The 288,087-nt window shown below is 45.4% G+C and overlaps 2 protein-coding genes and 1 pseudogene across 2 annotated transcripts; 2 read left to right on the forward strand and 1 right to left on the reverse strand.

Moving 5' to 3' along the window:
* The first annotated feature begins 88,760 nt into the window (after window positions 1-88,760).
* LOC114689781 lies at window positions 88,761-199,383 on the forward strand (annotated as a pseudogene).
* LOC114689783 (gasdermin-E-like) lies at window positions 195,510-243,545 on the forward strand. Its single transcript, XM_028864213.2, is given in 10 exon segments — window positions 195,510-195,807; window positions 206,305-206,533; window positions 210,952-211,144; window positions 231,926-232,097; window positions 234,225-234,345; window positions 239,755-239,825; window positions 239,827-239,920; window positions 241,435-241,498; window positions 241,559-241,682; window positions 243,384-243,545. Coding segments are annotated over 9 exon segments (1,014 nt in total). The 5' UTR covers window positions 195,510-195,807; window positions 206,305-206,520.
* A 21,228-nt stretch (window positions 243,546-264,773) lies between these two features.
* Window positions 264,774-280,401, reverse strand: LOC114689784 (MAGUK p55 subfamily member 6-like). Its single transcript, XM_037201772.1, is given in 10 exon segments — window positions 264,774-264,994; window positions 266,096-266,224; window positions 266,603-266,622; window positions 266,625-266,802; window positions 269,336-269,387; window positions 274,801-274,999; window positions 276,270-276,338; window positions 276,646-276,745; window positions 278,590-278,721; window positions 280,372-280,401. Coding segments are annotated over 10 exon segments (1,086 nt in total). The 3' UTR covers window positions 264,774-264,817.
* Between the last annotated feature and the right edge of the window lie 7,686 nt (window positions 280,402-288,087).

Consider the following 288,087-nt stretch of genomic DNA (forward strand, 5'->3'; position numbering starts at 1 on the left):
TCTCCTTTCCACCAAAGAGGGTGAATTGGAGAGAGAAGTGAATGCAGGCAGTGAATACACCCCTTTGACTTCATCCAGCCAACTTCCGGTAGCCACCAACGCTGAACTGAGCAGGTAGACTTTCAGTGTCCCCAAACCTGGAGCAACTTGGTAATAGGATCAGCCATAAATATTCACTCATACCAAGGACATTTTCCTTTTTAAAGATTTAAATTAGATCTTATTTGTATGTGTGTTTTGCCTGAAAGTATGTCTGTGCACCACTTAAGTGCCTGGCAGAGCCCAGGAGAGGAGTCAGTCCCCTAGAACTGGAGTTACACACAGTTGTGAGCTGCCATGGGGTTCTGGGAATTGAACCTAGGTCTTCTGGGAGAGCTCTTAACCACTGAGCCATCTTTCCAGCCCCTGACGTTTTTCTTTTTGAGTGAGAAATAAGATCGGCACCGAAAGTTCCTTAGATTCAGAGGCTAACACAAGGCAAGCTTATTTGATATTGATTTTTCAGAGTGTTCCATTTCAGAAGACTTCTATTTTATTTTTATTATTTATGTTTATAATCAAGGGTGGACTATCTGGATGAAGAATTGATCCTTTAAAAGTTTTGAAAGGAATGAGGAAGCAATAATGTTTGAGGCCATTTGTTTGTAAATGAAAGACAACCATTTAGTATCAGAACAATAAAAAAAAGCTTTCACAGCAGTAGGGATCAGCTTCAGGTAGAGAAGGTTCTGGGTGCCCCAGCTCTGCTGCCCGGCTTACTGCCACAGTCTGTCTGTTTCATCTGGGTTTGTTCTCAGACAGGCTTTCTCCGGAGGAGTGCCTCTTAGCAGTCCTGCACAGGAAGCAGCGTTGGATCCATACTTGTTTGAGGGCTCTTGATTGTTGCCTGGGTCATGGGCCTCATCCAGATCAGGATTATCAGGGAAGTCACTGGCCAGGCAAGGGTCAGACGTGTGCTATGGAATTATGGAAAGATTGAAGCGCTAGTATCAAAAGGAGGAGTTGGCAGGTCATTTCTGATTCTGACCACCTTTAGGACAGATCCTTTGCTACTGGGCAAATGGATGTAACTTTGGCTCCTCCCCTTTTCTTACATAGCATGCTTAGCATAGATCATTAGATTAAAAATTTGCACAAATCAAGAACTAATAAATCTTTCAGGATTTGAAAATATTGTAAAGTTTGAATGAATGCTTTGCTTTTCCTCATTGTTACTCGCCTTCTGCAAATGTCACTGTCTCTTAGTGACAGACATCTAGGGATGTGACTAAAACCGTGGCTGCGTCTTCTCTCCTCCCCCTGGAGCAACACCTACCTACTTGAGGATGCATCCATGTAAAACGAGTTTGGTCCATTGACTGATGGGAGCTGAAAGGAATCCTGTGTGGATTCCAGTTAGTCTTAGGCTTGGTACCTCCTGGTGCAGCAGGAAGTGGAGGGTCACCTCCTCCTGGCGGCTGCCTGGGTGCACAAGCTTGTTCCTTTTCCTTCCTCCTGAGTCCTGTGGGAATCAAATTCAAAATGAATTAACACCCAATTCAGAACAGAAGCCTTTGGGTCTGGTCATGGCCTCAGAGCGCCTGTTATTTTTATATTTCTTAGCTAAATATGGACAATATTTTTTTTTAAGTCTGTCCTCACTGTCCCTGCATATTGATTTTGTTTTATCCAATTTCTCTGCTTATTTTAAGCCCCGCTGGCCTGGTTCATAACATCATGTCTTTTTGTTTGCTTTCTTTTTTTTTTCCTTTTTCTTTTTGAGTCTTCAAAATAATTGCGTCTGGGCTGTGGTCAAGATTCACAAAAACCCCTTTGATTACATCTCTCATTCATTTATTCAGCACCCATGCCTTTGTATTTTGAGAATATTTTTAGAAACCTAATGAGGCGGAAGGATTTGTGTTTCATTTCCCTTAGCTTCCCTCTGTTCAGACACCTGCGCTTGCCAATAATTACCACTCCCGTGGTTCAAATTCTTGCTTTCTCTGTCTGTTGGGCAGTGTTTTAAAACAATATTGGGGGAAAGCTGGGTGCGGAGGCATATATCTACACCAGAAAAAGTAGTTTTGCTTTTTTTCCCTGGTAGTTCAAGAAAAGATGCCTCTAAGGAGTAAAAGCTGTTTAAGTACCATTTTTCAGGGTAGTATAGCATTGTCTTTTCATCTTTTTCTATCACCCTTACCTCTATAGCCCACCTTCTTTCTTCATCTTGTTTCTTAATTTAAAAAAAATGCTATTTGTGACTCCTACTTTTTTTCAGAAGTAGAAAATTGCTTTGTGTGACATCTCTTGACAGTGGGCTCCTGGTCAAACCAGTGTGAGCCAATTGGGTTTTGCAGGTGGGTGACAGTCACCACAGCTTTTAAAAAGCATTTATTTATTCATGAAAGCCATTTCCAAGAGAACGTTCTCTTTTCTAGAGGGTTAGCCCATTTCCCTTTATTTTAGGTAAAGTTTTCATTGAACTGTAACAGCCATGCAGAAAAGCACGAAGAACTTAACAGATAGCCTAAAGAACTTTCAGGAACTGGCTGCATCTCTGTGACCAGTCTCTAGAGTGCGAAACCAAGTATCATGCTTCAGAAGCCCCACTCCCTGTCCCACAGAGCTGTAGTGCCCTCGGATCAGCTCTGCTTGGCCGGGCAGTAGGGATGTAAATTGGATCTGCTGTCGGCTATTCTGGTCTGGAAGATTCACTCTGTCTCGGTGTGCCATCGTTGTTTGTTCATTCTTGATGCTGTTAGAATTCTGTTGTCTGATTATGTGAAAATGTATCCATTCTACCTCTGATGTATGTATGGTTTTCCCCGCGCGGGGCAGGGTGAGGCGGGGGTGGGGGGCGCTGGCCCGTGTTGCTGTGAGTGCTCCTGTCCATGGCTTTGGTCACCACACAAGCACACACCTCGAAGTAGAGTTGTTAGCCACAGGTTCATATATGTTCCTCTGAACGGGGTTCACAGGTGGTTGTGCTGGCGGACATTTCCTCTAGGAGCACGTGAGTGTTCCCGTGGCCCGGCATCCGTGGCTGTTGCTGTCATTTCTTTTAGGTCAATCTAGTCACTGTTTAGCAATAGCTTGTTATTTTTAAATTGCCCGACCTTGCTTTAGTAAAGACGTTCGTGATCTTTTTGAAGAATTGCTGGCCTGAGCTCAGTGGATTAAAAAAATATTTTAATCTCAGCTGTGCCCCTTAGTCATTTGAGTCACCGCCAATGGAAGATTTATCGGTGTTTATGGAGTTGTGGTGTGTACTTCCAGGGTCACGAGTTTCTAGATCTTGATCTTAGTTTTCTCAGCACTGGATTTGTGATGTTGTTTGGGACATTTAAGAACACATATCCAAGAGGGATGGAGAGGGGCTTAAGATCATTACTGTTCTTCCAGAGGACCTGAGATCCAGTCTCAGCACCCATGTCAGGAGGATCCCAGATGCCTGCTAGCTCCACCTCCAGGAATTTGACATCCTCTGTTGGCTTCCTCATGTACCCCACACATGTGGCAAACAAAAATAAAAACAAATCTCTAAAAAAAAGAACATATATACCATATACATTCATTCTTCAAATCTTCCGCCCACACCGGAGTGAGAATGATGGACATGGTGGAGGATGCAGAGGTGAAGGAAACAGTCTCCATCCCAGGAGGCCCAGAGGAGCATGTGATGATGCTGGAGCAAGGCTCAGGAAATGCGCCCTGGGCATCTGAGGAAGGCGAGGATACAGGGGCCTCTCCTGAGCACTGGCATGCCTTTGCATCTGATTGTCACACAGTTTTGTAAGTGGAAGGAAGGAGTTTCTCTGAAGTGCATCCGTCCATGTTGTGCTCCCCCTGCCCTCTCTTAGGAGGTAACAACTGCAGCGTGGCTGCTGTGCAGGGGGATCTAGAGAAGAAAGTGAGTTTTCTTTAAAAGATGTATCTTTATTTGCTATTAGTGTGTGTGTGTGTGTGTGTGTGTGTGTGTGTGTGTGTAGGTGTATGGAGGTCAGAGAACTTGGTGGAGTCTGTTCTTTCCTCCGCCTTTGTTTGGGTGTCTGGGATGAGTTCATACCCATAGGTAGGCTCATGTGGCAAGTGCTTACCTTGCTGGGTCATCTCACCAGACTCAGTCTTAGTAATGTTTAAAGAGAAGCTAATTATTTTGCTTGTATACATATGTGTGTGTATTTGTGAGTGTGTGTGTGTGTGTGTCTGTGAGTGTGTGTATGTTTGTGAGTGTGTGTATTAGTGTGTGTGTTTGTGTGTGTGTGTATGTGTTTGAGTGTATGTATGTTTGTGAGTTTGTGTGTATATGTGTTTGTGAGTGTGTGTATGATGTGTATTTGTGTGTGGATTGTTTGTTTGTTTGTTTGTTTTTTGTGTGTGTGTGTGTGTGTAGAGCAGAGATCGATGTGGGATCTTCCTCCATCATTTCCACCTTCTATATTGAGGCAGGGTCCCTTGTATCCGAGCTCACTGACTTGTCTAGTCTAAGTACCCAGTGTGCCGTGTGGATCTCCTGTCTTTACCTCTGGTGTTGCAAGCAGGCCACCATGCTTGTGTGGCGTTTGTGTGGGTGCTGAGGATCTGACCCCAGGTCTCCACACTTGTGTGGCAGCCCTTCACTCACTGAGCCAGCTCGGTAACCCTGAGAAGCTAATTTTTAAATTTCTTTTAATTTTTGAGATTATCATGTAATCACACCTTTGCTCCCCTCCTCCTCCTCCCTCCAAACCGGTTCTCCAGTATACTCCTTCTTACTTCTCAAATCTGTGGTCCCTTTCTCCATTAGTCGTTGTTATATACATAAATACAACCTGCTCAGTCTATGTAATTAAAAAAATAGAATTCAAGGTATCATTAGGAGAAGCAATCGAGATACACAAATACAGCTTCTCACTCTCCCGTTGACTGAGAGTTGGCCTCCATTTTGAAGGGACTGTGGGTAAGTGTGTGGACAGCCTGCTCTGGGCTGGCGGTGGGTCACGTGCTTCAGGCCTCTCTGGAGGGTCATCTGGAAATCTTCTTCCAGGTTGCAGATGCGCATCCTTCTGACTCAGCCGTTCAGAGTGTGCGTTGTGCCTTACCCTGTGCTCAGCATGAGGACGGCTGACAGTAGAGACTGTAAGTAAGGAAGTCCGTTCCTTCAATGGCTTCCTGTAGCGCTCGTAATTGCTTGAGACAGTTTCCTGTCTCAGGCATCTCTTTATGGTTCAAGCCTATGAATGTGTGGAACAGTGCATTGTGTGGTGGCATTTATTTAGAAGTTAGGAGAAGTGTAATTTTTTATTGGAAAGAAAACAGAGACGGCGTTGGTTAGAGGAGAGAAGTGGGGGGCAGGAGTTGGGTTGGGTGTGTCCCTCTGTCTTTGTACAGTTGTGGAGTTTTGAACCACGTGAGTGAGATCCTGCCCCTCCCCACACGGAAGGGAGGAGATTGCCGCGGACTTTGAATGGTAGTCCAACCACTGATCTGTTAGCGTTCACAACATCCCCTAGAGCACGGTCTGTCTCTCGATCTCACCGCAATAACTGGACGAAGCAACAGTTTCTGCTGCTTTTCAGAGAAGCTATCTCAGACCCAGTTTTTAAAACAATCTGCATGAAGTCGTTCAGTGGCCGATATTATAACTGAGAAGATTAAGTGGACTGTTCAGGAGGTGACTTCATTTACCGTGGACGTATTAAGGGATAAAAGGCAAAATTCTCAAGCACTTTTTAGGTCAAATGAACTCATGCCAACTGATAGGAACGGTCGGAGGCTTATCAACGATTTCTCTGGATCGATGTCTGCTCACCTTATACCGCCACGACCCACTCTCAGCTCTTCAGCCTACATTAGGGCTTGGCTTCCCCCTTATTATCACCAAGCAGCAGATTTGGAATTCATTAAGAAGTGGTTGAAGGCATGATGGTTTTTTGCCTACTGCAGTGTGTGGATGGGGACGGGGTCTCCTTAGAACTCTAATCTTTGTTGATGGGAAAGGGGACAACTGGGTTTCTTCCCAAACGCTAGAGTGGTGACAGTTTGTTTTTCCTTTTCAGGTCTGCTCTGTCTCAACGAAGACCAAGAGATTAATGCAACATTGACACCCCCCCCCCTTTCAGAAGCACCGAGCTTATTCAGGTATGGTCACTGGAACTTTCTAGAATGTTTTAATGGCAGGTCTACTGACTTTGGTATTTGACCTTAACAGCACTGGGCAAAGCGGATAGAATGTAATTAATTTCAGTTATACTAATGAGCAACCAGAATTGTGGGAGGTGCTCAGCAGCTTACCACTTTCACTGGTGAAACAGATCATGAACCTGGGACTGGACATGCATAGAACAAAGGGAACCTCTTTTAAAGGGATTTCAGCCAACCGGAGGACCACCAGGAGAGAAAAGTGATGCTTGGAGGCTGGAAGAACTAAGAGGAGAAAATCAAAGTTTTTCCCTCTAAAGAAACAAAATAGTGTATCTGTAGGAAGAACGCATTTTCATTCTTGTGAGGAAGCTCTGTAAGTAGTTTAAAGACAGATGCTAAGGTCACAAAGTGCAAGGAAAGTGAAGATTTCAGGGACGGGCAGAGTGTCTGAAAGTCTCCGTGAGCCTTGCCTTCAGTGGGAGCTTATCATGTATTGGTGACTGTGTGGGATTGCGATTGTGAAATGGTGAGCAGGCAGGTGCTATGGTTTTATCCTTTAGTTTTTATAACTACATCTGATGAGCAGGTGGGGATAAAGCCAGGGTGGAGAAAAATGATGAAGGATTATATTTTAAAACTTAGCTGTAGTCTAGTCTGATTGGCTGGATAAATAATTCTATATGCTATATGTGCCCAGACGTGGCTGCGTCTGGAAAGAATGGAAAAGGATTGGTGTTTTGGGGTGTGGCCGGGCCAGTGATCAGCCTGGACAGGCTTGACCCTCCTTCCCTTCCAGGGAGGTTTTACTGAAGCCTTGAGATCCAGTGTGTGACACTGGATCAAGTAGGTTCCTGGGTGACGATGAGAGTCACCCCCAGCTTCATGTCCGGATGTTGACTGTGGTTCACTCTTATCCCGGAAGATCAGAAAGTGTTTATCATGGAGGCTGCTCCTGGTCTTGGTAGAAGTGGACACTTTAGTGATGTAGAATGTGAAGTGGGAATTACACTCTGGTATTTGCCGATGGGGAAGCCAGTGGGTAAGTTGGAGGCAGTTGGGAAACTGCCTGATGTCATAGCTACAAGTGCAGGATTTTCTCAGTAGGGTTAGGAGTTAGTTTGAGTGAAACTGCCCAGCAGTGGACATGCTAAATGATGTTGTGGTTGCATGTTTAAAGAACATCCATTCTGTAGATATTTATCGTATGTCTGTGAATTCTGTGCCCTGTCCCTTGTAGGTCCTAGGAATTTAACAGGGTGTGTGACCTTCACATTATAAATGAATAGGTGTGTGTGTGTCAGGTCTAATAAATGCTATGAAGGACACTAGAGAAAAGGGGGCCAAGCGTTGACATTCAGCTTTAATCAGGATGGTCAAAGGTCTCTCTACTAAGGGGCCATTTAAGCAGAGATCTGAAGAGATCAATCACATGTCTCAGAAATGTCTGATTATTTGGTAGAGGAAATAAAAATGCAAGCCCCAAGGCCACTCCAAAGCCTGTGCTCCATCCCAGAGCCAGGGACACTGACTAGAACATAATGTTTATAAGGAAAGAAACTACATCTGTCTTGTTGATGAACATTATGTCCCTAACATGACATCCCAAGACTTACTATATTTTGTTGATGAAGTTCATGAATACCAAAATGGCACAGGAATATGAGTACACATTCTCATCATGGGAAAATTCTAGTTTTTTACCTTATTGGTAGTAATCATCAGCTGGGAAATTTGCAACTGGCTTTAAGAAGAATTATGAATAAGAGTTAAGAATTATGAATAAGAGTTACAACAATACTTTAATTAAAAATAACTTGTTAGAAGCATCCTCTGTGTCTGGTATTGTTAAATGCTGGCAGTGTATATGAGTCCACAACACTCCTGTTCCACAAGGCTTTCTGTGTGTAAGACACATTGCAGAACTTTAGGTCACGTTTCCTTACCTGCTGTGTGGCCATACCCTCCTCTCTCTCCTCAGATCCATCCTTTAGCACCTTAGCAGGGACTTGTGTGATGCTTCTTATGGTCTTGCCAAAGACCCTTCAAAGTGTCTTTTACTCTTATAAGTCTTATTTTTAAAATTAATTTATTAATTTAGAGATAGTGTCTCACTGTGCAGCCGCACAAGCTTAGAACTCTCTATGTAGGTGAGGCTGGTCTTGAACTCACAGAGACCACCCACCTTCCTCAGCCTCCCAAGTGCTGGAATCAAATGTTGGCCGACCATGCCTGACTCTACCTTTATAGTTTTTAGAAACATAATTCGGTTATTATATTCCTGCTAAACTTTTCCAGTTTTGAGACACAGAATGACTTTTATTTTTCTAATATGCATGGGTGTTTTGCTTACATGTATGTCTGTACACCATATGTGTGCCTGATGTCTGCAAACCCAGAAGAAGTGTCAGATCTTTGGCAATGGAGTTACAGGTGGTTGTGAGCTGCTATGTGGGTTCTGGGAATCAAATCCAGGTCCCCTACATCTCTTCCAGGATCTTCTTGCTGTATCATAACATTGCAGAGAGTTTCACATAGCAGGTCCGGACAAGTATAGTAGGGCTGTTCTCTCTTCTTATGTGGTCATTAGTAACTCTTACTACCTCCTCAAACCCCAGTTACCTTTCTGTAGTCTGCCTTCAAAGAACAGTAACATGAATTTCTAGATTGTTCCAGAATATTCAAACTCAACCTTTGCTTCTTTATACTGTACTGTAAGATAGACTTTAAGGTATTATTATTCTTTTTATTTATTTTGGTAGGAGGTAGGACAAGGAGGTGTGTAGAATGGCTAGCCCTATATCTGTTCCTGTATCAGTTACTTTTTGGCTGCTGTAATAAAACACCGTGACCGAGGAAGCTGGGCTCATGGTTCTGTACAAGTGGGTGTCCATTATGGCCAGGAAGCATGGCAGCAGGTACAAGTGGGTGTCCATCATGACATGGAGCAGGTACCAGTGAGTGTCCATCATGACATGGAGCAGGTACCAGTGGGTGTCCATCATGGCCAGGAGGCATGGCAGCAGGTGGCGGTATGGGGCGGGAGCAGGGAGCTATGAGCTTTTACTGAAAACACGAGGCAGAGGGCACCCTAGATGTGGGGCAAGGCTCTGAACTCTCCAAAGAGCTCCTCCCATGGCATGCTGTGCACCTCCTGAACTCCAGATAGTGCCACCTGCTGGAGACCAAGGGTCCGAATACCTGGAGCCTTGGGACCCCCAGACCCCCACAGTTCTTTCTGTTGCTGTGATGAAGGACATGGCAGAGCAGCTCATGGGAGGAAGGGGTTCATTTTGGCTTTAGAGGGAATTCGCCCTGGAGAAGAAAGAAGGCGTGGTGGCGTGGTGGTGAGAGTATGCCAGGCGGCTTTCTCACGTTTCTCACATTCCGTCTAACCAGGAACCAGAGAGCTCTAGCCTGGAATCAGGCCGACATATCCTTCAAAATCTTCTTCCCCAACCCCAACCCTTAGGGGCCTACAGTACCACACCCCAGAGGGTCTGACTTCCTAAAATAGTGTCACCAAGCTGGAGACAACTGCTCAAACTCTGACCCAGTGAGGCCACGTTTCACTTTTTTTTTTTTTTTTTTCCAGAGACAGGGTTTCTCTGTGTAGTTTTGTGCCTGTCTTGGATCTTGCTCTGTAGACCAGGCTGGCCTCGAACTCACAGAGATCGCCTGGCTCTGCCTCCTGAGTGCTGGGATTAAAGGCGTGCGCCACCACTGCCCGGCCACATTTCATATCAAACCATAACACATCCTCTAATTTTGTTTGCTGAATTGCTGAGCTATGTGAGGGACTGTCTAGAAGTACTGAGTTCATGGAGTGGGGGTGGAGAGTACTTACCTGTCTAAATAATTCTTTGCAGCTGATATGCCCAGGCTAAGTGTGTCTCTAGTGACTGTTTATGTGCATCCAAGGCATGTAAATAGTTCTTGGCAGATGAATAGCTCTAAAGCCTCCATCATTACACAGACGTTTTAGAGCTATTTTGATGACTTACCTTGGGACATGATATCCTTATGGAGAAAGGATTAAAAGGTAACTGTCTTTTGATGAAGAGAATAATAACTTCGTGTCTAGAGATACTTGAATTTGAGTAATAATAATAATAATGACAAACCCGACTGTCTGTATACACAGATCGTTAAGCAGTATATGGACTCCTGGGCTCGGGAATGTGCTTCACCTGAGTCACTGTGTGTTTGAGCGTTGTTGTTCATTTGTTTCCCATGAAACCTGTGGTTTTTGGATGAAGCAGAGTGGAAGAAATGCTGTGAAAGTGGAAGAACGGTGTTTGGGAGGGAAACTTCATGCATCTGTGTGAGCCTTCCTGTCCCCACTCCCCTTCCCTGAGTGTGGTCAGCATCTGAGGAAGCGCCGGGACGGTTTTTCTTTCTCGGCTCTTACACTGATGTGAAGATCATTTTCTTCATGGCTTTTGTCTCCAGCCTGGATCCATGCTGGGCCCTACCTAGGTCAGGTCATGGAACGTTTAAAGGGGTGTCCGGTAGCACTGGCCGTTTTTTAAAATGAAGCCTCATTGCCTTGGTCTAAAGTGACTTGGAGTTTTCCTTCCTTCATCCATCCCATCCATCTTTGTGTTGTTTTTAGCATTTATTGAGTATTTGTACTGTGGCGGGGCCTGCAATAGGCAGTGGGGTTAGTCCCTAGCACCCTCCCTTCCACCAAATACATTCTTGGCTCTGAACCACTTAGTCAGGATGCAAGCTGGCTGTTTCCTAATGTGCTTAATTCTTTTTTTTTTATTTTCTTCTGAGAATCTATTTTGTTTTCATACTGAGAGGCATAGCAAGCACTTGCTTAGTAAATGTCTATTTAAGGGGAATATTAAGAGTTTGGCTGTCATTCAGCAGACACTCAGTGCCTTAATGGGAGACCTTTAAACTCAACTTCTGAGCAGCCTTTCCTGCAGAGATGGAAATAAGGACCTGCTGGCATCGTTTTCCTGTACAGAAGCATGGGGGAAGAGTCATTTGGTTTGGAAGGCTAGGTGCTACCTCCCCAGCAGAGCTGACAGTGGCTGCATCTCAGGAATGTGTTGTCACAGATGGTTGCCTAAGTAATTGAAATGTTGAAGGGAAAGTACTCCAGGGGTATGATGTCTAGAAAGGCCAGAGGTCAGGGAAGGGGGTCAGGGGTCGGTGTGTTTAGGGTTTCATCTAATGACTGTGTGTTGTCAGGGCCAGGGAACCCTGGTGTGAGCTAGCATTAGTCTCCATTTTGTAGATGCAATGCCCAGACTGGAGAACGTTGTAGGATTGCTCCATGAATTGCATTGAACTGGGGGAATAATTTGAGCACTTAATGTTCTGAGGTGGCTTATGGAAGAACACAATTCATCCAATTTCAGATTATTCTTCAAAGATACTAACAATAATTAGTTTGGACATGAAAACTTAGGCTATACTATCTGATGTTGCCAGTGTCTTAGACCGAATATCCCAACACTTGATAACAGCTATTGTGATAGTGGTTACGGACACTGGCTAAATCTTGCACCTCATGAACTTCCACTTCCCCATCCTTAAAGCCAAAGGTTGGACCCCTTAGGTTTTGCTAAACTTCTTAGCTCATCCCTTACTAGCTTTGCTGAATAGAACCGTGAGTATCAGTCTAGTGTCTGAGTGGTTCAGGTGTCTCTCCAATACATCAGTCCTTTCGAAGTTCCTTGTTCAGAGTTTGAACAAGTAGCCCAGAGAAGGACCCCCCACACACACACACACATTCTCTCCTGTCCTTCCTTTTCATTGTTTTGTGATACAGAACACTTAATCGCATTCTGAAGAAGCGTGGCCATCAATGGTCCCAAAGCTCCTCCATCCTTACGTGTGTCAGAATGAAGTGAAAACATTTGAGATCTCTGGCGGGTTCATTCACTGCAGCTGAATGTGCTGTGGGTGTTCGACCTGGTTCTGGAGATCCATAGCAGGCCTGTGTCTAAAGTGTATGGTCCTGCTTCCTTTTGTTTGTTTAGACCAAAATTAGTAGGAAGATTCTCTTGCGAACCATGAGGGTTATTCACCCAGGCATCCTCCTGTGGTGCTTTTTTTAAAATCAGTTTTTACCTGGAAGAAAAGTAAAGAACATTTCCTCTCTGAGCTCAACTGTTTCTGGGGAATAAGAAAAAGGAGTATCCATGTGTAGTCTCCATAATAAGTGCTCATGTTGGCCTTTGTAGGGCAAATTTCTTTCCCAGCTTTCATGATGTTTTTGAATTTTATATTGCACACTCCTAGTAACGGGCTCCCATGCATGTATTTGACGTTAGTGTGACTTGGTTCGCCTCTACTGTCCACGCCCACTAGTTAACCATAAGGGATACATAAGGTTCAATGTAAGTTCTTTATTCATTACTAAAATATGTATTTTTGCTTTTTACTTGAATGAGTAGTTGCCTTTTGTTTGTTAGAAACCAGAGAAGGAAACAGCCTGAGGGTGAATTTACAGTCAGACATCAGAAAGGATGTCCACGTGAGATTTTGACTTCTTCCCAGTTACAGGTGACTTCATCTCTATCTTCCCCACGTTCTACCTCCGGAACCACAAGTCCTGGGAATAAATAATAAAATCTTTAAATTGGGGTTTCATATAGAGAAGTTATTGACTTGAATATTAAATGAGCAGCTGGTAATTATGGGGCCATGTACATACAACTTCACTAATGAAGTCCTAAGAGGGCTGGGACTGCAGCCCAGGTTCAGACCCCCCAAAAATAGAAATTTAAGGCTTAGCTTTGTCTAATGGGAGGTTCAGAAGTGCTCCTGTGATTGTGTGACTTGACTTTTAGCTTTCACGTTGACTTTAAGTTGTGCTTTGTGATGACCAGATTTCATGACTTTGCAAAACCCAGCAGAGTAGACCTGCTCTACATTGCCGCTCTCTTTCCTGGTGTCCTTATCATTGTCAGCCAAGGAATTGAATGTGTTTTCTTGCTGAACTCACTGTTTCTGCTTTTCCCTTTTTGGGAGCTTTGGTGAGTTTAATTTTTTTTTTTTGTTTGTTTTGTTTTGTTTTTCGAGACAGGTTTCTCTGTGTAGCTTTGTGCCTTTCCTGGAACTCACTTGGTAGCCCAGGCTGGCCTCGAACTCACAGAGATCCACCTGGCTCTGCCTCCCGAGTGCTGGGATTAAAGGCGTGCGCCACCACCGCCCGGCTGAGTTTAATTTTTTTTTGTCTGCCTTGGATTTCATTTGTTATGACTTAAATGACTACCCCCCCCCCCCGTGTGTGTGTTGTGTGTGTGTGTGTGTGTGTGTGTGTGTGTGTGTGTGTGTTTTTATGTTTTAAAGTGTTTGCTTTTTTCCTGGTAAAGAAATAAGATGTGACAAAGTTGTTTTCCATCTCCTTAGGAACTTTGTGCTGGCTCTCTGTACTGTTACAGAGTAAATGATTTTTTTTGGCCTGGCATAGGAAGCTAATAATTGACAATGGAATTCCTGTGGAAAATAGATCTCACACTCCAGGCCGTTGACTTGCAAGCATACCTTTGACTCATAAGGCATTGCTTGTTAAATGGTCTTGACGGAGGCTGGGGCTTTGTGTTTGTGGGTGAGAGGGCGGGGACAGAGAGCTGTTGACAGCAGAGTGTGCTGCGGTTCTGCCCCTGGTTCCTCTCTGCTTGGTGGGAGCTGGAGCATTTCCAGCCACACCGGAGCCCTCAGTCGGGCTGTGCTCTTGACCACTGCGTTCCCACACTTCTGGGCTGGGCTTGCTTCTAGCTAGGTTGGCACCTCTGTCCCAGAGAAGAAAAAAAGAGAGCCGTGCTGCCTGTAGGGAGAGCTTTCGGCCGAGGCCGTCCTACTTGGATCCCCTCACTATGGCTGTGGTGGAAATCAGCCTGGCTGATGGGATAAGAGCCACCCTGAGTATCTGCTCTCACTAACCCCATCAGGGCGAGTGTGTGCAGTGCGGCCAACCATTTCACGGAGCCCAAACTGTCTTTATGAGAAGACCACCACTTACGTACCACTCAGAAAGGAAATACACAACCTCAGATGAGAGAAATGCTGATTAGTAAGCCACGGTAGCCATTGATGGTGTGACACACCCCATATCAAATATTAGAATGTGGAAAAAGCAGATTGGAGAACAGATGAAACATGCCGTGGGGTAGGTGATAGGACACTGTGCTTGCGTGCCTGCCTGTCCTGTCGTGAAAGATATTGGAAATGAATGAAGTGTTTTATCATAGTGTGTAAAGCACGATTGCTCTCATGTGAAGTAACATTGGTAAGTTGTAGGTGGATTCACAACCATATTGCAGACGTGAATTCTCCCCTGCATGGTGGATTTGCTAACAGTGTTCACGGGTGACAGTGTACATGGTACCGTGAAGCTGAGAAAGAAGTAGAGGTTGGGAGAAATCACAGTTTATCAAGCCTTTAGTGAACCATTGACAACGTATGTGGGTCAGGTGTAAACCTGGTGGCTGCCGTTCCGAGCCTGTGTTTCTGTGGACCCCAGCAGAACACAGGTCATTAGAACAGCCGGCTTTCTTCAGTGAGTCACACACAGCCATACACTCAGTATACACAGATAATACTTTTCCTGGGACTGTTCCTCATCCGTCCTCTCAGTTACAATGCTTCTAGCGTCTTCCTGCATCCTTGATGACTGAGGAGGTAGTCCTGAGTGGGACCATCTTCAACATTAGAGCAGGTAGACATGCACTCAGTACAGATAGAGAATCAAGATCCTGGGAATTCGTACAAAACGAAGACGTCCCATCCCATGGAATGGATAGTAAATAGTCAACCCCTCGGGTTGGAAGAGAGGATCATCAGGATCATCGAGTGCCCCAGGCCACAACTTCGATGGCAGACATCATTTCTTCAGTGACTCAGCTGTGGTCTTTTTATTAGTGATAAAGTAAGTCTGGGGCTTTCATGGCTACCCGTCAGCCTTAGCCCTGCTGTCTGAAGTAGTATAAGTCAGATGTCTTCTCTGTAGGTGGATCGGCAGTCAGTTCCTCTGAAGCAGGCGAGGTCAGTGTCTTCTGTTCAGCAACACTTCAAATAATTGAAAAGCAACTTTGTCTTCTTTCTCTTCTCCTGCTCCGGTCCACAGAAAACAGGATCTGAACGGCAGCCTCTCTCTCTTGCGGGTGGGGGGAGTTTTTCAAGACCACACCTCACTATATAGCCCCAGGCTGTCCTGGAACTCACTCTGTAGGCCAGGCTGGCCTTGAACTCACAGAGACCTACTGCCTCTGCCTCCCGAGTGCTGGGATTAAAGGCGTGCACTACTATACTTGGCAAGACTTTTTTTTTTTATGTCAATATTCCATCCAGGAAGCCAAGAGAAAGTGATGTGTGTGTGTGTGTGTGTGTGTGTGTGTGTGTGTGTGTGTGTGTGTGTACGTGTACATGTACATGTCTGCCCATAGCACTCGGGGAAGCTGTGACCTTAACCCATCCTGCTGCTGTCTATCTCGGCTCAGGTTTCTCTTAGGGTCTGTGACTTTGCTGGGTGCTATTTGGAGTTTGTTTTTATTTATAGTAAAATATTTAGAACTGAGCATTGGATTTTAAAAGACAGTTATTCCTAGTGTTTAATGTCTGATATAACCTCCTACATCTTGAAACACTTGATGGATGGAAGGTATACCTGCTGTGAATCATCAGTACCCATTCCAGAATCTGGCCCAAGAGAAACAGGAAGTGAATCTGTATACATACATGTTCATACACACACACACACACACACACACACACACACACACACACATAAACATACATATAAACACATATACACACATAGATATATACTCATACACATTACACACACATATATACATATACATGTGCTCACCTACATTTATATATACATATATATGCGTACACACACACACACACATATATATACATACATTTATATTCACATACATAGACACCTATGTATTACTTCTGTTTAGGTGATTGTAATTTGCCATGTGGGTGCTGTGAACTGAACTTGGGTCCCCATCCAAGAGCAGCAGGTGCTCTTAACCTCTGAGGCATCTCTCTAGCCCCCATATAACTTACTTTTAATGTTCAACTTTTAGGAAGCGTTCTGCTCTTTACTTAGAAATAGTGATTCCTCGATACTTTTGATAACATTTGCCCTCTCCTCCCATGGATAGGTAGGGAAGTTATGTGGTTGTTTACTGCTCTCGTTGATGGTGTGAACCTGGGAGAGCAGGGTCTAAAAATGAAGGAGACTAAAGTCTCATGCAATAACCAGCTTTACTCAGATCATCAGACTCGCATGGGTTAAGATGGGTTAATACTCGGATGGGTTAAGAAGAGTCACCTGAGTAAGGTGTTGGTCACAAGGACGAGCCACACATGGCCAAAACATGTTTTCCCATAGAGGCATTTTGAATAACAGCGGCTGAATAAACTCACGCCTATCCACTACACCTGGGAAGAGCATAGAAGCACATTCCAAGAACAAGTCTATGGTTTTGAAAAACTGAGGTCATAAGACTCTTGTCTTGTTTTCTTGGAGTTTTCTCGCAGGCACTCAGAATTCTCATACAACTCTATTCTTGGACGGTGTTCCGACAGTTAGAGATAAAACAGTATGTTCAAGTATGACTCTGGGAGTCATTCAACGTGAGTCACTGTGGAAGGTACTCCTGTGAAGAGAGAGGAGGTGACCTTCCAGGGGACTGTCCTAGAAGTTTGGGGGGATTGGCGAGGGTGCCAGTTGGGAAGGTACCCAAGGTCTGTGAGCTTCAGTGGAGTACAGCTCCACAGATCTGGGACCTGAATCTTCTGTGGACCTTGGATTTACCCTGGAATTTACCATTCAGAATTCCATAGTGGTCTTTTTTTTTTTTTTTTTTTTTTTCTGTTTTAGTTTACTTTTGGAAGGAGGGTAATGAATAGTAACATCCCACATGCTTCAGTTTTGCTTTTATTTTCTAAATTCTTTTTCATAGAATTACAGACACTTATTAAGGGAGCCTGGGTGCGGTCTCTCCTCCAAGAGCTTGACCATCACAGGGTTGGCCATCTCCATGTGTAGAACAAACACTTAGAACAAACCAAAGAGCCCATTTTGGAGGATGGTTGCTTGATGTTATGGAAAAGAGAAATAAGGAAGACATTTTGGATCTTCATAAAGCTGAATATAGAGATGGAATCCATTCCTTTCTCTCTTGTCTTTCACACCTTCCCACTTCCTGCCAACCCTTCAACCCACAGCAGATGTGAGCATCCAGGTGCTGAGCAGAAGAGAGGCCCTGTGTACCCTAAAAGCTCCTAGAACAGGCAACCTGCAGGGTTGGTTTTGGTCTTTTGTTGCTTACAAGTCCAAAGTCCAACTGTTCTCTGATTCTTTTGTTAAAAAAAATCAATTAGTTAAGCTTAGCTTATTTAATTTGCACAGAACAAGAATAGCCTATTTCCCTCCTAAGGACTCATAGCTACAATACAGTTTTTACCCAACCGCATACTTATATTAAAACTAATAGATACTTACTGCTTCACATACTCAGTTGGCATTTTATATTTTTTTTTTTTTTTTTTTTTTTTTTTGGTTTTTCGAGACAGGGTTTCTCTGTGTAGCTTTGCGCCTTTCCTGGAGCTCACTTGGTAGCCCAGGCTGGCCTCGAACTCACAGAGATCCGCCTGGCTCTGCCTCCCAAGTGCTGGGATTAAAGGCGTGCGCCACCAACGCCCGGCGGCATTTTATATTTTTTTTTTTAAATAGCCATGGTAGGGATGCGGGCCAGTAGAAAAACATTTGGTAAACATGTTTAAGCTCTAGGTTTAATCCCCAGCTCCAGAAACCAAACCAAACCAAACAAAAACATAAGCCCCGAAGTCCCCTCCCAGGATTGGGCGGAGGCTGCGTACACTCCAGTTGCCTCAGAGTTGGCGCAGAGAGCCTGGCAGGAGGGGCTGTATGTGACTCTGAGTTGTAAAAGGTTCTCTGAATTCTGCTGACTGCTCTGGGGACACTAGCTCTGGGGACGCTAACTGCCATACAGGACTGCAACTTCCCAGAGATTCCCATGTAGGAGAAGCCACATGAAGACACTTTAGCCCCTAGCCAGGCTGAGGTCCCAGTTCACATCATCAAGCAGCAGGTCGAGCGGAGCCGTCTCAGTCACCCACCCACTTGAGCCTGTGGAAGACTCCAACCATATCTGGAGAAGGATTGTAGTCACCCAGGAAACCCTGACCCAGCACTGCCAGCCCAGTTATTTCTGAATCCTTGACCTTCGAGTTAGGAGCCAAGTAAAATGGTTGTTTCAAGCTACTATGTTTTAAGGTACGTTGCTACTTAGTAACTGGAAGACATATTATGCTAAGAAATAAAAATGTTTAAAATAGGGGGCTGGAGAGGTGGCTCAGAGGTTAAGAGCACCGACTGTTCTTCCAGAGGTCCTGAGTTCAATTCCCAGCACCCACATGGTGGCTCACAACCATCTGTAATGAGATCTGGCACCCGCTTCTGTATACATAATAAATAAATAAATAAATAAATTTAAAAAACAAAAGAAATATGATTTTAAAAAATGTTTAAAATAAATGGTGTATGTACATCTCTCTAAGACATATTCTGTGCCCCCTACCCTTTTCTGAACAGTCTAGACATTACTTGAACCTTTTATTAATGAACATTTTCCCCCCCTTTTCCTGGGGAATCCAGGTCTCTTGGGCACTAGACAGGTGCTTGTTACAGGCCTGCATCTTTAGCCAAATACCAAGCATTCTACCATGTTGTTAACAGAATTATGCTTTCAAAGGATGAGGTGACCTGCAGAGATTCTGGATGCTCTGTGGATCCTCCCTGCACTTTGGATTTGTTCTTTCCCCTAGACGCCAAGAATCATTTCACTGTATCCGAATGTGCTGCTTCTACACGTTACACCACATCTGGAACACCGTTTTCATGTTCAGGATCCCCAGCTCATACAGAACACCTCAGCGAGTGTCTGGTGATGCAGATGTTGTGTCTGACATTGCTCAAGGTGCTAGGTGAGACGGAGCTTCAAGAAAGCAGTGGTTTTTGTCACCTGTTGTGTCCCCAATTCTGAGAATAATAGTTCGTGTTTGCTCAGTCTCTGCTGAATGAAGAAATGTAAAGATACTGTGGGAGGTGGCCGGAGCAAAACTCAGCATAGATTCTGTCCTTAAAAGACTGACTGGGGTAGAGAAAGACCTAGAAACTATTAGCCGGGAAAATGGTAAAATGACATGGAGATGCCTTTGTTCTTACTTTATTTTTTAAATTAACTTGAGACAGGCTCTAACACTGTAGATAGCTCAGGCTTTATTCACTACTGTAGCTCACAGCCATCCTCCTGTCTCAGCCTCCCAAGTTGCTGGATTATAGTGTGAAGTACACTCCCAGTTTAGACAGTGGTGTTTATTCCTCCTAGGGGAAGAAGGGTTTCTAGTGAAGGATTACCATGGGAAACAGGGTTGATACTTGAAATAGTGTGTTTTCCTCTTCATTTGTTCTTTGAAATAGAATAACCAAGTCTCAGCATGGTTTTGGACTTACTCAGATACAAGTTAAAAAACTTCACCTTGGAATTTGTCAGGAAAAATAAATCAGATGTTGACCCCTTTAGGCTGGAATTATTGCTGCTTGTTTTGTGTTTTTTTTTTTTTTTCTTGTGGTTTTTATTTTATTTTTTAGACTTTTGCAGAGTGTAGGTTATTAATTCATTTAAGACGTCACTGCTCCCCTTCCTGGAAGTGGCCTGAGGAGAAGAAAAGCAGTACTCTCCTAACCAGAAAACCTCACAAGGCATGCAAGTCAGGAGGTCTGAGCCTCGCTGGTAAGGAGATGAGTATCTGAAAAGCCACCGTGTATCTGACAGGTGTCGCTTCAAAGAACTAACATTTGGCAATGTCATGCTGGAGTTGGCGGTGTGGCCAGGCCAAAGCGGCCTAAAAGTGGTGTTGAAGTTTTCTGCCCATGCATCAAAGTGCAGAACCTGCTGCTGAACTCAGGGTGCAGATGTGGGTTCCTGGTCATAGAAGACGCAGGTTGACCAAGGGCCCAGTTAGACTAGTGCAGAGGTGAATTCCCTGGCCACGCTGGATGATCCTTAGAAAAGGAGCAAATCATTCTAAGTTAGAGGGGCGGGCTGCACAGAAAAGATGCCTCTGAAGAAAGAAAAGTTATGGACTGGAATAAATTCAACACAAACTAAGTGCAAAGACGATTGGAAATGAGTGAATGAGTTTCCATGCAGCAGTCAAGAGAAAAGGGGGCACTTCATGGCATACCTCTAAGCCTTGCCAAATAAAAGCTGTCTTGTGGTACAAACCTCTGGCTAAAACAGTACAGGGAGAAGCTGCATTCCTCCTTTTAGAAGAGGGAGAGAGTCAGGTTATGGAGCGGTTTGGTCTTTCTGTGTTGTTATGGTGGTTTTGTTCTGGGGTGACTTTTTCTTCACATCCTCAGTAACTGAAGCTGCATTTGATGCAATGAGAGACTAGATGCTCTGGCTGGTGAGATTTTTAGTTTTTAGGACCACTTTTTTAAGCAGAGTGCTACGCCTCATTGCCGGTACAAGGACCCCAACCATCATCAAGTTGGGATTACGTTTTATATCTTTGGCTTCTCTTGGGTGAATTATCCTTGTCTTTATACTTGGAAGTTTTAAATTTCTTTCTTGATTTTCTTTATCATTAAAAGAATATTTTGAGCACTTACAGTTTCCTCTTATACAAGGATTGATGATTAACAGATTGTTAGTTCAATTATTGCTATTATTATTCTGTTATCATTGTATTCTGTTGTGTTTACTCTGAAACTCCAGGTAGACTTCACACTGGGGTGGGTGGAGTGTGGTGATAAAAAGATGCAGGATGGACATGAGTGAGCCCCCAAATACATTTGATTACAATGTTTATTTGGGACTCTGACATCACCATCAGTCCACCCCAACTTACTGTGTCCTAGTGAAGATATAATTGGCACAGGAAACACGAACGCTTTCCTAGAGCTGTGTTTCCAGCTTATTAAATTTGACTTGTGTGATTTGTTTCATAATTGAATCTGTGTCCTAGCATGACGCTAATATTTGATAGGTTTCCTCGGAGACATCTATAGAGCCAGTTTTAGTCAGAATGTTAACTCTGGTTCAAGTAGTTAAGGGAAACCCTTAGAAAGGTGGGTTTCTTCTTAAGTTATTAAGGAACCCCACAGAACAAACAAAGCCACGATGCAGGTGGGGTGTGCAATGCATCTCAGCCTGGGGGTGCTGCTTTATTATGGACTGACTTCGAAGTTGTGGGGGGCGGGCGACAGAGGAAATGGTGGCATGTCCAAGAGTCATTTCGGGTGTGTTTTTCAAAGGAGACTGGACCATTGTACCTGGGAAGATTCCGATCCTATGCCAGTAATTTCAGGAGCGTATACCACTGTTGAAGAGAGCAGGCACAGGCTGACATTTCCAGTGTATTACTTAGGGAGAAACGTCTCTGCATTCTCAGTTGTAAAACTCTGAAGACCCGAGGGAAGTCGAGACAGAGCCTTGTTCACAAAGGTGTCTGTAGATGAACCATCTTTTCTTTAACGACCGATCTGTTTTCCCTCCGAAGCACACCCAGGGCCTCCGAAGCACACCCAGGGCGGGTGTGCAGTCGGCTGCAGAGGCCTCATCTCTGGAACACACACTGACAGTTATCTATAGGAAGGGTGGGCAGATCTCACAGGAACACTGGATAACTGCTTTTGTAGTCTTCAGGCTGCCGGAGTCAGGCATTGCAACAAATGTGGATTCAGCCTGCTTTATTTCACATCTGTGGGGAGGCATATGCCCCATTTTCTTCCAGTTTATTTTTGTCTGGCTCCTTTTGGTTTTCAAATTTTATGGCCACGAACCTGCTAGTTACTGACACCCAGTGCAGCCTTCCAGAGGCCCAGGGACCTGAGAGCTGAACATCAGGAATGGTCATCTTCTCTGGCTTTAGGTTCTTTGGAAGGGGGCTTGGCCCCAAAGCTGGAAACTGCTGTGTTTTCTGTTTTGGAATGAAATGACTGAATGAGCAGACTGAAAGGTTTTTGTTTTTGTTTTCTGTCCTTTCTCGAAACCTCTGAGATAAAAGCAGCTGTGCAGACTGCCTCTGTAGCTTGGGTGCTCTCGTTTCTTCCACAGGCTCCCTGTGGTCTGACACAGAGTACTGGGGACAGAAAGGTTCTCAGCTTGAACACAGCCAGTGAGCCCTGGGTGTGGTGCTTCACTGGAGAAGCCGTGCAGGGTGTAAGCTGTTGAATCCTAGGTCCCTGGACTGCCACAGCCTTGGGGACTGTAAGGAATTAGTGACATAGCATGAGTTAATAGGGGAAGCTTTCTGAAAGCCACACGTTATCTGGAAGTTTCTTCTAGCTCCAGGTTGACGTTTTCTTTGGAGCCACACAGCCTTCCAAACAGGCAATTGTCATAGCTGAGTCCAGGAAGAGCAATGGTACCGCCCAGCTCCGTAAGCTCCAGCATGCACAGCTAACTTGCAGGACAATTGTGAACCATAATAGTGAATAGAGTTAGCTTGTCGTTGTGACTTATCTAAGCTCCTTTAATGGCAACATCTTTATCCCACTTAATCAGGATGCTCATATGTGGAGGGCTATTAGCCTGCACAGCCGTGAGCTGCTGCTCCAGGCCCCGAGACAGCGTTCTAAAGCATATGGTGCATGCCGAGTCATCCCTTTAAAGTTTAAGAGCACAATGCTAGCTCTTTGGCTTCTAAGTTTCAGAAAAGCATCTGAAACCTTGCACCAAACAGGAAGGAAAATGTTTGCACCACCGAGGCCCAGAAACTCTGTGCTTTCTGTCAAACACACAAACAAACAGGCCCTCACACCTCTGGGGGCTACTGTGGAGGAAAGGCTGTTTGGGTCTCTGGACCTGATGTACATGGTTTTGCTGCTCACAGTAAGTAGGTAGAGCCGATCATGGCAAGCTCCTGGAATGAAGCCTTTTTCTTCTGGTGCATTGCGTGCTCTGAGAAAACCGAACGGGTCACAGCCCTCTGCCTCCCGGAAATGACAGGGCAGGTCCTGACTGTGGAGCTGACACTGAATTTCCAAGTCGAGGAAAAATGGAGGAAGGAAAAGTTGCCATAATTTTGGAGGTCTTTGAGTGTTGTCATTTACATTTATTTCAATTAAAATTTTGGAAAATTGGTAGGGTGCTAGAAATCAAGCCGGGGCCGTGGGTATGCTAAGCATCCATTCTGCCACTAGCAATATTCCATTTTATACATCATTTACCGGTGAGTTTTACACGAAGAATCCCATGCTGTAGTGCGTTACATGCCAAATATATGAACGCATTATTCTAGGCTGTACTAGCTATCTTGCGCTACAATAGAAGTAGGGCCGAAAGCTGAGAAACTTCCAAGGAGAGAAAATGAAGTGGAGGAGAAGCACGTGTGGCATTTGAGGATCGTTTGCCACTAAGTGTTCAGGGGTGGAACGCTGTGGCCAATCGGGCTGAGGGGTTGAGAGGGCTGGGTGTGGATCACTGCAGACGGGCATGATTCGAGTGGGTCAAGGCTCTGGGAGGGCGTTTGGTAATGTGTGAGGTGCTTTGAGTGGGCAAGCCAGGCTGGAGCTGTTGCAGGTAACCTGTCACCCGCTCTGTGCCTCACCCTGAACCAGACACTGAGCCAGGACGGGAACAAAGCAGATGCCGGTGGCGGACATGAGAGGCATCTTAGATGCCGTGAATTCCTTCCTGTGTGTCTTCGTTCCTTTCTCGTGGCACTGCTTAGCTAGGAAGGAGGAGGACCGGGTGAGGAGGTGTTGCCTAGAAATAGAGGCTGGGTTTTCTAGGGTTTACAATATGCTGTCTGCCTATTGCTGGACTCTGTGCTATTCCATTATTAGTCTCCCTAAAGAAGTGTTAAGATTGGTGTGGGAAGTGTTCAAGTTCCCAGCCAGCCCTGATTACTTCACCTCTTGGTGGCTGTTCTGCTGTGACCTTGCTGGGGACTTGAGTTGCTCATTTACCATTCCCCATCTGCTTGGTTTAGTGACCCCCCCCCCCATCTTAGCAGCCCGCTCAGTGGCTACAGCTTAGCACTCAGTTCTGTGATGGTGACCTCTGAAATACCCCTCTCTACTGTAGCCTCAGGATTCCCTATCTGCCTATCTGCTTTCTCTCCTCGAACCCTTCTTCAGACTGTGATTGAGTCCTTGATACACACTTATCTTCTCTCCTGTGGTAAGATTGTACAGCCGGCCATTCTGATGACCTATCATGGGGTACCAATAATGTCTCCCGCTTTGAATTTCTCTCTCATATCTCCAGTTCAAAGGCAGCCCAGCTGTTTACTTCTGTCCCCGAATTCATTCTTGAACTGATAATTGGGTCCTTTATCAAAAGTTGTTTTTAACAGAACTCTTGACAGTATTTGAAAAATCTTTGTTCAGATCCTACGCTCCCACCCACTCACTGCTATATACCACACCTGCTTATTATCTCCAAGAGTAGAGACTTCTTTCCGATCGCTTCAGCCTTGGCATTTGTCTTCATTTCTCTCTGGACCTGAGGTTACTAGGAGAAACCATCCAAGCCTTGCTTGTGTAGTCCCAGCCTCAGAGCCGCTGTCACCTTTCAGACTGTCAACGACTGGACTGGTTCACTACACCCCAAATCCCCCGTCCCCCAAGGCCTCCTGTCTGGTGATTTTGGATGAAAGTAGCAGAAAAAACAAAAGGAAAGTGGCTACATGATGAACTCTGGAAGCTGGGGAGTTCCTTGGTGGCTCCATTCATTGTCTTGAGGGGTCACATTTATTCAGTCTTTAGTCCCTGCCACCGTCATCCCTCCAGACTTTGCCTGTGGAGACTCATTAGCCAGGGGTTATCTTCTGACTTGCCCGAGCTCATCTAGGGCAAGAGGCATAGGCTGACCTCAAAGGTTTAGAATCATCCAGATTTACAGCCTGAGGCTGAGAGTGAAGAGAGTGAACTTGGGATCCCCACAAGCATGCATGTGGTTATTCCCAGTAACTGTGCGTGCATTGGGACCGACGGCACCCATGAGAGCGGCTGCTGGGCTGTTGCGGTGCCTTGCACAGCTCGGCCCCCCTTGAAGCTGTTGCTCTCCATCACTTGCTGCAGTCATTTTCCTCTCACGTCTTGCCTTCCCTGCTGGGTTGACCTCACAGGCTCTGGTTCTGTAGTGACTTTGAGTCATCCTGGTGATTACTATGATTTCATCTGATAGCCCTCTGCTCAGGATTCTTAAATCTTCATTTCTTATCGACTTCTGACTCTGGCATCCTGGCCTTTTGTTGTTGTTTTTTCTACCTTATTTGTTCTTGTTTTTGGCATGTTGCTTAATCAGTTCATTTATAATGACAAACAATTTTGCTCAAGTTATGTGCTTTCCCTTAAGTATGGGACTTTATTTTTTTTCTCTCTCATTCCTGGACACATAATCTCAAAAATAAATATCACAGTAAAAACAGCTTCTAATATTTCTCTTGCATATAGGTACTGTTATATGACTAAAAGCTGGCACACGTATATGCCTCTGTGTGTGTGTGTGTGTGTACATGTACACGTGTACCATGTGCATGGTTATGTATGCATGCAAGAGAGAGAGAGAGTCAGAGACAGAGAAGGAGAGCAGACAGAAACAAACTGACGTAAGAACCTTCCAGAAGAAAGCTGTTCAGCCGAGAGCTTAGCTTTGCTGGTTTCTTTTCCTTCATCTGTCCTTAAAATTGAAAATGACAGCCGGGCGGTGGTGGCGCATGCCTTTAATCCCAGCACTCGGAGGCAGAGCCAGGCGGATCTCTGTGAGTTCGAGGCCCTGGACTACAAGGTGAGTTCCAGGAAAAGGCGCAAAGCTACACAGAGAAACCCTGTCTCGAAAAACAAAAAAACAAACAAAAAAAAATTGAAAATGACAGAGTTTGAGAATCTATCTCGGACCCTGTGGAGGTCTTAGAAGGAAGCTAGGCACTTTAAGCCCACGGACCTGACCAGTCAATTTTGGAAAGTCTATCTTTCCACAAAAAAAGCATGTGGCTTTTTATATGACAAGTGATTTAATTCAGGATGCTATAGCACATTATCCCAAACTGGGCAATTTATAAACATGAGAAGTTTCTTACTCCTGATTTCGGAGGCTGGACAGCCCCCCATCAAGGTGTTTTAGGTTTGGTGGAGCTTCACAGATGGTGCTCTCTGTTTTTACATAGGATGGCAGGGCAGGACTGGATACTGGGGGCCTTTTAAAATCTGACTAATCCTGCTCAGGAACTAATTACCGTTGAGAGGTCTCATGTAATCCATCACGTTGGTGATTAGGTGTCATCCCCTGAACTTGGAAGTGAGCACGGGGACACAGGCCCTTAGACCACGGCAGGAGTTAAGCTCTGGTTTACTTAGCCCTCCATTCGTAGGTGGGTATCTCTGTTAATTTCAGCCAAATAACGTCCTCACAGATGCTTCGCCCTGTTAACCCAAGCAGAGCATGGCACTGCCACAGCCTATTTCACGGGCTAGATATACTTTGGAAATATCTTTTGATCTAGAAAGGTAAAAAAACGACAAATGTACTGTTGTATAGCCCCAGATGTGTTCACGGTGAATAGTGTGGCTGTTGGAAGCCCGGGCAGCACGTGAAGTGGAAGCTCGTGCTGTCTGGTGGAAATATCGTTGACACCAGCTAGTTTAGAGAGCCACGTGCAGTAATAGCTGTGTGGGATGCTTCACAGTCTGTAGCTCTGTAACCCAGCAGTCTGCTTCCAGATGCAGGAAGTGACCACAGGCGTGTGAATGTATCGGCATGTGTGTCTTGTTCCTGCTGCTTGTTGAGCCGGCACTGGAGCAACCTAAATGTCTAGGAACAAGGTGGGCAATAGCCGTGGTATTTCACCAATAAATTCTGTAGGGTAGCTAACAGGAAACAACCAGAATTACAGGTGTCATAATGGACAAAGTGAAGATGAGGTACAAAAGAAGTTGTCAGTTGTGTATAGTATGAAGTCATGAGTTAAAATGAAGGTTATTCACAGGTGTCTTACAGTGCTGGTCCCGCCCCACCGAAGGCTCTTTAGCTCTCACTGGTGTGCTGTTAGGAGTCAATAATTTATGCTTGTTCTGTCTTTCCAACTCACTTTTCACTTTAGTACCAGTCTGTTTCCTGCTCCATGTGGGTCAATGCAGGCTGATTCAATGGGTGCAAATGTTTTCCAGATCATTTCCCTTCATGTCTTCGGAGCCTGTACCCACCCATTTTCCAGCTGTCCTCCAGAGTCCTCTGCCTGAAGGCACATCAGGGCTGGAGCGATTGTTCTTACTGTGCTTTTCTTTTTCATCTTGCAGAAACCTACATAGAAATCTTCAAAGCCAGAGCCAGGCTTCCCTTTTCTAGAACTTTCACTGTCCTTTTGGGTCAGAATTGGTTGTTTACTTTCCCACAGAATCTGCAGAACTTTATTCTCACCGGAGGTATAAGAACTTGGCTCATGGTGTTGCAGTTTGGCCTTGTTAAAGGGCAGTGTTGTCAAGGCATTTTGAGGCCCGAGGCTCTTTGCCAGATTATTGCACATTAAAGGTTGCATTGCAAAATTGCATGCATTTCTTACAAATTGTGAGAGAATAATTGTCCTAAATGAATAGTTTTCTTTCCTCTCTGGCTCAGTGTGAAAATTTCTTACAGACACTGAGCCTCATGAGAGACTTTTCAAGTTCATCTTTGAGGAAACAACAAGCTAGGGCCCTTCATCACAGAGTTGGCAGAGGTTGGTTGTGTGTTAGGGAAACAGTGAAAATAATCATGCTGGAGCTTTTTCTTAGATCCCTCCTCAGCCAGCCGGAATCTAAGTAAATTAAGTAAAAGCAAAGGATTGCTTCTATGAGACTATCCTCACCCCACTGTGGATTGAACCCAGTACAGGCAGGTACTCACGATTGAGTTGTTGCTTCGTCTCTCCTTTCCAGTTATAACTTTGAGAGAGGTCTTCCTAAGAACCAGGCCTTCACTCCCTCTGTAGCCCAACAGCTTGAACTGGATCTTCGGCTGAAGCTTCCCAGTAGCAGGGTTATAGGCCTGGCTACCACACCTTATCTTTCTTACCTTCTCTTTTTCTTTCTTCCCCCCTCTGCTTTACTAATGCATTTTTTCATTGCAAGATAAATACCAGAAATCATGAAATAAAATTTACTGAAGAAAATTAAGTGTCATTTTTTTTCGGGGGGGGGGGAAGGAGGGTGTCCAAACACAGCGATTCCTTGCATGAAAACGTGTCATTTTTAAATGCTCCAACAAAACAGAACCTATGTATTGTGTCAGTCGTAGTTGTCTTTTTTTAAGTTCAGGCAGAATGGTGACTTAACTGTCTAACATGTAGGTAGACAGCCTAGCGACCTCCAGATCAGGAGACACATTGTTTTTTAGCAGCGCAAAAGGTTTGTGTGGTTTCTTCATGGGGGTGAAAGAGTGCTTGCTGCATCGGAAGTCACCCAGTCTGCCTGTTATTATACAATGTCCTGAAATGTGCGAGCACACTCACACTAGACAGATGTCAGCAATGTAGGACCCGATGGGTCCTGAGGCTCAGAAGCACACAGTGAACAGCTTGTGAACACTGCACAGTTAGCTGTGCTGTACCGGTGTTAATCTCCATCTAGAGCTACAGTTCCAGATAAGATGCTGCCATTGGTATGTGTTGGTTAAAAGGGACACTGGTCTGCTCTGTACTGTTTTCAAAACTTCTTGTGAAAATGCAGTTTTTTTTTTTTTTTTTTTTTTTAAAAAAAAACCAACAACTCTTTCATGGTGCTTTATTATTTTAATGGATATGTACAGGCTATGGTGTAAATATACCATCAGCCATTGAGCCACTTTTCTATAGATTTTTTTAGGTGTTTTTATCCCTCCCCCCCACACACAAGCACTGGCTGTAATTTTCAGATATCTTAAAAGGGAAAAGACTGCTGGGCAGTGATGGTGCACAACTTTAATCCAGCACTTGGGAGGCAGAGGCAGGTGGATCTTTGTGAGTTCCAGGCCAGCTGGACTGAGTTCAGGAAAGGTGCAAAGCTACACAGAGAAACGTGTCTCAAACAAAAACAAACACAAACAAAACAAAACAAAAAAAGGAAAAGACCACTGTAAGGTCTTGTGACTGTCCTCCAATGCTTGATACAGTTTGAAGATAATTCATTGCATGAAATAAATGAACTGGACAACAGGGATAGAGTCAGAAAAGTTATCTTTGATGGATTTCCACCTGCTTGTTTGGAAAAGTCTAAGTGGCAAATGATGGACAAGGAGTAGATGACAGACAGAGTTGACTTAATTCAACTCATACCGTATACCATTATATTGCTTCAAGGGCGACAGACACCTAGGAACCATCCATTTGGGTGGCTGTCAGGAAAACTCGGGTGTACAGTCTCTATGTAGAGAGAAGGCTTTTGGACAGTTAGCCAAGTCTTCCTGGTATTGATCTCATGATTTCAACTTAATTTTGAGACCAGTCTGGACACACTAACACTGTAGTGAATTGTGTGCCCCACCCCACCCCCCCCCGGTGTTGGGCAAAAGATAGGGCTGTTTTTGGTAATGTGTGTGTTATAATAAGAGCTGTTTTCTGTCTGGCAAGCAGGAAGCTTCTTCTCCAGCAGGTGATGAAGGGTTTTGCTTTATTGACGAGTACTTTTATTTCACTTCTGTCTTTTACAGAAAATTCTGTCTTTGATTGTTTGTTATTAACGCTTAGACTCAGACACACAAGCGATGATAATGAAAAGATATTGCTTCCCGACACCCAGCAAAGGAGACTTAAATTGGCCGTAAGATAGTGGTGAGCATGCTGTGCTTATCTATGTGATTTTCAAAATAAAAATCTACTAAGATATCGCTACAGGTGCCTTTCAAATGAGGTCTGGCAGAAGTGTGGATTTGACTTTCATATAAAAACAACACTCCCAGATGACCTGTTTTCCATAATTTTGATCCCAAGTTCGGTTCCAGCTGAGAAAATTACTTCTCACAGATTTCCACTTTAAAACGATTGCACATCAGGTCAGCTGTGTGTGTGCACCCTGTAAAACTTGTCACATTCTGTCCTTTTCTTTTTCTAAACTTGCCTTCCTCATCTTATCCATGGGCTATTTATAGAACAAGCTGTCTCATGCCAACAATTCTACTACTTATTGTTTTAGGCTTCTATTTATTCCATACGTAATACTCATGAAGATCTTTTTTTTTTTTTTTGGTTTTCGAGACAGGTTTCTCTGTGTAGCTTTGCGCTTTCCTGGAGCTCACTTGGTAGCCAGGCTGGCTCGAACTCACAGAGATCCTTTGCCTGGCTCTGCCTCCGAGTGCTGGGATTAAAGCGTGCGCCACAACGCCCGGCCGTTCATGAAGATCTTATGTAGACATATTGTTTGTGTGCAGGTCAGAGGAAACTTGTGGACTCAGTTTTCTCTTCTGCCATGTGTGGTTTGGGGATCGAACTCAGGTTCATGGCTCGGTAGCAAGCACTTTACTGATGAGCCATCTCACTGGCCCATAATTTTTTTTCTCTAAAAGCTCACAGTGTTATGCAGTGACTCGTTTTCTCTGAAATGGAACAGAATGGAACTATGATCAGTGGTCCAAGATTCACACTGTGGTGAATCTGCTCTGGAATTAGACTACCCTGTGCCCATCACAGTCCTTGTTGATGTCTGGGAGTTTTTTGTCTTATCTTCTCATCATTATTCATACACTAAGAAAATGCTATACCACATACAATTATGGAATAAATCTGCAGACCAAATCAGAGTCCCCGGGGAAGGAAAACATTCTTCAGAAGGCTTGTGTAGTTACTTTTGACCTTCACGGGTCTATTCTTTTTGACATCAAGATGGTGTTAATAAATTAAGAAGCTGAAATGCCTGTTGGACTCTGTCAGAGGGCTTTGGTAGTCCTCCTGGTCTGTAACTGAATGCTCCTGCCCTCTTGAGTCTCCATTTTAACCTTGTGCCACGAGCCTCCCTCTCAGCCAGTCTGCACTTCGCAGGCCTCTGTTGGCTCGGCCTGCTGTCATTCTGTGAATCATTGCTGGCCTTATTAAACTATTTTGGGCAGCAGCTTGTCCATTCTCCTCCCGTGACCCGTGAAGCCTAGAATTGCTGCAGCATCGTCGGTCCCGTGTGGAATTTGAACGTGCAGGGAAGGCATCTCACCTTAGAACAGTGGGCTGCCTGCCTGCAGGGCCACTTTGTGTTGAATTTTTCTGTTGTTGTGAACAGCGATGTCAGAAATGCCATTCTTGCCGTGCGTGTGGCATCTCAAATGCTGGCTGTACAGGCAGCTTGTCAGTTGACCATTAAGACAAAATACCACAGACTGCAGAGCTTAAAATGAACGCAAATTTACTTCTCATTGTTCAAAGACTGGAAGCCTCAGATCCAAGTGCCAGCCGATTGCATCTCTGAGAGAGTGTTTCTTGATTCATAGGTGGCATCTTCTTGAAGTGTCTTGTGGGTGGAAGGGCAGTGACACTCTGGAGCCCCCTTTTGGGGTTATTGAGTCATTCTTTTTCTTTTTTTCCTGAACGGGTTTCTTAGTGTAGTTTTAGTGTCTGTCCTGGATCTCGCTCTGTAGACCAGGCTGCCTTGAACTCACAGAGATCTGCCTGGCTCTGTCTCCAAGTGCTGGGATTAAAGGCGTGCGCCACTGTCGCCCAGCCAATCTCATTCTTAAGAGCTTTGCTTCCTAACTGAATTTATTCTTTACCTACCTCCCATTGCCATCAGATTGTATAAGATTTTACCTATGAAGTTAGGGGAACATAGCATCGAGACCCCGGCACCCCTTTCTCCTTTCGTTTCCTTTGCCTACTCATGGTCCTCATATGTGTTGGTGTTGTCCACTCACTCATGCATGCAAGCCTACCTCAGGCCAGCGTGGCCTTGACAGGAAAGCAGCACAGTATCAGTGATGAGAAGATGACCTGCCTTCAAGTCCCATCGTAGAGGCAATGACAGAATCCTATTAAGCTTGGTGGCCAGAGCATTAAATTGTGGACAACTGTGCCCAGTCTTACACTGTATGCATTAAGACCTGAGAGGAGACATTGGTCAATGAGGACACCACAAACACAGCTTGACTTAAACTGCAGAGGAGACTGCCCGCATCGTTCAGAGCATTTTGGTTCATTTGCACTAAATGTTTGTTTGACTGATTATTCACTGAGACCAACAGTCATGTTTACCTGGTAACACTCACTTTATATGAAGGAACGAGGACCAAATCTAGGCTTTCCAGTTCCCAGAGTATCATCTTAAGGCCTGTAGCTCTCGAGTGCTGCTGGCTCAGACTCATAGTTGGGTTACTGTAGGCCCACTGATGGAAACAATTTTCTTTTAAGACAAGTTTTACTGCGTGGCCAGCTGCCTTTGCCAGTTACCTGCCTCATCATCCGAGCGTTGGGATTACAGGATGCCCTCCGCCTGCTGATGGAGGATTTGCTCTTTAGCGAAGTTACTTTCTCTATGTTGTTTCCCACTTTTTTTCACTTACCATCCTTGAAACTCGATGTAGGCAATGTATACATTTCCTACTGGTGCCCTGACGGGTCAACCCCACAGACTGTTCTTCTATAGCGCTGGAATCAAGCTCGGGCAAGATGATGTCTTCCAAGGTAGGTTCTGGTGGGGGCCACGCCTCCTCTTCTCTCCGTCTTGGGGCAGCTGCTGCTGTTCTTGACTGATGCCTCGTCTCACTCCAGCGTTTGTTCCTCTGCTTCCGTCACTGCGTTGTCTAATGCTCATCCTGTTTCCCCATTAAGGACTCTTTTCCCTACGTCAGGCCCAACTGGCTAGTCTGGGAGATCTTCATACCCCAGGCTTTAGCCATGCCTCAAGTCCTGTGTGCCATGTGAGGTTAAGTCTGTGAGTCAAGTGATGGAGACCCAGACATATTTGAGGCTATTAGTCTGTTAGAGCATAATTAGACACCCGCCTCAAACCCAGATTCTCATTTCTCCTTTCCCCTTCCATTCTGAGCTTTTTTCAATTCAGTCACACTGTACTTGTACATGCTTCTGGGCAGACATTTCCTCCTGTGGTGTCCCATAGTGAATGCCCCTTTCAGAACAGGTCTATTCTAGAAATGGAGACTCTGATCGCACGTACCAGTGACTCCAGATGAGCCAGCTCACCCAGACGTGAAGGGGCGATGGTGGGATAGACATCTGGGGGCAGTCTGACTTCCACAGCTCCTTTTCTGTCTCTGAACATGTACTTCCTGAGAGAATGAATGTTAGTCCGTTTTGGAATTAAAAAAAAAAAGCATCTCCATATCTTGAATTGCATTTGGACTGAGGGAAGTTTCTTTTGTTTGCAGATATTGTTATGTTTGAAATATTGTCAGTGAAATCTCAAAGGCGAATTCAGTTAACCTTAACCAAGGGGTCCTTCATTTAAACCTAGGTCCAAGACTGGCAAAGAGGCATAAGCCTGTAGTCCATCCTAGCTACAGGAGACTGAAGCAGGGGATTGTGCATTTGAGGACAGCCTGGCAGCAGAGAGAGATGGCATTTCAGAGTTAATATATACATCCAGGTCTTTAAACCCTAGAGACATTACCAGACCTTCAGGGACCTGACCTAATAATCACTTTTCTGAAACAGTGGGCCCTGACTTTCATTGGATCTTTGAGAAGTCAGTGATCTAAGGAAGGTTAAAGGTTTGCCTGGGTTAAAGGTAGATTATTTTCCAGTTTTCCTTGTGTAAAGACCCTGAAGTGTATGCATATTTCTTTTTAATACATACTCTTTTTAGCAGCCAGTGAGTGTCCCCATTCATGGGAAGTTGCCCTCCCTGTGAAGCCCATGTCTTTTTGCTGTCAGTGATAAAAGGCTTATTCAGCTTCCGCTGGCATATTGTGAGCTATCTTTAGAATGAGATATGGGAACCTTTGTTAAGTGAAATCTGAATCTTGGATAGGCAATATATAATTTGTTTGTTTAGACAGGAATTGAAGATAAAGAATGTCAAGGTTTCTTCTCCACTATCCCCAAACACCAGATGTTTTAGTTATATATATATATTTTCCTTAGTATGTACTTCTTTGGAACTAAAAAAAACAAAAAACCAAAAACCTCATCTCCTTTGGTGTTGTGCCACACACCTGCTCCCACTTCTGGCCACCACTTATCCTGTCCCTTTGTAAAGAATGCATGGCTCCTGACCTTCTCCTCAACGATGCCTGCTCCTTCACCCTCACCTCTCCGAATGGAACTGAGCGGTGAGGGTAGCAGCTGCGTTTGCTCGGTTCTTACACTGCATGTTGAGGGTTACCCCATCTACAGAGACACACAGCAGAGAAGAAGGCTGGTGCCGCCTCCTTCTGAGTGGTCAGGGCTCCGGAAGGACAGTGTCAAGGGCTGAAGGTGCTCTCTGATGCTTTTTCACTCTGAATGGGTTTTAGAAGCAGGTGTCATTTGAAATTAAGTTCAGATGTCCACAGGAGAGGACATTAACGTTCCGGGATCAGCAATGCAGCTCTGAAGCCCCAGGCAGAGGGGAGTCGACATGGAGGAAGCTTCTTTTCTGGATAAATTCTTAGTCCGTGCGCATGGATAGTGGAGTTAGCCCTCCTCATGGACTACGGTGTGTGCGAACTGTCTTTGAAAACCATGGGGAGCTGTGCAGAATAATGCTGAACTGTGACCGGACTGTGGTGCTTTCAGCTGAACTGATTTGTGACCAGAACTTCAGCATCGTGTGGCCCATCTTACTTATCTTACATTTGTTTATTGATGGGGGTGTGCTTGTGCCAGGATATGCATGTGGAGGTCAGGGGCAACTGGAGGCTCGCTTTCCTTCTTTAACCACGTGGGCTTTGAAGAATCTAATTCAGGCCATCAGGCTTCGTACCAGGCACTTCCCTCCACTAAGCCACCTAGCTGGCTCCCTGGTTAATTATTTTATTAATAGGAACAAGAAATGAGATGATGTTTGTTTTTCTGACATCTGGAAGAACTATGTATTGACAAAGTTGCTGATGGCATCCAAGCCCCTAGTCCTGACCCATGTTCTTCATTAGACCTAAGTTCCCCAAGTTCCCCAGGAATGAAGCTTTCTTCATGAGGGTGAACAAAACAGATTTCATACTTGAAACATTCAAATTTCACAGATTAAACTCAGGGAAGTTAACTTACATATCCACCCACGTGACTAAATTGAAGCCTGTCACCCCAAGTTTTGGCCTCGGCAATGGGAGCATGAAAAGGTGCAGCCATTTTGGAAAGCAGGCTGACGTTTGTAAAGTTAAGCATACCCAGTGGCCTAGATTCCGCGCCTACACATTTATTCTCGAGAAGGACCTTTATGCACATGTTCGTAGCAGGTTAATGTTGCTAATTAAACCTGGGAACACTTCCTGTGTTCATCAGCTGGATCTGATAGATTGTGCTGTGATACTACTGAGCGATGAAAAGTAAGGAACCACTAATACAAGGAATTTGTTGTTTACATAAACACTGAGAGAAAGAAGCTGGACCCCAGCTTGGCGTATCGAGTCATCTCCGGGAGATGGAGTCTGAGAACAAGTCACGTAAGAGCAGTAACCGAAATCAGACGCCCGAGGTTGGAACTGCCAGCACACCACAGAGTGTGACGGAGTCTTTGAATGAGACATTTCCCTATTTGACTGAAGCCGTGTTACGTAGCGGGTATCTTTGTTCCAAACTCATCAAACGGACACTTAGAAGGAACGTATTTTATTGTATATAAGTTATACCTTAATACAGGTTATTTTTAAAAAGAACAGAGAGCAGCTAAGTCACTGGAGAGCAAAGCTTTGTTGGTCCGAAGCATATATAAAATACTCTTGCGATCTCATGGACTCCTCTCTGCCTCCCTTTTCTGTCTCAAACTGTGGTCCTTCTGTTGCTGCCTCCTTGCCGCTTGTCTGAGCAGACAGACAGAACCAGGAGCCAGCACACTGAGGAAACTGAGCAGTCCACCCATGCACACAAGTTATTTCTGTGCCCGCTGGCCATTTTGCCAACTTAAGCAGCAATTGTGGGAATCACTTTCAGGTCCAGTCATTAATTCTTCAGTTACCACAAATTTTACCGTATACCTGTATATGCAAATAAAATAACACCCAGAAAATGCCAAGTGCTTTTTTGGTTCTCTGGAGAAGTAAGAGGGTTTGTAGAAAGAGTAGGTAGAATTTATTGTCATATTCTCTGCTAAAAAAAAGTCTAAAAATAAGAACGTTGGCAATCACAGTTAGTATTCTGAGTCATAAAATGTAAATCCTGTAAGCCTGGAGCTTAGGAAAATGCTATTCAGAAAACTTTAAACTGCAGATAAAATATATATATCTGCCTTCTGTCAAGTCTCCTTCCAGATCCTAGCTTCAGGCTTTCTCGGGGACGTCTAGGACTCCGGCTGAAGGCATGTGAGTCCCCAAACATAGAGAGAACAGGGCGATCGTTCCCCTCAAGAGCGGTTCCCCTCAAGAGCACCCCCCCATCCTGTGCTTGAGGAGGCTGAGAGACCCTCTTAGAACCTGAACCTCACCGTGGAAAAGCTAATTGGACAACCATCAGTGCCATAGCTGCTCAGACCTTTTTAGTCTTAACTAAGAGAAAACAATGGCCACGCCCTGTTTCCATAGGAAACAAATCAGAAGTGTCCTGAGGACTTCTCAATCTGCCTCAGGCATCTGGCCAGGCCGAAGGGTGTAGAGGTGAAAACCAGCGGGTCTGTCCTCTAAGACCTGGAAGGTATGTCTTATTGTAGCAAGAGTATGCACTCTGAATGGGGCCCCTGTTCTGTGCCCACCTGGTGGGTAGAGTTGATGCTTCAAAGGCTCTGAAACCGGGCTGGGCACTGTGGGTGGCTCAGATCAGTGTTGCAGGAAGGTGAAGTTTGAGCTGTGTAGTTAATGGAACAGAGACGTGTCTGAGGGTTCCGGCACCCTCTTCTAAGCTGCTGCCTCAAGTGCTGTGCGTGCTCTTCATTGCTAAGACATCCTTATGAGAAAGTTCATCTGAGATCCTTGGACTGTTGAACTGGATCTCCGAAGAGGACTAGAGCAGGATTTTTCTCTTGAAAATGCCATACATGTTTCTTACACGCAGCCAGCTCACCTGCTGCTCGGGTATAATGAGTGTCCAGCAAAGGAGTTTGAGCATAGCCTGCCAGACCTGGCATGCTCAAACTGAAGCTGGGAGAGCTCTGCATGAATGCATCTACCTTATCGACACTGCCCTGTGGGTGCAAAGAGCTCACTGTAGGCTGCCTCGTTTCAGAAGTACCAAGTAGGCAATTGTTAAAGGCCTGGGAGATGGCTCGGTCTAGGAGCACTTGGTGTACAAGCATGAAAGCCTGAGTTTGAATCCCCAGCATCCACATAAATGCCAGGCATGGTCCTACACGAGCCTGTAAGCCTAGTATTGAGGTGGAACCAGGTAGAATCAAGGAGCTCACAGCTAGCCTAACCAAAACAGAACAAAACAAAATAACAAAACAAAACAAAACAAAACTGGTTTCACCCAATTACAAGGGAATAGAGATCAGTAGAGGTAGGCTCCTGGTGTCCTCTTCTGGCTTCCGCATGTATGACACATGTGTGACACATACCTGTGCATACAAATACACACACACACACACACACACACACACACACACACACACACACACACTTATTGGTCCCAGTTACTGCACCATAGCCCGTTTTCAGAGCCCACTCTGCTGGCGGGTTGTGCCTGCGCCTTCATCACACCTTGACAGAAGCTGGCAAGGCTTCCCTCTAGTTTTTCCAGGACCATCTGAAGAAGCAATAATCTATGTCTTTTTAGTCTCAGATAAGTCATCTTGCCTCAGAAGTAAGCTGTGAAAACCAGAGTCTCAGTTTAAGTCATCCCTTCCCATGCTCAAAAATGGGTGAAACCATGGCCATGGAAATGTAGCTGTGAAGCCAGCCCCTCTCTTAACTAACTCTACCAACATTAAAACGCGAAGAAGAAAGCCTGCAAAAATGTAAAGCGGTAGCCAAGAAGTGTAGCTGTGAAGCTGTCCCTCTCCTAACTCTACCAACATTAAAACACGAAGAAGAAAGCCTGCTCAGTCACAGTTAGGAAGACCCGTCTCACTTCCGCTTTCATCTCTAATACAGACCCATGACTCTGTTTGCTGTCGCTAAAGACAGAGGCTGGCATTGAAATGTGCCAGCCAGAATAGGAAATGCCAGACACATTTTAAGCCCCAGGAGCTGAGACTGTTGCTGAAGGATTTTTCTCCTTGATTTAACTTGAAGGAAAGCTATTCTTGTTGCTCTCCCTATCCGGCCTGCCCACTGGCCGTGGAGAAGAAGGTGAATTTTACCATTAAATGAGAGGCCAGCAAGGGCCTGGGATACTTCTTCTAATCTTTGGGTGTTTAGGCTGGAATGGGGTATTTCTTCTGTTTTAGAAAAGGCACCAGCCTGCATTGCAACAGGTAGACATGATCCTCAGTGCTCCAAGGATTGGACAATAAATAACCAAGTCAGGTATGCACATCCATGTTGGCTCAGAGCTTCATGGCCTGCACTGTACAGGGCTCCTGGGATTTGTGTTGAAGGGCCCACAGAGAGCATCTCATAGTGGCCAGGGCTCAGTGAAGACCACCCAGAAGGATTTCTGTCTCTGTTGCGGTTCCTTTCACTCTAACACTGTGTGCATGCAGAGGGATTTAAAAATAAAAATTCACCCCCACTCTGTGTGCGTGTGTGTCCATGTGCCACAGCACACACACAGGACACCTCTGAGTAGTGTCAGTCCTTGCCCTTTCATCTCCTTTGGCACACGGCCTCTTGTTCACGGCTGTGCAGGCAGGCTAGCTGCCACATGAGCTCCCGGTGATTCCCCTGCCTCTGCCTCCCATTATGTCTTAGAGCACTGGAATTACAGATGTGTGCTACTGAGTCCTGCTGGTTCTGCAGATCTGAGTGAACTCAGGTACTCAACGCTTGCATGTCAAGTGCCTTTGCACACTGAGCCATTCCCATCCCACCCCACCCCAGTCCTAGTGTGGTATTTACAACGCCTAATGCCGTGGCACGCCCTTAGTAAGCCTCACTTACTTCTTTAATGTCAGATATATGTATAGTTGCATTGTTCCTCATATTATAAAGGTAGAACCCTTGCCGGCCGTGGTGGCGCACGCCTTTAATCCCAGCACTCGGAGGCAGAGTCAGCGGATCTCTGTGAGTTCGAGGCCAGCCTGGACTACCAAGTGAGTCCCAGGAAAGGCGCAAAGCTACACAGAGAAACCCTGTCTCGAAAAACCAAAAAAAAAAAAAGGGGAAAAACCCTGGGCCTGCTCCTCTGCGCTCACACATGGAAACAGAAGGGGTGCTCATAGCAGGAGGAGAACAAGTGAGCAGGACACACTTATTCCAGGACAGCAGTGTGAGCAGCTCCACGCCTCCAGAGCTCAGAGGATAGGAGCCTGTGGTATCTCGGCCTCCTGGCCATGGTCAGGTTGGCCAGCGGCTCATCTGGGCCTCAGGAGAGCTGATTAGGCTGGAGATAACTGACTTCAACAAAACATTTAAAAATGGAATTAGCTCCCCAAAAAGTGAAATGTTACCCAGCAGAGAGTAAACTCAGCCCTATACACAGTGGGCAGCATGGAAGAAATGTTTACTAAATAATGTCACCATGGCAACGGCGAGGAAAGAATTTCCACTGAGTGATTGCTGTCTCCAGAGTCAGTAATTCTGTGTAGAAACCCATCCTGGTCCCCAACTTCCCAACTTCATAAAAGCAAATACAAATGTGTATGGGAATCAAGGGTAGAGGTCCATGCTTGTCATCCCAGCCCTTGGAGGTAGAGACAAAGAGAACCACAGTTCAAGGTCATCCTCCGCTACACTGCAAGCTCAATGCCTCCTAGGCTACATGAGACCCAAACATCAGTCAGTGTAGATTGTGTGCTTGGCATGCCTGAGGCCTTGGATTAAATCTTTAGCACCCCTACCCCTGCCCCCAAAAATGAACATTGCAGGGATACATTTTCACAGTTTTTCCCCTTCATTTATTTTTACCTGTCTGGGCATAAAGTCTTGAATCAGCTGTTATATAAACCTTGAAAATGCAGGCAGTAAGCAAGGGAGAAATGGTGTAGCCTCCTTTCATGTCTTTGGATGTTTCTTGCGTCCTTTATTTTTGGTGTGCGTGGTTGCTTTCTGCTGCTGTGATAAAACACCATCATCACATGCAATGTGTGGCTATTCAGCCTACACTTCCAGACCACAGTCCATCATCCAGGGAAGCAAAGGCACTGGGCACGGGCTTGCTCCCCGCGGCTTGCACACCGTGCTTGTTTCTACACCCCAGATCACTTGCCCTGATGTGGCTGCCTACAGTGGCCTGGGCCCTCCACGCCCATCATTAATTTAAAGCATGCTCCATTCTGCCTACAGGCCATTCTGATGGGGCATTTTCTCAGTTGGAGTTCCCTCTTCCCAGAATACCCGACACTAATAAGCACGTGTGTTTTTCATAGTTCCGTGCAATCTAGGTGCTCTGAAAGAGAAATGGGGAAAAAAAAAACAAAACAGGGCAGGAGACATTTTATATTTTAATGCCCTGTTCTTAGCCATGAGCATTTATTCTGGAGGCTGCACTATTTGCTGTATGAGTTGATGCCGTCTGGTCTTCATTTAACTCGCCTTCTGCCTCTGCTCATTGAGTTTGTGTATACTCTTTTCTTCCTTTGCAAAGACTGAGTCAAAGGTAAGGCTGTTTTCATAAACTCTTGATATTGATGGCTGAGCAGGCTGCCAGATATCTTGCTCCCCACCAGACCACTCACCCACCCTTGGGTGGCCCAGTTTGCCTTTCGGCCTTTGCTGCTTTGTCTGTCTCTGTCTTTCTCATTGTTTCTTCATGCAGGCATGCACACATGTGAGTACACACACACACACACACACACACACACACACACACACACACGCACGCACGTACGCACGCACGCACGCACACGTGCACACACGTGCACGAGCCAGCGTGTCAGTCTGTCTGTCTGACTGTGGTTATTTGAGCCTCTCATCTGTCTTCTTTCTGTCTGTCCCTCTCCGTGTCCCTCCCTCTTCTGCCACTGCTCGTCCCTCCTTTCTCCACACTTGGGTTGTAATGGCGACCCCTCAGTTCCACCTGTCACTAAGCTCAGCAATCATCAGGGCCTGCTAGGGGAGAGCTAGGGAGAAGACTGTCCCAGACACCATGGGCTGGGCCACCCTTGCCTCCTGTCGGCCGGGAGAGCTCAGGGAAGACCTGGGCCACCTGTCACCTTCTCCACGAGAAGTGGAGTGAGGAAGGTTAGTCCTCCCCATCTCCCATGCCCCTCGAGAGGTGGGGTTCCACTTCATGTCTTCAGCTTTTGTTTCTTCCTCCACTGCTTCCCTGTTTTTCCCCTTCAGCCTTGGCCTAGGCTCATTGCTGATTTTGGAGTCCGCACGAGCCCTGTGATTCTCCCCGAGGAGGTGAGCTGTTATCCTTTCACTCCAACGGTGGGATGGAGGCAAGGGTGGCAGAAAATCCTGACCTGGAAACCGAAGCCAGGCTGGGAATCTGGAACAAATATTAGGGTTGGCAGCAAGGCTGTGAGTCAGAAGCAGGTGTCAGGCTGAGGTGACGTCAGCCTGGGGATGGGGCAGAGCTGGTGTGCAGTGGGAGAGGGAAACCGGAGATGGGAGAGGGCCTTGGAGAGGCTGGCCATGCTGCTATCGCTCCAGCGTGCGCCTGAGTTAGTTCATACATGTTTATGAAACAAACTCCAAAAGTCCAAGTGTCCCCTGGAAAGGTAAGTTCCCACCCACCCTGGTTATTACTAAGTCGGGTGATCTCTGTTGAGAAAATCAGGGCCCCAGGAGGCAGGTCTGCTCAAGTCACATTGCTGGCCAGGCAAGCCTGACTCTGGAACATCAAAGTTTGAGCTCTCCGCCATCCAGCCTACCGTGAACTGTCCTAACGCAGGGGGACTTTATTGTGTGACACTGTGAACTTCTCATAACTTATTGTAGAGTATTTGTACGGGTTTTGAGAAATCTAGCAGTTTGCCCTGCTGTATGAATGTTGTAGTTTAAAGTCCCGTTTAGTTAAGTCTTGTCTCTTTTCATTTCCAAATAGGCTGAAATTAGAACTTATGGTGTTGTACAAAGCCATGAGCCTTTGAAAGTGAAGATCCTTTGTGGAGTTTTCTAGTTGAACCAGGAGTTGGGGGGCTTCCAGCAAGGCCGTGCCTCACTTCCCTTCAGCCTAGAGTTCTTGGACCAGACAGGGTGTGTGTTCTTTCTGTCTCCTGAAGCTGTGGCCAGAATCCCACTTCTGAGCAGTGTGAAGTTGAACTTGAAGTGTTTTTTCCCCTAAAAGAGGTATCACCATCTTCTCTTCAAGTACACTTAGCAGCTGCTCAGGTTGCCTTGGCCTGGACACATGACCGCAAGCAGTGGACTTTGTGAAAAAACTGTGCTATAAGTAGTTTCAAACAGTTGATTCTCAAAAGTTGGAATTATGTGTGCTTGCTCTATTTATCTTGGGCTTTTGACTGGAGATGATAGAATTCAGAGTTCATTAAATTGTACCATGAATCTGACTAGTGAAGGTTGGCCTGTGTGAATCTCTGTGTGCATCTGTGTATCTATTTTAATCTACTTGGTGGATTTCTGAGAATTTGAGTGGTAACTTTTCCCCTTTAAAATGCTGACTAACATTGCTGCTGAACAAAGCAAGTGTACAGATCAGAGGTCCGCCGATGGTTTGCAGGCGGCAAAGATCCATTTAACATCCCTTCCAAATTTGGCTTTTAGTCATCCTGTAAGGGTTTTGATTGGGCCCCTGATGCATGCGACTAGACCTGCAGAGATCTAAGCACTCGTCCCTCTCAAGACAGAAGCAAGCCTTGACATCATGGAAACCCCAAGTTTCTCTGTGTGACTGTTGAGCGCTTCTCAAGAGGAGATGAGTTGCAGAGTCCCAGGATGACTGTGTGGCCTGGTCATTTGTGTGGGCCTGCTCGTGTATTGAAGCTGATTTGACCTCTGACGCTGACATTTCACCCTCATTTCCACAGACTCCCAGATGCAGAGATGCCGAGCTTTGTACGGACTGACCAGAAGTCATAGGCTTCTGTGTTGATTTGAAGTTCATCCTTTTCTAAGTTAAGCATGTTCTTTCAAAGTGATGTTGGTGGGATTTTTCAAAGCTTTATTGAAACTCTCAAGGGATTTTAAGAACATCTAATCTCTACGTTGGGGGTATTGTGAATTATGTTGCTGTGAATGTTCTTGTATGAGATTTTGGGTGGATATGTTTGCATGTGATTGAGGATGTGTCTAGGAGCTGAATTGCAGGGTCATGCGTAACTCCGTTTTCAGTGTTTTGATGGACTACAAAGCTATAGTCCCACTCAGAAGTCAGGAGCCTCTCCTGACTATCCTCCATTACACATGTTTGTCTGTTAAATGCGAAAAATTTAAATTATAGCCAGTTTAGAGACACTATATCTTTGTGGTTTGGAGTTATATTCCTTATGGCTGTTAATGGCCGAACATTTATTTATGTGTCTATACAATTTGTATCTTCTTTAGGGAAAACGTCTACTGTAGTTATTCCAAAGTTTTCAAAGTTGCACTTACACTGCTGAGTTGTCAACACGGCTTATCTTAGTACATTCTGGATCCCCGAACTTCATCAACACATGAGCTACAACCTCCTCATTCTTGGGTTAGACTCCGCTTCTTGATGTCACCCTTTGGAAGACTGGGGTCTTTAATTTAGACTCCGCTTCTTGATGTCACCCTTTGGAAGACTGGGGTTTTTAATTTAGACTCCGCTTCTTGATGTCACCCTTTGGAAGTCTGGGGTCTTTAATTTAACGGACTCTAATTCATACCCCCCACTTGTTGCTTGTGCTTAGGTGTCCCAGTGAAGAAAGCCTCCCCTCATTTGTGGTGGTTTGAATGGGGATGGCCCCTAGAGGCTCATATATGTGAATGCTCCGTCCCCAGGGAGTGGCACTATTTGAAAAGATGAAAAGGATCAGGAGGTGTGGCCTCGGGGAGGAAGTGTGTCACTGGGGGGTGGCTTTGAGGTTTTAAAAGCCTGTGCCAAGCTTAGGATCTCTCTACTGTGGATCAGGATGTAGCTCTCAGCTACTCCTCCAGCACCTGCCTGCACACCTCCATGCTCTCTGCCGTGATGGTAATGGAGTAACCCTCTGAAACTGCAGGCCAGACCCCATTCAATGCTTTCTTTCCTAAGAGTTGCCTTGGCAATGGTGTCTCTTCACAGCCGTAGAGCGGTGACTAAGGCGTCATCCAAAGTCAGGAAGCGTCTTACAGGTTCGGCTCTTAGTTGTAAGTCTTTCATCCATTTTGAGTTAATTTTTTATATGCTATTATGTAATATTTTAACTCCATTTGACCTCACCCTCTGTCTGTAGATTTCACAATGTCCAGCAGTTCTACAGTGTCCAGCTGTCATTTGTTGAATTTGTCTTGGTATTTTGACAACATTTAATTGGCCCTAGACATGCCTAAGTACTCTCTCATCTCTTGCCCTGTGTTCCTCTAGGCCATCAAAAGTCACCACCAGAGGTGGGCCTCTGCCTGGTACTTCTGCAGCAGGCATCATAACAAAACCTCTTTTCTTCATAATAAAAGACTAGCTGGCCAGGTAGTGTTGGCACCCGCCTTTAATCCCACACTCCAGAGGCAGGCAGGTCTCTGTGAGTTTGAGGCCAACCTGGTCTACAGAGTGAGTTCCAGGATAGCCAGGACCCTTACACAGAGAAACCCTGTCTTAAAAACAGCAGCAGCAGCAGCAGCAGCAACAACAACAAAAGAATAGCTGGACCATAAATATGATGGTTTGTCAGTCTTATTGATCTATATTTACCACCTTACATCAACACACGGTTCTGGTTCCTGCAGCTCTGTAGTAACTTCAAAATCAGAACTGTGAGCCCTTTTGGTTTGGGAAGGGCTACGTTTTGATGTGATATTGATGTCCACTCTTCAACCCCCACGTGTTTGAGGCTTTTTTCTTTTTCTGTCTCTGTGAGTCATAGTAGAAATGGTACTTTGAAGTGATCATAAATTCACTTTCAGGTCTGACCTCATTATTCTATAAATGGTGTGGATTTGGATGGAGTTGGATGTATTCTAAAGGTTTGACCATTTGGATCCTTAAGCTTAAGACAAAGCGTAAGCACAGGCCAAAGGATAACGCTGGCACCTGAACGTCACACAAAGCATCTACCATGGTGCCCAGACCCGCTAGGCACGAAACATGTGCCTGCTGCCTCTTCCATCCCCTTCTCAAAGATAAACTTTCCTTGTACCTTGTTATACGGTTCTGAATGCTTGGCACAACGCCAGCCTTTTTCCACAGAGAAGCTGATTTCTCCAAGGTATGGCTAAGTCTTAAGGGATCCTTACCTCTCCTGGGGTGGTGGTAGTTGGTCAGCGGTGCCTGCAACTGAGTGGACTAGTTAACTTGTCTCATTCCTGTGACGAAGTATCTGGCAGAAGACACTTGAAGGTGTGTTTGTTTTGGCCCACGGTTTGAGGGCACAGTCCATCACGGCAGAGAAGGCGTGGTGGCAGGGACACGAGGCAGCTGACCACATCACATCTGCACTCAGGAAACAGAGAGAGACACATGCTGGTGCTGCGTTTATGTTCCCCTTTTATTCAGTCTGGGATGAAGAATGGCACTACCCACTATGGTAGGTCTTCCCACCTCAGGTACATCTCCCTGGGAACACCCAGGTTGGCACATCCAGAGCCTGTCTCCTGGGGTGACTCCAAAGCCTACTAAGCTGACAATCAGGATTGGTTAACCATCGTACCTTGCTTGACCTTTATTGCTCAGTGAACTTTTGTTAAGTGAATGCCAGATGTTGACCCTATTTTCTTACTTGCTTGATGAAATATAATGCTGATTGCTTGTACATATTCTAAGTAAGCCCACTAACATTTGTATGAATGTTTAAGTACGAGGGTATTTTTCACAAGATTTGGTGGGATAATTTTCCATCTGACTTACATTTTTAGCTTCCTTGAGTGGCACAACTGTCCCCAAATGGTGTTGCATTTATGACATCCGATATGTCCTTTTAAGGCAATTTGGGACAACTAGAAAGGATTGGTTCTTAGTAATAAACTTTAAAATACATGGGGAAATGGGAAGTAGGGAAGTTGGATAGGGACAAAGATGTGAGAGAGGGATGCTCAGGGAGGCGTGGTCACAGCGAAGCATGCCCCATCTCCAAACACCGCTGATGGACTTCATGCAATAGTCACGGTTTTCCTTGATTCTCCATTCAAGTCTAGACAGGAAACTCGGGACAAAGATTACCCAGAGTTATACTGGCGGGGTGAGCCTGACTCATGGCCGAGCAATGGTGCCTCTGCTTGTTAAGCCATTATAGTCGTCACAGGCAAACCACCTACCTTTACAGGGACCGAGTTGTCCTTGGACTCAGGATAATTGCATTTGAAAGCAAGGCAGAAACTGTCGGGCTGAAGGCACGTTGAGAAGTGGGTGCTACCTGAAAGAGCGGATTGTATTATCGAATAGTTTAGAATGAGCTCATCCAAACTAGCCGTTTGGGTTTTGTGGTTATCGTTGCTGTTTTTCCTGTAGGTTTCTGAGAGCCTGTAGTGTGTCAAGATGGGATACACGGTATCTTCAAGAGGGTGGGTAGGAGCAGCAGCCCCCAAAGGTACCACCGAGGTCTTGTTTACCCTCTCAACCCAAAGCCCGTCACTACTGGTAGTTAGCAGGGCACCCCACTCACCCAAAGCCCTCCAGGACTGGCAGTTAGCAGGGCACATTTTAAATCATCACCATGCAGGGTAAGACCTCTGCTTTTGAGTATGGAGTCTGGTTTCTTGGTCTTTTGGGGGTTGTTTTTTTAGACTGGGTCATTTGTGATAGTACATTTTATTGAAGCTGACTGTGTCTAGGTCTCACTAAGAACTTAAATTAAGAGTTGCACCCAATGGGGCTGGAGAGATGGCTCAGTGGTTAAGAGCACTGACTGTTCTTCCAGAGGACCTGTTCAATTCCCAGTGCCCACATGGCAGCTCACAACTGTCTGTCATTCCAGTTCCAGGGGATCTGACACCCTCACACCAATGCACATCATATAAAGTTAAATAAAGTATTAAAAAAAAAAAGAGTTGGGACCAAAACTGATCTAACTCTGGTATGTGCACATAACACTTGTAAAATAATTTCTAGGCTATAAATACTTGGTTTTGTTTTTGTTTTTGAGACACGGTGTCACTCTGTAGCCCAGGTTGTCTGGTATTCCCTATATCACCTAGAATGGTCTTGCACTCATGGCAATCCTCCTGCTTCCTCCTCTTGGGTGCTGAGATTATGGGCATGCACCGTGACACCTAGCCTTACCGTTGGTTTTGACCTGCTGCTTGGGAAGCCTGTTCTGTTTGGTCTCCGACAGTTGCCAGTGTAATGCATTGAAAGATCCTACAGCATTTGACCTGTTACTCCTGAAGAGTTCAGGGGAGAGGGCAGCCACGGGTGGAGCCGGACCCATGAAAAGCGAACTGATGACTTCTGCCGTGGAACCGTATTATAACACAGGCAACCAACGATGGTGCGGGGGACCGATAAGCGTGCTATGACTGGAATGCCTCCTGGAGTTCTACCACAGAGGAAGCCGTGTCCAGTTCAAGAGTAGGGACAGACAGACTCCTCTGAGTTCTTGATAACTCCTCCCCTTCTCTCCATTTACCCACACCCATCCTCTTCTAATAGGAGTTATTTATTTAAAAAAAAAAAAAAGTTACAAAGGGGAAGGAGTGGGGAGGGCAGAGGGAGAGGAGGAAATGGAAATGACAGCAACAAGATGTCTTAGTGGTCTGGCTGCCTCACTTCCCGTAAATCTACTAGCCTGTGGTTGTGTGTGTGTGTGTGTGTGTGTGTGTGTGACACCATTGTGATGTGATAGCAGTGTGGTTGGGATTCCCGGGGGAGGCAGTTTGCATTCATACTTTCAGTCAGAAGAGTCAACTCCCACTGTGTTTCTTATCAACACTCACCTGCATCACTGCATTGGACGGCTTAGCCACAGAAGTGCTGCTGGGTGGCCTTTCACACTTCGTCATTGGCCTGTCACATTTCTCTGACAACTGAGACGCAGTCATCAGAACAGAGAGCAGAGCCAGTGAGGAGACTGGTGAGGCGGCTGAGTGAGGGCCCGAGGCTGGTAAGTGATGTGGGGGAAACAAGGCGGGGGCATCAGAGAAACATTTCAGGAGAAGCCTCACAGCTCTGAAAGGTGACATCCCTTTTGTTCTCACTTCAGTGGTCTGCCCTTACTTTTGAAAGATCAATAGGAAGCAAAGGTTTCAAGGAAAATGTCAAATATCACCCCAAATCTCAGCCAGAAAATCACCACAGTGAATATTTATCTGAGGCACACCTCTCTATAGAGAGATGAATGGAGAAATAACGGTGTAAGGTTGGCTCTAGACAAAGTCTGTGATCCAAAGTGAAACTTCTGGTGGTGAGTGTGTGTGTGTGTGTGTGTGGTGTGTGTGTGTGTCTGTTTTACTTGACTTTAACAAAAGAGAAAGAATGCCTGATGTTCTGTGAAGTAGTTCTTTATTATAAGACTGCATTCTCTTGGGTTCAGAAGGGATGGAAACTGCCTAGCCAGTGGGGGGCAGGATGGCCTGAGACCACGGATGTCATGATAAACAGTCTGGTGCCCTCGTGTCCATCCCCTCCTGTTTTCTTCTGTTTGCTACTTGTTGGTTTTAGTGCTGTTAGGATGTCATGTCTTGCTGATGTCGGTGGCTCTAATTACCCCTAGCTACCTCCTACTTCTTATTCCCAATCAATGCACTGTTAACCACTGGCCTTTCTACCATGGCTTATTAGTTTACTAATTTGATGTTTGGATTTCATTTTTTAAAAGAATTTTTGACTGTGTTATTCCCTGAGTTTGTGAATTCTTCATTTTTGAGGATAGTCACTCATATTTGTTTAGTGTAGAGGGTGGAACCCAGGGGCCACAGGCATGCTGGTCAAGTACTCTACCACTGAACTACACATCCCCATCCTTTATTGACCATATTTGGAAAGATTGTCTTCTAAAGACAATTTATACTCTTTTATAGGGTGCCCGTTTTGAATGAGATTTTTTTTTAATTTTTATTTTATTTTATTTTATTTTTTTTTAGACAGAGTCTCATGTATTCCAAGCTGGTCTTGAACTGTCTATGTAGCTGAGGGTGACTTTGAACCTCTGATCCTCCTGTCTCCACTTCCAGCAGAGTGTTAGGATTGCAGACATGTACCACCATGCCTGGTATAGCCTGGAATATATGTGTATGTGGGTAGACAAAACCCAGGGCCTTGTGCACGAAAGGTAAGTTCCCTGCCAATCGAGCCATATCCTTAGTCCATTGATGGGGAAACATCTAAGAGTCAGTAGTGGAATATAGATTGAGCAGTGGCTAAAAGAAAATTGGGTTGGAAATTGGGCACCAGATTATGGAAAAATTTGGATGTTGGGAAACGGGCTGTTTTCTTGGTGAATTTGTGTCTGCCACATCCAATGATGCCTGTTGGGCAGCTTTCTGAGTGTCCAGGACTATGTAAAGTGCCTAGGGATCCTTGTCGGGCACCTTGCCCTTCTCCCTGCTGTAAAGACTCTTGGCTGGCCAGGGCAGGTTTTTGTTGCCATCTGAAGATAATGGAAAAGGGTAAATATTTTCATCCACCCCCACGTTGGCAGCTGGTAATTATGGTTTCAACTGACAATTTTTGTTGTTGTCTTTGTTCTGGAACACAGTCTTGCACCTTGGATTGCAAGCTGTTGTCTTAATTATGCACGCTCTTTAGAGAACATTCTGAAATGGCCCGTGAATGCCATGCTTTTTTTTTTTTTTTTTTTTAATATTTCTAAATAGCTTTTGTTATCTCCGTGTTGACAGAGCTAGAAGTACCTGTGAGTGTTTGGGGGACTTATTAGTAAAAATCTCTGGCTGCCACAAGGAAAACAAGTATCATGTTTTACCCTTTATTTCATCTGAACTCTCCAGTAAAGTAAATGGGAAAGAAAATTGCCTGGGTGTGAATTAACACTTGAAGATTGAGCCATTATAGTTGGCCATGACTCAGCAGTGCTCAGCCATTGGCTGTGTCAGAGGGAGAGAGGTAGAAGCTTGCAGGGGTGTCCCTGTGTTCTCATTTATGCAAACAACAACACAATAACAACACAACAACAACAAGCAACCCAAAAGGAGAGGCGGCAATTGACTTAGAGCGCTGTTTTAAAACTGTCTGCCCAGAATTTAAATGATTTTAAATTGTACTAAACATAAATGTAGTGTGTCGTCACATAGGCCCCATATCCAGAGCTCAGTGGATGGCCAGGGTGCCTCTGGGCTCCAGTGTCCGCATCACTGGGGTCCTGCTGGGTAGCCCTGGCCCACACATAGGGCTTTCGCTTCCTAGACTGTGTGGTGTTCGCTCTGTTCTGACGAATGGCTCTCCATCAATTCCCTTCTTCCCTTGGCTTCATCTGTTCCACCCAGGGTGACACCACGAAGCTCTGCTTTCCCTGTGGCCCTGTTGGCATCCTCTGAATTCAGGGCACATACAGCCTTCAGGGTATCCTGGCAGGGGGTGGGACTAGATCACTGCAGTACAGGATTTACTAGGTAACCCTCAGCCAAGGCCTGCATGTTCTTCCCAGAGGGTGGAATGGGGATTTTGACTGGAGTTCACAATAGAATTGTTCTTTACAGTGACTTAAATGCAGTCCTCACTTAGAACTTCTGCTTCTGCTCCGTATTTCCCTGTGACTTTAGTCCTTACTGGGAAGGACAGAACTGGGTTCTCTTCTTTGTTGTCCCCTTACTGACCAACCCTGATGTCTTAAGACATTTTTTCGAAGGCTCAGTTGCTAGTTGGGACATAAACTGTTGTGGAGGTATCTCTACGTAGCACTTGAGAGACGTGGGATCTAGTCTAAAGATAGCTCTAAGGGACCTGCTCTCCACGTCATCGTTGTGCCCAGTCTTGAATTTCAGTTTAATTTGTGGTCTGTCAGTCACTATCAGAAGATGCTCACTTTGATCTTCCAATAGGTCCATGTACCGAAACGTGTTTGCTTCTTCACCTAAGGGACTTATATTGGACTAAAGTGGGGCCTGTGGTCGATGGCCAAGGAGCTCTCTTCAGAGTTTGACCCAGAAGGCAGGAGTAGGCTGCTCCTGGTGGAAGAAGCCTGATGGTCTGTGGTGAAGAGAGTGGGTGTAGCTGCCCACTTACATATAATCTGTATGGTTCCAGATTCTCGTGATCTCCACTTGCCCAGCCTAGAGGTCCGCCAGGGATGCTGACCTGATACTAGATAGTGCTGTGTAACAAACATCCCAGAACTTTGGCAAAGCTACATAGAGATGAATCTCCAAGCAAACTGTTTTATTTTGGAGTAAATAGGACTTAGAATTGCAGTCATCAACACATGGGGAGGTCAGAGTGGCCTCTGGCATGTCTAGAGAACAAAGGCAAGATGGCAGGATGATTCAATTTGATTATGAAATGTCCCTCATGGGCTCATGTATCACAGTTGGTCCCTAGCCAATGCTGCCACTTTGGAAAGTTGTGGAACCTTTAGGAGGTGGGGCCTCGCTGGAAGAAGTAGATTGCTTGGGCATTGAGATCTTGAGGGTTGTAGCCGATTGTGACTTCCAGCCTGCCTCTCTGCTGCTCCCTGAGCTGAGTCTCTGAGATGTGAACAGGCAAGCAGCCTCAGGCTCCCACCGCCATGGACCCAGCCACTTTAGCTGCCGTGCCTTCTCCACCTTGATGGACTGTACTGTCAAACTGTAAGTCAGAACAAGCCCTTCTTCCTGTAAGTTGCTTCTCGTCAGGTGTTTAGTTCAGCAATAGGAAAAGTAACTATTCTAGAAGTTTGATTAGGACAGAGAAATCTAAGTACATTAGTTTGAAAGGAAGTTTATATGTATTTCCAGTGCCGGAGGAGCTGATAAGCACTGCCAGGCAGGTAGTAATGGTCAGAATATAAAGCTTGTTTTAAGGTCGGAATTGACAGTTCCATTACCAGCTGCTAAGGAAACAAGAGTCTTTTTTTGAAGACAGATTTCACTATGTAGCTCAGGCTGGTCTCAGCCTCCTGAATGCTGCTGGGATTATAAGTATGCACCAACACAATGAGTAAAAAGTTAGTCTTCAGATAAAGCTGAGTGTGGTGGCACATTCCTGTAACCTTGAGTGTGGGAGGCAGAAGGGTTCTTGGTTCAAGGCCAGCCTGGGTTACATAATGAGACTCTATCTCAAACAAACCAAACTCCCAGTTTGCTGTGGTGGAGTGTGGTAGCAGGGCAGTTCCTGGAACAATTGGCGGGAACTCATTTTATCCGTGGCCTCTTGGTGCCGTTTTAGATGGGTATGGCGGGATGAATATTCTCCTTTCTGTGGTCGCTTCCTACAGGTTGGTAAGCTACGTGAGTGATGACATCTCCTTCACCCCCAGATCTACAGTTTGGGCAGGACTCAGAAGGGCTGTGTTCTGTACCATTCAGGGTCAGCTGGGACTCTGGGTCGGCTAGGGACTGTGTCATCGAACAACTCGCTCATTCACACATGTTCACATGTGTGTGGGGTTAATGCTGGCATGAGCTGGGGCTGTCTCCGTTCGTTTCCAGATGGGCCGTCCCTGTGTTGCCTTTATACTGGGTACCCGTACACGGTGGCTGGAATCAGAAGTGTCCGCCGGGGTTTCATGCGTGGTCCCTGGTTTGTGGTGTTATTAGGAAGGGTGAAGTCCCTTTAGCAGGGCTGGTGGGAGTAGGTAGGATTTGGAAGGTGGGCCTCTGAACGGGTCAGCCATCACTTCCTCTCCTTTCTGTGCCGTGTGGACGGTAGCTTCTGCTACTCTTCCTTTCCCACTGGATGGACTGACATCCGTCAGAAATCATGGGCCAAAGTAAACTTCACACCGGTTAGTCCTCTGGCCCTGCCCATCAGGTATTTGCTGACAAGGGAGTGAGTGAAACTAACCCAGCAACCAAGTTGAAGGGCAAAGCATCTTGGTCTAAGATGGCAACTGTGTTGCCATTCCGAACATGGTCTTGGAGGTCACAGGGTATCATCACTCCTGCTTTTCTAGCAACACCTGGATCAAGGGGACATCATATGAGTGAGGTGGCATATATCCCTGTCACCAGCATGTGGGAGGCAGAAAGACTGCAGGTTCAAGGCCAGCCTGGGTTACATAATGAGGCCATCTCAAACCAAACCAAACCGCAGTGTGTTTTGGTTGCTATACAAACAACCCGCTGGCTACCAAGCCTGTGCTGTGGCATCGAAACCCAAGACGAAATGAAAAGGGAGCGAGAGCACCTGCACCATGCACTTCACACACTCCACTGCAGAGAGGAGAGCGTCACCAGCTGCACTCTCGGCGCTAACGGAAGGTGCTTCTAGAGTCTTCTTAACTTTTTGGCTCTTAGCTGCCAAAATCCACCCCAGGTTTTTCTTTGCTTTGTTCCGCCTTTTCCTTCTATTTCTACTTCCTTCCATTTTCTTCCACCCCAGTTTGAGCACTTAAAAAGCATCTCCTGTTCATCGCTTCTCAGCCGTCCTTCTGCTGAGTGTAAAACTTGCTCTGTGGCTCTTCTCACCACCTACATTCAACACAGTTGTGTTGCCTTCACAAGGTATGGCTTATTATGGCCCTGGCAATATCGGAGCAATACCTCCACCGTACAGCTCAGGAGCTTCGATTCCCAGAGTTTGCTTCGAGCTTAGAGTCTCAGGTGGGCGGAGAACAAACGTGAAGTGTGTATACCTGATCCGTGACCCACTGGGGTATCTAGTTTCCCGTTTGAGCACTTGTAATAGAGGATACTCATTGAGGTTTTTACGTCTCCACAAAGATGATAAGGACGTTTTCATAGGTGATGGAGACGTTTTTCAAAAGTGTATGTATGTTCCTTCTTTGTAGTGACTCCGTTGGTACTCTTGTAAGTTAACTAATAAAAGGCAGCTTGCAGTTGCCGATTGTTAAACTCTGTCCTGCTTCCCCTGAGCACGCACCAGTAAAGGGAGGGCAGAGCCACCCACTGATACAGTTCAAACCAGATACTATTTTGGGGTCCTTGGGTGGTGCTCTCTTCTTACCCTTTAAACTGCTAAGTCACATCCTGCTTTGCATTTCAATTTGCTATAAATTAGATGCCGCAGGCATAGGTCTGGCATTAGACACGCAAGTGAAATTAAGCACCCGGGAAGAGAAGGCAGCTCAGTGAGTAAGTCTATCCCTCTATGTGGGAGACCACGTGAGCCTGCAGCCCAGCCCTCTGGGAACCTGAGACACAGCCAGGGGAGCTTGCCAAGCTCATCTTGCTCTCGATCCCATCCCCAGGGGATCTGGAGGAATCAGTATAAAGTGTGGCCAGACTTGAGGGGTCTTGTAGCTTACCATGATGACCCTGTCCTGAAGCCAGGATTGAGAAATGTCACAGGAAGTGGCCTAGCTCCCGGCTTTGCCCTGCACATTCTTTTCCATTTAGCTAGGTCCCACCCCGTCTTCCAGACTTCCACCTAGAACACCTGCCAGCAGCCGGCATGCTCTGCTTTCTTTCACTCATGCGCAGCTTCTTTCCTTCATCAGAGTGGTCTCACCCTGGAATTGCGCTTGTATTAACTACTTTCCTTTCCCGAGGGCTGAGTACGACCCTGTGCCCCAGCAGGTGTTTGCTCCATGCACCCTGGGTGGACGTTTTCCCAGCGTGGTTGCTCTCTTCCGCCTTCCTGTCTTTTACCGTGACATCCTTATTATTCAATGGTGCCCCATACATATTCTTGTTTTATTTCTTTGTATGTGTGTTGTGTGTTTGTTGTGTGTGCAGGTATGTGTGCATGTGCATGTAAAGCCCAGAGGTCAGTGCTGAGTGTCTTCTTCAAGCACTCCATACCTTACTGGTTTTTTGTTTTGTTTGTTTTTGTTTTTGTTTTTGTTTTTTCGAGACAGGGTTTCTTTGTGTAGCTTTGCGCCTTTCCTAGAACTCACTTTGTAGCCCAGGCTGGCCTCGAACTCACAGAGATCGGCCTGGCTCTGCCTCCAAGTGCTGGGATTAAAGGCGTGCGCCACCACCACCCGGCAGCCATACCTTATTGCACCGAACTTGGAGCTCACAAGACCCAGGGTCCTTCTCTGTCTGTCCCCAGTGCGAGGCTTACAGGGGTGTGATGTTGTGATTCTTAATGTAGACACTGGGGGCTGAGCTAAGGCTTATTCCACGTTACTCATTGCAGTATCTTCACAGATCCTGTTTTGTTTGTTTGTTTTTTGTTTTGTTTTGAAGACAGTCTCATTGTGAAGCCCAGCATGGCTTCAAACGAGCAATCCTCCTGGTATACCAGACGGCTGGGCCTATAGGCTGGGCCATCCCACCCAGCTTCACAAATGTTTCCTTTGAGATATGGAAAAACAAGGGATAATAACCAAAATTATCAGGAGGAGGAGGAGAATGGTCCAGTCTTGACTCTTCCCTTCAGGTGTTAGAGTCACCGCATTCAGCCTGGGACTCCTCTGCTCCAATCAGAATGTTTAATCATCCTCATCTGTTCTGGCTCCTGGGACCACGTGGGTGATCCATGCAGCAGGAAGGATGCTGATCTACTGAGGAACACATCTGATTGGAGGGATGGATCTTCACTGTTGACTGAGGAGTGGATCTCCACTGTCAGCCCTATTCAGAAAATGTGGGATTATTTCAGGCAAGCATGATATACACCTAGAACTTGAAAATTTTTCTTATTCAAACAATCTCATCCCCAGGGTATCTATTTATGGCCTAGAAGCCAATTAGGGAGAAAGTGGCTGGTACTTCCAACTGAGGGCCACAGAGGTAACTCGAGTCCCAATTTTAAGGGATGCCTTACCTTCATAGGGCTGACTTCATTTGTGCTAAATCTGTGAGACTCAAAACTTAAGTGGCTTTAATAGGATTGAATTCTGTTTCTCTCTCATTGACTGTCCAGATGCAGTTACTTCTGTGCTGGGATGGTGACCAGAGGCAGTGGTTTTCATTTCTAGACCTAGCCCTGTGTCCTGGTAGGAAATGGATGGACCAGAGGCACCGAGTGGTTTCTACCACAGTAGACTGTGGACCGGAAGTTGCTCTGAAGGGTGTGCAGGAAACTGTAGTCTGTAGCATCTGACAGGCCATGAGCATCAAAGGGCAAGTGTGCTCGCCAGGAGGTTTGCTGACCTGATCAGCTGAGTGGGAAATTGGTAAGAAGGAGGAAGGACATTCAAACGTGATTGAGTGGAGAATAATGCGTATGAGGAAGGAGAGGACTGCAGATGTCCTGGGAGCTGTGCATCCCTAGGCAGGATGTAGATGGTACTGTTTTAGAGACGGCAGATCTCAAATGAATGTCAGATGGGTTGTGAGAAGGAGGGTCAATTGCTAATTTCCCACTGTAGGTTTCATTCTGCCAATTCCTGAGAAGCTCCTAGCTTTTTTTTTTTTTTTTCTGGTTTGTGTCTTTAGAAGACTGAGAAAATAACATAGGGGCTATGTCTTTGCATTTCAGCCCCACAGAGAAGCATTGACCAGAGATGTAAAGTGGCGGGAGAGATGATGAGCTCAGTAAAGAAAGATGCTTTAGACATGGCTGAGTACTCTACATTTCAGAGAGGTCACAGAAAAAGAAAAGGGGGCATGAAAAGGAAGACATATCCACGAGACTCTCTAATCCCCAGTCTAACCTGGAAGGATTCCAGTGGACAGGAAGTGGGGCATACGCCTGTGGGAATACATGTGCCTGCATGGAGGACATGTGTTCCCCGCTCAGTGAGTCTTGATACCCATCTTTGTAAGTAACTTTTCTACAGAGTGTAAAGACAAATAAAATGCAGTCTCTAAGTGGGATGTACACCAGCATCTTGCAGTCAGGATGTAAAGTGTGACTCAAAGTACAGGAAACATGACTAATACTTTCATAGACCAAAAGTAAATCTGGAGTCCAAAAGGGAAACAAAGCCATTTGGGGATAGGGAGCGGTGGATGGAAGGTTTTGTGGAGAAGGTGCTGGCTCACATGGTCCGAGGAGGAGGATATTTCTGCAGATGGGAGAGATCAAGTGGGTGAGGAGGAGTTCCATGAAGATAGATGAGTGAGGATAAAGGACACAATGGTGGGAGGATTGTATGCCATGAGCTTTTATGAGTGTGAGCTTCTGGAGATGGAGTCTTGGTAAGAGCAGCTAAGATATAGTGGATTCGAATCTGCCAAGGACCAGGCTTGGTATTTCAGTTATCCTAGAACCTTGTGATGCTTTCCTGTGGTCAATACCTGTTTCCAGGTGAAAAGAAAGAAAAAAAAAAAAAAAACCCACACGTTTAGTAGTGTCCATTCAGTGTCAAGGACCGAGAGTCCAAAGCCCTCAATAAAGCTGTGTTGTGACAAGTTTCACATGGTAGCCTTGCAACTTCTACTCACCCTCTGTGCATTGGAGCAGGAGAGAAAGCCTGGAAGGTGAATAGGACACCAGACTATAAGATGCAGTAATGAGAGGAAAAGTTGAGTCAATCGCAAAGCCTCATGGGGGTCAAAAATGGATTGGTAGTTTTGAGAATAAAAGAGTATGAAGCCAGTTGGAGGTGGTAAGTGTCAGGGAGAGCCGTACTCTATGGTATTGGGGGGTCTGGGAGAGGGAGTTTGTTGGGGTGAGGAGGGGTGGTTGTTTGGGAAGTCAGGAGGTTTGATGGAGGAATCAATGCATGGTCACTCAGCAGACAGTGTTCTGGATGGAAGGGAAAGGGCTGGGTGAAAGCTGCCTCTCAGAAACTCTGGGCGTAAGTAAGATTGCCAAGAGTGGAATCTTATAGAAAGAATTCATTAGGACAAAACTTTAGTAAATGCCCACGTGATTCGATAAGAAAAAAAAAAAAAGGAACCACAGGAAGAACTGCTTGGCTCTAAGAGGATAGTCACTTCTACTTCCCAGCAGCATTGCACACAATAGCAAAGGTGTAGAAGCTACCTAAGACCCAGAGGCAGGTGAATGCATCAGGAACACAGTGCTGGTGTGTGGCCTATCATAGGAACAGAACAGTCTTACAGTAGGCAAAAATGTGTCGTGTGTTATGTGAAATTGGCCCGTTACCGAAAGAGGAATACTGGGCAACTCCATTTATGTAAGATGTGTGCAATAATTGCACTCATAGAAGTGATGGTTTCCAGGGCCGAGAGGCGTAAAAAAATTAACTGGGAAAGTTACTGGTGGCTACAGAATTGTGATTTTGCAAGGTAAGTTCTGGAGATCTGGTGTGCAACCTTGTACCTATAGTTAATAAGCCTGTGTGGTACACCTCAGGCCTCCTAATTTCACATCAAGTATTCTGACCACAATAAAACTAAATACACAAAACATATTAGGTATTACACATACATACAAATATGTGTTTAAGAGGAACTGGAAAACCCCTTGTCCAACACAATCTGGGAAAATCCCGGGATTGTTGCACAAGCATGCTAGAATCATATCTGTGGAGCTAATGTTTGCAGTGAGCTGGGCCCACAAGAGAAGAGAAGTCTGAATGCAGTTCTACAAGCCTGCAGCCCAGACCCAGGCCACAAACAAAAGCTTCCGGGCTGGGTTCCTTTTCTTCACAAAACAGTGAATCGGGTTTTTCCAACTTTTTGTCTAAGGAGAGCTAACTGGAAAGCACAGGCTGAACATGAGGAATGTCACTGTGAACCCACCATGTTGGGGCAGCAGGAGGCAGGTGCCCAGCGGAGTCGAGGGATCCAGGGTTAGTTTGGCCCCAACACACAGCAGAGGACAGGATTCCCTGATCTTCTTGGGAGCTGGATGGAGAACCACTGGATAACGGTGATTGAAATTGGTCCCAGGTGCCCTGATGTGGATGGCTGCAGGGAGGATTATTAGAGAAAGGGACTTTCTGAAAACCCAGACTAATTATTCTCAACCCTGGCTGGACATTGGGATCCTCAGAGATTTTACAAGAAGACATTTCTACCTCAGTTTCACCTTGGAGGAGTGGCTTGTGTGGCTAGAGCTTCCAAGGACACTGGCCAGCATCCAAAGGTGAATCCAAACTGCATAGTTTGGTCCATCCATTTCAAAGAATGTACTCTAATTCAGCAGGCCAACTGCTCACACTTAGGACAGGGATCAGTTTGGGGTATTGCTTAAGATGTGCACAGTCAACCTAGTTTCGTTATCTGGTTATGTTATTAAGTCATCAAAATGCCACAGATACAGGACTCTTATTTCTTCAAGCTTAAACCTGAGGGTTGGAGAAGGAGACCTGTTTCCCTGGCCAGGAGGGAAAGATTTCTCAGTGCCATAGAGGTGATTGGGTACTGTGGAATTTGAGTAAGAATGGTTCCTATATATGAGACTTCCATAGCCTTATATATGTGAGTGGTTAGTCATCAAGAATGGCACTATTTGAGAAGGATTAGAAGTGTGGCTTTGTTGGAGGAAGTGTGTCACTTAGGGGGGAGGAGGATTTAAGGTAGTAGCCTTGGCCATCTCAGAATTCTGTGTTTTGGTTTTCTGGGGAAGGCTTGCCTCATGATTTAGCGAACAGGGGTTGGAAGCATACAGAACTGATTTTCTACCCATGGCTTAGAGCAGTAGTTCTCAACATGTGGGTAGTGACCCCTTTGGGAATTGCATATCAGATATCCTGAATATCAGATATTTGCATTACAATTTATAACATTATCAAAATTATAGTTATGAAGTAGCCATGAAATGATTTTATGGTTGGAGGTCACCAACATGAGGAACTATATGAAAAGGTTGCAGGGTTAGGAAGGTTGAGAACCACTGGCTTAGAGAGTGGATAAACAGGCAGCCAGAATGATGTGCCTTGGAATGGTGTCCAGGGTCTCCTCCCGCCTCCTGAGAAATAAATAGCAGATACTTAGGAGTTTATGCTGAAGAGGTAATGTCAGTCTGTGCAAGTGATGTTTGATTGTGCATCTATAGATGTAACCAACCGTCTTATTAAATAAGAAACACAGAAACAATGTAAAAGAGAAAGCCGAGAGGTCAGAGCTCAGAGCTAAAATCTCACCCTTCCTCCTGCTGTCCCAGCTTCGCGAAAAAGAGACCTACTTCCTGTCGGTTCGTTTTTTTATAGTATGTCGTTCTGCCTTCTCATTGGTTGTAAACCCAAACACATGACTGCTCGTCACTGTCTGAATGTACAGCCCCCTAGGTCTTAAAGCATATGTCTCCAATGCTGACTGTATCCCTGAACACACAGAGATCTTATGGGATTAAAGGCGTGTGCCACCACCACCACACTCTTGCTATGGCTCTAATAGCTCTGACCCCGGACAACTTTATTTATTAACATACAATCAAATAATATTTCAGTACAATTAGATTACACCACATGCATCGAAACCAGCTGGAGGACCGGGTGGACCAGGCCCTTGGGTTCTACCCTTGTTTGATTCTGTAGGCTGTGGGGGGTCTGGACTGTACATTTCAAGTAAACTCCAGAGCGAGGCTGATGGTGCTGGTCCCGGGACCGACCTTTGAAAAGCACATGTCTGGTAGAACACAGGAACACCTGCCATCTCACAGCCGTGAAAGGAAAGTCTCGGTCCAGAGTAAGAGAAGAAGGCTTGAGAATTCCAGCCACGTGTCTTAAAGAGTGCACACATAAATCTCCCTGGGAATGTGTTAAACAATGACCATGACTCTCAGAACTCTCCAGAAACGGGTCAACATTAGCACAGTGGAATTTAATAATGACAGTGGCATGAGAAGATGGTGAACTCTTAGATGTTGGTTAAAGGAAATAAAGAGTCTTGTTCAGGAGAAGCAAGCCCAGCTTCTCAGTATTTCTCCATGGGTTGCCAGTCCTAGTGAACTGTAAGGACATTGGTGCCAGAGACAGAGATGTGAGAGTCTCTAGAGTCAGGGCCCAGTAGCTAAGAATATGTGCACATGCTAGAATCCTGCACTCAAGGTGGCAGAGTCAGGAGTTTCAGGACAGCCTGGGCTATGTAGATTGACCCTGTCTTAAGAACTAAACAAGATGCAGACTATGAACAACAGTGACAGTTTCAGTGTGTTCAAGGCAAGGGCGTGACTGTAGCTTTATATCCTGTCTGGAACACTGAATCTTGTCCGTTAGTAAGGGAAGCAGGAAGGCAGATGATGAGAGTTTCACATCTGTGTTACTAAGGCTTGGAGAAGACACGTGGAAAATGACCAATAAGATGTGGCTGCCTAGGGTCTGGAGATAGCGCTCAGTGGTTAAGAGCACTTGCTGCTCTTTCAGAGGACCAGAGTCCAGTTCCCAGCACCTGCTTAGGGCATTTCACAACTACTTGTAACTCCAGTTCCAGGGTTCTGACGCCCTCTTCTGGCCTCCCTGGGCACCTGCATGCCTATGGGCCACATACATACGTTCAGGCACACACATACACACGAAGTAAATAAACCATATTTAAAAAGATGCGGCTGTTGGTTTGCAGGGTGGAGGTGAAAGCGGCGGGTGGGAGGTGAAAGTGGTGGTCTGTCTGATGTAGATTATGGAGGAAGCTGGCTAAACCTTTTCTTTCTAGTTACAGAGAAGAAATGAGCAGCAGTGTGTGACATGACAGTGTGAGATAAATTTCACTTCTAAACCGTGGAAAAGTGTAGTTTAGCAAATAAGTCAGAATGTTGTTCCTATCGTGGGAGGAGCAGCGGAGGTTATGGGAGCGGTTGTAGAAAGAATGCTTGCTTTGGGTGAGAATTCACCCGGGTTCCACAGTTCTGTGAGCGACTGGTGGTGGTGGTGGGTTTGTACCTTTTGTTCAGGCAATAGCGGCAAATGAGTGGTTCGGGCACCGACTTGGGCACCACGGCCAAGCATTGGGCCCTGTTTCACAGCTTCGCACATGGGCCTTGCTGAAGTGGCCTCGGAAGGACCAGGAAGAGCAGGTGCAGAAAGGGCATTCTGTTTGGATATGCCATGTGGAACAGGCATTTGGCTCAGTAGACTCACGACCCTGTTTTCCCCGGAGGGAGAGGCTTACAGTGAACCATGTTCTGCCAGGAGCTGCCCTTTGGGTGCCAGAGTGAAGACTTTGACTCCAAGCTTCAGTGTTCGTTCCCGGGGACAGTCAGATACTGTTGTTCCTGCCAGACAGTTCGGAAAGATCAGCAAGCACTTCACACAGGTTCAGGGCCACTTATCAGTGTTCTAGGTTACCGAACGTCAACCAGCTTCCAGAAACTTCGGATCCCGAATTTCTGTTCTGAGGCATTTTAAGTCACATCACCAAATCTGTCCTTCTGATCACGTGATGTGTCCGAAGTGGAGGTGTTGTGAGGTATTCTCTGAAAAGGCCCACGCCTGTGTCAGAATAGTTTCTTTTACCATAGCATAGAAATGGGTACCCCGTTATGGTTTCTGGTGCCAGTTCAGGGCATAATTTATCTGCTTTACTGAGATACTGCAAATTAACTAGCACTGTATGCCTTCTGGTCTTTTTGAGTGCTATTTCCAGCTATGCAAGGAAAACCTGTTTTTTAAGCCAAACCTGGCCAAGTGTCTTGAGTGCAGACCCCAGCCCTGATAGCTGAACAAGTAGCAGAGTTATATGCCATGCTTTCCCATCTCTCATTAACCTGGTGTGTATGTGTGTGCATGTGTGTGCGTGTGCATGTGTACATGTAGAGGCCGGAGGTTGAGGTCAGGTGCCTTCCCAGTCACTCCTCATCTTATTTGTTGAAACAAGACCTCTCATCGAATCTGTAGCTAGCCAGTTCAGCTAGATTGGCTGCCTAACAAGCCCTAGGGACCCGCCTGTCTCCATCTCCCCAGTGCTGGGATTGCAGGCCTGCACCACCTCTCCCAGCCTCTGTGTGAGTGCTGGGGATCTGAACTCAGGTCCTCCTTCTAACATAGCAAGTCCATTGTAGACTGAGCCATCTGCCCCACCTCATCCTGCTTTAGGGGACAGCCCGTGGTGATGAAATGTGCGACTTGCCCCTTCTCTGTGTATCTTCTTCCAGAGGAAGCACGCTGCTTTAATGGTTTACAGACAGTACGTCCTCAATTGTGTGTGGTTTGTTGAAATGATGACGTTGAATTTTTTTACAATCCTTACTGCTTTGGGTTGAACGAGGCATAGAGGTCTTGGGCTGCAGAAGCCAAGGGGAGGAAGGGATGGGACTCAGCTCTGTCTGTTCTGTCCAAACCAGATGCCTTAGCCTCGTTTCCTCATTTCCTTCTTATGGCCTCCCGAGAGGTGGATAGTGCTGTTTCCTGTTTTGCATGGGAAAAACCCTCCACCAGAAACCAAGAAGTCCTTTCAGGGGTACATTTCTGGAGTAGGAGAGCGCCAGTTCAAACGAGGTTGGCTCCTTCCGAGGTCTGTTGTGGTCTGCATGCCTCCCTCCATTCTTCCCGAACAGTATCTCCTTTTTCATGGGGAGTTTTAAAAGATGTTTCTCGGGATCATTTTGTAAATGCACTGGGCTTTATTCTTACCCATTGAAAACTATTTTTCAGAAGACTTAAGTTATTTTATGTGTATGAGCATTTTGCCTAAATGTATGGCTGTGTATCACGTGCCTGTCTAGTGCCCCTATATTGAAGTCAGAAGAGGTGTGTGAGCCTCTGGAACTGGAGTTACCGTGGTTATGAGACACCCTATGGGAATCAAACCCAGGACCCCTGCAACAGCAATGCATGCTCTGAACTGATGAGCATCTCTCCAGGCCTCTTCCCCATTTTTTTGATTGGACTCTATCCTCCTTTCCCTAGTACAAGCTCCCAAATGGCGTATGTTTGCATAAATATGCCCTGACTTGTAGCTACAGCTCTTTTTCATCAGGTTGACCTGACACCTTTTTAAGAAGCTGAACAGTAGTGGGAAAGGCCCAGCTCAGAGACCTGGTAGAGTTCTTGTGTTGGCTGGGTGCATCTGGCTTTCACTCTGAATATGGAGACTCCATATGGGTGAGGTGTGAGCACCTGAAGGTCTTTTGTGGGTCTGTCCTCCTCTCGGCATCCTAGAGATCTCTGAGACATCAACTCAGGCTCCTGCCCCACGTGCCTCCTGGGAATTTATCATCACGGCATTCCCAGGTCAATATAGTCAAGACAACAGCTTGACGTAGAGATGTCCTCAGTTGAGCCAACCCTTTCCTACAGTGGGCCCATCCCAGCCCTGCGGAATTCCTGGGAGTAGGTGCAGGAATCCTCCTCTCCGACAGTCCTTGCTTAGCCTTGCAGAGTCCCTGAGAGTGGATGTGCTGCTTGTCCCTGTAGATTGACCGCCGCCAGGGCTGCCTGGGATCTAGACTTGGGGCGCTGCTCCTTTGTTCTTTTCTCTGAGAGTTAAACCCCTCCTCTTCCTACAATGAGCTTCATTTGTCTTTTAGAGGGCAGCAAGATCCTGGGGAACAGAATGGTGTTTTCCTGCCTCGTCCTCTCAGGCTGCTTTAGTAATGGGAGGAAACAGGGCAAGAGAGAGGACTGTGGTGCTGGCAGAGGCCTTCACCCTAAGTGCCACCCCAGTGAGTATCGGTTTTAGCCACTAAGAGCCTTGGCCTACTTAATATTCCCTCCAAAGTGAGATTGCCAAAGTCGGGAGATAAAGGTGAGCCTTTCATCAGTTGCCCGAGTCGGGGTATGGACTTCTCATTTGGAAAGGTTTCATGATTCCCATGACTCATTTTATTGCCCAGGGCATTCTCCTCTTCATACTTCGCACATACCTCTCCTCCCATATTCTCCTTTATCAGAACCTTAGGCTTAGGAAAACAAAACCTGGCACACACAGACAGAAATCCTTTGTTCGTATCCTAGTCCACTGTGGACATGTTGCCATGGTGATGACTGTACACACACACACACACACACACACACACACACACACACGCTCAGTTACCGAACATACCATTGGGTTCTTTTTTCCCCTTTCTTAGACAACAGGCAACACTGTTAACTAAATAAACTATTAGGATGTCTTTATGGCTTCTCTTGGCACTTTTTAGCCACTTTAATTTGCTCCTAACCCAGCTGTCCTTAGTCATGCCCTGTAAGTAGAGCTGACTTTATGAAGAGCCAGTGTTCACTTTCAGGCTTATTCACTGGTGGAACCACTTGTAATGCTGTCAGAGATGGAGAGCAATCGAGCGTAACATGGGGCGCTAGTCCCTTTCCCATGGCCGTGACTAAACATAAAATGACAGAGGCAACTTAGAGATGGAGAGCTTTGGGGCTTATGGTTCCAGAGGGATGAGTCCGTGGTGCTGGAGTGGGTGTGGCCAAAGGGACAGGAAGCTAAGGGCTGGAATCTTGACCCCCAAGCACAAAGCAGAGAGTGAACAGCAAGGAGGAGAGGCCTTAAGCTCTCAAAGCCTACCCCAGTGACATACTCCCTCAATCCGGCCACACTTCCTAAAACCTCCAAAACCAGTGCCACCAACCAGAGACCAAGTGTTCAAATACATGAACCTGGGTGTGACGTGGGGTGTCTCATTCAAACCACCACACATGGGACCCGACTTCTATGGCTCTAAGTCCCTTAATTTATTTTCCAAGATTTAGATATCTCACTATGTGGTTTTGATTTTAGCTTATGGCTTTAATGTAATCGTGTTTAGAGAACAAAGTGCCAGAAAGACAATACAAGGTTTGAGTATTTAATAATCAATCCCATTTGATATCCTGACTAGTTGGTTCCTGGACAGTAATACAGTAGCCTTTTTTAAAAAATTGGACTATGTGAACACTCCAACTGGATGGATTGAATAAAATATATTCACTGTCAACATGTGTGGGGAAGTTGTAGACTTTAGTTGAACTCAGTGTTTTTAGAAAGGTCTTGGCCTTCTGCAGCCCAAACCAAGCACATCCATTGCCCTTAACCCAAGGCTTGGCTTGAAGATGATGCTTCCTGGAACTTCTCTATGAAGTCTGAGGGGGTTCTCCTCACTGTAAGACTCCCTATAGCTGCCTGTAACTGGTGGCAGCTGGCAGCCTCAATAGCTACTTGGAAGTGGGGGTGCCCGTCTAGGCCATGGTCAGTATTTTCCCTGACCCTCGGTACTTTGCCATGCATGAGTCCAATGCATCAGAGATAGTGTAATAGCTCGTATGGCTGCACCTGGCCACTAGGGCACACCTATTTCCGGCTCCATGTTTAAAGGCTATCTGTGGGATATGGCTAGTGACTTAACTTACCAGAGACTCTGTGGTCTTCTCTGTAAAATAGAGATAATACCCTTCTGTCAGACTGTTCAAGACTGAGACGGTACTTGCGGGAATCCTTGTTATAGCATTTGGCAGTGAGTAGCATGTACCCTACCCATTCACTGTTTTAATTACTAGTATGCTCCTAGATGTGGGAAATTCTGTAGTCTCTCTCCCCTCCAGTTTTTGTTACATTGCATTACAGATGTCTTTAGAAGAATTTTAAAAACATCCTTTGGACTAGCCTAGTCTACAAGTGAAAATTCCAGGGCAGTCAGGGCTACACAGAAAACCCTGTCTCTAAAAAACCCAAATAGATAAATAAGAAACAAAGAAACATGTATTTAAACTGGGCCATGGTGGCGCACGCCTTTAATCCCAGCACTCAGGAAGAGAGCAGGTGGATCTCTGAGTGTGAGGCCAGCCTGGTCCACAGAGTTATAGGACAGCCAAGGCTACATGGAGAAACTGTATCTCAAAAAAACCTAAATAAATAAGTGAAATCCTTTGGGATAAGAAACCCACTGCCTTTTTCCAAAAACAAAAAACAAAAACAACAACAGCAACAAAAACCGAAACAAAAGAATATCATTCACATTACATTGACCTCATCTTTTCAACAGTTTCAAATGTCCATTTCAGTGACATTTGTAAGTTTCACAGTGTCATACAACCGTTGCTATTGTCTAATTCCAGAACATTTTCATCACCCCCAAAGGGACCCATAACCATTAAACAGTCACATCCATTCCCTCCCTGACCCCAGCCCCTGGCAGCCAGGAGTGGCCTGTTTGTCATATTCACAGACTATCATAACAGTGGTTTTCTGTTCAGCTTCTTTCACTTAGCATGGTGACTGCAAGGTTCCTCCGTGTTATGTAAATCCTTTGTTCTGTTCCATGTCTGGATGATAATCTCTTACTGGTTTTCTTACATTTAGTCTATACATTCATCAGTTTAGGAAGTTTCAAAGCTTCCACCTTTGGCTGTTATTAATACTGCTGATATGCGCAATAGTTTGTAACTTTTCCTTTGAATACCGGTTTTCAATTCTTTTAGAAGTAAAATTGTATATTGTGTGATATTTTGTGCTTACATTTTTTGAGAAACTGCCGAACTCCTCTGCCACGCTGTACATTTTATGTTCACTTCAACAACGGATTCTAATTTCTCCACATCTTTCCAATGCTGTATACTTATTATTATTGTTGTTGTTATAGTTGTCATAGTGATGTGAAATAGCGCTCACCGTGGTTTGAGAATGCTTTGTAGTGTACTGGTTTTGTATGTATCTGCATTCATATTACCATATTAATGTTCTTAAACCTGTCACATTTCAAAGCCATATGAAAACCATACATACAACCCCATGGGTGGAGGTGCATAGGGTCTTTTGACCACTGGAGTCTGTAATGTGTGCTGTGGCTTTGCCACTGTGTAGCTGAGCAGAGGTGATCTCTAACCTGTGTAATTCTCCAGCCTCTCTAAGTACTTTCCTCTTGGTTTTAGGGATTTCCCCAGAGACATCCAGGATGGTTTCTAGACACTGGATAAGAGCTGACACCTGCCTGTGTGGACCCCACCCTCTCAGCTCCACCATCTTCTCATGGCATTTTGACTACACTGAGCCCAAGTGACCAGCTCTTCATAATGAGTGATGAGAAGAACCTGGGCGTGTCCCAAAAATTGGTTTCACCTTCAAGAAGCACAAGCAGCTGTTCCTCCAAGCAAGGGAGCCGGCAGGTAACCCTTGACCTCCTGTCATTCTTAAAATGCAAATCGAATCACAAGGATTTGCAGATAAAGACGTGTGCTCACTTGGGAGACTCCAGCTCCCAGTTTAAGAGCAAGCACTTGTTTTCATACCTGGTTACCTGAAGAGAATCGATTCCTGTCCCTCGGGTGCTGAGAACTGCATTTGGCTCTTTGTATTGTTTTAGTTAGCCTTCGTAACTGACCACTAACATAGGCTCTAACAGTCCATTTTCCCTCCCTGGAAGCGGAATCATACAGACCAGGTTACCTGCCCCAGAGAGGACCAGATGCCACACTAAAGCTCCACCTCTTTTGCTCCAGGGCCTGCCTTTTTTTTTTAGAGATTTATTTATTTTTACTTTATGTGGATAGGTGGTTTGCATGCACGTATGTCTGTGCACCACATGTGTGTAGTGTACTCAGAGGCTGGAAGATGGCATCTGTTCCCCTGGAACTGGAGTTGTTATAGCTGCTTGTCAGTGGCCATTGTGGGTGCAGGAACTTAACCAGGTCCTCAGCGTGAAAGTGATCTTAATTGCTAAGCCATCTCTCCAGCCCCTCCCACCTTTCCTTATACCCTATTAACCAAAATAAGCAGCAATTACGTATTCAGTAATTAAATATCCACCCCCACTTCCTTCTTGTCGCCAAACTTTTGAGGAAAGCTTGTACCTCCAGATTGCCTGTGAGGAGCTAAGGCCTCTCCTGCTTTCCTTTTCTGATGGGATGAGGGAAGCTGGTAAATGGGAAATAGTGACGGAAGAAAACAGTAACATGGCAGAATTAACTCCTAAGTAACTGGCTGTGGTCACTCGCCAGTGTGTGGGGCTGGCATGTTTGTGTTTATGAGTATGACTTCTTGGTTTCCTTGCCAAGGAAAGGAAGACACGGCTTTGTTGGCAGAACTGCTGGTGTCCAATCATGGTAATCAGGGCATATTAATCACTGCAGTCCATCCTGCTTCACCATATCGGGAGGGGGGGTGGGTAGGGGGTATATGCAAGAAAGCTAGATTTTTCAACCAGGAGGACTTTGAGCCGTTCAGTATTTACTGGCTCTGTGGCATCGCCTTTGCTCTGTGGGAAGCTCTGGCCTAAGAATTTGCTTTTGTCCGATTTGGAAGCAGCAGTTAAGCAGTGGCCCACCCTGGGAACACTGTACAATGGTGACTCAACTAAGTGTCCCTTAGCTTGAACATTGGTCTCAGTCAGGGAGCTTGCCACCCACAAGTCCATGATGCTCAGCAAATTAAAGTTTGCCGTGAGCTTGACGTGTAGGAAGTCCTTTAAGATCTCTTGAGAGTTAAGAAACTGTGTTTTTTGTTTTGTGTTTTAAGTATTTATCTCTGGCGCATGCCTGCGTGTGTGCGTGTGCGCATGCGTGCGTGGGTGCATGGGCTCTCGCGTTTGTGTCTGTGAGTATGGCTGCACCTGTGCCGTGATGTCCACCTGGAGGTTGGAGGACAATCTCAGGTGTAGATTCTCACCTTCTGCCTTGTTTGAGATGGTCTCTTCATTGTTCTTCCTATGCTTACACCAGGCCAGTGGCCCATAAACCTCCAGGGACTTTCCCTGCTTCTCGTCTTGTAAGAATGCTGACATTTCAGACGCTTGTGCTATGATGCGTCTGTAGTGAAGAACTCAGGTCCTCGTGTGGGGTGTGGTGTGTTGTGGTGTGTTGTGTGGTATGTTGTGTTGGCTAGGTGTCTTTTTGTTTTTGTTTCTGCCAACCTGACACAAGCTCAGGTCATCTGAGAAGTGGAACCTCCACTGAGAAAGATGCTCCATAGATTGACCTGTAGGCAAGTCTGTGGGGCATTTTCCTGATTAATGATTGTTGTATGTACTGCCCACTGTGGGAACCCAGGCAGTTACCCCTCGGCTGTTTAAGGAAACAAACCCAAGCCACAGGGAGCAAGCCAGTAAGCAGCACTCCTTCATAGTTTCTGCTTCAGTTCCCGCCTCCAGGCTCTGCCAGGCTTGAGTTCCTGCCTTGGTTTCCCCCAGTGTAATCAGGTGGTGTATGCCAAATAAAGCCTTTTCTCCACAAGTTGCTTTTGGTTGTGGTTTTTTTTTTTTTTAATCACAATAAAGAAAGTAAACTAAAACACGTGACAGGCACTTTTACCCACTGACCTAACTCCCCTGCCTCTGGATTTTTTTGTTTTTTAAGATTAAATTTGTTGCTGGCTGATGCTAATGCACCATGGGTCCCTGGAGATCTGCTCTCCTGGCAGTGACCGTGCCTGCCCACTTGGCCGGCTTCAGCCAGCACTCAGGACTGGAGAAGAGTCTGGTTTGTCCTCCCACCCTGGCAGCTTACTCCATGTCTTATTCTGTCGTCCTTTGCGCCACAGGGAGGGTGGGTCCAGTGAAGTAGCAAGCGTGACAGAGAGGAGCTGTGGCATTTCCGTCCTCGCTACAGGATCTCTTTCGAGCGTGTTCATTGACATTGATTGGTTTGGTTTTCACAATGCTCTTTTTCCTTCCGTTTCCATAAAACAGCAAGAGATTACCCCTGCTTCAGCCTTCCTTGACCATTCAGCACACGGCCGTCCTTTATATTTAAGACCTTCCACTTTGTTGTCCACACACAGTTGCCGTATGTGCTGGTCAGGTTTTTGTCAACTTGACACAGACCAGAGTCACCTGGGAGGAGGGACCCTCCACTGCAGAGTTGCCTCTGTCAGAGGACCTGTAGGTAGGTCTGTGGGGCATGGACTTGTTGCCGGTTGATGTAGGAGGGACCAGCCCACGGTGGGCGGTGCCACCCCTGCACGGGTGCTCCTGGATGGGATAAGAAAAAGCAAGCTGATCAAGCCATGGGGAGCGGGCTGTGAACAGCGTTCCTCTGGGAGCCTCCCTGGATTCCCGCCCTGACTTCCTTCCAGAATGGACTGATCAGGACACGTAAGTCCAATAATCCTTTGCCTTCCCAAGCTCCTGTTGGTGTTGATCACAGCAAAGAAAGCAAACCAGAACACCTTATTGGCTTAAACGTTTGTATTTCCTCTATGACAGAGAATGTAGAGAAATTAATGTATTTATTTTACATCTCTTCTGAATTTAGTTATAAAACCTGTTTAATTTGCGGGACCACCGTGTATTGCGTCTCCCACTGTCCACTTTCAGACAGAGGAAAGTTCTGACCAGGATGGCATGGCTTTCCCACCCATGATGGCTTTGTCATCCATCCTCATCTGTCTCACACACTGGCCAGGGCACTGCTTGGGTCTCAGGAGCCTTGGACGCTCGCTCTCCCTTGCCGGCCCTTTGGGGACTCAGCTGTTCCCATTGCATCTGTCAGTTGCTAAATAAAGCACACAGTGCATTTCTAGCCTCATCACAGGAAGTACAAGTTAGATGCTTAAAATGGCAAGATTTCCACAGTCACAGGCTGGACTGGAGGAATGTTAAAATGCTAACCGGTGAAGACGTGAATGGTTACCTCCTTGCATTGAAGGTGCCACTTTGAATCCCCTTTCAGGTTGCGCTGTGCTTTCCTCTTATCCGGAGTGGGCTCATCCCCTGTTGACGTCACTGGACATTATCTGTGGTGCTAGTTTTCCTTGTGTGCTCTGGACTGTGGATAGAGCCTCATCTTGCATGTCTCCTGTGAGATCTATGTCACCTGCCTTGGTGTGGGATGTGCTGTTGCTTACTTCCGCTCCTGGGGACTCTGGTCCAGGGCAAGTGTCACGTTGCATTGGACTCCTTTTCCATGGTGAGAATGGAATGTCCCAGATCCCCATAAGGCCAGCAGGTAACCTGGCCCAGGTTCAGCTGCCTCCTTCCAACTCCCTGCATGAGCAGATAGCAAACCTCCCTTTGCTGGAGGACTTCCCTCTGAGTCATCTTGAGCCTGCCTCAGGTGGGGAAGGAAGGTTCAGCTCCCTTAGGTCACAGAAGTAAGCCAACAAACACCTTAGCACACAGTAGGTTTTACATTTTTACTTTGTTTTCCCATCCATGGAGATTTTCAAACCTTTAAAAACATAATCTCCCCCATCCCTGTAGCTTTATTGAGATGTAACTAACAACTGAAAATTATATATATTTATAGTTTATACTGTGCTGTGTTTGATATTTGCATGTGGCATGAATTGATACACACAGGCCAGATAACAAATGTACAATCATCCTACTTGGTTATGTGTGGAGTGTGGATAACAAGAGCATTTAGGGTCTGTTCTCCTGGCCTGGGGAGATGCTCAGTGTACAGTGTTCAAGCACGTGGGTTTAATTCCAGAATCCACGTAAAGTTGGGTGTGGAGACAGACACTTATGAAACCAGCTCTGGGAAGTAGAGACAGACAGGTCTCTGGGGTTCCCTGGCCAGCCTCTACTAGTGAGTGAGCTCCAAGCTCATGAGAGACCCTGTCTCAAAATAAGGTGTTCAACTCCTGAAGTGCAACATTGTCCTTTGGCCTCACCTCACACCTGTGAACATGCACACATATAGAGACCTACTTTCCTGACAGATGTCACATATAGTTTCCCCATGGTATTCACAAAGTATCAGTTCCAGGAGCCCCACTGATAACAGAATTTAAGAATGCACAAGCCCTTTGTGTGAAATGCGATAGCTTTCATCTATCAACTAGGCCACCCTCTTCTGTTCTTCAAGTGGTCTAGATTCCTCATAGAAACACTGTGTTAGCTGCACTCTCTTCAGGGAATGATGACAGGAGGGGAGTCTACATGTTTGGGCACAATCTCTCTTTGAATATTTTCAGTCTGCAGTTGGCAGACTCCATGGAGGGCAGGACCCAGGGGTGGACGGTGTGCTTTTCTCACCTCTTCTTCCCATGTTGCTCCTTAGGTCTTCAGGTTTTCTTTCCCCTGCATAACTGGAGCTTTGAACCTACAACCCCGTGTTCTCTAATGTACTAGTGTGTTGCACCGTAATCCTACCTTCTGCTTGGAGAGTACAAGTTCTAGATGACACATTAGGCAAGAAGACGGCCAGTGCCCGGTGTAGTGTCCCCCAGCTTCTTCCATGTTGTCACAGATGAAGAATTCATCCCTTTTAAAGACAGAATAATACTTCTTTCCAAAAAAAAATTACATTGTTATGTCTTTATGAAAAATGTGTCACATGTATGCACATGCATGTGTATGTGTACTAAATGGACTAAATGTGTATACATGCTACGTTTTCTTTGGACTTCCTTTTACTACATGAATATAAGACAGCCTAGATGTTTTACTTTACACATTACTACTCTGCTTAGAGTCTGGGTGGCAGAAGGAAGAGGACACTAAGAGCTTGAATTCAAACTCCAGCTTGCACAGATGCATATGCACACACATTACACATGCATACCACACATTTCGCACACTTCACGCACACTACACATCACATACATACCTACCACACTCACATACGTCATACACACAAGTTTTTAAAGTAGAAAATAAAATGTGCTCTTGTTCATGAGCCTTAGCCTGTCTGAATCCTTTTAAGTTTTCATCAACACAGCCAACTGGCGCTCAGAGTCTCTGGACTTGCTTTCTGTTCCTTCAGCTGAATTTGCCTGTCTTTGATTCTTGAATTGACTTGAACTTGTTCTTTCTATAACAGACCCGAATGTGTAAAATGTCAGCGAGCCATGGACTTCTGTGTAGATCTCCATCCATGTATCTCACTTCCATGTAGATTCCCATCCATGTATCTCACTTCCATATAGATTGCCCATCCATGTGTCTCTCATTTTGTATAGGTACTCCCCTGTTCATGTATCAGTGTTAAATGTACCTGCTTTCTTGAAGGAAATAGTACATGGAAGCGCCTGGGCTGGCTCACGAGGGACATTCAGTGCATGTGTATTAAGTTAATGAATGAATAAGCATGCAGTTGCTGGGTGGAAAGATTCCTGTGCAGACTGCTCTGTGGATTCATGAAGTAGGCGAAGGGATATGTAAGTAGGAGAGAGAATTGCCTATTTTTAAATTTATAAAATATGAGCAATTCCAATTTCCCTTTGTCTTTTTCCCTCTGCCCCCTTCCATTCCTGCCTAGGAATTTCAAAATACTGCATTTTAGAAGCCAGGCAGGGCTAGACAAAATGAATGGGTGTGGCTTGTCTTTATTAGAAGAGCAGCCCTATAGCCAAGTTTTGCTTTGCTTCAACCACTTCTATTGAGAAGCTGCTACTGGATGTGCTTGAGCTGGAGATGTGAAGCTATGGAGGAAGGACATTGGAGCCAAACAAGCATTACAGATAAGAAACCAGCGGATGCAAAGCCCTTGGTGGAAAGAGGGCACAGCCCATTCTTTAATGAGTTGTTAGCGTTTGGCATGAAAATCAGAAATGAGAAAGTAAGTTCTGCTGAAACAGTTCACAGGCACTGCACCCGCCTCAGCCTGGGACTTGAAAGAGAGATCTATTTCTGGATGAGTCGCCCCACGGTGACTCGGCTTGCTCTAGTCACCCTGTTATCCCTGGGCTAATCTTTGATGGCATTTGAGCTCCCGAGGTCACCTGATGAGAGTTAATCTCGAATATTATTAATGACCAGCCTTAGTAATATTCTTCCCAGGGGCCCAGAAGAGAGGCTACCAATGGCAGGGAAATGAGTCTAGATACACCGAGCTCTTCGTCCGTTTTTTTATTCCTCAACATCAAAATTCTATCTGTACAGCTTCAGCTCTGTCCTCACACTCAGCTCCTCTCTCTGTGCCTGTTTTTCCTGTCCTCATAGTTTTAGGAAGCTCCTATGCTTTTGACCTCATCTCTGTCCTCTGTCCTTTGTCCTCCATCTCTCCTTCCTAGCTCATTACTCCTGGCTCTCAGAAAACTCTACAAGAGATCTGCCTTACCCTCTACAGAATCTCTGTCTTCCTCTCTTCTCTCTGGCCATGTGGTTCCATCTCTCAGGACTCCTGTTCCACCTTTCACTCCACCTGGATATGCAAAAACCTCCTTTGTTCTCGGTCAATTGCTCTGGCATGCTACTAGGCCTGAAGGCAAGGATGTCTCAGCAATTCTGTACCCTGTAGTCCTTCAGTGCTTTGTTTGGGGCTGGCCCTAGCTAAAGGGAAATTTTCAAAAGACAATACCCAATTCAAATGCTAAAAGGGAGCTGGAGCTCAGAGGTTGAAGGCCCTGCCTATGTGACCTTGTCCAAGTATTGGCTCCAGCAGAATGCTCGCACATACATGTTCTATGGAAATTATGAGCACAAGCAATTCATAACGAGGAGCATCTGAATATTAAAAGTTGAATAACACCAAATAGTCTGTGATAAATGGCTTCCCACTTGAAGGACCCTTGGTCGGTCAAGGTATAGCATATATATCATATAGCATATATGTATCATATTCTTGTGACTCACCACAAGTTAATTTATGCAGGCTATTAGATTCTGCTACACTTCAGAAATCACAACCAACCTGGGCTCAGTGCCAGAATCTATAGGATAGGTAGGTGGCTGGGGAGAATTTGCCAAGTTTTGCACGGTGAATTCAAGTACAATGTTCAGGTGTTGATATTTTCAGTTGAGTTTCCAACTTCCTGTGATTCAAGCCAGGTGTGGTGGTGCATACCTATAATCAGCACTTGGGAGACTGATGCAGGAGGATTGCAAGTTTGGTGCCAGGCTGGGCAGAGCCCTATACTCTGTCAAGGAGGATGAAGAGAAAAGAGAGGAGGAAGAGGGAAAGTTTGCTCAGTTCATTGATTTTATTTCTTTAGAGGCACTGAATTCAATCAGGTTCCTTTTAAAAGTGTGGACTACATCAGCACTCTAAGACATTGAGAGTGTGACCGTGGGACCCTCCTGTCACGTCACATTGTCTGTCTTTCTGGTGGCGTCTTGATTCCTTTCCTATTGTTATAACGGGATATCTCAGACTGATGTTTCTAAAGAATAAAAAATAGTTTATTTTCGCTCTGGAGTCGGGAAGTCCAAAGGCGAGCAGGAATGCTGATGTAGTGTATCCCGATGATATTGTGCTGATTGAATTTCATGGCAGAGAGTGTGAGACCAAAGCGAGGGGCAGGGTGGGGGGGCAGCCTCTAAACAGCCTTTTAACAGCATGCTTTGGTGACTCATCAAGAAGTCACTCCAGAAAAGAAAGGCAGCTGTCCCTTCTTCAATGGCTTCCTGCAGATCTTGAGAGCAATGGGACCTTCTGGGTCCTGATGTGTGTGACTCAAGGCCTTAGGTGCTGGGCAATCATGGCCACCGTGGGTCAGTTTGAGACAGTAGCTCCAAGCTCAGTATTTCATGGCTGATGTGAAGGTTAAGACAAGGTAACCCTGAGGCTGTGAGCAAAGAAAGCAAGCTTCATTAAAGAAAAGTGAGAAAAACAATAGAGACTCCCGAGAGTGGAGGGGTCCCAGCAGAAACAAACCAGACACACACTGAGCTAGCCTAGGGCTTTTTGTAAGATTTAAGCAGAAAACTGAGTCATTTCTATTGGGATTGTGATCCTCTGAGCCGTTCATGGCAAACTATGGGGCCCCACAACACTCTGAGTATATTCCTCTGGTGTAACCAGGGAGACGACCGTGCACTGCTCACATGCTGCTCGCCGGTTATGGTGGTGGTCTCACGTTAAAGCCCCCACCTGTCTGCCTTTGACTTCTTCTTGTTAGCTGCTGACTTGGCTCATCTATTGGCCACAAGCCCTGGCCAGCATGGTTAGTCACCAGCTTTCAGATGTTGCTCATCTCTGACCTTCGCTGGCTGATAACTGAAATATTCTTCCTTTGTTCTCACATTTTATGTGTCCAGCTTGTTGTTTTCCCGGAGCCTTTTCCACTTACTGCCTAGGGAGAGCTAACTCCTGCCTCAGCTTCACCACTTCTTAAAGGCCATACCTCCTCATACCCCACAGTGAAAAATTCAACATGAGTTTTCAGGGGATCAAACTATATATTAATAGCAAATAGTCATAGACTATCAAGGGCAGCAGGAATTAGCTCTGGAGCCAGAGGGCCGAGCTTAGATCTAGGACAATTTATAACACTTCTGCCTAAGACAGGTCATACCCGCTCTGTGCCTTAAGTTCCTTATTGAGTCGTGAAAATTGCCTGATTACCAGGACCTTGTGTGGGAGTTCCTGGCCACTCTTTCTACAAGCATGGAAGTCCCTGGGACCCTCAAGGTGCCCCACAGGTGACTGCTTCTCTGCCTCGTCCTTTGAGCTGTGGGGTAGTGGCCGTGTAGAGGCTTAGCATTATATCTAGACCACAGTGAGAGGAGGAGTCAGCAAGGATGCTGCAGGTTAGGACCACCCAGCAGCATCTCTACATCTTCTGGTATCTTTTCACACCGTCCTCTGAAATCCCAGAACAACTCCTGAGGTCTAAACTGTTTGTCTTTGCTGTGGAAAGGAAATACGGCTCAGACATGTTAACGCTCCAGTCCAGATCAGGTAACCAAGGGCCATCTATTTGGAAAGCACTGTCTTTAGATGCTAGAGGCGCCTTTAGAAGTCAATTCAAGTCCACATGTCCTGTATAAAGGATTGTTTAAAAAAGGCCTCTTGAGCCAGCACCTCTGTGAGTGAGGGGCAGGACAGGATGCTGAGTGAAGTAGCATGTGGACCAGCAGAGAAAAGAGACCCAGCTGTCTACTTCTATCTTTATTTTCCAGGCTTATTTTCTGGGCCCCTTTCCTACCAGCTTTTTAGCCACAACTACGTTGTAATGTTATTTTCTGGATGTAGGAAAGGTGAGGAATAAGACTTAATTCACAAGAAATGTTCACACTGAGTCTTGCAGAGAAGCAAACATTTGTACAGGAAGAGGTTAAAGCATCAGCTAAAGTGACCGTTGTCGGGGCTCTTGCTCCTCTCCGTGTCTACAGAGGACAGGCTGTTGCTCCACACCTAATCAAAAGAGCAGGAGAAACCGAACCCTAAACCCTTCCGAAGTTCCCGACCTGTCTGTCCCAATCTACAGCTCTGGAATAAAAGGCAACAAGTAGGGCCCGAAGAGACAGCTCCGTGGTTAAGAGCGCGGCGGGCGCTCGTGCAGAGGATCTGGATTTAGTTCCCCGCACTCACATGGACAGCTCACAACCAACAGTAACGCCAGGGCCAGCAGGGCCAGCACCCTCCTCTGTTTCTCAAGCACACGTGATGCAGAGCAAACATACATACAAGGCCAACACCCATACATGAAGTTAAACATGAAATAAACCACAGCAGAGATAGCTTTCTGTGTTTACATACATACAAGCCAACACCCATACATGAAGTTAAACATGAAATAAACAGCAGAGAATAGCTTTCTGTGTTTTAGAGTCACTGCCTTGATAAAAGCTTCTTGAGGTGCCTTAAGAAAATGAATATATCTCCCTCTGATTGGCAGTCGCCGTAGTGAGGGTCACAGGCAGGACGGACCGGACCCAGGTGTTCCAGCATGTCTTCCCAGCTGTGTAGCACCTGGATCACTCTTGAGAAGTTTTGAGATACAACCTTGAGCTGAGCTGCCCAGTCGTTCTTATCTCGGGGAAGGGAAAATCTACTTCAGTAATTTGGTGGTGCCAAAATGCTGATGGCCGGGCAAGGTGGCTTGGTGGCTAGAAGCATTTGCCACACAAGGCTGATGACCTGAGCTGAATCCTGGGAACCAGGAAAAAGAGCCGGATGTGGACTTCAGCATCTGTAATCCCTGCTGTCCTACCAGGAAGTGGAGGCAGAGACGGAGAATCATCCAGAAGTTGGAAAGGGCAACTAGCCTAGTGTATTCAGGCATTAGACGTGAGATTGACCTTGCTTCAACAAGGTGGAGGAAATTTACTCCTGAGAGCTGTCCTCTGACTTCTACGTGCACACTGTGACACATGACGCACACACACACACACAAATGCACTCACATAAATAATAAATAATAAATAAAGATTCTAATGGCCAGAAGTGACAGTGCAGGAAGTAAGACTGGGTCAAACAGAAGACACCGAGACAGTGGTGGAGTAGTGAGCATTCCCTGCCTTCCAGAGGCACAGAAAAAGCGGTATGCCTGTGGGCACTGGCCCTGGCACCGAGTCCAGCACTGTCTGCCCCCCCACCTGCCCCCTCACCCCCTATACCATTCACAGGCTGGCTGAGTCAAAGGTCCTGGCATATTTCTAGCTTACTGTCTCATTTACCTTGTGTGGTGGGCTGGATGCTGGCCCCCTAAAAGACAGATCCACATCTTCACCTCAGAACCTGCAAATGGTGACACTGTTTGGGAAGGGGCCTTAGTGGATGTGGTTCATGTAAGGACTTGAGAAGGCAGGACACTCTGAGTTGTCCCGATGGGCCCTGAGTTAATCAGCAAGACATCCACATGGGAGAAACATGGGAGAGAACACGATGTGAAGATGGAGGCAGATGTGGTCTGTAGCAACAAGCCACGGGGCAGCAGAGAAGCTGCAGCCTCCAGAGACCAGGACAGCCCAGCCTCCAGAGACCAGGACAGCCCCAGCCTCCAGAGACCAGACAGCCCCAAACAGATTCTTCCCTGGAGCCTCAGAGGGAGCCTGGCTCTGCTTACACTGGGCTTGGGATTTTTAAACTTCTGAGTGGGGTTGGTGGGAGAGCCCACTTCTATAACCTTAGCACACAGGAGGCTGAGAGGGCGGAATGTAAGTTCAAGGGCAGCCTGGGCTCATATGGCGAGGTCTCATCTCAAAATCAAAAATGGAGAGAGATTTATTGGTTGTCATTTTAAGCCACCAAGTTTGTGGCCATTTGCCAGGATAGCCTGAGAAAATTAATTTCTCTCAGCCAGAGTCCCAGGGAAGCCTTTAGTCCAAGGGAGCCACACCTTGGAGACGGTGCTGTCTGAGCTCACCTGCTGTGGCACACGAGGTCCTCATTTGGATCTATAGATTCTCAAGCTGCGATCGATGCCTTTTCATTTTTCATGTGTACTAACTCCCCAAGTCTCACTGCCTGGTGGTGTCTTGGCATTTCTAGTGTGGGTGCTAAATATGAGACCGCTGTATTCGGAAGGTTTGTCGTGTTGCATGTCTACAACTGATGCCTGTGATTCCACGTCACACATGCAACATTTCCAGAGTGCCTCTGTTTTGATTACATACTTCCGTTAGCTCTTTGAGCACACTGAGATGGAGAGTAGACATCAGCCCGGTATCTAGCGTGGACATGGGTTTTCTTGAGAGATAGCAAGCATTGACGTTGAATATTATATTTTATCTGAGTACATTGAGTATTGACGGTGTTTTAGCTGAGTACAGAGTTTGCATTTTTTTTTTTCCTCGGTGCTCAGACACACAAAAGATGTTTTTAAAACAAAGTAACAAAGATAAAATACAAAAGGATGCTAATAGGCGGATCTCTGTGGGTTGGAGGCCAGCCTGGTCTACAGAGCAAAGTTCCAGAATAGGCTCCGAAGCTACATAGAGAAACCCTGTCTCGAAAACCAAAAAAAAAAAAAAGAAAGAAAGAAGAAGATAGAAAGAAAGAAAGAAGGAAAGAAAGAAAGAAAGAAAAAACAAAGGATGCTTTCTGCATTGCAACATAGAGGGAACCAAATGTCTACGCTTTTACCGCGGGCCGGGCCGTTCCCATGGGCTCTGGAGGAGAGTTCCATCCCACATGAAGGTGGTGAGTTAGCCAGACTCCCTGTGGCAGGTGGCTGCTGCTTAAGAAATAAGTCATTCGGGAGACAGGAGCTGGAGAAAGGATGCAAAAGGTTTGTGTCCTGGTCCCAGAAGCTTCTCAATTTTGTGATCCTCAAGTAATTAATTTTCACTCAGATTCCTCATATCTTAGGCAAAAAGAACTCAGAAGTGATTGTCACATTCTCTTTCAAACTCTGGATTTCAAAACAGCTATTCTGTGCTTGGGGGAAAGCCATTGGTTACAATTTCCCTGGAAGTGAGAGAAAGAAGACAAAATACAAATAAAGAAGGTTAGAATAGGCTGGAGCTCTTGCTGGGTGTTGGTGGGTTGGGTGGGGGGGGGGGGAGGGTGACCCTGAAGGTCTGCTGCGCTTGTGGATGCCTTGTCCAGAGTTGATGGTCTGCTGCAAGGTTCTGTGTGTGAGCTGCAGGTAGAGCCCACAAATTGTGTCCTGCTGCTTCTCAGCAGTTAATGGTCTTGGGCAATTCACCTTGGAGCTTCAGTGTTTGTCTCTGTATGATGAGAGTGATGATAGTGTCTCCATGCCAGAACTACCTACCACAGGACACATCACCCCCTTTATTACTGTCAGCACCCCATCCTCAGAGTGTGGACCCCCACACGCCTGGTGGGCTGCCTTTGGGCAGAATGGTTCAGGGTGTCTCATCATTCACCGTAGCCACACTCTTACAGAGCAAACACTGTGGGGAAAGAGGAAATCCATAGGGGATGTTTTCATAGCTGTAGGCTTTGATACTATGAGCGAGAATATTTAGCAGTATCAATAACTTCCAATATATCTGAGGAGCTAAAAGTGCTGAAGTAATTGCAGCCATAATTATGCTAAGTGAGTCACCCGCAGGCTAGAAAACAGTCATTGCCTGTGTGCCAAAGCTTTTTTAAACGGTATTTTATTATAAAACCATCTGTGGTCAATGCAGTCGCAGTAAGCATTTCGTGTCCCTTATTTAGAAACCCACGTGGTCTCAGGTGGAACAGTTGAACGGCTCACAGCTTCCCTGGTGTCTCCCCCACTGTGGTCGCAGCATCGTCTCCGTGATTTTGAAGGGACTGGGTGGGTAGCATTCTTCCAGGAAGTACTTCAGGTGTTTGTGTCCTCTAGCTGGTCCCGTGATAAGCCTGGGAGCATTGGGGTGCCTGGAGCCTCTGGGTGTTTACTCTTCCAGCTCTCCACATCTCTCTGCTAAGAGAGAAAGCCCAGTGCTGCTGGCGTGTGGTAACTGACGGTCCCAAACAGCCTCCGGAATCGAAGCGGGCTCACCCAGTGCTCATCTCCTTTTTGAATCTTCAACCCTAAAGTGTGGTTTTTACCTGAGGTGACGTCACTAAAGCTGCGCCTCACACACAGGGCGTGAGTTTCTGACAAGATTTAGACAAGATCTTAGAGTGCATTTATTCTGACCTCCCTCTCAGACCTAGCATCACTTCTGTCCTCCTTGGCCTGGTGCATTAGCTCTGATGGAGCGCTCCCAGGTCTGAGGAGAGCGCTTTTCCAGAGTAGCTGTGCCGCTTTTGACTTTTTATCAGATGGTCTTCCTGCAGAGCTGGACTCTGGGGTCTTGTGACTCCTACTCATTAGTCCTGGTTTTTCTCCTGGAGTCTATGCCCTTGGAGCTCTTCAAGACAGCGTAGTCTTCTGGAAGGATCCAGCAGTAGTGACTAAAGCCCAGCCCCTCCCCCACCTGTGAACTGAGATGTGCATCTACAGGATTCTCCGAATGATTTTCACTTTATTTGACCTCACACACCAATCTGCCTCTGACTATTTCTTTTTTCTTTAAAAAAAAATTTTTTTTTTTTATTGCTCTCTTGCCTGTTGGTGCTCATAAAACCTTAGCTGAGAGAAAGGCATTTAAGGGAAGGTAAATCGGGCTCTTGGTGATGACTGTCTACGCACAGGGTTGGTCTGACATCAAAGTGGTTGTTCTATTAATTGGCAATCTGCTGACAAGTATTTCCATGTGTCCATGGAAAAATCATGAAAGGTGATGTTGGCGATCTTTAGCCCTTCTTGATAGGCTTTACAAGATCACAAATGCCTTTAAACTTGTTAATGATGGGCGTAATTAGCTGCGCATGATTTAATGCCGGACATTGCCCTCTGATTTTTAAAAACCTGGTGAACGCGATAAGCGAACTAATTAGAACAACCTGCTCTCCGTCCTAGCAGCTCCCTCCCACACTTCTCGCTGCAGGAGAATGGAAGTGTCAGTCATTTCTATTTCTGACATCACAGCTCGGGTGGCTGAGAACTGGGCATGTGCGCCATGCCTGAGAGCTGTGCAGTGTGCACACAGCTGTGCTGGAAGGAAGCGCTTGCCTTTGGTGCACTCAGCACTATGGAAATGAACTTGCCCACTCACGAGCATGAATAAACGCCTAGCCGCCTTACTAATCACAAAGCAGTTTTCTATCTTTGGCACTTAGATATTCGTAGAATAGACCGAATTCAGCGCCGGATGACTGCCAGCCTGGCTTCGTTTGAGCTTTGCAGAAGTCTTGAGAAGCCCCAGCTCTATTTCACTCTCCATCTCATACTCAAGATGCCTTTCAGTCTGATCCATGCAGGATGGGACATTAACCCAGGCGTGTTTGGGCTCAGTCGGCAGAGGTAGCCATGGCAGGACCTTGATGTCTGTGGTGGCCCAAATCTGCCTGCAGTGTCTCAGGTATTCATTCCATTCAAGGTATGTGCCCTACCTTCAAATCAGCATGGTATGTGGAGGCATCTGTGCCGCTCCCACAGTCCTTTTAGCCTGGAACACTGGCATCTCAAGATTATTTTTATTACGTTGGTGTGTATGTATGTGTGTTTATATACGTGTGTGTTCATGCATGTACACGTACACACACACATTGCCTTGGCACATGAGGGGAGATTAAAGGACAACTTCCACCATGTGAGTTTCCAGGCTCGAACTCATGTTTTCAGGCTTGCTAGTAACTGCCTTCATCCATGGAACCATCTCCCCAGCCACATCTGATTTTTTTTTTTTTTCCTGCTCTGGAAAGCAGTTCACACACCTTGTGGGCACTAGGGCCTTTCTATACACTCCTCTTCTCAGACTTGTTCAGCTGATATTTACAGAGGACTCAGATGGTCTTGAACAAGTTACAGTAAGACAAGGAACCGTCTTGGAGCTGGACAAGCAGGCAGTATAAATTGGGTTTTATTATTAGTGCCTATCTTCAGAGGAGAGGGGACTTTCTTCAGGGAGGTAGAGGTTTGAGGAGAAATAAAAAAGTCACCAGAGAAGGAGATTAGGCAGGAGTGCCAGGCATGAGGGACAAAGGATCAGCAGCATTAAATGCATGGGCTGATTTCTTACACACTTGATCACCTTGGAAGATCAGAGACCTAGGAGCTCTGAGCAGGCTCGGTGCTTCTTAACTCCTTCTCAAGAGGTGGGCCATTTCCAGGATTTTCCTACCACCATCCCTGTCCCCTTGCCCTTAAGATTTATTCCTTGTTCATCATTGGAATTTACACATCTAAAGTATAGAAAATTTTTTTTTAAATGATAGCAGAATAATAAAAAAAATACACTGTGCCATGGGGTACCATTTGACATCTTTACTACATCAGAGAATTTATTCAATTCTCTTATTTTTACATTCAAAAAATAACATAATAAAAAAGATCTTGAAATAGTATAAGCATGATAATCTAAGTGTGCGTCAACTCACTGTATATAGACTATGATATTAACCACTTCAAACAGTTTCTCTGACTCTCGTCGCCTTTATTAATATCTACTATGGACAAAAGGCTAATGACTGTGCTCTCCAGTCCTTTTGTGGTGATGTTCTATCATTACTTATGTATTATTTCAAATGCCCCTACTGTTTAGTATTTCTGTGATTTCAGGTGGCAATGTTTTGAACTGTGTGTAAGAATGATAAGTGGTGCTGGTTACCGCACAGAAAGGACGTGCCACGACAAAACCTAGTATCAGTGTCAGAGCTTTATTAGGAGAAGAAGGGCGGTGGGGAAAGAGAATCAGGCCTGGGGAAGGAGCACGTGCTGAGAGAGAGAAAGATGGTGGGGGGGACGAGAGAACAGAACACAGAGAGGGTTGGGTCTGAGTCACAGCTCTTTAAGGCGCAGGTGGGCATAGATCGTGTGACCAAGGCGTATGTAATCATCAGCACACACTGATGACATAAGAGCAAGACCCCTTGTCTAGCTCCTGAACTGCGCATGTGCCGTCATGCAGCTGCAGGCGGCAGCATCCCAACACTATGGCTACAGTTAACCCCTTCTTGTAAGCCAACTACCTAGTGTCATTTAGTTCATGATAGTTTAATCTATGTTCTTGACGGAGCCTGCAACAGATAACAAGGGGAGAATTCTCTAGTTGCTCCCACGATGTACTGCTCTGCTGGAGTTGTATGTGAGTTGAAGAAGATGGTCTCTGTGGTAGTTGGGAAGAAAACACCAAGGCACTGAGCCAAATGAAAAAGCAGCAACAACTTACGAGTTAATTGAATGGTAAGTTGTCTGGTGATGCACAGTGAATAGGCTACCATTGAATTGACTACCTACTACTGAGATGACTCTCTGGCTGAGCTGAGCTATATACCCCAGCCCTTTCTGGTCAAGTGACACTAAGCAGGTCCTTACAATCTTGTCCTTGTGCAAGGCTGAGGATTCAGGAAATTTCTCCTTGTTACCTGAGGCCAAGCTGCTGGAGACTTCTTCCCAACACTGTTAACCACCACCAAGTGCCCAGGCTTCCAGCCTCCGAGGGAGCAGCCTCAGGCCACTGAGAGCCTTAGAGCTAGAGGTTGATTCTTAGGTGTCCCCTGATGGCTCACTGGTGACTTGGAAGAAGCAAGCATTTGAGTGAATACGGAGCCCAGGGAAGGCTTCTGTGCCTTCCCCCTGAGCCACGGGGAGCCGGCCCTTTCTTCATGGTGCAAGTTTGCCTTTTCCAGCCTGCTAATACTTTCAGATCTAGGAGGAAGATGAAATGAGGAAAGCAGATGTCATTAATCAGGGGGGAAAACCCAGCAAACCCTTCCTGGCTCATTGGCGTGAAGGACAAGGGAGCCTACTCTAGGCTCCTGGCCTCTGTGCTGGCTGGTTGGGAGAAATAAGCCATAGCTCTAGATTTATGGAGCATTTCAAGTTCTAACCCAAGTTAGTAAAGCCACTTTTGAAATCCAGTTCTTACCCATTCAGCAGCAGGTAAGACCCTGTCTACTTCCCCACCTCCACCCAAGTTTTGGCAAGTATGCAGTAATGGCTAATCCCTCTTGGGTTTGCACTGAGCACAGTGAAGGGACAAAGCAATGTCCAGTTCCTTTGCATTAGTGCTCTATAGGAAGCCTTCTGCTTGGGAGTCTGAAGACAAACAATTCCAAAAGACTGATCCACTGGAGCGCTTTCCAGAGGATTGGGCCCGTAGATTTTCATGTAATGATACCACACATGCCCATCATTCACAAATATGGATCTTTTGGATCTAATTTGAAAACAGTCATTTGGCCAGGACACTGGCACATTTTAATTGGTTCCACATTAGAGTCTTCCAGGAACATGAGTCCATAGACTTGTTCCAAGATTGAAGTTATTTGTCAGGTGCCTGCTGTTGACAAGACAGAGGAAGTGTGAAGTAGACGAGACCCTTTGTGTTCTCAAGGAACTCCTGCCCTCGAGGAATAATGAAGCTTGTACATGTTACCATGAGTAAAGGGGAGCCATTGGCAAGAATGGCAGAAGCCTGCATGATGGAGTTGTGGGATGAAGGCTTACTTTCCTCTGGAGGAGGGTCATTACTGCAGGACCTTAGAGACTCACATTGCAACTGAAAGGTGGCTTCCCACGCCAAAGCAAAGGAGAGCAGGATCATTTGGTGTTTACATAAAAGGCTATGTGCTGCTCATCCCTCAATAGACATTCTCCAGATATTGCCCGGTGTGACTGACTGACTGGACAGCTGATGATGGTTATAATGAAATCTCGTTCAATGCCAAAACTTTCTGGAAATTAAACACTACATATCCCCACCCTCCTTTTTATTCCATGGAAGAAACCCCTTTTACAACTCCAGATTCTGAGATACCTACAGTGGTTATTTAAAAAATCTGGAATGTATCTTCATCTTCCTTCACAGTGAAAAGGACTCAGATAAAAGACAGATTACCAAGGAGTTCAATTTCCGGTTGCTAGAGATGACGTGCTGAGCTCTGGGAAACATAGAAAAGAACGCTGTGGGACCTCTACCTGCCCTGCTCCCTGGGGCTGGCCAGACTTGCTTTCTAACTCCTCGTGTTTATTGACCTCTGCCTTGTACCATCAGTCCAGGGATTGGAACTTTGTCTCAAAACAGACAAAGTGTCTACATGAAGTCTTAGTAAGAATCCTATGTGTGCTATCTTACCCAATGTGGGAAATTTTTTATATGTAATATTTAGTGTGTGTATTTAGACTCTTCAAGTTGTATTCAATCTGTGTGTATTCTGTGCATTATTATGACCTAATTAATAACCACATCATTGTCTATCCTATTTACAAGGATAGTACCAGTATGGGGTTGTCTTGTGCAGATTTAGCAATGATTTAAGTATTTTAAAAGAAATTTTCAGAACGTTTGTGTTTTTCTCTTTATATTTTTTGAATTTTGTTTTCCATCCATAACCACAATAGCTAATGATGGAGGATCAATTCAAGCAGCCATTTGTGCCTCATTAAAACTAAAAGAACTCGGGCCAAAACCACAAGGATTTTACTGCTGTTCCTGTTATTTGTTTTTATGTCTTGCTGTATGACGCAGGCCGCCCCGGCTTCTCAAGTTCTGGGATTGTAGCATGTCTTAAATAGAAATCTTTGGATAAGAAGGGAAGGTGGATAAAAATTTTGGGGGAAAGGTGAAAATACTTGTGGCCAACTATCTTTCCGATGTTTCTGCATTTCTGCTGTTAAACCCTAGAATTTGAAGGCAATTATCTTGAACCAGTATTTCCAGTCAGCCTGTAAGATTTACGAGCTTGCATCCAATTCCATTTTTTACAGACTTTTCCTTTAAAGATTTATTTTTATTTACATTTTCGAGTCACATGTGAGTGTGTGTCACATGTAGTGCCTTGAGGCCAGAAGAAAGGTCACGTCCCCAGGAGCTAGAGTTGCAGGCAGTTTGTGAGCTGCCTGTGTGGGTGCTGGGAACTGAACTCGGTCCTCTGGCAGAGCAGCGAGTGCTCCTGACTGCTGAGCTGTCTCTCCAGCCCCCACTTTCCACCATTCCTTAGGCACCCCCTAACATATGCACAGGTGCACAGACAGGCACACTTCCATCCTGACAGCCGTGGCTCTCGATTAACATTCAGTTCTGATGTCTGCTGACTGAACTGTCATTTGCGTGATGACATCAAGGTGAGCAAAAATAGATCTTTCTAGTAAGATCTTCCCCTCCAGCTGTGCTGTCAAGGTTCAAAGACTGAAAAAAGAGAAACGGTCCTTCAAAAAAAAAAAAAAAAAAAAAAAGATGCCACTAAACTACAGCATTGAATCCATAAAGTCCAAGGAAGGTATGTGGATTCCATTTAATTCCTTCCTGTCAAACCTAGCCAGGCTCCCCGTCTTGGATGGTTTTCCAGGAGCTTGCTGTTTTCATGTCACTGTCTCTTAAAGGAGTGACATTTTGCCTGTATTCTTTCCTTGGAACAGGACAGCTGGGAGGTGGGTGGAGGGCCTGAGGGCGACGGATGACGTACACCAGGAGCCACCCGTGCAGAAAGGATTTTTGCTGAAAAAGAGGAAGTGGCCGTTAAAAGGCTGGCACAAAGGTAAGACATCAGTGTTGGCTGCTCCTTTGTGAGCACACACTCTAGCCACTCAGTACCAAGTTCTGTGCTCTATGCTCTATTTGAAGTTGGAGACAAGGAGGGATGTTTTGTGTGTACATCTTTGCTAAATTCTGTGTGCTTCCCCACAGAGATTCTTCTACCTGGACAAAGGAATCTTGAAATATGCCAAGAGCCAAACTGAATGTAAGTCTTCTTCTTGGCCGGCATGCTGTTGCAGAAGTGTGCAGGGGGCTTGAGGTCAGCCCAGAGCTGCAGTGCTCTGTGGGTAAATAGTTTTTCCAGGTTGCACAAAGCCCCCTCTCCACTGTACTGTCTTAGCTCTGGATCTAGGTGGCTCCGTTCACCACCAGGGAGAAGAGGCAGGTTACCATAGTTGGTATCACAGGCCTGCTCTGGTTTTAGCTAATTACAGGAACAGTGCATGTGGACAAGTGTCCTTCCCACTGTTATGGTGACTGAGGGGCTTCATGGAGAATGCCATGGTTAAGGTGGACTTCTTCTTGGAGTTAACCCTAAGAGTTTGTCCTGGAGAGTCCGAGTGACCAGCAGCCCTGCCTCATAGGATGCTTATCTCCTCCTTCCCAGTCCTTCTGGTCCTCCTTGGTTTCTTGTCTGCACTCTTCCTTTTGAGTCACTTATGAATGAACTTAGACAACAGACACTAATTCAGGGGAATGGCTCTTGGATTGCCTTGGAGACAGCTCGGGGTTTTCTCTTCACTTCCGGGCATCCCGATGATGAAAACTCATTATTTAGCCTTCTGTCCTTCCAGCCCCTCTTCGGTGAAGTAAGGCCAGTGCTTCTCCCTCCCAGAGAGAATACCGCACCCGTGCAGGTCTTAACTGGGTCCTGCCTGCATGGAGGGCTCTGTCAGTCACGGGTGTCCGGGTTTACCATTGGTGGATGTACAAGATGAGGTGGGAGGGGACCAGGAGGCTGTGACAACCACCTCGACCACTGTGACTCTCACATTAGCCCTCTCCCTGCTCCTGCAGATTGAGAGAGAGAAGCTGCATGGCTGCATTGATGTGGGGCTTTCTGTGATGTCTGTGAAGAAGTCGTCCAAGTGTATCGACCTCGACACCGAGGAGCACATCTACCACCTGAAGGTGAGGCCTCGGCCAGGGTCGGCTCCTACCGTGCCGCCGGGGTCCTACCATGGCGCTGCCGCCAGGGCTTGTGTTGGTTGTGGACTTGTCTGAGGCAGAGTCTTGCTATCTTGCCCACTCTGGCTTCAAATTCTCGGGCTCCAGTAGTCTCCAGCTTCAGCTTCCTGGGTAGCCGAGGCTAGGCACCGCTCTCCAGCTTGGCTGTGTAGAGGGCTTTCTGTGGCCATGGGATTGCCCACTACCACACTGCTGGTGATGACTTTGGGACATCTCTTCACCATGTGGGCAGTCTTGGTCACTAAAGTGTCCCTAAGGGGTACTATTGATGTTAGGATCGGCCAGCTTTTCCCTTCTTTGTGCAGGGCTGTCTCCCCCATTGCTTGAAGAGTTAATGTCCTTATCACCATTCCCCAAGTGCCCCACTACCCCTCCTCAGCAACAGCAATCAATAGCAAAAGCACCTTCATGTGCCCTTTCCCCAGGCTGTGTGTCTTTAGTATATATAGAACATCTACCCTAAAGTATGGTCCCTGAAGTATAGCATTTACTGTGTGCAGACCTGACTTACAGCGTTAGCCAGTTTTATAAAGACTTTGTTAAAATCCTCATATTGTAGTGAAATGTCAATTTTCCCCCTAAGATAGGAGTTTGCAAATCTTACATTCTCAAAGCTTCTTACCCACTTGTCTTTCTCCTGAAGGTGGGTGACGTCATAAAAGCATGGCGCTTGAGGCCAGGGCAACATCAGTTCTTTTGTGATCGCTTACTAGCTGTTCAACTTTGACCAGTCATCTGAAAAATCTTAGGGTCTTGATTTTGTTTTATTTTGTTTTGTTAGCTTACCAAAAGAAAGAAAAACAATTAAAAAAAAAAAAGAAGAGTGATTCCAATGCTCATTTGCAGGGCTATATGTGCAAGATTTATAAGATTTGCCATAATTCCTTGGGGGTGGTGTGGGGTCAGTAAGTTTAGTGAGCTTTAATTACTGTTTGTAATTATCAGGCAGTGCCTGGATGTTGGAGATAAATTGAGAATTGCTTAGTCAGGTGGCTTGATGTTTGGTGAATGGAGCTGAGGGTTGGGAAAACAGAGGTTCTCACCTGTCCCTGTCCCTTTCTGGAGTGTAGGTCCCTGTCTGTCCCCTAACCTAACCCTCCACTCTGGGTTAGTTGGGTGTATAAAGCCATCCCGCTGACTCTATGGGCTGATGATCCTTTGCTGTGAGACTCTCCCAGGTGTTATGGTTAAGCCTTTACCACTGGACATCAGTGACGTCTCTTCTCTAGTGGTAACAACCCACACTGTCTCCAAGTATTTCCCACTGTCTCCTGAAAGAGAAAAGTCTCCCTCGTGTAATAACCATGGCAAAGTAAAAGAGGGGAAACTCTTAATTATGTAAGAAAATTATTTAAAAATATTTAAGAGAATATACTGCTCCCCTCCCAGCTGTCAGTGGTTAACTAACCTCTCTGGAAGAGCTGACGCTGTTTTCCTGTATTGGTCCTGTGATTCTTTATTCTGTGTTTTCACAATCCTTGCTTATCTTCAGTTCTAGTTAGCAGAATGAAGTGATCACTCATGTCTACTTTTTAAAGACCTAGAATGAGATGCATTGGACTTGATAGCATGAGACAGAGTGATTCTCTGTAAGTTTTGCTTGGTTTCTTGCTCATCCTTAGTATCAGCTCTGACTTGTAGTGTGGGCCTGTTGTTAGCTATGGTTTCCCCACCCCTTCTTTATCCCTGATCTCTACCCCCATCATCTGTGCCCCCCCCCAAAGTCTCAATGTATAGCCCAGGCTGGCCTTGAACTCACAAACCTCTTGCGTGCTGAGATTGAAGGCATGCACCACCACACCTGGCTTGATTCTCTTATCTTATACCTGAGAAGTCTGGACAGGACAGCAGTTAAGAAACCACCCAGCCACAGTCCTGGAATGACTTCAGGGCCTGGGATAGACCCGTGGTTAGTTATTTAATAAAGTGCCTTGTTCCTCTCCTTGTTTAACCAATAAAAGATGAGTCAAGATGAACGCTTTGGGCACTGGCTTTTCGGGGCTTTGGGAAGTAGATCAGTGCAAGGATGACACAGATTCTTATGAAATTCCTCTTAATGACATCTGGGGAATGAAATCCGTTCAGGGCTCACTGTGCAGAGGAGACAAATAGATGTGTGTCTGTCTGTGCTGTGGCTTCCTGCAGACACGTGCTAAGGGGAGCCTCCATCTTCAGGTACCTCTAATTGTCAGAGTCAGATTCAGCGTGTCTCTGCTGCCACCGCTGTCCATCTGCACAACTTCCTTCCCAGCCACAGCCTGAGTCAACCACAGCGCTAGCCTGGCAGGCCATTGACCTCTCGGACATCTTTTTGAGTTATTTTACATTATGGCTTTATGAGTCTATATCCTGTGGGACGTTTACCCACCACCCCCATAGTTCCCCAGAGTTTTCTTGAGTGCGAGCAGCAGGAAATATTAGATAGAAGGATTTATAGCGGAGAATCTTGTGGAGATAAACAGATAGAAAATAAAGGATACCCTCGAGAGGGCCTGGAACCTATTCCAACGGGCCCCGACTGTCTCTGGTCCAGGGTTTTTATAGAGACGCCAAGGGGTGGAGCAAAAGACCTCCTCCCCCAGCACAGCCAAGTACAGACCATCTCAGACACCTGCACTCAGGCCCGTGGTCCTGATCATCCTCTATTCGGACCTGCTGGGTAAAGCCACGAGGAACCCAAGAATGGGCTCCCACAATATCCTAACATCTAAGTATCACTTTTGAAAACATGAATATCTCTCATGTACACAAAATATATTGACTTAAGAAATGTCTGTAGTATAAAAGTGGTTGCACACCAGGTGGTGGTGGCGGCGGCGGCGGCGGCGGCGGCGGCGGCGCACACCTTTAATCCCAGCACTCGGGAGGCAGAGGCAGGTGGATCTGTGTGAGTTTGAGGCCAACCTGGGCTACAGAGTGAGTTCCAGGACAGGCTCCAAAGCTACACAGAGAAACCCTGTCTCGAAAAACCAAAACAAACAAACAAAACAAACAAACAAATAAATAAAGTGGTTGCTATAGTCCTATTAACACTTTTATGAGCATTTGAACTGTTTCTTAATAAAAATTATTATAGCAGACATGGTGTTATGTCTGTAATCCTAGCATTCAGGTAGTTAATACAGAAGTATTTTTCCTAAGTTCAAGTCCAGCCTGGGCTATGTATTAAGTCTGAGGCCAGCCTTGGCTACATAGTGAGTTTGAAGCCAATCTGGGCTATATAGCAATACATTGTCTCAAAACTCTTTCTTAAATAAAAATTACTAATTATAAACATTTTTCCTGGAAAGTAGAAATTCACAATTCCTCATTTATGGAGAGAATTGATAAACTTGCGTATAATAACATCACAGCAATGCAATGCTTTGACGGATATTTTTCTTTTTGCTGCAAGAGGCAAAAATGCTCTTTTGGTTAACGCTCACATATGTTAACAGCTACTGCCAGCCATGCATCTTCTGTCAGGGTAAGATGAACACAGACCAGTGCTTCAGGCTACTGCATTCCAGTTCAGACCGATTGCACGTCTGAGTTACAAGCGTTTAAATGAAGAACAGAATTGATACGGACATGGGCCAGGCTCAGGCTTGAGAACTTGGAATTGTCTTAAGAGACAAATGTGAGTTTAAGTTTATTTGTTGTTTAATAAAACTGGCCTCCTTTGCATTCTTAAAAGTTGCGTGGCAGTTAGGATGTCTCAAAGGAAACACGAATATGTATTCTGTGAAGACAACGCTTCCTCGGGTATTCTCTGAAACCACATAAATGTAAACCAAGGCAGTAAATGCGATTTTTTCTTTTTCATGTGTGTGAGCTCAAAAGGAGCAGGCCAGGAGTGGCCTCATGTTGATGAATAATCGATCCTTTTAGCAAGTGGCTCTCTTTGACGGCTCTCGATTTAACACCCTGCAGGTGAAGTCAGACGACGTCTTCGATGAGTGGGTATCCAAGCTCCGGCACCACAGAATGTACCGGCAGAATGAGATCGCCATGTTTCCTCGGGAAGTCAGTCACTTTTTCCCAGGGCCCACTGTCACAGACTCCGCCCCAGGAGTGTTCGAGGCCATTTCCAGTAGGAAGGTAATGATTATGAGTCTGGGAACAGAGAGGCCCATTCTGGGAGTGAGTCTGTGGGTGGAGCAGGGTAATTGGGGGTGGTATTTAATTAGTCTCTTGACCAGTGAGTCTGACCCAGGATGTAACTAGCATGGAGTAAGGTAGGGAGCGTAGGCAGGGAGATTTCCTGGAGCCTTGGGCTCCCTCTCAGCCACACTGATGCTGGTTTCCCTACCTGGCTGTTGGATGCAGCTCATTAGGCATGTTTACAGCAGCACAGGATTGCCAACCCTTCCCCAACACATCTTTACTGTGGTATCACCATGTCATAGACGAAAATAAGGACCGTCACCCAAGGCCATGGAGCACGGTGTGGCTTAGCCGGGGTGATAGAGTCTCTTCTAGGGGAGTTTGCTAGAATCGTCTTCCCAAATCAGCCCACTTTCCCTTTCCTTCTGCTTAGAAGCTGTCCCGCCACTGTCTGTTTTGATTTCTAACCTGCTCTTGTCACCCCTGAGCAGCGCAGCAGTCTGTCAAAGCAGAATTCATTTCAAACGGGAAGCAACCTGTCATTTTCTTGTTGGTGGTGACACACGAGTCCCATTCTGGCTGCAGTCTTCAGAGGACATGGAAAAATGCTCAAAAAGGTAGAGCGTTTTGACTCCTGTGTTTCTGCTTTCCGTCGTGGCTCCGAGGTGATGCATGCTTGGTATTGCCTTCACGTGCATTTGTGGCCCATCTGTATTCCATCCCTTACTTTGCTAATGAAGGTCTCCTCATCATTAGCCCACCTGCTCTCCCCACAGAGCTTAGTGTCTTCACCTGGGTGCAGACAAACTTCCTAGTCTAGTCCTGGATGGATGCATGAATTTCTCCAAGGGCCATAAATCATATCTCCATGCGTGGGGACTGTCAGCTCACTTCACAGTCTTTTAAGTGCCAAAAATGACTCTGCTGCCCACCCAAGATGAGGAGTCAGTGTCCACCGATTAAGTGTAAGTGGCCAGCTGGAAAGCCCTCTTAAGCATCCTCCACCTTGGCTGTACACTAGAATGATGGAGAGAGCTTTGAAAGATTTGATTTTGTTTTTAATTATGTATATTTGTGTTGAGGGGAGGGGTATGTGTATGTGAGTGCAGGTACCCACAGAGGCCAGAAGAGGGCATCGGGTCCCCTGGAGCTGGAGTTACCAGTGTTTGTGAGATGCTCAGTGTGGGTGAAGTTCGTTCCCTTAGAAGAGCAGTCTACACTCTTAACCTAACTGCTGAGCCATCTGGACCCTTTAAAGCATGGGGGTGCCCATGCCTATGCCTCTGTCCCAAACTAGCTGTTTAAATTAGTCTGGGGTATGGCCGTAATGACCCTGATCCCAATATTCCTTGAAGGACTCTGACAAGGAAACAGGATTGGTCACTCCTACATAAAGCAACTCATTGGGTTTTTTTTGTTTTGTTTTGTTTTGTATGTTTTATTTATTTTTTCCCCTCCAAGACTTATTTTTAAGTGCATTGGTGTTTTGCCTACATGTATGTCTGTGTGAGGAGTCCATATCCCCTGAACTGGAGTTACAGACAGTTGTGAGCTGCCGTGGGGGTGCTGGGGATTAAACCACGGTCCTCTAGAAGAGTAGCCAGTGCTCTTAACCGCCCAGCCATCTCCCTGCCCCAGTATTCTCAACCTTAATCAGCTAAAACTCATCTAGGGAACCAGTCTGAGATTTCTAATGGGATAGAGAGTTCAGAATTAATTGTCTAAAGTGAGGCCTGGAGCAAGTGGAATTTAAAATTTTCTAATTAAAAATTAAGTTGGGAACTCAGTCATAAGTATTTGCTATGCAAGCATGAGAATCTGGGTTTGATACCCAGAACCCACAAAGTCAGACGTGGTAGTGTGCACTTGTAATCCCAGGCCTGGGGGGCTGGAGATACATGGATCCCTGGGCCCAGGCAAGCTTGGACTACTTGTGAAGATTCTGGCCAGTGAGAGACCTTTTCTTGAAAAACAAAGTTGCCATAGCTCCTGATGAAGACCAAAGGTTGCCCTTTGGTCCACACACACGCACACGCACACGCGCACGCGCACACGCACACGCACACACACGCACACGCACACACACACACACGCACACACACACACACGCACACGCACACGCGCACACACACAGTTTTTGAAGTGTGTCTTTGTCCCTGATTTTGAGGCACGAGTAGAGAAAGTGCTCAGTGGCAGCCTTTTCCCTGTGTCACACGAGGTGCGGTCCCCACTGAGCATGCCGTCTGCCCCTTCCCTGTGTCACACGAGGTGCGGTCCCCACTGAGCATGCCGTCTGCCCCTTCCCTGTGTCACACGAGGTGCGGTCCCCACTGAGCATGCCGTCTGCCCCTTCCCTGTGTCACACGAGGTGCGGTCCCCACTGAGCATGCCCTCTGCCCCTTCCCTGTGTCACACGAGGTGCGGTCCCCACTGAGCATGCCCTCTGCCCTTCCCTGTGTCACACGAGGTGCGGTCCCCACTGAGCATGCCCTCTGCCCCTTCCCTGTGTCACACGAGGTGCGGTCCCCACTGAGCATGCCCTCTGCCCCTCCCTGTGTCACACGAGGTGCGGTCCCCACTGAGCATGCCCTCTGCCCCTCCCGTAACTGACTAGCTCCACTGACTAGCTCTGGCAAAATGGTCCCCAGAGTATGGTTCCTGGGCCGGCATCAGCAGGCTGGCCTGGGCGTATTAAACATGCCAGTTCCCAGGCCCAGACAACTTGTGTGAATCATAAACCAGGGACAGAGCCTACCATCTGTGAGCTTAACAAGCATGGCAGGGCACTCTGCACTGGAGGGCTGAGAGCTACGATGTTGAATCATGCGGGTCTGCATGGCCAGCGGAAACACCATCCGCATCCAGTGCACGCCGGCAGCCAGCGGTAGAGCGGGCTGTTTCTTGAGTTAGTGACTGGGGCCTACTCTAACCGTGCTCTTCTGTCATCTGAGGACCCTCTGCAGAGGCTCTCTATTGTCCTGAGGCAGGGCCCCAGATACTAGTACAGATACTAAGAGCCTCTTGCTGCTGGATTAGGGGTGCTGCTGCTGGGGTGTGGGGGTGGCTGCTGTTTTCAGTTGCTGCCATAGGCCACTGCTGAGCACTCTGCATACGTCAAAATCATTTAACTCTCAGCGCTATGGCTACAAGTGTAATTATCCCCGTCTCCCCTATGAGAAAACTGAGGTACCGTTCACCAAGTGGATTTAAATCAAGGTGGCCTGGATCCATAATCCTAAACCACGATCATCTATGGCCTTTCCTGTGTGGGGAAAATGGAAAGGGGGAAATCAAACATGGAAATACAGAGCCTGGCACTACTCCCTGGTGCTAGTGGACAGTTGTGAACATCTGCCCTCCCTCCCACAGACCTGGCACACTGCCACGCCTATCTGCTGGAAATGAGCCAGCTCTTACAAAGCATGGACGTCCTGCATCGGACATACTCGGCACCAGCCATCAACGCCATCCAGGTTGGCCTGCCTGCCCTTCTGTTCACCTCCTGCCTTCCCGGTCCTCTCTGGGGCCCTGCATTGGACTAACAGTGGGATGCTGTCCATCCGGTTGCTTTAGCCAAACTCAGGGGATGGCTTTCGTGACTTCCCTGCGCGTTTGTCCGGGGGTTTGGGGGGACCTTACTGTCTGTACTCTCTTTCCTGTTTTGAAATGAAGGGTGGAGCTTTTGAAAGTCCCAAAAAGGAAAAGCGCTCGCACAGGAGGTGGAGGTCCAGAGCTATTGGCAAAGACGCCAAAGGAACGCTGCAGGTAACCTTCGCTTGGCCGCCCGGCCTGCTTTCCTCATGGCGCCACGCTGCACACCATAGTGTGCGGGGCCCCTGACTCAAATGGGACAGGAAAGTGAAGGTTCCCGAGTTGGTCTCTTTACCCTGAGGAGCAATGACTCCTATTACGGAGACCCTCTGGTTACAGGGATAAGGCCGTGAGGATACTAGGGCAGGGGAAATTTTCCTGAGGGAAAATGGCCCGCCGCTGTTGTGAAGATTTGGGATCTTTCCTTCCTTAACATCCAGCTTGTCTGTGATACTCCCTGCTCTTGTGTGTGCCTGGCCTGGCGGCTGCTGCCTTTCTTGCTCTCATCCCTTGGAGTGGGCCTATCTTCTCCTAGAGTCCACAGGCCTGGGCCTCTGCTCTCCAGGCCCTTTGTCTTCAAACTCCCCGCGCCCCGTCCAGGGCTGAACTTGGATGCTTTCAGAGTAAAGAACATTGCGCGTGCACATGTGAGCCGAGGGTTTGTTTTCCAGAGGCTCCAGGTGCGAGTAAAGACAAGTCATCTGGGAACTGATTTGCTCTGACAGCCTAGTTATGTGGTGACATTCATTGTCACTTCAGCCCATGACTCTAAAGCTGTCATCATGTCTGAGGCTGCATGGGATTTCCTGCCCATTTGAAGTTCATTCGATGCAAGTGGCCATGGGAGCATCATCCTGGGTTTTTTTTTTTTTCCATTTTTCTTCAAAGTTATCCCCTAGGTGGGAAGATGCACCTCTAAGATGCCTCCTTAGTCAGTTCCAGTCATGAAGGCTCGAGTCTGAATAGAAACCCTCCCTTTTCTGTCACTTTAGGTCCCTAAACCTTTTTCTGGCCCAGTGAGACTACACTCTTCCAATCCTAATTTGTCGACACTGGACCTGGGTGAGGAGAAGTGTTACTCCGACGGTTCTGAAGCCTCATCCGAGTTCTCCAAGATGCAGGAGGACTTGTGCCATGTTGCCCATAAAGGTAAATGAGGTTTCCTTCCTCCCAACATATTGGATGGAAATGTCTGTCAACACACAACTACAGTTATCATCTTCAAGGGGATAATAGATAGTTTATTCCGGAACCAATTTTGAGTGACCGTGGCCCAGGAACACAGACCTAGGTTACCCCAATTTCCCGGTTCCAAAGTAGAAGCAATTTAATGAAGTCTTATAGTTTTACAGAACAAGAAAGTCATAAATCAAGGCATGTTTAAAATAAAATACATTGGAGGATACCCCAGAGAGGTGGTAACAGAGATGGGGGAAACTTTTCCATCTGCCCAAGATGTTCTCTGATGACATTCTTAGCTTGTGGGTTGGTGAAAACCTGTGATCTTTTAAGTTAGTAGATTCTAAAAGGTTTTTTTTTTTTGTTTGTTGTTTTTTAATCTGTTGGTAACAAGATGTTAGTTTTGACACAGAGATTGGCAGGAAATGTTCGAGAGCGCTAGAGTCATCCGAAGATAGGGCACTTTGCCTGTGGATCGGTAGCATTCCAGGCTCTCCACAACTCTGCATTTCTAAGCAGTCAGTCCATCTCTGCAGACACAGCTTCCTCTCTGGAGTTCTCGCTCACATGTCCAGTGCATGACGGAATCTGGCGAGTCCTTACAGAAGCTGTCTCAGCTGGTTCATTTCCTGCTCCAATAAGGCTTTCATAAGCCTCACTTTTATTTATTTCTTTGGTAGTGTAAATGTTGTTGCAAAGATTTTCTTTTGACCTCTTGGAAGAGACAGGGAGGGTTTGGGATCTAGCTGACACAACCCAACGATTCAGCCAACTGAAGGCTGAAAATGGTTTTCAAGGTTGCATCTGTTTTGAGCACAGGCTTTTGTCATTGTCCTTAGCCCCTAAACAACACAGGAGAGCAACTGTTCACCGGTTCTTACATGTACAGGCACTTACGCATCGAAAGATGATTTGGCACATATTAGAGAATAGACACGGCAGGCCCACCATACTTTACAATCGGGGCGTTCTTATGCTGGTGATGGGATATAAATTGGTACTTCGGGGATGAATATTGCATTTATTCCACCTATTTTTATTTTTATTTTTATTTATTTTTTTGGTTTTTCGAGACAGGGTTTCTCTGTGTAGCTTTGCGCCTTTCCTGGGACTCACTTGGTAGCCCAGGCTGGCCTCGAACTCACAGAGATCCACCTGGCTCTGCCTCCCGAGTGCTGGGATTAAAGGCGTGCGCCACCACCGCCCGGCTATTCCACCTATTTTCAACCCCTACTGAACAGTTCCTCTTTGAAGAATCCATTTGTAGGAATTAACTAAAATGTATCCATGTAAAGATACCCACTCTAGCATTATCCCTCATATCAAAACTCAGAAATACGTGTGTGACGTTGTTAGCCATCACAGAAATACAAGTGGTACTGCATGGAGGCCTCACTGCGCACTGTCTGAAGGGAAGTCTCTTAATGGAGTCATGACCCTCCGGAACCGGATCTCTCATCTGTGACTGGTGACCGTGGAAGATAGATTCTGGAGAGTGGCCTGCAGTGTTGTATAAAACTAAACGTGTACCTTCCATAAAACCCAAAGCCAGTGCTCCTGAGCGTTTAACCCAGAGAATTGAAAACAGTTATGGGGACAACTAGTTACAGATGTTTAGGGCAGGGCTGGGTTGTGGCTCAGTGGTAGAGCCTCCATGTTAAGCATCACAAAACCATAATATTAGGAACAGATTTATTTGTATTGGCCAAACACTAGAAACATTTCAATGTCCTTCTACAGATGAACAGTTCAATAAACAGTGGTATCCATGCAGTGGAATACTACTCAGAAATAAATTGGACATGGATAGTTACAGCTACTGAGATAGATTCAAGGGCATTAGCGGAATGAAAACAGCTGATTTATAAAGTCTACAGCCTCTGTGGTTTCACTTTGTAAATGGTCTAGAATGAAAGAAGAAATTAGTAGGTGTAGAGTTGAGGGACGGGTGGGGCAGTGAGGAGTATGGATGTAATTTTAAAGGGACCTTTGTGGTGATAGGCAGTTCTGCATTTGATTGAGGCAGTGGTTTTAGGAATTTGCCAATGTGATAAGGTCACATTGACCCATAGCCATACACATATGTACAGCTGAGTGCATGCAGTAAGTCTGAAGAAATCTGAGCACACTCCATTACCCTAACATCCCCGTCCTGGGGTTATGTTGTACTGTGGTTAACTAGGAAAATGTTACCATGGGGAAGAACTGGGGGCAGGACACAGGGCACTTCCGTACTGCTTGCCAATTCCTTCGAGTCCATAACAGTTTCAAAGTAAAAATTATAAGTAACCATGACCGGGGCTGTGTATGGCTGGGTGAGTAGAGTGCCTGGCTGGAAACAGTCTAGGTGTCCGACGATGAGAGGGGACTGGGCTTTTTAATGTAACACAACCATCGCACCTCGCACCTCGCACGGAGCCCTGGCTGTGCTGACCGGTGTTGGCTGAGTGCCTTAGACACCCCATTTCATTTCGTTCCAGCAGAAACGTGGGTGGGGAACGAAGTCTTCACTGCCTGCAGGGAAACTGAGGGTAGCAAAACTATCCAAGGGTCACATGACAGCGAGCCTGAGGCTGAATTCCAGCCTGGTCCAGGCCAGGGTGCACTCTTTGTCCTTACAGGTGGGAGGCCAAATGTTATAGAAAAAAAAAAAAGAAAGGAAGGAAGGAAGAAAGAAAGTCTCCAATATCTAGTTACAAAGTTATTAAAGTTACAAAACAGTATGTACAGAAAAGTATGAAGTCATTTTTTAGAAATAACAAATATTTCTGGCATGTGTAAGTATACTTAAATATCTGGGATGTGCAGAGCATTATTTTATTTGCAGAAACTGCAGCTCCGAGGGCCGGCCAGCTCCCTCTGCTAATGTTTCTCTTCAGCCTCCGTATATTGACTGTTACCGTTCCAGTGACGTGGACTAAGATATTTCAAGTGGCATTCCCACCAGTGCTGTCTTCCTCTTCTAGCTGCAGGCTTTTTCTTTCGCTTCATATTATTGATTCCCGCAGAAAATACTCCCCGTGTGTGTGTGTGTGTGTGTGTGTGTGTGTGTAGAGAAATATATAATTTTTCTTTCTCTCACCTGACACATCTCAAATCCATTTGGTTGTGAGATTGGTTATCCTGCTTGGGACAGAGTCCTCCCTCAGCCTCCTCTCGTGCTTGGGACAGAGTCCTCCCTCAGCCTCCTCTGCTGGCCACCCTGTCACCTCTCAGTGACCAGCAGGACTGCTGTCCCATGTCTGTGAGAGCTGAGGTGTTACCTGGCCCTTCCTTCCCGGCTCTTCAAGTGCCTCATGGACATCCTTTAGAAGGTCCTTGCCATGAGGACGTTCTGGGATTTGTGGGAGTAGGCCTCTATAAAACACTGTTACCTTTTAATAACATCAACTGCCAATTGAAGGCTGAGGAGACGGGCTCTTCTCCCACAGGGAGACGTCTGGGTTTTACCTACACTGTTGAAACAGCTTGTCAGCAGGGTAGAGGTTGCCATCCATCCTGAGTGTAGGCATCGATCCTGGCTCCCTGCCGTGGTCTCCCCCTCCTTGCAAGTCTGTAATCCCCACTCCCCCGACCCCCCCCTACACACTCCAGCTGTGCTGTTGGGTCTTTGTGAACCCAGAAGGCTGTAGGTTTATATCATTTATGTCACTGAGGTCCAGGTTTGTGCTCCAGGAAGAGGCCAGGTACACGGTTCAGCCACAGCCAGTCCCTTAGGTTTACAGGAGCCTAGCCAGCTCTTCTCCCTTGCTGTGGCATTCATTTCTACTTGCATCTGTTCAAGCTCCCTCTCGCCTCTTCGGCACCACTAGAGGGGCCTCGTGGAACAAAGACCGTGCACAGATTTGCCCTGAGCCCTAGAACCCTGTGTCCTTTCACACATCTGTGTATTCAGACTCAGCCATGCCTTTCTCCCTGCGAGGGTCTTGTTTTGTTACAGACCTTGCCTGTTGTCCTGTGGCTGTAGCAGGACTCTCCTGACTGTTGTTTTGATGCAGCTGGATTAAAGTTGAGAATTCATGTCATATAACCTGTGGACCATTGAACGTGGCACAAAACATCTGAATTATGCTTTTGTAGATCGTAGGAGAGGCAGCAGAGACCCAGCCCAGCTGTAAGAGTTCCTCTGTACATTCATTTTTAGACATGCATTGAACTCCCCATGGTTCATATTTCTGGCTTTGTGTATGTCAACACACATATAGGCAAGTGGGATGGAATACACTGACTCTTAAAGTCACAATTTTTGTTGCATACATTAGCTTTTACGTTTCCCAAAATGTATTTTATGGGATTCTTAATTCACAGGATGGGTAAAAATCAAAACAAATTTTGTGATTAAAAACACCTGGAAAATGCTGCTGACTGGCTGGTTTGGGTTTTACACGTGGAACTGTAGGTAGGGACATCTCCAAAAAAGACCTGCAGCGAGGAAACCTGTGAGTTTTGTTAAGCGTTGATTGTCAGTGTTATTTGTGAAATTCCCCAATGACCCATGGCCATCTGGGGGGGAGCATGTCAGCAGACAGGCAGGCATGGCACTGGAGCAGTAGCTGAGAGCTTAACATCTTTTCCACTATCCCCCAGCAGAGAGCAGTACTTGGCCACCCCCAGGGACAGGCCACACCCCCTCCAACAAGGCCACACCTCCTAATCTTTCCTAACAGTCCACCAATGGGGACCAGACTTTCAGCTATATGAGCCATTCGAACCACCACAGAAGGAGACATCTACTTTCTGGCATGGAAGAGAAACAGACGTCCTGACGTCCTATTGATGAAATCCTCAGTTAGAGATGTGAAAACTCAGATGAGAACAAAGTCCACCTCTGTATTCCTTTGTGCCTGGAGTGTTTTCTAGAGTTCAATTGGAATTGAAGGGTCACTTTCTGAACTGTTTTGAGCTGCGGAAACCTTGAAGGAAAAGCCGCATCTGTAGCAGCGATACCAGAGATTTTCATAGCCTGAGGGAAGGGCGGTCCATGCATTGTTCACAACTAGAGTTCACTGTATGTGTGTTGAGCAGTTGGGTTCATGTACATGCTCAGCAAAGAGTAGGGTCATTTAGCACAATTCACCAGTGTATCTAAATCAGTTCAGATGGAATACCAGTTAGAACATATTTTACAGCTATGGGCACCATGGAAGAGTTGAAACCTAAAAGAGACAGATTAAAGATCACCAAATCATCCCAGATCACCTAACATCCAGATAGGAATGTTAGTCTTCTGAAGGTTAATTCACGTGGCTTCCATTCAAAAGAAAGAAGGGCTGGAGAGATGGCCCAGTGATGAAGAGAGATGATGGCCCAGTGATGAAGAGAGATGGCCCAGTGATGAAGAGAGATGATGGCCCAGTGATGAAGAGAGATGGCCCAGTGATGAAGAGCACTGGCTGCAGAGCGCAAGGACCACGTTCAGATCCCAGCACCATACAAACCCTGGGTGTGGTCTCAAGTAACCCCAGCACAGACGCAGGCAGAGACAGGAGGCTCTCTGGACCCGCCAGCTTCCAACCTAGTGGGAAAGTCCCCAGCGGACAAAACAAAACCTTAGACTCCAGGTCCATTGAGAGATGCTGCCCTTGCACCCCCCCCCCAAAAAAAAAAAGTCCAAGGCATAAAAGGATGCTTCCTTGAGCATGCATGTACTCTCTGACTGTCTGTCTCTCTCACGACACACACACACACACACACACACACACACACACACACACACACGCAAAAGTGAAGGGAAGGAAGGAGAAATGGAATCCTACTGTATTGGGTCTTGTGTTCTCATGTGCTTTCTCACTGTTTCCTTAAAGCCCGGTGAGATGCCAGCATTTCCCACATATTCAGTCCATTTCGGTTTGGAAACTGATTCCTGCAAAGCCTAAACCATAGCTGAGCACCGGGGACTGAATTTCCCTTACGACACCCTTTCTTCCCTCTGTACCACACAGTTGCTGGTGCTGTTGATAACTGTGGCCTCTCCTGAAGTTAAGAAACTGCTAAGGAGGGAGTACGGGCAGAAGGAGAGCTCCAGCTCAGGATCCATGCATGGCTTCCCAGTCTCAGAGGTTCTCCAACCGGATGCAGTCATGGGAGCCTGAAGCAAGGGGCGAGGGAGGGCCAAGAGTCAACTGGGTAAAACCTACAGTGTCCATTCTGCAGCTGCAGCTGAAGGCTGCTGACAGCCAAAAGCTTCCGGGGGCCAGGTATGGATGGCAGTGCTTACCTGTAAGCCCAGGGCTTGGGAGGAGAAGGCAGGAAGACTTTTGGCGTGAGACCAACCAGGCAAGATCCTGAATCTCTCTCTCCCCAAGAGAGCCCAACCCGTGTCCCACTGTCCCCGTCCAGCGAGGCCGAGGGCAGGACAGTGAGATTTCAAAGCAGGTTCTGAGACTGCCTTCTGATGGTTGGCTTCCCCGAGGAGACCAGCAGCCGTGGGGACAGTGTGAGGAGACCCAGGCCAGCTCGCATAGCTGTAGCAGGTCGCCGAGCACTGTGACTGCCGCAGGAGGCAGGTGGGGCTGGAGCAGCAGGGGTTAAAGATCATCTGGCAAGGGGGTGCTGCCTGGAGAGGGTGGGCCATCCTCTGGGGTGGGTGCCTTGGATGACTTTTGAGGTTCTCTGTAGCTCTGTGCATCTCAGACTTCTTTGTTTTATGATAACATATCTGAAGGTACAATACACTTATTTATTTTTTTTAAAGGTTTTTAGTCTCCAATAAAAATTTTGGATGACATTAGAAATAAGTAAGAAGACACTCCTGACACAGGAAATGCCTCTAACCTTTGTGAGCCAATGTCACTGTCTTAGTTATGGCTTCTATTGCTGCAATAAAACACCATGACCAAAAAGGGAGTTGAGGGGGAAAGGATGTCTTTGGCTTACACTTCCACAGTCCACAGCACTGTCCATCACTGAAGGAAGGCAGGACAGGAACTCATGCAGGGCAGGAACCAGGAGGCAGGAGCTAATTCAGAGACCATGTAGGAGTGCTGCTTACTGACTTGCTCCACATGACTTACTCAGCCTGCTTTCTTATAGAACCCAGGACCACCAGCCCAGGGGTGGCCCTACCCACAATGGGCTGGGCCCTCTCCCCTCAATCACTAATTAAGAAAATGCCCTATAGCCAGATCTTACGGAGGCATTTCCTCTGTTGAGGTTTCCTCCTTTCAAATAGCTCTGGCTCATGTCAAGTTGACTGGCAGCGCAGTCTGTAACAATGTAATTGCCGTCTCCTGGGAGCAGCATCTAGTCACTGCTGGGAGTGAGGAATCCTGAGTTGGCCAAGAGTGACCACTTCAATATCCTCTGGGTGGGTCTAAGGCCATTTGAGAAATTCAATCAAGTGTGGTAGAACACTCTGGTAATCCTAACATTTGGGAGCCTGAGGCAGGAGGAACACACACTTGAGGTCACCTTGGGTGACATAGTGAGACCCAGTTTCAACACACACACACACACACACACACACACACACACACACACACACACACACACACACACTTAGTTATCATATATGAATTTAGGGGACCTGGTTTTCTCATCCTCTTTTCAGGTGATTGAGGAAGAGTTTTCATATCTGACAGTGAAATATGACTGTATGGGCTTCTCTTTGTTCATGCCCGCTGTGGTCTTAGGTAGACATTCCTTCTCCTGAAGATAAGGGAGCTGGCAACTGCAGAGCCCTTGGCTCTTGCTGGCCGAGCACTCTGTTAGTGAGCTCTGTGGTTGGCCTCCCCAGCTGTGCGCTCTGAAACAGATAGTGCCCCTTCTGTCCTTTAAAAAGCATAACCAGGAATCGTCTAGTCTGGTGGAGAGTCTCTCCTGGCTGCAGGGCATCTGAAAGGCAGAGCCAGCCAGGTGCGTGCTCGTGGTATTTGGAGGAATAAATTGTGTCCATGGGAAGGAAGAACCCCCAGGGACCCACTGGGACAGCTGTGGGTATCCTGGGGAGCGGAGGGGAGATGTCTAACCGGGCATAAAATGCAGTGAGGTCCCTGTGCGGCCTGTTGCCCTCCACCCAAGGCTGCCGCTCTTGGGCTCAGCGAGCTCTGGCCAGTCCTCATTCATATACTCTCTCCCGTATGTGCATTTATTTATAGTCATCCTCCTGATGAGAGCTAAGTATTGCGCACTCCTACTGCGCAGATGTCAAGAGAATGCAGGCATCACTTTCCCCCTCACGCATCTCTTTCGTCATGGTGACTGTCATCCTTTCGGTAACATCCATTATGTAGCGCATTTGTGCATTAGGTTAAGGACTTAGCCTGCATTGTCTTACTTAATCCTTATTACAGCCTATAAAGTATCTCCATTAGGGTTCAGGCACATCAGATACTTTCCCAAGGTCATAGAATGATAATGGGTCCCTCCCTTCTGGCCATAGAAGCATCACCATAGCTTGTAAGTTCCTGTGTGTGTGTGTGTGTGTGTGTGTGTGAGAGAGAGAGAGAGAGAGAGAGAGAGAGAGAGAGAGAGAGAGAGAGAGAGAGAGAAAGAGAGAGAGAGAGAGAGAACAAATTGCTTGTTTGCATTAGGATGTTATGAGGATTCTTGGATCTATCTATCACTAAGTGCCCTGGATGGCCAGCAACAGCATATAGAGACAATGGACAGGCTGGACAATCTTCCTTCTTGCTGATAAATGAGGGAAGCAAGTCAGCAGTGAGTATTTGGTTTCTGTTATTGAATAGGCCATTCTTGGATAACAATACCTCTGGAAATGCAAGCCTGTGAAATTTAATAAAATACCAGGTCACTGGAGAAGCCTGCCTCAGTCCCTTCCTTCTTGCCCTCCTGTGACAAACTGTAATGGAAGAAAATGGAAAGATAATATCTAGTGTGGTCTTGGTGATCAGTTCTTTAGGTCACCATTCCCTTATCCTTAGGAAGTTACTTAGAGCCTGTGTGATCAGAGCCTAAAAGATATTTTGTCAAAGCTGTTCCTGTCTCTGTCTCTGTCTCTGTCTCTGTCTCTCTCTCTCTCTCTCTCTCTGTCTCTGTCTCTCTGTCTGTCTGTCTGTCTCTCTCTCTCTCTCTGTGTGTGTGTGTGTGTGTGTGTGTGTGTGTGTGTGTGTGTGTGTACCCCTGGTGTCAGTCCTCACTTCTGCTGTTGGAGAGCGGGTCTCCTTGCTGCCCCCTGCTGGGCATGCCCCTGCAGCTGAGCTTTGGGGACACTCCTGTTCCCACCCCACCTCACTGCTGCAGCGCTGGGATTGCAGAGCCCAGTGCTGTGCCCGGCTCTCCGTGAGTCCTGGGGACTCGAACTCAGACCCTTGTGCCTGCACAGAGAGCACTTTACCCACGGAGGCATCCCCACAGCTCCCAGCTTTTTGAAAGCGCCAGTTTGGGAATTGAAGCGATGACTGGTTCTAGGTTCCCACTGAACCCCAAAGCTCCCCAAAGTGAGCAGAGAGGCCGAACGCCAAAATCAGAGGTGGGGGGACTCTAGTGCAGTCAGAAGAAACTCGGAACAAATGGGGCGGCGCCTCATTTTGAATCATTTTGACCTTAACAGAAAAGCTGCAAGTGTAGAACAAAGGACTCCTGTGGTGGTATTGTGTTCCCCAAAATATTGTGCACCCTAATAAACTTATCTGGGGTCAGAGAACAGAACAGCCACTAGATACAGAGGCTAGAAAATGGTGGCACTCACACCTTTAATCCTGGCATTCCAGAGGCAGAAATCCCTCTGGATCTCTGTGAGTTCAAGGCCACATTGGAAATGGCCAAGCATGGTGACACGCCTTTAATCCCAGAAAGCCAACCTTTAATCCCAGGGAGTGGTGGTAGAAAGCAGAAAGGTATATAAGGCGTGAGGACCAGAAACTAGAAGCATTTGGCTGGTTAAGCCTTTAGGTTTTGAGCAGCATAGTTCAGCTGAGAGCCATTGGGATGAGGACACAGAAGCTTCCAGTCTGAGGAAAACAGGATCAGCTGAGAAGTTGGCCAAGTGAGGTTAGCTATGGCTTGTTCTATCTCTCTGATCTTCCAGTGTTCACCCCAAAACTGGCCTCAGGTTTGATTTTATTAATAAGAACTTTGAAGTTTCATGCTACAGACTCCCATAAACCCTCTGCCCAGACTGTCCTTTTTTCTTTTTTTTTAGTTTCTACAGTTATTTCCCCCCAGCTCTCTCTGCACACACACTTTTATTTCACTGAAATTTTGGAGAAAAGGATTCCTGTGTCATTATGCCGTTCTTTGAGGCTTTATTCTTTATATCCTGGGCACAGTGTAGTTTTCTAACACAGGTCCTGTCCCTGGGAAATGACACTTTGGTCTCCCATTCATGATGTCAGCTTCTAACAAAATGCCTTTCAATGTTGTTCTCCCATTGGGTACAGGATCTGGCCCTGAGCTTACGTCATGTTTCATGGTCTTGTTTCTTCAGCACGGTTTAGTTGGGGGCAATTTTTTATAGAGCTGACACCTTACTGTCTTTGAAGAGTTCGGGCCAGCTTTTATTTATTTATTTATTTATTTATTTATTTATTTATTTATTTATTTATTTATTTATTTATTTATTTTGGTTTTTCAAGACAGGGTTTCTCTGTGTAGCTTTGCGCCTTTTCCTGGAACTCACTTGGTTGTCCAGGCTGGCCTTGAACTCACAGAAATCCGCCTGGCTCTGCCTCCCGAGTGCAGGGATTAAATCCAAGATTGCCTATCCCTGACTGGCCTTCCAGCATAGTGTGACTTTTCCAAGGCACTGTAGACAGAGGTACCAGCGTTTGCCCGACTCTCACTGGTGGTGGATTTTGACCACCTGGTTGAGTTATGGTCTCATTTTTTCTGATGTAGTGATAGCATCTTTCCCTTATAGCCAGCAAGCCTTGTTCTTAACCATTTCTAGCCTTTAAGGACATAAATACTGGTGGTCTTAAACCTCTAAGTCATAAAATCATGGAGTGCCTTAGCGGGCACAGGCCTTAGGATTGCCAAGTGTATGTCAATGTTAATAGATTATATTTTTCCAAGTAGTTTTAAGTCCACAGCAAAATTGAGCCCCACAGTCTCCCCGTGTGTCCCTTGCTACCTACAGAGGCCTTTCCCGCTCTCAGCATCCTACACAGGATTAGGAAGGTTAAACTGAAGAACCTATGTTGCTACATGTTGTCACTGGACCCTGCAGTTTCTGTTAGGGTTTGCTCCCACACATTCAATGTGCTTTTAAAAATCGATGTAGAATGTATATTTACTGAACTCAGAATACCTCGCTAAAGTCTTGTGTAAGAAATACAGTTTTCTGCATTTCGTTTTTAATTATGCCTCTTCCTTGTTCCTTCTTGTAATGATTCTATCTTTATAGTTTACTTCGCTTTAAGGTCGGCTTTTAATAGCATATCAACGGAGAGAAACAAGCTGAAGCAGTTGATGGAGCTGGATGCCTCCTCCCCGCCTTCTGCTCAGGTCGTCGGGCTGAAGCACGCTCTGTCATCTGTAAGTGATGTGTGTGTCTTTGCTCCATCAATGTCTGCAAATGCGGCTGGGCTTGTGAACTACTAATACTTTCCATTTCCAATGGCTGCATTGAAAATGGATGACTTTCATGGTTGAGTTGAATCTTGGGGAGAAAAACCAAACAAATTATCCAAATGATATTCAAGCCTTTCTTCAGAAAGATTCTTTTGCATTCAAAAGAATCCCAAACCATAGTAGCCAGGATTTCCTTGAATGTTCAGTTCTCTGAGTTTGATTTCTTCCAGTTTCTCTGAATTTTTCTGTTTCTATCAAGCTTTTACTGTATGTTTGTCTGGGAGTCTTGCAGACATTTGTTGGTTATGATTACAAAGTCTGACATTTGGGAGATTTTGTGGCTCTGAAGCATCATAAGTTTAGATCATCTTAACAAATAACACACGGCAGCAAGAAATTTCCAACTTACACGTTTTCTGTCTCCACTGCAAAGTGCTGATCCTACTTAATGCTCTTCTAAATATGTGAGTGATATTTTATTTGAATAAATAGTACAAAAACCTTCAGCTTTTCCTCTCATGGACACAGAGATGAGTCATGAAGGGATTGTCAGGCAGACCACTGCCATGGCCTCAGGTGAGTCCCAGCTGGCCATTGTCACTCATGATTATTTTCTCAGCTTCCGTTTGTTGCTCGGAATGGCTGGGCTCTGTTGATATGCTGTGTCCTGATGTTACCTGAGCAGCTGAAGGTGTCTAACACTTTAACCTTGACCTCTGTCAAGAAGCCAGAGGACCGTTGAAACAGCAAACGAATTTGCTCTTTGCTCCTTGCTTGTGCTTTGGAATTCCTGCTTTAAGAAGAGAAAGAATGCATGCACATGTAGCATTACTGTATGAAGCACCACTGACTTGTATTTTGGGTCAGGTGGGAATGACTATTAGGATCATGTGACCAGAAACCAACATAAGTACGGAGGGGGGAAAAAAACCCATTCATGGTTTCAATTTGTCATGCTACTGAGAAAAACAATGCTACCAATGTACTGTTAACTAATGATTGTTACAGCGCAATGTTAATGATGGACAGTACTTGCTGGCTTGCTGGAGATATTTCGGATGCTTTCATTCAGTGGCAATTCCAACTGTGCTATCTTTTGTTTGTTTTGTTTTGTTTTTTTTAGGACAGGATATCAGCCCAGTAGGCCTCATGGAATCATGTGGTCCTGCCTCCACCTCCCACGTGTTTAAATTGTAGTCATGTGCCCAATTATGCTATTTTTGAAAGAAAAATTTTATAAATAATATTGGCTCACTTTATATGTAGAGTCTCCATCTTTAAATTTTATTTATTTGTTTCTTTATTTTGGTTTTTTTTTTTTTCAAGACAGGGTTTCTCTGTGTAACAGCCCTGGCTATCATGGAACTCGCTCTGTAGTTCAGGCTAGCCTTGAACTCATAGAGATCCACCTGCCTCTGCCATCCGAGTGCTGGGATTAAAGGCGTGCACCACCATGCCTGGCTTTCCGAATCCCTTTCTTAAGGTTGGAGAGAAAGAGACATCTTTTGGAACTTGGTGAACAGCTGGCACAGCTGTTCTTCCACTTTTTCTTTGAGGTTTATTTCTTGCTGGTACACACTCTCATTGTTCCTGTCTGTGTGGCTCTTAATGCTTTTAGAAGGTCCCTCTGATGTTGGGGTCCCTGAAGTTCCTTCCCATGGACCTCCTCTCCCTTCCCCTTCTCACAGAGGTCCAGTCTTCTTGCTAATCTACTTGGCTACACTTAACTGGACTACAGTTTCCAGACCAGATTTGCATCACCTTTTCTAAGGCATGCACTCGCACATCACATTAACAGTTTAGAAAGAAGTAAAATAAAACACAGGATACTTTCTTTCCCTTTTGGCTTAGATTTCTGATTTAGCCCAAGACTTATTTCTTCAAAACTATTTCTTCTTAGAATAATCACAGAACTATTACAATGGGTATATGAATATACAGGTACTTGAATTTGATATATATATATATATATTATAAATATAATAGATATTACCACAACTTCTAGGCTTTGCTAAGATTCTAGCCACTATAACAGTGATGTGTTGCCCCAAAGGGGTTGTTATATGTGGTTACATGACCCTAGTTCTTGTTCAGAGTTTTCTCAAATGATTCAAGGGTTCTTAGAATCACCTCTGTCCTCTGTGGCCACTGAAAAGTAAAACTAGAGCCAGGCCCTGGTGTCCTTGTAATCCCAGCTCCTGGGAGGAGAGGCCAGCCTGGGCTACAGAGGGAGGACCATGTTTTCATACATTCAACAGTGATGATAAGAAAGGAAATAAAGGAAGTCCTTGTGGAGATGCAGGCAGTAGACAAGGCAGTGACGAGAGTCTGCCCCTCCTAAAGATAGATCTATAGTCCTGATGCACAGGGGTGCCAAGGGAAGGAAGTACACGGCTTCCTGTTCCCGTGAGCCGGGTCCTGGCAGGGACGTTGAGATAGGAGGTGGGGCCAGTCCCAGGAGGAACTAGAGTCTTGGGTTAATTTGTTTTATGTTCGTGGCTCACACCCAGCACCATGGTCTGTAAGCATTTAAGATGTGTAAGTAAGGTTGCTTGTTTATTGTTTGAAAAGTATACCATTTTATTCCCCCAAATGAGTAAGTCACCAGCATTCGCCTTTGGTCCAGTGCAGCAGCGTGATAATGAACTCACACTGGGTCCATGTCCGCTGGCATCTTGCCAAGGACAGGAGGGCTAGGAATCACTAGGTTTGGTGGGATTGGGGGGTCCGCTCCACAGATCAGCATGGCAGGAAGAAAAGATCCTGTGAATCACCAGTTTTAAACTTGATGTTGTCTATGGCTTCCTTCTGCAGCCTTATTAACCCTCTTCCCACCTGGGAGACAAGATTAACAAGGAGGATCTCGGACCCATTTGTTACTCCCAGCTCCTGCTGGAGAGCAATGGGGAAAGCCGGATGGACACACCCTAGGGGGTCCTGCCCAGGGGGATCTTCGCTTCTAGACTTGCTTGTGCCCAGCGCGCTGCTGCGTTTTCCTGAACTGTCCATTTACTAATAAAGCCCTGCTATTTTTAACATATTCCAGGCCCTAGCACAAAACACAGATCTTAAAAGAACGCTTACGCAGAATCCATGCGGAAACTCTGCTCCTCGACTCTCCGCGCTGTTTCCAAGTCGGGGGACAACCTGGCAGAGGTGGGTAGGTCTCCTCTGATGACTGTTCTCTGCGACTGCCACCCAGTCCCCAGAGCCCTCTGTCCAGTGGCATCGCGCTCTGCTCCACCCCCTTGAGTGGCGGCCATGCTCCTGGCCTCCCCTGGCGATGCCACAGTCCAGCTCTGGCTGAGCACGTGGGATTCGAAGCTGGGCCGGCAGAATGCTGCTCCACACACTGGTCGGCTCTCTCTTCAGCGAGTCCTTCCGTGTCTCTATATCTCGGTCCCGCTAAGTGTGATTCCTTTCACTGTGTGTTACCTGAGTGGGGGCCAGAGAAAGACAGGGGCTTTTCCTTGTCGTTTCTGAAGAAACCTCCATGTCTGTGACCCAGAGTGTCCAGGTCCTTGCAGGCTTCTTGTGTTCTGCAAAAGCCATGCTCCGTCTTTACCATCACTGTGCCTTTCCCTTCTTCCTGTTTTGTTTTTTCCTCTTTCATAACACAGCTCTGTACTCCTAGGGGCAGAAGTACTGTGCTACCATCAGAATCTATTGTCAGTAAACACATTTTCGGAAGGCCTTTTAACTGAGACGCAATAGAGTGTCATTTGCCTCTTGGGCCCTAGTTCAAACCCACAGACCACCGACACACACACCGAGACACACACAGACAGACAGACACACACACACATGCACACACACACAAAATGAGGTCTTTTCTCAAGGCTTGGGATTTTTGCCCCAAATGGTCCTTTGAATGTGTTTAAAATGAGCAATTTCAGAAAAATACGTTGTGAGCCTTGGAAAACAAGAATGGGTAGGAAAGGTGGAAGGTGTTTAATAAGTGTCTCTGGTATTCCGATGTCTCTACCTCAGATGTGCAAAATTTTCCATTAACAAACTGGTTAGATTTAAAATGAAGATAGGGAAGCAGGCTGGGGAGGTAATGCAGTCAATAAAATGCCAAGGACCCCCCAAAAACCCACATAAAAAATACAGGTGTGGTGGCGCATTCTTGGGATCCTAGGATGGGGAGGTAGAGACAGTTGGGTGACAGGCTCTCCAGCCAGCCTGGCCTACATGGTGAGTTTCAGGCCAGCAAAACGCTGTCACCTCTCTCCAGCAAAGGTGGGCACAGGGTGAACGTGGCTTCCGGTGGGCAGAGACTCTCTCCTCAAATCCCAGACACCTGAGTTGGATCCCTGGGCCCCAGAGGGAGAGAACTAGTTCCTCAAAGTGGTCCTCTGACCTCCTCATATGGTTTACAAAAGAAAGAAAGAAAAAAGGTGGGCAGAGCCTGAGGAACGACACCCACAGGTGTCTTCTCCCCCACACGTCTCTCACACACTGTGCACCCCCACACTCACACACATAGGGAAGGTCACAAAGGGCTCGCGTATACATTTGTAAAAGACCCACACCGTCCCGACTCTGTGTGTGAGCTGAGGATGAAGGAAATGGAGGCCAAGACACTGGACCACCTGTCCTAGATGCAACACACACATGCTGACAGGCCGGATGATGCTCCAGGCCAGAGCTACACCCTCATGGCGGTAGCTGAGGATGGAACTCCTCTGCAGGAGACCTCCAAGAGACCAGCCCTGCACCCTCCAGCCTGAGGGCCTGGCACTTCAGGCCCTTTCAGGTGTGCACATGAGCTGACATGGGCCCAGACTTTCCCGGGTCTGGCCGTCACTGAGCATCGTTTGCTGCAGGCACTGTGGCATCTCCAATCGCACACTGATTTCCAGGCACTTCTTACCATTCATAATACAGATTATCATCATGTAAATCACACTTACATGTTTTATGATTAAATAGATAACCTTCACCTAGCATTTGTGAGCCCGTGTCCAGTGTCCAGGGTGCATCACTCAAGCTGTTTGTGTTTTGAGATAAAACCCAAAGCCCAGGTCTACAAAAATGCTCATTTTGGGACCAGTCTCAAAAAGGGATAACCAGTAGAGCGGTGGTGGCGCATGCCTTTAATCCCAGCACTCTGGAGGCAGAGGCAGGCGGATCTCTGTGAGTTCAAGGCCAGCCTGATCTACAAAGCAAGTTCCAGGAAAGGCACAAAGCTACACAGAGAAACCCTGTCTCAAAAAACAAAAAAGAAAAAAAAAAAGGAATAACCAGAGAGCTGAAACACGCTGAACTGTTCAGGAGGGTGCTACACAGCCTTGAACTTGTCCTTCCACAGCATTCTTGGGTTGGTTATGTGCTTGTCTCATTTATTTCCTCTTTCAGACAGCTTCTGTTTCCCATGGTTAGACTTTTTTTTCCCCACTGAGTGACTCAAGGCTAACTTTCCCAGCAAAGAAAAGCCATTGTTGCCTTCAGGAAATAAGAGCAGAAATAAATAAGAATGACCACATAGACTGGAAAAAAAAAAAAAAACAACAACAACAAAAAAAGCAGCCCCTAAACTGTTTGTGTGTGTGTGTATATACTTAAAAATATTAAAAACATTTATTTAGTGTGTATATGTGTGTGCACGTGCACACACATACATGCACCACAGGACATGTGCGGGTCATAGAGCAACTTGCAGGAGTTTGTTCTCTCCTTCTACCATGTGGGGTCTAGGGGTTGAATCTAGGTCAACAGTGGCAGGTGCCTTTATAGACTGAGCTACCTCACGCCCCCTGACTCCCAGGAGCCTCAGACACCTTACAGCAGAAGGACGGTCCCCAACGATAGGTTCAGTCCACGGGCTTCTGCCTGTCTGGCCTCCCGCTGTTTATCTCCTTCCTGTTGCCACTTTTGGCTGTACAAAGGAGCTGCTGCTGGTGTTGGGCCAGATACTGAACCCCAAGATCCCTTCTTCTTAGAAATGACCCCTCAACTTACTCAAGACACCCCTACTATGGATTCCTAAATGTGGCATTTTAATATCACCAGGACAATATTGAAGATTGTATTATTATTATTATTATTATTATTATTATTATTGATTATCTTATATATTTTAGATTAGAAATCAAAGGTCAAGTGAGATCTGTGGGAGTAATGTCTAATATCTAAGTGGCATTTAAGGATGAGCATGATGGGGACAAGTGTAATCACAGCACTCAGAAGACCCAGACAAAAGGACAGCTTGAAGCCAGCCCAAGGTTAGATAGTGAGTTCCAGGCCCTGTCTAGATAATAGTGAGATCCGGTCCAAACAAATTAATAAATCCCGTTTAAATCACCTTTAAAACATCTATAATTTAAAAATAAAAAAACTTAAGATACTTAATCCCTTTATTTTATGTATATGTTTCCTCAGTTTGTTTTTTTACATTGGGATCAAACAAAACACTGGACATTATTGTACAAATTCTTCCTTCACCTTGACTCTGCAGAGGAGGGGATGGTAGCTTCAGTTTAGAAACAGGAGAAGTAAAGCCCAGAGTGGTTTAATAACTTCCACCAGAAACACAGCTTATAAAATCAAATCAGGATTTAAATTCACAACTCATGAGGCCAGAATGTGTGTTCTCACCTCAGTTTCCCACCTCTGTGTCAAGAAGAAAACGGGCTGATCCTGAAGACAGAGTGCTCCTGGAGGGTCCTCCTCCTCCTTGAGTGGGTGGTGGTGTGGTGGGGATGACTGTCTGGGGCGTGGGCGTGGCTTTTCTGTTTCTCCTTCTAAAAGAAGGAGATACGTGGATAGAAAGGCCTCTAAATCCAGTGGGAAAAAGGCAGATCATTCAATAAATTAGGTCCGTACAGTCAAAGCAATTTGAAAAGAAGCTCAGGTTTTCTTCCATTGTGTGCTAAGATCAAGTTAAATATAAAGTTGAGACAAAAGTCAATTTGAATATTTATCAAACTGCTAGAATAAGGATCTCCTAAACTGGAGAGTAATAAAAATTTTCAAAAGAAATGTTAACTAAACTTGACTTTTTTTAAATAGAGAAAATGTTTCAAAAATAAGAAGGCACATTAAGTAAAAACAAAGAAAAATATCTTCAGTGAAATGACAGCCTTATATAATGCTGAATCAATGACAATATTTTTAACCTGTGGACAAGGGTCAAATAATACTGAGTAACTTAAGAAATCAAGAAACAGTAGATATAGATAATTCACACTGACCAAGCATCGCATACATATTTCTGGGGTTTGTTTTTCTGAGGGATTTAAAAAAAAAAAAAACACCTTTCATTTTCCAAGTCTGTCTTGAGGGGTTTAACTACTTAGATATATTCAGGAATATCATCAGGTTATCTTACTGGTGAGTGAGTATTGTAGAGCGTGTGGACACAGCCTAGATGGTAGAGCTGGCTAGACACCAAGTCTCTATGCTAGAAGCCACTATAAAAATGCTCACAGCATTGCATTTTCTTGCTATAAACCAACAGAGAACACGAGTGTCATCTTTGTCTGCTTTTTGTCCACTTCAGTGCTTCTGAGCAATGGAGTCTCCTCTCTCGTGATTGGAGTGTGTTCCCCTGGACACCTCCTGGAGGACTGCCTGTGGCTGGCTCGCTGTTGACCAGTTTTCCTTCTGTGAGTAGAGTGCAGTCTAAAATACTGGCTAGAAAGCGTAACAATGACACAGCCCAGTAGTTGTGTATTATTACGGTCAGCACTGTGCACTGGGCATCACCCCATCTCCTGCGCTGTTAAACAGCGAGCCTCGGCAGGCTCATCCACTCCAGCGTCTCCACAGAGAGAGTCACATCACCCTTTGCTGTGGTGACATCACCAGGGGACAGGAATTTTCTAGCTCTATATGATCTTTTGTGACACTTGGTTAGAAATATCATTGGCACGTGGCTGAACTATTACGGTACAGGCAAACAGGTGTTCAGAAGGAAGCCCCTGCACCACGTTTCCTGGCCTGTCCCACAGCAACATTCTACTGCTCTCTTTTTTATAAAAGAAGTCTAAGGAAAATGAAATCAGATCAGCACAACATTTTCTTAAGTTGTGGTGGTAGAGAAAAGGTTTTCTTAAATGTCGAAGTAACTAGTAATCCCATGTTATAGTTTAAACAGTTTTGGTAATTCTACTTCTGGGAAATGGTCTGAAAATGATTTGTGTAAAGGCATGCAATGATGCTCTCTTTTGGATTGCAGTTCTGCAGCTACCTTTTCCTTCCAGTACAGAACTGAACTGCCCTCTATAACACACTAGTGGAATAAAACACTGTTGGTTGGAGTTCATTTCTCAGACACTTCTTCCCGCCTGGGAACTATTCACAAGGTCAAGTAATTGTATTCACAAGGTCAAGTAATGTAATGGACAAGGTACACACATGGACAGTTCGATTCCTGCTTAAAACAAAAAAACACAACTTTTTAGACATGTGTGTGTGTGTGTTTGTTTGTTTTAAACAGGGTTTTACTATGTATCTCTGGTTGCCTGAAATGTACTATGTAAACCAGACATCTGAAACTCAAGGCAGTCTTCCTGACTCTGCCTTCTGAGTTCTGTGGTTACGATAATGAGCACCCATGCCAGGTACACCAGTATTTTAATATATATATATATTCTCGATATGAGTGATGGATCTTTTTGAGGGGTACCTACTCTATTTGCATTTTTGTGTATTTTATTATTCAACACACATACTGCTTTTATCCTAAGAACACATTACTGTTAGGAATTTTTTTAATGCATTTTGGCTGAGAATTTTTTTAATTATGTTTGTAAATTGTATGAATTATAGTTATTACAAAAAAAGTATGTGAATATATAAGATTGGCGAGAAAATGTCCAAGGCTTTGTAGCAATTGCTGCAGTGTGATGGGATTTGGGGTGTTATCCACCCCTCCTTTTTTTATGTTTAGTTCGTTGTAATATGCACAACAGGTAGATAGCCTCCTGAGCTTCAGTGAGGGAAGTGACTGCTGAACTGTGTTCCTATTTTAAATAAGACCTGTGATCCTTGAAAAGCTGTGCTGGAGGGCAGGTGTCCTGGTGTTTTCAGTATGAGATCATAAGCTGTTGCTGAAGTTATGGGGCACCAAGAACAGGTAGGGGCTGGGATCCCAAATCTGAAATGTTTCAAAGCCCAAACGTTTTGAAACAACATATTACCACACATGGAAAATTTCCATACCTGACCTTATGTGACAGTGTCCATCTAAAATCAGTTCCTAAAAATACCCTACCTTACCCTCAGACTTCATGCCTAAGTACATAGGAAATGTAAGGAACTTGATGGTGACACTTTGGCCCACTCCTGAGATACCTCATTATATTTTTAGAAATCCCTTTTAAAAGTGAATCCAAAACACAGCTGCACTAACCATTTTAGCTAATGATTTTTCAACATGTCTTGCTTTCAGTGTTGATAAGTCAGGAAATCCTTTTGACCTGTCAGTCTGGGAGGAGGAATCTAGAGCAGGTAGGTGTGGTGATGAATTAATGAGAAGCACAAGTGAATAAATCATGAGCCTCTCCGAACATCGGCCCACAGGAGACGCGGGAAGATTCTGTTGCCTGCTGGGCACTGCGGTACCTTCAGCTCCGTAGCCTTGTGCCTGGGTCTTCGGAGGAGAGAGGCATTTATTTCCTTTAAGAAAGCAACCGCCTGCTACTAATGGGTGAAGGCTCACCGACATGGCTGCCTACATAAGACCAAACAAATAGGACACCTAAAGATGTGATAACATGGCAGAGGGAATCTCATGGGGGCCTCAACCCTAGACAAAGAACTTAGGCTACTAAGAGGTGCTGAGAGCAGAAGTCTTTCCCAGGAAAGATTCCCCCCCCTCCCCCCCCCGTTGGTTATCCAACATCACATGGTCGGCCCTGGAAATGTCCATATAAGTAACTTTATGAAGTACTTCTATACGTAGAAGTAAGTGTGTGTGTGTGTGTGTGTGTGTGTGTGTGTGTGTTAAAGAAAAAGAAGCCATGAATTTGAAAGAGCAGGGGAAATACATGGAAGGGTTAGAGGGAGAAATGGTGTAATTATATGTTAAATTTCAAAAAGTCAAGAAAAATTATTTTAGAAAGAAAGCAGCTGCCGTACATGGAGATCTTTGTAGGGATAGAGAAAGCTGGCCTTTAGAGGCTGTATAAAGTATTTAAACCCGTACCTTGGGCTGATGTAGAAAGACTCCAAGAGGAGAGATGTAGAATTCCCTCTGTTCCTAACGTTCAAAGGACTCATTGCTGTGTGTTAATTAGGAAACTGCTGAGGCCTCCTGTCCCAGTGGACCTCCTTGGGCACAGTATCTGTTGATGAGAAGAGCAGGGACATCCCGAACTCAGGAGACCTTTGGGCGTGGCAGCATCTGTCTGAACTCCTTTCCATCTGGTTCTGTGGCTCACTTATCAGATGCATGACAATTCTGAAGCCACCCCAGCAGGCCAGTGAAGTGCCTGAGCTGACCAGGGACTCAGGAGTCCAAGGAATTATCGTGTCCTAAATCTGTTCTAATCAGGCTCTGGGTTGCAAGAGTCAGTGTTAAGGTCAACTTTGTCTCCCACTTCCTGTGGCCCAGGGTCTGTTGGTGGTTCTGGTCTAATGTGTACATGCCACAGGTCAGAAGCCTTGTATAGGTCCATGTTCATCTATGATTGGATGAGGACAATATGCAAATATTTGCTTGATTCATTGAGTGGGGTTGAAATTTTACTTGCAGATAGACTAGAAAGCACATCCCCTGAGTATCTGGGACCCTTCTCAATGAATCTGGACTCAGTGGAGTGGAGAATGGAGGAACACGAGGAAAAAAGCAGTGTTACTCTGCTAAGTTGTGGCATCATCCTTGGGGGCTAAAGTTTCCTTCCCCTTAAGAGTCATGTGGGTGAAGAGAGACAAGGAAATTAATCCCACTCACCCATGAATAAGGAATGATCTACCATCATGGGTACCTCTGGACCAAAACACAGAGTTTATTTGTTAAGGGAGTCCTTGGAAGCAGGATATTGGCCTCTGAATACACACTGGGACACCCTGCTTGGAATCAGCCATGCATTGAAGGGAGTTTAGACTAGAAAGAAGCATCCTGAGTGGTAGAGAGTAAGAGGATGTAACTCAGTGTTGGAACCTTCCTACTCCTCAAGGGAACAAAATTGGCTTGTGCTTGAGATCTGTGGCACGCACGTGTCTGAACAATGTTCATGCCTGTAAGTGAAGCATCCTTTTGGGAGGGAACTTCATTTCTCGTTTTGTTTCTTGTGAGGCTCACTTTTCCTTTGAAGCTGACCTCTGCTCTGTGTTGCCTGTTTGCATGGGCCTGTGACCCAGTGTTTGTGCGAGTCAACCATCTGTGGATTGTGTTTCTCTTGAGGCTGTTCTAAATATATGCAATCTTCTTTCTGCTCTTCTCCAGGAAAACTCAGGGGACGAAAGCCGAGCCCTGGTGCACCAGCTCTCCAACGAGAGCAGGCTGTCCATCACCGACTCCCTTTCTGAGTTTTTGATGCCGGAAGTTCTGCTATCTCCCCAGCTCGTCAGAAAACGAGGTTTGACTACTGTTTTCAGTCAGCTGCCCCCAAATCTCCTTTGTGACTTTGTTCACCAAACTGTTCAGTAAGATCTGTCAACAAAAATCTTCGACTCCATGGCTCCTCCACACCATTACATTCTGAGGGCCTGCTTGTAACACACCACACCCACAACACAAGATGATTCTATCTGTTAAGAAAATGTGAAATTCAGGGTGTTGGACTCCCGCGTGTTTCTGTTACTTAGACTTCTCATTGCTAGTTGTGAATTCTTCCTGTTCATATGCCTGCTTTATAGCCTGTGTGTTTTTCAATCATGTTAATTTGTTAGACATTTTATATCATTACTGTCTGATATGTTTATTGTATTAATTTAAATTTATAAACATTGCTTTAAATTGATGCATAAAAAATATACTTTCTGGAATAGGCAAGCCCCACAGTTAGCATTACTATGTGTGATTTTAATCCATTAAATATAGAGAAATATAATAAAAAATATTATCTAGTATATAAAATAATTTTATGTACTAACTCCCATGCAAGAATCATTTTTCACAAAGAGTTCAAAAATAAGTTGCTAACTCCTTTACTGAAGTATTAGCATGATCTGGAAATACTGCAAAATAAGAATTTTTATTATGACAGCAGTGACACTGGAGATTTTTTTGTTTTTGTTTATTTTTCTTTGAGAACCAAGAATATCTAAGAATGTTCTCTCTCCCTCCTTCTGTCCCTCCCTCCTTCTGTCCCTTTCTTCCTTTGGTGGGGCCCAAAATTGGGTCCCTCTCACCCTAGGCAAGCAGTCCACCTGCACCCCCAGCCCTAACAGTTTGTTGCTGTGAGCATCACCTAGGTAGATTAGGGGGTGTTCTATGAAATAAGTACCCCAAATGATTTCTGTGGATTTGTAGTGTGAGACGTGGCATGCTTGGTCATTTGGAGTAGGGTTTTCTGAAAGGCTGGTGCTCTCTTCTCTCTCTTCTCTCTCTCTCTCTCTCTCTCTCTCTCTCTCTCATGTGTATTATCTCTTCTTTCCCACAGATTTCTGATGACGACTCATATGTCAGTGACATAAGTGACAATCTGTCCTTAGACAACCTCAGTAATGACTTAGACAATGAAAGACAGACCTTAGGTAAGTGTTTACATTACAGACCTTAGGTAAGTGTTACATTACAGGATCTCTGGAAGCCTGCAGCTGAGTGTGCGTGCGTGCGTGCGTGCGTGCGTGCGTGCGTGCGTAGGTCAGAGGTCAACCTTGGGTGTCAGTCTTCTGGTGTAATCCGTCATATTTTTTGACACAGGGTCTCTAACTGTCACTCGAGGCTCCCAATCAGGCTGGGCTTGCTGCCTGAGAGTCAGGGATCCTCCTGTCTCTGCCTTCCAAATGCTGAGACTACAAATGTGCACCACCAGGCCTGACTTTTTTTTTTAAACAAGGGTGTCCCTTATGAGTCATGCATTTTCTCTGCAAGTGCAATATAGGATATGGTATTCTGTATTCAGATACTGAAATGTTGTTATAATTTAAGAATTTGATAGGGCATATATAACTAAAAGGTCCAAGTGATAGTCAGCTTCAGATTATTCAAGAGATATACTCTTACCTCCTCTCAGGGTCTCCTAAGCTGCCCCTTTATTACTGCTTAATCCTAAGAAGGGAAATGATGACCAAGAAAGATATTTCTGGGACTGGCAAGATGGTTCAGTGGGTAAAGGTACTTTCTACCAAACTGAACAATCTGAATTTTATTCCTTGGAACCCACAAAATAAGAGAGGACTGATACCCACAAGTTGTCCTCTGGCCATACACACACACACACACACACACACACACACACACACACACACACACCTCACACTGTGGCACATGAATGCCAAATATAAATAGATAAATGCAGTTTTTGAAGAAAGGTATTTTGTTATGTGAGTCTGAGCTGTGGGGTCCCTGGAGTGTCTGACTAATCCCAAGCAGCTTGTGACTTCAGGAAGCAGAACAGTCAAGTTAGGAAGATGCCCATAGAGTTCCCAGTCCACGGTCCTCTGCACAGGGCCCTGAACATCAGTCAGTCACTCCCCATCTTGGCATCTGGTTTGCCCCCATTGAATACTCAAAGCATCATCTGCCACCATTATCATATCCACACAGAGGACGGGAACGGTGCCAGACCCCTTTATTTCAGTGTCTCAGCTTAGCGAATGTTTGTGAACTATACGAATGGATTGTCCAAACACTCCAGAGCCGCTGCTTTGAGGACTCCAGGGGCAGGCGGGTAACTTCCCACCATCCACAAAGCCCCCTTTCAGCATCGCCTGCTGGAAGGAAGGTAGTTTGCTCTGTAGAGAGTCATCTCTTGATAGAAAAACCTAAAACCCGGTGAGTTAGAAGCAGAAGGTCACAGACAAGAATGCAGATTGTTTTCTGTGAAAACAAAGAACGAACAGGTTCACGAAGAAACATCACTTGCTCCCTCAGTGTGCAGTGAGTGGTATGAGCACCAAAATGGTGCTCCAGCCACAGAGCTGGAAGATGATAAAGCTGAGGCCCCTCCCCCATTTCCCAGAGGCCTGAGGGAGGGTCAGGAGAGCATGGAGTAAACAGGATGCTGAAGTAAGGAAGAAAGGATTGGTCCAGGACACCCGTCAACGGCCATGCTGCATTAACAGCAGCTGAGATGAGCATGGAGGTGGTCAGGCTGCTTCTCTTGCTTAGTCCGTGGCTATTCAGCTCAAACTCAGCACATACCTGCTGGACCTTCCTTCATCTAAGCTTGAATACCATAATGGGATGTCCCCAGTTCTCTGTAGACTTTCTCAGATGGTGACAGGGTTTTCTAGACATCTTGAAAAGATGCCTTCAGAGATAACCTTCATGTTCTACAACCCAGTTTGCCTACTGAGAAAAGAAGAATTAAACCCACTCTGTGGGTGTAGCTCAGTTGGAAGAGTGTTTACTTAGCATGCGTGAAGTCCTGGATTCTATATACCCAGTGCCACATAAAATGAGACATGGTGGTGTTCACCTGTAATCCAGGGTTAGGGAGGTAGAGGCAGAAGGATCAGAAATTCAAGGGCATCCTTGGCTACATCGAGAGTTCGAGTCCAGCCTGTTGGATATATGAGACTCTGTGTCAGGAAAGAAAATGTAAATGAAAACAGCTAAAGCAGAGCTCTCCGGCTATTAAACTAGGATTCCCAGAGTATGCAGCAGACACTTAGTGTTTTGGGTACTTCCTATCAGTTTCTCGCCCAGAAGAAATCAGGTCACATGGCAGGACCTGTTGCCGTGCTGAATGCTGCAGAAGTTAAGTAGCTGAGAATATGGACTGAAGGGAATCCGTGAGCACCAGCTCCAACTCTATTCCTTGTTGGTTATGTGTGCTGGACCCTCCTCTCTGCCTCACTTTGTTCATCTATAAAACGGAGATAATAGTACTGTTTACTTCAAGAAGTACCCTAAAGAGGAAGAAGGAGAATACACGTCAGAGGCTGAGGCGACCAGCACCACAGAGTGAAAAGAGGGCGTGTGTGGCGTCAGTAGCATGGCTGTGGTGGTAGAGTGGCAGTCTTTGAAATGTTAGACTTAGTGGACCAAAGGAAACATGCCACTGCCCGCAGAGCTGTTGCCAAAGATGCCCCCATTTACACCTGTGCGCCTGTGTCAGATTTTGCCCATATAACCAATGAAAGTAAATTTGGAACTGAACTGGATGCTTAAGTTAGCCTGCAACTGCACAGCATGACCCCAATTTCAGACGTTTCTGTTCATCAAAGCTGCCTCTTTATTCAGAGCTATTGGTTATGTAATGAGTGAATGCTACGTGTCTATGTTTAATAAACACACAGAAAGTGGTGTGTTTACCTGTTCATCCGTACAGTGAAAAGATGCCATTTGAAAAGAGACACAGAGCAGGAGAGAGACATCAGAGCCTGAGACAGAAGTGGTGGGCAGTTTTATGTATGTGACTGTAAATGTTTCATTCATCAAATCCTCCGTGGGCCAAGCTTAAACGTAAATGCCAACTTGGGATAAAATTGTAAAAACATGTGAAATTGTAAAATAGACAGAAAACGAAAGGAAGGGAGTCGATGTGTATAGGATGAAGAAGAAATGATCACAAAAGCATTCCAGAACATACTAGAAAGTTCTTCAGTGTCTTCTGCTCACCTCATGGCAGCCTGGAAGCAGAGGCGGGAGAAAGGAGCAGCCCTGAGGGACCACTCTCTCTCCAACCCCCTCCTGTCCTGTAGTCCACTCACTGTAAGGCAAAAGTCAGTGACCAGCCCATTGGTCGGGCCAGAGAGCTCCTGATCCAGCCAGGTCTCAGGAATTGGATCTGTCAGCTGGGGAATCTGCTCTTCAATACATGGGCTTTGTGTGTGGTGGGTGTGGGGCATCCCACATCTACTCACTTGTGCTTTTTAATAACATTCGGATCATATGAACCAAAAGCACTAACAGCCTTTCATGACAGTCCTCAACCATATGTGCTGATAAAATGATCAGAGACCAAGCAAGTATCCTGATGTGTAGATAGTCCATATTGTTGGTTGCTGTTGGGTTTTCTTTGCATTTTTTGAATTGTAGCTGAACATCTAGAAACACTTAATGGCCCAACAGTAATGAGCGAGCCAATACATTATGATGTGTCTATACCATGGAGTATTTTTACAGTCACTAAAAATGTTATTATTGGAGAATTTAAATAACAGAACTATGCTTTAGACAGCTGAATAAGCAGAACATAAAAATGCCCCTACAGTATGAATAATGTAGGTAGAGAATACACTAATTTACAGATAGTCCCAAATGTAAAGGGCCACTGTCTGAGTTGGTAGAATAATTGATGGAAACTATTTCTTTTCTTTTTCTAGAATAAATACAATTTAGCCAGTAGGTAGTGCACAGCTAACATCCCAGTACTGGAGATGTGAAGGCAGATGATTGTGCGTTTGAGGCTAGCCTGGGCTATAGAATAAGACCACATCTCAAACAGCGCAGAGTTGATTTTCAGAATTTGATGTGGTTAAGCTTTCAAATTTATACCAGTCTAACCTGTTATTGGCATGGAAACCCGATTTCCGTTCTTATTCTGAGTCTGAAGCTGTGAGGAGCTAGCTTTTGAGCGAGCGGGAACTTCCTAAATCTCCCCAGGAATGAAGTGCATGGCTATTAGTGTATACAGTTTGGGGCATTTCTTTATTCAGCAGTGCCAGGACTGGTGCATAAGCACGTGCTCCCCTACTGAGCTGTACCCTAGTTTTGGTATTTAATTGCTCAGCATTCTGTTGCTAGTTTCTAGCTTTCCATCCTACACTGCATAACTGGGTTTGACAGTGAGTACTTGCTAGGGTTATTTTCGTGGACTAGCTTCCTGGAGTCGACCAGAATTCTTTCCTTGCAGGGCCTGTTCTCGAAAGTGGTGGGGAAGCCAGGTCCAAAAGGCGGACCTGCTTGCCAGCACAGGGCCCCAACACCAGTAGTGTCAGCTTATGGAGCATCCTGCGCAACAACATCGGAAGGACCTGTCCAAGGTGGCCATGCCGGTGGAGCTGAATGAGCCGCTGAACACCCTGCAGCGGCTCTGTGAGGAGCTGGAATACAGCGAGCTTCTGGACAAGGCTGCGCGCATGCCCAGTGCCCTGGAGAGGATGGTGAGGCCCCCACTCCCTGAACTGTTCTTCTGAGCCATTCGGAGCCCAGAGGCTTAAAGCCCAGTCCCCATTCCGATTGCTCCTTAGAGACAGTCATTTCTCGGAAGAGTCTCAGTCCCCCGCTTCCTGGCTATGTGCAGTGACCTCATCAGAATCTGCAGTGGGAAAGGAAGGCCTTCTGCAGCTGGTGCCTACCTGGGGGCGGGTGGTTCTGCTGGTTTTGGGCTTGCTCTTTCTCTGGAAGCTTCCATTGGATGGTTCTCATAGACTCGGCTGGAAAACATGCTCTAGGCTGGCTGCCTGTGTTTATTTTTACTACCCTGGGGGACAGAATTTAATTTCTTGAGCAGTTTCTCTCCTCCAGAGTAAATTTCCCTTGAGAATGTTTTTGTTTATTTCTGGAATTGTCCCATTCATTCCTACGCTTTTGGAAAGTATCATTCACAGAGGGTGTTTTATATCATGACACAGTAAACAACCCCCCACCATCACCACCTTTTTCCTCTCTCTTATAGAGCTATTTAAATAAGCAATTTTGTTTGCAAAAACTCTTGACTGAGAAGATTTGTTGTGGAAACTGTTCTCCTGGCTTCCTCGTTTGGGAGCTGGTGATCAGTCGCCCCCTTGCCTGGGTGGGGGCTGGGACTTGAGTGCAGAGCTCTCTTTCATTTGCTGCCTGGCTGGGTTGGAGAGGAGTGCACTCTTGGGCTTCACAGAACTAGCTGCACCCCTCCCCAGCCCCCACCCCCGTGGCAGGAGGCAGACCCCTTCAACTCCACACAGCCTGCAGTTCTCAGGCTCAAGGAAGCTCCTTGGCTGCCTTGATTTGGAAACGGATGAGAACCTCAGCTCCTGGCTGAAGAGACATCCCATTGCCATTTCTGCCTGATCTCTGGGACCGTCTTATCAGAGAGATTTTCTCTCTTGATGTTAATGATCATAAATGCCAAAAAACACAAGTTGTGATTTTGCCTTTTTTGTTGAATTTCCCTAGACAGTATCTGCTGGAGATAGGTAGGCAGGAAGCTTTAAATCTAGTGGTAAAAGTCGGCATTTATGGTGCCTTGCCTCAAAGAAAGCCATTCACTTCGAACATGAAACATTTATTTATTTTTATTTATTTATTTATTTATTTATTTACTTATTTATGGTTTTTCGAGACAGAGTTTCTCTGTGTAGCTTTGGAGCCTGTCCTGGAACTCGCTCTGTAGACCAGGCTGGCCTTGAACTCATAGAGATCCACCTGCCTCTACCTCCTAAGTGCCGGGATTAAAGGCGTGTGACGGCGGCCGCCACCGCCACCGCGCCGCCACCCACCACCACCACCACCAGGCAGATTCCCAACATCCATATGACTTGCAGTCATCCCTAACTCCAATTACAAGGGATCCACCATCATTTTCTTGCTGGGCTCCCAGGCACTGAATGCATATGGTGCACAGCCATACATGCACACAAAAACACACACACATAAAATAATAAAATGTAAAACAGAAAGGGAGAAAATATTCTAAAGTGTGTTTAACTCCTGTGGCAATTCAGAACCCTTAAGATCCTCAGCACTTGGTCCCAATAAAAGGGAAAGCGCAGTGGCGCACAGCTGTAGTCCCAACACGGAGGAAGCTGAGGCAGGAGGATTAGTGCACATCTGGGACCAAGTGGTCCCTAGTCTTGACCTTGGACAAGAGGTGAAGCTGAGCATAGTGGTACACCCTGTAATCCCAACACGGGGTGAGCTGAGGCAGAGGATTGACTTGGAGGCCAGCCTGACCTACAACATGAGATCTTGTCTCCGAAACAAAAGGAGAATAAGAAAGTTTTAGGGAAGCCCCAGTGACCCCAGCACTACCCCAGAGCCACAGCTGCAGCCTGAGGGTGACTGTTCCTGCTCTGCAGTCACCACATTCTCCTTTGTAGGTTCTTGGTGTTGCCAAAGGGGAGATTTTGTTCTTACTGCCCAGCGTCATGGATAGCACTGGGTTCTTCAGTCTGCTGTATTTTGAGGTTTTGGTTTTCTCCCAAAAGATTTATTAATGTATTTGTAGCAGTGTGTGCTTGAGTGAGTTTCTATGCACCACGTGTGTGTAAGAGCCCTCAAAGGCCAAGAGAGGATGTCAGGTCCCCTGGCTCTGGAATTTAGGCAGTTGTGAACCACCATGTGCCTGCTGGAACCAAGCTCTGGTTCTCTCCCGAGCAGTAAGTGCTCTGAAAGGTGAGCCACCTTTTTAAAGGAGACTCAAGGTGTTTGGCTTTCCACAGAGACAGTGTGAGCTTCCTGTTTGGTGTGTCAGAAACGGGGGAGGCAGAGAGAGAAGCATGTATCTGAGTTTCAGGAATGCAGCATGGACTGGGGATGGCTTAGTCAGTAACATGTTTGCTGTGCAAGGACAAGGACCCGAGTTCGATCCCAGCACCCCATGTCAAAGCTGACAGAATAGAAAACCCTTAGCAGTGGAGGGTGGCAGGACAGGTGGATCCGGAGCTTGCCAGCCAGATGGTATTGCCCAATTAGTGAGCTCCATGTTCGGTGAGAGACCCTGCCTCCAAAAGAATATGGTGGGGAGCACTGAGGAAGATATCTGACATTGACCTCTCACTTCCACATGCATGCTTACACACACATACATGACACAAGTGCAATCACACACACACACACACACACACACACACACACACACAGAGAGAGAGATAGATGACACTGAGTTTAGTGTAGCAAACCTCGTAAGATGTTCAGAGAAGACCGATGAGACAGTTTCTATTTGGTATCAAAAAGAAATCTCCGGGTCGTTACTTTCATCTAACTTTGAGGGGGAAAGCAAAATACAGACGAGAGAATCTGTTTCCCTCGATGCTCTGAAAGAGGTGCTGAAGAACAGGCTGGAATCCACATGGTGACGTTCAGAAAAGGATTTTGCTAATCCCGTGTAGACATGTAGTTTATTCTCCCCTCCTCCTCCCTCCTCCCTCCTCCCTCCTCCTCCCCATCCTCCTCTTCCTCTTTCCTCCCTTCTCCCTCCTCCTCTTCCCCCTCCTCCCTTGTCCTCTCACACCCTCCTCCTCTCCCCCACCCCCTACCTCTCAGCTTTCCTCCCAGAAAGGCAGAACTTCAAGGGCCTCTGGCCTGTTGCCTCTCAGAGTGCAGCAGTGACTCGCACACTTCCGTTGGTCAATGTGAGTTTAAGTTTGCAGGTTTCTACGATACCAGTCGGTGACTAGTTGAACGTATTGTGCGTGTTTCTGAACTGGGGTTGGGGGGGGACGGACCGTGTTACTTCTCTGTACTCTTTCACCGTCTGCCCCGAGGCCCCGATGTTGGGATTGCCGGCCCTGGCTGGCTGCAGGTAGAGGATTCAGCATCGGCATGCTGTTTGGATGAATTTACCACCTCGATCAAATCACCCCTTCCAGATTTCTGACACCAAAAATAAGCGGGCAGTTTCAACAGGTTGATTTGCTGTCTTCAGGCCCAAATGAACATTATTTAAACCTACAGCTGTAAACCGAAGTTGGCTGAGTTGGTTGAATTGCCTTTCGGAGCCTTGCCTTTCTGAAGGCAGCATAGGTTTTTATCTCCTTGTGACAGATTTCTCGGTGTCACAGAAGTGAACCGGTCCTTTCCTTCCGCTCACAGGTATACGTGGCAGCCTTCGCCATCTCCGCATACGCCTCCAGCTACTTCCGGGCCGGCAGCAAGCCGTTTAACCCGTCCTCGGAGAAACATACGAATGCATCCGGCAGGACAAGGGCTTCCAGTTTTTTGCCGAGCAGGTGATATGCGCCCTTTGTGTTTGTGGAGAGAATTGTTTGTGTCTGCTCTTAAACGTGCTTTTGAAATATTTATTTTCCTCCTTTCACTGGCTTCAAAGGGACTGGGATAATTACAGGCTTGGCAGCATAAAAGCTGGGATATGTTTTCTCTCCACGGAAGGTCAGCTGCTCCCCACAGCACCCAGGCTTTGGTAGTTCTGCACACCTGCCTGGTTACAATGCAGCAGCATTAGCTCCCTGCAGATCATTAGCAAAAGGAAGTGCCAAGGCACAAGCCTGTGCCCAGAGTGTGACTTAGAGCAAAAGTGTGCCCAAACAGTTGCCACCACCATTCTGGAGCCTGACTGGCCCTCAGAGTGGGCGTTGTGCCGTGGTCTAGATTTTAACTCAAGAGGAATCACTGTGTATGTATTTATTATTCAGAGCAACAACTTGTATCTCTCTCTTGTTTTTAAATGTTTACCGTGTGCCTGGTACTATTGCAGATGGCTCCGACCCTGCAGTGGCGGGGGGAGGCTGGGGGGATAGACAAGAGTCCCTCTCCAATGGGTGATCATGTCCTTACGTGGCCTGAGGTCTCCTGGGTCCTTCCACACAAGTTAGCATGGAAGCTTCAGGAGCCAAGCAGCTCCCGTTTGAAGCACAGTTCTGTTTCCTACAGGCTGTAGGGCTCGGGGCAAGTGGAGTGACGCCATCATTTCTGTCTTCTGTGGTCCGAGAGCAAGGTCTGATCTATGAAGTGTGGCTGTGCTGCGTGCATTGGAGGATGAACGTCCCGAGTGTTTGCCGATGTGGAACACCCCTCAGCTAAAATAGAATGCATAACCTTTAGAAAGATGGAAAGCACCCTTTCAGGAGACTGGTCGTCATTGCTCCCATAGATTTGTCTCCAGCTCCTAGAAAACTGAGGATAAAGAAGGAGTGTGGGTTGCTAAATATTCTTTCCCTTCTGGTTATTTTTGTCAATGAATTTGCATTATGGGGACTGGGAGAGAAGGTGCTGCGAGCTGGCCTTTTCTTTTCTTTTCTTTTTTCTTTTCTTCTTCTTTCCTGCCTTCCCCCTTCCCTAACCATTCTGTCTTTTTTTTTCTTTGAGATTAGTGTCTCACTACATATCCATCTGGCCTCAGACATGCACTCCTCTTTGCTCCGCCTCCCAGTAAAGGGGTTACAAGTTCACAACCACCTCACCCAGCTCCCAGAAACTGATGAGTGTGGTGCTTGTCTCAATGCAATACAGGCTGAGTGTGGTCGTGCTGCCTGCCATCCTACTGTTCAAAGGCCTCAGGCAGGAGGGTTGGGAATTCAAGGCTAGTCTTAGATTCACAGAGAGTTCTAGACCAGCTTAGGCTGTGTGGTGAGACCCTTTCTCAAAAATGACAATGCAAAAACTCAAACCCAGAGCAATTGTGTTCCCTGGAACTCAGAGGAAAGTGAATATACAAAAGCCCCGAGGCATATGGCCAGTGGCTTCCCAGGTGAAAACGGAGAGGTAAATATTCCTTAATAAGGGGAGGTGGGAGCTAAATCAGTAGTTACGGGATCCAGTCATCGGTCTGATTCAGATTCAGCTGGGTTATTTAATACCGAATTTAAAAATGGAATGGGAGGAAATGAAAACATGGTTTGGTTACCATGGTGTTGTATGCACTCTTGTGGAAAAAAAAAAAAAAAAAAAATGAAGGCCTGAAATAGCCCCAGACTCCAGCTGACAATCAGAGCAGAAGGAAGGCCTCTAAGAGGAGACTGACGTGAGCTGTGGAGAGGTGAGTGGCAGTCCCAGGATCCCCAAAGGGGTGGCACCAGTCACAGGCTCTGCCAGCACATCCACTGTGGGACTTGGCGAGGAGGACCAGGGCCCATGGGCAGGTGCTCAAGTACCCAGAGAGATCAACGGAGAGTTCCAGAAAACTTCGTCTTTGGTTACATGAATTGGATCCCGAGGCAAAAAGCAAAAAAGGCATCTGGCCATATTCTGCGGCACGGGCCGTGTCCTCTGTTCAGAGTGCAGCCTTGCAGGAGTGACTTACGTCCTTGGAGCCTCTGTCTTTACCCAGTGGGGATGGCAGTGCCTGGCTCGTGGGCTGTGGGAAGGCCTAAGCGAAAGGATGCCGTGGCAATTATGCACGTGCACGGAAGGATACGTGGTTAGTGGTTATCGCTCTTGTGTCTAGAGGGGACTTTAAACGCCTTTAAAGAGTGTTAAGAATAGGCTAAGAGGAGTGAAGGAAGCACAGAATTACAGTAAGATGTCTTGTATCTCCACGCTAGCGCACGAGGGCCGAGTGCCTTCAGTGGGACCGGGTGAGCCCTCAGGCGGCTGTACACTGGCTTTGCCGTCATCATGACCACGGGTCCTGATAGCAGTGGAGCTGTATCATCTGTCTGGGTTTTAGCCTTCTGGCTCAAATAGCTGCTGCTTTAGTGCATCAAAGGAAAGCTGAGCTTCTCAGGATGCTACCATCTCTTTACTGGCACTTGAGGTAGAGTTACCCATTAGCAGGTTACTTGAGAAGCAGATTATAATCACAGGAGAATGTGAAGATGTGTCTGCCATCCGCCCTAGACATGGTCAGGGTTGGGGTCAGAGTCTCCTTTTCCTGGGATGCTGGGCACATAGCTACACACACACACACACACACACAAACACACACACACACCTACCTTCCTCTTGTCCTTACTCACCCTCACCAGATGGCTCACTTATGTGAAGCCCTCTACCATAGCAGTCTAAGGACATCACCACGGGTTGGGATTTAGCTCAGTGGTAGAGCGCTTGCCTAGCAAGTGCAAGGCCCTGGTTTCGGTCCTCACTCTGGAAAAAAAAAAAAGGAAAGGAAGGGAAGAAGGAAGAAGGAAAAGGAAGGAAGAAAAAAGAAAAGAGAGCACCACCCATTTCACCTTCACCTGCATGCCATTTCACTTCTGCCTGCCAGGTACACATCTTCCCCATGGACAGCTACGAGCCACTTGTCGATGTGTGTGTGACAGCTTTGGAATTTGGGGGTTTCTGTGCTTTCCTGCTCCTCTCAAAGAACGTATCGAATATTGAAAACGGGGGGGCCCCCAGTGGTGTGTGTGTGTGTGTGTGTGTTGGTGTGTTGTGTGCTGTGTGTGGAATGCATGCATGTGTGTAATGCATGCATGTGTATGTGTCGTCGATCGACCCGACATGGACACAGCTCCCAGCTAACGGCCCTGTGACAGTTGGCCTCTCTCTAACTTTTCTAGCTAGCCGTCTTTCACTGGAGAGTGGTGGTCTGTTCCTCCACTCCTGTGACTCAGTTAGCGCAGTGCTGGGACGTGGCTCTTCGTGTCGCGATCTGAGTCCCAGGGGTGAAGCGATGTCTGCTCCAGAGTTCCGCTAGGTCAACAGCCTATGCCTCTGCATTGTTGCTCATCGAGAAGACAAGACAGCATGTTGCTAATGGCTCCTGTGGTCAGAAGCCGTTTCTAGTTCACATCGTCCTGACCACCACTGAGTGGAGTTTTGCAGAGTGCCCTCTGCCTCTCAAGTGTGTGGTCACACTTGATGTCTAGATTGCCCAGAGTGGCAGGCCACCCAGGGTCAGCTTCAGGCGGGAGACCAAGGCTGAAGGAGCAAGGCTTCCTGTGTCTCCAGATCCCGTTTCCCTCCGGTTCCTTTCCCTGCCACTCTTCTGGAGTCCTTTGTAAAGTTTAGTTACCAGGCTCAGAGATAGCAGAGTTGCTGACCATGGATGTGAAAATAGCTTTTGTCGTGTATTGTTCAAGGCTGGAACCACAAAAACAACGCCACTCTTACCTCAAAAGGAATGAGAGAGAGTTTATTCTGGAACCAATATGATGACCATGTGTTGAGAACACAGAATTAGGCTATCCCAAATCCCATTTTCAACAGGGTAAAGTCTGGTAGCAACAGAGCCAAGTAAGTCCTAAGCCAGTGCATTAGGTAGGTGGTTTACAGCAGAGTGGAGAAATCCCACCAGAGGCCTCAGATGCTGTCTCACCACATCCTTAGCCTTTTGATTGTAGAAGCTAGTGTCTGGTAAGTTAAATGTTCTAGAAGGTTTTACCTGCTAGGTACAAGAATGTAAGTCAGACACAAAGGTCTGGCTATCAAGAGGGCTGAAGCTAGCCCAAGATAAATTGCAATGAGGCTTTGAACCTGCAAATTCCAACCCCTCCACCATCTTTGAAGTTCTAACCAGTTAGCTGCCTTGTAGAAGGTTTCATGTAAGGTGAAGTTATTTCCAGGAATTTGTGTTCACAAACCTTTCGTGTTCCAAGTGCATGAAGGATTTTAGCCTTTTTGTTGTGGGGTGTGGCCCTTGTGAGTGAGAGATGCTCAGGAGTAGGTCATAGGCGCTCCTGATCTGTGTTCTAACTTGTGGCCTGTCTGCCTTTGGTTCAGGAAGCTTGCTGCAGCCATGGCTTTCTATGAGCACTGGACTGGGGGTCGGGGAGGGAAGGTCTTACTCCTTCTCTGGGCTCTCACACTTGGGGACTCATCTCCTTATGCCCACTGCCAGTCTGGGGTGAACACACTGACTCTGGGTGCCCCTGAGGGAAAGATGAGTGAGTTCAGTCAGCTCTGTAGACTGTCTGTGCCTTTGAGCAAGGCCTGGTGTGGAAGGATGCTGCACAGGGGGTCACTTCTAGAAGTTGCTATTCTATTCACGTGGGACTCAGAGTCGAGAGCATCTGCAAACGATCAGGTGCAGGAGAGTTTGCATCAGAAAAATGAAGAAGTCATTAAGACATAAGACCTAAAAGCTGCAGTAAGAAAGTCCAGGAAAGTCAGTTTTCCCCTTGCTCTTCGCTCGACACTTTTTTTTTCTACTTTTATTGATTCTTTACTGATTTCACATCTTGCATCCCAGTTCCACTCACCTCCCCACACTCCCCCCCCCCATCCACCCTGGCAACCTCCCTATCAAAATTTAAAAGGAAAACCAAAAACCAACCAAACCAAAATAAAACAAAAAAGGGAGAAGAATCTCATCATGGAAGCTGTAGTATAGCCCATTGAGTTACACCGTGGTCAACCCTTTAGTCCATTCATCTTTACTTGCAAGTGTTCATTGCCAGGAGTCGTTGGTCTGGTTCGAGGCCTCTGGCATCCACTGCACTATCAATAATGGACTCTCACGGGCTCCTCTTCTATATCCTGTTGTTGTCCTGTGTCATGGAGATCTGTATGTTCGTTCCCTTCACATGCTCCAACAGCTCATAGATGAGGTGGTGTTGGGGTGGGCCAACTCATAGTCCTGCTTCTGGGCCTGGGTGGTAGGGGCCCTTGGGTCTGGCTCACCCACACTCACACCACCAGAGCCAGCTCCACTGGCTTGCCCAGGCAAGGTGCAAGGTTTCTCTCTCCCTCCCTCCTCCCTCCCTCCCCCTCCCTCCCCTCCTCCCTCCCTCCCACCCTCCCTCCTCCCCCTCCCCTCTCTTCTCTCTCTCTCTCTCTTCCTCTCTCTCTCTCTCTCTCTCTCTCTCTCTCGGCATGGGGATGGGGTGTTCAGCTCTCCTGTTCTCATGCCCTCAGGGCTGGCTCACCGGCATCCAGACAGCAGGAACAGCTGTACTGTGCTGCAGCTGGTGAGGGACAGAGCTAGGTCTCCCACTCCCATGACCCAGTGCCAGCTGTCTCTCCTGCCGGCCCTTCTTCCTTCTCTGCTGCTCCCTGGAGAAGAGCTCTCCTGCCTGGTTCATTCATGTCCCTTCTCGGAATCATTCTATCCCAATAGCGGTCAGTTGTCTACTCCTGGTTAACACTGCATTGTCTTCAATGACTATATCAGAGGGGAAATCCAAGCTGTTCAAAATAAAGCTATCGATAACTTGAGAATAATGCTGCTCAGTCATGGCTTTGTGCCCCTCCGTGTTTCTAGGTCATGTAATCACTTAAGGTGTTTTGGGGTTTATTTTGCAAGAAGCTATGTTCTAGTATAAACCGTGGCTGTGAACACAGAACAATTGTCATGTCCTGTCCCTCCACCACCTCCACACACACCAGCGCACTCTTCTGGGCACCATCCTTTGATGGTCCGTCAACAAGTCCTCAAGTCCTAGGATTCCCTTCAGAAGCCTCCACCTTTTCTACTAGTGCTGGCCACCAGCCCAAGCCACCATAAACAGTGCTGGCATTATTGCACCAGACTGGACTGTGCTTCTCGAGTCCGTGGCCAATTCCTGAGGACCTAGCACAGAGTGATTGTTTTAAGCAAAGGGAATGGCTGCTGTGTGTCTTCCAGTAGCTTCCCAGGCCACTTGGAATAAAATATGGAGCCCAGCCATACTCCGAAAGCCATCCAAGGCCTGCCCACCCTCCTGCTTCTACTTCCCTGTCTGTCACACTGGTTTCCGGGGCCCTGGCTCCTGCTGTGTTCGGCAGGATTACCTTCCCAGATGACTTGTGTTTGGCTTTTCTTATTTCCCCCAGCCAGGTAGGTTTCCATTGTCAGGCTCCTGCCCCGACCATCTCTCTTTGTGTAATGGGCTTCACCCCCACCCCTCCTGGGGCCCCATTTTCAGGCGCCCCTGTGCCCCATTAATACAACCACTGCTGACAAACTGGTATCGTGGTGCTGTCTATCTGTCTGTCTCACTGCTTCCACTCTGACACATCACGGGCACTTAGCCAGTGTTTGATGAGTGACATGTAGAAAGAATGGCCCCTTGGCCCCTCTCGGGTAGTGCTGATCTCAGTACTTCTCTGTGTCGTGTGTTACCCTACACGATTAATGGTGTCAGGACCTGGGAGGTGTGTAGCTGGTCTCTGGCAGTTTCAGGGGAGAAATGGTTTATTTAAGTAAGGGGTACACTTCTTCTAAAAGTGCAAACCCACAACGACTGAAATGCACTTTCCTCTTCTGTTTCTGTGCCATCTGCCTCCTATACAAAGTATAAGCAACGCATAAATAAAAAGTGATTGTCAGTGGGAATAAAGGCCTCACATATACAAATAAAGCATAAATTATAGAAAATGTCACCGTGTTGGGACTTGTGGAAAAGACTATATAGACCTGCTTGTGGTAAATGTGATTCACTGGCTTCTTGCACACTTGGAATTCTAACTAGTGAGGGCCTGCTGCCCCTTGGTTGGAGAGGAAGTGATAGGCAAGAGTACTGAGACCAGGTTAAATTGTGTTTATCCAGGAGGGCACTGTCTCCTCTGGGGCCAGATCAGGTCAGATTCAAAGCCATCTACTGCTTGTTTGCTTTTTATTTTACTGTTGTGTGTGTGTGTGTGTGTGTGTGTGTGTGTGTGTGTGTGTGTGTGTTGTGCGCACACTCGTGTGTCTTCAGATACCCTCGGAAACCAGAGAGGGCACTGAATCTGTTGCAGCTGGAATCGCGGGTGGTTATGAGTTGGGAACCAAACCCGGTCCTCTGCAAGAACAGCAGGTACTCTTAGCTGCTGACCCCTCACTCCAGCCCCTTCACACGCAATCTTCTTTCTTTTTCTTGGCTTAAGATGTAGTAAAATTAGAGACTGACCGGTTATCTCAGTACTCTGGATGCTAAGGCAGGAGGATCACAAGCTTGGCTAGCCTGAGCTACCTAGTGAGCCTGTTTCAAAAATAAAAAAAAAGCATCAAGACTAAACGATTAGCAAAGACACAGCAGTTGGCCCTACCTCTTCTTCACACTGTTGAAAGGCTGCCAGCCCCAAAGGTTAAGTATCAATTGGGAATGAGCCCTTTCTGGGGATGTTCAAAATTACAAGCCCTAGAACAGATTTTTCGGATTGCCTGGTATTCGCATCTGAAGATAGTGAGAGCAGATGTTAGCATCAGCATTTTGAAGTCAAAACTTGTGACTTCATTCTGCAAAGAAATAAATGCAACATAGAGAAGTTAGAAGGTCAGATTCAAAAGATTTGTTTTTTTTAAGTGGCCCTGGAAAGGCTTTAATGGTGCCCTGCGGCCTTAGGAGGCGCGGGAGCCATCTTTGAAAGCAGTCTCCGCTGGGTGCGCAGAGAGAGCGCTGGATCTGTGGTGAGATGCTGCACATCATTTGGGGAACCCTGGGCAGCAGGTTCTGTGCAGAAAGACCGTTTCCTACTTTATAAAAGAAGGTTAATGAGGACATAAGACTACTGCGTCTTCATGAAACAATTAAAATTCCATCTCTCCAGGCCAGCCAGAAATGACTGGGTGTGAAGGTGCCTGCCTGCGAGCCTGGTGATATGAGCCCCATTCCTGTGACCCACAGGACCACACTGATTCCTGCAACTTGTCTTCTGACCTCTACATGCCAACACACAGTAAACAAACAAATAAATGTAAAAAAAAAAAATTAAAATCCACAGCCATCTTTGGGTTCTATCTAAAGGCAGTTGATGGAAACTGTTAATCTGCTATGGTGGTCTTAAAAGATCATACCTGCGTTCTTATAAAATGTGTATATACTTTCTAATATCACAAGATCCCTCTAGTTCCTATGCGCAGTATGCTTCTCCATTTTACAGGATTTAAAGTAATTAAGAGCAGGCGCATGGTGTTTGTATACAGTAACTTTGCTTTGATGTTTATATTTGGTGAGCCCCGTAAAGTTACTAAGTTCTTGATGACGCCTGTATGCTCCCTCCCATATTGCATGGCTCCTTGCCCTGTCCAGTGGACATGTCAGGTAGGTAGAGAACTGTGGTTGGAGAGGCAGCCTTATTCCAGTTAACTGTATGCAATCCTGTGGTTTAAAATTCAGCAAGCCTATTCTGAGAGCTCCCTCATGGAGAAAGGAGGATGATAGAGCGCTTTGTGATAAAACTATCGCCAAGTGGTTGGACTTTTAAACAGAAGCAGACAGTTGCTTTGACTATAGGAGCTGGGGCCCTAAGACAGTGAAAATTTCTCCCCAAAGCTGCAGAGAAAAGCAGGGGCCTTTGTGGCGTCACACAGCACACAGGAACTAAGATACGTCAAGCCGCAGCAGGGTTCCGCCTCCTACTTCCCATAGCGGATTTCAGTTCATTGAGTAATCCGAAGGTGTGGCTGCTATTTCGTCTTTTCTCTGCTTTCCTGGCTGCGCAGTCTGTCAGTTAAGGCTGTGGGCAGGATGCCTGGGGATCCTTCAGCCCTGCGGCTCTCCACATAGGGGTGGTTTACAAAGCAGGATCCCCAGCGTGGGTGAGCCCGAGTGAAGTCAGCGATGGCTGTGGACTTGTCAGCCCCCTTTCCCCTCCTGTCTCCTTACACAACCGCTTGTTCAGACGGCGCTCAGTACTGAGTGCCGAGTGTGAAGTGGATGGATTTGAGAACAATTCAGCTGCCTAACTCTTTTTTCCTGAAGTCTGTAAACCACCGATACTCAGTTTTGCTCTGTGGACTCCCTGAATGCTGTGGTTTGGGAAACTTGACCTTTCTGGTTTCAGCCTCCAAGTTGTTCCTAGGAAAGGCTTTAAGTAGACATTCCAAATAGAAGATAGCCTCTGCTAACAGCCATTGAAATCAGAGAAATTTCTGGAAGCGTACTGACAGCATGGCTGTTTTTGTTTTTAACGAGTACTGATCTGTGAGAACAGCACAGGGTCCTGAGTGATACTGAGATGAAGAGATGGAATACAGCCTCCATTTTGTATTGAGCGTCTTAATTGATGGGTAAAACAAGCAATGGCGCCCCCCAGTGGCAGTCTCTGTTTCGAGGCTCATCCCTTCTAGGATGTAATTATTCATTCAAGATTGCTTTTATATATATGATGATAGATAAACACGTTTTATTTGCGAGCATGTGCTGTGTGTGTGTGTGTGTGTGTGTTGTGTGGTACGTGTGTTCATGTTGGCAGGTGCATGTAGGGAGCCAAAAGAAAAATGTTGTTCAGGTACCATCTGCCATGTTTCTGTTGTTTTACTGAGGCAGGGTCTCTCACTGGCCTGGTACTCATCAATAGGCTAGACTGGCTGACAGTGAGCCTCAAGGACCTGTTTGTCTCTGCTGTAGCGCTGGGATTACAAATGCCAGCCAGCACACGCAGCTAGCTCCCCCCCCATGTGGGTTCTGGGTCTGTATTTCAGTCCCCATACTTGTACGGCAATGGCTTGCTTTGTGGACTGAGCCTTCTCCACAGTCCCAACACATTTCCCCCCTAGCATTTGGTGGACTTTCCTCAGTGTCTACCGTCTATGGCTAGCTCTGCTTCACAGACACATTATTTCTAAGAATTACCTTCGGCCAGTGAGGTGGCCCAGCTGGTCAGGGCACTGGCTGCCAAGGCTTAGTTAGGACCTCAGCACCATCCCTAGAACCCACACAGTGGAAGGTGAGAACTGGCTCCCACAAATTGTTCTCACACTTCCACGTGTGAGTCGTGGTGCACACACATACACACATTCATAATAAATGAATGGATAAATTTCAAAACTAAGAAAAAGCGCTATCTTGGATTGACCATATCAGTGACTTAAGAGCCTGGACTTCATGCTTCAGCTTCCTGAGCCCTAGGGGGACATCTTTTTATGTTACTTAAAAGTAGCACACGGAAGGGTGACGTTGACGGCTTAGTTAAAATGCTTGCAGGTTGTTCCATAGCAAGTCAGTCACCGTGCTGGCTGGGGAAATGCAGTCCTCAAACGCCCTCTTTTTATGATACTGTTCAAATCATGCTGTGCCTCACCACTTGAGGCTGGGCGGGCCGTGCTCCCAGGAAAGCTTCTGGAGGCTTCCATTCCCAGCTTCCTTCCCACCCACCCGGAGAAAAGGGGAGCTGGCTATGTCAAGCCTGCCCTCTTGAGGACACACTTGTTCCAGCTCCTGTGTCCCAGCTCGCTCACGAAAAGGAATGACTTTCCAGCATAACAAACATTGCCTCAAGTTACGTTTTTACATTTTGGTGCTTGTCTCCCTCAGGTCAGCCACCACCCACCTATCTCCGCCTGCCATGCCGAGTCTGGAAACTTCGTTTTCTGGCAAGGTATGTACTGATCCGTTTGCCCTCTGCTCTCAGCACTGAAGATGTCATTTTTTCCGGGGACTGCTCAGTGCTTGCCAAGGTCAAAGGTGGTCCCCAGACCTGCTGTTCATAGAGAGTCTGCCCACCTGATGCCCTGGCTTCTCCCACCTCGACAGCAATTGACGTTTACCACATACTCACGGACAGCATGTTATTTCGTTTGTTATCATGGATGCTCAGAATTCAAAGATCATTTTTTTTGCCTGTTAAGAGACGCCCTCCCTCTTTACCCGAGTCACCTGTTCTTGCATCCTTTCTTCCATCTTACTCTCTAACGTCTGGAAATGCCTCACACCGCAGGAGCTGGGCGTTCCGGCTGGTCAGCAGAGTGTAGGCAGCCAATGGGCTTCTGGCTTTGTAAAAATTTAAATTCTGTTTCCAAACTTACACTTGACACCTCTGACTTTTATTCATCTTCATTTTTATGAACATTTTTAACCTACTGAGCTTTCATTTCACTTATTTAGTTGTAGGGGGCATGTGGAGATCAGATGGTAACAAAGAAGACTGGGCTTTCTCCTGTCATGTGGGTCTGAAGGATGGAACTCCTGTCATCAGGCCTGGTGATAAGCCTGAGCCATCTCACCGGCCCCTTGGTTTTTTTGTTTGTTTGTTTTGTTTTGGTGTTTTGAGACAGGGTTTCTCTGTGTAGCTTTGGAGCCTGTCCTGGAACTCACTCTGTAGACCAGGCTAGCCTCGAACTCACAGAGATCCACCTGGCTCTGCCTCCCAAGTGCTGGGTTTAAAGGCGTGCGCCACCACCGCCCAGCCACCGGCCCCTTGTTTTTGTTTTTAAGGTTGTTTGGAGGTTCCCTCTGTGTTTTGTGTGGTTGTTGCCATCTGGCTTTGTTCGGCTTTTGCCTGGCCTTGTTTTTGCTACTCTCAAGATCATAACCCAAAGGTTTGAGAAAGACAGGCACACTTCTACCCCTGAGCTTTGGCCCTTCTTTACATTTGTAGGCTTGTTTTGGAATCAATGTTCCTAAAACTTACATTTGGAGATGGGGGAGATGGCGAGTTGTCCTAAAAATAATGCCCCACGTTTCTCCTACGTGAGTGAGTTTCGTTAGGTTTTCATTTATTCAGAAGATTGGAGTACAGTAAGAGAAACTGAGTATCCCAGGTTATCAAGAAGTTGAGCACACACCATTTTTTAAAAAAGTATAGTTTTTGTTTGTTGGAGACTGAGACTCATGTAGCCAGGACTAGCCTCAAATTCACTGTATAGACTAGGATGACCCAGAACTTCTTATCCTCCCCAAATGCTGGGCTTCCAGGCGTGCCCCACCACACACTGGTTCACACAGTATGGAGGACTGAACTCGGCCTCATGCATGCTGGTTATGCAGTTACTGACTGAGTTGTGCCCCAGCCCCTGATCAGTTTATAAAAACATTTCCTGGAGTGATGTTGCCATTTGGTTCTCATGCTGTCTTTATATACATGAACATAGGCATGTATCTCTGTGAGATTTGAAAGTACCCGAGAGCACACTGCAACACTTCCTTTCTCCTGTCCATTAACCACTTATCTCTGCATGGATGCAATCAATCTTACCCACTGAAAGTTAGAAGCAAAGTGTTTCTTTTCTTTAATCTTTGCTATTGATGCTTTATATTAAATATTGCTTCACCTGAGATTCCGCTGCTTTTCACAAAGCCTTCATGTAGCAAGTCTTTTCTCTGTCCTGCCAGCCCCAATAATGACATATAGATTTCTTATTAATTATGAAAGCTTGGCCTTAGCTTAGGCCTGTTTTTAACTTATAACCTAAATCAACCTATTTCTATTAATCTGTGTGCTGTCACATGGGTCGTAGCTTTTGCCTCTCCTCCTGCATGTCCTGTTTCCTCTGCATCCAGCTGGTGACACCCCCACTTTCTTCTTCCAGAGCTCTCTCTGTCTGGAAGTCCCACCTATACCTCCTGCCTAGCTATTGGCCATTTAGGTTTTTTATTTAACCAATCACAGTGATATATCTTTTTTTTTATTTTTTATTTATTTATTTATTTTTTTTTTTTGAGGACAGGATTTCTCTGTGTAGCTTTGGAGCCTGTCCTGGATCTTACTCTGTAGCCAGGGCTGGCCTTGAACTCACAGAGATCCGCCTGCCTCTGCTCCCGAGTGCTGGGATTAAAGGCATCTGCCGCGCCGCCGCCGCTGCCGCCTGGCTACAGTGATATATGTTTACACAGTGTAATCAAATATCTCACAACACCTTCTGGAAATGTTTCTCATAAGGCTCCTTAGCTCCTACTTGATAAATCTCATTGGCCTTGTAAGTGCTTCTTTATTGTTTTCATAAAACTTTGCGTTTTTGTTTTTAACAAGAGAACCTTCTCAGAATAGTCCCTTGATGCTCTTTTGTTGTACACGTCCTGCTCGCTGTGTTTGGGGTGATTCCACCTATTCCCTTGGTGTAGGATCTTCAACTTTTCCTCAGGTTATTTAGATTGTTTACATTTATTGTGATTATAGATGTAGGTGATTTAAATGTGCCTTGTTTTCCAATTAGTCAAATCTATTCCCTGCTCCCCCTCATTCCTTTTTTAATGCCGTCTTCTGAATTAGTTGAATACTTTTCTGTATGCCCATTTTATCTCTTATGTTGGATTATATCTACAGCTCTTTATTTTGTGCCTTAGTTGTTACCTTGAGATTATATATCTTTACAGTGTTGCAGTCTGCCATCAACTGGCATTGTTATATATCAATTTTCATGTAGTAAGAAACATGGCGAAGTAACCCCAGCCTTTGTGAGATTTTATGTGTGTTACAAAATTTAGCAATGCATTGTTATCTTTGCCGAACTCCAAGTCTCCCTTTTTCAGTTTTCTTACCAATTTTATTGAGAAATACTCACATCCTGTATTGTTTACCCACTTAAATATATGACTCTGATTTTTTATTAGCACAGTTAATTTTAAAATAGTTTCATCACTCCAAAAACAGCTTTTTTTTTTTTTTTTTTTTTTTTTTTTTTTTAAAGCTAATGCTCTCGTAGCTTCCTTCAAATCCACCTTTGCAGTCTTTCATAAGAGGACTCCACTTGCCTCTCTCATCTGGACCACAGCCATGCATCTGCCGGCCTCCCTCACCCCTACAGTTCTTCTGCCTCAGTGCATCCACTAGACAGGGCCCGCTTCCCATCTCGTTCTCCCTTTTCTCTCTTGGTGGTGGCATCCGAAAATCAGGACAGCTGACGCCCTTGTCAATGTCCCGTCCTTTTCTCAGCCTGTGTCTGTGTGCTGCTTCTTTCCTCGTGAGCCACTGCCCACGGCGGTTGGCCTGACTCGCTTCCCTCCTGCTCATCCCCTGAGCAGCCGCAGCAGCCGATCTCCTAACCCCTCACTTTTAACGCCTCCTGCCCAGGCTCTGTTCTCTGTGTGGCTGTGACATTTTTTGCAAGGTTTTTATCTAATCACACTGGTTCCCTGATTCTTTTCAACTCAACCTTAGCCAGGCTTGCAGAACTTACTATTGCCTCAGCCTGACTTTCTCCTCGTCCCCTTAGATAACCTCAGACCTACAGGTCAGAGCCACACACGGCTCTCTTACACCTCTGACCCTTTAAGTACTATTTATTTTCCCATTGCTGATTTCTCTATGCGCCACGGACTCATTTGTATTCTGCAGAGCCCTGCTTACATGGCCCTTTCTGACGAGCCTCTTGAGGCTGCAGCATCCTGGGGATAGCCTGTGTCTGTGGGACTTCGACTTGTCTTCATCTCGCTTTGGTGCTGTTAACTCTTTCAAGAGGACTTTGTCTTACAACTTGGTTTTCCTGCTTCTGTTTTGGGACTCCGTTGGGTACCCATTTCTAGGGCATGAGCAGTTGTCTCCATTAGAACTAATTCTCTGTGGTGCTATAGGGTGACCTGTCATTTGTTGAGCCTCAGACCTTGGTCCTCTAGCTGTCTTGCTTGAACATGTGATATTTGGATTTTGTTTCAGATGTGAGATGGAAAAATAAATTCTGGGGTAAATCCATGGAAATCGTCCCAATCGGCACAACCCACGTGACGCTGCCAGCGTAAGTTCCTCTGTGTTAGGAATGTCAGCTCTCAGGCCTGGAGTCCACATTAGTGGTCTGTCCAGGCTGCCCACCCTGCCCCTGGCTGGCTGGAGAGGATGCTTTTCACTCCATCTAGCAGTGGGTTCAGGTAGTGGCAGGCTCACAGTCTGGTGTTTTCTCTCACTGGGTGGAAATGCCCCCTGCAGACAATAGCTCTCTGCACAGAAGCTTTTAAAAATTCATTTTTACTCCCCTTCAAGATAAAGGGTCATTTTTCTTTATCATTGTGGTCCTGCCTCGCTGACAGAATTCCCTCAGAGACAGACATGGCTTTGGTGATGCAGGCATCACCAATAGGTGTTTTTAAAGCAAAGGGATAGTGAATCCAGAATTTGGGGCCAGGCTATGGGGAATCACGTGCTGCTGTGCCTCGTTCTCCCGTGACTGTTGGTCAGGACACCATACCTTCCTTGTCTCTAGTGCCCTCATCTGCTCATAGGACATGTGGGAGGATAGACACGTGTTATGCATAAAGCACTTAAAATATTGCTTACTATTTCCTCATAGTTGCTATTTAACTCTGTAAGCAACGCCTAAGTTCTCATCAAGGATGTAAATAATGCATAATTGTTGAAGTGTGGGAACTGGCTCCCCCCCCCCCAGTTGCGCCCTTCTGCCTTTTCTCTCCGTAGTTGGGCATTTTGCTGGCTCAAGAGCCTCAGCTCACATGTCCCTTGGAGCCTTATTTGATGCAGGGTCTGCGATTGAGGCCTGAGTGATTCGTCCCCTGCCCCGTTGTGTGCAGTAGGATGCCTGCCGCATCTGTGGCCGGCTCTTCCGGGAGCCGTCTCTGACCGCTCCTCTCTTCCAGCTTTGGAGATCACTTTGAGTGGAACAAGTGAACTTCCTGCATCCACAACATCTTAAGCGGGCAGCGGTGGATCGAGCACTATGGCGAGATCGTCATCAGAACTGACGGACGACTCCTGCCATTGCAAAGTGAACTTCATAAAGGTACCTTGAGGGAGCCCAGCTCCTGGGCTGGAGGGCGGAGGCGGCCCCGGGTGCCCAGAGCACAGGCTGTCCTCCACTCTGTCCCTTGACTGGGACGTCGACCCTGCCTGCCTCCCCTACCATCTGCCCTCAGTGCAGAGCCTGGGGCCTCTTTTACAAGATGGCATCAGACTGTGGCACAAAGATGCGTGAAGACATGATGCTCAGTGGATAAACCAGGTGTGAAAAGATGTATTCTATAGGGTCCCAATGACATGGGTACCCCAATAGCCAAGTTTATAGAGAAAGAAAACAGAGTAGGGGTTTGGAGCTTCTGTTTGGGAAAAGGAAAAGTTCTAGAACTAGAAAGTAGTGACGATATTGTGACGGTACTTCATATTTTTGAGCTATGCATTTAAGAATGGCTGAAATGGGGGAATGGGAGATGGCTCAAGGTTAAGAGCATGACTGTTTCTTCCAGAGGTCCGAGTTCAATTCCCAGCAACACATGATGGCTCAAACCATCGTAATGAGATCTGGTGCCCTCTTCTGGCCTGCAGTCATACTGCTGTATACATGTAATACTAATAATAATAATATAATAATTTATAATAATAATAATAACAATAATAATAATGGCTGAAATGAAGCCAGGCCTGGTGGCATGCTCCTGTAATGCAGTACTCAAAAGGTTGAGGCTTGTGAATGGTGAGTCTGAGAGCAATCTGGACTACAACAGGAGACTCTGTCATGAAAGAGAGGACTTGGGCGGGGAACAGCTATGCCTGTGTGCTTTGAGGAAAAGCGTGACCAGCCACAGCCGTCCCTTAACAAAAGCTTTCCACTCCCTTCCACAGCAGACATCTGCAGTTTGTCAATGGCCCACGAGGCTCTGCACCGTCAGCCCTGGCAGCTCTCACCCCTTGGAATGCCCATGCATCCCTAGTGCATGCACACACATACACGCATGCACACACACTCACCCTCATCCCTCCCCAGCCCCGCCCCCTCACTGCTTCCTCTCACTGCTGTCTGCCTCTCCAGCCACTGAGCACACCGGCCCTGCTTTCCTCACTCCCTCCCCACTGGCCTCCTTCCTCCAGGTCCTGACGTTACCGCCCATGCTGTCATCCACTCGATTTCACCATCCGATGTTCTTCAAGGGTTTTGTTACCACTGAAGTTGGCTTCCTCGTTCTTTCTTTACCCATCTGTCTCTCTGCCCCCTCACCTTCCTCCTTGCCATCCCCAGCTCTGCAAGAGTAAAGGAGTAAAGACCTGGTTGGTCCTGTTCTTCCTACAGCCCTGACTGCCCTTGATGCCAACAGCTGAGGCTCAGAACATTCAGAGACAAATGGAAAGGTCAACCAGGTGCAAGCAACTATGTGGGGGTCTCTCCGACTTCCTTAATTTGAGTCCCACTCCTTTCTCTCCCTCCTAGAAGCGTTTTACTTCTTAAAACCTCATGTACTTTTTTTTTTTATGCCAATGCTGTTTATTGAAGGAGGGAAGAGGTCTAAATAGAGGCTTACAGCCAGTGGGAGAACCCGGAGGGCAGAAGTTCGCTACAGATGTTTTACAATCTTGCATCTAAGCTGTTAATGCCCATTATGCAGGATACACAGATAAGGAACTAAGCATTCAGGAAGGTGGAACCATCAGGGAATTAGCATAGGGAGGATATCAAGGTCAAGGTCAGCAAGCAAGGCAACAGTTACCCAAAACAGAGGCCAGGGCCCTACAGGTCCCTCTTTACTAAAATAATGAGCTTCTGACTTAGGTTGCGTGGACGTAAGTGGGTCGTCAGTGGGTCACCTTACCCGTCATGGAGATGTCTGCCCAGCCACACAGGTGCTCTGTCTTAGGTTGATGAGCACCCCCAGGAATTACCCATCTCTGAATACTCTTATCATACAGGCTCAAATCGTGTGTGAGCTGCAGAGTTAACTGCTGCCAAAGATCTCAAAGTGGCACTGGCTTGCAATCTGTGTGTTCAACACAGAAAAGACCAACAGAGATCCTATCCCACCATAGCCAGTAGGCTAAAGGCAACTGACCATTCCTTCCTTAACGAGCCTTACTGCAAATTGGAGTCTTAAAGTGGCTTTAAGGTATAGCCCTTGCCAAAGAATGTTTGTTTTTAACTAAGATCAAAATCCCAAACTGAGTGCAACTTTATACACTCTTCTCTGCACAACCTGTAATCCATGGGGGACATCTGTGAGGTTGACCAGGCAACTGAAGCAAGAATGTATCCCCCTAATCCAGGTAAACCAGCTGTCCACCTCTCCTCAAAGGAATGTGTTCACTCCGTCTACCATCTAACCTTTTCTCATCTACCCAGGACCAGAGAAAGAATGAGAAGGCTGGCCTCAAACTCAGAGCCGTCCCCCTGCATCAGCCTGAGTCCTGAGATTACTCAGTGTGTCCACCATCACACGGCTTTACAGGAAATATGCATGTAGTTATTTGAGATGGTGTAGTTATTTGAGATGAGCTTTGGTTGTTGAAAGAATTTGGGAGTAGATGCCAGGCATGTGTGGGCATGGCATCTCCTCTGTGGTTTCCCATCCAGTCATCAACATTTGCTTTGTTGATGACTGTTGTAAAAGGCAAAAATCTGACGCCTGCTTCCTGATAAAACTGACGGGTCTGGGATCCATTCTTCTCCTGCCACTTCACGTGACTGGAGAACTCATTCAGTAATTTCTCATTCACTTCTCTGTGGCGCTGCTGCGTCCCACCCTCCCTTTGCATTCTACCCCAAAGCTGTGAAGGAAAGAAACTGAACCAGCAGAAAACGACCTGGAAATGCCACTGAAATTTCCAAATATGGCTTCAGTTTCAGCTGAAATAGTGCCAGGACTTTTGATTTATGTAGAAATGTCTTCTGTCCCTGGCAGTCTTTAAGAGTGGCCAGGTACTTGAGAGCTTTCCAAAGCATCGCCTCAAGGGAGTTGGCACTCCCGTCTGCTGGGAGAGCGGTACTGTGTAACTAGGCTGATCTGAGCTGTTCTGCTCAAGGGCTGAGCATTGGCCCTGCAGCTGGAACAGGCCTAGAAAGGGGGAATAGTAGAAACTGCAGTTTTAAGCAACCTCCTTAACTAGTATGCAAATGACTATTTTCTTCAGGTAAAAAGAATTATGAGTTAATTTTAAATTGTAATAGCAAGAACTCTCAGCCTTTAGAATCATGGTGACATGCCTGAGGCAGCTGCTAACACACTAGCCAATTAGCACTAGCTAATGCACTGGGTACCTGGCAAATGCCTAAGAGCTGCGTCTTGTGTTCCTATGTTACATGAAGCAAAAGTAGAAAAAGTAATAACCTACACACACACACACATTCATTGTTGGGTTACAAACTGCAAATAGGAGATTAACTGTAAATTTTACTAAATAGCTAACAGTATTTTTTAAATCCAGAACCTAGGCAGGCTATGGGATCAGGCTAGAAACCTGGAATTAAATCCACATGTTTACACTTAATTGATTTCAAAAAAAGAACCCCAGTATGACATGGTGAGGAAGGGCGGTTTCTTCAATAATGCTGTTGGGATCACTGGATATCCACATGCAAAAGAGGAAGATTTGCAATCTGACAAGGTGTTAAGATGCAAAACATACAAAGGAACTCAAGTGGAAGAAAACAGTGGATAACTGGGGAGCTGGGTGTGGTCGTGCACCCTGGTAAGACCAATACTTGAACTCAGGCGTCTGAGGCAGGAGGATCACTGTGAGAGCTCTACAGCAAGAGCCCATCCAAAAAATAAAGTGCAGTCTATACACGGATGAACCAATAGATGCTAGATAAAGTGCCAGGAGCCAGGCTCGAGGCTCAAGGCTCTTGCTGCAAGCCTCGGGATCTGAATGTGGTCTCCAGAACCTACGTGGTAGGAGAAGTGACTCCTGGAAGTTGTCATCCGATTTCTACGTGTGTGCCGTAGCGTGCTGGAGGACACACACACATAAGCCAGTGTGTTCAACAAAGGCAAATAGAGCTCGGTGGCAGAGAGCCTGCCTCCTAGAACAGGGGTACAAAGTGCCTGGATGACATCTCTGAAAGTGCAAACAGATAGATGAATGGATTTTCATCTAATCAATCATCCGGGAAATGCAAATTAAAAACCCCGTGAGATGTCACCTCACTGCCTCTTAGAATAGCTCACACCGAGGGACTGTGGTGCACACACCTTTCATCCCAACACTTGGGATCTCGTGCCTTTGCGCCCAGTATTTGAGCGGCGCCCATGCCTTTAATCTCAGCACTATGGAGGTGGAGGCAGGAAGTGATATGGCTGGGCAGGAGGAGACAGGAGCTCAGACTGTGCGCTGAGGAGTTGGTGAGGTGAGAGGTGGCTGTGGCTTTTTCTTGTCTTTCTGATCTTTCAGCATTTACCCTCATGTCTGGCTCCGGGTTTTTATTAAGACCAATATAGGATTTTGAGCTACACATGGTGTCATGTAGTCCAGGCTAGCCTCAAATTCAATTTGCAGCTGGGGATGACCTTGAACTCCCGATCCTCCTGCCTTCCTTGTAGAAGAGCACCACTGGGCCCTATCTTAGTTCTTTCTCTTGTTACCCCCCCAGCCAATACCTGTAATGAGCAAATGCCAGAGTCTTACCCAGACATTTGTCATCTGCCCTCTAGGCAAAGTACTGGAGCACTAATGCCCACGAGATCGAAGGCACAGTGTTCGACCGCGATGGCAAGGCTGTGCACCGGCTGTTTGGAAAATGGCATGAGAGCATCTACTGTGTGCGGGGCCTCCTCTTCCACATGTGTCTGGAGAGCAAGTGAGTGTCCGCCAGGTCCTAGGCATGGACTGGATGAGTGTCTGGGTCAGGGCAGGGGAGCTGGGAGGGGTGAGTGCTACTCCATAGCTCTAGGCTACCCCCTGCTTGTTAGCAGGTTAGCAGTACTGGCCCATCTGTCCAGTCCTGGTCATGCTTACAGTAGCATCTTAGTTTGACTGCTAGGTTCTGCTCTGGGTTCTCAGGACCTCAGAAAGGAGCTGCTGTCAATCCAAGGGTGGCCTGGAGGGTTCTTGGGTTCCCGTCCCACATGGGAGTATGACAAGCCCTGTCGGAATGCCTGTGAAATGCAAGAGTCATTCTTGAGCAAAGATGAAGAGGAAAGTGTCACTAGAAAACAGTGACCTGGGCTTCCCAAAGCATGCAGGATCCTCCAGTTGGCCAACCCCAGAAGCCACACTGCATCCCAGAAGATACAGCCCTGGAGAAGCTGTGCCAAGAAGGCTATGGAAGCCCAGCCTCCAGCAACACTTTAATCTTCTGACTGAAAAGTCAGAGTCCTTTTATTAAACCTCTGTCTAGTCTGGGAAGGAGAGAAAGGTTGGGGGTTGGGGTTGGGAGGGAGGAAAAAGAAAAACCACTCCATTCATCATTTAAGCCATGGGGCTGCATGCCAATGATTTAATACTGAGTTGAAAGGCAATGGCTTCCTGTTGTTATCTCCACAGCCTACTCATGTCAGAGACACGGGGTCGGGGAAACATTATGCTACACGTGTTTCCTCCCATGTGTGAAGATGATTGTCACAACTCGGTATCAGGTCACACTCATAGCTGAATGCCAAGCAGGGGGAAAAGGGAGGACTAGAGACTTTTGATCTTGCATCTCCCTTTCCTCAAGAATGAAGCATTTCCAGGATTGCCAGCCAGGTGTCCTAACACACATCAGCCTGAAGTGGGTCCCAGCCCATCCCCATGCCAAGTGTGGGTAACAAGGAAGGGCTCAGTTCACCCAAACTTGGGCTTGTGTTCCATGAGGACGAGATGGGACCGTAGGGCAGCGGTGTCTCTTTGTCCAATTCAGCCACGTCTTCTTCCATCCAAAGGTTGCCGTGGAACTAGAACGCCTTCCTAGCTTTGAGGCAAATAGCAGACTGTTCACATGGACAGTCTCTCGTTTGCTGAAAGCTGCCCATGGATCACTGTTGCATTTGGCGATAACACAGCTTCATGGAATTAAATAAATGCAAACAAAAGAATGCAACAACATTTTTGTGTCATTAAACACATGTTTCCACAGCATAAACAAATGTAATACATCCACAACATTTCTTCCTATTTGCCTAAAAAAATAAAAAAAGATTTTTAACTTTAACATATAGTAAAACTATTTGCAATAAAATAGTTATCAAGTAAGAATTACATTTACAATATCTAGTCCATTTTATTTAGCAAATTCAGATAAAATACTCCACTATCTATCTATCTTAGTGATTCTAAAATTTTATACCTAATTTAATTTCTATCATAAACTAAGGAAAACTGTAACTCTAACTGTTTAGTCTTTAACTCCATCTAAAAGACCCCAGAGGAATGTAATATTACCTAATAACAGAGACATTCTGGCTGCTGGACTGTCACCCCAATAGTTCCTCTGCGATGTTTGGGGCATCCATCTTCAGCCTATAGGCTAGAATAACTGGCGGACTTTTCAGTGAAGCAGAAATGAATGTGAAGGACTGTCCCACCTTAAATATTGGCAAAGTTTGTCAGTCACTTTCCTCTATGTCCTGTGGAATATCTGGCAGACTCTTCTGTGAAGAAGGAATTTTGAAGGACTGTTTAGCTTGGCAAAGTTCAAACAATCTTTTTCTTGTGTTTTTCTACCACAATGAAGCAAAACTCCCTTATGGAGTTTCTTTGATGCCCATTCATCCTTTATTGAACCTAAATTATGTAGCTGCAGGAGCTGTGTGTCTCATTGTCATGAAAAACCTTAGGTTATTAAACATCTTAAAGTGCCACATTCTGTAGGTCTTTTGAAGTGTTTGAAAATCATCTATCTGTCTTAAAATACACCTGTTTAACCTTTGAAATATATGCCTAATGTGTACTATAAGTTTTGATTATTATAGATTAACTACTAACCTAATTTCTTATAGCAGTGCATTTTTAAATGGCTGGCATAAGCACAGTTACCCCCCAAAGACATAGAGTAAAAAATATATCCATATATAGACAAAAATAACTTTAAAATTTTGTAACATATATTAGCAAAATCCATGCCAGTGCATAAATTATCTGATTAATTAGTTGCCTTTTTATCTTTATTTTCTTATTTTCCCTCTAAAATATACAAACATCCATAATCTAACCAAAAATATACTTCACTCACCTATCTCTCTTGGGATGTGGCATTGTTGCTTTCCAGACTGCTTCTGTATTGTCGTGGGCAAAGGCATTTTTAGGTGGTCTGTGAGACAATTGAGATAATGGCCATGTACTGGGAAGACCAGTGGTACCTTTGTTGTATATATTATTATCACCTGTCAAGATTCAGGAGGTCTCCATGATCAAACCTGATCCATATCCACCTCTGAAAGAATCCACAGCCTCCTTTCTGTGGAAATAAAAGCAAAAACGCCTTCTCCTAAAGCAATATATTTTTTGATTCCATTTTAAAGTTGAGCATTCTTAAAATGTCTAGGCTGCTTTATTTCATTCATTCCTCTTGTAAATTCCACGTCTTTATCAGTCTGTCATTTGCTTTTATCAGCAAATCAACAAATTTACAGGTCAAGTTACAGCAACCATTACATGTGATCCAGACTCTCTTGTGTATTTTTTTATCTTTTATGTGGCTTTATTCTTTTATATTATTTTTACTGTCTCCTTAAGAATTTTATCATTTCTAACTGTTTTTTCTATGACTGCTACATCCTTTTTTTTCTCTCTTAAACCTATGCACATTGTAAAACACACTGGAACCTGTTTAGAGTTTTGTTTGTTTTTTTTTAATCTGGACCTCTTTTACTGGATATCTCTAGTCTTTTTTTGAACCACGTAAGCCTTTAAACTGCTAAGTGGCATGGCTATAGGACCTCCACCGTGGCTTTAACAGCTGGTTTCCACCAGCTTCCCAGGTCCCTGAAAGCCAAGCCTTAAGCTTGCTGTCTGGTTGAGTTGGTCAAGAACTGCATTCACCCCCCAGAGTTCTAGAATTCAATGCTTGCACTACACCAGGCATTTTTTTACCTAGGCACTTTTTTTTTTTAACTTACTGGCTGCTCAAGGGCTTGCTGTAAGGCAGAGAACTCTTAAAGGAGCCACGTCCTTTTGTTTTGTTTTGTTTTTGTTTTTCAGCTTTCTAAGGCCTACATGGAAATTCGGGTCTCATGTTGGAGCAACAAAATGTAGTTGGGTTTTTGCTTTTTGTTGTTGTTGTTGTTGTTTGTTTGTTTGTTTTTGTTTTTTTTACTCTTAGCTCTTTGGGGGCCCACCACTCAGCTCAGCTCCCAAATAAATAATGGCAATATTTCTTACTTATGAATGCCTGGCAGTAACTTGGCTTGTTTCTAGCCAGCTTTTCTTAGCTTAAATTATCACACTTACCTTTTGCCTCTGGGCTTTACCTTTCTCTATTCTGTATACCTTTCTTTACTTTACTCCGTAGCTGGCTGTGTGGTTGTGTGGCTATCTCCTGGCATTCTCCTCTCCATCTCCTCTTCTTGATCCCCCTCCTTTCTCCTCATTTATTCTCCTGCCAGCCACCTCTTCCTTCTCCTCCCTAGCTATTGGCTGTTCAGCTCTTTATTAAGACCAATCAGGTGTTTTTAGACAGGCACAGTAACACAGCTTCACAGAGTTAAACAAATGTAAAATAAAGGGATGCAACACATGTTTGCATCATCAAAACAGATGTTCTACAGCATAAACGAATGTAACACATCTTCAACAAAGTCGGTCTGTGGCAGCGTTCAGGGAGGACGTTTCTATGTGGGTGTGTGACCAGCAAGTGTTAGGACTGTCTGGGAATCCCCCTAGTCTGCATTGGCTCTCACTGGTGTACACCTGATTCTTAGCTGAGATCAAAGTTAGGCCAAAGTAGAACCCTGTGTTCTAACACCGGGGTGTGAGATTTTAGGGCTGAGACTTGGCCAAATGAAAGGCGATGGGGGAAGGAAAGAACATCGTGTTCTGATAGCCCTTGGGGAGTTCAGCACTGTGAGCTGCTGTGGAGTTCTGGGGGAGTTCGGCATCTCTGCGTGATCATGGGTCTTCTGCGGCGGGAGTTGGCTAGTTAAGCAAAGGCCTGGTGGGTTTATTTTTTAAAAACTGTGTGTGTGTGTGTGTGTGTGTGTGTGTGTGTGTGTTGTGTTATGAGTGCAGGGCTATGCATGCCACCGTGGGAATGTGGAAGTCAAGGGGACAACTTTGTGGAGTCAGTTCTCTCCACCATGTAGGTTCTGAGCTTAGCTCCTTATCTTGGAGCGGCATCTCACTGGGCCCCTGGTGTGTGTATTTGAATAACACATTCTGTGATTGCTCAGACAGTACAGATGCTCCTCAGCGCTGAATAAATTCACTAAAGGACCAAGGCAAAGAGACCATATCCCTGGGATAGAAAACTCAGGCAGGAAAATCTGTAGAGAAATGCTCGGTGGCTGCTTGTTGGTCAGAATATTTTAATAGAAATGGAACAGTTCAGAGTCAGAGATGAAAAGGTGAAGGAATTTAACTAACAGGAATGAATTGCAAATGAGAGCGGGCTGTTTGTCTCTCTTTCAGATCCCATGCGAAAGGCTACGAGCAGTATTACGGTTTCACACAGTTTGCGTTAGAGTTAAATGAAATGGATCCATTGTCAAGGTCTTTATTACCACCCACCGACACTCGGTTTAGACCAGATCAAAGGTAAGGGTTTTTTCAAAGAGCTTTCTTTCCAGAGACATTTAAAACCATCTACAAAAAAGTGGTATGCATAACAGCCTGGCTACCCGGAGCCTGTGGTGGGAATTACCATCAGGTGTACAGGGACAAAGTGGAGGCTTGAAACATCTGTCTCTGAGGGGCTGGAGCCTGTGCTTCCATCCTCCTGTGGGGCGTCCTCCACACATCTGTGGGGCCCCATTTCTATTGAAATGCAGAAAAGAGGGGAGGGCTATTTTGAAGAATTTCACTGTGTAGTAATAAAGGAATTTAATGTTTATTTGAAACAGTGAAAGTACCCAGCTCTCCTAACCCTCCAGTTGAAATGATTATAGTAAGTTGTATGGTCTGTGACAAGGTTTTTCCCCTTTCCAGCCTCATTTTCCTACTCTGGAAGACAGAAAGAAGAATCTCCCCAAGCCTTTTGTAATTGAGACTCAAAATCTAAGGGCCACATGAAAGGAAGATTGCTATGTTCGATTTAACTGTTTTTTTAAGCCTTAAATACAAGTAATATAACCAAATTCAAAGCCAATTGATCAACATAAATCTGTATTTACAATCTTATACTATGGATTTGGTCTAGAAATCAGTAAGACGTCACTAAGTAGGGAGAAGATGGAATTGGGGAAATGAACAGTTCATGGATAAGAGGCTCAGATATTCCTTAAACATGGAGAGAAATTCAGTTTTGCTTATAATATTTTGAAATGCTAATTATTTATTTATTTATTTATTTATTTATTTATTACACTTGATCTTAGCCAAAAAGCCAAGAAGCAATTATTTTTTATTATTCATTTATTTATTTATTTATTTTTGAGACAGGTTTCTCTGTGTAGCTTTGCGCCTTTCCTGGAACTCACTCTGTAGACCAGCTGGCCTCGAACTCACAGAGATCCACCTGCCTCTGCCTCCCGAGTGCTGGGATTAAAGGCGGTGGTGGCGCATGCCTTTAAAATGCTAATTTTAAATCCAGATGAAAACAGCATCATTGCCTTAGATTGGCCAATAAAGCAAAACAAAACACTGGTATTCGTGGCTACTGGCCACTCCCCCAGCCACATGACTGCATTTGCGCTGGCAAAATGATTAGTCATCCCTCATGTCCTGTGTAATCCATGTGCTGCGTGATCACACAATCTGCGCATGCGTGCCGTAAGCCCATATGCGCATGTGCAGGGGGATCCATAAGAGCGGGACACGGGCCCCTCCCTTTCCTCTTCTCCTCCTCCCCTCTCTGCACTTGTCTTCCACAGACCTGGTCACACTATCTTTTGTTCCTCCCTCTCCTTCTGATAAAACTCTTGAAAGTGAGTTTTGTTGTGCCTCGTGACTTTGCCTCGCTGAGTAAAAGCACTTATTAAAGCCAACAACTACCTGTGGCTGGCGACAACATGCTATAATATAAATAAATATATAATATAAAAAAGGGGCAATATAAATTGCTTCAATTCCTTTTAAAGTGTAGTTTATAATATATCAATTACAGACTCACTCTTTTGTCCAACACTCCTAAGTCTAGAAGTTCCTTGCACAGATACACTTTCTTATGTGTAAATGGTGGTTGTCCAAAGTCATTCATTCCAACATTAAATGTAACACAAAAATAGTAGGAACAATCCAATGTCTACATGTAGAGCATGTTTGAAATACGTACACAAAATGGAATACTATACAGCTATTAAAAATGAAGGTGTCTGGGCACTACTGTGAAAAGTTCTCTGAGACATGTTAAGTAAAAGGTAAAGTAAAGCAGTCTTGCCACCATTTATGCCCTTAAAGTGGAATAAGAATCTCTGTATTTGTATAAAAAACATGTACCCAGAAATGAAAGTGTGGAGTTCCCTGTCATGGGAGGCTGAGGGAAATAGAAAGCTGGCTCAGGTTTCTCTGGATAGAGTTTTTGAACCCTGCAAAGATCACCCATCCACAGAATTTTGATCTTCTTCTGGCCCAGAATACTACATCATGGGCTGAAGAAGGGCCAGCCTTGGGCAGAGAAGTGGTTGGTTGTTGTTTTTCAGCGACTGTTCCTTGCTCTCTCCCCACAATGCCCAGGCTTCTAGAAAGAAGGGAACATAGAGGAAGCTGAGGTGCAGAAGCAGAGGATCGAGCAGCTTGCAGAGGGAGCGGAGGCGGGTCTTGAGAGGAAAACAGCTTGGAGCACCAGCCCCGGGAGGGGTTTTGCCAGAGATTTGGTGACATGGGGGGAGGGGGACATCTCGAGCGGTGCAGGACAGTGATCCCATGCAGAATTGCCCAATCCCTCTTTGTCTTGCTTGCTCCGATAGCAGACACCATTCACATGATCACTGGTCGACCGAGAGGTACACTGCAAGAGCACCACAACGGCTATCCCAGGCATGCACCAGTCCCTCCACTGATCGCTGAAACGGAATTGAGTGTTGCCATCTGCTATAACAACTCGGCAGCGAGGTGCCGGCTCGCAACCGAGAGAGCTTTCTCTAGCCTCCTACAACGCACCCTCTGCACTGCAAGTCGCACCTTACTGTGAAGAGCTGCTCCTGCCGCATCGACCCGCCTGACTCTTTGTATATGCAAATGCTGATTCTCAATCATCGTAGCCGTTGCGTGGACAGGGTTCCTGCATTACTTACGTAGAAGTGACAGCTGGCAGTTGAGATGTGGCCGGCACATAACGCGCAAGGAACAGTCGCTGAAAAAAATCAGAGCAATAACCAAGCGAACTATGCTCTCGAGACATCGCAGAGATTGCCGCATGGCGGTCTTCTGTCGCTATCTGTCCATTGGCGCATCATATATGTAAAATATAACTGTATCTGAGCTCGAAGAGTGAGACTTGTAATCAAAATCTGCAATATATCCCAAGTCGATGAGGTGAGTGCGGATGAGGGCAGGAGAGACAGATAAGTAGCGATACAGATCCGAGAGGACAATCAGCCTGAGCCTAATGAGTGTGTAAACCCCTTGATCTATTACGCACTCAGTATCATGCACAGATGCGACGGACAGTAGATCTTGGATAGAGCAAACAGTACAGAACTCTTTCAACAATCACATTTCCGGAAATTTCTTAGTGATAGGAGGACATGGGATGGTACTGGATCAGTAAACTGACATAAACAAGACCAGATTGGGAGATATACTTATTTATTGCACTGGCTAGGAATATAGTAGGCTAACACAGGTGGGGCGAGACAGGACAGGATGACTCTTTTGATTGACGCAGCGGTTCTATGTTAACCTATCATAAGCTACTGGAAACTACAGAGGAACTAATTACCAGATGGGCCCTAGGAGTGAGCGAACTCGTCACAACACCTTACCCATCTTTCATATCCACGCTCCGTATATTATTCTCATCTATGGATGAAACAGGAGAGTCCAGACTAAGAAGGACCAGTATTGCTACTAGCATGGACGCTACACGAGGAATTCCTCGCAGATGGGTGTCACTACCCTTCATTAATCTGATCAGCCGGCCTAGACAGTCTACAATTTCATAGTAGGGGTTGGACAGGGAGAGATTTGTGCAGGCAGTGCGGGTAATACTTAGAGACTGACACTACACTCCTGGTTTAAGCACTCGGCTATCCACTGACGCTACAGGCCGATTATGGTCTGTTGACTGATGAGTGGTGAGGACGGTTCTGCTATGACTCTTTAGTCGAGTCGTGGTGCAACAGACGCATGTGTTCCACGAAGAGCCACTGTATGAAGTGACATATATCCCTCCCTAGCAAGTCGAGAAAATGATCTTTACTTAAAAGATTAAAAAGACGTACCACCAGTCTCAAAGGTAAATTGTGGAAACACCAAGACAATTATTTAATTACCATGAAACCTGACCTCCTGCGAGACTTGAGATCAAGAATAAATACAAGTTCAAGGTCAACTAGAACCCTATGGCCATAGTATAGAATGTACTAACAAATATCAATAACCCTGCTCCTAAGAGATGAATGGGATTTAGCAGAGGGGCCACAACGACGCCCCACAGCGTAAGTATATGTTTGCTCTTAAATAATTCCTAGTGCTTGTATGTTAACCTCAGCGAGGCAAAGTTACGGAAGCACTAACCATAACGGCCAAGACCATAACTGCCTCCGAATCGCACGAAGTTGTATCAGAAGGGAAGAGCAATGGGCATGAGAGGATGAAAACACAATGATGACATGCTCATCCCCACTAAGGAGGCCACTCAGCTCTCCTACGTTTGTAAAAGAAGAGAGTAAGGAGGAAGACCCAACAGCACCAAGAGTCGACAGCAAAGATGAGGAGCACCGGATAGAGAGGAGGCAGGCATGGTAGACGTTCTGGCCTCGGCCGGCCAGGCCCGTTAATGCTCTACCGCAGTCCCTTGACTGACCAGCTTGCCATCAATAGTCAGCCGCGAGAAGTAAATCCAAGAGATTAAACGATGGATTTCAAGAAAGTCGCGCAGAACTGTGTTCGAAAGCACAGAATCTAAGTAGTTCGGAAAGGTCAACTGTGGCCTACGGTGTACGAGATCACAGTGAATAGCATTGCCCTGAAGGCCTTAGAGCTATTGAACTTCGCATGAGCATCCATGACAACACAAAACGCTTCTGGAAGGTCCGTGCCCATGCGGCCAAGACGGAACCGTAGTTTGCTGAGTCATACCTGCTGAGGAGGAGTAGAATGAGTGGAAGTCCGGAACTCACATCTAATCCCTGACTGTGGAATTGGAACACAACATCTGCCAGTGATTATGACTGTTTTGGTCTGTAATTAATGGGAGGAGGCATGCGACTATCTGAGAATCGACAGTCGCCTTGTGTGATGGGCAAATTCGTAGAAGAGGCCAGTGGGGGGCGGAAGCGTGCAAGTGAGCCCTCCTCTGAGCGACAGAAAGTATAGCGATCATCAGATGAAAGTCGCGAAAGCCTGCACGCACATAGCGAGCCTGCGGGAGGCAGGTGCGACGAATGCTAGAGCCTTGGCTTTACTGTAAAGCGTCCTTTCATGAGCTCGGCAACTGCTCGAGTAGCAGCTTGAGGTTGTACTTTCCACAGAGAATTTGAAAACCAGAGGAATTGCGCGCCACAAACTGCTTAGCATGGAGTGAGCAGAGTTCACAGGAGTTACCTAGGTTCTGGCTAAGCTCTCCCTAATGATGTAGGACTATCTTCCCTCGCGTCATAAACTTAAGTTATATCTTGCATTATATTTGAGGAATCATACTCTACTGTACTGTGCAGTGTCTTATTGTACAGATCGATTCAGTGCAGGTGGACTAGTACAGAGCCTATAGCTATTGAATATATGTATTATAAGTTATCAGGACAACATCAAGAAGAAGACGACGGAAAAGATCAAGAGGAAGACACTACCAACAACACTACACGAACACCTACTACACTACACCATCACATCATATCATAGTCTACAAGAAGAAGAGTAGACGTTGAGGGAGAGCAGGTGAGGCGAAGGAGAGAGCGAAGCGATGGTGACACGACCGAATGTCTTCACTCAGACATTCTACTCCCCTAATCCCTAGTGTATCGCCCTAGCTCTACACGACTGAGAGAGAGAGTTAAATTTATCTAGACAGAAAGCTCAAAAATATGGAGCGATGAACACAGCCAGGAGCAGATGTCACACCAATCTCAATCGATGATCCCAGATCCCGAAACATGCGAGAATGCAATTATGGGGCATTGGATATGAGTTATGATAATCCTTGTATTTAAAGAGCTTAAAAACAGTTAAAAATCGAAATTAGCAAATTTCCTAGTTTGTGTGGGGCCTAGATTTGAGTCTCAATTACAAATAGGAAGGCAGGGGAGAGAAGGGGAGAAGGACGGGGGTATGATTATCTCTGAGAGTTCTTCCAAAGAAACTAGGCCTCTATACTGCGCAAAAACGGGGCACTGAGAGGCAAGCACGAGCGACAGTCTATATAGGACGACCGAATCACGGGAGAGCATACCTGCACCACTGAAGGAAAGAACCCCTTGGTATTCTTACTCAACTGGACCAATCTCCGTCTTCGAGCTGTGAAGAAGGGCTAAAGGAGCGAAGGATGTAGCTTTATTACGGGGCGCTTCACAACACACCTGCGGCGGTATACAGACTGCACAACTCGTAGTCTGTACAGAGTTCTCCACTATATAGATATAACTGTAACCACCAAGTAGAATAAGTATCACTCTTGCGATTAAAACAGTTCTTCACGCAGTCGCGCTACTCATGTACTTGAATTATGCATGTCCATTATCCTACAAGATAAAGAAATGTCGTGCTTACAACCCATAAGCAAAAGTATTGTGATACGATGAGTGCCTCATCCAAAGAGAGTAGGAAGAACAACAACACAGCTCGTGTCATAATCCCCATATATGACCATGAAGTATTCAAAGCTCACTTTAACATAAATATGATAAGACTCTGTGATATAACATGTGATTAGAGTCTGTGGAGTTTCTCAACAGACAAACAAGGTTCCGAGAGCGCTTCACAGCAGCGCAATGTTTATGTCCCAAACACATAAACCGAGCATATAATAAATGTATAGATGCCTGTGTATAATAATTTTCACTCATGAGATGAGTAAATACCATGCTCAGTGCTCCAAAGAGCAATAAGAAAAGTACTCTTTTGGAGAAACAACCCAAACACCGGGTTGCTTCACGCGTCTTTGCGCAGTCTGGGCCTATACACGGCTATCCAGGAGTGGTCTAGAGTGGGTAGCTGTGAGATAAAACTTATAATCGTAGCGCGCACATCATAGGAACACGATCTGAACGAATCATCAAGCGTACTAAATCGGCCATAGAGCGCTGATAGACCTAAGAAAGACCACCCTCGTTAAAACGTTTGCAATTTAGTGGTTAAGGGCGTACCCCGTGGTGCAGGTTACCGGTGGATGCAATCATTTTTTATCGGGGAAAGGGTGGATCCGAGGAGAGCGAGAGGCGGCCGCCTCAATTTGCATATTCATGGTACCATGGGGAAGTCTACTATCCCTCTTCTCCTGTTCGCCGTTCACCTTGTTTTCGACTCCTGGAGCTCGAATCTAGGTTTAATCAGTATCCTATTAAAATATTCTGATACACAAACCCACCCACACCAACCGCATGCATCCCACCCAGTCTCTCAAACCACGTATGCTTATACGCCATGAGAGCTTCAGGAGATCATCTCCAATAATCACCGTGTCACGGCTATGAGATGGCTATATCCTCCCAGTGTGAGCCCACGAAACGTCATTGTCACCTTTTACCTCACATAGATTGTAGCGACGCTCTGAGCCAGAGCAACATGAAGATAACATGGCTCCGGAGACTCTAGCGTATCATGTGTCATGTCACCATCCCACACACTCGAGCTGGCACCCCACAGTCGCACCACCTTCATGCTGCCCCCCAAAATAAATTTATAATACAGAGAATGCGAAAGACTCGTACACACTACTGTGTGAGAGAAAACTAGAGATCACATTAGCACAAAGTTGTCCCCTTGACTTCCACACAGCTGCCACACTAGCGTGCGGACCTCATAGACATGCTATATAGTCGCAGTTCATTGGTGGGCTAGCACAAATAACATCAACCACAACAACATCCTCACACCAGAATCTACTATCTGAGCTCTCCAATCACCACCCATCTATCACACATAGAGTGACTTGTTATACACACACAACTCCGATGCAGGACGTTACATGCTACTCATCCAGCTCATACTCTCACCAGCACAGAGCGAGATCCAGAAGCATCCCTCAATGATCCTAATCTGGCTCAGGTAGACTTCCAGGAGAGAGGAACTTGCGCTACACCAGGCCAGTATTTACTCTCATCCATTCCAAGCCCCTCCACAGTTGCTAGCTTAACACATCTCTGACATCTACAAGTGCTGGCTCAGATAGAGACTACACCAATAAGCGTAACGTTGGTCCTGCGCTCTCCTAGTCAAAATCGCTCTTTTCCCATTCTACGTCCAGTGACTAACTAAGGCAATCTTAGTGCTAAAATAGATCACTGTGTCACTACCTGAACACAGTCCTGGACTGTCTTGCCAAGAGACACAACAGGGATACCAACATGCACCTTGACTTCGCAGAGCAGCTTGCATTCTTCTGCATCAATGTGACATCGATAGGTTGTTGATAATGATTCTGCGACTGAGATGGTAATTGAGGCGTAATAGACATGACATAGGGGGATCGCCTAAAAGGAGCGAGATTTCTAGAGAACCAGAATTGAACACTGTGGCGCACCACGTAAGACAATCGCGCGACTCAGCAATATAAGAGGGAAACTACTGTACTCTTACCCAAGCCTTGGGCATGCCATTCTTAGTCTCCAATGCGCGCGAGCAACCAGACCCGCCATAAAGACGGTGGAATTGAGTAGAGAGAAGCCAAATCTCCCACAGAGTATGACCCAGTCCGTGTTGTTCAATTAGCTCAACAAACGATTTAGCCGAACTCGTGGACAGCGTCAGAAGTTCACAATGGAGTGTTGATCAAAAAGAATGGACAATTCAGTAGTGCTCAGTGAGTCTTCAATGTGACTGCCTCATTTTATAACTTAATCTCATTTAATTATCGGATTTCATGTTTTATCTGCGCAGACTAGCCGTTATGGAAGTAAACATTGAAGATTGAAACACCCAGAGGGATGAGCCTCTTACCACATAAATCGAAGCCACTGGACACGAGCTGGACCCTCGATCAGCAGCGAGACTCAGCGATAATGCCACTTTAGTTCCCTGGCCCAATGCAAGTACTTAACCGTTGGCACATATGAGTGTAGAGAGCGATATCCCAACACAGAATAGCAGGAGCTCATACAGACGTAGGAAGGAGATAGGAAGTGGCCCAGTGAGAATGTTTACAACCACGACCCTACAACGATCGGAGGCAGACACAGCTAATTATCGGATGAGAGTAGAAGCAAATGAAGGAGTGTAATAACGATGAAATGAGTATAGGTGAAATAAGCCTCAGAGGAGCCAAATAGATGGTATAGTATGATGAAATAAGTGTAAGCTGACTGCACAAGAGCTGCTGGCGTCAGACAAAGAGAGACAAAAGTAATAGAACTGAGACAGACACAAAAAACATCAGATAAAGCAAAAACAATACACAGCACGATATTAAATTTATTACTCAGCGAGCTGAAAGCCGAGAATGAGTGGGACTGCACCTCCCATAAGATCGAAGGAGAACAACAAAAACATAATAACTATTAGAAACAAATCACATACAACCTATAAAGAGACTAATATTCTCAGATTGCGTAGAGCGAGTGAAAGCACCAACCAGCTCCATCTCTTTATGAATCATTGTATAGCAGCGTGACCCCAACATCGAAAGAACTCCGGGTCAACCTCCCTTAAGGGCCTAAATAGCTGAAGTCACACTTAACAAAAAACAAAAACACCAAGAACACGGATAAAGAACAACGGATAAGTCCAGCATCAACCAAAAAGATGTAAATTCTTGCCTCTACATGTCCAAGCCCCCTGCTAAGCCAGGTGCCAAGTGAGAGAGCGTTTATTAAAACACACCGAGAGAGAATGGCAGCCGTTATTGAACAATGGATGGTAGCGTGCCTTGGTATATAAGAGCTATTAAATCCTCTGACAGTGAGCTGGAGAGCTGCACTCTCGCAGGGTGGCTCTTCATCAATTCTAGTTCCACTCTGACCACCTCACCACACCCAAGACAACGCATAGTGCTAGCGTTAGAGCGCTCCAGAGGATCACTATAGGAGACTGCAGGAGAGACTATCCAGCGTTTTAGATTGAGGCTCAACGGTGAGGGAACTAGGACCTAGCACTAAGGAGGCTATAAGAAATTAGAGTCTACAGTGGAACTAATAACTTATACGACAAAAGATCCAATTCCACACCTAAACCAATCGCCTAGCGCGCATCTATGTTTGAAAAAAATAACACCAGTAATCAAGACACTCTACAACTAGGTTCAGTCGTTCATACCAAGATGCAATTTCACGGCGTTAGAATCAAGAATTATGAATAAATAGTAACGTAGAAGATCATTCCACAGGCACACAGACGAAATCTACTATTAATGCGAAACCACACTCTGCAACTAGCAACACATGCACAACGTGAATTAATACTACTATATTATGTAAGAGATAGCGCCCAAACAAAAGTAGAGAGCACACAACAAATATATCTATAAGCAAATGAAGGGCACGATCCCTCTGGACAGGCACTTATATCGATATAGGCAGAGATGAGCGCTCAGATCTCATTTCCACGAGGTCTTGGATCGTTACAAGGATGGGTATTTCCAACGCTCCTCAAAGGTGAATCACAGACAATCGCTATAGATGCATTCACAATCGCTGAAGCTTACGAGATAGCTACTGGGTACTGATGACAACTATAAAGAGCACATCTCATGTACTCAATCTACCTAGGAATGGCCCTCAAAGCTATCTCACAAGAGATGCATTATACGAGTATAATAATAATATTAGCATTGCTAGGTCAGACTGGCGCAAGGCACTAGCAATTTACTTGTCGCACACAAGGAATAAGGACACAGTAGGTGAGGTGCTATCTCAGAGGGACACTAAGAGATAGAGACTTGCGTACGTGCATCTTAGAAAAATGGCAGACGACCTCTGCGAAACTCATTCGCGAAGAGGGGAGTCATGGAGTAACTCACTAACAATGACTGTACATCTTAGCGTGAGCTGCGGTGCCGCATGTGTACGGTGAGTGGGATCCATGGTAGGGTGCGCTCATACTGTACGTCAATCACAGACCAGCAGGTAACTAAATGTCCATTTAGCTCACTAGAAGCAAGAATCCACTCACGACGAAGTGCAACCTACAGGTTCACATGTTCTGCAGATCAATAGGGGCGCTACCAAGTGAGCAGCTACACAATACTCAACACATATTTAGTAATATGTGTGTACGTGTGCACGTATATGATCTGCTGAGTGTTTCACCTCGAGATGCCTACTGTTAATCAAAATCTACCACAGTAGAATCATATATAGATCAGCCATATCATAAGTATGCACAGTCCGTTCCAATCTGTACTTGCCAGAGGCATTGTGATACGCATAATCTATTCAACCTCTAAAGACTACAAAAGCCAATATATATGAGCACAAGGCTGAGAGGTACTAGCGAGAGAGAGGTGCGTATCGTGCGAGTGCAACTGTGAGCAAGCTACATGAGATCTATGGCAAGAGAGTTAACTGTCTCTCTTAGCTATCAAATTAATGGAGCTAGTAGAGGTTGCTCTCAGTGAATTCTAGTGATAGTGGGTACGCAAGGCGGCTAGTAAATCACTGATATGTCTAACAATATGTTCATCTGAATATATCACATCAGCAATATAATCTATGGTTGAGAGTCTAGTCACTATATATAAGCAAAACGTTATAGCGACAGTAGTCTATTTCTGTGTCAAAATGTAGTTAGAATCATGGTGAGCAGAGTATTATAGCTATCCTCTATGAAAACCTACCATATGATGAACAAGTAGTACATGCTATAATAAAGCGTGAGGCTTACAGTGCACATAGACCTATAAAGACCAGTTTAGGGCATGCAGCAATCGAAATGACTCAGTATTCCATCATAGATTTTTTTTTATATAGATCTGTCGCTATATTACAGTGATGCCTCTCAGAGTAACACTGCTATCCAGGGGGGTGGAAATTAATGACTAAGCAGTAATGTCACAACATCTTCATGCGCGCTAAACCATGCATGGTAAAGCGTCTTGACCGTAAACTCTTAGCTGCTCACAATACGCTGTAGGCGGAGTGTATTGGGCTCACCACACACACCCACTATCACCAACTATGAGTCTCCCATAGCTTGCCACGTGTGCCACAGTGACTGAGAGAGAGTAAAGAGTGCAACCAACGCCACCTGTAAGCACATCATATGCAATATATACTGAGTGGCAGTCTGTATTGGACACGAGGAGACGAGCATAGAATCTATGCTCTCTATATGTCCAGAGGGGAGGTTGCGCGTCGGGGGATGCGGAGCGGGGGGAGAGGAGAGGTCGTGGGGGCGCGGAGAGGAGTGGCGGCGGAGCAGAGAGCGGGAGGAGAGAAAGGGAGCTGAGCGAGGGGGGGGAGCGGCTAGTCAATAGAGAGGAATAACACCTGCTCAGCTAAAAGGTGACAGATCTGAGATACTGAACTGGGAACACTGAGTCTCAACCCCACGTTTCCATCAATCCTCAGCTATTAGAATAGTCACTAGGAGCTCCGGGGAGGTCACCTCTAGTCCAGGATCCCTGCTCTGCTCACTTCCTGTGCTATGGAAATAGCATTCCTGTGTGTCACAACATGAAAGGGAAGCATGCTGAATTACACCTGTGCCGTCACACAAGACAGTGACTGATCCATCTTCCCTATCCAAGTCACGTCCCTGAGCATTCATGGGACTTCATTTGGTTCAAGGTGGTATGTCCCAGCATCCTTCAGAATAATGTGTTGCTAAAGGAAATCTGAAGAGCATCCTCAACTTTGTAAGATACTGGCCACTGTTTGCTCATGATGGTATTAAAGCATAAAGATGCCAACAATTAAGGAGACAGTTTGGAGGAATACATACACACCAAGTGATTAGTTTACAATTTTAGCCATGTTCTCATTATCCCCATAAAATACTAGTGACAGTGTAGTTCCCTGTCATCAGTAATGAGCAAGCCAGGACCGTATCCCCAGCTGGCGTTCTTCTCATACACTGCATAGCAGACGTCCTTCCAGGGAACACAGTCCAACCCAAAGCCAGTCAAGAGAAGTAGATGGAAGGTTCAGAGCAAGTGTGAAGCATGGAGATTAACAAGGAAGGAAGTCATTACTGCCTCAGTGGCAGCTAGAGCTCCCAAAATGGAGACATCATCAGAAGTGTGGTTTTGAGGTATATGCCACTTTGCCAGACAACCCAGAACAGTCTAGAAGAGCTATCCCTGCCTGGGTCTCAAACCAACCATTTGTATAATGTTTTTAATGAGCTAAAAAAAAAAAGGCTCCTTAATTGCCATCATTTAAAATCATAGACCAGGAAAGATACGTTAATTAAGAGCAGGTGGTGGTGGCACACACCTTTAATCCCAGCATTTGGGAGGCAGAGGCAGGCGGATCTCTGTGAGTTCGAGGCCAGTCTGGGCTACAGAGCGAGTTCCAGGATGGGCTCCCAAAGCTGCACGGAGAAACCCTGTCTCGGAAAAAACAAACAAACAAACAAAAAAAGATTCTTAAATTTGGTTAAAGTCCTGGGAGTAATTTACACATATGTGTATAAACACACAGACACACACACACACACACACACATACACACACACACACACAACAATTTCCCCAGGTATTTCTGACTTAGACAGCCCAGGCACTATGCTGATCAGTATTTTAGTGCCACCATGGGGCTGGGACACAATTGCCTAAAATTGTTATGCTACTGGGGACAAGTTTCTTTTCCTAGATTCTTTATATTGTTTTATAGTGTCTTTGAAATTGAACCTGGGGACTAAGTGACCTTAGCTTTGATTTCGATGGAGTGTCTCTTTGTTGCCCAGGATGGACACCACAGGTGTGTGCTTCCTGCCAGCTGTTTCTCGAGTAGCTTTCAAAAGGGCTGCACAGAAGGCGGCCCCAGCTGCTGCTGGGATGGAGTCTTGGGGACACATTTATGGAGCAAAGAATGCTTCTAAGCCTAGACATTTCTGCACCTTCAGAAGCCACCCTTTTGGTGGCCAGCTGGAGGGTAAGTCAGTCATCGCCACATGCTCAGAAGGCTCTGTCGCTCATGTTGTCCAGGGAGAGATGATAGCAGCATCTCTAGACTGGTGACTGATCTAGAGGAAGTCTGGCTCTCTCGGTGACAGGGAAGAGCAGGGGGTGGGGGGATTGTCGCCAGGGAAGGGAGATGCTGTGGATATTACTCTATATAAATAAAACACTGATGGCCAGTGACCAGGCAGGAAGTAGGTGGGACAAGGGGAGAGGAGAATTCTGGAAGCAGAAGGCTGAGGGAGAGACACTGCAGCCACCGCCAGGAGAAGCAGCATGTGAAGACGCTGGTAAGCCACCAGCCACATGGCAAGGTATAGATTTATAGAAATGGGTTAATTTAAGATAAAAGAACAGCTAGCAAGAAGCCTGCCACGGCCATACAGTTTATAAATGATATAAGCGTCTGAGTGATTATTTTATAAGTGGATTGGGGACTGCGGGGCTTGGGGAACCTGGAGAGAAGCCCTCCAGCAACAGGGAGACGTTACAGGTGACTCAAGGCTTCTCTCCAAGCTTACTAAGTGCATGCTTAATCTTGTCAATTTATAGTCACCATGGATACAAGTCTCTGGGCACATCTGTGAAGGAAATTCTGGTTAGGCTAGTTGAGGTGGGAAGACCCACCTAGTTGTGGGCTCGGGTCTTGGAGTGAATGGAGGGGACACTGGGAGCTGAGCAGTAGCGTTCTTCTCTCCTTTCTGACTGTGGCTGCAGGGTGACCAGTGGCCTTGAGCCTCTGCTCCACGATGGTCCCCACCATAGTGAACTGTACACTCAAACTACGGGGTTGGTTCTTACCTTCTGCATGGGTCCCGGGGGTTGAGCTTATCAATCGGGCTCAGCAGCAAGTGTCTTGACCTGCTAAGCCATCTTGCCAGTCCCTCTTGCACGTCTTGCTATGTGAGGTGGCAGATGCTCTTATTGATTAGGACACTGTTTTCCATGGGGGTTCCTTTCCAATCTAAAGAACACCTGTGCGCCACTGAAATGCACAGTCACATACACCACGTACTGCTAGTAGCAAAACATGACTTGGGGCCTGAAATAAGGGTGTCACAGGGAGTGTTACTTACCTTACTACCGAGCCTCCAAAGACTGGAAGATATTTATAGACATAAGTTCTGTATTCCACTCCCTTCTATCAATAAGGTCATATTTTCCTCCTCAAGGCCCACTAATCCTCTCTACTGCACCACTCTGACTGTATCTGCCATTGGGTGCTTACTAACAACTTTCCCACCCAACGGCCTTTCCCATCTACTGACCCATTGCGTCCATTTTTGTGGTTTCCAATGCCTCTTTTCCCTCAGCATGCCTTTCCATTTGTCTAGCCAAATGTACACATATGCTCATTTTCACTCTTTCAGGAAAGGCCCACATTCCAATAGGCCAGGCTTCTGTATAGGTCATCTCTACAGGTGCAGGTAACCCTGCACACTGGGTCATAGGACCAGTTCCAGCCCAGTAGCAGGGGCTTGGGTGGAAGGTCACAATATGAGAACACATGCAGGAAGAATCACTCAGGAGATGTGTTGAGAAGGGTTAAGTGTCAAGGAGGAGCCCGCTGCCCCTTTGCTAGCTGCTCTGCTCTCGAAGCTAGTCTCTCCTGTGGCTGGGCACATGGTTATCTAGCTATGACATTTTCAAACTAGTAGTTGTAATGATGTGACCAGATTCTGACTGGGAAGTTGTGAGAAATGGGATCTGCATCTCCGGGGTTGTGCATTGAAAATCAAGAGCCAGGCATTTTCTTCCCATCTCCACTCCCTGGTGTCCAGGATGTCTGTAAAGGATGCTACCATGCTGGCAAACCAACAAAGTAGATGGATCCTGGGCCAACCTGAAGGCCAACAACTCGTCATGTTTTGCCCAGGTCATTCCCTGTTTGAGCCCTGCTAACCAGCTTCTGGGGTCTTGGATCAACTGAGATAACTGGAACCTACACTGTTGAACTGCCTTATCAGCTCTAGGCAATGTATTAAAACTCCAGAGAGAGAGACTGGGCCCAGGGCTGAAAGAAAAACCCAACAAAGCTTCCATCCTGACTAAACCACTGCATTTGGGATCCCTTTGTTTACATCATCACGCCTTGTCACATCAGCACAAATAAATGCCTTGGTCCAGAGATCCTGCTCACCGTTTTCTTCTTGTCCCAGCATGAGCTCTGTAGTTCCTCAGCCAGGCTTCTCCAGCCTGTTGCCTGGTCTATCACGTCTGGAATCTAATCTCTCACTCTCATCACAGCCTTTTATTTTTACGTGTGTGTGTGTGTGTGTGTGTGTGTGTGTGTATATGGGGTGTGTGTGTAATGTGTGTGTGTGTGTGTGTGTGTGTCTGTGTGTGTATATGATATGGGGTGTGTGTGTGTGTGGCACATGTGTGCGGGCACCCATAGAGAGCAGAAAGGATGTCTCATCCCCTGGAGCTGGAATCATGGCCGTTGTGAGCTGCCTGACAAGGTCGCTGGGAGCTGATCTCAGGTCCCCTGGAAGAGCAGCAAGCACTCTTGACCACGAACCGTCTCACTAGCCCCACAGTCTTTTAGAAACAGCCTTTGAGGAGAACAGATGGAGGGAAGCTGGAGAAGATTCAAGGCATAGCAGATTTTTCCTTTTTAAAAATCTCATAATGTATGTTCTTAAAAGAAAATGGAGTTTGACTCCCCCCCCCAAATTGTTTGAACCAAAATAAGTGGGCACCATCAGCTCCCTGAGACCTGCATCAAAGCCAGGAAGTACATTTAGGCTTAGATGGTTGCTAGGATGTGTGTTCAGGGCAGCTCTGGGAAGCACTTTCGGTACTGACTGGGAAGGGTCCTGCTGATTAGTGAATGAGCTGCAAGGCTAGCCCCAGAGAAGCCAGAGAGCCCCGAGAACCCTGGCTGTGCCCAGAAGAGCTCTCATCCGAAATAACTGGCTGTCTTTACAAAACCAGAGTTGTCACACATGTCGTGCACATACATGTATGCAGGTAGAACACTCAAACACATAAAGTGTAAATAAAGTAAGTCTTCAGCAACACAACAACAAACCAGAGTTCCAAAGAGTCTCTTCCTAGATGACACTTCCTGCGCCTGCTCTCTGAAGTGTCCTGAAAGCCTGTCACTTGATTTGTGTGCTTTGGAGTTCAGATAATGTACAAGGCCACGCTTTGAAGCATCACAGCCACTCAAGAAAAAGGACCACTTATGTGGGCAGTTTCAGAGTGCCCATGTCTTTGCCTTTTTGGTTTGATTGATTAAAATACTTAGTATTCTTCACATTTATCCAAGAGTTTAAGCTGACAAACCAGCATGTTATAGTCCAGGAATGCTCCAGAATCCAGGTACTGTTCATGGTGAACATTCTTATTCATTTACTGAGTCATAAAGATGCATGGTTACTGTTATTTCTTGCCTCCTAAATGCCCCCCAAAGATGTGTCTGTTGAAGACCTGGTCCCCAGCCTGTGGCACTATTGGGAAGGAGGGGGACCTTGGAGAAACCAGGAAGGGCTCTAGCAGGCCTACACGGCAAACACAGCCCCCACAGGCCTTGCCTTTCTCCCCACCTCCTTCTCCCTTCTAAAAAATAGATTACATCCCTAAAGTGGACCCCAAGGTCCACTCCATATTTGGCCACTGCCTCATTCCTGAGGAAAAAACAAGGTCCAACGATTAAAATTCGTTGTTTGGCTAATATGTCCGACCAGGATTGACCAGCCACCCTAGCACAGACTCCTCCCTTTCCTCCTTACAAACCCACTCCTGCAAAAACATCTTCCCTTGCTCTCTTGCTTCCTTGATGGTTTGCAGCAGCAGCAGCAGCAGCAACACCACACACACACACACACACACATACACACACACACACATACATACACACACACACTTGCCCTCCCAGGCAACAAATCGCCTTTGTGCTGAGAATTTGGTGTCTGGGCATGTCCTGTACCAATTCCGGGGGGCCGTCCTCCCTATAAGTGAGGCCTGTAGAAGGAAGCTAAGTCATTGCGCCTAGGCCCTTGAAGGTGGAGATATGGAGACACCCCCCCCCCCAGCTCCTCTTCTGCCTGCTTCCTGGCTATCGAGAGGTAACGGCTTCCCCTGCTCTGTACCTCTCATTCACTATAATTTTCAACTTCACCGCAGGCCCCAGAGTGATGGGTTCAAAAGACCATGGACTGAAGCTGAGACCATGAGCTTCCTTTGACCCGTGAGAACAAGATAACTAACACAATTACTTTTTTTTTATTGACAATTTTAATCACAGAAAAAAAAAAGTATACCATTACACAACTTCTTGTATGTAAGAAGCGGGACAGCTAATGTGATTACCAGATGTCCTCTGGTTCTTCATGAGAAAAGCCTGGACACAATTACTTTTTAAAACAATTAAAGTTTAAATAATTGTAAAATAGTGTGACAATTCAATAAAATGGCTGCATTCTTTAGTTTTAGAAATAGAAATTCTTACTGGGCATGGTGATGGTGGTACACGCCTCTAGAGACTGAGGCAGGGGATTGCCATGAACTTTGAGGCCAGCCTTAGCTACACAAATAGTGACTAGCAGAACAGCCTCAGGCACATGGCTGATCTTGTCTCAAAAAGCAAAAACATAAAATAAGGAATGGGAAAATTACATCCCATCCTCCCAGGAAACGGAGACAGAAAGACCACTGAAAGGTCAATGCCACCCTGGTGAGCTGGCTGCTTTGTGTCAATTTGCAGGAACTGGAGTCATCTGGGAAGAGTGAGCATCAGGTAAGAACTGCCTCCATCAGACTGGCGTGTGGCCATTTCCTTGGTGGATAATTGATGAGAAAGGGCCCAGCCTACTGTGCATGGTGCATGCCGGGCAGTTGTTCCTGGTTTGTATAAGAGAGCAAACTGAGCAAGCTGTAGACAGGAATCAGTGAGTAACCAGTGCCCTTCCACTTCCGGCCTCAAATTCCATCCTGGGTTCCCTCAGGGATGGGTTAGAACGTGTAAGTGAAATAAGCCTTTCTTCCCCAGATTGCTTTAGTCACGGGTAGAAATTGGCACCAAGATCATAGCCTATTACTGTGACCGATCCACTCATGTTGTTTTGGAGGAGGATTGTAGAAGTATTTGGGTCTTGATCTGGAAAAGTCACTCAGTGTTCAAAATTTTTTTTTTTTTTTTTTTTTTTTTTTTTTTTTTTTTTTTTTTTTTTTTTTTTTTTTTTTTTTTTTTTTTTTTTTGTTTTTTTTTTTGAGACAGGGTTCTCTGTGTAGCTTTGCGCCTTTCCTGGGACTCACTTGGTAGCCCAGGCTGGCCTCGAACTCACAGAGATCCGCCTGGCTCTGCCTCCGAGTGCTGGGATTAAAGGCGTGCGCCACCAACGCCCGGCCAGTGTTCAAAATTTAATAGGCTGTCCTGTGGGAGCTTGGAGGATTAGTGTGCTGAGAGAAATGCAGTCAGCGGAGGCCTGGCTTATGAAGTCCCAGAGGGAAGCAGAGACTCTCCTAGAGCTGTACATACCGTATTTCTGACCGAGAACCTGTGGTTTGTGTGTTGCCAGGGCTGACCAATCAGCTGTGGTCAGTGAGAAACAGCACCACTGGAGGGAAATGTGTGTTTCACCAAGACTTGTGAGGCTGGTTAGTCGGGGCCTGTGAAGTGGGCTGTGATCAACCAGAGTGAGCATCACCGAGGTGAAATCTTCAGGGTCAGAACACAGACACTGAGGTCCAGAGCAGCTCGATGCTGCACCCCAAGATGACAGCCGAACTTGGTAATGTGTATGACTCCCGAGTGGGTATTGGTTTTGAAGGCATGAAAGGGTCATAGAGCGCAGCTGAGGCTTGGCACCATGTGACAGGGTTGGGGTTCCTGTAGAGAGGTCCTGAGGCCATTTGTGAAGGGGCAGCCTCAGTGCTAGTGGAGGTCCGGCATTGAAGGGGACATGGAGAGAGGTTGAGGTTTGGTCCCAGGTGGTGTATGGGTGACTTTTCTCATTGCTGTTATAAATACCCAATAGAAGTTAAGGCAAGAAAGACTTTTTTTTTCCCTATAGTGTGAGAGAGTATAGGCCTTTGAGGTAAGGAAGGTATGGCATATGGGGACCAAGGTGGCAACTCATCTCATTCAGCCAAGTCCCACCCCCAAAGGTCCCACGACCTCCTGAAACAGTGCCACCAGTTATGGCCCAAGTGTTCACTTACAGGAGCCCGTGGGGGGAGGCAGTTCATACCCAGACTATAGCATGAGTGTGCACACACATGAATTTATGGTCTTTTAAGAACTAGAGGGCATGCCTTGCATCAGACTGGTGTGGGGAGACAAAGGCCCCTGACCCCTGGCTCAGCTGCTGTGGGGGTTTTCCACTAAGGCATTGGTTGCAATTGTGTCCTTCAGTAAAGAACAGTAGTGTCGGTGAAGTCTTGAAGACCTGGTCATTAACTGGGTAAGATTTCGGATGGCACTGTTGGTGCTGCCAGGGCCTGGATGTAGACGCCACAGGAGTGCCACCACACTGCTAACCAAGACACGGGAGAAGAACACAGAGGGACTTAGGGGACTTTTACAGTCTTTGATATTATTTTGACTTTTTTTATAACAAAGTTAAAACAACACTTAGACCCAGAAACTGGCTCCTGGTGGTAGATGCACCATGACTCTGTGCCCTTCCACAGACTTCCTGTTTCTGGGACTCAGAAATACCCCCCAACCATATCCACCATGGCCGGTCCTAGCAACGTGTCTTTATCTTAACTCATTCTTAACACGGATGCTAAGAACTAGTTGGGACTGGTGAGTAGGAGGGGCCAGTATTGTGTCAGGAATCCCCAATCTCTCTTTTCAATCTTTAATATAAATTTTTTGAGACAGGTCCTATATAGCCCAGACTGGCTTGTGACTCACCATGTCAACAAGACTAGCCTTGAACTTGGCCATCCTTCCCCTATTTCCCAAGTGCTGGGATGAGGAACCTGTGCAAATGTGCCTGGCCAGCAGCCCTGAAGTATCAGAATTCTACTCAACTTACAAGTTTGTGTCCATTTGGCATTATAGCAATCTGATTACTAGGAAAGTGTCTTTCTGAGCCTCATTTTTCAAATTAATTAAATGGGCCATAATGCTATTATATAACTACCCTCATTTTATAATTTAGAAATTAATCAAATAACACATACCAAAAGTTATCTAGCAAGCTGGATGGTGGTGGGCACGCCTTTAATTCCAGCATTCGGAGGCAGAGGCAGGCAGATCTCAGTGAGTTCAAGGCCAGCCTGGTCTACAGAGTTACTTCCAGGAAGCCAGGACTACACAGAGAAACCCTGTCTCGAAAAACAACAACAACAAAAAAGTTACCTAGCACGCTATGCATGGTGGCACATACCTTTAACTCCATCACTCAAGAGGCAGAGGCAGGCAGATATTGATGGGTTGGAGGCCAGCCTGGTTCACATAGTGAGACCCTGTGTCAAAAAAACAACAAACCCCCCCCACACACACAAAAAAGTAATCTATGTAGTAGAACCATAGCAGATGATCTAAATTTAGCTTCTTCCATGTTCCGAAGTTGAGAATCTAAATTATCTGCCTTCTTAGGACTAGATATGATGGGCACACAATATTTTATGATCACAAAGCCTGGCCTTATAGTTCCTTAGGAAAGGGGCTGTGCTCATTGATAAACTATGACATCTTTTTTTTTTTTTTGGTTTTTCGAGACAGGGTTTCTCTGTGTAGCTTTGCGCCTTTCCTGGAACTCACTTGGTAGACCAGGCTGGCCTCGAACTCACAGAGATCCGCCTGCCTCTGCCTCCCGAGTGCTGGGATTAAAGGCGTGCGCCACCACCGCCTGGCAAACTATGACATCTTAAGCTCAAAAAACAGGAAACCAGAGAGATGGATTCCCGGGACCACCTAGTGTGCAAGACACAGCTGCTGGCTTTGGTTTCTTGTTTCCCCAATGGTTCAGACACCTTCCATACAGAATGCCTTCCCTGGTATTGTTTGTATACATGTCAACCAGGGCCTAGGTTCCATGCCTGGACCTGTCCCAAGGAAACTGAGCAACTGGATTAGTTACTTTTCCATTGCTGTGACCCCATATTTGGCAAGCCAATGGGAGGAGAGCTTCTTTGGATTTCCAGTTGAGGGTATAGTCCACCATGCTGGGGAAGGCATAGTGGCAGGAGTGTGTGACACCTGGTGACATTTCACTTGCCGTCAGGAAGCAAAGAGTAGACACAACCTGGAGCCAGCATCTAGTGACTGACTTCCTGCAGCAAGGCTCCACCTCCTGAAAGCTCTATAGTCTTCCGAAACAGCGCCACCATCTGGGGACCAGGTGTTTCAAACACATGAGCCTCTGGGGACCTTGTACATCTTCACCACAACAGTAAGCATGGGCGAGTTTGTGGATGCACAGTTTTAAAGCTAGAAGTGAGTTTGGGGGTTCCAGGTGAAAGGTGAGGGAGGAACACCAACTTCGGCACATTGGTGTTCAGCAGCAAATGAACGGTAGGAATAGAGAGCGCTGTGGGATGAAGTTATGGGGGAGATGAAGGATGAAAAAGACCTGGGAGTCCCTTCTAATTCCCGAGTCCCCTTCTTCCTGAAGACTGCAGGGTGGCCTCGGGATGGAGCTCAGTTAGTAGAGTGCTTGCCTACATGTACAGAAGCTTGAATTTTATCCCCTTCACTATAGTTTCCAGCAATTGGGAGGTAGAGACTAGAGAACCAGGAGTTCAAGGCCATCCTTGGCTATTTGGTGAGTTTGAAGGTAACCTGGGTACATGAGACCCTATCTCAAAATCATAAACAGGAGCTGGAGATATGGCTTGGTCATTGCAAGCACGTACTACTCTTGTAGAAGACATGAGTTATGTTCCTAAGACTTACATAGGGTGTTTGCAATTGCCTAGAACACCTGATTCTGGCCTCTGCAGGTATTGGCACCCATGTTCACACACACACACACACACACACACACACACACACACACACACACACACTTTTTTAATTAAAAAAAAACCTGCAGGATGGTTTGTTCTCCACTTTGATCTCACATACATTTGATCTCCCATTTCAAGACATCTGTGCATCCCAGGCACACATCTGGAACCCAGGGAAATTTAAGATGAAGACAAAGCTGAATGGACAACTAACAGAGATTGTGCTGGACACAGGGAAGATGCGATTATGGCATCCGGGTCTTCTGGTGACCTTGGAAACTGCAGAGGTTCCAGGGCTGACAAAGATCAAGGGTTCGAAGGACACTGGAGGTCCGTCCTCATTCACAAAGAGTCCCTCAAAAAGTCCTGTTTTCCCATACTTCTTCAAGGCTGCAGGGTGGAAACTGGGCGTGTGGCTTAGTTGGTAGGGTGCTTGGAAGGAGGTGATAGAATGAGGAAATTTCGTTCAGGGATGTATTGCTTATGGTACACAGTTCTTGCTATCACAGGACATTGACTTCAGGGTATACACAGATTCTAAAATCACGGATGCTCAAGTCCCTCATCCAGATTGGCTCAGCATTTGCAGATAGCCTGCATGTATTTTCTCAGCTGCTTTAAATAACAATGGCTAACATAATACAACTACTATTTGGTGTAGACAGTTATGCTGCGTTGTTTAGGGCAATGACAAGAAGTCTGTTTATGTTCCATGGAGGTGAAAGTTTTTCAGTTTTCCCCACAGATTCTTTGTTCTTGTCTAGTTAAATCCCAGATTCAGGGCCTGTACATACCAGGGCCCAATGTAATGTACGACACTCAGCCAACCCCAGGTGATTTTGGAAGACACAGAGAGACTCTTAAAAGAGGGAGAAGGGCTGGGGTGGGGCACGGTGATGCAGTGTTTGCCTAGCATTCCTAAGTGCTGGCTGGGTTCAGTTCCAGTGCTATCAAAATTAACAAGATAGAAAGAAGGGGGAGAGAAAAAGGAAAGATACAAAAAACCAGGCATGAGAGCACAGACCAGTAACCTCATCCTAGTTCTCAGGAAGTTGAGGCAAGAAGATCTGAAGTTCCGAGTTGTCTTGGCTATACAGCTAGGTTGAGGCCAGCCTGGGCTACACTGAGACCCTGTCTCAAAAGACTAGGAAAATCGTTTAGAGGAATGGGCAGAGAGGGGTCTGTCTGTACTAAGAAGTTCAACATGATTAAGACCATTAATCCAACATGATTAAGACTATTAATTAGCCATGACAACTCTCTAGATAATGCATAATGTATCTGAAGCTGAGAGGCTATGTAAATGACGAACAATGTGAACTGTCGTCAACATCAAATATGAATTCAATTAAAATGAGTTAGTCATGAGCCACATTAAAATGAAGGTCATGGGTATTTGGATTTAGGATTTTGACTGAAATGTGCACTGATAATGGCACTTTTATCCTAAGCCGTCAGATCTAACTTGGTATGTCACCACTTAGAGTTGAAGACGCCTAAATCACCGGCAGGACTGGAGCCCAGCTGTATCAGCGATGTGAGGGTAAACACAGATTCCCTTACAGCCCAAGCTATCAGCCCGGATGGAATTGACATCTTTAAAGCAGATAGGAGAACTGTATAGTCACAGATGCATTTCCAGGATGCACAGGACAGATTCCTCAGAAAATGAAGATGAGGGAAAGAGCATCTTAGGCTAACTGCTGAGCTCTGCCTTGCATGTTCCCTTGAGTCTGGAATCCCTAAGCCGGGACAGTGACCCAGGGTCTGAGAGCACAGGGTTCCATGTGTCTGTGCCCTACCACATAGCTCCACATTGGGTGATGGTTGTCCGGGAATAATCCAAGCCTCTTCAATTAGATCCTTCATCTGTTAAGGTCAACTTCATAGCTTTTTCCCTTTTTTATAAAATTTATTTTATAAAGGTTTATTCTCCTTTTGTGTGTATGCATGTGATTCTGTGTGAGTGTATGTGCACTTGAGTGCAGGTACACAGTGGAGGTCAGAAGAGGCACTGGATCCCTTGGGGCTTGAGTTACAGGCGGTTATGAGCTGGTCCCCATGGTGTTGGGGACTGAACTTGCGTCCTCTGGAAGAGCGGCAAGTGCTCTTAACTGCTGAGCCATCTCTTTAGACTCCTCCTTTTAGAGAACAGATTTATCTCTTTTATCTGCCAGTGTGAATGTCTGTGTTTGGGTGTATACGTGTGCGTGCGTGCATGCGTGTGTGCGTGCGTGCGTTGCGTGCGTGCGTGCGTGCGTGTGTGTGTGTGTGTGTGTGTGTCCCTGTGTTTCTTTGTATGTGCACGTGCCCCTGGAAGCAAGGCGGGGGCTTCAAACCCAGTGTGAGCCACCCGATGTGGTTATGGGAGTCTCTTGTGCCCCTTTCAGCTAGCTTTAGGGTCCTGGACAGTTTTTGCTTTTGTTTTTTTGAGACAGGGTTTCTCTCTGTAGTCCTTGCTGTCCTGGAACTTGCTTTGTAGACCAGGCTGGACTCAAACTCACAGAGATCTGCCTGCCTCTGCCTCCTGAGTGCTGGGATTAAAGGCATGCACCACCATCACCAACTGGCTTCCTGGATGATTTTAACTCTATCTAGACATCAAGAAAACATGAAGCCTCCATGTTAGATCTCCCAGGACAATGTGCATGCTCATTTTGAAGTTTTTAAGGGCATATTCCTGTATTGTTCTGTAAATACTGACCAGGGTTATATTCTGGAGGTGTGGGGCCAAAGTCCTCAGATTCAAATGACCAAGGGACCTGTTCCAGACCACAAAGAAACCAAAAGCAGCTTTGGTGTGCTATCAAAAATTCAAGCACTCATCTGAATTTAACTGAAAGTCTTTTGGTTGAAATGGGAGGGGGAAGAAAGAAGTAGAGTGGAAAGAATAAAAGTGCCACATGATAGTTTTAATTGTCAACTTGAAACACCCTAGAATTGCCTGGGAAGACATCTCAGCCTGGAACTGTCTAGATAAGGCTAGCCTGTGGGGTTGTCTTGATTGCCTGGGTTGAGAGAAGACGCAGTACCTACCGCCCCTGGTTTGGGGCCCTGCACTGTGTAAGAATCGGATAATCCAGTAGTAGGCATGCTTGCGTTCATTCTCAGCAGTTCATTCTCTTTCCCTGACTCTGCATGTGACCAGCTATTTCAAGTTCCTGCCTTGACTTCCTGGAAACACTGGAGTGTGACCCAGAATTATAAGTGGGATAAATTCTCTCTCTATTAAATTTGTTTTGTCTGAGTATTTTAATTACAGGAAGAAATGAAACTAGGGTGGCATGCCTTTAATACCAGCACTGGGGAGGCAGAGGCAGGTAGATCTCTGAGTTCAAGGACAGCCAAGGCTGCAAGTGAGACCCCGTCTCAAACGAAGGAAAACTCCAAAAGAATATGTTTATTTATCTTTGTCTTTCTGCAGTGTTCTTATGGCATGCCTTAGGGGTGTGTGTGTGTGTGTGTGTGTGTGTGTGTGTGTGTGTGTGTGTGTTGTGTGTGTGTCTGTGTTCTATGTACCTCCCGATCCTGACGTGCCTTAGATGTGTATGTGTGTTTTTTCTGTGTTCCGTGTCCTCCCCGCCATTCCCTAGCCCCCATTTATCCTGTTTAGTGTTCTATAGATTTCAGGGCCTGTGGTTTTATAACTGACGGCATTAATTGAGAATTTCTCAGTCACCATTGCTCTGGGTATTTCTTCTGGCTTATTCTCTCTGTGGCTCTTACATTTTTATCAACATATCCCGAGCGTGGAGGATGTCTGTGTCCTGTGCTCTAATGAGCCCTCAAAGGCAGTCTCCATGGCTGTACAGGGCCTTTCATCTCCAGCATGCTTTGAGCTCTGAGAGTCTCATCTCCCTGCTAGCATCGGTCTCGGATTCTTTCTGAGGTAGTTTCTGACCCCAGTTCTGTTCTCCAGTTCTCTCCCAGTGGCTGTGTATTCAACCATTCAATTCAACTTAATGCCAGCCCCCATGCATGTGCAGACGTCACAGGCTAAGGGCTCAGTCTCATAGCTCGTCTCCATGTCGGACAGCAGCTGCAACTACCCTGTCCTTATGTGACTCTGTGCTTCTGTGTCTCTTGGCGAAAAGAGGAAGGGGGTCCTGTAACTCTCTCCTCACTTTCAATTACTTCCTGGAATGGCTGACACAGAACTCGGGACAGTCCTTGTTCACTATTGCCCAGTTATGAAGGAGACAACTCAAGGGTAGGCTAGCGGAAGAGATGTAGTTTGGTATACCTGGTAGTTTTTTCTTGCAAGCTGGGGTGCTGTCCTGGGTAAAAGGGCAGAAGACCCAGGGGCAATGGAGCTGAGCAGTGATTTCAAAAGACCTCGATGATTTTGGCTCTAGTAAAAATAGCTTTCTTTTAACAAATGTTTTATTTTTTTTTTATTTATGTGTGTACTCACATGTGTGTGTCAGTACCTGAAGAGCACCGAGGCCAGAAGATGGCATCAGATCCTTTGGAGCTGGGCCTACAAACATTTGTGAGCCACCTGACATGTGAGCTGGGATCAGAACCCTGGTCCTCATGATTGAGCAGCAAAGTGCTCTTAACCACTAAGACATCCTTCCAGTCTCAAAATCGCTTTTCTGTGGTGGCACACGCCTTTAATCCCAGCACTCGGGAGGCAGAGCCAGGCGGATCTCTGTGAGTTCGAGGCCAGCCTGGGCTGCCAAGTGAGTCCCAGGAAAGGCGCAAAGCTACACAGAGAAAACCCTGTCTCGAAAAACAAAAAGGCAAAAAAAAAGAAAGAAAGAAAAAAAAGATTTATCTGGTGTCTTTAAAATGCCTTATTTTTTCTCCTCTAGCAACACAAGGGGAAGTTCTGGGGCAGTCTCTGGATGCACCTCGGTGGGGTCAGACTTGGAGTCTCAGGCCTGTAATCCCAGCACTTAGGAGGCAGAGACAGGGATATTCAGGGGGTTAAAGGCCAGTGTGGGGTACACCATGAGTTTGAAGCCAGTCTGGGAGAAATGGGCCCTGTATCAAAAACCTATTGCTAAAAAGAATCTGGTTCATTTTAGAATGAAAATCATAGTAGTGGGGGAAGTTTTAACTCATGGAGGGGTGCACCCTAAGCCTTGGCAACTGATGATCACAACAGACGCTTTCCCGAAGCCATGCCAATGCCCACTGGGGTGTCCGTTCTGATAGCTGTGCCTTTCTGTGTCTGTCTGTCCTTCTGGGAGAGAGGTTTGCTCTTTGATCCTCTTTTTCTAAGAGACCCAAGAAAACTCTGATCCCTAAGAGACCCAAGGAAAACATGATTTTTCACTTTGTCCAGCTTCTCTCTCTCTCTCTCTCTCTCTCTCTCTCTCTCTTTCCTCCTTTCTTTTCTTCTTCTTCTTCTTTTTTTTTTGAGACAGGGTCTCACACAGTACATGCTGGCCTCCAACTTACTATGTAGCCACAGATCACCTTGAACTCTTGACCTTTCTGCTCCTACCAAGTGCTGGGATCATAGGCATGTATGCCACATGTGCTGTTTTATGAACTCAGGGATGCATGCATGCTAGGTAAGTACTTTCCCAGCAGAGCCATCCCCTGATCCTTAGTCAGCTTTTACTTGATGGTAGTAGAATAGGGATTTTGTTTGGTTGTTTTCTTGATGCATGGTCTCATGTACCCAGACTGTCCTGGGTACATGATGCTGTACATGGCTGACTATATAGCCAATGATGACCTTGAACTCTTCATCTACCTTACCTCCCAAGGGCTGGGATGTTTTCCCATTCTTATTTGTTAAGTTTTAAGCGATGTATCCAAGCTCCTTACAAGCCATTGCCATCCATGCCTTTCCTTTATTCGTCCTCCTTATTGTCATTTTGCCAACTAGAACATGAGCTCTGAGCTGCACACACTCTCCCACCCCAAGCAGAATCTGCACCTACCAAGATCTAGCTAGTGTGGTGGGTGGGTTTTTCTTCCTTATCTTCATCCATCCATGGAGCTAACAAAATATCATCCACTACAACTTATTATATGGAATTTAGTATAAGCTCACCTATGTTTTAACTGGTGGTAATTTAATAAGTAATTAAAATAAGACTAGATTGCCCCATGGCAGTGCTCTCCATCTCCATGGTTTCCTATCACAGACAGAAAATAAAAATGTGTTCATTCGGTAACCAACCAAAGACTCATCTCAAAGACCTCAGGCCTCAGTGTGTAGTCTCATTTGCTACCCACGTGTGGTGCCAAACACACCTTGATTCAACAGTGATGTTTAGGACCAGAGAGATGGCTCAGTGGGTAAGTATGTCTGTCACCAGGTGACCGAGTTTGAGCCAACCTACATGGTGGAAAGAAAGAAGTGACTCCTAAAAGTTGTCCTCTGACCTCCACATGTATGCGTGTGCATACATGTACACACACACACACACACACACACACACACACACACACACACACACACAAGAGGGGGGAAAGTGGAAGAGAGAGAGGGAAGGAAGAGTGTGTGTGTGTGTGTGTGTGTGTTTAACCCACTGAAGAGACCCATCCGTTAGCCAGATCGAGCTGAGTGTTTCCAAAGATTGCCAAGCTAAGACCAAGAACGGGAGGAAGATGGTCAGACTCTACACTGTAGAGAAAAGATCTATCTGGGCATGCTGGCAGAGGCTACAATATTAGCTCTTGGGAGGTGGAGAAGGAGGATCAGAAGTTCAAGGCCATCGTTGACTACAGCAAATGTGAAGCCAGAGTTGTAAAAAAAAGAAGTAAAAAGAAATGGTTTTTTTTGTTGTTGTTGTTGGTTGTTGTTAAATGCCTAAACCATGCCCCCATACCATCCAATGTTTCCTGAAATCCTTCCCAGTGAAGTGGTCTCATCTCTCCAGTTGGTTTCCGGTCTGGAATGCTCCACTTGATGCTGTTTCCCTTCCCCATGTCTATTCACAGTTCCCAGCAGCCCAGCAGCCCAGCCTCCCCAACAGCATCCCTCCCTGAGCTGCTGGGTGGTTGGCACACAGAGCTGTGTTTGCTGTAACTGGGGGAATGGGTCCGACCCTCTATTTTGAGGTGAAACACCAATAACCCAGACAGGTCAAGGTTCTGGCCACAAGACTAGCAGACGTGGGTCTCTTGGTCCTCTGCCCAGTCCACTACTCAGCTTAAGTTCTCTTGCTAATAATAAAAACATAATTTATTGATGTGATAACCAACTCAGCCAAGAGCTATATGATTTGTAGCGACAACCAGATGGTCCTTAATAAAACATAATATAAGCAAAAGCAGATGGCATTTAAAGGATCGTATAAACCTGTCTGGGAGCCATAGAAAGCACTTTTTCTAGACTGCCTAATAATAGGGAATTATCAGACAAGTTATAAAGAGGAAGCTGGTTCCAAAATGTAGGAAAATGTTTGGTTGTTGCACATATTGATAATAAAAAAAAAATTTTATCCCAGATTTTTTAATTCTATTGATTGTAGTCAATTTACAAGAAATGGTGGAGTCATCACTAGAAACAAGAGGAAGTGCTTAGAACTCTTTCCTCTCTTGGAATTTCCTCTAAGACCACGCTATACCTTTCTTCCTGCCGTTACAGGAAACCCAGTGTCTAGAATTCATAGAAACGTCTCCTTTGGTTGCTCGTTCACCTCTTCTTGCCTTTTTTTTTTTTTTTTGTCTGTCGCATTGATTGGCTAGTATTTTGTTTTGGATTTGTTGTTGGGTTTGTTTGGGGAGGGAGTCTTGCTATAGTGCATGCTAACCTTGAACTCTTGATCCTCCTGACTGCTGTGCCATAAACCTGTGCTATCAGCCCAATCAAAATAATGTACTTTAATATCAAAATGGGACACAGTAAATCACTTGAGTGGACCACAGGGCTGCTCTAGGAGTCACTATCAGAACTCCGTAGAATTGAAGAGCTGGGAAGATGTTGTATGCTTGTGGTCCACCGTTCAGGATCCTGAGGTAGAAACGCTCAGAGTCAGGGCTAGCCTTGACCATATAGAGAAGTGGGGTCCAACTTGGGCACCACAGGAAGACCCAGTCTTAAAAACAAAACAAAAACACTGTGTGCAAAAATCAAGGAATAACCTATTTTGAATGGTTGGATCTTAATCAGCAGGAAAGTAAAAGGAATTTAAAGATGTTTGATTCATCCCAAATCTACCTATCAGGTAGGAGTCAAAAGTTCCAGTATGGACTATGGCCTAGAATCAGTTTTGCCAGACTCCATCATTCCCTTTGTGTTGTTTTGTTGTTCTGTATTGTTCTTTTCTGATGGTCTCCTCTTTAGCCCATAAAACCTTGGAACTTGCTATATAGTTCAGGCTGGCCTGTGTTTACATGGCAGTGCCCTCTTGCCCATGTTCACAGATCTGTGGAGACCAAAGGTTGATGAACTGTCTTCCTCCGTCACACCCACTTCATTTATCTGGGCAGCCTCTCCTGAAGGACCCGGAGCTTGCTGCCTTGGCTACACTACCTGCAAGTTTCCTCAGGCACCTGTCTCCACCTCCCAAGTGCTGGGCTGCCTGGCTGCTGTGTTCTTTCCGGCTTACTTGTGGGTGCTGGGGTCTGAACTCCAGTCCTGCATTTCCATGTCAGGTACTTTATTCACTGGGTCATTTCTTCAGATTCTTGCTTTGTTTTTGAGGCAAGGTTTCGTGTAGCCCAAGGTCACCTCTGATTTGATATGTAGCCAAGGCTGGCCTTGAACTCCTGATCCTTGCCACCACCTCCAAGTGCCCACACGCCTACATTGTTTATTTGGTGCTGAGGATGGGCCCGGGGTTTCTGCATGCCAGCCAAGCACTGTACCAACTGGGCTACATCCCTAGGCCAACGGGGATGTCTCACTATAAGTATTGCAGTATGACCTCTCTATGGAATCATAGAGATATCATAAATGTTTCAACTACTTCTAGTTCCCGGGAGGGGATGTCGGCATTCTCTGAGGGGTGGGCTTTGGCTTGAGAAGGAGAGACCTCACACTTTAGCCTGCCATCTTGCCTTGTGTGGATCCTTCTCCTAAAGGTCCTGGCCTGAGGCAGGTCTTTGTGGGACACTGGAGCACATCTATCCACAGCTGTTCCTTCCCTGGTGAGGACCGGGTTCTTTTTCAGCCCTTGAGCAAGCCAGTTGTAGGCATGTGTTCAAGTGCCCAGGGAGTCCTCAGTGCTCTTTGCAAAATTGAATAGAGATCTAGGGCATGGACATTAATAACCTTAGTCACTATTTATCAGGATCCCAGTGAGTGCCCAGCAGTGGAGCCCAGGGACCCTGGGAGTTGGGTGTTATCATCTCTGCAGACGAGGAGACTGGGGCTTGAAGGACCAGAGACAGCGAGCAGGCAGCTCAGACAAGACTTGTGTGACTTCCAACAGCACAGCCTCATCTCAGTCAGCATCCGCACTGGCATTTGCTTTTGAGGTCATTGGGGCTTTCCTTATCTCTAGTATGAGGAAGTTGGCCAATGAAGGCAGAGAGCAAAGCCACTTGAAATCGGAAGTTCCTGGGTGCCCATTTCCTGCTGGCTGCCTAGATTGCCCAGACAAACCAGGCTCACTGTGAACATGCACATTCCTTTGAGGAGAAAGAAAAGCTTGAAGATTCAGTGTGACAATAGGAAAAGATGCTCCCTGTCTACCAACAGTGAAGAAAATCAAAATACAAACAACAACAACAACAACAACTCCTTTCTGTGTGCTCCAAGGTGCACAGGTAAGGTATTCAGCTCCCGGAAATGTTATCTCTTCCACTGCCCACACTAACAAACATAACTGGCTGGTGTGTTTACAAGGCAATCAGGATGGAGTCAAATGCCAAGATAATTTTTCCTTGCCAAATTACTTTCCCATTGCAATTAGCCCTTTTAGGGGCCTTACCAAACAACAACTATGCACACAATTCCCTCTGTCCCCCTCCAATTATAACCCAGCTAGGAAGCTTTATTGGTAATAAATTGTTCTAGATGAAAAACACCAGCCCCTTGCCTATGAGAGCTCCAGTGTCTCTCTACACTCTCGCGATTCTTTAACCAGGCAGAGAAGTAAGAAAGGATCAGTTTTTAAGAAAACAGACTTTTTATACAAACTGAAGCTACATTGTTTAACTGAAATCAGCCCAGCTGTCTGGGCTGTCCCAGATGGGCGCCCCATGAAAGCTGAGGCAGCCGAGGCTTCTTTGTCCTCAAAGGCATTTTGTAGCTGCATTTGCTGCTGTCTTTTTACAGGGTTCACAGACTAATAAATAAGCGAGTAGCCGGGCGGTGGTGGCACACAACTTTAATCCCAGCACTCGGGAGGCAGAGCCAGGCGGATCTCTGTGAGTTCGAGGCTAGCCTGGACTACAAGTGAGTCCCAGGACAGGCGCAAAGCTACACAGAGAAACTCTGTCTCGAACCCCCCCCCCAAAAAAAAGCGAGTAAATAAACAAATAAAAATTTTGAGGCAGGGTCTCACTCTGCAGCCTTGGCTGGTTGGAACTCATTGTGTGGACCAGGCTGGCCTCTAATTTTCAAAGATCCACCTGCCTCTTCATCCGGAATGCTGGAATTAAAGGCTTGTGCCCACACCTGGCCTTGCCCGCCTCCTTTGCAGTTGTTAGGGACTGTGGGCCTAGCTGCTGGCCTCTGTAAATAATGAATGTGCCAGTTTCATATACATCTGTCATGGGGAGAGGTGGGCAGGGAGCCAACAGGTCCTCCCTTAATGCCCTCTGCAGCTTCCCATGGCAGAGCCTTCCTTCACAAGCCCAGTGTCTGAAGAACCCACCCTCCCCCACCCCCAACACCTGGAACCACCTTAGGTTACTCCCTGAGCAAATCATGAGCCACCATGCACTTGAGTCTTTATGATGCAGCAGGGGTTGATTTTGCTGCACCATACCCTAATTTCCTTTTCATGGGCAGTTAACCTTTGTTCTTCTACTGTGCTACACACCACCGCCTGGAGTTCCCCCAACGCTGCACCCCATCCCTTCTGTTTTTGCCAGCAGAAGACTGCAAAGCTCTATGGACATGGAGAGCCAAGACCACATTCGCCATGTTCACCCTCATGTCCTCAGTGCTAGTACACTGCTTGGCATTCCAGGAGATCAGGAGATGCCACACCAAAACATACCAAAATGAGCCATAATAGTTGTTTTTGAGCTCAGGGCAATCAAACAGCACCAGGGAGACAGCTCGTCTATTCTGCTTTTCTGACGAGCGGAGGATACGAACTCTCCTCTAGTGGTGACTATCGGAGACTCGTGAGCCCAGAGCTGGCATGGGAGGCGCCTGGAAGTGAACCTCCATGTGCTTGGTTTCCCACACGGGCTCACCTTGCCACAGTTTCCCACCTTTGGAAACCTGCCATGGCCTGCCTCGGTTCTTCTCTCCCTACAGATTTACTGTTCTCTGTGGAAGACGCTATGCCAGGGGCCGACGGGAGGGCTCAGTAGGTGAGAGTGCTCGCTGTTCAAACATGAGGACCCGAGTTTGAATCTCAGGCACCCACAAAAAAAGATAGCGCTGGCTTTGGGTGACTACAAACCCAGCATCAAAGGAGCAGAGAGGAACAGATCCCAGGAGCTTGCTGGCCAGGCAGCCAAAGCATCAAGTCTCTGGCTCGAAGAGAGACTCTGCCTCACACTAATGAGGCAGAGAGCAGAGAGGAAGACCCTCTGTGTCCCCTTCATGTTCCCCTGTGATTGTGTGCATTTTCACACCCATGCGCATGCACTATATGTATGGATATACATGTATATGGCACACACGCATTTTTATATTAAATTTTATATTTAGTGTGCTACACACTAATACATTTGTGTGTGTGTGTGTGTGTGTGTGTGTGTGTGTGTTTCTCTCTTGTTAATCTGCTTTTGTTACAAGGATTCTAAGTAGGAACTAATGGCTGAGGGAATCTTTAGTCTCCCCTAACGCCCATGGTATATCCCTAATAAACACTTGTCAGCAAGATGCTGCCTAAATCCTAAGTGCTGGATCTAGAGAGCCTGAGTGCTGAACGTAAGCACTGCTGACAATAACGGGCTGGGGGAAGTTTGCATGGCTCTGAGTTGTATTGCTTGGAATGTTTCTGTAAATCCAACATCTGCTGGATGACTATTGGTCTTCATTACGAATTTCTTCAGTGATGATATTTGTTGTACATGAACAATAGATAAAAACAGAAATTTTCTTTTGTGTGTTTAATAAAACCAAGACTTAGATTGTAACATTATGAAAAGGCATTGTGATTTCCCTAATGGAGAGGTAGAATGTCATTCTTCTGAGTGTTTGTTTTCTGTGGTGATATTGTGCACTAATTATCTGGGATCAGAGGACAGAGCCAGCCACTAGATTAGACCTAGAGGCCAGACAGTAATAGGACACTCTGGAGAGATGGATCTCTGTGAGTTCAAGGCCAGACTGGGAACAGAGCTAGGCGTGGTAGCACACACCTTTAATCCCAACATTTGAGATCTCATGCCTTTGCTTGGGAGGCACACGTGCCTTTAATCCCAGGAAGTAAGATGGCAGGGTAGAAAAGGGTATATAAGGAGAGAGGAAACAGGAACTCACTCCCTTAAGGCTGATGATTTTGTTAGAAGTAAGAATGTGGCTGGCAGCCGGGCAGTGGTGGCGCACACCTTTAGTCCCAGTACTTGGGAGGCAGAGCCAGGAGGATCTCTGTGAGTTCGAGGCCAACCTGGGCTACAGAGTGAGTTCTAGGAAAGGCGCAAAGCTACACAGAGAAACCCTGTCTCAAAAAACCAAGAAAAAAAAAAAAAAACATGGCTGACTTGTTCCGTTTCTCTGATCTTTCAGCTTTCACTCCAATGTCTGGCTCCAAGTTTTCTATTAATAAGACTGTTTAGCAATTTGTGTTACAGTATTCCTCCAAAATCCATATGCCTAAGTGTAATTAGCCATGTGATAACATGAGGAGGTGGGGGGTTGATAGGTGATTATATCCAAGAGTGGTACTGTCTACCATGTGACAAATCATCTAAGAACCATGAAGCATTTTTAACAGGCACAGAATCTGCTAAGCCCTTGATTATGAACTACGACAAACTGTGAAAAAACAAATTTCTATTGTTTATAATCCATACAGTCCATATTATTTTATTATAGCATCCTGAAGGATTAAATATTGGCGAAGCTATTCTATACCTTTCAGACCAAACCATTACCCCATCAGCAGTTAAAGTCCTTAGAGGGACCTCAGTTAGTGCCACATGGAACTGAATGGTTGTGTAGCTGCCCTGCCCCAGGTCCCAGCCTGTAAAGCTGGGAGCTATAAGAAGTGATTAAAGCTACAAAACGAAGCTATTGATAATTGAGGCATCAGCTTACTCTGGGGTAGAGCCGGGAACACCCAGTGAATAGTAGAGCATTTAGCAAGATCTGCAACTTGAAACAGTTATGTGATGAATCTTCTGAGAAGCAAAATACTTGCCAACAATAAGCACCCCAGTCTTTCTCCAAGAGTTCCCACACCCCCTCTTCCTAACAGAGCATACTGATGAGAGTCTGAGATTAGAATCTCATTTTGCTTTGATTGTGGTCTCTGAAATATTCAAATAAAGTGATAGCAAGAAGCACAAGTGTAATTAAAGAATTAAAGTATGGGGCTGGAGAGATGGCTCTGTGTTAAGAGTGTATCCTGTTCTTGCAGAGGACCAGCGTTCGGTTCCAAGACCCACGTTCTGAATGCCATGCTCTGTACCTGAGTTAAACTCTGACATTACCCCAGTTTCTGAAGTCTCACTCCCCTTGTTTAACTTGAACCCAAAGTTGGTTATGAGGGTTAGATAAGTTTGTCTTTACATGTAAAGAACTCACAGCCATGCCTAGAGACAGTACCTAGAAAGTGTCACCTCCATCTCAGCTGCTTATATCTCCCTCTGGCATTTAATGACTAGCCACTGCACAGAATAGGAAGAGTGAAAAAATTTGAAGACAAGAAGGAACCATTGCTTCAGAAACTCATGTGGTCTCAGTTTCAAGTAGTGACCTAGTTAGAGGATGAGCCATCAGGGTGGGGACTGCTTGAACATGGTGTTATGAGGCTGCTCAAAGGTTGATGCTCCAGGCCATGGGGCAATAAGCTATGATAACAATTAAGTTAACAAGTCTCTTACTTGACTTTGTGAGGCTAGAACAGAATTCCTGAGACTGGGTAAATGATACAGAACCCAGATTTTATTTCCTCCGGTTCTGGAGACTGAGAAGTCCTTGGTCAAGTTGTGCTAGAGAACCTTCTTGCTCAGTCATTCTAAGAAAAAAGGTGGAAGGAAAGGGAAGAAGGGGGCAGGTGGGATGGGGAGGGGGTGGCAAGCTCCTTTGATAGGAACCAGTTTCCATGGTAACCAACCCACTCCCTTGTCAACAGTATCTGAGGGCAGAGCCTTCATGTCTTAACCACCTCTTATGGGCACCCCCTCTCAACACTGCCCAGACTTAGACTCTGGGGAACACAGTCAAACCACAGCATCAGTGTATGATTTTATGAACCCAAAGGACCAATGACAGATTTTAAAACTCTCTTGACCAGACTAGAATAGTGACTTTTCTTTCCTTTCTTTTCTGTCTTTGCCTTTCTTGCCTAGTCACATTGGCAAAGCATAGGACCAGAGGGGCAACTCTGGCAATTTCTATTACTCATTCATCCGATACCCACTGTCTACAACTCCCTTATGCATATCAATTACAAGTGGGGAGCTGGGGCCTTCAGGATGGGCACTGAATGGTGAGGATGCTCTGAAGCTTAACTGCCCAGGTCAGGAGGCAATGGACACTGATAAGTCTTCATCCTCTTACATGGCTTAAGTTGCTAGAAAGAAAATCTTGAAACTAGGTAACTTATGAAGACAACTTCATAATCCCATATGCCCCATTTGAGAAAAAAAATCTCTCATCTATCTATCTATCTATCTATCTATCTATCTATCTATCTATCTATCTATCTACTTATCCATGATTGTCTGTCTGTCTGTCTATCTGTATCTATCTATGTCTGTCTATCATCTATATCTATCCATCATCTATCTATCTATCTATATCTATCTATCTATCTGTATCTATCTATATCTGTCTATCATCTATATCTATCCATCATCTCTGTCTGTCTATCTATCTATGTCTATCATTTATCTCTATCATCTATCTATCAATCTATCTATATCTATATCTGTCTACCATCTATCTCTATCATCTATCTATCTATCTATCTATCTATCTATGTCTATCATTTATCTCTATCATCTATCTATCAATCTATCATCTATATCTGTCTACCACCTATCTCTATCATCTATCTGTCTATCTATCTATCTATCTATCTATCTATCTATTCTATCTATCTAATCTGTCTATCATTTATCTCTATCATCTATCTATCTATCTACCTATCTATAATATGCACATGTGAGCACACGTACAGGTACCAGTGCACATGTGGAGGTCAGACGATAACGTGCAGAAGTCAGTTCTTCCTCTGTGTGCGTTCTGGGGATTGAACCCAGGTCGTCAGACTTGAAGGCTGTCACCTTACATACTGGCATCTCACCAGTTATTTTCTAATCCAAGCATAATTTGCTGAGTATCTACTACGCAGTAAGTTTCAAGTTTGGAGCTGGACACAGTGAACAAAGCAAAGCATCTCCCTGTCCTCAATGAGATGAAAACGTAGGGAAGAACTGTGTATTATACGCGTAGTGATGTGAGGGCGGCTGGGGCAAAGGAGAACCGTGAAGTGTGTAAGGAGCTACAGAGGGTCCCTGTGGTCCCTAGTAGTATGAATGGCGAGGACAGGCTTTGTGGTGAGGTGATCAATGGAGAGTCCTCCTCTGTAGCCGCCTGCCGGGCTCCTTCCTAAGAAATGCTGTATTCCCTGAGTGTAAATCTGGGGACTGGGGGTCGGGGGTCGGATTTTCTTTTCTGCTGTTCACCGCACAGGAAAGAACACCCTACAAAGACTGTACAGCATTCTGCTCTAATCCCCTCCCTTGTCACCGCTGGTGGCAGGCTTGGTTCTCCTTCAGGGAGCTCACCCTCACAACACCAATCCCCAAGCAAGTGCAAGGGTCCCCAAGGCCAAGGACTGAGTTCCCTGGATGAACTGTAAGGCCACTGTGCCAACTCACACCCTACTGGTGGCATGACAGGGTGTGGGGAAGGTGGTGGGTGTGGGTGGGGTGGGGAGGGGGTGGGGAGGTAGGGGGTGAGGCGTCTGTGGTCAGTAGCCCACAGCTCATCCTCACCTCCCTCCTCTGGAGCAGCTGCTTCAGTCAAAGCCTGACCTGGGCAGTTGGCAACCTCCCCGGTATCCCCGGAAGGAAGAGAGGCAGTGTCTGTCAGCAGCTGCCTCCCTGCTGCCTGGAGCGCCTTTGCCTCTGCCGCCAGGGTCCCCGAGTCCGGGTCCAGCCCCGCCTCCAGCGCGGTGCCTCTGCTTGTGGCCCCGCTGAGACTCCCTGGGGCAGGACTGAACAAAGGTCCGGCCCGCCCTGCTCCTCCGCCTGAGAGTCCCGGGAACGCGCCTGCAGGAACCGAGCACGTGCAGGACCGAGCTGCAGCGCGCGGGTAAGTGGCGGCGGCGGGCGGGCGCGTGCTGCGGGCTCCGCCTGTGCTCCTCTCCCCTCCTCCCTCCGTGGTATCCCGGCCTGGGGCAAACTGTCAGCTCCCCTTTTCCCTGGGGACCCCCTTGCTCCCTCCCGAAGCCGGTGATTGGGGCACAATCGCCCCCCCCCCCCCTTTCTCCTCCACCCTTCAGCAGGGACAGCTGCTCTGTCCTGCCCGTAGTCCGATTCCGCCCAGGTCTCCATCCCATCCTTGCCTCTTCCCAGCATGCTTGTGGCCACCCGGTAGTCCTGGAATGTGGCAAATGCCGCTGGTGCTCTCTAGCACCCCACCTCATCATGTCCCCACCGTATCCATCGCCCATATCCATCCTTTGTCTTCTGAGCTCTCTCTCCGGTGTCTGGAAGGATCCAGGCGTGTGCATGTAGGAGAAGAAAGGCCAGAGGCAGGCAGAGGCAGGTTGGGTGCGGCCAGGCCTGGGGTAACTGAATCCAACCTGGGCACTGGACCCTTTTGCCTCAATCCGGAATGGGGACTGGGGAGGGGTTCTTTCCCTGGGCAGCTCTAGGGCTTTGCTGGAGCCTGAACAAAAAACATCCTGCCAGTCACCCACTCACTGGGAGTCTGAATGAGACTTGGGAGAGAAGTGAGAAAGGATATGTTGGGGCGGCTGGGCCCGGGCTGTCACGCCCCAGGCAGAGCTAGCTGGGAATTGAAGGCAAAGAGCTGAAAGGTTAGAGGAACAGCATCTAGATGTAGGATAAAATGAATCGTCTTCAACATCCATCACCCACAAGCACTTCTTACAAAGAAATGCTTTGGGGAGAAACTGGGCCCCGACTCCTGATGAGATCTGAGAGAGGAAACTGACCCAGACTGCCTGCCCAGGTTGCCCCGCTCAGAGGACGTGTCCACGGGTGTTCCTGTTCTTGAGCTCTGTGGATGCCTGCTAGAGAGGTCCCCGCTTTATGTGTCTGGATCTTCGCGTTTATCTTTGAGCTAAGTGTCCTGGCAGCCTGGTCTGCCCTTGAACATTCTGCCTCTCCCGGAACAGTGGTGGGATTACAGCTGTGTGCAGTCAACCACAGCTGCTTTTACCTTTGAAGATTCATTAAAACATTTTTTAAAGCCATCATATCCCCGTGATGACCAGGCTGGACTTGGATTTGTAATTCTCCTGTCTCAGCCTTTCTAGTTCCAAGTACCCACCTGTAGGCTGTACACCACAGCCCTGGCCTCCTCTGTCCCTAACAGTCTTTCATTTCCTCCACTCCACATCCTTTGCCGCCTGCTTCAGTCTGCCGGTTCAGACTCACGCCTGTCCTCTGATCATCATTTGTTTCTTTATTTCACATACTATTGGTGAAGAGATACGTTTTTCAAGGCAATGATTTTGTCTCCACCGTAACTAAAGTTGGCCTTTCCACACACACTGTCTTTCCCAGATGGATCATATGCAGCTAAATTAAAAAAAAGCTGACCAGGGTTGCAGAACGGATTGGTCAGAAGCACCTGCTCTGGATTCAAGGGGATCTTCTTGGCTCAGTACTAATTCTCTTGGTAGATACTCAAGGTCCCCTAGTCAAAGCTACTGGATTTGGACCTTGCTGGATTTTATTGCTCCTTGTAGCAAGGGGGGAATGTGGCTTGCCAGTGATTCAGAGAGAAGTCTTTGCTCCGGACTAGAGGCTAACTGTAAGGGGCGGGGATTCTGATTGCATCTCTTCTCAAACCATTGCTTGATGGAAAGCCTGTCAGGGCTAGGCTGAAGCTGGGGTTGGTCACGAAGCAGCCTCAGTTTACAGGCAGGACCGGGAGGAAGGTGGTATTGGCCATTTTGTGGTTTGGAGAGCATTTGTGCTTGGTCTGTAGTTGGTCATGGTGCCAGAGTAGTCATGGGTTTTTTTTTTGCCAAGATTTGTGATTATAGTGGTCTCACTCATGTGGATGCCCTGTTCACGTTCAGTGGGGGAACACAAGTCCACCCCTAAGCAGCACCAGGCTGGCTTCACAGGCGACTGTTTGTCAAGATCTTGGGAAAATTACTTAACATTTTTGACCTTCAGTTTCCACATCTGCAATATGTGCAAAACATTTGCTTCAGAGAGTTGGAGAGTAAATGAGGAAACACACAAAGGCATCCTGCTCGGCACCTGGCAATGAGCAGGAGCCCAGTACGTGTTGACCCCTGCTCTTTATTGGTGTATCCATTGCTGTGGTCTCTTCCCAAGAACCCCGGTCCTGTTGTGGCAAGACCAGAAGAAGAAACCTATTCCTACCTCTGGGAAACAGACAGGAGGCTACAGAGTTCAAGGCCAGCCTCAAACTCTCTCGCTCTCTCAAAAAAAAAAAAAAAAAAAAAAAAAAAAAAAAAACCAGAAGAGGAGGAGGAAAAAGAAGCTTAAGTAGAAAGTGAGCAAGAACAAGGTCCCTTGATACGCAAGGTCAAGTGTTCCCCGAGACTGAATCAGACCCACTGGCATGGTTCTCTCATACAACCGTCGCTCGACCTTAGCCATTCCTTTCAAGATTCCTTGTTCCCAGGAGCCAATGGCCAATATTCTTGGCCAACTCTGAATGCTGTCTTGCTTTCTTCTTTTCTGAAGAGTCCTCCTTTGTCCTTAACCACATCCACATGGGCTGCCTCTGCTCTAGTCTGCTTTGGTTGGGAAGCCCGCCAGCCAGCCAGGTGAATAAAGCTTGCCAATATAATTCTTAAGCTCTGGGTGAGGGTTCAGGTGAAGCCCTGTGGTTTTTTTTTTTTACATGCATAGCCCTGAGTCTTATTGTCATGGACTTCCAAGCTAGAGCATTATGGAAATTTGAATTTGAAGTGTGACTTCTGGTAGTTTGAGACTTAACCATGTTTCTGTGTATTGGCAATGTGGGGTCCTTGTATCAGGTTCTAGATCAGTGGTTCTCAACCTTCTGTTACACCCGAAGTTAACCTGTAAGCATCACCTGCCCAAAAGACCAGGTAACTTCCTAGGGTCCCGGTAGTTGGAGTTCTTGAAAGATAACACCTGTCCAGGGACCAGGTAACTTCCTGGGATTCTGAGAGTTGTAGCTCTTAGAAAATAACAAAAAAACCTCATGAGAAAGTGGCCTGTTGGTTTACCCGTATAAGCTCTGTCAACATGGATCTTGGGGCCATTTACCTGTAAAGTTTCCAGGTGATGGTCCTGACCAAGTTCCATGTTGGTCAGTATTTAAAATTTTAATAAAAGCTTGCTTAAATTTGGCCAAAATGATAGAACTGGCTTTTCTGGCGAATTTCAGGATAAACACTTCCTAATGCTGGGACACTTTAATACAGTTCCTCATGTTGTGGTGACTCCCAATTGTAAAATTACTTTTGTCACTATTTCATAACTATAATTTTGCTACTGTTATGAATCGTAATATAACTATCTGATATGCAGCCCACAAAGTGGTCGAGACCCACAGGTTGAGAACCGTCATTCTAGCGCCTTCGCTTATGAAACAGCTGTGCATGTTAGATCTCCGTTGACTAGTCAGTTTACCTCGGGTGATCGAGATGATTGTGGCAATGTGGGGCCTCCTAATGGCATGACGTAAAACTTGATTGCATTTGAATGTCTTCGCCTGTAGTTTGCCTGATGCCTCTGTTCATAGCAAAAGTTTCCAGGCTAGGCATGATGACATACATCTGTAATCTCAATATTTGGGAGACCGAGTCATGAGGATAGTGGATTTGGAGCCAGTCTGAACATATTGAGACTCTGTCCCCAAACCATTAAGAACAAACAAAATTCCTGTAACTGGGTGTGGTAGCTGGGTGTGGTAGCTCATGCCTGTAATGTCAGACTGGAGGGTGGGGGGAGGTGAGAGCTAACTTGGGATCACTGTGAGACCCTGTTTCACAAAACAAGCAGGCTAGAGAAATAGACGGCCCGGTGGTTAAGAGTGCCTAGTGCTCGTCCATAAGACCTGGGTTTGGTTCTGAGGCCCACTTCGGCTGACTCATAGTTGCCTGAGGCTCCAGCCCTGGGGGAGCTGAAGACCTATCCTGGCTTCCAAGGGCTTCTGGACTCACACGGCATACAAACAAGCACATACAAATATGCATCGTTGAAAAGTAAGATTATATGTAAAACAACAACAATAGCAAAAGCAAACAAAAAAATCCTAGATATAAAGAAAACAACAGCAGCTGGAGAGATGGCTCAGTGTTAAGAACACTGGCTGCTCTTCCAAAGGACCTGGGTTCAATTCCCAGTATTCACATAGCTGCTCAAAACCTTCAATAACTATAGTTCTAGGGGACCCAATGCCCTCTTCTAGCCTTCCTGGGTATAAAACATGGTACATAGTCATCATAACATGCAGGAAAACCAGCCATACACATAAAACGAACAAATAAAAACAATAGAAAAGCCAACAGCTTTTTATGAAAGAGAGAAACTTTTTTTAAAGGCTTGTAAGAAAATATCAGATGTTTGGTTTTCTTTGTATTGAAATAATGCAATCTGTGTCTACACTGAAATTCAATTTCACCTCCGGACTGCAAAGATTCTAAAGTTTGAGGCCATCATTGCTAATACAGACCCTGTAACACATTTTGACAGAGTCTGTAATAGCAGTTACATTGTTACTTGGACTGCAGAAGAAAGATGCTCTGGAGTCACAAATGTACCTACCCATTGTTGAGCAATCTCTTACTCAGGGTGCTAGTCTCCCAATCCAGTCATCTATCTATGAAGGAAATATTTAGTGGTATTTTGTTTGGTTGTTTGCTTTTTTGATATGGTTTCTCTATAGTCTACACTGGCCTGGAACTCACTATTTTCCCAGGCTAACCTCACACTCATGACAATCCTCCCATTTCAGTAACTATAGTTCTAGGGACCCAATGCCCTCTTCTAGTACTCCTCCCTTCATAGTACTGGGGTTACAGGATTAAGCCACCACATCTGGATGGCAGTATTTTTCAAATAGCAGAAATTGGAAAAAAAATAAATCAACTGCTGAACCACATATGACAGGAGCCAATCAGCAGTAACACACCCAGGGAAGGAGTAGTATGCAGCTGTAAACAAGAAGATGCTTGTGTTGCGTAATCTATAGATTATACCACTACATAAGAAAAACAAGTGTGAGGATGCACAGACTTTTACACTCGTATTTACACAAGGAAACACACAGATAACGGTAGAAGAAGGGTGTGATGGGCAAATCGGAGGAGAGCATGGCGGGAATGGAAGTTCAGGGTGCTTAGCATTTTTTTGGAGTATAGATTTTGGTGCCATATAAATTCTACCCACATGCACAGAAAAGAAAGTGCTAGCCTTAACTGCACCAGGAGAGCATCTTCACGGAGTCCGTGATTGGCCAAGCCTGGGTCTGACAGGCCTTCAGAGCAGCAGGCTCCCAGTAACTCCCTAAGCAACTTAGTCTGTCAAGAAGGAAATTGGCCAGGTTTGCTGTTCGAGGAAGCAGAAAAAGTCCCACTAAAAATGAATTTAAGTGCCCTCCCTTCACCCGCTGACCCTCTGGGGGAGTTGGTGCTGTTCCCACAGCTGGGCCTTCACAGCAGCTGGATTCCATTTTTTGTTTTGTTTTAACAGCAAGCCTGACATCAGCACCATAGAAAACCCTTTTGATGTGAAGATGGGTTTGTGAATTCCCATTCAGCTTGTTTCAGAAAAGAATCTAGAGACTATAAAAAAAAAATCCAACATCAAGGGCGAACTTAAATAGCTTGTTCTACCATCCGGATGAGTTCTCACACACCAAAGGGGAGACCCAGTTTTGTTCAAAGTTCTTTGTTTTGGGTACAACAAATCCTTCATCTTGTTCCATGGACAGCCGTGGCAGTTGCTGCCCTCAATTTCCTGAATCCATCTCTTGGTGACTGGCTGAGCCGTTTCGTCACCCACCACCTGCCTGGACTGTCTGGAGGACGTCCTCGTGGGTCTCCTATCCTGTGTCATCATTGGTCACCCAACCACAGTTCTAGTGCATTCACCAAGCCTGCATCTCCCCCCTTAGGATACTGACAGTTTAGAGTACCATAGGTTTGCATCCGTTTCTAAGCTGTTTCTCTCCTACCCACTCCCTGCTTGCATTTATGGATTGTGTGTGTGTGTGTGTGTGTGTGCGCGCGCGCGCGCGCGCTCGCGCACAGCTGTGGAGGTAAGAAGAAAACTTACAGGTGTCCGTTTCCTCCTTCCTCTCTGTGGGCCTTGGGATTGAACCGGGATCGTCAGATCTGCAGCAAAGCGCCTTTGCCTGCCCTCACCTCACTGTGTGGTTTAGAAGACCTAAGTGACTTTGCTGATCCCTTTGCTCTCTGGTCACACCCTTTCATAGATCTTGCTCATCTGACACTCGCACAGGGGTATATGGACCTTCAGGCTCTGGTCCAGGGGACTTCCCTGCCTGTTCCTGTCATGTCCCCATTCTGGAACTCTGTCTTACAATGCTCGTCAATCCCAAAGCCTCCTAAGCATTCTAAGTCTGTCGGTGCGGTGGCGGCAGAGCACCAGCGTGGACACTAGAAACTTGCTGATAGCCTTCCTTGCCTTCCTGGTCTCCCTTACACCTTGGCCCCTGCTTCTGTAAATGCTGCTCTGTCACAACAACCCTCACGGATTCTCCTTGCTACAAAGTGCAGCCTGGAGGCCACAGACTTGCCTAGCACACTGGGGCCTTGTCCGCTTGAATGGACAGGATTTTTCTGTTGTTCCTTCTCCACCATTATCTGCCAATAGTTACCATAAAGTAGTGTGTGTGTGTGTGTGTGTGTGTGTGTGTGTGTGTGTGTGTGTGTGTGACAGAGAGAGACAGAGACAGAGACAGAGAGGTCTACTGGTCTAGAACTCACAACTATCTTTCTGCTTATTTGAGTGCTTGGATTATAGGCATGAGTCACCAAACCCAGCATAAACCTAGTGGTTTTTTAAGTGCTTCAACCCAGAACCTAGTGTGTATGCAAGAATTCTTAATGAATGACTCAGTTAACAGTTTGGCAAAAGAATAAGTGAATGTTCCATTGAAGGCAAGCGCCTTAGTCATAGTATTTTGCAGGCCGTGTTCAAACAGGAACTTTGCTTCTCTTCTAAACATTTATTTTCACCCTGACTATACAAGAATCAGCTGAAGCAGCTCCTGCTTCATCGTGACGAAGGAAGAGGTGCTTTGCAGAGGTGGGAGAGCAGATGTTTCTGAAACCCAGGGAAGGCGAGTGGTGAAGAAAGTGAATCAGACAGGGTAAAGTCTACACCCAGCTGTTAAACTCCAGGAGTGTTGGAGACCAAGGATTGGCCAAGTTCCAGGGCAAGAATACAGACAAACGCCAGCTCTTGTCATCAGACGTGTTTACTTGTTTGTAGTTAGCTGTAACATTATGCTGTTTCACTGAGCGTGATGGCTACCATGGTAATCTCAATACTAGGAGGATGAGCAGGAGGATTATGAGTTTGAGGCTAGCCTAGGATGTTATATACTCAGCTTTAAAAAAGCCTAAATAAAATCAAAGAAACAAAAATAAAATTAACAAGCAAATGTAGCTGGAGAGTTTTCTCTCTGGGTCCTGCCAAGCCCGGCAGTCCGACAGCCCACTTATAAAATAAACACACAGATGCTTATATTATTTAAACTGTTTGGCCTAATGGCTCAGGTTCTAGCTATCTAGTTCTTATATCTTAAATTAATCCATTTCTATAAATCTATACCTTGCCATGTGGCTCGTGGCTTACTGGCGTCTTCACATGCTGCTTGTCCTGGCAGCAGCTGCAGTGTCTCCCTCACTCAGCCTTCCACTTCCCAGAATTCTCCTCTCTCCTTGTCCTGCCTATACTTCCTGCCTGCCACTGGCCAATCAGTGTTTTATTTATACAGAATGATATCCACAGCAAGCAAATTAGTTCATTTCAATTTTTTCGTGCAATATTAAAATATGTGGCTTGAAATCTGTGCATATCTGTATATATACAACTATGTTCAGTTTATGTGTGGTACATACAATTTTTAGTGTTCTTCTACTCAAGTATTGATTTGTAAAATTTTGTTTTGGTATTTATTTATTTTTATTTTATATAGGGGTGTTTTGTTTCCACGGTATGTCTGTGGGCCAGGTATCTGCAGTGTGTAGGAGGCCAGAAGAGAGCCTCAGACCCCCTCAAAAGGAATTCCCCAAGAGGTGTAAGCCTCCAAGGGGGTGCTTGAAACAGAGGAGTCCTTTTAACCACTGAGCCATCTCTCTGGCCTCTAAGAGTTGTTTTTGAAATAAATCCTCTTGAAATAATATTGCAAATATTTACTCAGATTACAATTGTCTTTATAAATGTCCTTTTATCCTATGATTGCAAAAAAATATTTCTCTGCACTTCCTACCATTTTATGGTTTTATTTTCTTCAAAGAAATCCCAATTTATTACCAATTTTTTCTTATGTTGTTATGAGGAAGGAACAAGGGTATTCTTCCATAAAGCTGGCAACTTACACTAGCCTACATGCCCACTAAATATGCTACTTTCCCTTTATATCTTCCCGGGTTCCTTTTTCTCTCCAGCTAAAGTGTGGCTATACTGTTATTTCTGGGTTAAAAATTTATAGCTAGCTAGTACTCATTTCTGAGCAGGAAAGATCACACTATGTAGTGAAAATCTGTCTTTGACTTCTTCACAGAACTGCAGTGGTCCCTAGGTACCACTGAGGGAAGTGGAGGAAACCTGAGTGAATGTGTAAGGAGCAGATGAAGTTCTGAGTGAGTGTGTCTTGTTGACTGGGGCACAACCATGCCAAGACCTGATGCCTCAGACCTCTGGGAAGGGAAAACCTCTGAGGCTCAGAGTGAGATGGCAAAGCCCTCTTCTGCCAAGTGCGGAAGCTGACAGTGTGTGCAGACTGTCAACCCAGCTTCCTCCTCCCGGATGACTCCAGACCGAGGCTGCTTCCCTGTGGAGCCCTCCTGCCAAGACTGACTAAATCCATCTTCTTCTTCAGCTGTCTGCCATGAGCCTGCCTCTTATTCAGCTGGGTACAATGAACCAGCCCCTCGATTTGGATTTCAGATATATAAAATCAACATTCTGAGTTTCCAAGTTGCTGCTGTAGATGCTGTTCCGCCAGGGAGAGACAGCCCACCTGATACCAGATTTTCTGAACATGTGTCTGTGTGTCTGTCCATTTCCTCAATGACTGAGGCGGTCTCCAGAGATCAAGCCATGCTGGACTTGGCAATGTGGGACCATCATTCTTAGCCAACAAAATGGTGCAGTTTGCACACATCCTACACACAGCATCTGGTGTATTAAATCACCTGTACGTTGTTTATAAAATTGGTCTTTTGCTTACTACAGCATTGTTTTAAGGGTGAAGCCTACACGTGTTCAATACAATGCAATTATTTTTTAATACACCAATCTGCTGTTGATTGAATGTTTGGAACTCATTATGTCAACAAATATTCCCAGGTCTCTGACTGGCCGGTTCTTGGTAGGTTGCAGTCTCCATTCTCAAGGTTGGTTAAATCCGTGTTTTGACAAGTTCTAAGTAAACATGCTATCAGTACCTTTTGTGCCGGGATGTTTAATTGCTAATGTGAGACCTTCTAGAACTCTCTTTTATGTTGTATAATGATTGACACTGTCCAAGATGGTAGTTTCCCTTTGATCATCTGAATGTCCACAATAAATAAACTCTCAAGCAGGTGCTGGCTACTCCTATAATACCAGTGAACTTCCAAGGTTGAGGTGGGAAGATTGTTCAGAGTTCCAGGCCAGCCTGAGCTATACAATGAGTTCCAGGCCAGCATGGGCCTAAGATATGAGACCCTGTCTACACACACACACACACACACACACACACACACACACACACACACACAAACCCTTCAAAATAAAATGAAAAATCGCAGACCTTTCCTGTTCTGTCTTTATTGGCATGCAGTATAAGCAACAAATAGTTTCTTTCTGGGATGGAGTCCAGGCCTGGAACCCACATACAGACCAGGCTGCCGTTGAGTGTGTTACTCTGCCGCCCTGCTCCATGGGATTACAGATGTGTACCATCAAGCCCAGCTCACCAACTAAACTTGTATTGTTGTAAGTTGATGGGTCTCAACCTTCCTAATGCTGTGACCTTTTAATAGCTCCTTGTTATGATCGTAATGTAAATACCTGTGTTTGCTGATGGTCTTAGGTGACCCCTGTGAAAGGGATTGTGACACTTGGTGACTCCAAAGGGATTGCGACCCACAGGCTGAGAACCAGGGCTGTAAGCCACTGGGATTTCGGGGTTGCTTGTTTTGGAAGTATAACCTCCTAGCCTATCCCGACTGAAATCTTCTTGTGTTTGAGCTTCTCCCTGTTTTGATTTGATTTCATTATCATCAACTGAACTCACATCAGATGGTTTCTCAGAGAGGACACATTCTTTCACATTAGCTATAGGAACTATAAAGAAATATGATAATTTTAGAAAAAAAGACACAAATAACTCCATATTTGACTCTATGCTAATCTCATTTTTCAGGTAATCCGAACCTGACAAAATGTTTGCCAAAGCGACTCGGAATTTCCTCAAAGAAGTGGATGCTGGAGGGGACCTGATCTCAGTCTCACACTTGAATGACTCGGACAAGCTGCAGCTTCTGAGTCTGGTGACCAAAAAGAAGAGATACTGGTGCTGGCAGAGACCCAAGTACCAGTTTTTGTCTGTCACCCTGGGAGATGTTCTCACAGAGGGGCAATGCTCAGTCCAGGTATGTTCCTTGTGAAGATTCAGTGTCTGGTCCCCAAACAGGAAGTGGCTCTTCTAGGCATCTAGACTGGAGGTGGTGCCTTACACTGAATTCTTCCTTTTCCTTGGCTCTCTGGTATAAAAGGATAGCCTTTCTTAATGAGCACAACTACGCACATCTGAAATGAAATGTTATCCCTTAGTGTTGTAAAAGCGATAGTCTGTTTGGGTATAAAAGTTCATTGTGCTCATTGCAAATGTTAGAGCCACTTGGCAGAGTGGGATGGCTCCTCATACAAAATTTGGTTTAGTATTGAGACTAAAATGCTGCAGACTGACCAGAGGAGCATGAAGAGTTCTGTTTCTTACATAATGATTCCCGAGGGGAGCAGGGCAGTCTCCCACTCTGGCCCAAAAGTGGCTGTAGAGGGATTGCTAAAGAGATTGGCTCGGCATTTATTGTGGCAGCTGATGAAGTCCCTGCCTACGAACTGGGACTCTGTGGTTTACTTTTCACTGGACCTGTGGAAGGGCACCTGGGCCACTGCTCTTTTACCTTTGTCTGTCTGTCGTTCCCTCCAACTCGTGTTGTGTGTGTGTGTGTGTGTGGTGTGTGTGTGTGTTATGTGTGGTGTGTGTGAGATGTGTGTTGGTGTGGGGTGTGTGTGTGTGGTGTGTGTATGGTTGTGGTGTGCGTGTGTTTTGTGTGTGTGTGGTGTGTGTGTGATATGTGTGTGTGTGTGGTGTGTGTGTGTAGTATGTATATGGTGTGTGTGTGGTGTGTGTGATGTGTGTATGTGGTGTGTGTGTGTGTGGGTGTGTGTGATATGTGTGGTGATGTGTGGTGTGTGTGTGTGATGTGTGATGTGTGTGTGTATGGTGTGTGTGTGGTATGGTGTGATGTGTGTGTGGGTGTGTGTGGTATGTGTGTGATGTGTGTGGTTGGGGTGTATGTGTGTATGGTATGTGTGTGTGTGTGTGGTGTGTGTATGTGTGTGATGTGTGTGGGGTTGTGGTGTGGGAGGTGTGGGGTGTGTGTGTGGTATGTGTGATGTGTGTGTGTATGTGTGGTGTGTATGTATGGTGTGCGTGTATGGTGAGTGTATGGTGTGTGTGTGTGGTGTGTGTGATGTGTGAGTGTGTGTGAGTGTGTGTGTGTGCATGTTGGCAGCCAGTCAACAGCAGGTGTCTTCTGTCACTCTCCACCTCATTGTTTAGAGCAGGCTCTCACTGGGCCTGGGTCATGCTAGTCCAGCCTGGACTTTTCTATGTCTGTGCTGGAGATCTGAACTCAGGTCCTCACACCTGTGCAGTGAGTGACCGCTCCTTCTCAGAGCCCAGCCCCCACACCAAAATAGTCTTTACAAACAGAAGCAGAAACATGCTGTATGTAATTTTAATATATTTCTCATTTATTTAATATTATGTAAGTTTTCCTCTGTAGATTTAGATACTTTAATTCTATTTCAGCAAATACATAATATTCATATATATATATATATATATATTATATATATTATATATATATACCCTAATTTGATTATTCCAATTTTGTGCTTAATAAATAAGGCTGCAGTGAACATTTTTGTTGTGATTCTTACCGTGTTTTTGAAACAGCTACACTAGCATGCTTTCTCGGGTTTCTGGGACCAGAGTTTGGAAACTTGCTTTCTCCTTGTTAGCTTACTTCCTGGAACACAATGATGTGTGACAGTATCAACAGTTGTTAGTTACTGGATGAAACCAAATCTAATTCTCCTTCACAGTAAAGTTTCAGCATTTTGCGACTGCATATCTACTAAAAGGAAAGGGAGCCAGAGTCGCTCACTTGGGTCTGCAGTCTCCACACTTGCTTCCAGATGAGCCTTCCTGTGGATGCTGCCCTCAGCCGGTCACCGGAGCTGCCACGGGATGGGAGGATGGGTTGATCTGAATCATGTCATCCCCAACGTTAGCTGCCTTCCCCATTTCCGTGATGAATATCTGACAGGAAGCCCCTTAAGAAAGAAACAGCACATTTTAACTCACAGTTTTAGGGAGTCACAGCAGCAGGGGCTTGAGACATTGCTGGTCACACTGCATCCACAGCTAGAAGCAGGAGGCCATGGATTCTAGCACTTGGCTGTCTGTTTCCTTTGTATTCAGTCCAGGACCCCACCCCCACAGAATAGTGCTGCCACAGTCAGGATGAGTCTTCCCATCCCAGGTGACCTAATCTAGACCACCCTTCTCAGGCATGCTTGGAAACTTGTCTTCTGGGTGATTCTGGAGCTTGTCAAGTTGACAATATCAACCGTCACCCCCCCCCCCCCGGATATATGTTCTTGAGGGTAGAACCTCTTCTGAGTAGTAAAATAGCTAAGCACAATTTGGAATGAGAGGGAAAACATCATAAAATACACCTAGGACTGCTGAGTACTGGGATTCTCTCTGATGTTGAAACGATAACTTGTAGCATCTTGAAAGACCATGCAGACTTAAGTTAGACTTGTCACCACAGATTCTTGAATACGGCCATCATTTGAGGTCAGAGCTCAGGCTCGACCCTGAGTCCTGTTGGAGTCATGGCTGGGAAAGCAAACTCAAGAGACTTCATTGTTGTTTTTCCCCCACTTGTTTCAACCCCTGGCGTGAGTGTTGCTAAGGATAGGAGGGGAAATGATGGTGACTGGATTGTGGGTGGCTCAATGCTCCCTTCTATCACTAGATGATAACTAGATGAAGAACTCTAAGTGACATCTTTTGCAGGTGTGTCTAGGGTGACATTTCATGTGTGTAGTCTCGATTTCTCCCTATCTGCGATGTGACCAATTCTGGGGACTATTACGTTTTGAATCTAAAACATCACCTCCAAGTCTAGTGTTTGGAATGCTTGGCCCGAAGCTCATGGTGCTGTTCTGAGGGCAGTGGAGCCATGGGAGATGGGACTAGCTGACGTAAGTAGGTCACTAGGCAGGGGCCTTTGTAGGTTGTACTTGGCCTGTGGTTCCTGTCACACATTCCCCGCTTCTGGGAGTGGATGAGTCGGGGGGAGTCTGTCAGGCTCCAGGTGGTTTGGAACCCCTTCTGAAGATCAGTCAGGAGCCTAGGAGAGGCTTGGGTGAAGGACATGAAAAGCAGAGTGTGATGCCCAAACAGGCTCCTAATGTGTCCCTACCAAAGGTGGTGATCAAGGCTATGTTTTTTTTTTTTATAGTTGTATCTTGATAGATTAAAATAAGGACAGTGTCCTGGGGGCATATGTTTGTAGTAGAATATATGACTACTATATATGAAACCCTGGATTCACCCAAGGGAGAAAAGAGAAAAGTGTGGGGGAGAGAACAAAGAACCAACACACACACACACACACACACACACAACACACATACATACAACAAACCCAAACCCAAACCCAAACCCAAGGCTGCTAGTTCACATGAGGGTTCTGAGCAGAGGGTGGACCCTGAAGGCACCCCGATAGCCCTCACTTAGGTGTGGTCATAGCTTGGTGGTAGGACAAGGCAATTCCCAGTTGACTGGATGACACTGGAATGCCAGGTTGGCTGTGTTCCTTAGAGTCTGGAAAACCAGGAGGGAAGGCCAGTGGGGCTTTGTGCACTTTGGGAGGGGACGGAGGGCGTGGCATGCCTGGTGACGAACATGGCAAGAAACTGGACATCTGGCTAGAGCTCAGATATAATGTAAACATTACGTCACTGGGAGATGTTAAGCAGGACCAGGGAATTGTTCCTTAGGATGGGTGGTGGGAAGGAAGGATGTCCAAGAACTGTCCGGGAGGATCTGCCATGCTAAGTCGCTCCCCTGGGGTTGGCAGCAGTAATGTGGGCACAGGTATCACCCATCATCCTCCATTTTCGTCCCTTTCCATCTTTACCACAGCTGGTGGCCATCTTAGTTACTTTTGATCTTTGCCGGGACAAAAATTCCTGGCCAAAAACAACCGAAGAGAGTTTATTTCGGCTCACACTTTGAGGGTGCAATCCATCATGGCGAGAAAGGCCTGAAGGAGGGAGCTGGTCACATCCTGTCTGCAGTCATCTCACTATGTCCTGTCTGTGTAGTCTGGGACAGCAGCCGTGGAATGGTGCCTCCCATATTAGAAGGGAGTTTTCCTACCTTAATTAACCCAATCTAGAAACTCTGTCCTAGGCATGGCCAGAGGTTTGTCTCCTGGGTAATTCTAGATCCTTTCCAGTTGAGAATCAATATAAACCACCCCAGTGGCTAAAGAGGTGCTAAGCACCCTGGACTCTGTCCACAGCTGTGCTCAGTCAGCATGTAGATGTGCGGACTGTCTTATACCTATGCCGGCACAGCTACCCGATTTCCAATCGGATGCTGGTGTGGGTTTCCCATGAGGCTGCGGGGGAAGCTGGGCAGCCCACAACACTGAGGTGTCTTAACTGCTTCTGGATTCCTCTGCTCTGTCCTTTCCAGTGGTTGTGGAGTCAGACTTCGTGAAATATGAAAGCAGGTTTGAGAACCACACGAGCGGGAGCATCGGGACGGTTGTGGGGAAGGTCAAGCTGAACGTGGGCGGCAAAGGCCTGGTGGAGGGTCGCTCATCGTTTGGAACCCTGAGGAAGCAGGAGGTGGACCTGCAGCAGCTCATCCAGGATGCAGTCGGGAGGTAAGGGGAATTCTGTTCTGCATGGTGGGCCTTTATACATCTTATGGCTGAAGGTCGTCTGACTGGACTTCGGCCAAAAGGCTGCTGATGTGGACTACTAAAACAGCATGTGTTGAATGCCAGTGGTCCTGAAACTTTCTCAGTGCACATTCTTTATTTACAATTTACTGACTGTTTTTTTATCTGAGAGTGAGACCTGGGAAACTCCGTATATTAGTTCAAGAGAAATGGCAACAGTGGAAAGATGGAGTCCTGCTTTGGCATTTTTTAAAAATTTATTTCACATGTGTGGGTTTGGTGGGGAATGTTCCATGGCAGACACATTGGGGTCAGAGGGCAACTTGCTGGAGTCAGTTCACTCCCATGTGGTCCTCTGTAAGATGAATTGCTAAACAGTCTAATTAATAAAAACCCAGAGCCAGATATTGGGGTGAAAGCTGACAGATCAGAGAATAGGACAAGCACAGCCAACCTCACCTCACCAACTCCTCAGCTTCCAAAGAGACCTATTTCCTGTATATCCACGCCTATAAGCCTTTCTGTCCTGCCATCTCACTTCCTCTCTCTGCCCAACTACATCACTTCCTGTCTGTCTGTATAGACCTCCAGACCTCTATGGTTAGTGCTGGGATTAAAGGCATGTGCACCATGCCTCAGTGTGGCTTGAACTCACAGAGATCCAAATGGATCTCTGCCTCCCAAATGCTAGGATTAAAGGCGTGAGCTACATTGCCTGACTTCTATGTTTACTATAGTGGCTGGCTTTTCCTCTGATCCTCAGATAAGCTTATTAGGGTGCACACTATATTGGGGACACAATATATCACCACAGTCCTCAGTAGTCATGGTGGTCAGGTCAGTGACTTTACCCACTGACCCATCTTGCCAGCCTCTGATTTGCTTATGGGTTTTTGTTCCATTTCTGTATTTACTTGAGACAGTTTCCCTGTGTAGCCCAGGCTGTCCTACTTCAGGCTTCTGAGTGCTGGAGTTACGGGTCTGTGCTACCACACCCTGTTCAAAGAATCAGCGATGGTTTTGTTTGTTTGACCTCAGCGCTGGAGCTTGGACCAGGGCCTCACATACTCTGGGCGAGAGCTGACCACATCACCAGCCTCATGCTTTTGCGTATTAATTCCAGAAGCAGGAAGCTCCTAAGTCCACTTTGTGTCTTTGCATTTTTCTCATGAGGAAGAGAGCAAGTGCAGGATTTCATGAAGAAGAGCTGGTTTACCACTTCAAATCTTGAAGGAAATCCTGTGTTATTCATTTTTATCCCATGATAACTCATCATCATTGACTTTCTGCCTTGTGTCAATTCAACAGTCAACAAGTCATTCTCCTGACGGAATGCGATATATTCTCCATACGAGGATGCCGCAGGGAGCAAAATGCTGTGACTTCTGCTCAAATTCTAGTGGGAGAGATTCCAAATATGTAGTTAAATAAAACATGAAATAGATTGATGAGGTTGGAGCCACGGGGGAAAATGTAACAAAGGAGGATATGGTTTTACAGTGAGGCCAGAGAAGACACTGGAGAAATTGGTCTTAGAATAAAGCCTCTAAGAAGGAAAAACAAATGCGGCCCTTCACAAGGATGCTGTGTGCTATGACCAGGAAAGCTGCTGCCCCAGGGTGACCCAGGAGAGGTCAGGGCAGAGCAGGTCCCCTAGGACCTAGAGGCCACTGGAAAGACTTTGCCTCTCACTCTGAGTAAGATGGGATGTCCCTGGAGATTTTGATCAGGAAGGTGACATGTTGACTTATTCTTTAAACGGATTCTTTTGGCAACTGGGCTGAGAAGAGAATGGATGGGCAGAAGCCAGGGGGCTGACTGAGATGGCATTTCAGTGAGATGCGTACTGAGCCGTATGTGCGTCTCCATGTGTAATTTTTATTACCCTTTCCCCTTAAGACAGAGAATTCAAATGCAAATGCATATTCATCATGGAAAAGTCATTTGTATGTAGGTGTAGGCAGTTTGTCTCTTCTAATGTTCTTAGGCCTAGGGGTGTAGGTCAGTGGTAGAGCACATGCCTAGCACATGCAAGGCCCTGGGTTCTAGCCCTGACAATGCAAAAACATAAAACCAAAAATAGTAAGTCCTTGATCTTAGAATCCTAAGAATGACATGCTTATTGAACAAAGCTATGTTTTAAATTAATACACAAAAAGTGCCATGAAACATGCATGTCAAGCATTTGGTGGGCAGATTTAGTACAGGCTGGATGTTAGACTTCAAAGCTAGGCACCTGTAACTGCCCTGTTTAGCGGACCTGAAAGAGCACCATCATGTATCTGGCACCTCCTGGCTTTTCCCAGGGTTCCCCCAGGACCTCACTCTCTTTGGCAGTGGGAGGCACAGTCACTCTGAGGCTGATCTTAGTTCCTTCTCGGGTTGCTCTTGTCAACAATGGCACCTTCCTTCTCTCTGCAGTGGACACCAGGGGAATATTGTTTATCTGCAATCAAAATCTAACTGGGCGATGCTCATTTTCTTTGCTAAATCCAGTGACACTGTTCATGGAGGAGAGCGGATAGGAAGGCTTCGGGAGTCCAGGGTCTTTGGTCCCCCACTCTCTACCCACCCCCCTTTTAGCTTCGATGTGCAGTTTTGTCATTTCTATTTCAGGAACCAGGGTTAGCCAATGCTCTGCAATCACAGCTCCTGATATAGGATTTTAAAGGAAGTCTCCGTGATTCAGGTGTAAAAGCTACTGCCGACGGGGAGCGTGGGGGTGGGGATCCTGTGAACAGTGTGGGAGAAAAAAAAATCTAAGAGGAAACAGAAAAGGAGAAGCGGGGAGGATCACCTTCAGGGCACTACTATGTGCCAGCCAGTGGGTATTTATCGCCTCATTTTCTCTGCACAGCTGACTGCGTTTGTGTGTGAAAGACTGAGGCTTAGGAGAGTGAGTGAAGCGGTTCTCAGTCACAGATGTGTGTGCTGCAGCTGGCATCCAAGCCAGGATTTCTTGGTTCCAAGCCTTCTGTTCTTTCCTCTAAATCTTGCTTGAATCAGTCGAGGTCAAAGTGATTTGGATGTGATGCGGAGTATCCCTGAAGGTGTTTCTGGGTGAAGTGTGGGATGGGCCCTGTCTGCTGTGGGTGCTTGGGAAGGGTCAGGCAGGCCTGCTCCCCTGGGACATGCCTGGATGGGTTGAGACCGCCTGAGAAGACAGTTCACCCATCACTGCAGGTGTCATGGGAGAAGGCGCGGTTTGGGGGTAGTAGCTGAGCGATGAGGAGCATGTTAAAGACTATAGGTCAGGATGTAGCCAGTGGTAGAATGCATGACTAGGCCCTGGGTTCCATCCCCAACACTGAAAATCAGAAAAAAACAGGTGCAGTCCCTGGACCCAGGAGGTGCCTTATCACAGAGTCACCCCCTTGTACATTTTGCTGAGAGCTAAAGGTAAGCTACATGGGAAGGATGGGAGATTCTTTCCGTCTCAGGATGATAGCCATCAAGCTAGCATTGCTGTGCCTTCATACTAGAGTCATAAATTCTTATCTGTGTGGTCCTGCCCATCTTTGGACTCCTGGAACATCATCAGGACTGATAAGGTGCTGTGGATGCAGCTGTGGCCCTGGGCACAGTCACAGTGATGGCCTCAGTACTGTATGTTCTCAAGGGCATATTTGCAGCCAGGCATTTTTATTTCAGTCATTTAGATAAGTATCATCTGTGTTCAAGTTTTGTAGGCTCTACAAAAACCAAGTGTTGGAGCTAGTGTGTAGTTTGGTGACAGTCACTTGCTGAGCTTGCCTAAGGTCCCCGGACTGACCTAGGTAGCACCAGGAGAAAGAAAAAACTCCAAGTATTAATTGTATTGTCTGCAAAAATATAACATCTCCAACTCCATTCTCTCTTGGAAACTATCCCATGTATATAGAAGATTCATTTAGAGTTTGGGCAATCATGCTTATAGGTACCTGGAGCTGATTGCTTCTAATGAGCCATAGGTTCAGCTTACATATTCTTGAAACTATCTGACAAATGCCTTCCATTTCTTTAAATGGAAACAAATGTATTGAGAATTTCTAAAACACGGATTTGCTTTAGTATTCATATCCAATATTATTCTGTACAAACTCTCTAGAAAGGCTTTGTATTGTCTCTGTCGTCCAGCGCCACTTGTCACTGTTCTTAAGCAAAGCAGCCATACTTCACCACACCCCCCCCCCCCCCCCCCCCCCCCGCCAGCGAGCACCTGACTGCCTCAAACCTCCCAGAATCGGGGAACCTCATTCCGCATAAATAACTTGGACGGACTTAGTAGGTCGTGCCAGCCTCTGGCCTCACTCCCCAGCCTACATGGCCTTCGGGAGCTATCTCTGAAGTTTCTAGATGTGAGTGGGCACACACCAGATCTTTCCTTTGAGGTTGGGCCTTGCTTCTAGCTATGGCCGCATGGAGGGTTTGGGTTGTTTTGTTTGGTTTTTTGTTGGTACTTTCGGTTTTTGATTGGTTGGTAAAGGATAGTTTTCTGTATGTATATGGTAATACATTGGTTCTTGATGAGGAACTCTCCATTAATTATAAATTGATAATGAATGAGGTTTGTGGCGATAAATCTTACAATTATTCGAACTGTTTTGTATGAAACAATGGAGCCCTGCTCTGGCTCTTTCGGTCCCTAGAGGAGGCGGAGGACTCTTGTGAGTGCTGGTTCCTCTGACACTTTGCGCTTGGATGTTGATCAGCCCACTTCTTTTTCAAATATTGAAATGTTTCAGAAACATACACAGCTGGAGGAGGCGGAGACTCTTGTGAGTGCTGTCTTCCTGCTGACACTTGATTTCTGTCTTGTTATGGGATTGGTCCATAGGCAGGGATAGCATTTTGATGGTCATGCATTTGATAGTCGTGCATTTGATAACCGTGCATTGATAGTTGTGCATTGATAACGTGCATTTATAGTCGTGAATTCATTCTTGCACTCCTCCGTTCACTCTTTTCCTTTATTCTCCTTCCTCTTTGTTCCTCCTTCAGGGGCATGATGGGAATGACCTGAGTGAGCCCTCGAAGGTCAGGGTGAGCACAGCCAGCAGAGACACCTTATGCTCATTTCCTAGTGTTCACAGCTGTTTTTAGACCCGTGGTTGGGTGGTAAACGACGTTCAGTGTGTGTGTGTGTGTATGATAGGATTTTACTATGGAGGCCAGCCCTCTGACTCCCAAGTGCTCAGATTACAGATGTGCACCATCACATCTGGAAGGTCTGTTTTTTAAAATGAAAAAAATAATTGTGGAAAGTATGGATTAATGTAGATTAAGGAATAATGTAATAAATATATTCCACTTCCTATCTAGCTCAACAAAACTACCTTCCTTCCTTCCTCCTTCTTTCTTCTTCCTTCTCTCTCTCTCTCTCTCTCTCTCTCTCTCTCTCTCTCTCTCTCTCTCTCTCTCTCTCTCTCTCTCTCTCCAGGGTTTCTCTGTGTAGCCCTAAATGTCCTGGAACTTGTTCTGTAGACAAGACTGGGCTCAACCCAGAGATCTGCCCACCGCTCGAGTGCGGGGATTAAAGGTGTACACCACCATGCCTGGCCTCCGACATTTTTAAATCAGAATCAATACCCAGGAGCCATCCTCTTTGCCTTCATTACCTGAACTTCATTAGCAAGAATGGTCTCTGTGTTTCTCTGAGAATTAGATGAGAATGTAAGCACAATCCGGACAGCTGCCCCTGGTTCATCTTAAGTTCCCCTTAACTCCTTCACCATGGTTGTGAGTGGGTTCACTTCTGACACAGTAGAGCCTGGCTACCAAGCCTGGGGGAGGTCAGTGCGCCTGGAGGAGAGACGTGCCTAGCATGCTGAGATGGGGCAGGAGTTGTGGGTTAGAAGCAGGGGGTGCTGGCCCCGAGTTGCTGTGTGTCATTTGTGGTGCCCCCGCGTGTAGCTGCTGTCTCCCTGGGGGTGAGTGCCAGGTGACGAGAGCTAGCTTCCATAGCTGAACTGCCCGGGTTGAGTCAGGAGCTGGGAGCCAGGTGGCTTGTGTGTCTTTCCCCTGGGCTCCCAGAGTGTGATATGGGTGACAACACCCACCTTTGAATTGCCTCTCTTCCTCTCCAATCCCTCCTTGGAGCTTCATTGGTGAGCAGTGTTCATCTGCTTCAACCAAAACTGGGACGGGGACATGGCTCCTCCTCACCTCTTTTACACCCATTTCTCACCGTTGGTTCTCGCTCTTAGGTACTGGTTTGGAGCTGCTCTCATCCCCCCCCCCTTCCTGACCTTTCTTCAGCCCGCCTCTGGCCCTTTCCATCTCTGGCTCCTCCACAGACAGCCAATCAGATCATGTCATTAATCACTGCCAGCTCATCCTCCGGTGTGCCTTCCCTGCCCAGGAAGTGGTCTGCATGCCTCTTGGCCACACAGTCCGACATTCCCTCTGTAGAACCATTGTTCTCCATGTTCCCCTCAGGCCTCAGGCCTGTCACTGACTCCAGTTCCTCCGTCCTGTCTGAAGGCTCCTTCCCTCCTTCCATCCACACAGCCCTTTCTTCCTGCCACACCCAGCCAGTTCCTAGTTATCCTTCATGTCCCCGCCTAGACCCAGTGTCCCCCTTAACAGCCACATCCCCACCCTCTTGTTGGGGTGCTGGGTGTGCTGAGGGGTCATCTGCTGTGTTTTCTTGTTCTCCACGGGTTCCTCCTGGCAGCATCTGAGCACTGCACGCTTGAAAGAAGAATTGGTTTATCTTCCTTTACATACGAGGAGCTGAATTCAGAAATTAATTAGTCTGCCTGGACTCAGGATTTAAGGCCAGACCCACAAACCATGTGATTTTTTCCAGTCCAGCTGCTATGCACGCAGCTGAAAAGGAAGAAAATTCCCAAGAGATGATCCAGGCATTCACCTCATTGCTCGGTTTCATCCGGCTTCACATCTTCCTGGCTTGCTGCGCCACATCACCTGGTGGCAGTTAATTAATTACACAACCCCAAAGGGTGAGCATCTGTAATTGCTTAGTCATTTTCCCTTTTGGTCTCCCAGGGTTGTTCTGTGTGATGAAGGTCCGATGCCGGGGATGGAGGCATCAGGAGCAGGTGTTGGTGGTGGGGGTGGGGGGCAGTCCAGTCACTTGAGGAATAATGAGCAGTTAACATCAGGCCCCAGATTTAATTCTTTTTGCAATTTACAAACATGAAGTCATCTACATCTTCTTCACAACTGAGTGAAAGAGAGAACTGGAGGGAGAGAGGGAGAGAGGGGAGAGAGAGAGAGAGAGAGAGAGAGAGAGAGAGAGAGAGAGAGAGAGAGAGAGAGAGAGAGAGAGAGAGAGAACACTATAGGCACCTTTCCTAACTCCAGGGAACATGGTCCAGGTTCTCGAACGTGTGATAAAACTGAGCATAGTATCAGTCCTCTGTTGACTGTTTTTGTGTGTACACATGTGTGGGAAGCTTTATCTACAAACCGGGGGCAGAGTAAAGGTAAACTACTAATAAAGCAGAGCAATGTACCGCAATTGTCTAAGCGTCTATAGCAGTACACGGTCACTGACTCACCGTGGAGTTATGTAAATGGCCATCTTACTGCGCCACACCCATCCTTTCCTAGGGCGACGGACCTTGATCTAAGCCTGTGCCATCAGGGGAAGTGAGACGAACAGCTGAGGACTTAGGCTTACCATGACCATCACTCTGTCGTCAGATACTGGCCACAAGATGAGGACCATTTTCCCTTCACTGTCACAGATTTGCCTCACTGTGGTCTTGGCGTGCGCTCGCTTTGCTTATCAACCTCTCCTTGTTAGCCTGAGAACTTAGTTTCCCATCAAAGGAAGCATGACAGAGGATCTTTTGGGCATATCTGAATTGCCATCATCAGTTCCCCTTTGGGGGGTCATTGTTAATTAAAATGGAAGTTACTTGAACACAGCCACTGGAACATCACAAGTCGGTTTGGTAACCGAGGCTGCTGCTTTGTGACTCCCAGTGAGCAGCATATACGTGGTGGATACATGGTACACAGAATGATTCCTAGCCCAGGTGTATCTGCACCATAGTCCACCACATTCCTCAGAACAGTGAACATTTAGTATTTTTGGATTGTGGTTGACTTTGGGTAACTGAAATCATGGAAACCAGAGAGGAGATGACTACATACTGGAAGTGAGGATGCCAGGTCACAGTAGTTAAGATTTCTAGAAGTTTCTGTCCCTCGGTCCAGGTTGTGCATCACAGTGGTTGAAGTTTCCAGAATTTTCTGTCCCTTGCTCCAGGTTGTTTGAATTGAAGCGTCCCCCAAAGTTTGCTTGTTAGCGGCTAGGTTCCCAGCCTGTGATGCTACTCGCTACTCGGAGCGGTAGAAGTGAGGTTATTGGATGCATGTCTTTGTTCTTTCTTGACAGGGTTTCTCTGTGTAGTTTTGGTGCCTGTCCTGGATCTCGCTCTGTAGCCCAGGCTGTCCTTGAACTCACAGAGATCTGCTTGGCTCTGCCTCCCGAGTGCTGGGATTAAAGGCGTGCGCCACCGCGGTGGGCGGGATGCATGTCTTCAGGGAACTATTGAGACCTTTTCCCCTTTTCACTTAACTTTCTGACTCTCTGGAGAGGCACAGGATTCACCCACCACATACTGGTTACATGTTACACTACACCAATAACGGGGTGAAATGGCTGAAGTCCCGAGCCAAAACACTACCCCTCCAGTCAGAATGAACCTTCCTTCCCTTCCTCGTGGTTTATCATGGAGACCATTGTGGGCCCTCAGTGGCCAGTGGGTGGCTGTTTCTGGAGACTCTGCTGCCCGTGTTCCCGGAGCTCTCACGGGGAGCTGCTTATTTGCTAAGAAGCAAGCATGGATTAAGCTGTGCGGGGCCCAGCAGGCCCTCAGGAGGGAGAGGGAAGATGGGGGGCAGAGTTTCAGACTTGAACAAGGCTGAGTTGTTGATCTGAGACCCGATTCTACCCACACTGACCTGTGTCCTTGGGTCTTTGACCTGTGAGTTTCTCTGTGCTTTGTGTCTCTCTGTGAAATAAGGATGACACTAACTTCGAGAACAGTTTGGGTGTCTTGTTGCAAAGAATATTTCTTACCTACCCCACATAAGGAAACATCCTGGAGTCCTAGTTAGCTGTGTGATCAGCTCAGTGTTGGCGTGGACCTGGGTGGCATCCCCACCTGACGCTGTCTCAACAGCCCGAGTTTTCTTGGCTCTAAATGTCAGTTTATGTTATAGACAATGAGGTCCAGGTGTAGACAAATGACCTGTTATATGTAACTCCTTTTTAGAGGGAGAAAAATCTCCCTAATATAACATTTTCTGGGTCTCAATGGACAGAATTGTTCCCCAGTCCTTAAGAAAAATGGCAGGGCGGTGGTGGCGCACGCCTTTAATCCCAGCATCGGGGGCAGAGGCAGGTGGATCTCTGTGAGTTCGAGGCCAGCCTGGTCTCCAAAGCGAGTCCCAGGAAAGGCGCAAAGCTACACAGAGAAACCCTGTCTCGAAAAAGAAAAAAAAAAGAAAAGAAAAATATAATGACTACAACTGGCTGAGAGATGAGCCAAAGCTCCTGGTGGGACCAGACCTAGACTCCTACAGTCCATGGCTGTTCAGCACCTGTACAAAACTGGAGTGTCCTAAGCATGCCCACACTCCTGGTGTGGAGGGTTCTAGCCTGCTAAGTGCAGAGCGCAACATAGTGCCTTGGGAATAGAAGCCGAGGACTGCCTCTCTTCTCTGGCTATCCTGGAGCTCACAGACCTTAGGAGGTAGAAGCAGTGTCCCCGGGAAGGGGTAAACAGGCTGTTGAAAGGCAGCAGAGGGGCCTGCATTCTGGAAGTCTAGGAGGTAGTTTCTGAAATGCAACCTTGGCGGTGGGCTTGGAACTGTGAGCCTAGGAGGCTGGTCATCAAAAATCAGCAGGCTTCCCACTTTGTGAAATGTCAGGAGGGCCGTCAGTACCAGCGAGTTCAGAAACGATGTTCGAGGAGTGAGTTTCCCTACCTGCGGTTGCGTGTGTGCACACTGGCTTCTCTTTAACTTCGCTGTAGCTAATGAATTAAATTTGGGAGAAACACCCCACCTGCCATAGCTTTAATCCTCAGTATAGATCTACATTTCTGTGGCTAGTAATTCTTGCTTAACACTCCTGCAGTGGCAGGCTTTTCGTTTTTTGTGGACTTTCTTTTCCTTTTGCCATTTTTTAAATGTTTTAAATTCAATTAAGTTTCTTCTGAGAATTTCCTCCATGTGGACTGTATTCACATCACTCTACTTCTCTCCCCCTCCAGGTTCTCCCATGTTCCCGGACTCCCCTTCTGATTCATGACCTCTTCATTATTGTGATTTGCATATGTACATGTGGGTGTACATAAATACAACCTGTCAAATCCATTCAGTGTTGTTTGTGTGTGTATATATGTTCAAAGCTGACCACTTAGTACGCTCGTTTTAATGTCCCCATCTTATTTCTGAGACAATGTCAAAATCAATCTTTTCAGTCCTTAGCCCTTCTGCACAGCGAATTTGCACTGTTGTCTGTTCCTGGTGTTTAGAATTCTGCAAAGTCAGTGGCCTTTAAAAGAAACTGTCAGAAGATGGGTGCCCTGATGGTATTGCTGCTACTGCTGTCCCAGATGGCCAGGGTTCTGTAAGCTACCAGGGTACAGTCTATGAACAGATATCAGATCGCATCTGGGTGCCCAGGACCATCCCTTTCATGCCTATGCAGACATTGCCAATCGAGCTCAGCTGTCTTGTTCCTCACTGTACTTTATCTCCCCAGCTCCCAAAAGATTTTTATAATTTTTCAATTTTATTTACTTTATAAGTATGCATATTTTGCCTGAATATATGTATGTGTACCATGAGCATGCCTAATGCCCATGGAGGCCAGAAGAGGGTGCCAGGATCCCTTGAAGGTGGGGTTACAAGTGGATACCTGGAATCAAACCAGGTCTTCTGCAAGAGCAATAAGTGTTCGAAACTGCTGAGCTCTCTCTCAGGTACCACCATTTTTTTTTTTCAGTCACAGGATTTGAACTTAGCCCTCACACATGCTAGGCATGCCCCCTCCCACTCAGTTGCTGTTTCAGCCTTTAACCAGGATTTTAAATGCCTTTGCTTCTTGGAACTTTTAGTGCATACAGGAATATAAGATTGTAAACTGAACAAGTTCATTGGCCTGTGGTTTCCCACTTGGTACCAGGGGATCTCTGTTACATGTTAATCCTTTTCATGGACTGAGGGAGGTTAGAGCTATGGGCACAGTTCCAAGCTATTTTGGGTCTGTGCTTGAGGACAGTTCCCCCTAAGGGCCTTGGAGCCTCTTCTGATGCGTGGGGTCATGCAGGGTTAGCAGGAAGAGGAGATGGGCAAGGATCCCATTAGAGATTGTTTTGTACAGGGTCAAATGGACATCTATTTTCTGTTATTGTCCCTAGCAGGTGCCTCTGAACTGAAGATTATTAGATTTGTCCAGTGTCTGGCCTCCAAAAGATGCAGCACTATCTTAGAAACCAGCAAGGTGATCTCTGCACAGGAGGGACAGAGGGGAAGGCCGCCTGGCCTGGTCCTGCCTTGTAGCTTGTCAGGGAGTCATGGTGTGTCTCCTAAGTCAGAGCTGTAGGACGGCTCCATGTCAGCCTCAGTCTTGGTCATGGGCCTTGTGTGTAGATAAGATGAGCTTCTGTTCCCTTCCCACAGCTATGGCTGTCCCTAAAGACCTCACTGGGCTCAGCAAGCCTTGGAGACTTGTCACCAGAAGCAAGGGGTTCCATCCCTCCAGAAATGCTTCTCTTTTTCTTGAGGCTCAAGGGGCACATGGAGCCTTTCAGCAATCTTGGGGTAGTCTGGCTGAGACTTTCCTTTTAAAGCAACTTACCATTAGCTTAGAACAGCTTTGCAGTTTAGCGGATTCTGTTGGGGCACATGCAGTATAACAGAGTGGTGATTTCTAACCGTCACAGTCCATTGGACTCCCGTCTAACCGTCATAGTCCCGTCAGACTCCTGGTGGGTCCTCAGCTGTTCCTTTCTCTTAGCTGTGGGTTGTGGCTGCTCTGATGTGTATGGTCAAGTGAGTGCACTCATGAACTGTCCCAGACCAAACCCATTCCAGACCCGATGGGAGGCAGAGGCTGGAAGAGAATGTTGGGGACAGCTGGGTTAATGTGCATTCTGACAGGTAGACATGCTGGCACCTAACTTTAGACTACGGGTCCAAAACACAGCGGCCTAGGAAGACTCACATGTAAATACCACACTATTGAAAAGCAAGTCTTGAAAACTGAGACACAGTATTTGTGTGTCTGCATGGGTACAGTACACTAACGTTACTGAGTACATGTAACTAATGTATGATAAGAAGTCAGGGTGGCACGCACAGCGGTTTCTTCAAACATCGAGCATTGCGCACTCTCTAAGTATGTCATGGGTCACAGTGTTCTCACCGTCAACCACGTGTTAAGAAGGTCCAGAAGTAATTCGTTCCAGTGTGTGTGTGTACCACATGTTGTAAGCCATGTGTGAGTGCCACATGTGTGTACGCCATATGTGAGTGCTACATGTATGTACACCGTATGTGAGTGCTACATGTGTGTATGCCATATGTGAGTGCCACATGTGTGTATGCCATGTGTGAGTGCTACATGTGTGTATGCCGTGTGAGTACTACATGTGTGTATGCCATGTGTGTGATGCCATGTGTGAGTGCCACGTGTGTGTATGCCGTATGTGAGTGTCCCTAAGGGCCAGGAATGGTTGTTAGATTCCCTGGAGCTTGAGTTGCAGGCAGCTGGGAGTGTCCACCATGAATGCTGGGAACACAGTTCAGATCTCGGCAAGGGCAGTACGCACCCACCACTGCCGAGCTCTTCAGTCCTCGGATTTCTTGCTATCCCACATGCCCTTCCCAGGCCTCGGCAACCACTCTTCTAATCTGATGAGAGTGACTTAGATTCCTCACAAATGAATGAGACTATGTGTATTTAACTTCTATGTTCTGGGTTATTTTACTTAATGCGTTGTCCTCTAGTTAACGTCTATGCTGCTACAAATGACATGGTTTCATTTTTATAACCAAATAATATTCTGTGTGTGTGTGTGTGTGTGTGTGTGTGTGTGTGTGTGTGTGTGTATCTCACATGCTTTTAACCCTTCCTCTGCTAAAGGCCATCTGGCCTGGCTTTGCTTTAGTCATTGTGACCACTGCTGTAATAAGCACAGAGGTGCAAGTGTCCTCCCCTTCCTTGATAACAGCGTCATCTGTCTCGGATTCCAGCAGGGCTGTTGGACACTATCATAGTTTTATTCTTAGCTTCCCATAATGGCTGTAATAACTTATAGCCCCTCAGCTGCTCGTGAGTTCTCTTCCCTCACAGCTCAACAGCATTGGCTGCTTTTTGTCTGACAGCAGGCATTTGCTGGGGGTGAAATGATGACTCACAGAGGTTTGACTTGTGTTTCCCTGATGATGAGGGAGACTGAGCATTTTTACCATCGGTTTGTTGACTGAATCTCTGTTCTCTGCTTTGGTTCTTCAGCGCATTTTCAAGTTACATTGTTTTTCTGGTACTCCGCTTTTTGAGCTCCTGTGTGTTCTGGATGTGGCCCCTGTTGCAGAGCAGCTGACACAGACTCCTGCACTCCAGGCTGTCTGTCAACCATGTTTGGTGCCCCTTGGCTTCATAGACTGACAGAGTCCCACATGTCCGTTTTCCTTTTGTCAGAGCTTTTGCAGTCTTGTCTGAAAGCAGCCGCTGCCTTTACTGACCAGTGTCTTGAGAGTTCTCCTGTTTTCTTGCTGTCCTAGTTTCGGGCAAACCCTCAGGACTTCATCCTTTCTCAGTTGACTTATGCAGGGGAGAGGAGGGGATCAATTTTTCTTTTGCATATGTAGAACCGACTATGACAGCAGTTTATCAAAGACACTATCTTCTCTCCTTCCTATGTTCTTGGCGCCTTCGTCAACACGCGGGTGGCTGCTTGGTCATAGGTTAATGTCTGGGCCCTCTGCTCTATCCCATGGGTCTTTGTGCTGGGGTTTTTCAGCTAATACCATGCTGTTAGAATTACTATGGCTTCTCAGTTAGTGGGTTAGCCAGCTAGTTCCTGTGTCCGTCTACCCTAGTCTCACAGGTCAGGCTAGCTTGAGATGTATTGTGTAGTCCAGGTGGGTCTCAAACTCACCCCTCCCTTCCTCGGCTTCCCAAGTGATGCCTCTGCAGGTGTGCACACTGCCCGCTTTGTAGTGGGATTTGGAGTGAGGTGTCTTCTTCAAGATTGCTTTGATTATTCTGGGACTTGCACAGACTTCAGGGTTTGTTTGTTTCTTCTCTTTCTGTTCTGTGAAGATCGGCCTCACTCTGCATCCCATTCACTTGGGAATCACGGTAGCCCAGGCTGAGCTTGAATTTGTGGTATTCCTTCTGTTCCAGCCTTGCAAGGGCTGGGATTACAGATGTGAGCTATCACCCTTGCCTGGCATGGGGCTACTTTCTTAGTTTCTGTTCCAGAACATTCACTACTGTGGTATAAAAATGGCGCCAGCTTTTGTGCATTGACTTTTTTTTGTCTTGTTACTTTACTGGATTTGTTTGTAAGTTCTAACAGCTTTTTTAAAATGGATTTTTTAGTTCAGCATACAAAGTGACGGTCTTCATGTGACAGCTCTTTGGCGGTCCTGTTTGTCTCGACATAAAATCACATCCTCTGCACACGCCTAATTTAACTTGTCCTCCTTCCCTTTGCCCAGCTGCTCCTGCTCAGACGTCAGCACCCCATTTAATATGAGAATGGCCTGGGCACCCTTGCCTTGCTGCTGATCTTAGAGAACACACAGGAAGCTTCTCCCTAGCCACCGTGATTTAGCTGTGGGCTTTTCACTTCCTGTTCTTACTGTCTTGAGGTGTGCTCCACCTATCCCCAGGCTGGAGAGTGTTTCTTTGCACAAGGGCCGTTGAAGTAGCTTCTGCAGAGACCGCTTTATTTTTTAAGATGGGAAACAGCAGCTTCTCTGGATTCGTGTTTTTTGCATCGGCTCTAAGTGTCTGTGTGATGTGCTGTTTTTTGATTGACACCAGCAGGCTACAGGGTTCTGTAAGAGACGTAGAAGTTCATGAAGGTCCTTTTGTGTCTTTGCAGAGGACACACGCTTCCCAAGGTCTGTGTCTCAGGCTCCACAGAGCCAACCCTGATGGCACTAAGGCTTGATGGTGTGCTGCATAGTCTCGAGGTATGAGATGAGGTTGCGGTTCTGTGCAGTCCCTTACAGTAAGTGCTAGTCAAGCAATGGACAGTGATACCTGTGGCTGTGACCCTGTAGGTGACCTGCCTGGGGTCCTCAGGGTAGACATGGGAAATGCCTCAGCCTGGGCGCTAGCATCACAGTGTAGTGTGAGAACATCCTCCGCTCTGCAGGGTGGGCATTGGTGGTGCTGTAGTTGTCATATGGGAACTGTTGTATTTGAGGGTTTGAAGCCTAAACACTGTTGCTTCCTGACCTGGCAGGAAGCCTGAGAAAGGGGCTTTCAAGATCATGGGGTGATTGCAGTTGGTGATTCTACCGTGGCACTGGGTAGCAACATTCAGGATTTCAGGGTCTCTATGCATTTTTTCCAGGCCCAGAAATGGCAATGAAGGCTCATTGCTCCAGCTCTTTGTAGCTGGAATTTTCTTGGGGCTGCTAACCAGCTCCAAATAAAGACCCGGAGACTTATTATTATAACTTATGAATGCTCAGTCTTAGCTTGGGCTTGTCCCACTAGTCTTTGTTAACTTAATTTAACTGTGTCTGTTCATCTGTGTTTTGCCTCAGGGCATTTTTACTTTTCTTTCTACTCTGTATGTCCTACTTTCCTGCTTCCTGTCTGTCTGTCTGTCTGTCTGGCTGGCTTCTGTATCTCCTTTTTCTTACTTTCTTTTTCTCTCGGCCTAAATGACTTCCTCTACCTTAACTCTTCCTGCTAAAGTCCCACCTATATCTCTCCTCTTGTTTATTGGCCATTCAGCTTTTATTAGACCAATCAGGTGCCTTAGCAGGCAAGGTAACACAGCAACACATCTTTACATAGTTAACAAATGCAATACATCTTTGCATAGTTAATCAAATATTCTGCAACAGTCTTTTTGTCAGAAGCCAGGGATTATAGTGAGATGTCCTTAACTTGTGTTGGGCATGTGCAGTTAACATGTAAGCCGCTGTGTTGATAAACCTTCCCTGGACTCCTAGGTTGAGCGACATAGTCCTGGACTCATGCCTGGGCATCTGGAGCTCATTTGGTATTTGAAGGCTGTTTAGCATGTCCTTAGTCACACAGCAAACTCTGGCGGATAACACAGCTTACTGAACTGGTAGATGTTGTGGAGATTGGAATACTGATGGGTTTTCCCAAGACCCGGGACAACTTGGTTAATGCCGAGTTTTTTGCACAGTAGGTGGCTGCCCCATGGTGAATACCTACCACAGACAGTACAGGTGTGCCCAGGAAGTGCAGATCTTAGGCCCCTAGTGCTTGTGTTCCTGAAACTGGGAAACAGCTGAGACCTTTTCTCAGCTCCCAGTCGAAAGGGATGCAGCCCCAAGATTGTGCATGTGGTGCAGGCACCAGGTATAGTTCCTGTGTGAAAGTGGAGTGGGTGTCAGCTTGTTGCTACGGCACCTGTGGGTCCTGAGGTGTGTGTGTCCAACACCTGTTGCAGTACATGCTGCCCTGGCTTCTAGGAGGCTGGTCCCAAGTTGTCAAAGCGTCTAGCATGACAGCTGCAACCTGGTTCTGGAGGCTGTGGAGCACACAGTAGTTCTTTCACTCTTAGACATCCCAGCTCCTCACTGGGTAAAAAGCTAGCGAAGTGCGTGAGCTCAGCATCTCCTCTAGCTGGACTGAGGGCCACTGCAGTGTGGAGGCTGTGGTTACTCAACCTCGGCCAGCACTGTTGCTTCCTGGCCTGCAGGGAAGCCGAGGCCATGGTAGCGACTGCTTTTCCTCTCTCTGCTCTCCCCTCTTCCCCCACCTTCTTCCTCCTCCCTCTTCTTCTCCCTTTCTCTCCCCTCTCTTTGCCCACCCTCCTCTCTCTCCTCTTTCTCTTTAGTCTTCTTCTGCTTGTGTTTTACTCTATAGCCGAGGCTGGCCAGGACTCAATATGAGCCAGGCCTGGCTTGAACTTAGAGCAGTCCTTCTGCAGCGGTTTCTGGGTACGGGGTTCCAGGCATTTGCCCTCACACTGGCACTTCACCCGTGTGTTAGGTTCCTATCACATCTTCACTGCCCCAGAGCCTTACCTCGTGGTTTCCCCTCAAAGTGCAGTGCCCTTTTATATTTGAAAATGATTGCTTTTTAAATTTGTGCGTAGGTGTGCAAGCCAGTGTGAGCTTATAGGCACATGTGTATGGGTGCCTCCAAGAGGCCAGCAGTGGCCTTTGAATTCTCCAGAGCTGGAGTTCAGGTGGTTGTGAGCCACCATGCGGTTGCTGGGAACTGAACCCAGGTCCTCGCAAGAGCATCAGTGCTCCTGCATACTGAGCCATCTCTCAAGCCTTTCCTTTTCAGTTTAATGAAAGCTTTGAGTTGATTTCATTTCTACATTTCTCGGTTGTTTATCCCTTTTTCTTTCACACTGGTCAAAATGCATCTTCCTGTTCAGCATCTTTCACGCCTTTGTCTGGTTCCGGGCCAGCAATAGTGATGTCCACGGGACGGCTGTGCCATTGACTTTTCATCCATGCGCCTGGTCATGTGTAGGTGACATACTTGTTCCTGGAAGTTTGTACTGCCTTGCCAATTTGCTGACCCTGATAAGATCCTCAAGCATCTTTCAGGTGGCCGTGGCCGGGCATTGAACTTCTCTCGGTCTGGGAAGAAGGAAAATGTGGGGAGGGACTGTAAACTGCCCTTTCCAGCCCTTGCTTTCAGCCACAAGGGACCGACTTCATGTTGACCACCCCGGTCTGCAAAAGGGGAGAGTCACCTGTTACCGTTCGCCTAACCAAACATCAGAATCCTTTCTCCCTCTCCATCTTCATTATGTTCTCTTCCCTCCCTCCCCTTCCCTCTCCTTCTTTTCTACTCCCTGTCCTCCTCCCTTCCTCTTCCCTCTCTTTCTCTGACTTACAACACACACCACACACACACACACACACACACACACACACACACACACACACATATGCGCGCACATGCGCGCACACATGTACATTAAACCAATAGACAAGGAAGAAACAGCAGAACTTACGTCATCATTTACATATTCTTACTCCCAGGATGTTCCCTGAGCCTGTTCTGGGTGCTGAGTGCTGTCCAGCCTGAGAAAAGCACAACATGTAGGATGGTCCTAACCCGTGGAGTTTCTCCTCTAGACTGAGGTGCAGGCAATGAACACCAGAATGAGCTGGAGGAAGAGTTGTGTGACATGTGTCTCCATCTTAGCTGTGCCATGTGACAGAGTGCACTCACGTAGCACATGGAGCTCAGTTCACGAGGAGGTGGCAAACAGATACGACCTCAGGGCTTTGGCTGGGCATAAAGGAAAGGCTTGAAGGTGGGCTTGGCAGAATAGAGGCAGGAACCGATCATGGGCTTGTAGAACCTGGCTGAGCAGATGAGGCAGAGCCTTGAGGGCTTTTTAAGCAAGTGAGTGGTATGGAATTTTATCGCTGACCCAGTTAAATGACCCACAGTTCCCAGGAACGGCACACCACAGTGGCTGTGTTCTGTGGACTCATCGGGAAGCTGGCTGGCAAACATCGGCTGTGGCATAAACTGACTGCTCACTACACCCTTAAAACAAGCCATGCGAGGGCATTGTTACAACAGCTAGCTATGAGAAAGCCGCATGTGAAGGTGACATAATTCACTCCAGGTCATCCAGGGGGAGGGCAGCACCAGCTGCTTCCTGTCCATATTTCTTCTGGGATTGAAGCCCTGCCTGACAATGAACTAATCAATCTATCGATCTACTTTTGTGTCTATGTGGTATGTGTATACATGTTTATGTAGGCATATGTGTGTGTGCTCAGGTACACAACACACAATGTGGGTGGGGACTGAGGTTGGCATCAGTGTCTTTCTCAGTCACTTCCTGTTACTTTATTGGAGACAGTCTCAGTGGACCTGGAGCTCATTGATTTGACTAAACTGGTCAGCCAGCGAGCTCCAGGGGTCCCTTCACCTGTGCTTCCCCAGAGCGGGGATGACAGACGTGCCCACTGTGGGTATTTTTCCATGGGTGCTGGGAGTCAGCTCAGTCATGCTTCACCAGTGGGCGCCCAGGGCCCCGGGCAGCAGTTTTGTGACTGGCCCATTTGACTCACGTGTATATTGCGGTACTTTTGCATTGCCCTGGCTAGTGGAGACTGACCAGTATTATGCATGTTTTTCTTTTTACTGTGGAAAAGTATAAAATTCGCAGATCTGGCCAGGCCAGGCAGTGGTGGCACACGCCTTTAATCCAGCACTCAGGAGGCAGAGCCAAGTGGATCTCTGTGAGTTCAAGGCCAGCCTGGGCTACCAAGTGAGTTCCAGGAAAGGCGCAAAGCTACACAGAGAAACCCTGTCTCGAAAAAAAACATAAAAAAAAAAAAAATTCGCAGGTCTGTCGTTAAGTGTATAATTCATTGGCACTAAGCACATTTTCTCTGTTGTGTGGCCGCCACTGCTCTCCATCTCTGGAATGTTCCACCACCTCTCGAACCAGAATTCTACAGCCACTAAGCGATTAGTCTTCCCTGATTCCCCCACCCTCCAGCCCAGCACTCCAGTCTTCACTATCATTGTGACTTTGTCCATTCTAGATCTTTCCTAGATATGGAATCTTGCCGTGTTTGTCTTTTGATGGAGGCTGACATTGCTTGGCATGAGGGTTAAGTTCCTTCACATGGTAGCATGTGTTGGAGCTGACTCCTTCCCATGGCCGACCAGTCCCATGGTGTGGATAAGCCACTTTGTGTCTATTCCTATGTGGGTCATGAGCTGGTTCATGCCTGGGAACCCTGAGTGTACCTAGGATGGAGCACCGGCCCCTTAGTGGCCAGGGAGGGGTGCTGAGCTTGCAGGTGACTGGCCTCAGATGTCCTTGTAGTCTAGGATCCCATGCTGACCGCACCTGGGATCTGGTGTTTCCCACCCTTCCACGGCCGTGGTGTTAACTGGGGTCTCCAAGGAGCTTGTCTCATCGCTGGCTTTTAAGCACCAAGTTACAGCTGGAAGTGAGGTCCGGCCTTGCAATTCTACAGAATTTTAAGTGGCTCAGGATGGGGAACCATGCTGGTGGCCTGAGGCAGCTGCAGACCAAATGGCTGTGATAGAAACCCACAGAGAGGTTCTGCTTTCTTCCCCAGTCCCTTCTCAGCTCCAGTCTGGTCTCCTGCTACAGCTTGCACTTAACGCCACCTCTCCTGTGTGAGGAGCCACTGTGCCTCTCATCATAAGGACCCTGGGCTTCGGAGGAGGAAGGATGTCTGGCTATCATGTCTGCTACCCCTATGCCCATCCCAGCCCACCAAGGAGGATGGGTGGCAGCTCTCCCATAGATGGCTTTCCATTGTTCTTCACTGAAACCAGTGTGGCTGTTGGGGACTTTGTTATAAGAGTATACAATTCCTTGGTACTTTCTCCAGTGTCCAGCCTGTCCCTCAGCTGGTCTGAGTGGCCGCAGGAGAGCTTGGCTAAAGCCATTCTAGAGAACCTGCCTCCTCTTTCCTCACCAGGAAAAACACAAAACCCATCCTTCCCTGTTTCTTCTTCTAGCCACAAGAGGAGATTCTGGTCCCTGCCTCGGTCTCCCTGGAGCGATGGGGTGACTCATGACCACTTTTCTTTTTCAGAACAATTAATCTGGACAACCCGGTGCTCCAGCAGGTGCTAGAGAGGAGGAACGAGGTCCTGTGCGTGCTGACACAGAAGATCGTGACCACGCAGAAGTGTGTGATCTCTGAGCATGTGCAGACGGAGGAGAAGTGTGGAGGCATGGTGGGGATCCAGACCAAGACTGTGCAGGTGCCGCCGCCGCCGCGTCCCCGCCTGGAGACCTTTCCCCACGGGCCCCTTTTCTGGTGTCTTCCTCAGTCAGAACTCATCCTGCAGAGAGTTAGAAAGGGGACTCAAGCTGGCTCTGGTAAACAAGACCTCCCTGGCTCATGGAACTAAGCGCTTTGAGGCATCTGGCCTCAGCTACCATGGGACTCAGGACTTGATGTTGTTTGTGAGCCACCCAGAAAAGCGGAGTCTTCTTCCCCATGGAGCTGGTGGCTCCAGGCTTTCTTCAGATTTGCCACAGTGCAGGGAAAGAGTGCTCCGGGGCTGGACCTCACCAGACCCTGTGGGTCGCATCCGTTTCTCAAGCGGTGGCAATAGAACGCTAGTGCAGCCGTTCTCAACCTGTGGGTCGCGACCCTCGTCGACAAACCTCTATCTCCAGAAAGATGTATGTTTATGACTCATAACTGGAGCAAAATTACACTTATGAGTAGCAAGGAAAATCATTTTATGGTTGGGGGGTCACCCAACATGAGGGACTGCATTAAAGGGCCACAGCATTAGGAAGGTTGAGAACCATGGGCCTAGTGACTAGCTGGGCCTGGGCCAGGCACTGTCCTTAGGAAGGAGAGTGCTTCCGTCAAGGGATTGTTTAGTCAGGCTCTAGCTGGGCCAGGAACAAGAGGATCTGTCTATCTATCTATCATCTATCTATCTATCTATCTATCTATCTATCTATCTATCATTTACTGTTTCTTCCAGATTGCAAGCTGACCCTGGAGCTGGCTCATTAGCCCTGAACTGTTTTCCCTCAGCTGGCTGCAGGGCATGTAGTCTTCTTCCGAGTTTCCTTCTTGGTAGTGCTGGCTTTTTCTAGAAGACCCAGGAGGCTGTATTCGGCAGGGGTGATAAGGGGCCTGGTTATAAGTCTAGGTCGGGGGCGGCTGGGTAGGCAGGTGAGAGGCTGGACCACAGAGGGGGAAGGAGGACCTGATGGAGGTGGCTTCAGCTGGCCCTGCTGACACTTCTGCCCATGGTCACCACCCGCTGAAGCTCTGGTCCTGGGAGCTGGAAGTCCAGCTGCTGCTGCTTTCTTGATTCGGAGTAAATCCTCGTGACCAGGCACAGATGGCCAAGCTGTGCTCTGTCTCCAGTGTCCCGCCAACAAATGGCTCTCTGGCTTCCTGTTCCTGGTGTGCTGTGGGAGGGGCTCTTGCCTGCCTGCTACCCAGCCCTGCCCATCCTCTTCTCCTGTCCGTCTTGCAGCCTCTCCGTCTGCATGTCCTCCCGGCTCTGTCTGTCTGTGCACAGAGCATCATCCACAGGTGTGGGAACAGCTCAGCGAGCGTTTCCCAGCCCAGCTTTGATCCTGTTGGGATTTTCACCGGGATTTTCAAAATTGTTTCTCAAAGCCTGGGAAGGGAATTGGAAACTGATCTTATTTATCTGCAGTCATATATCACTTAGCTATGCTCTGAGCTACCCATCACCAGGTAATTTTTGTTGGTGGTGATGTCACACTGCGGAATAATTTATGTAGGCACAGTTTATAGTTCCTTTCCTTTCCTTCCTTCCTTTCCTTCCTTCCTTCCTTCCTTCCTTCCTTCCTTCCTTCCTTCCTTCCTCCCTTCCCTCCCTCCCTCCCTCCCTCCCTCCTCTCTTCCTACTATATGGGATATATTCTGAAATACTGTAAGATGCCATGTTAAGGATCTAGTCTAGTGTATATGCATAGTAGCATAGTCATTTATAATTATCACGTGTTCCCTGCTGACAGTGACTGTAGGTGCCCAGGGAGCTGTTAGCGGCATCACCATAGACATGAGTGATGCGTCCTGCAGTGATGTTACAGTGCCCAGGATGGCACTAGGAGACAGAAACATTTTGGTTTCATTAATCACCTTGTTGTGGGCCCACAGTGGTAACAAACTAAGTATGTTGTTGTCCAAACAATGTCCTGTGGTGTGGCTTCCTACCCCATGCATGGCTATCTTCCCCATGCCACCAGATATCAGTGCCAGCTGTCTCCTTCTCCTGCCTTAGCTCTGTGCCTATTTCCCAGCATTCTTAGGCGGCTGGGCAGAGGGGTGACAGGAAGAAGCCAAGAGTGCTTCTTGAGTACACAAGGGGTACATGTTTCGCCCGCAGGTGTCAGCAATGGAGGACGGGACCCTCATGAAGGACACAAATGTGGTGCTGGAGATCCCTGCTGCCACCACCATCGCCTGTGGCATCATCGAGCTGTATGTGAAACAGGACGGCCAGTTTGGTGAGTCCTTGTGAGGCTCGCCCTGGCAGAGAGAGAAGAAGGGGGCATCAGAGGAGTGTGAGGGTGTCAGAGGATCGGGGGCACTGGGGAGAGGGCGGAGGGAAGCCAGGGGCTGCGTGCTCCTCAGATGTCACTGTGGCTGTGGGGGGAGCATGCGCTCTGCAGCCGGCCAGACCTCCTGGGAAGCTGTTGAGTCTTCCCAGGTTAAGGCCCCATGGAGTTACTTTTCTGTTGCCATGACAAAGCACCACGACTGGACACTGCCTAAAGAAAGGGTTTGTTTGGGCTTATGCGTCCTGAGGGAAGGAAGCCCACCGCGTTGGGCAGCAGCAGCGGGAACAGGGTGCTGAGCGCTCACATCCTTTGCTGTAAGCACGAAGCAGAGGAGCCGGAAGTGGTGTGAGCCTTTACACTCTCACATCCCACTCCCAGTGACACACCTCCCCCAACAAGGCCACACCTCTTAAACCTCCCCAAACAGTGCCACCCACTGAGGACCAAATGTTCAAATGCCCAAGATTGTGGGGGGACATTTCTCACCGAAACCACCACAGGCCACCTGCTCCGGAGGGGAAAGAGAGTCCCCGCTGAGTCCTGGGCAGAGTTAAGCTGGGTTCCTGAGGCCTGGGAAGTGCCCAGGACAGTGGTAACTCACAACCACCCTGACTTATCTGTTAACCCTGTCCTCACCGTGACTCCACCTCCCTCCCAGCGTGAAGCCCATACTGCAACTTGACCTTGCTCTGGGCCTCACACGTCATTGCTATCAGTAGAAGAAAATAAGGGCTGTCCTTTCTTAGAGCTTTCTGCTGACTCCAGATCAGTGGTTCTCAACCTGTGGGTTGACACCCCTTTCACAGGGGTCGCCTAAGACCATTGGAAAACACAGGTTTTTACATTACTATTCAATAAAAGTAGCAAAATTACAGTTATGAAGTAGCAATGAAAATAATGTTATGGTCGGGGGTCACCACAGCATGCGGACCTGTATTAAAGGGTCGCAGCGTTAGGAAGGCTGAGAACCACTGTGCTAATGCACAAGGCCCCTTCCCAGGCCTTCCAAAATGGCCTAAGGAGTGTGTGTGTGCTGGGGGTAGAGGTAAAGAATGCCGCTGGCTGTCAAGCCGCTGAGGCTGGAAGATGAGCAGCTATGGGCATTTCACTGTGCACTCTTGTTAAGTGTGACCTTTGCCCTCGAGAATAGACTACACACGTGTCTGTTTGTCTTTGGTGAGGTGGGTAAGGTGGGTCGGCTTCCGTGAGTCTGTGCCGACTCTCATGAAGACCACGCGACATGCTACCCAGCTCTGCTGCAAAGGTGGGTGGCAGGTCACCAATGTCACCCACCCCACGTGCATTTGCAGGTCTGAACAGGCCTGGGACAAAACACTGAGCGCCCTCACTGGCTTGTTCATCTGTGCTTTGGGAAGTGGAAATGATTCGCCTGAGGTGACATTGGGTCCGTTTTTTAAAAACTGATCAAGAATGCTAGGTAAGGGAAACCTGGGCTGCTCCGAACACTGGGGTGGCACCTACATCCCCATTGCAACTAGTTCACAACATTACAAAAGAGTTGAGATAGTCTTATGTAGCCCAGCCTGGCCTTGGACTGGCTATATTGCTGAGGATGGCCTTGAACTAACTCCTCATTCTCTTTCCTCCACCTCCAAATACGGGATCACAGGCTCATGCTACCACACCCAGGTACCCCCCCCCCACTACTTTCTTCTCCTCCTCCTTTTCTTTTCCTCCCCCACTTCCTTCCCTTCCTTCTCTCCCTTCTCCTCACCCTTCTCCCCTTCTGTCTGTTCGTGCTCAAACACACCTGAAGGCGATCAGATTGCTGCAGTATCAGGGTATGATGAGCAGTGTCAATGTGCACTTGTACGGTTCAATCGGGTGCGGATGCTCCGGGGCCTCTCGGGTGGTTTTGACTGATGGGTCACTGGGATACTTTCCCCTGCTTTCGTGAGGCTCAGTTGGTTAAACACTAAATATCTTAGCTATTACAATACTCTGCTAGCATATTCACTGTGATTACCACGCCCACACTAATCTACCCAGCCAGTTCGCCACATTATTGGCATTTTTTGGAGGGTGTGTGTGGTGTGCTTACATGTAGGCTATATTAGTTTTAGTTGAGTCCTTTGTAAATGATTACATTTATGTATTTGCGTTTGTGCATTACATGAGTGTGTGGTTCCGTGCCATGGGTTGTTGCAGGAGTCAGTTTTCTCCCTTCTCCATTTGGGTCCAGGGGACACAATCACTCAGGCTGTCAGGCTTGGGGGCAGTCGTCTGTACCCACTGAGCCACCTTGCTGTCCCGCATCTGTCATTTCTTTTGATAAAAGCATTCGATAACCTCACAGACTGTTCTACAATCTACACTACACTGCTACCCACTGCTTCCCTCCCATCCAGCTGAGGCTGTGTGCCCTCTCTGCCCAGCCCGATCCATCCTTTTCTCCGTCTCCTTCTGGAGAAAGCATCCTTTGGACTTGGCATGAGCGAGGGAAAGCGGTGTGTGCCTCTCTGCGTCTGACTTATGTTCCCCACACGCTATTTCCCAGGTTCGTCCACGTTGTCCTACACAATAGAATTTTATCTGTTCAATGGCTGAGTAATATTCCTTTCTGTAAATGTGCTATATTTCCTTGATCTGCTCATCTGTTGTTGAGCACCCAAGCTGATTCTAAGTCAGATAACAACGAGGTATTGCTGCTGATGCTGTGGAGGTCGGAGTTTATTTTGTTGTTGCTGATGATTATTTTATGTGTATGAGAGTCTGGCCTACGTGAATGTATATGCACCATATGTGTGCCTGGAGGAGGTCAGAGGCGAGGGCATCAGACCCCCTGGAACTAGAGGTAGGGATAGTTGTGAACCGCCACGTGGGTGCTGGGAGCCAAACCCAGGTTCTCTGGAAGAGCAGCCAGTGCCCCTAACTGCTGAGCTGCCGGTCCTTTTATTTCTCAGTCCCAGGACCCCCAGCTTCACTCTCTTAACCACACATTTGTTTCCATGGCAACAGCATGACTAATGCTTGTCACAAGTCTGTGTATTTGATGATAAAAAGCTTCCTCATAACTGGAACTTGGATTTAGCCCGTGTGTTTCTATTTCATCTACTTCATGGCCCTGATGACCACCGTTTTTCTCTGCTTCGTGAGATTTACTATTCTAGAATCTACATATGAATGTGATCACACAGTGTTTGTCTTCTTTTCGCCTGGGGTTTAATGTTCTCCAGATGTATTCGTGGGTTTCCTTTTCACGAATGGGTAGTATTCCATTGTGTGCATATAACGGCAGCTCTTTTATCAATTTGTTTCTAGTGCTTTTATTTCTATATTAACTACTGTCAATGTGTCGTTTCTCTAAGGCCCGTGAAAACGTGGCCCACGTGAGGGGATGGCTATGAGCTCTGGGAGGGTCCTCGGTGGCAAGAGACCGGGCAAGCTCTTTCCTGCCGAGCTGCCTGCAGCTCATTTGGGGTGGCCTGTTTTCCCCAGGAGCTTCCTTCTCCCTTCGTGCTTTCTGGGTTCTGCTGTCTCCCTCAGCCCATCCCTGTCTTCGGCTCATTTCCAGGCCCTGGCCTTGGAGGCCGCTCCCCAGGCTTTCTCCTCTGTTGAGCGCCCATCTTTGCCTGTTTGTGGCTGGGTCCATAACCACTATAGTTCTGCTTTTCTCCCAGTTCCTACCCATCTGCATTTCCTGTCACTCACCACATGGAACGTTCTTACATATATAGTCCCATTAGCAAACCTGTGGAAGCCGGAAGGAGGTGCCTGCCCATGTCTCCTGGCTTGGCAGGGTTACCTGGACAGCCACCCTAGCCGTCTTGCAAATCACTGAGAAGCCGACTCCATCCCTCTGTGTTCTCAGCGGCCATGAACCCCCTCTCACACGTCTCTCCTGGGTCTAATCAGAGCACCATTCATCACTCTGGAACGGAGCTTGCATGTGTGAAGCGGCCATTTGCTCATCCTCCAGTGTGAACTGGATCTGATGTCCCCAGCAGTGACGCTGTTCTCACCCTGCCTTCCAGTCCTAAGCAGCCCCTTCTTCTCACCCACGTATTCAGGAGCCCCGTGTCCTCGTCCACCTTGCAGTGCAGTCAGTAGTGAGGATTTGAGCCACAATCGGAGCATTCCAGTCACCTGCCCAAATGCTCTCCGTGGTGGCTCTGTTCTCAGGATGAGCTTTGCCTGCAAATATGCCCCTTTGATCTCTTATCCCTACACCACTGCCCGCTGGTCTGCCCAAAGCTGATCCATTGTCTGGAGACACCCCTGCCCTCCTGAGCCCCTGTGCCCAGTGCCGCTCCGTATCTAGGGTATCTAGCTCCTGGCCCACAGCACTTGTGCTGAAAGGTGGCCTCTTGGGCTCTGCTTCAGCAGGAATCCTTCTCTGGCTCTCTCTCACGGTGGCAGATTAGGATGTGAAACCCCAAACATTTTACAGGGAAGGAATGTGGGGAAATGGGTGGAGAACAGACCTAGGGTTTTCTGGTCCTCCCCTGAAGTTGCGGCACACCCTCCAGGAGAGGTGTCTTCCCTGTGCTCATCTCAGAGGACAAGGACACAGAGGGAGCCCTTGGGTGCGCTAAGCTTGCTGTATGGCAGGAATATTTTGTCAGCCACACTACACTTCATCAGACCGAGCGTAAACATCCTCAGGCGAGCAGACATGGTAACACATGTCTGTAAATCTCAGCACTTGGGAGGCTGGGGCAGGAGGATTTAGGGTTAGAGGTCAGCCTGGGCTGCATACTAAACCTCTTTACTGGTTATTTTTTCTGGTGCTGTGACAAAACACTGTGACCAAAGGCAAATCAAGGAAGAAAGTTTAATTTGGCTTAACGGTTCCAGGTAGAGAAGAGTCCATCATGGAGGGGTGGAGGCATGTCCAGCAGGGACAGGAAGCTGAGATCTCACTGGATGACATAAGCTCAAGGCTATAACTCTGAGCTCACCCCCAGTGACGTCCTTTTCCTCCAGCGAGGCTAGCACCTCCTAAACAGTCCCACAGCTGGGGACCCAAACGCTCAAATGATGAGCCCGTGGGAAGTATTTCTCATTCAACACCACCAGACTGTCTCAAAAGCAGAGGCAAGCTAGGCGGTGGTGGTGCACGCCTTTAATCCCAGGCAGAGCCAGGCGGATCTGAAGTTCGAGGCCGCAGCTGGGCTACCAAGTGAGTCCCAGGAAGGGGCGCAAAAGCTACACAGAGAAACCCTGTCTCGAAAAAAAACAAAAAAACTAAAAACAACAACAAAAAAAGCAGAGACAAAGGAGCAAAGGCCTTCCTGTGTGTCTTTACACAGCCTGAGCCATGTAAAGGTGAGTCTGAGATGAGTATGAGCTGTGCTAACCCATGTCCGATCTTGGGCTCTTCTCCTGCTACAGAATTCTGTCTCCTGCAAGGGAAACATGGTGGCTTTGAGCACGAGAGGAAAGTTGACTCTGTCTACTTGGACCCCCATGGCCTACAGAGAATTTGCATTCCTGGACATGCCAGATGGGGTCAAGAGAATCTCTTCCCAAGATGGGCCACTACATATTTTAAAACAAGGTATTGCCTGCAGCATGGTTATGGCCCGATGGAGATGTGAACCCTCTTTCCCAAAGGTGATGTGGCCTTAATGATCCCCTTGGATCTTGGGAGGACCAGTCTCGGGTGCTGTTTTGGAGAATGGAGAGACCCTAGGTGGGTCAGTGTGGGAGGCCAGGGAGTGCCCCTGGTCAGGTACCTGACAGTTCTCTTTTCCTGTAACCACAGAACCCTAATGGACTACTGAAAATGGCCAGTGATGAGCAGGGCTGGAGACCTCAGGATCTGTATCAGTTTTGTTACATTCTGAGCTTCACTGCTTTGGCAGGCTGCTCTTTCGTCACCATGGTAAAAACCATGTCAGCAGCTCACCCACATGGCGGAGGGGCTGTACCCCTGAACTGGCCATGGTAATCCTCTTTGCTCCACGATAGCTTGTCGCTTTAGAATTGGTTTGCTTTGCTGAGTGCAGGAGAGCAGTGGGCAGTAGGGGGAACTGGGTGAGAAAAAGGAGAAACATGTGATGAGGTAAGAGCTTAGGAGAAGCCGGGGCTGGCTCAGAATATGCTCTGCCTTGCATAGCAAGAAAAGCTTCCTCCCTCCCTGGGACTTCAGTAAATCCCTAAGCAAAGGATGCTGTTCCAGTTACAAATTGTCAGTATTGGAGAACAGGGTGATTGGAAACTGGAGTTAAGGTAGATCTTTCCTGGAACAAAGGTTGACTGAATTTAGGCATCTACTTGCAAGAAATGGTTGTGGCTGAGCTGGAGATTGCCCTGCAGAAGATGTAGGCTGGAACCTCCTGGGCAGCCTGTGATGTCCTGGGCAGCTGGGATGGTGGCAGGTGTACTGGGAGGTCTGGCCTGGTGTTTGAGCCCCAGATTCTAGGCTAAACCAGGACAGCCCTTCTTTCAGGCAGGGTCTCACAAAGGGGTGTTCGAACGATGATGTGGCTCAGGCATTGTGTGTTCAACCTGTAGGGCTTTTTAGCAGTTGTTTCCTAGACCTCCATCAGCAAGGCCATGCGTTTTCTGTATCAGCACGCAGCCCTCGGTAGGAAAAGCACCATCTCAGCCCATCTTTTTTTGGCTTAATTTACTAGAACTTTGACTGTCCTCGGAAAGAGAAAGAGGATTACAGGGCACAGGCTTCCCAAGCCCCCTGAGGAGGATGCGAGCAACACAGCAGAGTATTCACTCTGTGCTCATCTTGAGCAGGAGTGAAGGGTACAGGGGGAAGTGGAAGCCATGTTTGTCATGAACGCAGAGTACCGGCCCTTTGACCACGCATGAAAAAGGAAAGCATGCCAAACTGCAGGGCATTTCTAGGCAGCGCTGGGAAGGATGTGTCTGGGGGCCCGTGGCCTCATGCTTAGTGATTCAGCCTTGAGATGCGTTTCCATAGGCACCATGCCAAAAGAGAACGTAAGTGGCTTCCAGGCACTACCTGGTCAAAGCTTAGCACTGCATGGGCAGAGAAGGGTGAGGCCTGGGGTGTCAAAGCGGGCTCCCCTGTCCCTGCTTCCTTTCCTGTAGCTTCCCTGGTTCTTGAGAATCACTCAGGTACCAACTCTGAACCTGGAGTCCTTTGGAAGGACTGGTGATGAGAGGCAGGTTGTGAGCTAGGCCTGACCCTGCATCTGTGCGCTCTGGTCCACAGCATCCGTGCACCTAGAGAGGAGCTTCCAGCCTTCGCAGTGTTACCTGCTCAGCAGCAGATGGCGCTGTCCCGTCTCCTGCAGAAAGTCCTGTTCGATGAGGAACTCCTTAAGGCCCTGGAGCAAGTGGGTGAAGGCAGGGGTGGGGGGTTAGTGGTGGGATGAGGGGGTTGGGGTCGGGGTGGTGGTGGTGGTGGGCGTGGAGTGTCGGGGTGGGGGGCTGAACTATGGTGAGGGTGGGGATCGCTGGCAGGGGAGGGTGTTGAGTTTGGGTTTGTACCTGGTTGCTCTGAAAATGTGCACAGGCTAGACTCCTCAGACAGGCTTTGGGTGATATGACAGAAATTAAGTTTCACTACCTCCTTTTGACCCTAAAACTTGAGCCGACATCAGGCAGAGAGGGACAAGTGAACTTTCTTAGAGCTATAACAAATGACCACAACAGGCTTGGTGCTTAAACATAGCAGAGATGGATTCTCTTACAGACCTGGAGGGCAGGATCCAGAGTTGACAGTGGCAGCAGGGCCATGCCCCTCTGAAAGAGCTAGGAGAGAATCCTTGTTGCCTGCAGTTTCTGGGGGCGCCTGCCATTCCTTGGCTTGTGGCTACATCGCTCTTTCTGTCGCGTCCCCTTTGTTTGTTGAGGTCTTCTCTGGACACAAAGCTCATTAAGGCTCACCATTACTGGATAGAGGGTGCTCTTACTTTGAGACTCTCACCTTAATCCTGCCTGCAAAGACTCATTCCAACTGGCCCCGTCCTGAGACTGCGGGCGCGGACATGTATTCAGGGTCACAGTGAAGGGGCTATGTGGCGGAGCCTGTTAGTCTGTCCCATTTAGAACACAGATAAGTAGGTGTTTATTGCTTTGTTTTGCAACAGCCAGATTTCGGGGGACACGCCAGCTGCTCACCCTCCATCAGCTCAGATTTTTTTAAACTTAATGAGGCTGAAGCTTTGGAAATTTTCACTGTGACATTTCCACCCTCCTTTCCGTCCTGCTCAAATGCTTTAGGTGTCCAGAAAAAGACTCACGTTATCTTCCCTCTTGAAAGAGATTGTGCTGGAGAGCACAGAGGGCCCTGGTTTGCCTTCTGGAGGATGCAGGCTTAACCCTAGGAAGCACAAATGTCTCAGAAATCCATGACTTCTGCTTCATTAAATAGCTCCTTCCTAGAGGAAAATGTCAGGCTGGGTCCTTGTAGAGCAAGTAGCAGCTGCCCTGTCAGATGCTGGCAGAGCCTCAAGCCCGCTGGTGGGTGTCAGAAGGGATGCAGGGTACTTACATAGAGTGGAGCTAGCCAGGAGATCGGAACTGCCTCATGGGCAGTGCCATCCCACCCAGAGCAGCCCTGTGGGATGGGAAGCTGCCAAGGTAGGTTGGGACACACTAGGTTTAGAGGGCTGTTTTTAAGAGTGTGAGAACCAGGTAAGGATGCTGTTTTCATGTCCCATTCATCAGTTTGGTATGTAGCTACTTGTCCCTGTTTCTGGTAAAAACTCCATAACTGGCTTGGTCTGGAAGGTTCTCTCTGCCCAACATTTCCTGCATGACTTCTCCCCCCTTTCCTTGGATAGTACTTGGGCAAAGGCTCAGCTTAGTGTGTCCTTTGGAGGAAATTTAGGCCCATAGATAGCGTCAAAGCACAGAAAAGGGCTCAGTGCTTGCTTTCCCTGGAGAAGGTGACGTGCACGGAGTGTTGGGAAGGTTGGGGTAGGGCAGAGGCTCAGCTGCTTGTACTTCAGTGGTTCTGCTTCACCGTGGCCTTTCTCCCCGTTCTGTACTGTAGTGTGATGATATGGCCGGTGGGCCTCTGGTCCTCGCAGGCTATATTGGCGATGAAGGAGCTAACAGACAGTCAGCAGCAGGACCTCACAGCCTTCCTGCAGCTGGTGGGGTGCAGGGTACAGGGTGAGCGTCCTGGCCCGAAGGATGAGGTCAGCAACCAGAAGCTCTTTGCCACAGCCTACTTCCTGTCAGTGCACTAGCAGGTATGGAAACAAGACAAAAAAGAACAGGGCAACCTCTGCCACGGCTGGAAATGGTATTGCTTTCCTGTATGTGCTTCTGGGACCAGAAGCAATGATGATCAAAGGTGCTTTCTCTCCTTTTCAGTCCTGAGGGTAAGAGTGGAAGGTCAGTGAGTCCTGCCTGTATGTCTGTCCTACTCAGGGAGGACTATCTTCTGCGTCCCCTCCCCCGAAGTCCTTTTCAAATACAGCCTGTAAGCTACACCGGGGTCCACACAGCGCTGTGCGGCAGGCACTTTCCCTGGCAGCTGTTTATCCTGACCTCTCCTTCCTCTCTGCACACTTGTGCTCCACCTCATGGTACTCTCAGGGTTCAGAGTGTGTGCTGTGTGATGCGCAAGGCAAGGAGGCAGGCTATAGCTGGCTTCTGCATAGGTCTTCCACAGCTACTGATAATAATCTCGCAGGCTTATATTAATTACAAACTGGATGGCCAATAGCTTAAGTTTCTTGCTAGCTAGCTCTATCATCTTAAATTAACCCATTTCTATTAATCTATGTTTTTGCTACATGGCTGTGGCATTTACTAGTCTGCTGGCATGTTGCTCCTTGGGAGGCAGGCTAGGGTCTCTCCAGACTCTTCCTTTCTCTTTCCTGTCTCTCTCCTTGGATTTCCCACCTGCCTCTAAGCTGCCTTACCAATAGGCCAAAGCAGCTTATTTATTAACCAATGGGAACAACATATATTCACAAGCATACAGAAAGACATCCCCCAGCAGGTCTTAAAATGGCTTTCCAGGGGGAGTGGATTTTGGTTACTGTCAAGTGGAGACCATCATGAAGGAAGGCTGGTGTGCCTGTGAAGCAGCTGCTAGCCACATCCCATCCCGGAGGACCAACTTCCTCCAACGCATGCTAATAGGCACTGTGTCCTCATACAGGCATTTTCTTCCAGCACTACAGAGGGAAAGGCCCAGGGAACAAAGACATGTAAGGCTGTCCAGGGAGTCCAGAAAAAGTGAGTCGGTTACAAAGGAGGTTCTGTGGCATTGAGAGCTGGGATTTGCTCATAGTCACACAGGCAGGGAAGCTCTCCAGGAGACGGGAGACTGCAGTACCGGAAGCAGCCAAGCAGGATAAAGCCAAATAACACCGCCAGGGCCCAAGAGGACCACTTTCTGTTCCAGCACTAATGCCCAGATCTTAGAATACCATGCTGTCTGCAAAGCGTTGGCCAAGGAAGGGTCCAGGGTTGACGAGAATACTACCAAAAGCTTTAAATCAGCCAACCTCTGCAGTGGCTATTATAATGAGATCACAGCTCCGATGGAAAGGGCAGGGTTGATATAGACACTAGCTACACCTCAAGCTTCCCCTGCATCCAGCTTCTTTGTGTTGTGCTAACAACTTGGGGTAAGCATCTCTAGGGATGAGGGATGCAAGTGCTAACTGAGTGAAGCAGAGGACACCCTGGAAGTGAAGGGGCTGAAGTGTGTCAGTGCTTGGTGGACCCTTCTCAGCCCTGTGCTTTCCATCCCCATCTTTGTGGAGTGGGTGCAGGCCTCCTTGAGGACACAGAAAACTGTGAGCCTTCTCAGAGGCAGAGCATGACCACACTAGAAGGTTGTGTTGGGGTTCTGATGGGATCACCTAACAGGGTTGTCCCTCCTTCAGCAGCCTTCAAATTTTGGGGATGGCCATATCCTTTTGTCCTCTCTGGGTCACAGCCTCAGTGACCACGTCATCTTTAATACAGCTAACAGATGTAGGTGGTCATGAAGTTCATCATTAGTCACTATACCAGGTGACTTAGCAGCTCCAAGGTCATGCCCTGGGGGTCAGGGTCATTTTTGGAGCTGTTTTTTACTGGGAGGTATTGTATAGAGGCTTGAAGGACACTGACTTGGATTCCTTTGGCAGGGCCAGGAGCTGGCAGGTCCCTCTGGTGTAGCCCTAGCGTCTCACGATTCTCACACAACAACTTTGTTGTGTCACGATTAGTGCTCTTGGAGCTTTCTTTCCAAAGGGACTGGTTTGTTTGTGTGGTGCCTCTAGTGTGTCAAATGGACAGCTTCTAGAGGCACACCAAAGCTATGGCCTTACATGTTATATATTTACATGCCTGTCAATCCCAGTACTTGGAAGAGGCAGGGTTACTGCAAATTCGAGGCTATGCTGGGTTACATAGCAAGAAACGTCTTAGAAAACCAGAAACAAAACAAGCTCCAGCCTAGTTACCTGGTAGCGCTCTAACCACTCCAGCACTGCTTTTTTGAGCCAATTATTCTTTCCCAGAGCCCATGCCCTTCTTTCTGGCTAGCAAATTTGATGTCAACGAACATGCTCTGGTGACTAGATTCTCTGGAAGATCCCACAGAAAACCAGCACTTCAAATGTGACCACACTCTTTTGTTTCTGAGAGTGCGGAGCTCTGGCTGACCTAGAACCCAGAGACTGCCTGCTTCTGCCTCCCAAGTGCTGGGATTAAGGGTATGCCACCACACCTGGCCTGGTCACACATTTATTTTCTCTAACTGGTTGTAGTAAGGTAATGAAATGTAAATGTAAGGTAAATTGGGCACCTAGGGATGGATGAAATGTTCTTTTTAATACAATGGCTCACTGCATAGTTCAGGCTTGCCTCAAACTTGTGATTCTTCTGCCTAACCTCTCAAATGATGAGTTTACATGCATGCATTACCGATGCTTGGCTTCCACAAACTTGTTTTTGACAGTGACCATGACCATGATGCATGTCTTCTACAGAAATGCCAGATAATGCACAATTCTCTTGGGGACATGCTGTAAACTCCACATTATTCGTATGCTGCGTCACCTGGTAAGGAACCTTCAGATGGGACAGTGGGGTGGAAAGGAATGGGGATGAGGAGGGACAGAGGCTATCCAGCTGGTGAAACACCTCTAGTTTCTTCAGCTTGAGACAGTGTAAGCACGTGTTAGCATTAACACATGGCTGCTGTGGGATGTCTGAGGTCCAGAACAAAGTGTTCAATGAACTGGCTAGCAAAGCAGCCCAGTGTGCAGACTCCAAATCATGTGCTTTCCCCAGTTTGGAGACTTGGCCATAGCTCAGTATTGTGAGGCCCAACACTCTCTCGTTGGTCACTGCAGTGTGGGATGGTTTGAAGCTGCCTTGTGTCAGATTTGCCAGGAAGCACTGAGGGCTGCTGTCTGGAGACGACATAGCTTCTTCCATCCTCCTACAATATCAGCAGCTTGGTGCTCTCTGGAAATATCACTGCAAGAGCAAGTGATCAGTAATGAGTCTAACCCCAGAGTGGAGCTAAGTTTCTCGTTACAGAGAGGGGCAGTTAGCAGAGGACCAGCAACAGGCTGCCCCAGAATGCCCAGAGGCAGCTCCTCTCAGTCCTGTGTTGGCTCCACTGTTACCACTATAGAGAGCAAAGCTGGCGATGCAGACTGCCTCTACAGGCCTACCTACCTTCGTTACTGCCATGTCCTCCTGAAATACCAAACCATGTAACATGGTCTTGGATGTCGTTTCTGCCATGAAGGATGTGTCAGAAGTCAAGAAGCACTATCTCTATCACACAGCTGGGCAGGTGCCATCAGAATCGACCAGATTCTGTGCCCCAGGGTATACTCAACTACTTGGAAGCATGCACCGCCACTCAGATATTCAGACCAGCTGAGGGGGCTGATGGCTGCTGATGTATTGAATATAGAATGATAATAATCCTAATGTATGAGATGATGAGCAAAACAGCTTCTGTTCCCTCTTGCAGCAGAGAGTGCTCAGCACTTCCAAAGTCTGTTTCTTGAGTATTTAGGGACTAATTAAAGCCATTCAGGAAGTACACAAAGAGAAACTTGTGCTATGGGAGCCAGGCCTAATGAACTCACTTAGCACCCCTTTTGCAGTCAGCTCTGGCTCTGGCTCTGGCTTTGGCTGATGTCCCATGACCAGCAATGAACCAGTTCCAAAATGGATGGGCTCCTGATGCCTGCAGATGCACCTGCCTGCTTTTTGGAGGCTGCTCAGCAGACAAAACAGGTTTCTTTAAAGGAAGATCTTCCTAGGTTTCTCAGGTAATCTCTGTAGATTTCCCACTGCTCTCTTTAGAAGAGCCAGGCTCCTGCAAGCGTGGAGTATTGTGTACTTCTTACAGTGACTTACCTAGAAAAGGGCACACAGTCTATCTGCAGCCCTGTTTTGAAGGCCCAGGTACCTCTGAAATCTTCTTCTTTAAGGGTTTTGGGCAAACAGTGTCAGATATACTAACCATGTGCTGTGAACTGGTAAGAGGGTAGATTCAATCATTAGAGAAATCTAGAAAACATCCCCAAAGGATAGAGAACAGCAAGGGCAAAGGTTCTTGAAGCAGGAAACACAATTAACAAATGACAGTGCCTACACTTGAGTTCATCCAAATATCTAAGAAATTCTAATATTGCCATTTACAGTAATAAACAAACCACCAATGGCCAAGTGGTGAGTGCATACCTGCCCCAGAGCAGAAAACAAAACAAAACAAAACAAAAACAAAAAACCTGTATATTGCAGAACTCTACAATTAGCAAAAAGTGACTGGAACATTAAACCTCGTGGGAAGTGCCTGTTGTATGTGCCCTGCTGTTCACTAACCCTGCTGCTGCCTGAGGAAGAATGGAAAGGCTGCAGGCCTCATTGTTCAAGCCTGCAACTCTAACTGCCCAAGCCAGAGACCTTTGCAGCTTTATGTCCACTTTGAGTAACTGGCTTGTATAAACAGGGCTCCAAAGAAGGCGGTCCCCTGAGTTGGGCCTCTCATAATCAGCAGGGCTCTTACCTTGTTACAGACCTTGGGTCCTGTGCCCACACTGGGTGGATGGCAGTGCGCTCTGCATTTGGCTACTTCAGGCTCTGAAGTACCATAGTTGTATGTATGGCAGCCATCTCTTCCTCAGCCTACAACTTGGAGGCTGTGGGGCTGTAGCTGCTCTGTGAAGCCCTAGCCTCATTTGCACCTGTCTACCAGGAGCTAGCCAAGTTCCCAGTCAGGTCCTGCAGCTCCAAGATTCCAGTGATCAGGGCCCCAACCTGCATCTACCCATAGGGGGCACTAGGGAACTTTTGTGCCTACAGTTTTTGGAACTGTAGCTGATGGTGCAAAACGCCTCAGCACCACTCAGGCTTGTAGCTGGGATCACATCTGTGGTCTTCAGCTTCATGGCAAACAATGTCACAAGTATTGGCCTCTCCATTACTTATTCTTTGCATGATATTTCCACCCTGGCCTTGCAGCCAGACCGCAGACACCAAAGGACAGGCTTGCACACCACTCACATTAACCCACGACACAAAGAGGAATTCCCCCTCATGCTCTGTACCTCCAAGCATGGAAACCAGAACTATTGGGAAGACCCAAGGAACTTGTCTTCCATAGTCCACTGACTTTGGTTAGGGCTGCTGGTACTGAGTAAAACTTGTGCTTATGTCTTAGATCCTGAAGGAGGTACTGTCTGGATCCCACATCTCCACTAAAAGTAGTTATAAAGCCCCAGCAACTTTAATCACCCCCATGGGACTAGGGAAGGGCTCCATTATGTTTCAAAACCTTAAGTTCCACGGCTCCCAGAGATATTTATCTGGTAAGACCTGGAGAAAGGAGATGGTTCCAGCCTGCAGCTCTAGAATTGTGGGTATTGGTATGACAGACCCAAGCATCTCCTACAACTCTTGGTATGATCTATGCTCCCCTGTACAGACCTGGGGACAGTTCTTTCTGCATCTCATACCAGCGAGTCCACAGCAACAGAATGTGCTCTTGGCAAGCTGTACTCAGGGCAAAGCCCTACAGCTACCTTCATGAACTACTGTGGTTAGGACTGTTGCTGCACCCCCAGACCCTAACGATGGGAACCCAATGAGGCACTGCATGGCAGCTACACCTTTGAGCTCATGTGTAACTAAAGCCTGACTATCCATCCAGCTGACATTTAAATCAACAAAAATTCCTGCAGGAAGTGCTTCAAAATATTGGATGTGCCACAGATGTACAGGATGCAGAGAACAAGCCAAAGAGAGTAGCTGCTCTCTAAAAATAATCTCTTAGAAGGAAGTCTGAAGAGAGTTTACAGTAACGATCCCAAGAAAACATTAATGAGCTCCAAGAGAATATAAACAAAATAATACAGAGAAGAAAAAAATAGTTCAGGATATAAATGAGAAATTAAAACTTAGAAATCTTACTTAAAAAAAAACTAACAAAGACTCTTAATTCTGGAGCTAACATATCTAGTCAGTGCAATAAAACACACAAATCTCTGACACCAGGCAGGAAGCAGTGCAGGGAAACATGGCAGAATCTAAGGATAATGCTTCCAATTACTTCAGTAAGACAAGGGGGCTGGCGTGGGGAATGGAGAAAAGCTACAAGACACCTAGGACAGAATTATGTGAACAACTATTTGCACTGTGGGGATTCCAGAGGGGAAGGAAAAGAGTCATTTAAGAACTAGTTCCCTGAAACAATAGCTGAAAAACTTCTCAAATCTTCAAGAAGACGGATATCTACACACAGAACTTAAAAGACCCCAACTAAATTAATAAGCAGAGGATGTCCTCACCAAGGCACAGTCTAGTTGACACATCAAATCATGAGAGAAGGAAAAGCAAAACAAGTCATGCAAGGAATGCCCTGGATGGAAGGAGACAGCATGGTCTGCTCTAAATACTGACAAAGTAACTGTCAGCCAGGAAACCTTAGCCTTCAAAGGTGCAGAGGGCAAAGATGGTGCCACACAAGCAGAGACCAAGGGAATTCAGGACCACGGGACCAGCGCTGTAAAAAATACTAATGGGAGTAAATACCACACTACAAAGATTAGGTGCCTATCTTTCAAAGTATGTGATATATAAACCCCACTAGCAAAACAGACACATGAAAGGAAGGAGTAACACTAAAACTCAGCATGACAGGGCATCCCCAAATCACAAAAGTGACAGGCAAACAAATCTGTACAAAACAAGAAAAAATATGCAACATAATGACATGGAATATAAATTAATTAAATTTACCAACTAATAGACTAGCTGAGTAAGTGAAAAAAAAAACAGTAAGAAAGAGCTGGGCATGGTGGTGAATGCTTATAATCCTAGAAATTGGGATGTGGAGGCATCTTCAGCTACATGTAAAGTTTAAGGGCAGTCTGGGCTGCATGAGTCCTGTCTCAAAAAAACAAAAGTACACCCACCAGATTCAACTATATGCTGTCCACAGACACAAGAAATCCATTTACTGATGTATGTGTATGTGGTGGCTTGAACAGGTATGGTCCCCATAGACTGACTCGTGTTTGAATGCTTGGCCCATAGGGAGTGGCACTAATAGGAGGTGTGGGCTTGTTGGAGGAAGTGTGTCACTGTGGGGGCGTGCTTTGAGGTCTCCTATGCTCACGCTGTGCCTAGTGTGGTACACAGTTGCTTCTGCTGCCTGTGGATCAAGATGTAGAACTCTCAGCTCCTTCTCCAGCACCATGTCTGCCTGCACACTGCCATGTCCCACCATGATGACAATGCACTAAACCTTCACTGTAAGCCACCCTAGTTAAATGTTCTCCTTTATAAGAACTGCCTTGGTCATGGTGTCTCTTCTAGCTAAGACAGTGTATTAAAAAGGATGGGGGAAATAAAGCACCCAAATGGAAAACAAAGCAAGCAGGAGTTATACTCATATTATCATAGGGTAAAGTGGACTTGAAATGAAAAACTAGAGAGAGAATGCAACCACTAATATTCCTAAACAGATCAGTTCAGCAACCAGGTGCAGAAGTGCAAATATATATGGATCCAACATTACCAATCCCATAGCCAAAACAACCATGGATGTGAAAGCAGAGATGAACACAGGTGCAGTCAGGGACGTCCCTTCTTTTCCACCATGGGTAGCACATTTAAAACACGAATTTAAACACCTCAGTCTACAAGTGAGTGTTCGCAGTTACAGGGCAGCTTAACCATCAGCAGTGGCAGCAAACTCATTCTTACCAGAACATGTACTACTCAAGACTAGAGCATGTTAGGCCACAAATAAGTCTCAATGCAATTTTTTTTAAATTTGAAGATTAAGAAAGAAATCAAGAATAACCAGTTATCCACATTCAACCCTGTTATATCAGGAATAAGAAAGGGCACAAGACAGACAGACAGGCTGAGAATCAAATTCAGGGAAAGGGCACTCAGGGTTCTTGCAGTGGTAAAAGATGGAGCCAAGGCACCGACAGGGGGATGTCAGACATGATATACAAACCAGCCAAACAATTCTGAGGGACACATGTTATTTTATGGGTGCACTCTTAGAAACGACTGTCTTGAAGAGGAAGAAGTTTGTAGAAGTTTTTCTACCAAGGCCCCACTAGTTCTTCATAACCCACTCTCACTGTTTCACCCTCCTCTAAGCTAAAGCTGGTCTGCGGACACAGCGTGCAATCTTTACCCCTGGCTTACTACCCCCATTAGCCTTATTATCTGCACATTAGCCACATGCTGCAGCACCCGTCTGCTCAGTTTTGAATTCAGTAGAACTTCATTAGTGCTCTAAGCCTGAGTCAGTGGTCACTCCTGCCCAAAACATAATTCAGGGTACATCTTTCTGCTAGTTTTCTTTTTTAAAATGTATTCATCTGATGACTGTGTTGTCTGCATGTGTCTATATACAGCATATGTATGCCTGATGCCCTCAATGGTCCCTTTGGCTCAGGAGGCACCATGTGGGTACTAGGAACCAAGGGTCCTCTTCAAGAACGAAGTGTGCTTAACTGCTGAGCCACCTCTCCAGCCCTCATGGGTTAGTTTCTGAATAAAGGCCTTAGCAGTGGTTCTCAACCCTCCTAATGCTACAACCCTTTAATATAGTGCTTCATGTTGTTGTGACCCCCAACCATAAAATTATTTTGTTGTTTCTTCATTACTAACTTTACTACTGTTATGAATTGTAATATTTGTAAATATTTGATATGCAACCTCCTGTGGGGTCTCGACCTATAGGTTGAGAACTGCTTCCTTAGAGCCAAAGGTTGAGAATGCTTCGTTAGAGCCAAAGGTTGAGAACTATTGCCTTAGAGTCGATGGCTACAAAAGAATCATTAGATACAATACACTGATAACTAAATCTTTTTGTACACTGCAGTTTTACACCACATTAAATCAAAGGGCCAAAGTACTCAGATTTTTAACTGAAAAAAGAAATCAATGTAGCTAAACTAAGTCTTTTTCTCACAGCAGTTTAGTCTCGAAGAGGTTTTTTGTTTGTTTGTTTTGTCTTTATAAAACCACTGAAATGATGGAGGTGCTAGCTGGTGCCACTATAATTCAGCCATTACTTTATAGTTTCTACTTAAGAGCTAATTCATGCTTAATTCTGTTCCTTTAAAAATATTTTTTAGAAACCATTATTACCCCTGAAGACACATGCTCTAGGAATCTCTCTTATAAAAAAATAAAGGCACAATCATGCTCATCTCTTCTTTCTAAATCCAGCTATACACACACACACACACACACACACACACACCACACACACACAACCCCTAACCTTGTCACTGTCAGTTAACTCACGACCTCACTGTATTTCTACCCTGAAGTCCATGGTCAGCACAGGAAGTAAGCATATTATGTATCTTTGGAGGTCACAAGGGACTAAAACTTAAAAAAGAAACCAAGAACAGAAATTATAAAAATACATGTTCCTAGTGACTATAGATAACTAGAGAAATTCTAGAAAGAAATCAAGGAACTCAACAAAACCCATGATCCACAGCAAACACAGCAGTGAAAGGGAACTTTCAAACAGTAACAGCATCCATCAGACAACAGAAAGATCTAAGGCAACTGACCGACCGCTGCATCTCAAGGAGGTAGAAAAACAAGGACAAACCAAAACCCAAATCTTAGCAGAAAATCAAAACTTAAAAATACAGAAGAGTTGAGTGTGGTGATACACACCTTTAACCCCAATGGAGGCAGAGGCAGGAGGATCTCTGTACTTTCCAGGCCAGCCTGATCTACACAGTGAGTTACAAACAGCCAGTGATACATATTGAGACCCTTGCTCAACAAAACAAAAACCCCACAAAAATCAGTGACACAACTGGGGGTTTTGAAAGGAAAGTAAAATTGTCAAGTTAGGCTGTGTCGGTGGCAGTAGGGTAGACTGAAAGGAGACACTGCACACCACCACAGAAACACGCAGGATCACAAGGAATGACTACAACAACCACAATGCTACACAACTGGAAAACCTACAACAGAGTTAACTCAGAAGTGAATCAAGAGAAATACAAAGTCTAAAATAGACCAATAATGAGATGGAAACAATAAGTGATATTCCTAAAGATGGTCCAGGACTTGGTGACTTCACTGCTGAAATTTACAAAACAATGAACCAAGAGCTAATGCCAATGCTGCTTCCATGATTTAGAAGTTGAAACTGGAGGAATGCATTCTCTGGATACCCAGAGGAGACAAGAAGACAGCCACAGACTCACATACAAATATTCTCAACTGAACTCAACAGCATAGCAAAATATAACACACCATGAGAAAAGTATTTACAAACCATCTTCTGGTAAGGGATTCATTTGGAAAATACTAGAAACTCAAAAGGCCATAATGCCATAAAACAATCCAATTTAAAAAATGAGTTAAAAACCTAAATGGATACTTTCTCAAAAGATAGACAAATTGCTAGTACATGAAAAAAAAAATGCTGTCTCTCTGATCACCATGGAAACACAAATCAAAATTGCAAAGAAGTAGCATGTCACCCTCATTAAAATAACTATCATAAAAAGATATAAGAAATGCTAGAGAAGATATAGAAAAAGGTAAACTCTTACATACTATTTGGAAAGAATGTAGTTAGTACAGCCATTATAGAAAACACAACAATCCTCCAGACACTAAAAATGGCTGAAATTGTGAACGTTCCCATGTCTATCTGAGATGAAATATCATAGATGTGCACTCCCATGTTTGTTGAGCCTCTTCACATAGCTAAAATGTGAAAATAGCCCTGATGCTCCTCAGTAGATGAAGGCCAAAGAACATGTAGATAAATGTACAGTGGAATATTATTCACTTGTAAGAAATGAAACGACGTTATTTATTGGCAGCAACATGGCTGAAACTGGAGGTCATTGTTGAATGAAACAGGCCAGACACAGGACACACACTCTCATGCATTTGTGGAAATACTAAGTCAAACTCAGAAGAACAGAGTAGAATAGTGACCACTAGATTCAGACAAGCAGCGGGGAGGGTGGATGGAGTTATAATGAGCTTCAAAACCACAGACAGGAAGGATACTTCTGGATTTCTTTAACACAGTAGGTAACAGATAAACCACCATATTTCACAATAATTAGAAGTGTATCTTATTGCCCTGATTTTTTATTACAGATTATATATATATATAATTACCTAATACAGCCCATAAAAATGTACACGTTTATCAGTAAAGCTAGATGAATCCTTGTATGTGGCATACAAAAAGGCACATGATGATTTCTCTAGTCTACTGGGCTAATGGGTCTAGAAGGTGTAACACATGGGGATTCAGACAGAGTTACAGGCAGGGAAAAACAGGCCTAACTAAGGTCTTAGCGTGAAGAAACATGTATCTTGCTACATTTAATGGTTTTACTGTCCTATTTGGGAGACTTTAAAAAAATAATCTAATTGGATTTTCTGGGACATTTTGAAGTTTGTTTAAATTTGTCATTTCAGCTCGACGCTCTGTCTGATGACAGAGTATGTGATTTTGAAGACCCCACCTTGGCTCCCCTGAGAGATACTGAGAAGTTTGAGATTGTGCAGCGTTTGTTTGCCTCTGCCGACATTGCCTGGAGAGGATGCAGTTGTCCATTAAAGCCCCATCCTGAAGGACTCCTGCATCTTCCCACTGATTCTTCATATCACTCTAAGTGGGCTTTGCACTCTAAGCAAAGAACACGAGTAATGTCTTTGCCTGTCAGAAGTATGTGCTACTGGCCAAGGCTGGGTACTTTTTAGAACTGAGAAAATACTTTAGGATTTGGGGCTAAGAGTGGTGACTTTTCCACACTGAATGTCTGCAAGCATTGTGAATGGTTTATTTTCATCAGAGGCCTGGTATGCCAATAGACAGTGACCCCTGGTGACCATGTAGATTCCAACATCTGAGTCACTGAGGGAAGTGTCAAGGGCTTTGTACTCGACTCATCGGTCACTTTTATTTCCACTCACTCCTGTTATAAAAACCAGGAGAGTCTGAGACCTCAACATTCATCTTAGGCTATGAATGCTACAGGAAAGCAATTTCTCTTCTTTCAGACATGCTGTACATTACTTGATGACTGGGAAACTTTAAATGCTACCAGAGTACATGAAACAATATTATATTAAGGCCATCTGACTTTACCCACCTCAACGTGGGGATTTAGATGAATTCCTTTTATTTGACTTTGTTACGCTTTGATGAACATACTATGTCTAGAACAATTCCAGTGCATTCTGGGAATTTGTCACATGTTGCAATTTCTACCAAAGGAAATTTGGAACTATGTAAAGTTTGCTATTCTGTTTTGATGTCCTTCTGCTTCAGCAGTTTTGGATAGTCTCCCCAAGCCTCCCGATTCCACTGAAAGTATTTGTTACTATAGATCAGATTCAATGCCTCTGGGCAGAAGCAGCAGGGAGATGCATGTTAGCATGTAGTTTTCCATCTCCACTTCGCCCATGCGGCCCCCTTCAGATTATAAGGAAGAGTAACAAAAATGAAATTAAAATGAGACTCCACCTCATGCAGCTATCTTTTACAGGGCTAAAGTTGTACCAGCAGCACTGCTCAGAAATAAACTGATCATAAATTAGGAAGGAAATGCAAATGTGTGTAGTTGTGAGAAGTTGGTACTGTGACTCAATTATTTCTGACATAAGACATGAAGAGCAAGCTATGAACAGAACATATATGAATCTACAGGTGGAAAACACACATGTATGGGCATGAGAATGCATGTCTAGAATTCAGGAGAAACCTAGCAGTGGTGCATTGCAATTCAGGGACTTTTGAGATTGGGACAAAAGGCAAAAAGAGTTACTTCCTTACCTTTATATTCTGGTTGGAGTTTTATATTATCCTTCCAATGATGGGTCATATAAAATAGAAAACATGAAGGGTAAGTGATTGTTGGTCAAGCATGGGAACCTCAGTTGGGTCTCTGGCACCTATGTAGACTGCCAGGCATTGTGATCACCTCTGTGATACTATCACTGGAAGGCAGAGATACCAGAAAGACATCTCTACCCTCTATGTGCACGTGAACACACGTGCACACACACAAACAATGGGGGAAAAAAAACCAAAAACCTGGAGAACAAAAGAGGAAGACATCTCTAGCCTCTACGTGCACATATGAACACACACACACACACACCACACACACACACACACACACACACACACACACACACAGAATGGGAAAAATAAACAATTTTTTTTTTTCCTGGAGACACCAGAAACATCCTAAAGTAGCATGTTCCTGAACACGAGGTATGGAATCCTAGAACCCAGCATGGGAGAGCTGCAAAGGGCACTTCTGGAAAGGCTTCCTGCTGCCCAAAGCCACACTGCTGTTGCGGTGGGTGCCTGCCCTCTTCCTGCAGGCCTAGTGTGAAGCTGCGACCCACAGCAGGGCTGCTTGCTGAAACACAGGAGTTCTCTCTCCTGGGCAGATGGGAAGTGGCCAGAGGGACTCATGCTGTCTAAGCAGAGTCTTTGTTTCTTTGATCCTGTATTTTAATCTTTCCCAACTCTGAAATCCTTTTCTATGAAAGCCATCATCATGCACCAGCCAGAATAGAAACAGCAGCAAAAGGAATCTTGGGTGAAAAGTAGAGGCAGGTGAAAATTTATTTAGGTGGGAAAAATTTACATCAAGGACTTAAAAATCCATTTAAATCAAAGCTAATGCAAAAATCCTGTAGTTTTTATCTCTTAGTTCTACCTGTAAATGAAACATTACCAATTTTTTCCAACAAGTATTTCTTTAAATGCACAAAAACATTTTATCAGGAATATGTAATCTCACAAACTGAACACTGTAATAATTTTTAACTGTATGTGGAAATATGTTGAAAGATTTATAGTGAGTTTCTGAAACATCAGTACTTACTGTATTATAGGAAATTAATGTATACAAGGACAGCAGTGATGTTTCTCTTTGCAGAAACTAGTAATGCAGATATCTAGAAAGCAGGGGTGCTTAACTTTTCTTTTTAAACCTTTTCATCAGAAAGTTCCTTAAACAGCTTGGCAAGCTTCGACTTTTATAAGCATGTTGTCTTCTACTGAAACTCCTTACAGTTGCTAAAGAGGGTGGGGCTAAAAAGAGCATGTGTTTGTGTTAGGAGGAAAGTATGCAAAAATGAACTGGGGTGGAGAGGCAAAAAAGTTTCCACAGCAAGTCATTCACATCAAATGGTCTTTGTGGGTTCTGACAATTCAAAAAAGCTTGCAGAAATTTCATGTTACTGAACACTTGTGCTGGCTCATTTTATGTCAACTTGACACAGGCTAGTCATCTGAGAGGAGGGAACCCCAACTGAGAAAATGCCTCCATAAGATCAGGCTGCAGGCAAGCCTGTAGAGCATTTTCTTAATTAGAGATTGATGGGGAGGACCCGCTCACTGTGGATGGTGCCAGCCCTGGGCTGGTGGTCCTGGGTTCTATAAGAGAGTAGGCTGAACAAGCCATGGGGAACAAGTAAACAAGAGTTCTTCCATGGCCTCTGCATCAATCAGCTCCTGCCTCCAAGTTCCTGCCGTGCTTGAGCTCCTGTCCAGACTTCCTTCAATGATGAACCGTGATGTGGAAGTGTAAGCCAAATAAACCCTTTCTCCCCAAGCTGCTTTGGTCATGGTGCTTCATCACAGCAATAGCAAGCCTAACTAAGACAACACTATTGCTCATTTTTTTGTGTGCAAGATATCACTTAAAAAACAAAACAAAAAAACCCACATAAAACAACAAAAAACCAGTGTTACTGAAGAAATAAGAAACCAGCATCAATTTTTATAAGATGGCATACAGCGAAAACAATCATCTACTTTGAATTTCATGTTCAGACATATGAGCTATTGATGTAGGAGAAACATGAACTAACAGCAGCCATGTTTATAAAGGACTTACTAATAAACTTGCTCAGGAGATATTAAGTTACAAAGCAGGACTTAGCTAGGGAGTGCCACCTCCACAGGAACTGGGAGATAAGCTGTGTGCTAACCAGGCTCGTCAGAAATGGCAGGAAAGAACATTTTGTTCCTAAAACATAACTGGAGTTTAGGACTCCTGAGACGGTTCACTAAGACTGACCAGCTGTGAGACCCATCCCTGTATCAGAATACGAGTGTCTCTAGGGTGGCAAGTCAAGTGAGTGGCACAGGGTGACAGTCATCATTAAGTCCTGATCTGCCAAAGTGGCAAGTGGTGACCCTGGATAACAAGCACCCCAGACAGAACCAGGCACATGCTATTAGAGGATTTTTTCCTCTATTAATTTCTATGTGCTGGGAGTGAGTTCTCACTGTGAAGGCATGTTCATTCTATAACAATACAGCATCTAACTGGCTCTATCTGTAAAGACTAAGGTATTTCTCACTTGGACCACGCTTACTAGCAGTGCTACCATTAACTAGCTCTCTGACATAAGATGTAATCATGTCTTAACTGGTAAGGCTTCTGGCTCAATGCAATTTATAGCTGAGAAGGGTTTTTTGTTTGTTCTAGGGTGTTAGCATGTTCCTGGACCACGTGGACACAAAGCTTGCAAAGCACTCTATCTCTGAGCCCCCACCCTCCTCAACTGAACAGTTTTAATGTTGTGATCTTTCTTTCTTCTTGACTAGTTTTAAGTTTCCTCTAAGTTCTCAGGCAACCTGCCTAGTAGAGGAGGGAAGCTAGTTTTGAGGTGTGGCCTATCACATTTATGTATATATTGCCTATTCAGTTTGCCTTGGCTCAATTGTAATAAAGGCAACTATTTCAGACTTTTGAAATGAAGGCTGGGACTACTGCTCAGTATTGGAGCATGCGCAGCACATGCAAAGTCCTATACTTATGCCCCAGGACATCTCTGCTCTGTGGCAGTAACGATTATTTATTGCAGGAGACTAAAAAAGTGGTAGTTTTATATATAAGAAATAAATGGTCAACTTCCAAGTTATAAGTGCCATTTATCTTAACTATCGATGTGTTAATTCAGTTTGTGTGAGTGATTAAAAAACAACAAAGTAAAAATAAAAACAATAAAAATGGCCATTCTGACCTGTGTCCTGAGTTGTCAGTTATCACATCACTGTGACACAGCCACAAGACAATAAGCAATTAGAAGAGAAAGAAGTATTTTCTGAATTTGGGGTCCACTAATTGGATTAACTGTTAAGTATTTTTTCTAATAAAGATATAGTGCCCATTAAGCTTCACACTATGGGTAAAACCAGGTTGCAGTGTAAATTTTAGGCACAAGGATAAGGAAGAGCAGCTTCAGGATGCTCTGATGTAAACATCAGAGGATGTCAAATCTGTGTGATTAGTGAACGACTTGCTTAGCAGCTAGGGACCTGGACTGGGAGTCTAATGGGACTCCTAGGTTAGGACCACGGAAGGCAGACTGTCTTCCAGACTGTAGCTCAGTCAAGGAGCTCTCTTAACCCTGGGGATGGCTTCCCCAACAGTTCACCACCTGCTCCTTCACCTTAGAATGAGGTGACTTTACAGGGACTGAAGGAGAAGCAACTCGGGTAAGAGAACACATTTAATAAGTACTCTCAAAGGCTTACCACATCACAATCACAAGTCATCCCTTAGAGTTGAAGATGAAGACAGGTATTAACCTAGCCCCACAAAACACGTGGAAGGTAGAGGGAATTAAATGTTCTTAAAAATCACATGGTAGGATCTTAGTCAGCAGAAGTAGCACAACTATTTTTACTTTTTATAACGAGAGATTTTTTTTTAAGACAATCTTGTAGTGTTTTGCCCAAGTGGTGCAACCATGCTTACCTTAGAAAAGAGAGCATCATTCGCTCGCTTTTTAGTCCACTAAGGACGTGTGATTCTGTGAATTTTTCAAAAGTCACTCCAGGATACAAAGCAACAAGATGAAATGAGAAATATTTTTAAAAGAATATAACTTTAAAGCTAAAACAAAAATACAATTTAAAAATAACCTTACCTTAAAAAACTATAGAATTATTATCTTCAGGTGTATCATATATACTTACAAAAAGACCAATATGATGCTGAATTATTCATCAAATGTATTCTTAAAAATCTGTGAATAATATTGTTATATACAATAATCTCATTATTTAAAATACTGAATTTCTCCCAAGAACTCCAAATACATTACAGATGTTATAAGAATTCTCACAGCAATCCCTTGGAACAGGAGGCGCACAGGCACTGTAATCTTTAAAGTCTAACTTATAGCACAATTTCACTTCAAAGTTGAAGTAATATTTCCCAAAGAGGTCTCCATCCAGAAATGTTTTTTCTTACGGAAATTAAATTCTAATAATGAAAAACAGTTTTCCGGGCTTAGTTTCTCTAGTAAAGTCTTCAGAAAGGAGATTAGCATCAGCTTCAAGGTAGAGCCAAAGCTTCTTAAAAGAATCTAAAATAGATCAGAATGTCTAGGAGTTTGAAAGTAATTAGAAGCCTTAGAACACTAGCTGTAACATGTGGGCAAATACATTTAGCTTTATCCATTCATTACTTTTTGGGAGATAGTTTACATATTATACACATAGCTTTGTGTGTGTGTGTATATATATATGTACATGTTTTTTAAAAAATGAACTATTTATGTGCACAAAACTTCAGGACTGCCCTTTTCTTATTTAGTATAAAGATTAGTTACTGTGGAGGTAAGGTCCTCCAGTCTAATTCTGTATAATGAAGGACTGTTTCATTAGACACAAAAATAAGTAGATGGCTATTTTCTTGCCATTTTTTAAACTTTTTATATTTTGAATTTACCCATTTAAAATAATTATAACTAATTTGGTGGCCTTGGCAATCAACTTCAATCACTAAGTCATGATACTTGTTCTACATAAAAATAAGTATCACTTTAAATTAATTTTTGAAATAAGGGTCATTTCTAGTGTTGCTGGGGATTAAGCCCAGATCTCACATGTTAGTCAGCACACACTCTACCAAAGTTATAACCCCATGCCCTTGTTGTTTCTTTTTTGTTTTTTGAGACAGGACCTTGTTATACCATGCAGGCAGGCTAGCCTCCAATTTGCAATCCCCCCTGCTTCAGCCTCCTGAGTGCTTGTATTACTAAGCCTGGCAAAATTATCATTTTTGGCCAGAGTAGTACCTTGTCATAATCAATGTCCAGCTATTGATCTATACGCTAATGAGCTTTTTTTCTAAACATGTTTAATAACTAATTTGGCCTTTTAAAGGAAAAATTTTTACAGTTTGTATAAATAACTTTACTAGACTCCAGACTCTAGGGTTTAGTCCTATTTGGTTTATAATGATTTCTATTTTAGAGAGCTATGGTCAGCAATTGTATCAAGTCAGCCAAACATACACTCCTGATGTATTTGACATCTGATATCTAAAAACACAAAAACGGAAACTGCACAATAAAAGCACAGTAGTAACAAAGTTGAAAATTCTACTATAGGGCATTGAATATATTCCATTAGCAAAGGTTAAATGACTTGTTCAGAGACATCATTTCTACAGGCATTTGTACACTTGAAAACGAAAAAATACATATAGCCATTAGTTGTAAAAAAAAAAAAAAACATGCCTGAATGCTGAATGTGGACACTCATCCCACAGTGCATTTATGAATACACATACAAATGTTTTCCCAAAGAACATGCATGTATGTGTATATTTTACCTATCACCAATTATTGAACACCACTGTAAGCCCTTTCATCTTCAATTATTATAAATACATGTGTTATGTTAGACCCTTCCCAGGAGAGAAGTATGAATTTCCTTGATCACAACACCTAGGGAGACTCCTGGTATGAAGCCTGATGGTTCCTACGGACTCAGGTGGGGACTTGAGTTACAAGTTCAGTGAGTCTTCACTGAGAAACAGTTGTACCTTCTTAATATTGGCATCTATAGGATAGTGAACTAAACTGTATCACTTCATTTGGAGAAATCTGTGATTAATTATGTTGTCAATCATGAGTATCACTTATAATAGAAACAATGTTAAGCAGAGATGATACGCCAGGTAATATACATTTTTGTATCACACGAAAAGGATATAAATACATATGCAACTACTGTTTCTGTTGCATCAAGAGGGTAGAGATATTTGTGGATAGACTGCTGTGCGGATATAATTTTCCCAAAGCTGCTTAGAAAGGCTTCAAGAAGTAGCATGAAGGTACATCGGGGAATACAGCACATTTCCTGAGAGCACAGAACTGAAATTCCTCTCCAAACTTACAGTGTATTGAAACATTAAGTCACAAGGTGCCATGTAAACACTGTGCTTTGACTTACGCTGCTTGAGAATTCAATAATTTTAGCAAATACATGTGGTTTAAAAAGTTATTAAGAGTGTATGATCCACTTTGTTAACAATTTCCTGTCCCAGAAAAAAGAAAAAGAATACTTTGGCTATGAAATTCTAGAATTAAAATGTAAAAGCCTCAAGATTCCCTTTATTAACAATATGGTAACTTAGGTGTTTTATTATGAATAAAAAATACCATGTGAATATTGCTTACTACCATATATATGCACATATGTATGCATGTATGTGTATATCTATATCAATATCTTTATATAGATGGATATATTACTTTGATGAGGGGAAAAACAAAATCAGAATTCAGGTGTCTGAAGCCTGTCACCAAAGACACTCATCAATATTTAAGCACCAAACCCTTTAAAATGTGACTATTCTGAAATGAAAAGCTAGCAGCAATATAAAATAAGGTTAGCTTAGTCAGTGATGAGCTGCCATCACTAAACGCATATACTTAAGGAAGAATATATACCATTTAAGACTCCTAGAGGAGACTATCAACCAAGGTGAAGGTGGAAATTTGCACACTGGCAATGCAGCTAAAGGATTTGGTTCCTAATCATTAAGTAACAAAAAAGTGTATTTCCTAACAGAAATCTAGAGTACAGAACATTATTTAGTATATATAATGTATGTGCTATGAGTGTATATATGAATAGCTGGCAATTATTTCCAAATTTTGTAAACCGTTCAAAGGATTTGGTTTTCGACAAAACAGAGAACAAATACCCTAACAAATCACTTCCCATTTCATAAATCACATCTGATGATTAACAAACAGCTTGCAGCTTAGAAACATCTTTAAATATCACAAACATTTGCAGAGGCATATTTTTTGCTGACTATATCCTTAAAAAACTGACTGAAGTAATAGGTTTGAAACTTTTATATTTGAAAATAAGTAAACGTTAAGGTGAGTGAAGTTCTGCAGATAAGGCACTCTCTGTCTGCATGACCTTGCTTCCAACCCGAGCTCACAAAGTAACTAATGTGCAACATTAGTCTGCATCAGCAATCACTGCGCACAAATGAAAAGAATAAGCCCATAGAGAGTGCAAGCTATTGCTCTTCATTGTATTCACTAGAGAAAGAAAGAAGGGGGAGCTGATCTCTCTGCACAAACAGGAAAGAATAGCCATACTCTGGAGTAAGAGGTGGCCTTGAAAAGACTGGATGTCAGATTACTATAGAAGTGGATTAGCTATAGCACTGATATTCAAATTCTGCTTCTGTAAGAAGTCTGATTAAGAAGGTCAGTAACTACTAATTTTTTCTAATGAGAATAATTGACCCTTCACTAAACACTGAAGAGAATGATAGCTTTACAAAAACTATTTCAAGTATTCATTATCACAGTGAAAATGTGAGACCAATGTTAGAGAGAATGATCTGAAAATTCCTTTGATGAAAAAGGTAAGGGTACTAAATCAAAAACCTACAAAATGCTTGAACGCATTTCTTTATGTGATATGAATAGAAAAGATTATCCATAAAAAGTTAGAAAAATTAAGAGAAATTATATATTAGTACACCTTCCCAACCACAATTATATAAAAATTCCACCTAGTGCACTGTCATTTCAATCTACATAATAAAAATGCCTCCATGTGGCAGACGCCTTCTACCTCTTCATGTATTCTCCCAGTAGAAGGTTTACTTGTTGAGTCACTTTTTAAAAGTTTTATTTAACTGTTAGCCTTATCGAATCATCAGTACACCCAGCTAATAGGGACCCACTGTGGCTCCATTCTTAGTTTCTCAATGGCAGTTTGCAGTTTCTCAAAGGCTTTGTCTAGATTGTCGTTTACGATGATCAAATCAAAGTAGTGGTTGTAAGCTCTCTGAATCCGTGCACTTTCATCCACTGTTTTCTTCAAATCAGAGTCCTGTGAATGTTAAAAAAAAAGTCTGCATTGTAATACACACTGACTTATTCAGACTAACGTGAGTAAAAAATGAAGGGGTTGGGTATTTGTTGGAATTCAGATGCCAATCCTCAATATCTACCCTATACAGTGCTGAAGAAGGTGTTACCAGATATATCTGATCATGTTGCCATCTTTCCATCTACTTCCATGATTTATGAGTATTCTACACCTTCTGTTCTGCTGGCATTAGAGTGAAATTCCACTTTATTAGGGTGAGTCCAAGATAATGCAAGAATTACTACAGATGCCTGACTTCCGGTTGACTTCTAGATACTCCTTTTCAAAATAGTATTATCTTATACCTGGGTAAAGCCAGGACTCCACCTGTAGTGCTATTCAACTCAAAGTCCATTTGCCTCTGTCACTTAGAAGGCAGAGACTCTTACAAGTGTGATTTGAAGATTCTAGGCTGTGCCCAAACACACACCTATAGATGACTTTATTTCTGAGATTACTGTTCGCATTTCATCAAGTACTCCTGGGTTGTTGGGACAACACAGGAGTGGAGTACCTAAGTGATGGTTTCCATAAACTTCACTACACCTTCACATGAATCCTCAAGCAGGATTTGGATCCTATTAATGCCTGCAAAGTCTCAGAATCAGTAGATAAAAGTGAAGCAGAAAGGGCTCCTGCTTTTTGTAGAAAAGGTAGATGAAGGACAAATAGAAAATTTGCAACTTGTAAGTACTCTAGAAGAAAACACACTTAGGCACAAAGACTTTTAAAAGGTCTACATTTAGACAGAGTGATGACAGTTAAGCTAAGATCCAAGGAAGAAAGAAATTCCAGGACTACACAGGGCCGTAGATGGAAAACTACAATGTACACATTCCAACACTGATCTTTTTCATGGTATAAAACTCAAGTTCTGTTATAAAGTGAAGGACTGTCACATACAGGCAATATTGTTTCAAATCCTAACTATATCTGGTAAATCAATTTTCATTCTGTAGCACTTTACATAGTGCAGTGACATCCTAAGTATGATTAGATGGCATTAAACATACTCAGAAGAAAAGAGAAAATAAAAGTGTTAACTTGAAAAGAGCCCCCTACCGTCAAAAGCTTGGTGGTGATTCCTGCATCCACCACAGCCTTGTGCATGGCACGCAGGGTCTCTAGCTCTGGAGCAGCAATAAATACCACATAAGGCATGAACTCCGATGTCCTCAACACTTTCAATGCCTGTGCAAAAGTAATTACAAACAATTTATATAATGTCAGAACTTGAAGTGTGCTGGCCGTAGTATAAACAGAAGTCTATCTGTCTCTTTGCTAAGGTTAAGAATATAACTTACTGCCTGTGCCCTCTGTCCTAACTCGACACAGTACTTCCCTAAATTGTCAAGCCATTTACTTTGCTGTAAAATCAAGGGTTATTAATCTTTGCTCTTCTTGGCTGTCTGACGTTTATTTTATGTATCTAGCTATGGACTCATAATGAAGTTGAGAAAAAACCACATTCCCAGCTTGATAAAACACACTCCTCATACCCTATATACAGTCAAAAACTACCCAGGAAAATAAAAAATTAAAAACAGCTTTGGAATTCATGCAACTCACTTGTGGGTTGACATCCAAATGCAAGTCCTTCCAGTCTGTACAACTTCAAGAATAGAGTCAATCTTAGTTCCATAGAGATTTCCTTCATATTCCCCATGTTCCAAATACTTTCCAGCTTTAATATCTGCCTCCATCTCTGACCGGGACACAAATTTATATGCCTGTCCATCCTTTTCATCTTCTCTGGCTCCGTGAAGTAACTAGAATAAAATAGTGTCGAGAACTTGCACAAGACACTGTAGATTGAGAAATATAGACTAAAACACATGACAACTTTGCATGTTCCATTTAGTACATGGACTTAGCTAAATTCATCTATCTCCTGGTTTTGGAAATAAAGTTCAGACTACAGCCATGCACATTTGTTTATTCATTGTCCACATTTTCTTTCCCATTAAAATAGTAGCTATGATACAGACTGTATGGCCTTTGGACAGGAATGCTTGCTGATCTCTAATTTAGAAGAATGTTTAAAGGGATGGTTCTCAAAATAACTTTGTATCCAAAGTGTAATTTTTAATTCAACTTGAAACTTAAAGCATACTTATTTAGAAGTCCTAGGCCTGGCGTCAGTGAATAAATACTTTTTACTTATGAATGATGCTCTCCTTTTTCTTGAAGATTCTATTATAGCCTCCCTTTCCAGTTAAACATTCTTAATTGACTGCCCCAAAGGTGAGCAAAGTTCTCCCACCCTTAGCTGAAAAGACTGGATGTCAGATTACTGAAACTGTTTTCTTGTGACACACACACACATACACACACACAACTCTAACAAGGAGACAGGTGACTAATCAAATAATAAAAATTTAGTGCTGACCATAACCACTAGTAACTGGAGAAGCTACATTAAGCTGAATGGTCAGTTTTCCTTGATTTAAAAGTACACTTTGAGCATGAGAAAATACAAAAGAATGGGTACTTCAGAAGCCAGACAAGTTAAACCAAAGGCATGAGTAATGAGCTGAGGAGCTTGAAAGAAGTATACTAAGTGGGGAACAGTATGCAGAGTTGACCTGACCAAGGCAACTGTTGATTCTATAAGCACAAAATCCATATTAGAAACTTCTGAATGCTTTCCTAAGTGTGTAAATAGAACGCGGAATGGAATTTTAACTTCAGTCTCAGACTTCACTGGAGTCCTGACAGATGCTAGCATTTTAAGGATGTACTGCATCTTTTGCAGTTTACCAAAACATAATTATCCTGTCCTGGTCATCTATCTAAACACTACTATCTTAGTATATCCAAAAAGAGTCAATGAGTTGTGAGTCACAGGTTTAGGGAACAATGCATTGTTTTCTTTTCTTTCCCTACACAGTAAAATTTTCCCCCAGAAGAATGCTCAAGGCCTATGTTGCCGTGTCACAGCAGTGGGTGGTTTGTACTCTCGCTGATGGAAAAACAAACTGACTTTCCTAGGCTAATGCATGCATGCATGTATATAACATGTCCAAAAGACAGGCCACTTTCCTGAACTCTTTGAAGGCTCTCTCCTAAGGAAGACAGTGAGAAGAAACATGGTAGTTAACCTTCTCTATCTGTTAGCTCTGCACTGTACAGTCAGCGAACGATGGATGGGAAAATTCAGAAACAAACAAACAAAATATCTGTACTGACAATGGACAGATTTTTGTCCCTTGTCATTGTTCCTTAAAACAATACAGCTTAACAGCTATTTATAAATCACTTAACATTTATATATACAGTATCATAAATAATTCAAATGACTTAAGCATCTGCAGAAAGTTTTGCATGGGTATATACAAAATTCTATGGAACTTGAAATATTTCTGATTTTGGTTATTTTGGGGAGTCAAGTGGGGGGTGAGTGTGTTATCCTGGAAACTGGTACAGAGAAGATTGCAGAAGCTATGTATAAGAGCTTGGCGGCAAGGTTCCAAGAGAATAATTAGAAATTCTAATACTCTTGGCCAAGAAAAATTTGTAGTATGGAAATCTCCAATGGACTCTAAAAAAAGGATATTGAAAGACATACTACTTGGAAAGTCAAGACAAATAAACTCCAGCAAGCAAAGATCTTTTGCAACAATTACTCTTTCTCTTTTCTTTTAGCACTCACTTCTTATAACATAGCTCATGAGAAACTGAAGTAGCAGAGGAGTTTTTATTACATAAACCAGGTAATAAAAAAAGTCAGACCCTGTCCTTCCTAACACAGCTACTGTGCTACAGATCACAAGATCCACGAGGAAGGCAGGAATAGAGCACTGGAATCCTGCTTCAGTTTTTGATCAGAATTAGCCTTTTTCATTTTTAATGCCTAAAAAGGAGATTTGTTTAACAAGATGCCACAATTATGAAAATGAAAGAACCAGAAAGTTATTGACTCTTCTAGAGGCCTGAAGGTAAAGAAGGGAAAAGGAGTACAGATCATCAGAGGCTAGATAAAACCCTAGTTCTTTCCTTCCTGAGCTCAATCATTCAACAAAGCAGTTTTACTAGCTGACACAACATGAGTCAGGACACTAGGAAAGAAAGCTTATCTGTGTGCTTAAACATGGTGAGAGCAGACAGATGTTCCTCCAAACTCAGGCAAAGCTTTTATTTTCTATGTTCTATTCCTGACAGAAGCTTAAATCACTGGATGAAAGTTTGTGGAAAAGAGCTGCACTGTTTCAAAATATCTCTGAACAGGTTGCTTAACTGTAAACTACAGATTTGCCATGGAAAAATCTACCAGATGTCACAGTAATTAAATCAATGACCAACATTAGCATCAGCAATGGGCACAAAGACAAGATGCAACTCTCCTGGTGAGTACCTGAAGTTAGGAGAAACAATTGGACAAATTCACACTAAGGACATTTACAGTATTAGTAATTTACATTAAATAGATAAAACTCGAAAGACATTGGCCAAAATAGATTGGAAAAACTGATCAAACTATATGCTGTCTACAAAAGACATTTTATACTTAAAGACACAAGTATGTTGGAAGTAAAGGATTAAAAAGACATACATGCAAGCAGTACCCAGAGACAGCTACACACATCAGACAAAACCAACACTGAGACAGAAAGTTATTGCTGGAGACAATGAAAAACATTTTACAAAGACAAAGCATCGATTCATCCAGAAGTAAGATGTTCATCATAAAACACAGAAGCTCCTGTCTACAGCAGACTCTCCAAACACATGAAGCAAAATAGAACTGAAGAGAGAAACAGACAGGTCAACAAAAGAGCAGGAACTCTCGAGGCTTCCAGTGATGGAGAGAACAAACAGAAGGTCAAAGGAAATGATGACTTGAATAACGTTACAGACCAGCTAGACAGACTATATCTATGTAGCACTCCAGTCAACAATAGGAAAATGCATTTTCCCAAGTGTACAAGAACAAGGAACATTCTTCAAGACAAGTGTTTGAGGCCATAAAACAATTCCCAGTGAGTTTAAGGGGAGTAAAATCACATATGTCCTCTGGACATAGTGAATGGTATTATTATCACTAACAGAAAAATCTGGACAAAATAAAAAATGTGTGAAATTAAATACTATACTTCAAAACAGGTCAAATACGAAATCACAAGGTTAGCAAATACTTTGAGAGGAAAATGGCGCTGCTTTAGAGGAGCTGGCAAGAGTCCTGGGTGCTGGCTGCAGTCAGCACGCTGTCCTGTCTGCTTTGAATGAGTGCAAGTTCAGCCATCATAGCTGTGCAGGACTCCGTCAGCCCTGCGGGAGTGTCAAGAAGTAAAGACACCACAGGTGGCTGACTGAAGCCTACGGATGGCTTACAATGGACAGACTTCTTAACAAAAATGAACAGGAGTTAAGTGTCTCACTCTATGTCACCCAAAACTAATGGACTGCTGTTTTCCTTTCACTTTGACTTCTGACCAAAAAGTAAGTTTCTAGCTCACCCCAATGACTGCTTTCATGAATGAGTAGGAAGGAAGAAGGCTGTGGTAAGAAGCCAATTTTAGACCTGACTAATTGATGTGTATTGTACAACTGTCTTATTATCAGATTATGTTTTAAGTCTCTAGCATCAGTGTGAAGAGAAAAACTGTTTCATTACAGTCATCTATTTCTAGAATTAAAAATGACTAAGATGAATGCAAACAAAAACTTAGAATACAACAAAATTCTATCTTGTAACTAAATGTGTTTATTAAAACGAAATCTCCAGTGAGTAAGTAACCTGACTTTCTACCTAAGATAACTAGGAAAAGAGCTCTTTGTCCCAAAGAGCAAGTAGGAAAGAAGAAATAAGATTAAACTGAAATAAATAAAATGCATTATAGAAAAAATACAGAAAATTAGTAAAATTTAAAAAATTTCTGAAAAGAATAAAATTGACAAATATTTAGGAAGAATTTATTAAATTCAAGAATGACAGAAGGAAGATGTTACTGAGAACCAAATTTGGTAAAGAGAACTGTATGTGGATTTTATCTGAATGAAAGTGTTAAGGGGAAAATAAACTGAGAACTTTGGAAAGCAATAATTAAATACAGTAAAAGGAGGTAAAGAAGTGGGTAGAAGGCTGGAGACAGATGAAGGAATGTTTACTACCTTTGGATAGTTGTGCAAATGAAAGCATATAAACACAATTCTGGTTTCTGAGAACATATTTATTATTGCTATTATTGAACCAGCTTTGTTAATATGAGATATATTAACTTTAAAAAGATGAAATAATTCAAAGGGGAAAAATCCATTAAAACCAAATGAAAAAAAGAATCAAGGAAGGTGCTAGACAATGGAAGACCTGCTTCTGGACAGGCAGAAGCAATACTGTAAAAATACTAATCCACAGATTCAGTGCAACCCCATAAAAATTTCAATGACATTCTTCACAGAACTAGAAAACTCCATACTCAGAGACAGAAAAAAACTCTGGATAGCCAAAACAACTCTAAACAGAAAGAACATAGCTGGAGGAATCAAATTACCTGACTTTAAATATACTACAGGGCCACTGCTGCAAAGATAGCATGGTACAGGAATAAAAATAGGCCAGAGAAATATACCAGAGTACCAGAAATAAGCCCACACAGCCATGACACCCAAGTTTTGATAAAGTGTCAAAACATACACTGGAAAAAAACACAATTAGTAAATGATGCTTATAAAACTGAGTACCTGCACAAGAATGGAATTAGATCAGTCTGTATTTTTTATTCTGAAAAAACAAAGAAATTCAAAGTGGATCAAAGACCTTAACTTAAAACTTAAAATGGTGAAACTGCTAGGGGAAAACATAGTGAATGCACTTTGAGATATAGAAACAGTATAGAATGTTCAGAAGAGAAAAACCCTACAGTATAGTACATAGATCCAAGAATTTATAAATGGTTTTAAATAAAACATTTAAAAATTTACATAACAAAGGAAACTATCAGAACAATGGGATAAAATCTTTCCCAGATACACTTCAGATTATACATATGAAGAACTGTGAAAATTACACACCAAAACCCCACAACTAACAATAAATGTACTAATGAGACAGATAAGAAAATTCTCCAGAGGAATACAAATGACCAACAAATATTATAACAAGTGTTCAATATTCTCAGTCATCAGAGTAATGCAAATTGGAACTATTTTGAGATCCCATTTCACCCCAGTCTGAATGGTCACCATCCAGAGTACTGACAGCCAATGCTGGTAAAGATCCAGAGAAGGAGAAATCCTCAGTCACTGCTGGGGAGTGTGCAGCCGGGTGCAATCATGGAAACCAGTGTGGGGGCTCTGCAGAAAACTCTCAATGGAATAAGGAGATGGTTTCAGCTGGTAAGGCGCTTGTCCAACAAGTTTGGTTCCTTAGCACCCACATAAAAACTGGGCATAGGGGATAGAGATGGCTCAGTGGTTAAGGGCACTGGTTGCCCTTCCAGAGGACCTGGGTTCAATTCCCAGCAACTACATGATGGCTCACAACTATCTGTATCACAACTATCCAGTTCCGGGGATCCAATAACCTCTTCTCTGCTGGCCTCTGTGGGCACCAGGCAAGCATGTGGTACACAGATATATATGAGGGAAAAGAGCCATACACATCAAAAAAAGAAAGAAAAAAAAAAAAGAAAATACTGGGGCTTGTCTGGGAGGTGTGGAGGTGGCAGGGGTGCGGTGGGATGTAGAACCAGAAGGATCCTTGGAGCTCACTGGCCTTCAGCCTACTCAAAACAGTGAGCTCCCGGTACAGTGAGAGATTGTGTTTCAAAAAGGAAGGAAAGGAGAGCAATGGAGGAAGATATGCAACATCAACTTTTGACCTCCACATGTATACACCTACATGAAGACACAATGTATCCACACATCCACCACCACACCACCACCACCACCACCACCACTACCACCACCACCACCACCACCACCACCACAAACAGAACTAGCGTGTGGCCCAGGTATATCATTTCTAGACACGTACTCAAAGGAATCTCTGTTATCATTGTTATTGTTCTATTAAAAAATTACAAGAAAATGGAATCAACCCAGATGTCCATCAACTAATGAATGGATAATGAAAATGTGTGTATACACCCCCCCCCTCACTAGAACTTTATTTGGTTATAAAGAAAAGTGACATTTGCAAGAAAAATGGATAGAACTGAAAAGATATTAAATGAGGTAGCTCAAGCTAAGAAAGATAAACGCTAGCTGTGTGGTTTTGTGTGTGTGTGTGTGTGTGTGTGTGTGTGTGTGTTTTCTGTGGGAATGCGTGAGGGCAGAGGTCATGAAACTAGAAAAGGGACATGAGGGGGAAAAGGGATGTAAAGAAGGACATGGGAAGGGTAACAGGACACATGATAAGAGAATGGAAACAGAATACTGGGGCAACGGATATGAATGCAGAGGATGGACAGGGAGATGGGGACGTTGAAAGGGAAGGCAACCCAAGCCACGTATGTGAAAACACAGAAAGGAAGCTTGTTACTGAGTACAAAATAAAATATTTTTAAAAACTAAAATGAAAACTAGGGACTGCAGAGATGACTCAGTAGTTTCAAAGCACTTGCTGCTCTTCCAAGGATCTGGGTTCAGCTCCCAGCACTTCAGCAGGCAGCTCACAACTGTCTAACTTAACTTGGGGGAAGGGGGCGTGTTCTGTGCCTCTTGTCTCTGTGGCACCTACACTCACAAGCATATACCCAGTGCAGACACATAGTCACACCTAATTAAAAATAATAAAAAAAGTAAATCTCAAGAAAAGCTAAAATGAAACTAATATAAGCAAAAACAAATCCTAAGACATTCTAAGCCATAGCACATTCAAAATAGCTTTAGGCAATGTGATTTTGTAGGAGTGAAGAGGCCCCAAGCGTTTATGGTTAGAATATGAATTGTCCCCAACTGGAGGGGCTGTATTGAAAGCTAGGGAAGTTGTAGGCACTGGCCATAGGAGAAAGCTGATGACTGGGCATACCTTGGAAGCTGTTTCTAGCTCTGGGTAACTCCCTGTCTAAGATGATGTGAACAGCCTCCTCTTCCACATGTTTCTGCTACCATGCTGTTCCACCCTACCATGAGTCTAGTACCAAAGGAGCCAAGGAAAATCTCAGAAAATGGAGCTAGAAAAATCCTTCTTCCATGAAGTCATTCCTGTCAGGCCATTTGTTCACGTTTCTTGTCAAATGTCCAGCAAGCATTATAACATCAGTGATTATCTGAATTCTCCACCTACTCCATTTCTGGCATCACTAAATTTTCAATGTAAACATACAAAAGATAGGAGGAAATGAAGATTACAAAGTCAGTCTGCTCCTAAATGGTTCTACTTCTCCCCAGCATTATTAAACAGTCTCAGGAAGTTTAATGAATATTGTCTCCTGTAGAGGACTTGCTTTCAGAGGATCAGGCTTATGATTCTGGAGGGCTAAGGGCTACAATTTAAACCAGACCACCTAGTAGGCTTTCTCCTTTTAAATATACTACACTGGATGAAAAAAAAATACAAATAGATGGATAATAGTTACACAAGATAATCCAAGTACATGTAACTTGCCACAACTCTTAAATGCATGCATTTGCCTTTAGCTTCTGGAAAAGGAGAGTTTACAGACTGACTACAGCTGAGCAGCCGGTGGCACATGACCCAAGACAGCAATAGGGCCATCCGGATTCTCAGTAGTACTGTCTACTGTCCCATGCTCACTGGCAGAACCACTTATTATCTGAAATTTATGTTAGTTACAAATAATTCCTTTCTCCATATAACCCACTCACTTTCTGGCCAACAAATGGAAACACAAGACTTACATGGTACCGTTGTTCCAAATCTAGCAGGATTCAGCACTATGAACCTATTTTTCAAGCTTCTTCTGCCCACACCTTGAGCTCCTATCAACACTAATGTTTTTCGCTGGAAGGGTGGCATTTTTGCTACTTCCTCATAGATCTGAATTTCATGACGATCAAACTCTAAATGTGAAAGTAATGGGACAACATTATATTCAGTTATACTCTACATACACAGAAACATCCCCTGGTATTCTGTACGCTAATGGTCTTCTTGTCTTGATAGCTAACTATCACTTGATTGTGCACATCTGACACAAGCTTGGTTTTACAAACTTAGTAGGCTACAGAAAATTATTTTATATCTTGACTTAAATGTATGTCCTCACTCATTTGCCCTCAGACATTCATTTACTGTGCTAGAAAATCCTTGAGTTTTATGTGTATTTATCAATATTTTGTACTTTATTAAAGGCTTCTCATCAGCAATTTTCCAATAGAAATGATTACCTCAATGCCAATCAAATTACAGTTCATGTAATTTACATTAAAAGTGTGTGTGTGAGGTAGAGAGAATAGAGGAGAACACCTGCTTGGCTGCTTCACTTGTACAGGCTGAGGATGCTTTCTCTAGTCACAGCACACTCACATCTAAATATCAAGATTCTAAAATTCATACATAAAATGCTGGATAAAAGCACATTTTCAGTAGCTACTGCTTCAAATTATAAACCAAGTCAATGAAAAAGCTACCAATTTTGCTAAAAAAGTTTAGTGATATATAGTTAATAAAAAATCAAACCAAAGTGATTCTGAAATATCAGGCCACCCATCATCACAGCTTGACGCTATCTGCAGTAATAACACTTCATCTTTACATTATTATCTTAATAATTCCTCTGTACAATTTAACAGTAAATTAAACCAATACTGGAGAGTAAAAACACCATTTCTCCCTCCTGTCTGATTTTCTTTATACTGTGTTCTTTATTACTAGTGTAGGGGTAGCTTTCAAGTCAAGACAAATGAACAGAATAGCTTCCATACTTAGCTTCCTTTCTAATCTCTTTATACACTGGATCCCATCAGGCCGTTTTCATGCAGACACACAATGCACTTTGAGCATAGTCCCCTGCCCCCTGCTACCCCTCCTTTTCTCATCCTTCCCCTTACTCTTACTTCCCTAGATGATTTCCCTTCTCCTTTAGTGTCAACTGTACGTATGATCTAGTACAAGGATAAATCCTAGTAACTTCATCCTGCTGCAAATTATATTCAAGTTGGGACTTAATTAATATTTTTATATTACATTTTATCATGTGTTCACACCAGATTCAGTAATTGGCACTAATATAAATTGCATTCATTTCAAATTACATGTTCAGAGATTTAAAACATGTTAACTAATGATAAAGCTATTTATTTTGCTCTTTCAAAGGAATTTTAAACACACCTGCATTCCTGGTTGTGAGGTACATCATCTTCTTCTTTTTCTTGTTGCTTATAGTTCCACAAAAGGGTCCTGAATGATGACAAGACCAGTATAATTTAGAAGATACATTAAGATATGATCTTAAATTGCCCAGTCATGTTTTATGAGGAGGTAGGAGAATTACCTCCTGAGGGAAGGGGTGAACTGTCACTGAATTTTGATATGCTACCAGTAGGTGGCAGAAAAAGGATCAAAAATTACTTTAGAGAGGAAAAAGCAGATGCACAGGAAAGATAATTCTCTATGTAGCTCAAATCAATTGATCGGTGTATTCAGAAAAAGAGGCAAAGAAAGGTGCGCCCAGCCCCTGCCTGTTTACTTGTGCTCAGCTCTTCACCTGAATTGTCCCAGTCTCTGCGAACAAATGCCTTTCTCTTCTCTTCCAGGAACTGGCTTGGGATCAGACCAGCACTTCCTCCCTCTTTCACATGGCTAGCCTAGAATCAAATTAATATCTCAGTGACCAAAATTTTAGACAATATTTTAGTAAGTAAGACAAGTGCTGGTCAGTTCAAGTTAGTTTGCTATGGAAAACAACCTTTCAATCCATGGAACTATGTTAAAGCATTTAAACACCGCCATACCTAGGAACCAACTAGTATCTAAGATTCGTATGTATGTCAATTGGTAGTGATGTTTTGAAACTCTCATTACAATAATGTACAGGCTCCTCAAATACTACAATGTTTATTTAGAGTGTATGTGTGTTTGTGTGTGTGTGTGTTGTGTGTGTGTGTGTGTGTGTGTGTGTGTATGTGTGTGTGTGTGTGAGAGAGAGAGAGAAGAGAGAGAGAGAGAGAGAGAGAGAGAGAGAAGAAGGAGAGGGAGAGAGAGGGAGAGGGAGAGAGGAAGAGACAGTGACAAAGTCAAAGAAAGGAAAGAAGAATGCTATTTTATACAAAGAAGTGTTAAGGGAACATCTCATCCAGTATTCTTTATAAGCCATTTACTACTGACCTCAATCTAGAATCTTATTTCCCATGGCTAATTCAATAGAAAGGATACTGGGAATACAGGGCATAAATCTTAATTCATCCTAATAAAAATATGCATATCCTAAAGTAATAAACTTAAAATAGGTAAAACTTCATCTATTACAAAAATAAAAAACGTAAAATCAAAGTATATAAAATAAATAAAAATGTTACGCGTGTGTTTGTGTCTATGTGCATGCTGATATGAGTGTAGGCACGCAGAGGCCAGAAGAGGAGTTGGCGTTCCAGGAGGTTGTGAGCAGCCCAACATGGGTTCAGGGAACTTAGTCCTCCACAAGAGCAGCAAGGACTCCTATTAAGCCAAGCCATCTCTCTAGTCCCAAACAAGGGAGATTTTTTTAAAAAATGGCAATGACTCATATCACAATGTTAGTGTGTTTCTTCTTATAACTGGGACAGAAAATCTATTTATCAGTTTTTAGTAATCCTGAAAACTGGAATCAAAGTAAGTCTATCAAAATGAAGAAAGAGACTCAAATGATGGTGAGAGGATTGGAAAACTAAAGAGATGGCATTCACAGAAAATAAAACAGGGAAACCTGTGTGTGTGTGTGTGTGTGTGTGTGTGTGTGTGTGTGTGTGTGTGTGTCCATGAAACAATCAGCCATAGGAAGTACAGAGTTAAAGCTTCTAAGCATGTCAGTGAAGCCCTCCCTCTTGAAATTATGCACTATTTACTGAACTCATTCCTTAGTTATCTCACCATGGTACACTTATTGCTAAAAGCGTCTTCATTTACACGTATGGCACACTGCCCCGAGGCTGTTCTTAACCTGCAGAAATCATTTAGTCACCACTGTTAACTCTGTTACCAGCAACTGTTACTGTTATACTTGGTACTGTCCTGGAGTCTCTCTTCTTTTCCCTGCTTTCCAGAGAGGCCATAGTCAGCTCTGAGAGTGGAAAAAGAGTCTAGGTTTCTATTTGTTGTTTTCTTATTTTGAATACTGTGTGTCAGCTGATACAAATCACTGCAAAAACAAAGAAACTGACAAACAATGACTCCGAGTGGGTTCTTATCCTACAACATATTTGAAGACGGCGGCCCCGGTCTAACCTTAGACTAGGTGACAGTGCTGCAGGCAAGGATGTCTGCTTTCATTAACAGCTACTCACAAATTCGCTCTCATTAGGTCTTCTGTCCAAAAGCTAACAGACATAGAGCAGGAGCGGTTCATGCAGGAAAAAATCATGAGAACAAATGCTTCCCAAACTGCAGATACTGCGCAGATCAAAGATTAAAAAACAAAAAAGCAGTTGAGGGATTTTTTGAGAATCAAACTAACCTGCCACCAATTTGGGTCTTCTCTGTTTACAATCTGAAGAATTTCTCCTTTGGAAAACTTCAGTCCTGCTTCTTTGCAGGGTATCAGGTTATCATTGAATGGATTATAATCAAAATGACACTTGACAAATACCTAAAACACAGCACAGTGAAAAAGCTTGTATGTTTAACATAAGCACTGGATAGTGAAACCAAACCACTGTGATTTAATTGTAACAGACACTAAGTATTTTCAGATAAAAAAACCTATTCTCCTAAATAAAAAACAATTTATTAGAATATTAATATGATTTGGTATTATAGAAAATTAAACATGTATGCTACAACAAAATTATATGTGTTTTAATAACTCCTATTTCTTTTTTGTGATGTTGGGGTTTAAACTTTGGGCTTGGCATGTGAGTAGGTGAGTGCTCTACCACCCTTACAACCTGTTTTTACATCAACAAGGGGGACAACCACTCCATTCCATCCTCTCTCCCATCTTTTTCACTTGATTTCCCAACAAACTCTGTATAAATTTTAATTTAAGTAAATGTCATTTTGCAGTTAAAACCCTGAAATAATTAATGGGTGCAGTTAGTTTAAGGCATCTTTTTCTGACCTATCAGGACTGAGATTGTACAGACACCTTGAAGTCTAAATTAAACAACAAAGGTCATCTTGAAGTAAGAACTGAAAATATATATTCGGTAACCTTAAAAAAATGAAAAACTCAACTTTACTTCTAGTAGTATTTTTAATCAATTACACTGGCCAAAACTAACAAGGAAAATACTTTCTTGAAATCATCTTACCATGATTTATATGTTTTTGTTTTTTTTTCCAAGACAGGCTTTCTCTGTGTATCTTTGTGCCTTTCCTGGATCTCACTTGGTAGCCCAGGCTGGCCTCGAACTCACAGAGATCCACCTGGCTCTGCCTCCTGAGTGCTGGGATTAAAGGTGTGCACCACCACTGCCCGGCCGGCTTATATGTTTAAATTTAAATTAGGATTAAATTACTTATGAGACAAAAACTAGAAATGTCTTAACTATTTTCCAATTTAAATTCAAACATACACATTTCTCTTAAATTTGTTTTATTAATAAAAGTATACCATTTACTTAAGATCTCCACTACTTCCAACATACTGCTTATTTAATTTGAATTCTAATTAATCATTTTTAATATTTGATGGAAAGTTTAGATCAACGGTTTTCTTAAAATTAGACATGCTTCATACATATTTATAGAAATTCAAATTTTATCTTCTACAGAAAAGCCTTAGCGTTAATCAGCACAAAAACTCTAATAAGCAGAAATGCATACAATTTGTCAAACTAACAATGTTACTTTTCTATGTGTATCATACCTCTACAACTAGAAACAAATAAAAATATTCAAACAGTACAAGTACATACACTGTATTATTAGTATGCTTAAAAACCACCCAGTGTGAAAGATGCATAGGAAGGTATTTTTAAACTCTGGGCACATGTAATCTTGATAAGAAAGCTCTAGACCCATCTACAACAACTTTGCAAAGCCTGAAAATCAATGCTTAAACAAACCAGGAAGGCACTTTTTCCTGATATATAATTTTTAGAAGTATCTAAGAAGCAAGCATGCAAACAATATTAAGATTGCTAAGCCGTGACAGGTGGCTAATGAGTCTGGCATGCAGCTCAAGGCTCTGGCAATGAACAACTCAGGATGATTAAAGTTTAATCAGGGTAAATTTAGTTAACTGCTAAGACAGAACAACAGGAATACCAGAGAATGTTCTCACATGATATCATACCTGACGGACGTGGGCTGGATGCCTCTCCATACTGGTTGTAACTCTAAAAAATATATTTTTTTTCAATTGCATAAACAAAGCCAGACTTTTTAACTTATAACTTAACAAAAAATATAAGTAAGCTCCTGGCTCATTTTATTACTTCACTCATTTGGTAAAGCCACTTCCTCCCTAATTAACTGTCCACGGGTATATAGCACCTACAGAGAAGTAGAAATGACATCAGCAAACAGTAGCAGGCACTGACAGGAGGCAGAGAAGAGACCATGTGAGAAGCCATAAAAAATAGCAGTACATTTCTTACTTCTGGAGAAAGGCCCACTGAATGAAAACCTCATGTCACCTAAGCGAGGGTGTTTTATTATTCTTGGTTGTGGAATAATACTTCTGCAAAGTTACAAGCATTTTTCCAAAATTTAAAACATTTTATTTCCCTTATTCAGAGATGCCAATATCCAACTCAGATGTAAAAAGGATTACCAAAAGGCACAATTCTATGGCTTATTAAACTGTTTTTGGAACATTACCCTCAAGCTCCAAAACTCAGATTAATGTGGTTTTATAACTTCTGAAAAATCAATTATCCTAGCCTTTGATCTAGGAGTTTTATAAAAATCTTTAAAATCATTAAAGAGCTGACTTATTGTATTCTATGAACTGCATTAACAGTTTATGAATGCTAACTGATCATTTCTTAAGTTATTAAACAACACTGTAAGAAAATATTTCAGTTCTGTACTCTCACCATCAAAGGAAAAATTGAATAACCAACAACTTAAAATTGACAGTAGAGAAAAGGAAGTACAAATAGCTTTGAAGCACAGATGCTCAAACTATTCAGAATAGAACAAAAATTAAAAAACACTTTCTTCTTATTAACTAGTAGAAATTCAAATATTTGACATTCTGCAGATTAAGAATATGGACCAATAGGGATTTTCCTAATGGGCATTATGGAAGAATGCTTCAACCTTTTGGAAGGACAATTTGGGCAATAATTACCAAGATTTACAAACACAATAAACCCTCTGACCTAGTAACTCTACTTCTGGGAATGGATTCAGCCGTTATATATTACTCAGAAAACATGTGAAGTGACTTACATATACAATACTACTGAACTATTCATTATAGCAAAAGATTAGAAGGCACCCTGTGGCAATGATGAGTTTGCCTAAAAAAAGACCTACATAATGAATAATATACCTAGTTCCACATGCCAATGGATGAGGGGGAATGTCAGGTTCCACCTCTATACAAAAAGCTACAGACAATCGATGGCTGCTGAGAGGGAGACATCCAGTCATCTCCAAAGACAAGAGCCCTGATGTGCTATGGAATCCCAAATGATCAGTTCTAAACACATGTACATAAAAGCTACACCAAATGGGCTCAGTAAGTTGTATGTGTTGCTTAACAATAATGGATCACAGAAGAGGAGGTCATGTATTTAAAAGGGTGTAGAGAAGGATATAGGAGATCGTTGTGGAACAAAGAAGGGTAAACATAATGTAAAGATACAGTTTTCATATATTAAATTCTCAAAACCCCCATAAGTGTTTAAATTTAACAACAACAAAGCAAAACATGAGCAGGTATGCAAAAGAACTAGGAACAAATAAACCTGGAACAGGGAGAAAAAGTCAATTAAGAATAGTTCCAGAACACCCAGAGTAGTGGTGTGCACTATAATCCCAGCACTTGGGAAGTAGCAAAAGGATCAGTTCAAAGTCATCCTTAAGTACAACGAGGATGGGAGGCCACAAAGCTTTGGACTATCATGACAATGTGTCTCAAAAATGAAACCAACCAACTAAACAAGTCAACCTCCCTCGATCTCGCAAAAACAAACAAAACAAAACAAACAAAAACAAAAACAGAAATGGCAAATATGAAACAATTAGTAAACAGTACTTTGTACAACCAATTGTGGTAATTCGTGCCTATAATCCTAATACTTTGGAGGTTACAGTAAAAAGGATTACCCACAACTTCAAGGCCAGCCTGGGCTACAGAGTGAGAACCTGTCTCAACAAGACCAGCAAAATAAACACCTAAAATTTACATATTATATTCTTATTTTCAAGAAATTATTGGAGGAATTCAAATTGTTAGGTAGACCACAGTGCATATAAACAGGACTTAATCCCAGAGCTGGGCATAATGGTCTAATGACTATTAATCCCAGCACTCATGGGGGCTAAGAAAGAATAATCACAAGTTTAAAAACTGGATGAAAGTCTCTGCAAACTAGAATTGTGATGAAAAATTTGTCTGTAGGTATCTTAGAGTTAATATTAACTGTGATGAAATATATAACCAAGCAACTTGAGGAAGAAAAGGGTTTATTAAATGGCTTAAATAGTCCTGAATCATAGTCCACTGAGGGAAGTCAAGGCAGGAACTTCAGACCAGGTGGGAACCTGGAGGCAGGAGCTGATTGCAGAAGCCACAAAAGGGTGCTGCTTACTGGCTTGTTCCACCCGTTTCTTATAGAACCCAGGACTACTGGCTCATGGGTAACTCCACTTACAATGGGTTGCCTCCTACCCCAAATCAATCATTTAAGAAAATGCCCTACCTACAGGCTTTCCTGCCTAAAGCCTGATCTCTGGAGGCATTTTTCTCAATTGGGGTTCCCTCTTCTTAGATGATTTTAGCTGTGTCAAAGGTGACATAAAACTAGCCAGTACACCAGAATACCAAAGAATGCCAAAACCAAACAAGAGAACAACATAAAACAGACAAAGACATGGACTTCACTCAAGTAGACAAAAGCATGGAAAAGAAGCACATAAAAAATTCAATCTTATTCATCAGCAGTGATACGCAAACTAAAATTGCAATTAGCTAATACTATATGCTTATTATACTGACTAAACTAAAGAATGATCACACCAAATATAGCAAAGACACTGAGTAAAAGAAACTCATGCAATGCTTGTGGGACTGTAAACTGTTACAATCATTCCTCAAGTTTTTTTTTTTTTCCTAGAATTTCAACAGATGCCTACCATATGACCAACTCTCTCAATCCCTAGGTATTTATAGCCCCTAGCTATTTTGTAGTAGCCCCGAACTGGTAATAACAAAAATGTTCATCAATTTATAAATAAATTGGTATGTCCATGTAATGAAATACCAGATCAATAAAAAGGTATGAACTATCAATACAAGTAAGCAAAAAGGATAAATCATGCAAATTTATGCTGAAAGAACCCAGGTAAAAACTGAAGTTCATTTCTAGATTTCCTAGATTCTATAGGACCTTCAAGTTAGACACACAATTCAAAATTCTGACTCTAGGATTCCTATGAGTGAGAACACGAATCTTCTGTCATTCTTCGGTCTGAGTTAACTCACTTAGTATACAGTCTGGGAGCTCATATGATAAATGAGCATAGGTAATAGTATCAAACTGCCTAAGAAAATCAGATCTCCACACCACAGATTTAGTGCAGCTTCTCAGACTGAGTCTGGCAAAGTTTCTTAGTGTGGTGCACCGTGGTGAAAGGAGAAACTCACAACTAATCAAAGAGCAAAGATTAAGTGTCTATGGAGTGCTCAGCAACAATGGGACATCTTTATTATACCCCTTCCCTGCAAGGCTCAGGGACCAAGTATGAGGGAGGTGGAAAGACTTTAAGAGCCAGAGGTCAGAGAGGACCAGAGTGAAACAGCTCTTCTGGACATGAGCAGATTGCTGCAGTCAGGAACTCCCAGCAGCTGTACCTGCCTGTACAAAGACCTGTATAAGATCAAGACAGTCACCATTTCCAACACTGAGGGGGGAGGGCCTCATAAGCCTCTGTCTATGTCTGTGGATCCTTTGGCAGCTGAAGCAAGGGAGGCAGAGTCCAGGCCCCACACCATGAATAAATGGAGGACACAAAGTCAGGTGAGAGTGAGAGGTGGCTCTGGGAGGGGTTTGGGGGAACAGTACCAGAGTGAATATCAATACACTATATGCGCATATGGAATCCTCAATGAATAAAAAATAAATTAAAAGCTAAAATTCAAAGAAGTATGAGATGATTTACTCATATGAAAATATGGGACTGCAAAGTAAATCACACTGACAGAATGCAGACCAGCCATTGCCGTCGCCTGGAGTGAGGGAGGGAGGAAGGAGGAGGGAAGGGTACAAAGTGTCTCAGGGGACTCAGGTGACAGTGTGAGTTTCCTATCACACAACTGTGTCAATGGTGGCACAGGTGCAGAGGAATGCTCCGGGTTATGAAACTGTGTACTCTTGAAATGACACTTAAGTTACGTAAGCTCATCTACTTAGTTAGTGAATTACATAATAAAGAAGCATGGTCTTGCCACCCCAAACATAAGCTAGAGACCTGGTCCTCCTGCTCTCATTTCAGTTCAACCACATTCTCCTGGCTTCCCCCAACCAAGACAATCTTTACTTAAGATCTTGCATTCAACTCCCTGTTTTTCCTTCTGGACATAGCTTTAATTCCATCTATGTTATTTAAAGAAATATGTAGTCATTTTAAAATAAAAATACTATAATATATGCACATAATGTTTTAGCATTTATATGCTCATTAATGAATTTCCGACAATACATATGCAAGAATTATTCTAGGAAGGGACCGAGTTTTAGAACACATGAACATTCAACTTGAAGAGACATTACTAAACATCCTTCCATCAACATGCTATGCCAAAACTGTATTCTACCAGTAACGAAAGTGACATATTGTAGATTCATGTACAAATTTTTCTAACTGAACTGTGTAAGAGAGCATCTCACACTGTTATTTTCAGTGACCAAGGGTCTGTTTTTACTTAATTTGACTTTATATATGATGTGAAACAATGACACAATTTTAGATTTTATCTTTATGAATAATCAATTTTCCTCTATTTTGTTATGCCAACGTAATATATATATGCTCAAGCCTCTTTCTGAGCTCTCTCTGACCATGCTAGCTATTCCTATGCCAACGCCATAATATGTAAACCGTGTACATTAATAGTTGTGATGGTTAACTCCAATCTTCAAGTCAATAAAATCTAGGATTACCTGGGAGATATGCCCCTAGTTATGCCAGTGGGGGATTATCTTGATTAGCTTAATCTAGGAAGAACCACCTACAGTGGGTGGCACCGTTTTTCTGGGCTGGAATCCTGGATTGTGGAAGTAGAAAGAAATGGGGGGTAAGCTGTTACTGCTCCCTGGTTCCTGACTGTTGGATTTGGTGTGACCAGCTGCTTCATGCTTCCTCTCCTTTCTCACCTTTGCACCATGATGGACTTTACCCTTGAACTGGGAGCCAGAGTAAATCCTCTCTCCCTTAGAGCTGCTCAGTCAGGGAATGTGATGACTGCAGCAGGGGAAGAACTAAAATGCCCCTCTTCCTGCTTTTCTGCCTCAAAAGTGCTCTGGCTATTAATCTCATCAAGTCCATGAAAGCCTTGCTGGACTTTTTGATTGGCAGACCTTTGAATCTGTAAGTCAATGTGAAGAAAATGGACATTTCCATAATATTCTATTTATTTAGAACATCTTCATAATTATTTTGTGTGGAAATACTTGAACTATTTAGTTAGATTTATTTCCAGGCATTAAGGTGACTCTACTGTAAATCATATCTTAGTTATGTTTTTTAGTTGCTTGATATGACAAAACAAACAAACCAATTTAAAAAAAACCTATTGTACACTAATCTGATTTTTTTTGGAGACAGGGTTTCTCTGTGTAGTTTTGGTGCCTGTCCTGGATCTTGCTCTGTAGACCAGGGTGGCCTTGAACTCACAGAAATCCTCCTGCCTCTGCTTCCCAAGTGCTGAGATTAAAGGCATGCAGCACCACCGCCTGGCTTAATCTGATTTTTAACTACTTTGCCAAACTCTATTATTTTCTAGATTTGTAGTTTCATGGGGGTGGGGGTTCCAATCATAAACTTATATTAACTGTAAAGTTATAGTTTTATTTCTTCCTTTGCAGTCCCTTTGTCTCTGTATTTTTGTCACACCATGCTCACTAAATAAGAAAACAGTGACAAGGAGTAAAGTTAGTGACACCTTTCTCTTCTTTTTTTTTTTTTTTTAAACGTCACTGAGGCAAAAGTTTTGTTTATCTTTATTTTAGACTTTACTTTCTGGCTTCTCTGAATTAATCAAAGCAAACAAATAATTGAATATAAGTAACAATTAACTGAAAGTTTCAGTGTCCAAGCATCTTGAAATTAAAATATTAAGGATTTATGTTTCATTCAATTTCAATAAAAGTTTTTAAGTAGTCAAATCATTGCGATTTTATTCTTGATACTGAGTCAGTTCAGTCTGCTTCATTGTTTGAAGCTTCATCAAAATTCTGAACAAGATCACCCTCCTCCTCCAGCAGTAAGTTGTGCTTTTCTATCATCATCTGCCAGGGTCCTGTAGTTTGTCAGTGCCAAGCTGGGTTAAGATCCTGGGTGGCATTTCTGTCAGCTGAGAATGGTGAAGTGTGTGTGTTGCCAGAGATGTCTGAATGTGGGTGGATTGCTCTTCCTTGGTTTGCAAACAAATTAAACTTGAGCATCAGATACTGCTTATTCCCAATGTCTGTAGGAAACTAGAGCTTTAGTATTTGCTATAGCAGAATCACTGGAGGACACGTCTTTCACTAATGCACAGTTGTGTATGATATGATGAGTTCCTTTGATTTATGATGGGCTCTTTCACTTTGGTGGAAAAGAGACCTGATGGGGGACTAGAGTTGCTTATCTTGAGATGTCAGGCAGACTAGCTAAGTAAGAGTCCTGCTTCTGATGCTAAAAGCCGTCGGGTCCAAAAGAAACGCAGGACAAATGGCTATCACCGTGCCTGCCTTTCAGCAGACCAAAGCTCACTCAGCACCCGGCTCCTCTCAGCTCTTCTCACCTTGCCCTATCTCACACTTCCCCAGCTCTTGGTCTTTCTTCCCCAAGCTTCTCATTCCTATATAACCCTCCCACGTCAGCCATGTACCTTCTTGGTCTCCTCTCTTTTGTGTACCGTTCTTCTCTTCCTTCTCACTCTCCTCCTCATGGCCCAGTCCATTCTGCTGGCCATGTTCTGTCTACTACTTTCTCTTCCTGCTCTGTACGCTCCCAAATGCTGCTGGCTATACTCTCCCTCATATCTACAATAAAAACCTTCCTTTTAACCATACCTTGGAGTGGTCATGTCCTCATTTTATACAGAAGTCAAATGTCCAACTGTTAGGACCTTCCTCTTCCTACTTTATTAGTACTTACAAAAGAGACATGAATCTGAGTTAAATTTAATCACATCTCTATTGAGGTTATTCTTAATTATTAATATGTAGATTTTCTGATAAGAACCTATACTAGCATACTTTCAATAAATTCAACTTGGACAAACTTCATCGATTTTTTTTTAACAGAAAATTAACTTCAATTTGCTATTATTTTGTTGAATGAAATAAAGCTGTAGTTTATTTGCCTATAATACTCTTGGTGACCAGGTCATGCTGGTCATAAAGGTTATGTAAAAGGGGATTGCTATCAATTTGTCCTTGTTATGATTTATTTAGAAAAATCTCCTAAAAATCTTACATGTTGAACTCTTAGATCCCAAATGGCGGATACAATCACTGAGAGGTGGGGTGGACTATAAAGTACTAACTTCATCAATGGTTCAAATCCACTGAGAAATTCACACTGAATGGGCAATTAGGAAGTGAAGCCTGTGAAGGAAATAGGTCACTGG

This window comes from Peromyscus leucopus, unplaced genomic scaffold (genome assembly GCF_004664715.2).
Source record: "Peromyscus leucopus breed LL Stock unplaced genomic scaffold, UCI_PerLeu_2.1 scaffold_137, whole genome shotgun sequence".
Taxonomy (NCBI): Eukaryota; Metazoa; Chordata; class Mammalia; order Rodentia; family Cricetidae; genus Peromyscus; species Peromyscus leucopus.